Genomic DNA, 288,358 nt, shown 5'->3' on the forward strand with positions numbered 1-288,358 from the left:
GCTCACAAGGAAAGGCAATCCCTGCTTCAGAGTATGTCAAAGCAAACAAAAAGGGAAGGAGGACATGTAGGTGAAGTGACCTGCCTGTAGTTACACACTGTATCAAGACAAACATCAGAATTTGCTCTCCTAATCCCCAGTCCAGTGTTACCTCCCTCCCCACCACTACTAAAACTGGATGATTACAATTTATGTTGGAAACGCTGCTCTGCAGCCACAGTGCTGAGTAGATATACTTATCAGTACGGATAGCCAAGCAAATAAACAGCCTGTTGATCGTATCAAACAGAAAAAAAATGTAAGTACAACTGTATGTAAACTGAATAGTCAGAAAGTAAGAAGATAACCATTTGTTTCAGATTGAATCTCCATCAGTCCCTGGTTTAGAGGAGAAGGGACTGGTGTCAGAGAGTAACACTGTGTTCTTTTAATATATTCCAGATTCATTTAATTAAGCACTGCTTTGATAATATCAAAGGAAAGACTAAGCCTTCACCACAACCTTTACCATCCAGCAATATCAAATGTATGGGATAAATTGAACAAAAATGAAATCCATTTGTATTTTATCTGTCTATTTAGCTCAGGCAGGCATTGTGTCACTTGCCCATCTTGTACTGTTGACAGCAACAGACTGAGTATCTTTTAATATCTAAAGAACGAATTGTTTTCTTGCAAGCATACTTCAAAAGTCCCAGTGATGCTAGCTGGAAGTGTACACATTTCTCCCTGGGAAAAAAATCCCCTCATTGTTTTTCCTGTTCATATTTTCCTTTACTACTTTAATTTAGGGCAAATTGTGGAAGTAGAAAAGTGCATCAGATTTTTGTTCTCATTCTGTATGTTGTACAAAACTGGGTAGTGTCCATCTGCATGCACAGTAATGCTTTGTTTGAATTGTGAAGTAAATCAGTGGAAATCAAGTTGAGAAGAACCTTGCACTGATGATTCACTGATCCTCTTGCACTGTTAATGTTGTTTTCCAAAGTCTAAAACTATTTTCCAATCAATCCAAATTTTGATTGATAGATGAAGTTAACCCTGATGTTTGCAGGCATTTCTTGTGTAGGCCGGAGCTGTGACTGTTGATGCCAGACCTGGATCTGACCTGAGAGCTGCTCTATCTCTTGTAATGACTCCAAAGCAGCTTTATTGCACTTGGGTCTTCATCCTCTCTTAATTTACTGTACTTGTCTGAAATCAAGGAGACTCTTACTTGCACAGCTGCAAAGGCAATAATAACAGTAAAGGCAATTTTTATGTGGAGAAGGTCCACATTTCTCAGCTCCTAATGCACCAAGAAAGATGAAAAGGCCAGAAAACTTGTTCTGCTGTTAAAATGACAAGATTATGGATATTTTCTAAAATTATTACAAGAGAGGCTTGGGATTCACATGTAATATTTAAAGCACATCCAACATACTTTAGGTACTGCATTATTAATGACAGATGAAGTATATTCTCCAAGTATTTATTTACAACTCTCCAGTGTTAAAGTTCCAAGTGGGGATTCATTCCCTTGGCTGTATATCCCACTGTGTCAAACATCTTGCTCCTCAGGGTAATGCAGCCTCTCATTTTCCTAATTCAGACTGTCTGACCTCTTATTCTCTGGTCTCTCCTGGTCAAAGCCACATTTTCTAAATTCCCTCACCACCATGCTTCAACAAACTATGGCATCACGGTACTATCACTTTGTCTAGTAAAGGGTATTTTATCTCTTTCTCTTGTTTTCATTGGTTTTCACAGCCACAGTCTCATCTTTTACCTTGTAGCATAACTCCAGATACTTTTCCTGTTACCAGATTCTTTACTGCCTGCTGCAGATTTTTTCTCAACATATGGAGGAAACAGTCTTCACACTTTTCTTTCCATTCCACATCCTTGACATAACGGGTGGTTTAAACAGTTTGCATATGTATACACAATAGAAAGGGGAATCTGTGCTGACAGAGAGATAGATGCTTTAAGTATTTTGTTGAAACAAATTTTAGAGAAGGTTCTACCTTTTTTTTTTTTTGAAAGTTTGGAGAGGGTTAGAAACCAGACACTAGATTCATAAAGTTAACTCACAACCACTGGCAACACCACAATCACTCTTTTCTTGCATTTCTTCCACTGATGAGAGAAAAAACAACTGAGATCACTGTGCTAGATATGGGACAGGCAGGTGCTCAGATCCCTCCATGGCAGAGGCTCCCAGCTTTGTGGGCTCAGTCACCACAGAGGGACACAGAAACACTACGGACTTACAAAGCTGTGCTGAAAAGAGAAGTACTGGTGCACACGTTGAGGGAGCTGACACATCGCCTGCTGCATCCTAAAAGATGTTAAATTATGAGATGGAGAATAACTCGTGTCATACCTCTCACTGCCCATTTGTCCAGAATAATTTCTATTTCATATCTGCTTTTTCTTCACAGCAAATTTCTTGATGATAGAAATACTATGAGCTGGATTATGACAAGTTGGCATATTATAATAACAACCATGAGACCTTGGACCACCTGAAAGGGCTTTGAACAAAAATGTACCAAAACCAGCTCTGAAGGTTTTCATGTTGTGACCACTTCTGTAAGGGAGGACAAGTGAACAGATTTTTTGATGCTGGAACTTAGATCAATGTCATTTTTTATTCTAGCTGAAACAAAACCATAATCTGGATTATTCATCCCCTGTGATTTTGTCACAGCATTCACATGGCATATGTACCACAGTATCCTGATCAGCAGGTAGCATCTGTCTTGAGTTTTGTTCTATTTAATTTTATAAAAGTGGAGCTCATGCAAAGACAACTAATTGGAGAGCTGAATACACAACCTACCACCCACCATGTGTCATTACTGGAAATAACTTCACAAAGAAACCACATTTGGAGATGAAACCTAAGACAGTTTTAACTCCTGATAGTATTTTCTGTTTCATTATCTCTCAGTGACTTGGGATGCTTTTTATGACACATATGCACACCACGCACCCCCATGCAGAAGAAATTGGAATGAAACTTTGAGATCCCGTATCTGCCATAGTGTGTGCTTTACAATGCTTTACAATGACTTCAAGAGTGGGACAGCTTGGCAGGAAGACTTGGCCTGAGCACAGATAATTCCCCTCGGTATTGTCTGGTTCTGTGAAATGAAGATGTTTTTCTTTGACCAAAAATTTAGTAAAAAGCTGCCATGTGGCCTGATAATACACAGGGCACTAGCATTGTTTAATATGCACAGCAATTCCCTTGCTAGGGCTTCACTTCATGGGACAAAAGAGAGACACAACACTGGGACAGAGGCAGATAAATAAAGACAAAAAGGACTTGGGGGCTACAGTGTCACCTTTCTTTAGATTCCTGGAGAATGACGGAGGAAGAGCATTACGGTTGTCAGGAAAACTCACTGACCCAAGCCAACTTCCAGTGAAACTGCTGGGGAAATCGTTGGCTACCTGTGCCCTCTCTCCTTGGCGATGATAGACATTCCTCTCAGACATCTACAGGGCACTGCATGACCAGGCAGGTTTCACCACAAGGAAATACCAGGTCTCTAGAGTACTCCTGAGAGAAACAATGGAAAAAATAAGCCCATATCTGGCTTTTCGAAAAAGCCTCTGCACAAGAGCACATCTGCATACATCCACATCACCTTCAGTGTGATGCTCATCACACTCATTCAGGACACAGCAGGTCAGATGTGTAGAAGACCAGGGGCATTTATCCCACCGCAGTCAGTGTTGATACACTCGTGCCTTTAAACTACACACCAGAACCAACCGGGGCTCCACATACTCATCCTGGCTTCAAGAGCATCATTCACCCAGGCACCCCTGGAGTCCTATGACACTTGTTTTGTAGCTCAGATTCCAGTTCACTCATTTTCACCCACATTGATTAATCTCAACAGTTCTGTCTCCACAAAGTATTAAAGAAACTCTCAATGCTATATTTCTCTTTGTTCATGTTTTTAAATGGGATCAGTTTGGCAGTTTCAGATAGATGCTTTTATTATTGTTACTTGGAGAATACCACAGCATTTACTCCCCTCCAGATTTACATATAACAATATGGGAAAAGTGGAAACATGAAGTTTTTATTTTAGCGGTCCTGTCACAAAAATGTCTTTAGAAGCTTACAGAAGAATGTCACCCGCTTCTTTTAGTCTTATCATTTCACAGTTAGAGAGCTACAAGCTATGGTTGAAGCCACTGCAAAAGGATATCCTTTTCTCTGCAGAGATCTGTTTCACTGAGGGCCAGCCCCCATGGCCTTCCACACCTTGAATCATCATTAATATGCTGGTGAAGATCTGGGCCCCAAATATACATAGAATCACTCAAGAAAAGGACAAACAGTCTTTAGTGAATTATGTCCTTGACTCTTTATTGCCCACTCAAACCCTTGTAACTTTGTGTATAGACACTGCTTAGGTGTCATATGAATTTTAACAAAGAACTTCCTGCAAATTTAAGAGGTCTACATCTTTTTTCACTGTCACCATTGAAATCCTTGAATGACTTGCTATCACAAGAGGCTAGTTAAGCAGGATTTTTCCATTCTTCACGTTACTTAGATACTTGTTCCTGTTATTTCGTCTCTCAGTAGTTTCCATAACTCTTATCTTGCTCAGTTAATGCAATTAAAATTCAACACGGGTCTTGTAAATCAAGACAACAAAATCACATCTCATTGTAACTTTTAAATTGTCTCAGAAACTCAAACTCTTTTCCAAATGATTTCTTCTTCTCCAATTAACTGTGATATATTTAGTGCTTATTTCCAAATATTAAATGCTTCAGTTCAAAAGTGCACTAAGAAAATAAGAAATGTGCAAGGCTTTTTAGCATCATCCAGAGCAAATCCTAAGAATTTTGTGACACACTATTTTTTAGTAGGAAGAAAAACAGACAATTGTGGATAATTTAAATCAAACTACTTTGTAGATTTTTGAACAGCACAACTCTAACTCTGTAGCCATAATTTTCACTTTATAATGTACTTTACAGAAGCCAAAATGAAAATTTTAAGGGTTTTCAATACATGTGGGTGTGAAAATGTTATCAAGGGAAACATGACTTTTTTACTGATTTCTAGATAATATACTCACATTTCAAAGAGCTGGATTTTTCTATCACCTTGCTTTCACCAGGCAGCTGAAAGCATGAAATAAAAAGAAATGGGACAGTGTAGCTCTGGGATCAAGTAAATGATGTGGAAATATGCACTTCATAAATGAACATAATTATTTTGTAATTAGTTGGAGTTAGGCACAGAGGAAAGGAGACGTTCATCATGTTGACCATTGTGAAAATTCAGCATGATTAATGGCTTTTAATGTTGTGTGGGAAAGTGTTTGCAGCAGCTTCTAATGCCTTTTCTTTTGGATATGTTCAGAAACTTTCTGATGTAATATTTTTTTATTGGCAAATGTCAGTTATGCAATCTGAAACAGTTCACAAGAAGGGGTTAGTTTCAATATATTTCCTTCCACACATTTCTGACTCACACAAAATACCGAAATTAGCAAACATCTTGTTTGCCAAGAAGTTTCATTTCCTGGTCTAATAGACTGCCGGTATTTTCAAAATGATTGAAATGAGGATCTTAAGTGATACAGCATGAGATGCTCAGTCACTTTGTATTTTTCTATTTCCAATTTCATCCTACTTCAAAATTATTATTTCTAAAATTTTACAAACTGCCACAGACTAGGAAACCCATTTCCCACCCAGGTGCAGTATCAAGTAAGTACTCCTGCATCCAGCCAGGTGCTCCTGCAGAGAGAGATGTGTCTGCTTCTACAACACACTCTCACTTAGAACTGATTGCAAATTCCTTGATCCTTTTTTTATCCCATATTGGAACATGTTGGTTATTTAGCACTGGACATTCAGGTTCTTTGGTTCTTCTGGGCACTTTTTACCCATGTAGGTATAATTCAGGGCTCAGATAAAGGGCAGAGACTTAGATGAGAAATGTTATATTCTGTCAAGGGTTTAATAGATATGACTATAATGGACTTAGATATAACTGATAAGAAAAAGGTAAGGGATGAACAGCAAGTGACCGTACAGACCTTAGGCAAGTTTATAACCATCTTAACATCCCTGATAAATCTGTGCCTACGCTATACTTGCTAACTTGCCTCTATCTTGGCAGTGTTAGGTCTGAACTCCTAGAAACAGTCTGGTATGTATTGTGTACCTGTGAGCCAAAGACAGTTTACGCAACACGAAGTGGATAGCCCATAGTAGCAGTATTTCTGCTGGGAAGACTAGAGATGGAACAAGAGACACCACATATCTGTGAACACCCTGAAGGGACCTCTCACATTGGTATCATTTTATAATCCTTTAAACTGCTCTCTGTGAAAGGGGATAACTTCTAGGAAATCCCAGGAGACTCTGATGACTATTAGCAACTCTATAAAAGGGGAAGAAGTTCAACTAGTAGCTTTTTACCACAACTAAACAACAGGTATTGGAAGTGATCTGGAATTCCAGCTTGATTTTATGAGGACAAAGCCACAGAACCACACCTGTCCTTTTTTATGCCCACCTACAACCTTTCCTGGAGCTTTGCAATCAAAGGAAACAGAAACAGACTTTCCCCTACTAGGACCAAAATTGAAAAAGTTGCACTTTACAGGGCTTATTTTCTGCTCAGTTTGTTCCTTACGTGCAGGCTGGAGTCCTCTTTGGTGAGGACTGAGAGAGGCATCTCACTAGATATGCTCACCAGAACAGATGCTGGTTTTGGGCTGGGGGAGAGAGCAGGGAATTGGAGGTTCCTGCCACCAAATGTTAGAGCAAGCCTGAGCCTGCTCTACCCTATGCCCAGGGAACAGTACCCACGTTCTCAGCCTAGTACTGACGTTAGGGGAGGCTGAACGTGGTAGTAAGGAAGCACATGGCTTTGGAGTTTGCACAGGGGAAATTACAGGAGACAGCTTGGCAGAGCCCAAATGGAGCACACTAGTAGTGTTATTCAAATATTAACAGCTGCCGGAAATTCGGAAGAGACAGCCAAGTTGAAAAATGCCCCATGCATCTGCCCTTTTGTAACCATGTGCCCAACCCATATTCTGTCTATGCCAGGAGCAGTATTCCCTCTCTGCAAGGCATTCCAGTTGGCACCAATGCCTGCCTGGATCACTGCCGGTACCTGGCAAGCGTGCTGCAGACAGCAGTTGTTCTCCAGTCCCTAACCTCACCACGTTCACTGAAACCCTTCCAATGCTGCCAGCACAGGGCCTGGTAGAAGAGGGGAAGTTGTTTCCTCTCCTCTGGACTGAATAACACCAGGAACCAAGGCATTCTTACCATTTTGATAGCACTCATGGCTATCAATGGAAATATACAACTGTAAGTAAGACTTTTATGATAATTTAGCCCCTCACTGGCTACTGCATTTATGTCCCACAGCTGGTTGTGATGATGAAGTTAACTAAGTAGAGGCCACCAGTTCTTTGGATGGATTAGCCCATGGCTGCCACGCCTAAGGCACGTGTACATGCATGCCTTTTGGATCAGTCAATACATTCATACTGCTGTTAAATTAGCTGTCTCAGGAGGAAAAAATGTGGTAGTCACAAAAAACATGCCTCTCACATCTTGCCGGGCACCTCAGCAGAGCTGTTGCTGGGATTGTTAAACAAACCCTATTGTTAGGGATTGCAACAGTCTCAACACTCAGGGTAGGTGGCTTAAAGCTACCTTAGATATGTTTATAAGCTCTGTATTCATGGCAATGCAGACATACCCTGAGATCACACACTGAATACTGCCAGAAGGAAGGAGAGAAGCATACCATAGCAATAGAAACATCCTATCAGTCTAGTGTGTTATGGATACCTACCATCTATTATCATTGTCATTAATCCACTTTACTGAAGGCATGTCAAGGGTTCTGAAGGAAATTCTCCATTTCAGCTCCACCCTAACTGCCGTGCTACAGTCACAGGGGAGGAGACCTCCATTGCCCCAGAAAGTTTGTAAGCGAAGCATATCAGACAAAAAGAGGACAGGAAGAACTGTTGGACATTGGGAACTGGCAGGGAGGAACAGAAAGTGCCAAAGAGGCAGGAATGAATGTAGATCTCCTGAACCTTAGCCATAAAATCATCTTTCCTATCAGGTCCTCATCTGTGAACACTGGACACTGGGTTAATGACCCTACATACTAGACTACAGCAGCAGACTCAGAACTGAACGCTCCTGGATGATCTTCTTTTATTTATATTTCTTTTTTTGGTGCATAATTATAAGTGCGCCCATATGCATTCATCACGTGTACCACAACTTCTGTTGAATAACTAGGCCTTTTTCAAAGAGAAAGCAGGACAGCAAGGGACTTTTCCACTTAAAATTATACTGCTCCAATGAATCACGGCTGTCATTTCAAAGCTATTTATTGTCTTAACAATATTGTTGCAGAAGACTATTTCATTTAGTGATTTGGAATATAAGGACAATTGTGGGGAATAAATAACCATGCAAGCCATAAGATCAAAAATCCACAAATATTTCAGAACATATGAAAAGAAATGTATTTTAAAAAATCTCAGACACACAAAATAAAAGATTCAGATTAAATTCTCATAGCTGTAGGGCTTTTGCTTGCTATTCATGAGAGCTATGGAATTTGCTTCTACTTGACATCAGAAATGCAGATTCAGTGAATTCATTTAAGACAAAATTGAAATCTTATCTTTTTAGACTGCCTTTTCCAGCCTTAAATACAGCTCAGTTTTAAAGCTCCTAGATATTATTTCATGTAAAGCTATCTGAGATCCTTTGTATTTTCTGCCCTATATACATTTAGTTTTATTGTATTTAGTCCATGTGCATTATAAAATATGATTGAAAATAGTTGAAAGAAGACAAACTGGATAATGGGAAAGGCAAACTAGTCATTTTCTAATGCAAAAGGATAAATACAACAGAAATGGAAAGATGCCTCTAAATCATATTCTTAAATATGAAGACATATTTAGCGAATTAATATACCACGGGGATTTCTACATCCCATTTCTTTAGCTGCCATGCATTGCTGTGTGAGTATGGGGACCAATTCTGAATTGTACTGCTCCACCATGCCCCCATTTCTACCTGCCCACACCACAGCACTTCCCAGTGTTTCTATTTCTTCTTCCTTAAATGTGAAATCTCCATTTATTCTCTCTTCATGGTTCATACGTGCCACCTGGAGTACCGCACAAGTAGCCTCATGACCAGGCAGAACAAATGGGTCTTTTCCAGAGCCCTAATACAGTAGGGAATGCATATGTCCCCTTAGCCAGTGAGTTGGGAGAAGAGCAAATGTCTTTGCTCAGTTGCCAAAAGGCTAAAGCATTGTTGAACCCTAATGTATAGCTATGTCATACTGAGCCAAAATCAACTTATTGTCAACAGAGGCAAATTTCAACCTAGCAACCTTTTCTGAAGCTTCAGTAACTCCATAAACCCATGGGCAACCAGTCCCCTTTTGCTTTTGTCAAAGGTGAGTTTTGTTGAATTACAAACTGCTGCTTTAAATGTTATGGTTGAGTATTGACTTCCCTTATATTTAGCACTGCACAAACACATGACCCTGACAAGATTTATTATCTCAACTCTTGGGAAAAGTCTGGGAGTGAATAAGGACAAAAAAGGGAGAAATCTGTTTCTAATTTGACTCAGGTGATCACATAGTTTAAATATCAGAGGTGCTTTCAGTGAAATCTTTTATAAGAACTCAGATGTTCTTGCTTAATCCAAGTGTCAAGGCCTTCTGTCATTCCTTCTTACAGTTACCCTCTCACCCATTCAGGAGATACAGCCAAGTATTTCTGCATTCCTAAGTGACAAAAGGTTTAGTTCAATTTCTGCCTTTAGTTCACTAACAAGGGTGGCTGCAGCTGCCCAAAGCATATGGTCGGTCATTTGCTGTTTGTCCCTCACCGCAGCCCCATGTACACTGTCATGCTGGAGTGCAAATCCAACTCAGGTCAAAGTGCCCCTCTGGTATGTTTACCAGGAGCATGGAGCAAACAGCAAAGTAAAGGACTGCTGCACCCAACCGCCTACAGAACAAGGATTTGTGCTGTCAAACTCATCATGTGTTCTAACTGGTTGAATGAACAGAACTTTTTTTCTAAGGAGAAAGAGAATTTCAACTAAATATTTTTCAGCTTTCTGGGAGGAGTTTTCCTTACTAAAACCAGTTCTGCCTCAATCTGACTGATGCAGGTTGAAACAAGACTGTCATTTTTCCCATCTTGATCATTCTTGTCCATGGGCAAAAGCACCAAGGAGGGCATGTTTTCCAGGTGGCCAATGTGCACGGCTGACTGCTGTGGTTCAGAGAGGACCAGGTTCAGCCTCCTGCCATCCATGATGTCTCCAGTATCAGCTGTCTACATCACGTCTTTACCATCAACGAGTGAGCAGACAAGCACCACACAGCAGAGCCAGAGGCCTGTTTGCTCACATTGCCCATTTCCCCTCCTCCTAATTTCAGGGAAAACTGCTGCATAAGAAAGAAAAAATCAGATGAACTTTTTTCATGGTGCTATACCCTTTAATTGAAGAATCCTAAACTATAAATGGGACATACATTCCTGTGCAACATACAGGGTTGTTTGAGTGCATGCACTCATGTCAGCTATAGAAGTAGGTAGCACTCCACGTGAGATCAGATGGATCATTGTCCTTTCACTAAAGAATTGATAGTAGCTTCTGACAACTTAGTTACATTACATTCCATGTTTTCTCATTTGTAAAAACATTTCTTCTGTGTCTGCATTTGCAACAGTCCATCAGTTCCTACCAGTCCTCTTTAAGGGTGCAAGACTACTCAACAGGCTGCTCTGCCACTGACAGCACTGGGAGTCTTAAATTGTAAAAAAAAAAAGGCATGTTTTCTACATGAAGACTTTGAACTTGAGGAAATGAAGTCTGAAAATGACAGTGGCAGTAGTAATAATCAAAAAGCAGAAGTCTTTGCTGGGATAAATAGACATTGTTCCAGTTACTTCATTTTAATCAGCCTACTCTAGCAAGGAATTTGGTTTATAATTTGTATTTTAGAAAGACCCAACATCTTCTGATATTTATAATTGATTTTGGTACAGAATCATCAAAGGAATGCAGAACAAAAATTTAACAACTTCCCTAAAAAACATTAGCAGAGCTAAATTATATCATGAATATGAAAAAAGCACAGCACGCAGGCAGCAGAAAATGAAAGGCAGATTGGTACAGTAAGACGAGAGATCAAGGTGCAAAAATATCAATTCAAATATTCTAAACATGACTTAAATATTCATCAGCTTGTTCTTCTGCATTTTACAGTTCATCCATCTGTGACTCAAGGGTCATACGATTGCAGGCATGGACTGAATTAGGAAACCCATCTTTTCCAGCTTTAGACTGAGCTTTGCATGAGAATAGGCAAATAGTATTTCCTTTTTCCCCGGCTTTCCCAAGCTATGTAACAGAAATAATGATAATTATCTTCTTTTTTAAGATGCTTTGATGCGTGTGATGAAAAAGTGCTCTGTCAGAGCTTGGATAAGGTGATGTTGCAGGCAACCTTCTTATTTGACTCTGTTTTTCTTTTTACAATATCAATCTATGTGAGATGATCTTTTGAAAATTGTCAGAATTTCTGCTATAAACTCAGGTTTCTTTTAAATGACTTCAGGTCTCTGTAAGGTCTGTGTCCTTTCATTCAGTCCCTCTGTGAGTACCCTCTGCACAGGTAACCACTGGGCACATCCCTATGCTGTGACACTATCCCTGGCCACCATCGAACTGGTCAGACTCTTTATGATGGTCCTCTTCACACACTTGGCTTGAGGGCAAGCCTCACACTTTGATCTGTGCTGATGACCTGAATTGTGCCATTAAACAGGGAAAGGTATTTGGTTTGTGATTCAGATTTAGTTTTGGAGTAGCTGAAAGACAGACACTGCCAGGGCTGAAACCAGGCTGGTTTTAGAGCAACCCAGCTGTGACAATATACACTTTTTAAGACAGACAAACATCCTTCATATTTGCTGGAGTCTGTGCACAGCCTGCCTGCATTCGCATAGGTCTGAAACATAGTAAAATTCACGTCCATTGGCATGCTCCAGTCTAGACCACCTTCTGTTCTTGGCACACATAATAACTATTTTCACTGCATCCTTGTCAGCTTGTTCTTTCAGGAAATGCATTCTATTTTCCATTAAGTCCATTTTGCATAAAGTATTTCTTGCATCAAGTAATCTGCCAGGCTTTCTTTATCCTTGACTGACCTTTCCTAGCTTAGTCTGGCTAATGCCTTGCCTATCAGTTCCATTACTCACAGCCCTGCGCCGTTCTGATTGAGGGCAATGCTTTCCAGGAAGCACAGATACAGCACTACAAGCAGCCACTTCACTCAACTAATATCGTGACAAGATCTACAGAGTGTCAAAATCTTCGGGTTTCATCTTAATAAGCAGCTGCCTGCATAGTGCTGTCCCAGTGCAACACTTCAGTTTTAAGTCAGATTCTCATCCCTTTCTGTGGATGGGAACAGCAGAATCGGTGCCGGGACACAGGTCTGCAGCAGAGTGAGGACCTGTGCACCTCCCTGCTCCAAAATGCCTTTATTCACACAGGGTTCTGAAAGTTTGATGGCATTATTCAGTACAAGAGCCATCTGAATGCAGTCCTTAGGAAGTGCGTGCCAAATCTAAAGCTCGGTTGTTCTAATGAATTCACTGCAATTCTGATTGCTCCAAATAAAAACCACACGGATTGTTGCTTTCTGCCAAGAAGCAGCAGTAAGTTCATGCCACTGTAAGATCTAAAAGATCTTTTTGTCTAGCACCTTGTGTCACATAGCCTTGTGAATTTTATCCAGCTATGCATGTACTCAGCCCATTACTAGAACTACGATGAAGGGTTTATGTCTCAGACTAGCAATAGGAACTTCCAGGGCACGTGCATTGTTTCGAAATAAAAAAATACAAAGACATCTAAAAGAATGTAAATTATATCACTGCTGAGAATCCAAAAAGCAAAGTGATGATTCCTTGTCTTTTATCTGCCTTGTTGTGTCTTATTATATTTCTGAACTGACAGAAAAGATGTTCATTTCAAGGCACCAAAATGTCTGAACTATTTAGGAATTGTCGCCTTGAATCAATTCTGGTTTCACATACTGCATCTCTACAGGCATTATTTCTTCCAAATCAATTCCATCTCTGAACTAATTGTTTAAAAGCCATGACTTCACTCCCATGTTAAGGGAATATCTGTGGCACTCCCAATTAAAACAAAAATATTTACAGTAGCATACACAATTTACACAATGGTATTGACAACAGTAGAAATTTCCAAATGTAGATCTTTTGCCTCGCACATATACAAAGCAGCTTTTTAAAGGCTGAAGGGCCTATGTTAGAAAAACAGACAGTAGCTACTTCAACAAGAGAAACAGACATCATTTATAATTCATGTAAGTATATTGAAGTTTTCCACTGCCATCCAAGAAAAATGGTTTCAAATCTATGGAGTGCAATAAGCCAATATTCTGTGTAGCAACTTCTATATATTTCACATAGATTTTACTCAGGAGATCATTTCTACACTGAGGTCTTCACATCTACAATGTGATACATTCAAAACCATCATTTTCTCTGCATATCTATCAGCATTAATTTGTCAGTCTGTACCCCATGTTATTTTCACAAATGCTTTCGGAACACAGATTTGTTGAAGACATAGAAGATAGAGTTAAATGTAATCCAAGAGTAATCAGAAGCAAGAGGAATACTTATCGCAATATTACAACTTTTTCTTTTTTTTCATATCCAGAATAAAACCCAAAGAGAAATGAATGATACGTCTGCTCAGTCCCTCCTGCATTGATGGGCTGATGAAAAACTGTTGCATATAATTCAGCTATTTCCTACAACCATGCAACTTAAAAGCCCAACAAGAGCACTGCTGAGCTGAGGAACGTTCATTGTAGTTCAGCCACAAATGGTTCAGTTCTACTCAAGGACAGACTTAGTTTGTATTTGCCAGTATGAGAAATTTGCCTGCAACTAACCTATGCAAGACATCTTTGGATCACAAAAACAATTCCATTTGCAGCTCTTTCTCTTAATTCTCCAAAGCATGTAGTCTCTTAAATAATCCTCTGAAATTTTAAGACTTCATGTCTAATTTATAAAATCCAGTTTTACACTTTGTAAAAACTCCCAGAGAACTTGATTTCTAACAAATTTTTCCTCGATCTCCTCAGCAGGCAGTCATACTTAGTACAGTGCAGAAAAGGCTACAGACTGTATAATGTATCACAAACAACTTTATTGGCTGTCATATACTTAAAACGGCTTTGTTCTGCATTTGATTAATTTGTGAAGCAACTTATTTCAGATATTGAAGCTGCTCATTCTGCATGATTATTAAAACTAAACAGAAGCAAGTATCCATTATTACCTAAAAATAATGAATGCAGAAGAGGCAGACACTTGGGACCCAAGGAGGTGACATTAATGTTCAACATCTCAAAAACAGCAGCATATCAAATTATTGATGCAAAGCATTTGACAACTGTCTTTAAGAGGCAGGGACACAGGCTGTCTAGACATGATCAGATATCAAAGTCTACGAGTTTTGCAATCTGATCATTTTGTTTCCCTTTTACTAAGGTAAAGAGGCGCCTGTCAGTATTTGACAGGCTGCAGACACAATGATTATAACAACAATAAGAATAACTGCTCTCTGTAGTACTATTATCCTCTGAATAACTTTGTTGGAGGAACTCTATTACAGTCTGTTTATTTGTTTGTTTGGTGGTTTGGTTGGTTTTTATCTCTGAGGGAGGTTAATGTCTGTATATTCTGTGACCCTTTGTTACAGCTCCCATTAGACAGGGATTTAGATACAGATCCCAAATTGGTCTCGAACCACAGTAGAGAGACTAAGTGGCAACATCTGTAGAAGCTGAATTGGAATATATTCCACATCAGGCAAGTTGTTCTTTTTTGAACTGGATTTAGTGGGTACAATCTGACTTAACCCTTCACATACACCAGAAAATTTCTGCAAGCTTCTCATCTCATAATTGTTTAACAGGCTGCAGGCACAATGATTTTAACAATAACTGCTCTTTTTAGCAGCAGTCTATGATAATAGATTTTCAAGTGGCACACTATATATTTAACATATGCCAACAGCAATTTTGAGAATTGCTGTGTGCTTGTTTTATAATTCTAATTCAATATATCTGTCAATGTTGCTTTTCCCCCCTAGACTTCACAATTGTGCTTTTGTCAACAGAAAATGGCAATATTTTCCTCTAAGGGAAAATTCAAGGTCAGATGAAGGTTGAGATAGACAGAAAGGATGTGGTAGCAGAAACTATGATTAGGGCATTTGGTTTAGTCTTTTTGTTGTACCAAATTGTATGGGCAGCTCCTGCTAAAGTATACATAAGAACAAATTCCCAGTTTGGTATTAGTGTTTGATTTGATTTAGACAATGATGCTGATGTCATGTGGGTGAATACCTATGAAAAAAACAGGATAAGACAGATACTTAATGGGAGATTAAATGGTTCAATGTGAAACGTCACCATTGTACTTTAAAGTATTAGAATGTGTTCTGATTCCTGAAACTGTCAAAACCATACTTTGTAATTTTATTTTATATTGTAATCTCCAAACATTCAAATGTCTCTGAAGTAATAACATCATATGGTGCTGTGTTATGACATTTAAGCCTCTGGGTTAGAATACCAAGTCTGCATCAAGTCATGCTGTCTCATACCCTGATGTTAAGTCACATGCACAGATTTTCAAAGGCTTGAAAGCAAAACTGTGCCCAACTGCTACTTATCATCACTAGCAACTGGATTTCTAACTCACACCTCTATGAAGACTGATCATCATACTAGTGAATCTATTTCCATATTGCAAAAATAATACTGTTGCCTGTTATCAATAGGACTTTAGAGAGCTGGTCAGTAACCATTGTTCACAGCTGTCAGTGCAACTTCTAGCAGAAAATCAGAAAACTAATAGGAATTGGCTTGTCATAGCTCACCTTTAAAAAGTGTTTCCCATTTCTTGGCTTCAGAAGACTTTGTGGGTTAACAAGAGAGTTCGTGTGTTGATTTGCAAAATCAGTACCCTGTTGTGTTGAGCATTAGATGCACACACAGTAGGAAAACGTTCTTGTCCTTACAAAGTTAACTACATAGATAGATCAGAAAACATTTTATTGTCCCATCTCAGAGCAAGGAAATCAAGGCCATTGTCTGAAAACTGCTGTAGAAGCAGGAAGTAAATCTACTTCTCCTAAATATGCACAAATCATCTTTCTTTTGCATGAAGCCAGTGAAGGAAAGACAGGGAAAAGCTGTGAAGACTGCAATTATTCAGGCAACTGGGATAACATTGAAGATAAGGAGTGGGTGCCTTGTAAGTAATCTTAGCATTCAGCCTAAACGCTCCAAGGGCTTCATCCCCTAAACCCCATGGATGGTTCTTGGATCAGAGCTGAAGCCTGTTGCTTACAGTCTGAAATATGATGTGGTCGGCACTCCTGCACTGCTGGTGAACTGAATTCTTAAACCTCCATGGCTGTCATTTCAGCTATACAGGGAATCCATACAGACATTTAGGTGCTTTAAGGTACAACGGGCTGTGTCTGATTCAGACCAGTAGTGAAACCCTGACTCGTCCACAGTTCCTGCATCATGGCCTGGTTCACACAGAAGCACAGATGTCAGATGTGCTCCAGGCCCTGGTGGGACTTAAGTTTGAAGGAATGAACCATATGAATGATGGGAAGTTTCAGGGGACCAAACTGAATCTAGTCCCAGGTAATAGCTCAGCTACACAATGTACAGATGGAGGGGCCACAGCACCAGCTGCCTCAGTCCACTGCTCCACTCCCATTGTGCCAAATAACCCCTCTGATCTACATAACTACGGTAACCCCAAGGTCTGGACAAGTGTCTAAACTGGTGTGGGATGATAGACAAACTCTTGTGAATCTTGGTGTGTTCGTACATTCTATTAAGCTTCTGTCTGCACATCTAAATGCCCAAATGTTTTCAAATTATACCCCCCCCCAAAGCACAGTGCTGTTTCACCAGCCTTTAGGTAGCTGGGATTCCTACTCACCCAAAGGCTGGCCCTGTCCATGCCCCATCTACTTCTCCCTTTCTTACTCCACAGTCTCAATTCACTGAGGATTTCTGATATGTCCTGAACTCTTGATCTGTATTATGAATAATGACAGATAAGCAGATAACATTACCAGGCTGCCCTACATCCATCTCCAGCATGTGGTGAACTTTTGCTTATGTCAGTAGAAACACTTAATGGAAAAAGAGACTTTTGTCCCCGCGAAAGTCTTCATCTATTAACCTCTTTTTGCTGAAAAATGCATGTCTAAACTTAAATGGAAGGGTTTATCATAAAGTTTACCAGACAAATGAGTCATTATTTTAAAAGTTAGTTAATAGTGTTGCACACAACTGACCCAAAATGTCAATTACTAGGGAGAAGGGGCACAGGATACTTTATGAAATTGCAGCCGTTGCACAGGGGCACTTTTGTTTCAGTCTTTCTGACATCTACAGCACCCTAACTGAACTGCGCAAGCACAGAGGAATTGCTTCTTGTTACTGCAAAATAACTAGCAGAATTACAAAAACGGCGTATCAGAAAAATGTAGTGTATTTTCAAGCTTTTGAAATGTCGCACTCCTGGGCATCAATTTATCTGAGTTACATTGCAACATTACAAATAGCCAGCAAGTCTTACACATCCATTTTTCACAATAAAAATACTTTCCTAACTGCTATTTTAGTTCAGTAATGATTGTATAGATCTGTTTATTATGCATTTATATTTTTCCCTAAATAATACCTTACTGTTGGCAACATACCGAAATAGTGAAAACTGTGTAATATTAAAGGAGCCAACCACTTGCTTCAGTGTAAAAATATTTTTGGCTTCAGGGAAAAAAAAAAAAGGAGAGAACAAAGAAAAAAATAAGAAATCCATAAAGAAAACAAAAAAATCCTTCAACTTTTTTTCTAATTTAATATTGCTTCCACTTCTCTCTGTTGTCTTCAGGATAATGGCCATTAAGATCATCATGAAAAGATTACATTGATTGCAGTGTGCCAGAGAAGCTATATTAAAGGTCAATAAGGAAAAGTGGTATATCTCTCTGCTGGAGCTATGATTCAGCCTCTTGAGACCACTTCTTAAGATATCTCCATTGTTTTCTGTTGTATGTAGAAGCACAGATAAGCTGCCACTTTTAGAAAAGCACAGCTGAAAACACAGAGAATCCAGCTTCTAAATGCTTTAATGCACCTGGGTTGTACAAGTTACATAGCATCAAAGAAACTATTAGGCATGGAAGTCCCAATTCTTGAAGACTTCCTTCATTAGCCCTAAGATAGCTGTTCTTGCTGATAAATGTCCTGCACCTGGCTAGGTTACCTGACTGTAGGGGCTGAACTTGGGATTCCTAGTTCAAATGCATATGCTGTACTGTTAGGGCAAAAATATGATGCTATATATCTGGCTAATCCTCAGCAATCTGTGGCTGATGCATCTCTTGGAGGCATGAAGCAGCATATCTCACGAAATGCACACATGTGAATTTGACCAATGAATTTATGTTCCCTGTGGTACCAGAGAGTGCAACAGTGAATTAATTCCAGCCAAGAATTATATTGAACCATTTACACCTATGCACCTAGAGTATCGTTTACTCTTGCATTTGTCCTGGAGTTATTGAGTAACAATTAATAATAGTAAATTAACATGCAGTTGACAACAGCTAACTAATTAATTGTCTTAACAAATTGTCTGTGTACCCCTCCTACTATTGAGAAAATTGCAACCCTAGAAGGTCAGGACTTGATTTCAATGGAATCTCTGTCATTCCAACTTTATCCTTTAATATCTAACTTTATTCTTTAATATATGTGCACGCCTCACACAGGTACTTATAGACAGAGCTGGCTGATTCTAATACACTACAAACAGTATATCTCTCTACAAATGTGTTTAAAGTGGTACTTTCCTTTACTCACTGAAACAAGAAGCCAGTTCCTAATTCTGGCTGAAGAAGTTCCAACTCAATCAAGGGATGGGATAAATTTCACTTATTGTTTTTCTCAGACACACAGCGGAACCTGCTTTTGTACCAGCTCAGCTCAGCGTAAGCATCTACTTCAGGTGCCTATGGTATAAGTACAGTAATCCTATGTAGCTTCTGAAGTCCCTAGAAAAAAATTCTGTATCTCCAGATAGTGGCTTAGTCTATGTCTGATCTGAATCGTATCTGAAATGTTAGCACCCCTTCATCATCTACAGAAGGAACCCAAAGGGAAACAATAAGCTAAACTCCACTGAGAGGTTATGAATACTCATCCACTATGTCTACAAGCCAAATTTCTCTTACAAAGGGAGGTTTGGGAAATCTCTCCCTTATGGTTCTAAGTGCCAATAACTTTCTAACAGAAAGAGTTGTTAAAGGAACGGCTCTGCCACTTGAAAAAATGGTTGTTTTTCAAAGAATTAATCACCACCAGCTTGCTAGACAGTGAGAGCAATGGAAAATAGTTGGTGTGTTTCATATAACAGTAAATGGAAATGTTTTAGGACTCTTCAGCCTCCCCCTCTGATGTCATGCAGAGGTGAGCAGAGACTAAACATAAGTATTCTTTACACTGTAATAAAAACAGTTAAAGTACTAATAACTATTGTTCATTCTGTTGGCAAGATTTTAGTACAGCACCCTTTGCCTTCGATTTTTAGAAACATGATACTACAACCCGGAGAAAACCTTTGTACTTTATATGGACATAAAGCAATCCCATGTATACATTCAAAGATGTCTTAGAACAGACTACTGCACTTGCTGTGGATGTCTATAAACCGGACTCTTTAAAATTAACTCTGGGAAGCTTTGAGATTAATTAGCAAATAAAACAGGTGGAATGTAGTTCAGCCCACAGTTTCATATGTGAATAACATTCTCAGAATAATTTTATTTGAGCTTTTAAACTATATTTTAAGAATGGTTTGAGGAATTACAGTTGTTGCTACAGAGAAACAGTGGGCTCAAGAGAAATCTTAGGATGAGCAAAAGCAGGCTAGAAACAACAAAAAATGAACAGTGGCTATTTTGAAGGGAAATATACATGTGACTTCTACCACAGACAGAGTAACCACCAGAAGTTATTTGTTTTCTAACAAATCTTCCCAAACTAACTTCTCTGTATTTGTGACTGTTTTGCAAAGGACATATATCTCTGTGTAGCAGGAGGGAAGCAGCTGGAGCCAGGACTGGGTGAGGAATACGCAGAGAAGCACTGACCTGCATGATCGTCTCATGGCTTTGAGCTTCAGAGCAGAAAATTTAGATTATTCAGAAGGATGGTGAGGCTGGTATTCAACAGACACCAGCCTATTCACACTCGGGAAGCTGACACTTGGGACAGTCAACAGGTCTTGTTTTCGGTGTCTGCTCACCTCTAGGGACAAAGGCTCTTCCTGGAGCAGCAGTACCACGACTTTACTTAAGTGATCATCTGACCCACAGGAAAAGCCGTTTGAACAACTCTGTGCTACTGAAAAAGCCCAAAAGGAATTGCTTACAGTTACTTGCCCTTTCAACTAATCCTACCAGGAGAAGTGATGCTTAACACCCAGTGATTTTGATCCCTTTGATCATATAAGACAGGGAAAAACCTCCTATCCTAAACCAAAAGCCCAGCCTACAAAAGCAGATTCCTAAAGAAGGACAGGCAGCATAAGGGCACCTTGAAAAAACCCTTCCTTGTGATAAACAGACCAAGTTTAAACAGTGCAATTCCCTGTGCCAGTTAAATCAGTGCCAACCAAACTTCTAACCCATCTTCTACATAGCATACTTCCAAGTAAGAATGTTACAGAATATCAGAGGCTTTCTTTGGTTCTTTTTTTCCTTTTCAACACAAATTTGAACTTCCTTGTTTTCATGCAACTCCCAAAATCTCAAGGATGAGCTAAGGAAATAAGCCATGATAGGGACAGTACACTTTACCTACCATCTGATGGAAAAGACATTGTTATTTGTTTTATTAAACAGTGCATAATTAAAAGTCAATATGCAAGAATGTAATAGAATCTGTGTAACTAATCAATTTTTTGTCAATGACAATATCTAATTTACATGAAATCAGTAATAAAATGTTTGTTTTCAACATTATCTACAAAATTATTTGTACATTATGAAAATAAATCCATATGGCTTTGGGTCAGATAAACATCCATAAGCAAAGTTCATGGGAAGGTGATTCAGCCTAGGCACTGAACCGAGAAGTGCTATTCAGGGAAGACAAATTATAGTTTACTTCTTCAGGTCTCTAGCACATTGTGCAGAAATGAGTTTAGTTCCTTTGAGAATATCTGTCATATCCAAGCAGAAAAGAATACCTTAATAGGCTGTGCCCATTTCATAATGCATACAAGATAGATGTCTCCAGAGGAGGTAGAAGAGTCGCCTTACATTTAAAAGTTTCTCAGCACAAGCTTGTTAAGAAAGTTGGCAATCAATTAAAGAAACTAATCAACTCAATGAATTACTAGTGTTTGTTAGTAAAGCACCACTGGTGTAACATGATTTAATTAACTCTAACAGTATACATGCTACACCACACCCTAGTCTTAATTTGCTCTAGCAAGTACAGCAGCCAGTTTTTTCAAGTCTGACGTGAGTCCATGAGTGGCAACTACCCAAATCAATGGAAACAGACCCAGTAATCCTAAGGATTTTACTTCCGAAGGAATTTAAAAGGAAATGGTACATATTAGTTTAGTGCTTGACAGGAGCACTGTATTAGAATAACAAAGGGAATCTACAGATTGAAATGGGATACTTCCAAACAGTTCTTTGAAATGCCTGAAAACATTTCCAAAAGGCTTTGTTTATGCCAAGAAAAGCAGTCTTTTTTCCATTGTTGCTCAAGGTGCCAGGCATGGTACCAGCTCACAGAGACAGGCCACGAAGCCAAACACAACCAGCTCCCGCATGGATTGGAAACAAGCTAAAAAGCCAAGCCTGAATTACAGAGCTCAGACTGAGATCTTGATCTGAACCTTCCCACTCCCTGGGTCAGTCTGAAATTAGACTCCTTGCTCTGGACCTCTCCTGAGCTTGTCTTGACTGAATGAAGTCTTTTGTTGTTCTTCTGAGCAGAAATGAGGGGGTGATTTGACATGCAAACAGCACAGCTCTGCAGCAGGAAGCACATGAAAGATAAGAGACATACTGCTGTCAAGTAAGCACCAGAATTTGTTTGCATTTTGAGCAAGGACATAGCTACTGAGTGTGCAGTGTTAGAGCACTGGGCTAATGGACCAGATCTCCAGGGAACCAGCTACAGAGATGGGAGAAACCATAGGGAATAAGTAGGCAGAAGGACCCCCTTCGATTGCGTGATTCCTCCACATTCCTATTTATTAGGCTGTGGGACTGATGAGCTGATACTACAGCAGTGTTAACCTGCCATAACAATACTTAGAGCCTGAATCACCTTCCATACCTACCCCAGTTGTCCCTACAACACACAATGAAATGGAAGTGTGCCAGCGCACTCAGGACTGCAAGTGTTTAAATTCTGTATCAAAAATGCCCTAACCCTACCTACTCTAGAAAAACAGTTTCCTCTGGGACCATAGGTGGGCAGGATCTATTTCAGAGACATGTTGAATCCACACATACCTGATCTGTGAAACCCTGCTGCCTGGGGCTGAGGCATGAGCAAGGGGAGAGAGAGAGAGACTAAAACGAGATGCCTGATGGCCTAGGTGTAGAGCAGTGGCAAAGCATTGGCCTCAGTGCCTGTCCCCCCTCTTTAGCCTCCTGTATACCCTACAGAAGTCTACACTGAGTTGCAGTAAATTGCTCAGATCCTCCCCCTTCCGCCTTCCCCCGCCCCCCCGCTGCCTGCAGTTACACCACCCCTTGCAAAGACTTTGAAAATCTTCTAGTCACAATACGAGAAGAAGCAAATTATTACTTTCCCAGCACATGCTGGTTTGCTCTGTGGGCAGCGCATATCTGTTATCTCATTAAAGTTACAGGAGAAATGTCACCTCGCTGAAGCGATCAGCTGTTTGGCACTGGATTTCATCCTCTACAAATGCCTTTGAAAGCACGGGTTAATATTTCAGCATCCCCAAACTAGTAGAAACAGGAGTTTCTAGTTTGGAGGAGATTATCTCACAGATGGATTAAGAGGGTTTAGTAATACCCCCCAGTAACTAGGACATCTTAGGAAAGTATGCTCCACAATATTTGAACAAGAGCCTCCCTCCACATACACCGTGACCGCCTGTAGCCTATTGCCTACAAAGTGTCTTTGCAAGACTTGCAAAAGCTCAGAGACAGGACCCTCACCACCTCCGCATCAGCAAGGAGCCCACTACTGTGTCTGGCACGTCCCCTGCTCACGTGGGACATCTGCCCCGTTGCACACTGACTTGGGGCACATGTCCCAGGAAAGGCAGCAAAACCTCACAGCAGCCTCTGGCTGCAAGGGCCCCAGCTGCCCCACAGGCTGCAGCCCCACAACGCCTGTGATGGCCTGAGAGAAGACTCATCTTAACACCATGATCTATATTATTATTATATTATCTTAACACCATGATCTATATTATTATTTTCCCGTTGTATACAGCTGCCCATACAGCAACATACAGAGAAAAATACTTTGACATAATTTTTTACTCTCTGAGCTTCTTTCAAAGTTGAACTTCTGTCTTAAAGGTCCCCAGTCCTGTAAGCTGTTCCTTTTCTTATTCCATGTGCTTCGGTGACACCAGACATTTTAAAACACTGGGAAACATGGTGAATTTTTATGGAACAATCTTGTTATCTGCAAGCACTCAACGACTTGAACGAAAATATATTTTTCAAACAGGTGCAGTGGTGATTTGGCATGTTTATGTTAAAATTAACTAATTTTATGGTGTTACCTTCTGGCTGCTGCTCATGACAATTTAGAGTTTGCAGTTACAGCCCATTATAAAAGGGAAGGGCTGCACGAGGGTGTTAACAGCCCATTTAGGATATAAAGCATCGTGCAGTACACAGATTTAAATTCAGGTGCAGTATAAGGTCAACCTTGAATTGTATGTATAATATGTTTGTCAGGCACCCCGTGTGTAAAACTGACAGCTCTAACCTAGTTGCCACAGGCTGTTTTATACAGTTGGGAATATTATGTCTCTTTGACTTCAGTGATGTACACTTGAAAAGAAAATTGTTTCATTTGAGGAAACTTGGAAAGCCAAAGCTTATTGCAGTAATGAAATACAACATAAACTTTCTAGTTAAAAAGGTGATTTGGAATTAATTAACATCACCTCATGCCACAATTACATGCAATACATACACAATAATAATAATAATAAAAGAATAATGAAGCTCACATAATCCAGTTTTCTTTTTGCATAAATTTGGCACATGTAAAATCTGGCTTTGCTCTGCCACACTGAAACGTGAGCTGAATGCCTTGAGCACTCCAGATTCCAGTGAGCGCTTGGTGCGTGGCCCCAAGAGCAGTGCCCAGAGCCAGCAGTGCTCACATCTCTCTGCTTCTTGGAGTTTGTGAACCCCACGTTTTCTGCATGATCCTGAAGCACGCACTGCCCCAGGGGAAGGGGCTAAGTTCCTGCTGCTGACTTTAAGACGCAAGTGATTTTTTTCCCCCTCTCCACCATCTTGTGAGAAGCTGTGGCCCTACCTGATCCCAGCTGATTTGGAAATAAGTTAATTTTGTTGTCCCTGTTTTACATTGTCTGCTCTAACAAGGATAGAATAATCCAGTCATTGAGTGAAACGTGAGCAGTCCATGGCAGAGGCAATGCTCTAGTGCAAATCATTTGAATTTAAACACCAGACCTGTTCTCACCTACAGCAATCCTGTCTTTCAGAAATAAAAGGATCGTGGAAAAAGTAAGAGTAGCGTAAAAGAAGCATGTTGATGAAGAAACTGAGGCACGCAGTAGCACTGTAGCTTGACAAAGTCATATAATGGATTTGGGACAGAATTATTTCCCAATCTACCACCTCAGCAGAAAGTCCACTCTCTTACACCACACGCAACCACCTGAGCACAATGGAGGAGGGAACATTGTACAATTGCAGAAATGACAAACGTGTAGGCTCTGAAAAGATGAGGACAGACCAGTATTAGGATCCTTTCTCTTCATTATGCCCTACAGCTTTCTTCCAGAGAACAACAGTGCTCTTTCCAAGCAGTTCTCCCTCACTTTTTTTACTAGAAATGGACAATGATTTATCAGGCCATTGCACACTGATATAAAAAGTCCTGCTCTTCACAGGGCAGTTTGAAGATACCAAAGTTTTTTATGGGTGCTCTTGGGAGTTAGATTCGCAACTGGTGTAAAACAACACTCAGTAACGTCAAATGGAGATACGCCAATTTACATGGCCTGTAGATTTTGCAGCGTTATTGCTTATATAAGTGTTCTCAATATCTTTCAGTCACCTTCTAAAAGGTACAATTCAGATTGACTATTTATCATCCTTCTATATTTCTTATCTTCACTTTAAATTGGAAAAGACAATAACAAGCTGTCTGCAGAGTAATCAATTGCTATAGTAAACATTAATATACAATGCAGTACTTATCTCTGTTCTCTTTAATTAAATCTGTGGTGTACACTGTCAATTGTCTGCGCAGAATAAGTGTTCTTCACACCAATCAGAAACTTAACTCCACTAATTAACTCTTTGTTTTTAGAACAAATTAAGAAAGAGGTTAAATTAGCCTGATTTTCCTCAGGCGGTTTTCTCATTTCCCACGTCATTGCAAAACAGTCATTTTGTGCCTCAGCATCTCTGATGTTCACAGTGTGTTAACTGCGCTGAACCAGCCAACTTCAGCATACAGTTGTAAAGATGGAAAAAATACTTAATACTATCTAAGGAAATATACTTTGATGGGCCTGAATACATGATTTTTTAAGTCGGGAGGATGACACAGAGGCACTACATACCACTAGTCAAGGTCAAAAGTATGAAGAAGATACTCATTAAACAGACATGAGACTGATGATTTCAAACATTGAGATGAAGAAATATTTGGATCTGAATTGTAAATGTCTACAGATACATAAAACAGCTATTGGTGCTAAAATTATACGTCATTTGTTCAGTTTGTCCAAATCACTGAAAGGTCCTTCTACATCAGAAAAAATGGTCAGGCTTATGCCAGCAAAGTGTCTTGTCTTACAGTCTGAAGAGGAAGGCAGTATGCTGCCTTGGGAATGTCTCCAGGAAAAATGTAGCCAAAGGCAAGTTTTCCTACCATTGAGAAAGCACCTGGAAAGGAATCTTAACTGAAAGCTCCAGCTATTAAACTCAGATATTGCCTGGAAGCGAGATGCCCAAACAGCAGTATGCAACAACTCTCTTCTGTGAAGTCTTCCTGGTCCAGTTCAGAGAAGTGCTCAGCAATATAGCCCAGAAGCTGCACTGAAATCCATGTAAACAAAAGATGCCTTCAGCTATAGGTTTAGTAGCCCACTCTGCCCTCAGATATGTGCAGACTTTGGTTCAATATTAAACTTGAAGCACAGTTTCTGAGCTCACAGCTTCCAAATGCTGTGCTAGATGCTGAATAATCAAAAATCGGGCCATTAAAAGCAGTAACAACACAGAACTGATTGTAAAATATTGCCCAATTTTTTGTCAATGTCCTCCCATGTAACACTTACAACAGTTCAGTCACTCTACAGTAGGGTATACTCTTGGTACAGAGACATGGAAAACATTGTGCCATTTCAGAGTTCTGTGGCAGGGCCCATGGGCACTGATCTCATTTCACTGCATCACAACAAGGCATCTGTAATATTACAGCACAACCTACAACGGAGCTGGATTTAGCCCAGCCACCACACTGCTGGTACAACCCTGTCATTTCAATTCCTTACGCTTTTTTCACCAGCAAAGTCTCATCTTCCCTGTCTAATAGTGTTGGCTAATAACCAATAACAGTCTCAACAATGGAAAATCTATGGAAAGAGAAAGGAATTAGCTGGAATGATGAAACAGAAGTTCATATTCCTGATTCAACCCCAAGCTGAGGGAATGGGACAAGAAGGGTGTAAAAGGATCTTTTGATTTATAATCTAAAAGGAAATAAGGAAGACAATCTTCATAGCGACGTTGCTTAAAAATTACACCAGTATGACTCAAAGTTTTAGGGTGATAAAACCGGAATGAACCAGAGAGTGAAAACTTCTTTAGTTCAAGTGGTCACAGCTCAACAGAATTGACATTTGGAATTTCTTGGGGTTTACAAGAAAATAATATTTCCCATAGATAACAGCAATTTTCTTTAAATAAATAAACGAACATGAACCATCAAAAATACAGTTTTTGACAGGAAACTTTTGATTTACTTAAACATAAATGGATTATTGTGTGCTTAAGAATTAGCCCTAATAGGTTTGCTGGGATATTAAAAAAACTAACAGCAAAGCCACACAGTGCACCAGGAGTCTCTGCACATCTACTTTCCATACTAAGTTCCACTGGTACTTTCATTTCTGCAAAACCAATCTATTCCTGGAGTAGTCCCCATGAGAAAAAAAGATAACATAACTGATCAACACAGTGGACAATACAGTGGGACTTCTTTGGAAAGGTTTCGTATATTGAAAATCTCTTTCATTAAGCAGCTCTGTGACCTGGCTTCTCTTTTTCTCCTCTTACTAAGAAATTTCAAAGGAGAAAGAAAAATTTCAGTGCTGTGGAAACCACACAGATGAAGGAGTTTGCAGAAGGCTGTGCCAGGTGTGTGCACCAAATTGCATTTCCAAGCAATCTGCTTGGCCAGTAATGGAATGAAGTAGGGAATACAATCCTACAATATCTTTTCTTCAAGGACCTCATTGTGCTATAGAAGCATTAATTAATTAAACCTCATAACACCTGGAAGAGGCAGGTAAAAGATCTGGGACTACTTTACCTGTGCCAGAGCAGGAGCCACAGCAGATGTTTAACAGTAGACTGCAACAGTACACATCTGGGAAGGAAAGAGAAAGCAAAGAATTAGTATGTCCAACAAAATATTGAAGACAATTTAATTCGGACTCATCCTTTTTTCTTACAAAAACTCTACTATTCATAGGTACTTAGGGCCTCTATTTTATTGCCCACCAGCTCCTCCAGAAGGCAACGCTGACTGTACCACTGCAGCAGAGCTCCTGCACCAGCGCCCAGACAGGAATTGCTGATTCTGAAATCAATTGGCCTGCACTTGGGAGTGTGTGTACTGCACCTGATGATTTTTTCAGTTTCTCATCTCAGCTACAGCACCTCTTTTCAGTGCAAGAACACTAGTTTTGCGCAATGGAAGTGGTGATTAGTATCTGCCTGTTCAGACTATAACTTGATTATTGTCCAAATAACCCTTACATAGATTTACTTCAGTAGCTACGATGTTAAAATCATCTGGAAAAAATATAAGCAAAACTAGGTTTCTTTATGAAAATTTAGACTATTCTTACACTATTCATTCTTTGCAATGTAAGGTGAAAAACTATATGATCTCTTTCATAAAAAACATATTTAATTGTAAACTCTATTCCATACATAAAAATATGTTCTTCAGCTGCCAAAATTATTCTCCAATAATGCTAAATAATATTCCTTGTCATTTTTACTTAGATAGTATATTAAACTAATAAATCTGTTGATGAAATATTGCATAATGAAAAAGGAAATATGTTTATTTTTCTAATAACTTCCATGCTTTTTAATCAGTTCAATGTGAATTCAATACAGCCAATCTTCTCTTGGTACTACTTCCCTTATTGAAATCAATCCTTCAAAAGAAGGCAGTAAAAAAAAAAGAGAATAGAATGTAAGTGTCTGAATTACAATCAATGGAAATAATTCCATAGTCCTCTCCCATTTGTGGGAAACAAACTGATTGAGGGCTCTACCTTCACACTTGTGCAAAGGTAAAAGTTCTCTCCTGAGCAAAGCACTCAGAAGTGATGCACCTTTGGTGCCCACGTGTGCAATTCACACTCTGGCCAACTACCAAATCTGGGTCTTCTGCTTTTCGCATAATGATCTACAGAACTTTTCTCTGAGTTTGAAAAGTGGTACAGAGCAGCTGCTTAAAGCACTTCTGACGATTTCTTTGTCACCCATGGTAGTGTCATAAGTAAATGCAAAATTCTTACCTAAGTTCATAATCAAAACACTATGAATTCTACAACTTCTGTGACTTAATAAGAAACTATATACAACAGTGTCATACAATGTATAGAAGAAGTAAACAGCTTTCACAGTTCCCTATTGTTGGAAAAAACAGTCAATTTTTGGTAATTTGCTATGATGATGATGCACTACAGCTTTCAATGACCAAACAGCAGCAGATGCACTGAGCGAACTACAGGACTGTTGAACCACGAGTGCTGAGAGGTGTGGTAACAAACTTTGTGCATGTCCAGTTACATCCCCTTCCTTTTTACAGAACCATTTACACTGAGCCACAACGATTATTATAATGATAATCCTACAATACAGCAAGGAAAATAAAATGCTAATTCTCTGTGGGATGCTGTCAGACACTGTGATTGAACCTTTAAACATGCAATGGGAACAAATTCTCTGGGACAACATGACTGTTTAGATTGCCATAAGACTAATTATGGGAGCTCTTGACATTGTCTATGTAGATAGCTAGTTTCATACTCTACCACTTAATTCAAGACCTGAGAATGTTAGAAATGTTATTAAATCTGTGGGCCAAATATTATATTGCACAATTCCAGGTTCAGGATCTTGTCCTTTTGGTACAGGACTTTGTTGTTTTCGAAATATCCTGTTTGATAGTTTATTTTTAAATGTCCTCAAAGTGAAAAAAATGCATGCATAGGAATTTAAAAAGCAAGGGTTATCTAAAGAAAGTGTTTTACCTTGTGATAAACTATTCTGTCAAAACTTTAACTGAACTTCATAATTCTTCATTCCTGTGAAGAATATAATATTCTGGATCTCTCTCAGACAGGCTTTTAAATCGTTTTATTTTACAAGGAGAGCAGAGTTAGCATTTGCTTTTCTACAGGAGAAATCTGCCTTCTCCCCCTCTTCTCAGTGCCTGGATCTCAAACAGCATTTGGTAGTTCACATCATCAGTTTGTCCTATGCCATTTTCACCAGGGAAAGGACATTAGCTGTTCCTTGCACTGAAGAAAACGTGTCTGTTCTTCACAGTAATTAAGAAAAACCAAAGTATCAAACGGGTGAGATGTATCACGACATTCATGGTTCAAGTACGGTAATCAGAGGAGTAACATGAGTAGGATCTGCACGGCTCTGGAGCTGTAGGCTACTAAGTGTAAGCCAGTGTGCTCTTGCGTGCTTATTTTACTAACCAAGGATGGGGTATAGCAGAATAGTATTGATTCTCCTTTGACTCTTCCTTCCTCCCCTGTTGTCTCAGCCTGTTCCAAATGATCCAGAAAATGTAGCTCCAGCAGCAGAAACACAGATGTCAGATCCAAAGCAAGAGAGAACAGAATTAGCTGCATCAACTTTACACAGAAGATTCCCTCTAGCACAAGGTGTATTCTCCAGGTGTCAATCTGGCCAGTTAAGTTCATTTTGTACTGACTGAACTTAATGGACTGTAAAATCTATTTCACTATAAGCCATTTTTTTCAAACGTAGAAGGTAAAAAATAATTCCTTCTCCCTTTCTGAAGCCAACACCAAAAATCCTATGAGTTTCCTTGCAAACTGGCCACACTCTTTTCTTTCCCAGTGCAATGCCACCTTCTCCACTTGAGAGAACGATAAATAAACAATTTCTGAAAAATACTATTAAAGTATTATAAACAAAACCACTCCTGCTTCCTCTCTAGTATACCATTACCATCAGGAAAGGGCATTTATGGACTTTCTTCTCCTTCTTTCATGGAGTCCTGAATTTGTTCTCTTCTTGTTTCCTTCAAATCCATTAGCAAGTCAAGAGTCAGCCATGCTGGTATGTTCATCTATGATTTGCTACTTGAAAGCATCTGAAGCCCAGAATAAAAGCCCTGGATCAAAGGTGCTTGGCTGAAGTTATTTGGCTGGGGAACAAGCCATCTTTCTTGGGAAACATTTCCTATCATAACGAAAAGATAGTGAACAAAACCTCGATCCCTAGCAGTAATCACTATCAGAAAAGAGCAAAAAAACACCATAAAGATAGGAAGAAACTTCCATGCACTGAATGCCCTGGCACAGAAACATTCAGCTGCTGCTATGTTTAGGTGCTGTTTTCAATAGCTTTTGTCAGGCAGAATGCAGCAAGCCTTGCAAAACAGTTGCCGGGGGTGGGGACACAAAAAAACCCACGCAGAAACACAGGTGTCTGTGCTATATTGGGTTCATGTGATTAGCAATGATACTTGCCTGAAATATCACCTATAATAAAGGTAGCATCCATGAAAGAGATTCTCTTCAGAATCCCTGCTTACTGATTAGTATTCAGGTTTTTTAATGCATCGCAGGCATTTCTGACATTTCTACCCTCTGAAAGTTACAGCTGCACTCACAATCTTCACTTGAAGGCATCTTTACCACTGAGAGTTTTTCTAAGAAATGGCAACCTCTCCCCTCATCCCGAAGTGCGATTTTTGAGTGGAGTGCAGCTAAGTTGATTTCAGCTGAATGAGTGTCTTTTAGAGGTAGACTCTTACATCTTTTACACTGAGTTCTTAATTTCTTTTTGTGATAGCAAAAGCCTGAGTCTATTTATTCAATTACCATGTGTTTGAGCCTACAGGCTTTGCATGCTTCTGACTAGCTAAAATAACTCGCTTCACTGCTGAAATCTAATTGAGAGAGTTCTGTGCAGTCCCATTATGAATTATTCTGTGTTATGCTAGGAAGGCTAGAGGTTGTGAAACTAGTTATATCAGCAAAGCTGGCATCTGATTTCATTACCTTGCACTGTAATTGCCTTACATATGATGGGCCTGATACCACCACTCCTGCTCAGAGCAAATTCCTGCTGTCTTTGTTTCAGAGCTGCCAGTTGCACTTTTGAAGCTCATGGCTCATACACTTCATATACAATGAGAATCTGGCTGCCAAAAATGTCCCAGGCAGTCAGGGTGGGACAAGGACCATGGAGATGGATGTCTTACAGGAAAATATTTCTACCAGTCTAGCCAACTCTAGAATTAGCCCAGTCCATTCATTCCATTTTCTGGGCTGGTTTGCCCTGTAGAAAGACTGTCATTATAAGATCTATCTGCATTGAGCAACAGCAGCCCAGGTAAAGCAGGAGTAGGTGTCCATAACACTACATAGTGCAAGACATCAGTGACAGTTCGGAAAGCAGGACACATGGGTTAGTGGTGGTACATGAACAATGACAAGGTACAAGTGTTTCTAATGCCATTCTCTTCTAGAAACGTTGAAAATGTGGAGTTTTGCAGTAGGATTTGGGGAAGTGATAAGACCATTATTAGTGTGTCTTTCCCCTCTCTTTTTTTCTTGAGTATTGATATCAATCACTGCAACACCCAAGCAGTTGACCAACAAGTTTTGCCTCTCTTCCAGTGGGAAACCAGAGTGGAAATGGGACCCTTTGTCTCTGCCATTCACAGGAAGAAGGATGCCATATCCCAGTTATTAAGCTTCACCTAGATTTATGGCGTATGTTTGCTATGCAAAATGAAGACATTATCCACAAAGATTCTATGATTTATTACTTGGACAGGTGATGCATCACTGAAGAAAAGGAAACTGTGAAGGAATAATAAAAGAGAGAGATAAGCACAGGCAGCAGCAAGGTGGCAAAGGTTTTCTTCCTTTGCCTGTAGGAATTATGCTTCCTAATCTGTGCACCTCTTTTAGCACAAGGAAGGGAATTGGAATTCACAAGGATTTCTGCAGGCAACCTCAAATTGCAGCTGGAAGGCACATTCTTCCATCAGTGTCTTATCACTGCTCTCCAGTTCAGTGTAATATTTGCAACTGTCTTTTCCTCCTTTTAAATTCCCTGAGACTCTGCAGCAACTACATCACGAAAAAGAATATATCCACCATTTCTGGAAAAGTCATGAGCTTTAGTCTGCCATTTTCTTTCACAGTTCAGGAGATCACAGTGTTCCTTCTGGAGATTTGGAAGATATGCATTTGGGCAGAGCTCCTGGGGATCTAGACTACTAGACCAGTAGACCATAATGCCACTGCCAGGAATCACTATCAAACACCTCCCAACAAATCAGATTCAATCCTCTCAAACTCCTGCGATAAGAATAGTACAACTGTCCATAATACATCACATTCTGTATGAGCTCTCTAGCTCCTTTTAAGTCTTTTCTTTGAAAGTATACATGAAAGTATAAAGTTACCGGCACCTTTAGTAGAATGTCACTCAGTTTCCTCTGTCTGCCTTTGAATGCCTATGAACTACTTTGATGTAGTAAAATTACAATGGTTTCAGTTAAAAAAAAATTGTAAATCATGAATGGCTTTTAGAGAAAAGCTATATAACAGTTTTTCATAAACCAGCTGTCTTGTTGCAGAACACAGGGTGTTTACAATACATACTCTAAAAAAAAAGATCAGAGGGCTGAAGCATTAGAATAGTTCAATACAATATTTGCCATTGTTTCTATTGTGGAGGTAGAAGATACCAATATAGCTGGGGTACATTTTGATGCTATGTACTGTTAGACTACTACTTTAATTTAGATAAAGTTTCCAAGTATTTTTCTATTATTCAGTTTTTTTAATGTTTTGCTATGCAGTTTTATCACAGCAAATTCTTCTGGAACACATAGCATAATTGAGCTGGTCAAGCAACCATGATTTCCTATAGAAACACATTCTAATGGGGTATAAACTATTGAGTGATCTTCAGGAAGAAGGTGTAATTACATACACAGTGCAATACTTGCAATGAAATCTCAGACTAGCTTTGAGAAAATGAATTTTCAAAGCATTTGATGGAACATCACTAAAAAAAAAAATCAGTAGATGTGCTCAGGTCAGGTGGAAAGCAGCTGAAAATAAACAGGCTGGGGTACATCTGAGAAGAACAGCCACACAGCTGAGTCACAACAGCAGGGCTGACAAAAGTATTTCTTTATGACAATGAGATACATCTTTGCTACAGAGTTCCTTACAAGGAAAAGGGATCAGAAATGTTCCCCTCGCACTGTGTGGACAAGGGAGTGAGAAATGATGCTGAGCGATCTATTAAACAGTTCTGTGATGGAGCTGTAAGTCGCATCATAAGGTGAAAGGAAACTGAAGCACACAGTCTGTCACAAACATAAATAACTGGCAGCATTTTTAGATAAATGGAAGCAAGTGACAACAGACAACAGACAGCCCAGGCTGTCCGGGCAAAGACTTTGTAGCTCTGAACTTTCAGGTGACAGAAAAAATCACCAATATATTTGAAGGCTTGTTCCCCAGAACTATTGACATGTCACTAGCGAATGTCAGCAAATAAAGAGACAATAATTTTTTTTACTGTAAAAAGGTACATTATACAAAAGTGGTTTGCCATGAATATTCATTGTTTTAACTAACATTTCTGAGGCATTTGCAATTGATAATTTCTATTCTGTTTCAGTGTGCAAAATGCATTTTGGGCACAGGCCTGTGGGAAGCAGTTTTTAAGAAGAATATTATTATGAGAGCCAGAAAGACTGTTGGTCTAAGGCAACTTCATATGACACTGCTTGAGTAGCGACACTGGCGTAACGTATAAGATGTAGAGTATTCCTCACTAATTCATTGAACATAAAAATGTCAAAAAGAGATCTTTGAATAATAATTATAAGGAAGGAGATAATGGCAGATCACAGGCACCTCCAAAGCAGCAAATACCAATTAAACACTGTGTTAATTTAGTGCTCACTAGAAGTTATCCACTTAGCTCCACTCAAATCACATAAATGCTCTACATTAGTTGTAAGCTATATTTAACTAAAAGGGTGCAACAAAGGTGGAAAGGGTGTGCTTTTCTTCATATTTTTGTGGACTTCACAAGTATCATCTATATCTATTTACTCTAGCTAGGGTAGATCTAACCTGTTGCGTCTGACATGACACTCTATACCTTTCCCTCCAGGGAAAAAAAAACTTCTGTGAAATTCAAAACTTGATCCTAGATCATAAAATCAGACTCAATGAGACAAGTACCAGCAATGCCCTATCAATTGATGTCAATGGCTGGAAAAGCAGTTGAGTGTTGTCTAAGTAAGGACCTCACGCCTGAGTCCTGAAAGACTTCTCGCTGTATCACAAGGCAGTGATGGTATTGCCGTCAACTACACTAAAATCAGAATCTAGCAGAATATTGATTTACAGGATCTAAGAACAGTATTAAGAAAGCTGGCCATCTGAATATCAAGCAGCAGCAAACTACAAAATACATTCTTTGCTTCTTAGTACACCTTGCTATCTAATTTTCCCACATCCCAGAAAATTTTTACTGAGCTTATCTAGTTTATTGTGGGAGTAATAGAAGGAATGAATAAAATAAAAGCACTCTGTCTTCTGTGTCATTCAAATGTAATCAGATTTGCTCAAAGAAAGAGTACTGTACCAGTCTCCATCCCCAATGTTAACATTCAGGACTTCCTCCCAGGTTTGCTTATCTGATAAAAAGCCTCTCCATCTGGAGTCTGATATTAATGCATAAATCCCAGAAATGTGCCTAGAAAAGTTCATGCTATTCAACTAAAAAACATTGAACAGAACATAAAGGGAGGATAAAATCCTTTTGGGATAAAATATGATTTCTGTGTTTCTTTTGGAAAGAGTAACAACTGACCACAATCTCAAGGGAAATTGTAAGTTCTTCAAGGAACAAAAAAATAGCTGAAATTTTAAATATTAGTGATTTTTTTAATAAAACGGTTTTAACAAAGAAAATATTCACAACAACTCTGTTGTTTATTTAGGCCTCGATATTGAAACAATGTTAGACTGCAGCATGGAGATAAACAAGCAATGAACTGGAGACCCCTGGACCTAAATATATCAGCTATTTCTGCTTCAGTTTAATGACCAACCCTGGAGCTAAAAGTGGTAACAGCATATCATATGTGTATTGGGACCTGAGAGGATAAGGAAAAGGTACTGACTACTGGGCAATAAACACTTAATCATGTCTATCCATCTCTCTTAGGGTTTTATACTGCTGTCCATCACTGTACCATCTGAGTGCCTTCATGTAAAATCAATAGCAATAGTGAAATCCCTGGAGGGTGTCACAAAAAATACAGCATGTCTCCTATTCTGGATCAAACTCCGTGTTTGCATAGCCATATAGTCCTGCTCTTTGATTTTAATGAGACTATTCATGAGTTCTGTGTTCAGGAAACTTCCCACAAGGATACAAACATTTAATTATTCCTCCAAATACTGTTGCTTAACAAGAAGGACCAGGTTGAGGTCCTAGGATTTTTTCTTAAAACTTGCAAAAACTAGCTCAAAATATAACCCACAAACTCATAAAAAAACCCTAAAACATTTTCTCTGAGTTCACCAAGAAATATTAACTCTTTCTGAAGAGCTTTGTCTGATTCTGAAACTAGTAAATAACGATGAAATGCATTTCAGCACAGATTTGCACCAACTGCCTAACAAGGTTTTTACAAAATGTTGATATTGGAAGTATTTCTGCTGCACCTATGAAGAAAGACACACATAGCACCTTTGGATACAGTCTGTACATAATTTTGAACATTTGATGAACAAACGATTTCACAGTTTACCCATTAGCTTCACCCTTTTAATAATTTACTGTCAAAAAAGGGAATAGACAAATCCACAAATACTCTCACGAAGGGCTGCCTCATTTTGTAGAGGAAGCAATTCACTGTCTCCCCCATTTACACCCTTTCTCAGTGCTAATCCTGTATCACTGTACCTAAATGATGCTACTGTCTTCTGCCATGCTGTCTCCATTCCATTCTTCATTACACTCAACACAGCAGATAAGGTAGGAATAGATGTACTTACATATTCATATGGACTCAGCTTCATTTACTACCCCATGCAAGACTGAGGTTCAGTTATGATAACTCCTATACAGTTCATATTTAAACACAGTTCTGATTTTCTTCACCATAAAAGTATAATGTAATTTCATTTCTCTGATTCTCCAGATGTTAATGAATGCTCAACAAATCTGTAAAAATGGCCCTCAGGAAAAGAGTGGGCAAATAAATATGCCGAAAAGTCTCTACATATATCTCCCTCTCTTCTCAGTTCACTAAGAGATGGCAGCAAAGAGCTCCTTTCCTATTAATAACATTTAGAGCTGCCACAGTTTCACACATGTGTTTTGTGAACACATGAGCTATGTATCTTTACAGATGGATAATTGAAAGCTTCATTACCAACTGTGATTTTTCTTCAAGAGAAAGGCTTGTCTGTTGCTATTGTCAGATTCAAGGAGCAGATTAATATTACCATTAGCTGCCTAAGGCTATGTGGCCTGTTGGACTGGCATGCTGAGGGCATCACTGAGTGGTGATGGTATCCAAAGGAGAATTGTGGTGGCATCATATGAAGCTGCCTTTGACATCCTGACCTGTAAAACAAAGTATAATGTACAGGTGGGATGGCCAGTGAATCACTCCAGACCTTAGAAGAACAGCCACAAACCAAATATTGCTCTGAATGTTCTCTATACTGGATACTTATATAGGGGAACTGCAATTTCAGAGATAACAAACAAAAAAGTTTGAGACAAGAAATGTTCTACAGTATAAGGAATCCAAGCTTCCTACTTCCCACTTTCAAAACCTATGACAGCCCAGAAGTTTGAATAAAACTAGTTTCTCTTGATTCAGAATTGAAGTAACAAAGTAACAGTTGCTTGAGTACAGAAGCATTTTCTTAATATGTTCCTTTTTTTTCTTTTTTTCTTTTTTCTTTTTTTTTTTTTTAATATAGACTATTTGATTGTTGTTTTCTTGCCATAGAATGTCCAGACAAAAAATAAATTTTACTTAATTGCCAATTGCATCAGGGAAAAAAAAAAAAAAGTAATGGAATGTCAGTGTATTGACATGAATCTTAGATTATCATGAACAATAAAGTGTACTATGTATGTCACTAAGGCAGTAGAAAGTTCACAGCTGAAAGAACATGGAGTGTTTACTGTGAATAGCTAGTTATATACATTATTTCAAGAGCAATCTAATAATGCCTAATTGATTGAATAATATTAGAAGACTGAACAGAAGCTACTTTAAACTCACTGTCCCCAAGCAAAAGGTCTGTGTTCTTAACAAAACATGGAACAAAAGCTCCCAGATACGGCTTTGGAGATACGAGGCTATTGCATTGAACCTGCTCAATAGCCAAGACCTCTCTCACTTCCATAGATCCTCCTCAGCTATTAGCAGAGAGCTAGTCCTTCTGTATCCTCTGTTATCCTGCTAAAGTCATAGGGTACTAGAAAAAAAGAAAAAAAAAGAAAAGAAACCTTGAGGTCTCTCCCACGGCATTGTCTGCAAAGGCAGATGGGATTTACACACAGGCTGGGTACAGACAGCCTACAACTGTAGGTATGGAGGAAAAGTATCTTCTCTGAGCATCTGTCATTCCTGGGGCTGGTCAGCTAAATTACCCAGCATGATGTGAACAATATTCCCGCATTACCGCGCAGAAGCAGAGAGAAGCTTCTTCTTAGCGTTCATTTCATTCATTAAAATAAATTCTGCTAGTAAGTTATTGGATGGGAATTGAGTTCTTAAACCACAAAGACTTGGTTTTGCTAGTTTTATAGTATGAAAAATTGTACGGGTATTGTTTTTCTAATTTAATGTTTTATAGGTTTGTACTACAGATATTTTCTGGATGCTAGCAAAGGTAACTGGCATGTTACGTTTTAATTTCCTAGGCAGACACGAATGCTGGATATGGATGGAGGAATCTTTACTGTGTTTGTCTCTAAAAATTGCCACTAACATAGAGCAGTATTTTCTCACCCTGCTCTTCCCTCCCCTTGGGGAAAAGGGAACTTCAAAGGCTCCTTCTTCTGTGCGATGGTCTCTGAGCCTCCTCTCCCACAACTCCATACTTCCAAAAGAGAGATATGTCCGCCCCTGTTTTTGTCCTGCTAACCACCAAGTTTCTTCCTAAAAAGTTTTTAACAATTTTTTCTTTACAGTATGTTTCAAAACTGCAGAAGGAATGATAGAAAACAGTAAAAACATTACAGCATATCGCTTTCTCCTCCGCTCTCCATCCTATAATCTCTGTAATTAGAAAGCAATTGTATTGCTTTTTGTTTTTCTCAGGCTTTACAGAATAATTCAACTTTCAGCAAAGAACATATCTGGAAATACATTTATATTCTAAACATAGAAATAAAAATGTTCTAATGAAAGTTAAGTTGCACTCTTACCTACAGCATTCCCTGCTGTGAAGGTTACTGTTTAAAAAAGTCTGTTTATAAGGCACCATCTGCTTGGCATCTTTACACTCGCTTTATTCTTTATTGTGTGCTGTAATTAATGAGGCTTTCTGTACTATTACCAGAATGGCTGATGTTTTTCTTTATAAATGAGAAGCAAAAACTCCCTGATGAATTGCCTGAGGGCTGGGCAGTTGTTTAGGTGTCACCGTGGTATCTGAGCAGAAGTCTTAGCAACACTGCAGACCTCTTGCCTTGAGACACCATAAGCATTGGTTTATAGATGAGCTGGATGACGTTAGGATGGCAACCTTGTCTGCAAAGATGAGCTGTCATATGTGACTACTGCACTTTTTAGCAGACAACAAAAGGAATGAGACAAAATAAGTTAATGCCAAACCTCTCTGTGAGCTTTTCCTTCATCTTTGTTTGGTGGCTTTGAAATATATCACAAAGGTAAGGATATGCCACTAATACCTTTTTGACTAGGAGGACGGGTTTCTTTTAGTTGCAGATCATCTTATCTTCCTGGAGAATGACTGAGTATTTTAGATATACAAAACAAACAGCAAGTGCATAAGAAGCATGCATTGGGGTTTGGTTCCAGATAGATGAGGGAGCAAAAGTGTCACAAAACATGAAAAAAGCTGCGGCTTTCAGGTCACCAAGAAGCATATTGTTCTAAAAGGTAGGACTACCCTTTTCATGGACTTTGACTTTGTCTCTCTTTTTCAGCTTTCATCTATGATAAACACCCTTCATTCTGCAGACCACAGCTGTACATATGAGACTTTTTCAGTCCTAGCTAAAGCCTAGAGATAATCAAGTGAGGCTAAAATGACCTCTGATAGTTGCCTTTCAAAAACTTAACAGCCTACCTTCAAGAACACATTTCTCTATCTGCCCATCAAGAAAAATGATTTCTGATGGCCTGTACTGACTGTTCATCGAGGGCTGATTTTCTCATCTGGGTGGACTTGTATGGAACTGATTCTCTGATTCTTTCAGCCTTTTGGGTTATTAAGACAAACTTGTTCTGTCTGACAGCACAGATCCAACAGGGCAGGACGGGGTTACATTAACAATTCTGTGCAATTTGGTCTGTGTTATATGCAATGAATCTGTACATGCTTGCTAGAAATCTCTGGAATATTAGATGCACTGGAACTTTCTCACAATTTTGAAGATGCAGGAAGAAAATTGAGGAATTAGGAAGGAAAATATTACAGAATTCCTATTGTCACAAAAAGCTAGTAGAAGAAAGAGCTCATATAATATTATAGCATGTATTTTAATATTAATCTATCAGTAAAGGTCTCCATTGTATGTATGCAATATGTACCTATACACTCAAATATATGCACATATCTTCTGTGCTCTGTATGGTCCCAGAAATCTTCCACTTATTACTCCCATTGGCTTCAAAGAATGAGAGAATTCTGTAGGATATACTGGTGACAAGTTCGTACAAGGTACAGTATCACTGCTTAAATCCATGCTTCTCATATAAGACAGCAAGAACCTAACTGCTACTTACATTGAGAGGTGAGGGTTAAAATAAAGACATTGCTATTCTCCAGAAACTCTGGATGACAGACAAATCCCTTCTCAAGCCTGTTCATTGTCTGTTTATTGACTGGAGCTCACATTTGTATGCTGTATCACAAGATCATACTTAGCATTAAAGCTAAGTGATTAATTCATAACAATTATTGCTCAACAAATTCTTCTCTTCTCCACAGAACACTGATGTATTTTGCAAATTCCTTGGTAATTTGCTGTTCTGAAGTAATGAATTAATTGTGCCACACAAGTCATACAGCATTGTTTTTCTTTCCTGGCTGGAAATATTATATGCAATCATTGAGGGAAATACTCATAAACTCTTACACACATACAAATTCCATTAGAATTTGAGGGAGTATTCATTTGCAATATTAAAATTATTTCAATTGCAAGTAACACTTCATGACTTGGATATTCCTGCTGTCAAAACCACATTATGCACTTGCACTAATATCTGCAGGTTGATTAGTATTAGTAAGTTCAGTATTTTGTACAGGACTGAACCATGGGCCATAGACACCGTAATAACTATGTTCTCAGAAACCAGCAGAGATAAGAAAGTTTACTCTTGGCATTTATCCCTTCAAACTCTGTTATTTGGCAGGAATCCTACTCTGAATTCCATCAAGTAAGCCACATGTAGCCTTGAGTAACAAACCGATTAGTTTCGGTATATAGTTCAACACTCATTAAAAATATGTTAAAAGTCTAAAGAAGCTAAACCTGAAGTGAATAAAAGAGTGATTTTCTCAGAATACTACACTTCAGATGTATATTACCTTAACTTTAAACATAAAATTATCATAGCCTTTAAATGAACTGTCCATGTAGATTTTCTATTGTTTCCCTGAATTTGTATTACAGCACGCATTTGGAGCCCAAATGACTCTCAAAACCAATCACATACCTCCTATGGCAGTTGCTTTTAATGAATTAGTTTTCACTGGTTCTCTACTTAAGACTAAATTCAACATTTCCTGACGCACAGACTGATAGTACAAAAATACCCACTGGGGTAGAATTTTGACTGTAGACTTGCTTGTATGCACTAAAACAATCCCAGCTTTCCTAGAGAAACAAAACCATCAAAACACATTTATTGAAAACAAACAATACACCTAGCAGAAGCTAGACCTGATAGTGTTGAATTTAACAGCTAAGCTTGCAAATGCTACTTTACTAAATTAGATGGATACTAGAACTCAGATGCTTGGAAAAATTTTACTCCAATTTCCTTTTTGAAGCAGAATGAAAAAGGAATTTTTTAGGCACTGCTTCAGCCAAGCTGATGACTACAGCATTCCCATTTTTATGTGTTTAATAAATGCATATTAATTAAAAATATGGTAATTCCTACATATATTTTTTATGGCATATTGTAACAACCTTCATAAGTAAAACATTTTGGAGTTATTCTGTTTACAGGCTAACAATTTTTTACCAAAATGAAGTTGTTCCTTAGTCTGTAAATGATATGGCTTCTTTTACTGAATAAAATACATCTGTGTAGAAAGCAACCATCAGTCTTTACCCTTCCTACTAATTTGTTCACATAGATATTGTTCCATGAGGATACAGCTTTTTTGCGAGGCTTCCCATTTTCTCCTTGAATTTCCATAGAATTTGCAAACACCATCCAAACAGCAAATACTAATGCAACTTATTTACAATCCTCCGCTTCTCTGTGTAGAGGAAGTGATGCTTGCAAGTGTAGTAGGAATTCTGGTCAACTACTTAAGCTACATGGTCAGAAAAATATTTACAGTCCACTGTGGGCACGGTAAGTTCTTATTCAACTATATTTTACCTTCTCATCAGGCTCCTAAAGGCTTCCTGCATGGGATCTGAAGTGACCTCCAGAAACATTCACAGCCTGTCTTTTCTTCATCGGAAATCTACAATTCCACTACACTTTTGTTTTTGAATAATTGATACATTAGGTGGTCATTGATACATCAGCTAGCAAAACAGATACCCAAAAGCTCCCCTTAGCAGTACTATGTGCAGGAAGATTGCTGTCCACTGGTAATTTCTGTTCCAAAGGGAACATAATAAAAATAAATCACTGTAACCTTAGCTGTGTGGTTGCATTTGTAGATATTCTTCCAGACAACATATCAAAAATGGAAAAAAAAAAATTACAAATGATGGCCTTTTTATGTAGAAGCACTTTGCGAGAATTCATATTTGACATTTACATTCTCTCACTGCAAACCCTTCAAGGCTTGATGATGACACTGGCCACTAATGAATGACACCAGGTCAGTGCAGGAAAAAGTGAAAATGAAATTACTTAATATCTAACATACAGAGAGTAAGAAATATTGAAACCCTACGAAGGAAGAGAAGGAGGTGTAAACTGGAAGGGAATAAACAGTACAGAGAGGCAGTGAGACAACAAATTGTTGAATGGCAAATTGACACAGATGACCCCGTAACCCAGAATAGTCTGTGCTGGGTCTGATACCAGCACATATAATGTCCCCGTAGAGTACAGTACAGTGTGTAGTGCATACCAGATCTCTGCCTGGTATGAGATACGATCCCAAGAGTCACGTTTCGTAAAGAAGTGCTATTCCAAGACCTCATGAAGGCATTGAGAGCTTTTCAAAGCACCAGTGAAACTGTAACCCTACAGTTGTGACTGCAGGCAGCACAGTTCCTTTAGGAGTAAATATTCTTGTCACCAGCTAATGCAAAAAATCCTCCATTGTGTTACAGACTTCTATACGTCCCAATATATGGTCCAGACAACAAAACCGCAAACACATGCACAAAATACCATAATAACTGTTGTTGACCTGCTTTATGTTTAGGCAGGTCAGTTTTCTCTAGTGGTGCATGCAGGTTTTGCTATAAGATTTTTTTTATACAGTGCTTCAACTTCTTTGTTAGGCTGTTCAGAAAGGTTACGGTTTTCATGAACTTCCATGATCACTGAACCACTTGTTGATGTCCAACCAATTGTAATGAAAGTGAAACCTGCATCCATGCCAAAAGGTTTTATTGAAATAGGAAAATACAGCAAGCAATCTACAAAATCCACTGAAATAGTACTCCATGACCCCAAACTAAGCAGTACAGAAAGCTACTTTTAAATCAATACTTAATTCAGCAGAAAATCAATTTCCCTCCCTCTGCAATCCATAAAATTCATCAGGAAAAAATTACCCCTTACATATTAGCAGCCCTTTCACCCTACAGGTTTAGAAATTAATTACAATAGAAAATTTCAAGGCCTGTAACAGGTTGGGAAGACATGCTATAAGGTATTTTGCAACCTGTGAATTAAAACATGGATTAGATATGATGGGAACACCTACAGCTTTCCTAATTTCCCTAGTCTCCCTTTGTTAAAGGCAAACACTGCTTTTATAGCTACAGCTATCTACAGTCTCAATCAGCATCCAGGTTTCATTCCTGGAAAATGCTCACCTTTTTGCAGATACAGTGCAGGACACAAACAATCCTACATAACAAAGATTGTTCTGTCAGCATCCAAATAATTTATCTTAAGGCCACAACATCTTGCTTTTATTCTTCCAGATGTGTATTCCAGCCCTGTCATGAAATAGTTAAAGAGCTTTACTGCACGGCACACACAGAGTTCACAGACTCCTAGTGCTAAGCATGCGCCCTTGGGTATTGATGTTCCACATTTGATTGTCTGGGCAATCTGTGAACTTTCCTTTACACTCTAGATAGCTTGCTGTTAAATACGTTTTTAAATATAATGGCTTTTTGTTAAAGAAGTTTTTAAATACAATGTACAAAACAGTATTTATCTAGCCTAGATTCTGCTTCACATTTCATACATCTTAAGGTGTTTCTTTTCAGAAAATTTGCCTGCATAATAGACTGAATTGCTTAGCACACACGACAGAGACTGCCTTTTCATTACATCACTGTTTTGCTGCTATTCTAACCTCCATTCCTTTCCACAAGTAACTCTCTACCTATTTTTTTTTCAGAGTGTTCAAATTTCTTTCCTGAATTTAGACTGTCTATACTCCTTAAAGGATTCAAAGTCTTTGTGGAGATATAGTCACAACTTATCAAAGAGGTCCAGCCTCTGAGAGGTTGTTTTCTTCCCCCGTATCCCACAGCTTAGATCTTTATACTTTTTGTATTCATGGTCCCATATTGCCTCTGACAGAAGTTCAATAAAATTGTCTTTCTACCCACAATATCAGGGTTCTCAGCGTTGTTGGAGCTGAGTGTTATAGACCTACAGTCTATCTGCTGAGAAACCTGAACTCCCCTGTCTGCCTTATTATACAGGAGGCTGCTGGCAAAAGGTAGCAGCACATTGCTTGTAAATTGATGCATCACTTCTACTGTTTTCAGCCAATTAATTTATGTCATGATTCCTGAAAGTTTCCTTTTTACACAGAGTCAAATGGCTAGATATCAAAAAGGTGGAGCATTACTGTTACTATTGCTCCCCTTGGTACTGTCTCTGTTACTATAAATCTTATTAAAGTGGGTTGCTTCACTACTTTTTATCTTTATTCCTACATGCTATTTTTAAATTTAAAGTCTTCCCTGTTTTAGGCACTTCTTTTCAGTTTCTAGCTTTAACTACATGTCAAAGTTATCACACAGTGTCAAAACACAGTAAGTTCCACTACATACAGCAGAGGTGCATACAATTTGAAAATTAAAAAGGGAAACGTAAATTTACATTTATAGATTAATGATGCAGCAATAGATAGAGTCATATATTTTCTGAAGACAGTGCAACCAGAAAATTTGATCCTACCTGGCCAAAAAACTCCCCACCCTGCTTACTTCCAAGATCCCTCCTACTATATTAGAGCAATTTTTAATGAATGGAAATTTTGTGGCTGTATGCAGTGACCAAACTCAGTGACCTAGGAGGTCATTTACAATTCTAATATGCTATTTTTCATTCTTTATTTTCATCCTTCTTTTGTTCTCTAGACTTGAATTAATTTAATTTTAATCTTTCATTAACCTCCCTCCACTCATTGCTATACTTACCACAGTGTATTTTTTTTCCTTGGTTTTACATTTGGAGACAAATAGACATGACCAGAGAAAAGGAACAAGGAACAGTGAAGGACTGAGACAGCATCACAGACTGAGAGGGACTTGTGCCTCTAGACTCATGCTCTATAGACACCATAAGGCTCAGTCTGTGATCTTGGTTTCTGTTCTTCAGTCACCTACAGTGGGCCTATTTTAGTGAGTTTGTTGCAGTTTTACTACCCTCTTGCATTATTCTTAGGGATGGAACATGTGGTGTATCTTTCACATACAGATTAAGTTATTCTCTAGGAAATTGATGTGGTTATGATGTTCAGGTTCCATAGTTGCCAAAAGAATAATGACAAGGTAATATGCACATGATGAAATGTCTTTCAGTCCACTGTTCATATTTTTCTGAAAAAAAGCCTCCAACCCTTCAAAAACAGACTACAGCAACCTTATTATCAGTGAGAAGAAGTGAAAGTGTGAGGGCTCACCTGACTCGTAGGTACTCTACTGGAGTTGACTAATCACGTGAATAAGAAAATATGTATTTAGCCTAATTCTGTTTCAGTCTAAATTAGAAAAGTATCGTATCCATGAAAACATAAATGCTCTCTGCTTCATTGTTGTAATGGTGGTTTTATTCCTGACACGTATCAGCATGATCTCAGATATGTTACTCAGGAAGAATTAAGAAAAAAACCCTCAACTCAGCTCTTCTAGCTATAATAAGTTTGCATTTGTCAAATGGTTTTATGGCTAAATGAAAAATTAGTGATAAACAACCTTTCTGAATGGCTGGATACACCATCCAGATGCTGGATGTGACATCCATCTTTAGCAAATAATGGTTTGGGAGGTAATCGGTGTGGATGAGAAAATGAACATACTATTTCACTGCTAACAAGTACTGCTGCAATGAAGAGGAAATGCAAATCACTTAAAATTATGCTCTACCTGTTACAAGGTAACTTTTTTCTTTTTTAAAGGTTTTCACTTGAACACAAACAACTATTTACGCTTAAGGACAAGTTTTTAAGTATTATGACTTCTGAGATGTTTATTTAAACTTAATTGCAAAAACATTACTGGTTCTTTTGCGCTGAGTAGACCACTGCCAAAAAGCTTAGCTACAATCTAGCTTTTTATTAATCTTGGGGAGGTTATGAGAAAGACAGCACCTTTAAATGCTGCATATTCATGAGAGATACAAGGAGGAATGTCTGGAAGCCTAGAAGTAAGGTACTTTGAAATCAGCCTCTCTCTCTTTACCCTTTTTCATTTTGCAGTTCCCTTCTCTCCTTATTTGTGAGGACACTGTCTTGGGACTGCTCCTTAGCTGTTCCCAAATTCCTGCATCCCAAGTGAGTTTCCTAACAATAATTTGTATTGTGTACATCTTCTCTCACACATGCACATATCCTTGTACCTCATTTTCCAAGAAAGCTGGCTCTTGCTCTACTAATTGCTTCAGAGACATGTTTGATCTAAATTTTCTATGGTTTACACATACACAGAAGGAAACCGCATACGAAGACAATGAATCTTTGTCCTTTTTCTCCTCATAGCTGAAAGATCTTCTACCCTAGAGATACAGAAAAAATCATGTCTTGGTGACTAACCCAGACTGAGTTTACACAGTGTTTTTCCATTTACTAAATCTAAACAATAAAAAAATATAGTAAAGAAGGTTCTCTACTATTTATATTATGCCGTGAAAGTGCTCCTAGTAGCACTAAATGATAGCGTTGCATGCAATCCACAAGCATTATCTGAAAGCTTATATACCTGTTATATATATATATACACATAAGGTAGACAGCCATAATAGTTTGTATGAACAGGAAACACTGTGCTTACTGAACCACAGTCATGGAACTAAAAATGAAATTATATTTCCTCCGTCATAATACCAAAGTCAGTATATAATATTCTGAAAGAATAAGCACACAGTAATACCTAGGTTAATACTGGGTGCCATACATTATTGCTCAATGCTATCAAAAAGCTGCATCTTCAGATTCTTTATTGAAACATATTACATTACTGAAATTGTCATGACAAAGACAGAACTGTTCAATTTCAGATTTTTCTAGCACCTCAGTTTTATGAAATTGCAGATTTTTTTTCTACTAGAGGTATAATTTATTTGCTGATTAAATTCCAATAAAGGAGTTGTTCAGTCCTGATTTTTTTTAAAAAACACATTTAGGAGTGCAAGTCCTAAGCACTGACAGGAATGTTTGCCTTTGTCCCCACTCACATCCTGGACTAGAAGATGAAGATTCAACTATTTTCTTTATCCAACTATTTAATCATAAACTACTGAATAAATAATGTTCAGCCTAATGCCTGCATATAATGCTGAACTCTGCATACTTCAATACACGCGAATTAAAGACGAACTGTTGTAAAATTGCAAGGGTATCTCATCTGCTGCTCAGTTTTCACAAACAAACCTTCATTGCTCACGACTCATTTGTGTGAACTATTTAAAGTCAACTCGCCATTGCTCATGGGTGGATTATACAGAATGTGCATTAACCAGAAACCCTTACAGAAATGCTCAGGGGGCCCACATGGAGGCTGTGTCTGCACAGACCAGACCATTCCACTCTCGAGCATGCTTCAGATTGTAGACACATGCAGCTGTGTCCACACCAGTCCCTAAGTCAGTCCTGGTGGATGGAACGAGGTATTTTCAAAAATCTCACTTCTGGGACTCAGTTTCATGGAACTACAGCTGACAGGGAACACTCATGTTAAATGTTATACCCATGTAATGAGCCATGAGCTATCGGGCTTCTGGTCTTGTGCACCGTCCCCAAGGGGGGCCTGAACTCATTGTTTTGGTATTAATGGGTTTTACCTGTGGATGAAGAATGGACAGAGGTTATTTCGTGGAGTTCAGATTAAAGTGCCTATGAAGAGTCAGCTGCATCCCAGCAGGGCTTATTACCTCGCGTTAATTTGTTATTTCCTAATTTAAAAAGAAATAAAAAGCGGTGCTTTTAGTAATGGAAAAAAGGTCAGGGCAGCAGCTCTAGCAGACACCGATGTGCATTTCACCTCGCAGCGCCCAGCCCCTGCGCACGCCGGTCCCCACACAGCCCGTCCTGCTCGGACCACCCGCACCGGCCCACACGCAGCGCTGCTCGGAGCGGTGGTCGGCGCCAGACTCTCCCGTCCGTCACACAGCCAACACCTGCCCCAAAATGCCGTCCCGGGGACCCCTAGGGGCCCACGCCCGTCCCCGCTCCTCTCCTCCGGTGGGGTGGGCGCGGCGGGGCCGCGCTGCGCTTCCGCCCGGGGAGCGGGGCAGGGCGGGGACAGCGGCCGCCGGCAGGGCACGCGGAGCGGCTAAGATGGCGGCCGCGCTAGCGGGGCAGGCGGGGGCTGTGCTGCGGGACCTGGCCCTGCGATCCGCCCGCCTTCGGGGCAGCTTCCCGGTGAGTGAGCCCGGCCCCGGCCGCCGCATCCCTGCTTGCGGCCCAGGCGCTGGGGGAGGGCAGCGGGCCCGAGCACCTGGCGCTGTAGGCAGCCTCCTTTCAGGAGCCGTCCCGCTCCCCGTCCCCGGCGCTTTCCGCCCCCTGAAGCCGCCTTTCCCCCGCGGCCGGCGGGGCTCCCCCTCGCAGCCTCCCCCTGTACGCGCCCGTCGCTCGCAGCGGGACGGCAGGAAAACGTTTCTGCCTTGCCGGAGCCCGGGCCGCCGCTCGGCTCTGCGCGCCCGGAGGATGCGTTCAGCCCGGAGCCCCCTGCGCTCCTGGCGGTAGAAATGAACAGACCAGGCGGGCCGGGCTCGGGTCCGGCTCTGGTACCGGCGCTGCGGCCCCGCTCAGCGGTCCCGCCGGCTCAGGGCTCGACCCACCACGGCGTGACCTGAAGCACCAGCTCTGAAAGCTTCCCTGCCCCTAAAACTAAAAGTACTTTCAATCATTTTAATAGCAGTGAAGTAATATAGTTTATCGAAATAGGTTCTGGGTGGCAGCATCGGTTGGCTTTGGCTTTGTGCAGGTGGCTGCGGTCAGGCCGGCTGCCTCACCTGGAGCTGGTTGTAGCTCTGGCTTCCCCGTGGTCTTGAATCTCACGAGTGTGATGGGAAAGAGTCGATGGGCCTCATTGAAAGGTGCTCTTGAGGTGTAGTGGGAGTTCTTTATTCACCTTGACAGCAGAAATGCTGAAGGTAAAATGAGATCTGTATATTTTAGACCACTCTGGTGCCTTTGGCAACCAGCCTCTTTACTTTGTTTTTTTATTAGTTCAGCAGGTGCATGGGAATCTACTTTGGTCTGTGCTTCTGAGCATAAACATTTTCCTAGAAGCAAAAGCCTCTGCAGCAAACAAAGCGTTGTTCTGGCTGGTTCTGCTCTGCAGGTGTCATGGGTGGGGGTGCCCGTGACTGCTGGTGTGCGGGACAGCTGTCAGGTACCGCGTGTTGTTGGTGCTGGATGGAACTTGCATTGTGCACGTGCTTTAGTGTGACTTATATTTTAACCTGGAGGAATTTAGTTGGCTTGGTTTTAAATCTGAAATCTTTTGTGCCCAACTTTCCTTTTGTAATGGTGGATGTAGTATTTGGCAGTTTGGTGAAATTGGTTAATTGGTTTAGTGCATGTCCATTTCATGTATACACACAGACAAGGAGAGGGACTGTTGATGTGTGTGTATATATACATATATAAATGTGTACGAACATACATTTGTCCACGTACATACATATTTAAACCAATTTGTGTTGATATACAATCCTGTCAGTCCCAACAGTGTTTGGTGCGCATGCGTTCCATAGTTGAAGATGTGTTCCTGCCATCATGACTTAGGTGACTCCGATCCTACAGTGAGGAACTCGGAGGTAACCTCTCTTTTTGGGTGCATCCCTCCTGTTTCCGCAGGGCTCCAATATGGAGGGTTTCTGTAGGGCTTGAGTATGTAGCACTGTCTGGACAGAGTCACTTTGGAGTGAGGTGACGAAGGTGCTTTGGTTGAGCTCGGTTTCAAGCCCTGTGTTTGTCTGGCCCTGCAGTGGGGATTTGAGGTAGAGGTGAAAGTTAGGAGTTCATGCTCTATTCTGTCATCTCGCAAAGCGCAGACTGATCCTGTAAATTACCTTGCTGAAATCACTGGATATCAGCTCAGATTCTCAAAGTTTTCTTGGGATTATAAGGTGGCCAACTTTTCCAAAAAGATTTTTAAAAAAAAAAAATATTTTGTGTGTGTTACTTATAAAATTTGAGATATTGAACCTGTATCATAAATCACACTCTTATCTTTCTGAACTCTGACAGATAGTGAGAGCATCTCCCAAGATCTGTGCTTTCCAAGTAGGTTATTTTCAAGAACCACATCAATCCTGTATAACAACCAATCAAGTTCTTAATTTCAAAGTAAACCACTTTCCTGTAGAAAGGTCATAATTTTTGCAGTGTTACATTATAGAACTTCCGTCTAGATAATCTCCTGATCTTTCACTGTCTCAAACTTTAAACTACAATTAAATTCATCACCCAGGGCCTGGATTTCTGTGCTACAAACTAGAATAAAACATTTGGGACTAAGAGGGTCTGTCCATGGAAGGAGTTTTTCTCATTCGTATATTTCACTGCTTAGCTCAGACCAGAAGTTACATTGTTACTATTATGTATTTATTTGTTTACCATAAACCAACAAAACTTGCCCTCAAAGCCTGTTACATTGCTCTTTTCACAGATAAGGGTCTTTCATATGGTAAAGATATAATCAAGGAACATCAATCTTAAACTTTGTTGTTTTGCTTAACCCTGCGTGAGTAGGTACTTGGGGAGATTTAAAATCTTTCCTTATAGCCTTCATGACTTATTTTTGGAGTGGTGTTTGTATGCTTTCTATCTGTTGCAAAACTTCTGATTATTTCAAAACTTAATGTTGTTCACAGCTGTGTTGAAGCAGTTTTTTGAGAAGTTTGGTTGTATACTGTCATTATAATCTACACACAAACTTTTTTCTGTGTAACTTCATTTTAAGGGTGGAATAAATGGCATTTGATCCTCTCACAAGAAAATATTTTATCATCCGTCTGCTTTCCCTGTGGCTCTTACCTTTTTATAACTGTTAAGCATTTTTTTACTCTTTTTGTATTCTTGATAGATTCCACTCTTTGTGCTTTTAGAGTTTAAATCTGACCAAGTGTTTCAAGAAGATAAAAGGTAGATTTTTAGTTGTCTGCAGTGCATGTGGACAAGCGTATTTAGACCTGCTCTTACTGGAACAATATTTGTAAAGAGCTGTGACAAACGCTCCAGGGACCACTCTGCAGCAGAATTCAATCTTGTTGGCTGGCAACAAATAGGCTCCATTGAAGGCAGTTTATTTGAATGGGAGTTGGACTGGGCCTTTTGGGAGAATGCTGTGTTTTCAAAATAGCTTCAGATGCAGTGGATTTCAGCGATGAATATAAATAAGGAATAATTAAATCAGAATCATAAAAAGAAAAAAAAATAGCTTAAGGTAACTCTCCTGTTTTCTAATACAGTGAGTAGATTGGCTGATGCGTTACGCAACCCTGCCCTGGCCTTCCTAATGGTCCTCAGTCCTGCCCTAACACTTTATTTTTTTCAACATGCATGAAATTTGGAAGTGGGGAGGGAGAGATGGAATTAAATAAGATTCCTGTTATAAAATCAGCTGAATGCCATATATGTTAAAAATAGGAAACTGTACAAGGTTGCTCACTGCAGATGCCTTCAGTTCATAGACTTGAGTATCTGTAAAGTCTTGCTGATGCTGACCAGAAAAAGTTCTGTATTAGTTAAGAAGTTATCAGCTGTGACTTTTATGATCTTCTATGCAACAGAAAACATTACTGAAAATAACTTTAGATTAATGACTTCAGAATCTACTTCAATAATAAAGTATTACTTTTTTTTTGGATCCATGTTAAGTTCTTGAAAGCTTCTTGAAGGTTTGAACTGTTTCCCTAGTTGACTTTTCCTGGTGGATAGTTTTACTATAATTTTTAAGGTTTTACATTTAGAGGTGGGCAATACATGAGCCTACAGACTTTCACAAACAGTTTTCTGTAGACAAAACTGAAATGCCCAAGTGGAGCAGATGTTTAGCCCACTCCTCTTTGGCAGTTCCATTAAACACAGGGTTTTCAAATTCTTTTTGGAGGTGAAACAAGGAAATGAAAATGTTAATATAACTTAAGACTGTATTTTTTTTTTTTTCTTTAAATTATTTTTCAGGTAGTTTTAACATGGTGAGACTTCTACCTTGGGAGCAATCTGGCTCTGGCACAGATATTTGCAGCTTTGTCTTGAAGTAGAAAAGCTGCAGTTTGTATTTGTTTACCTTTCTTTGTACCTAGTGTAGGTGTAATCAGGGGATAGAGCTAATTAGATATGAAGAGACAGCCTTCATGAATATGACATTAGGTTGAGAATTAGCTGGGACACCTGTGGTCTTAATCCTGGCAGTGAATAAGTAAAGCCTTCCTCCCAGCTCTCTGTCTGAACTCCCAACCAGTTTACCCAAAGAGACTCTTTATCTTGCTTGCATATATTTAGAATCCATTGAAGTTTTTTTTTTGCTATAAAAACAAGTATTTTTTCATTAATCTGCCTCCTGAGGTACTAGTGAGAAGTGTCAATAGACAAACTAGTGCTTTATTTACAGGTATCTGTGTAGTTTTTTGTTTCCTCCTGTTTTTCTCTGTAACATTGTCAGTGCATGTGGCAGTTTTATTTATTTTTAAGCTTCCATTTGGTCTTTCTGGCTGGTGACTGCCAGCAAGGACACTGTGAACAATGTGTGAAGATGTTGAGATTTTTTTGGGGATACAGAAAGGTGAGATGAGTGTTCAGAGACACTTGGGGTTTGGTTGTTTTGTGAAAGTAGATTGTTTCTCCACTGTATTTTCCCTTTTCTTGTTAGGAAGGTTCATTTTCAGCAAAAATTGGATATGTGTTCCTTTAGTGCTTAGAAATATGTTTCTCCCTCTCCCATTTTGGGGACTCTCTCACAGGTACAGTTCCAGGATTACTTAACCCGAATTGATAGATTTTGTTGGTGCTGTTGACCACACCTGTGGCAGGCAGCTCGGCTCATTATTGCCTTGGGCAGGCCAATCTTTCTGTGCATGTTTGAGACTATAATCTGCAGCTCTGAGCATACACCCTAAGGATTTTCTTCAGAAAATTTCCTTCTTTAATGCTCTCTGCTGAGAAAGACAATTTCTAGCCATCTGTGAATCAGTTAGCTGAATACTCATCTCTTCCTTCCTTTGTAGCATTTTAATAAAACACAGGACATAGAAATCGTGTTATCTGTGCAACTGATTATGAGAGTGACTTTGGAACTGGTAATTAAACATTGTTCTGTCATTAACAGCTGGCTGTTGATCTTATTTTAACTAGATAACACAGCAGGAGTAGGTATGAAAATGCAAGTAGTGGATAAATGGTGACTGTGAAGGAATTGAAAACCAGCAAGTATTTACACTTACTTGTTGGAACACTTTTAAAAATCCTCAGTTAAAGCTTTATACTGGTAGCACAAAATGTACTCAGTAAACAAAAGTTTTTGAGTTTTGCTTTTTGAGTTTGCTTCTTTGTTTAAAACGTGCTGGTTTGTTAAACAGATTAACCCATGAGCATTTTTGTTCCTGGGCTCTGTCTGGTCTTTTTCTGCTGGTCTTTTTCTTGCTTACATGTTTCCTAAACTACAAGAGTCTGTGTACCAAATTTGAATTATATTTTGTTTTGTTTATGTGTTAATCTGATAGCATATAAGCTTAGAATCCAAAGTAATAAATGTCTCTGCACTGTTCTCATTGGACATGAATGTGGATTGTGCTATTTTACTCAAAAACTGTTTCATTTAAGAAAAGCACTTTTAAAATATTTTGTCACTGATACATGATCATTCTTTTGAGTTTATTTACCTTGCACACGGGCACTTCTTGGTGGCAGATCTGATTCAGTCCACCCAGTTTGTCTTTAATTTGTGCGGTAGTGCTTTGTTGATTGGCCCTAGACAGCAAAGTAGTTTAAATTTGCCTCTATAATTTGTATCTTTGTATAATTAATGATTTGGGTTTTAGTTTTCTGCTTTTCATAATAAAAAGGTATAGATTTGTGTTGTTTACAAGTGAAGGAGCAAAGATCATGTGCGTGCCCTTATCAGTTAAATTAGTTTGTGCAAGAGGCATTATAAATGTTGCAGCTTTGCAGCGTGCTCTCTGCGTCTCTGAAGATGTGACTCTGTATAAAGTGCCTCGGCATTTTAAGTTAATAAACTTGGTTTTTTGTCTTGAGCAAGGCAGAACAGGCAAAGTGCTGCCCTCCAGGATTTGGTGGGCAGTAATTCAGTTTGGAATGAAAGGGTTATTTTGTTAATGATTAAAGTGTAAATGAAAGAGCTTTATTTGTCTGAAAATGGATAGATATTTTGAGAGCATCGGTAGCAGCAACGTTAAACACCCATTAATACAGTGTGCATTTAGAATGCTTCTGGAGCAGTAAGCAAGCTCATGGGAACAATGACTGGGAAAGAGGAAAAATGGCAAGGTATTACAGGCATAGATAGACTCTTAGGAATAGAAGTAATGAGCAATGGTCTCAATTTGTGCCAGAAGGAGAGAGAATTGCTTTTACTGTAGTTACTTTAACTTCAATGTCTAACTCTTGTCCACCTAAATTCTTTGTGAGATGCAAAGTTTTGTAGTTGTCAGGAATGAAGAATTAAGGGAAATTTTTGATCATGTTTGGTAGGTTTTTCTGCTTATCCAAGACGCTGGACTAAAAAATGTGAAGCTGCAAATTAAAAACCAGGCACAAATTACCAGTGGAACACTTCATCATTCTTTTGAGATCTTCCTCTGAGGGGATCCATGGACAAAAGAACAGTTTAATTTGACATCTGTTAATTTAGTGGCAGCCAAGAAAGCATTTAGTCCCTTGGAAGAAGAAAAACACCAAAGTTGCTCATGCACAATATTGCCATAAAAGTGTCTGGGAAATTCCAGTTATGGGAAAAAAGTGAATTTGCAAATGATAGATAAAAATGGTAAGTAAAGGTAAAAAGACACAGATATTTATGAACATTATAGATGAAAGGGCTATTAAAAACAACAGAAAACTTTTTATTGTCAGCAGATTACTTGCTTAGCTTTTTAAGCTCTGAAGATGGCATGAGAAATTTATTTTCCCTTAAATTTGCTATCTTAAACTCTGCCATTCCAAACACATTGGAGACAGTGAATCTATTTAATTGAATTCTTTCATGCAGAGTTCAGTCTGGATTTGTTTTTCAGTTAAATGGCTTCGATTAAAATAGTCTAAAGTATTGCCATAAATTTCAGGAATAGAGGAAGCGATATGTAGAGCTTGCTTTAAAAATGATGTGAACCGTTCTGTGAAAGAGCACCTGGAATGCACAGAGCTCCATCTAGGGAGGGGTGGTGACCCAGCTGAGAGGGATCCTATGGGTCAGGATTACTGGGCAGAGCAGTGTCATTGTCAGTGTTATTGTACGTTTCTGCTACAGACAGCCTGATCAGCAAGAACCAGATGAAGCTTCAGACAACTGGAAGAAGCCTCATGTTAGCAGGCCCTGGTCTTCATAAGGGACTTCATTCATTCCAGTATCTGCTGGAGTGACAGTGCAGCGGGGCACAAGTAATCAAGTAATCTAGCACATTTCTGGAGAGCATTGCTGATTTCCTAATGCAGATGCGAGGAGCCGATAAGGGGGGACACTACTGGAACACTACCTCATGTGTACAAACAAGGAAGAACTGGTTGGAGATGTGAAGACTGGGGCAACCTGGATTTATCATGGACAAATGCTTGGCTGACCTGATGGCCTTTTCTGGTGAGATGACTGGCTTTGTAGTTGAGGGAAGAGCAGTGCATTTGTTTATTTTGACAGATACAACATGGGCTGTAATAAGGTACTAGGAACAAGGCTGAGAATATTCCCAATTTCCTTAATCGGTGAAGTGATGCCATCATCCTTTGGGCTTGGAAGTTCTGTTCCATTTGATTAAAGCCCTTTTCCTTCCTCCCTCTGTGCAGTCAGGCCACATGTTTTAATCAGATTATCAGTGTCATTCAGAACCGTGCACACACTGACCAGGGTTTTTTTAAGGCTATATTTAGTTTACCTGTGATCTATATTATGACTATTATATGTTTGGGTTTTAGGAGCTGCACAGATCACTTCATCAGGCATCAGCCAAAGGGAGAAAAAACCCTGATGCACAACCTGTCTATTTGGGAGTTTTTCTATGTTTTCTCAGTTATTACCTCTCTGTGCACTGCTAATGGAGAGGTTATTTTGGTCAGTCCATTTTCAAAATCTTATAGCTGCCTGATAGTCTATCCAAGGTGACAAAAACATGGCAGGGGTGTCCGTCTGTCAGATGGGGAAGTGAGGAGTTTTGAGTTCTTTGCAGTCTCACAATCTGTTACAGATCATGGATTATGATGTCTGGTCGTTTTTTCAGTGTTTTCTTTCACTGATGCAAAGATGTTTCATCCTGCACCAAAGTGGTAGCATTTGTTAATAGTGAAATAAAATGAGATTTTATGATTAAAAAGCAAAATACATGTCTTTAAGTCTCTGACCTCAGTAATACATCTTATTCCTTTGAAGGTCTAGTAGCAGAGATATGGTGAAAAACCATCCATCATATTGTCTAGGGGTTTTTTTCAGAGCATTCCTGTAGCAGTGGGAGGTTTGAGGTGTGGATGGGATGTCTCGCTGGGTGTTTGTCACAGGAGCCCAGGGCTGGGAGCAGCACTGGGGAGTGTTGTGTGGAAGGTTGGCTGGAGGGTTTCTGGCTGGTTCCAGGCTGGATTTCTGCCAGCAACTGAACTCTTTGTTCATTACTTTTTTACTTCTTATGAGCAACTATTTGGGGTTGGCTTTGGCTTTGCTGGTGGCATCTGTCACTTAGTGCCTGATGAGTGTTATCAGCTGGCAGGTAGGCAGTGGTTTTAAAGAGCTACTCAAAGAATGTGTTTCTGATGAAGGATTTCTCTCCCCTACTCTCTTTCCTTGCTGATTAGCTCTCATTGTACACCCAGCTTCCACGTGTCTGCAAGTCTCAATCATTCCAAATGGCCAAGCACAGGCGGTGAACGTGCCTATGTTTCCAGGAAAGAAATCAGAGAACTTTGTTTTAGGGATGACTTTTATTTGCCTGGAATATTTGATCAGTGGTGTTAGAAATGCAGAAATCTACTTTTAAGGTGAGTCATTGATGATGAAGAGATAATGCTGCTTGTTGTGTCCTAGGCTTGCTTTGAGATTTGACAATAGCAGCAGGGTGAATTTCCAGTGTGAATAATGCAGAAATATTAATAATGAAATGACCTGCAAAGGAAGGAAAATTGTTCATAACTTCTGGCTTCCTCTTAAAGACACAGCTTCATCAATGACTGTGGCAGTGTCTGTTTTCTCTCCAGTCTGCTCAAGCTGCTGGGAAGGTTTTCTTCCTCTTGTGTGTTTGTACCTTTGAGTTTGCTTTATGTCAGCCTAAGTCAGATAGCCTACTTGAAAACAAGATGTATTAACAATAAAAGGTATGAAGTATTCAGATTTAAACAAAAATTGTATACCAATAATTTTTTTCATGCTTCCAAGATAGGAAGTATTGCAGTCCATTCTGCACTGCTTTGGTAAAGCAGGTCTGACTTATGCATGTGGTAGAACTGTTTCTGTATATACTTTTGTATATGTCTTTATTTTACTGCTGTGGGCATTTGCATCTTTATTGCTTGGAGTGTTATGCTGCTTAGCACTCAAAGTTATCATCTTCTGTGATGACATAATTAGGTAGCATAGAAATTGTCATGATTTGACTTCAAGTATTAAAGAGCTGGAACAAAAAAACGTGATTATGTTTCATGTTTGCTTTTCTGTGATGAGAAATGGAGCTCAAACCATCTAAACTGGCATTTTATTGGTGTTTTTCTTAAATGATCAGGGACTCCTAACACTTCAAAAAAGTATTTTTCCAGGGTATGGTATGCATGAAATGCTTCCTTGGTAGATATGATTACTTGAGTCAGGAATTCCATAACTTTTCTGATCAACCCATTGGCGATGCTTTGTGTTTCCTAACAGCTCAGGAAGCTTAATTAGGGTCAAGTGTACAAAAAATGGATAGTGGGCATACTCCCAAAAGCATACTCTGTATATCATGGTGGGTAGTAAAATAGTTTTAGAATTATTTTTTCCTGGTTATATTTAATATTCAAAGCATTTGTTCATAGTTGCATAAAAGTATAATTTTAATCTTCTAAAAAAATTAGGAATGTAAAACACTTTCGGAGAACAAAAATATTAAATTTCCCCTCCAGATATTTAAAATAAAAGAATATTTCTGATTTATGTGGAGAAGATAGCTTGTTTCACTTTTTGAAAGTGTGGTACATATCGCCAGCAATCTTCTTTCATTGGCAAAGGCAGGGAATGTATTATGGTATTTTCTGAAACTGATTATGCACTTGTGTATGGTAGTGAGTTTATTTTCATCAGATACTTCAAAGCCTTTACTTTTTTAGGTCAGGAAAGTAAGCTTTTCCTAAAGCTTTGAAGTTTTAAATAAGCAAAATGAACATAATTTGACTAAAATTAATTACTAATGCAAAGCAGTGGTACTGATTGCTAGGACGTTGACAAAAGCAGAAATTGAATCTGTGAATTAACGTTCTTGTTTCCTTTACCTGGGCAAAGGCTCTGAAAATTGATTCTAGAAATATGAAGTTTCTGTAGGCATGTTGTTTCTTGGACAGATGTGGATGTACAATAGGTATTTTTAATACTATTTGATTCTGCTGAAGTTTGGTTAAAGAATGTTTTGCAAATGTTTTCTGAAGTAAGCAAGGAGAGTTTGTTGCCCACCTGGTGCAGAATTGTTTGTCCCTCTGAGTGGACTGGCAGCTCTGTCCTTAGGCAGGACTACTTTGTTCTGTTGACCTCTCGTTTGTTATGTGACTTTAGGTGTGGTGTTGAAACCAGGAAGTCTTCATGTCATCTCACAGAATAAGGAGCCTGCCATGTTTCAGCTGGGTTTTCAGAGGTCACTAATGATTTACTGCTCAGGGGAATTGTAGTAGGATTTGAGTACACTCAGCTCTGCTCAGGCAGCCCTTACATGCTAAGCAGAACGCATCAGACCTTGCCAGTGTCAAGAATGTGCTGTCACTTAATTTGCAGCAATTTCTGTTTTGGTGTTTGCGTGTAAGTAGTGGCCTGGGTGGAGGTGCAGGTGGTCAGAGGTTTGGCTAAGTCCTGCTTCATTTGGAGGTCCGTCTGTAGCAGCCTGACTGGAACAACTGCTGAAAAATAGTCTGGCAAGGCAGGGGAAACGGAGTCGTGAGGTCAGGGTCTGACTGTCCAAGGTGACGTTCCTTCCACCATCTCTTCTTTGACTTTTGAGGACTGCAGTCCTCACAAAACCATGACTGCAGCCACCTGGAGAGATCACCCAGATGGTAGGTGCTAGAATCTCCTTACGGTGCACAGGGATGTGGCCTCAGATTCTGGTTTTCTGACATAAGGAGAGTAAGGATGACAGAAGGAGCTCAAGTCTGACCCTGTGCATGCTCCTGGTAGTTTACAATGGAGCTTAGTGGGTGGGAGAGTGTATTTGCAGAATAGCTGTCAAAATCGCTGTGTGTAAGCAAGCTGTAAATAAGTCTATAAAGTATAATCATTATTGGAGACTTTAAATCTGCCGTGAGCGAAGGACTTACTTCAAGTTCATTCTTGTCTCTGTTTCCTTGCATGAGAAGTAAACAGAAGGATAAATCAGAAAACTGAGTTTATAGATGTGATTTAAAGACACATTGGAACAGAATTGTGTGTTTTGTTTTGTTTTTTGTCTTGAGCTAAAGACCCAAATGAGTTCTGCAGTGTAGGAACATCACACCGCATTGCGTCATTTCTAGGGGAGTGCAGAGGTTAAGCTTGGGATCAATCAGTTTGCAATCAGACTGATTATAGAAGGACAAGAAGGAGTACAAGATAAAATCAAAGTAACAGAGTGGGACAGAAGAGTTGGGGGAGAAATTTGGGAACCCTTGAAGCAAAAAGGTTTCCTATGGTAGACAGCTAGCAAGAACATTCAGGAGAACTATTAAGGGAAGCATTATGGTTTTGTTAAAATAATAGTTCAAGGCTTTCAGCCCCACTTCTGCCCAGAGTACACTTAGAGACTGGCAAGGCTTTAAATAATCTTTACCATTTTATCTGCAATACCGTGAAATATCCAAGATCTAACTGAGATGCTTCTAAAACTTTGAGATTTCATGTGCATGTTGCTGTAACTCAGGTGAAAGGGAAAGGTTCCTGAATAGATACTTTTGCATTTTTTTTAATCCAATCTACATGGCTTTGTAAATCTAAGTTTCAGAATTGTAAATGAGTTTGGTGATATCTTCTCGAGTCCTTTTCTGCTTCTGTGGCATTTGTTAAAGCGCAGCAAAATTATACCGTTTCGTGTTAGAACCACTGTGGAAAGATTTAGAAAGCGGGTTTTAATGAAAGAGATAAATAAAGCAAAGAAAGCCTCGACAGCATTGAGCCACTTCAGACTGATGGACGCACTCCTGACATTCCTCTTTCTTACCTGAGGGATTCCACCATTGAGACAGGAAAGAAAATGCTGAATCAAAAATAAAGAGGGATGTTGAAGTATCATTATATGTTTCCAAATAGAATATTGATTAATATGTCATTACAGTTAAATTTATTTTTTAGTGGCAGGAAATGTTTGTTTAGAGGTGGAAGAGGTAAATCCTCATGAATATTTTACATATTTATTAATGAATTAATTTTGAGGTAGTACAGAGTGAATGAAATGTTCGGTCCCCAGAGTCATGGTGGCATTTGAGTTTTAATCTTAAAAGGCTCAAATAGAGGCACATAATTTTTAGATTCAGTTGCCCTGCCAAGTGGACAGTTCAGCTAGTAAGTGAGTTTTGGGAAGGTTCAGCTGCTTCAGTGAGGAAATCGGGGAAGAGTAAGGGAGTTTGATTTGTGACTTTACTTTGGGGTCAGATCATAGAGTCATAGATCATAGAATGGTTTGGGTGGGAAGGGACCTTAATGATCATTTAGCTCCAAGCCCCCTGCCATGGGCAGGGACACCTTCCACTAGACCAGGTTGCCCAAAGCCCCATCCAACCTGGCCCTGAACAATTCCAGGGACGCGGCATCTACAGCTTCTCTGGGCAGCCTGTTCTGGTGCCTCACCACCCTTGTGGGGAAGAATTCTTATATCTAATCTAAATCTACCCTCTTCCAGTTTAAAGCCATTACCCCTTGTCCTATCCAGTAGGCTTATTTCTTTAATTAAATCATTCACTCTCCCAGGTTAATTTTGACATTCAGAGTAGGCTGTTCAGGTTGGGGCAGAAACTGTTCTTTTTCTAAATGGTTTCTGCAGGGTATTGGTACTTTGAACTGTCCTGTATTACATATACATGTCAGACCCTCTGACTACAAGTGCACCCTGCTGCAGTCTCTTGTGTCTGACTGTGTTTTCTCCTTAAAAAGCAGAAACATGGCTTATATGGCCATATCATACAGAGAGTATTTGATAGGTGTTTATTTGATATCAGTTACTGTTCACTTCTACAATATTATTGAAATAAAACTCCTTTGGCAAGACCTGGAATTTGAAGGAGAAAGTAATATTGTTTATCATTTAAATTGTATAAGAATAAATGATCACAAATTGTCAGATATTTATTGTAGTGATTCTTGAGTGAAAAACCAATTTCTATTGCCACCTTAATTTAGGAACTTAAAATTCTTAAGAGATAAAAAGAAATTAGATGCAGCCCCAACACAAGCGAAGAGAAATTGTGAGTTGAAGGTTTGATAGCTGTTTTTTCTTCTCAGGACCATGCTGCATTGCCCTAAATCTGCAGACGAACAATCTTTTACTACATGATCCCTGTGGATAAGTTAGAATTTATTACTAACAACAACAAAAAAGGTACAACAGGTGGTTGTGTGGAAAATGCAACGTATCACATTCTTCACAGTCCCTAATCTGCGTCCTTTGACCTGTGCCCCGGGGAGCTCAGTGGAGCTGGTGTATCATCTCAGACACAGTTTCTCAGTCTCTCCGTGTTAGAGCAGAGGGATGTTAACACAAGCCCAATTCATCCTGTGCCTCTGTAAGGGTTTATAAAGAGCTGACACTTGAGTGCCATGTGGGCACGTTCTTCACCCGTGACCAAGAGGGTCAGACTCCTGGGTGTTAAGTTCCCACGCACATAGATGTGAAGTTTTCTGCTGTAGCAGTAGGTTTTTCTGTCCGTGCACTTCAGAAAACTTGTGCCTTTTTCAGAAAGCTCATCCTGAGGATTCATTCGCTATGAGGATTTCAGATTCCTTGAAATTGTGTACAATATGTTCTGGTTTAGTTTGTTTTGAAACAATTCAGGCATACTTTATAATCCCTTATGGAACTCATCAATACTGCCTGTATATCTGTCTAATAAAAGTTCAGTAAATCAGCATAATCATTAAACAAGCAAACTCTCATTCTGTTAGTAATTGGTAACTGCCTGTTTCTCAACAAACAAGTGATGTCAACTGGCATTTATTAGTTTTTAGCGTGCTTTGTTATCTACAGGTATGTAATCTGTAGTTGATATCCTTGCTCTATTGTGTTATGTTAGAATAATCACTGCTGGCTGGTAATGGAAGAGAAGGTAGTTTCTCTGAACTAAATAGGATGAGATGACTAAATATACCTTCTTTAGCTTTTCAGTTAAAATAGCTTCGTTTTCTAAAATAGACATGTTACTAGTTCAAGAAAGCTCTTCCCTTTATTTTTTGATGTTTGTCACCATCTTGATGTTTCCCGCTGTGACGCACTGTGATTCCCGCCTTCCTATCTCTGTTTTGCAGTGGCTCCTATTAAAAGAACCTCGCAACATGACAAGAGAAATTGTTTTTCCCTTGAACTATGTGAAAGTCTTCAGGGGAAGATTTAACTAAATGCTTGTTTTGATTACATGAACAAAATTAAAATGATGAAACAAACACCTAATATAGTAATAAAAAAAAATGCTTCGACTGTAGACTTCTGAGCTATATATTTTCTGGAGTGCTGCTGTTCTTTACAATGAATTGCAGTGAATTTGAGCAATTGCTTCAGCAGAAAATGTGCAGTTGAGTTGTTAGCTTGTAATTTGTTAGTGTGTAGTTTCATCTGGTCTTCCTCAGGCTTGGTTCACCTCAGGCTGCGCAGGCCCCAGGCTAAGGGTGCTCTGCCAACCGCTGCATTGCTGCTATGTCTCTTGCTGTGGATCTCGTCTTCACCTGGTCTTCTGGTGGATTGAGTCATGGAGTTAAATGGGCAGCAAAAGAAGCTTTCTGCTGGGTTAGCTCCATTTTGGGCCTGGGGAATGCGAGGGAAGGTGTCAGAGGGAGCAGCCGGGGAGCATCTTGCTGCTGGAGTGTCTGAGCAGAAATGGGAAGCTGGAGCCCTATAGTAAGGACTTCTTCCAGTACCTTGGCTTCTTGGTTTCAAGTAATACAAAGCACTTGGCTGTTAGAGGGGCTGTGTGAGGGTGCAATGTGGTGATGAAGTCCAAACTGGTGCCAGCTTTGGCTAGGAAACATCAGGAGGCAGATGGGTATAACGCAGCCCCAGCTTTCCTGGGTTGCAGAAGCACACGGGGAGCAATTGGTCGATTGCTCGAGTGTGCTGCTGTTCAAACATCACTAAACTGAGCTGATACACTTTTTCAATCTTAGGAATTCCTTCAGGATGGATTAGTGTTTTCACAGGCTCCAGAATGTGCAGTTTTGAATAAGCTCATTTGAGTAATTGAAAAACAGTATTAAGGCAATGCCAGGCAAAGGTTTTCCAAAACAGGAGTGAACTTTGGGCTTCGCTATCAAGATTTGCTAGCTCAACATAACAGCTAGTTTTTCAGTAATGTGGACTTAGGTGCAGAAGCGGTTGCCTGTTTCACTCTTTTGAAATTTTTAGAGTTTGCATACTTAAAGAAAACTTAAAATTTCCAACCTCTTGACCATCCTCTCAACTGTTTGTGTGAGTCTAATTTTTGTAAACAATTTAACAGTAGAAATCCTAATAACAATATTAACTGTGTTTGTGCTCTTTTTATAAGCAAGCCCCCAATTTTTCATTTTTTTGTGTGTATGTGAAGAGAATAGTTTACATATTTAACACAGACATCTTGTTTCAAAGATTCATGTAGCTGTTAGGGATAGTAATAATCACCACCAGAACAGGCAGTCTGGCTTTAGTAAACAACGATATAGTGGTATATTTCATGTTTGTGGTGGGGTTTTTTTGTTTTATTTTGAAGTTGAAAATTACATAAACCTTAACAGTTGCAGCGACAGATCTCACTCATTCTGAAAAGTGAGTATATGGTTCAGTAGTATAAACCAGTAAATTGCCCCTACAGTTTATCGATCAAAATGTCGTAGCCTTTAAAGAACTGGGAAGTGTGGTCTTTTTTTTCCCCTCTCTGAGACATACTGCATTTTACTGCTCAAGATACTTTATGTGCTGTATTTTAAGTAATAAATTTGGAACTAAAAGGTCCATAACTGTTAACTGGAGTTTGTGTGTTGCCTGTATTTTAATTCAGTTAATATGAATTCCCACTTACAGGTATAAATAATGGAACTTAACTATTAAAAGGTCTTTAGCCGTGCCTCTGGAAGACTTTAAAGTAAAATGATGTTTAAGGTGAAGATTGCTTACACTGTTTTGATACAAATTATAACAAGAAATAAGTAATTCCTGATTGCTGTGGACAGAAGTCTGAAAGCTCTGGTTTTGTCAGGAAAACATGCAAGACTTTTTCCCGAACTAGCTCACAGAATCGGTTTTATCCTTTATAAATATATCACACGAGTCTAGATTGAGACTTTGATCAGTGTTGGATGAAGCTGGTCTTTGCTGATACAACATGGCAGTGAGGTCCCTTTGGTATCTGATCTGAAGTGAGCAACTTGGGATGTTGATGGAAGGATGTTTCCTCTGTGGCTTTCAAATTGGATGGTCTCGATGCTAAATCCTGCTTTGGAATAATAAAATTCTTGATTTGTGGTAGCCAACAGGACATTACCTGGGAAGGACATCTGCAGTCCTGTTTTTCCTGGTATTCTCATGGGTGTGTGGCATTAATCATCTTTGGAGAGAGGGCGATGTGTGGTTTGACTTAACACGGCACCCCTTAGAGCCCATCGCTCTTGCCATGAGTATTTCCGTTTTCTTTTGTGCTTGTAATACTTGATTTCATACAGAGCAAAGTGTAGCAATCTGTGCGTTTGCTTTTTTTGACTTATATTTGTGATAAACTTTTTCTGTGAAGCCTTTTTTCTTGTCAGACTAACTCTATGGGTACTTATTTTTTACGTCAGCACTGCCAGCAAACTAAAGTTTGTTTCCAGTGCCTTATGTGATGTATTTCAAGTATATTAAATAATAAAATGTACCTGTACCCCAGGTGGTTTATATGAAGGGATACTATTTAGTTTTATTTCTGATGGCTCCTTTTTGATAGAAGCTTCTCCTACAACTTTGTCAATTGCAGCAGCTGTATGTCAATAAATACAATAAATGTTTGTTTCTTATATTGATGAATGGTATGCTGTTTCATTATTGTCATCTTTGTGTATCTGTTTTCTTTCATATGTGGTTGGAATTGTATTACAGGTCAGAGTGCATAAATTGAATAAACTGGAATGCTGTAGAATGTGTTGGGTAAGCAAATAGATTTTGATTTGTTTTGTTTTGTTAGATGCTTTTATCTTAGATAAGATTTGCTAAACACTTTCTCTTTGTTTTGGATACAGAATCTATCTAAAAGACCTACCCATAGACACCACAGTTTTTCTCCCCAAATGACTTATTTCCAGTATAACCATTACAATGTAGTCCATATTTATAAAACTTGATACCATATACATGTGACATAATTTGCATTTTTCAGAGGTAATTTGCATTGGCAGAGCTCTTTTTTACTGGCAAAGGATCTGTTAGTGTAGTTACAACCATGTTACTTCAGTGGAGCAGCAGAGGGCAAAGAACGTCATATGCATTTATTTGACCAGCTTTACTGTCAGGTGCTTTTAAGATGTTTAATGACGGCTTCCATTCCTACTATGAATGAGAAGGGAATGCTGGATATCACTGAAGTGTATCTTACTTTTAGCAGTCATGCAATAAAATGCATTAAGTTAGGTTAATGCGAACAGTAGAGCTGCTCAAATTATATAGCTATGTCAAGGGATGTTCAATTATCCCAGAAATTTGCTTAGTGATGGTGTTCATATTGGTTTTGTTTTCTCTAATAATGCTGATTATCACTGGATTCTCTTCCCCTGGCTAGAATTATTTGCCATTTTTCAAAAGCACGGACTTGACCTGAAGAGACTTGCTAAAAAAATAAGTATTTAAGTGTAGTCAAATTGTCTAAACATGATCACTGAACTCTATGTGGTGAAATACGTAGTTTTGAGTGCTTAGCCAAGGTAGATCCATGTGGAATTAGGCATGAAATGGCACAAAATTTTTTGAAATTAATTTTATTGAGACCAAAAGATCTTTGTTGTAATAGAGATCATAATTTGACTTCTTGGTTGTTTGTCAGGCTTGACTTTTCATTTCCTCAACAGTTTCTTCATTTACTTGTTAAGCAATTCATTCATGTTTAAAGAAAATGTGTGGCATGTAACAGAATTTTACAGGTAGGTAGTGATGTCTGCCTGAAAATGCTATTCTCCAGCCCTTGTTATTATTTTCAAAAACTATTTTATTTTGCTTTTTTGGAAGAATGCTATCTTGTATTAAAAGCTTATCATCGAGTTGAAGAGTAAGGGCAAAGTTACAGTGGTTGGTGCTACTGCCAGCTAAAAATGTTCCCATCACAAGGTTCATTTGTTGTGCTGACACAGCTGTTTGTGAGGCTCTGCTGTGAGCTCATTTGGCTTCAAAAAGCCATTGGTTTTACTTTTTTTAGCATGCATGCCGTTGCGGTATTTTCTGCTTGTTTATTAAAGCTTCTCTGTTTACCTTGTCTTCTTCTCTTACCCACCCCAGTGCTATTTGGTACTTGCTGTACAACATGCTGTATGACAGTATTTATGTGAAATCATCAGTCTGGGAATCAGCCTTAGTGGTTTTACCAGGGAGGCCAAAGAGTGGAAAAAACATTATAAAAAATAATACTGAACATATAGATTCAGATAAAAAATAATCAGTAGTCTAGTTTGAAACTTGTGTTACTGATGCTGCTATTGTTTCATGGTCATATAGAACATTTCTTTCTGAGCAAAGTTTTGTGAGGTAGTTTACATGCAATTTGCAGTTTGTTTGGCAAATGCATTAAGAGGGTTTCTCCCAGTTTTGTGTGTGTGTTTTCTTTTTTCAAAAGCGAGCATTTGAAAGATACCTCCTGGGTCATCTGAAAGATGTTGTCAGAGTAGTTAATGCTGCATATGTAGAAAAAGGACAAAGAAATCTCATTGTTGCAATGTTTTCTAAATATTTTTTTTAATGTATATTGAAGTTAATGCCTGCTATAAAATGTACTTGTACTTCCACTCCTGTTAAACTATATTGTTTTTATTTAGACCATATTATTCAAATAATCCAAATTATTTTTTGTTGCCATGTGACAACTCAAGAATTGGCAAATTGAGTAGTGGAAGAATCTAATGCAACTACTCTCCAAATACATTATTCTTGCAGAGCCCATAGCATTTTATATAAAAAACAAAGCTGGGAAAGGAGAGATTATGTAGGTTATGAGAACAATCAATTTTTTCTCTAGCAGTAGTCAATAAAGCACTCATACAGTTATGCAACAGCTGGCTGTGTTAAGATGGTTAAGAAGAGATGTTTCATTTCTTGATGCGTATGCCACTCACTTTAATGTTACTGTACATATGTAATTGGACCAAACATCGTGTCTAGGTACGTAAAGAAATAACTTCGAACAAACGGCGCGGTGAGAATAAAATATGCAATTACTAATAACAGTTGTTTTCTCAAATCCTTGCCTGTCTATAGACCTTTGGTCCATATCAGTGTCATTCTGACTGGTAACAAAAGTCTTGGAGAATGGAGAAGGGAAGAGGCATTAGAAGTGAACCCCAACCATATGACTTCTTTGTGACTTTAGAAAATGCCAAATAGTTCTAGCCAGCAAGAGAGAATCCAGTATGGAACTTATACTTGATTAAATAATTCTGCCTTCATCTTTCTTCACGTTGCTGTTCATTTGAGTTCCACTTACTTGAGTTTTGGGATTTTTGATGCTGTTGTCAGGCTCCAAGGAAACGTTATCAATTGCAATAGAGTCCTATTTAAATATATTAATTTCTGATAAACATTTATGTTACACATTTAATCTTAAGAAATATATTATTAGGAATACTTTAATTCATCTTTAAAACTTGATTTTAAATATTTATGTAAAAACATGGATATGTGCTATTATTGGTGTTTTTCATAGTTGTATGAGCTGATGTATTCTTAAAGCTTATTTGTGAGTTAAAATAAAGAAAAAAACACCCTTTCAACTTATCTGGCATATCTGAATCTCATGTAAGAGCTACAGTGTGTATGTCAATACAAAACACACAGAAATAGCTCACATGAAAACTGTTTATTTTTCTTCTAGTAATAGAAGGTCTGTTGGAAGTCTTCAATAGAGTCATGAATGATATTTATTTCAGCCATTTAATGAGAACTTGCTTTCAAAAGACTAAATCCTTTAGTTTGAGTTTCTTTTTATTCCATTCCATGAAAACGTATTGTCTGGATTTTCCTTTAGGCTCACTGGAGTGATTTGTAGTTTTTCTTTGTTATAGAAATTGTAGCTAACGTGCTAAGAAGTAAAATGTCACAAAAGAAAAGAGATTTAGAAAGACGTATTTAAATCTACAACCTTTCTTTGCTTTGGGTTGTTCAGAGCTTGACAGAAGTAGTTAATATCCAAGGTTAAGGTGTATATACAGTAATGAGAATGTGTAAGTTTGGGAAGATGTGTTAAAACTTTTTTTTGTTGCAAGCAAAAATGTCTTAAGAGTAACAGGAAAATGCCACAAATGGTAAATTCTGTAGTTCTTGTCTGTCATCTTATGAAGATGAAACATGAAATGCCACATAAGGACTCGGGTTTTACCAAAGTCCGTGTACTGTTTCCAGTCTCTTTTCACAGGCTGGTGTGACAGAACGTTCTCCTTGTACTGCAGTGCAGCCTTGCAATAGAGAAACAGATGAAACTCAGATATATCTTAAACTGCTGGAACATACTGTGTTTCAACCGTAGACAAAGCTGCATGGAAAGATCTGAGAGATTTATGGTGTTTTCCAGTATGGTTTTCTGACTAGTATGTGGGGAGAGGTGATAAAAGTATTCAAGCAGGGAATAAGGTGGGAATAGAAGGTGTCGAGAATCAATAATGAGCAGAAATTCTTACAAGGTAGTTTCTGCTTTCCTGTGCTTTCATATCCCTTTTACTTGCTTCCCCCACCCTCTTTCAGATTGAAATTATTTTTCTCATGGTAATTTACAACCTAATTCCTCAGTCTGTCTTTTGTGAGAGGCAAAGCTGCATTTGTGAATCTGACAGTGCTGCTTAATGCTGCTGAGAGCAATTGTTGACCAGAGTAGAGCTGCAAAGTAGGAAAAAAATAATACAAAGATGTGTGACGCTGGAGTTGTCTTCTGTGCTGTGTTAAAAGTGTCCTCCCAGTAAGTTTCAGGGGAAGGAATGGATTATGGCTGCCTGTAGAAGACTAGGTATGGGAAATAGCTTTCTTTCAAAACTTCATAGGCTCTTGTCTAGGCTGTCTTAAGGCTGTACCTGCTACCATCAGTATTGGGTGTGTATTTGTCTGTAGGATACATGGAAATTTGTGATGCCCAAGAAACTTACACTGTTTGAAGCCCATCTCAAATTCTTGTGACTGCTTGGCATAAATGTATTTGGGAGGGTTGGGAGCTTTATCTGGCAATGATTTGTCAAGATTCTTATACTAATTAATTATTTTGATTGCTGTCCTTTTTAAATTGTTCAGATATATTTTTATTGCAATAAAAACATTTTTGAGTTGGGAAACAGTTCAGGGAATTATCCATTTACTTACATTTCTGACATTTCATGATCATTTTTTTGTATGCCTTAAACCTAAAATGCTTATGTTTGCAACTGTTTTGATTCTTCAAGATGGTCTTGAAAGTGTAGTCATCTTCGCAGATTCAGAGCTTTTGCTTCATTTCATCTCTTGTAACTGCTTTGTTTTCCCTGCTTTTCACATGACATATGGTGTGTATACTGCAACTACTTTAAAGCAAGTGTTTCATGTTTCTTGCTCTCCAGAGCTTCTAATACAGACTTAGTCACAGTTGATTTCTTAAATATATTGTACTCCTATATAGAGTGGTAGACTGTGCTAATTCAGGGTTTTTTCTGAGTAGTTCATTCACAATTAGGAGTTTGTCTTCTGTGCAGAGTCTTGATTGAAAGTCTTCAGTTGGCACTCAGGAGGATGGTCTCTTCAAATAATATAATATAGGAGAGGAGAAGAAATGTACATGTTTACTAACCTTAAGTTTGTAGGCGTCACTTTTCTATGACAACAGTTCTTGGCCAGATCTTCGTTTCATTACCCTTATGACTACTTTTGGCAGTTCTTTCAAATGATTTATTCTTTAATTTCATTTCTGTGTTCCTCAGACCTGTGTGGTTCATAATTTATTAAGGAAATATTCTCATAATCTCTTAATACTGTCTAATGTTTATAAGAGGATAGACCTATGTCCATATGCTTACATATATATCTCACAGAATCACAGCGTGGTTGGGGTTGGAAGGGACCTCTGGAGATCATCCAATCCAACCCATCTGCTAAAGCAGGTTCACCAGAGCAGATCACACAGGAAGGTGTCCAGGCGGGTTTGAATGTCTCCAGCGGAGGAGACTCCACAACCTGTCTGGGCAGCCTGTTCCAGGGCTCTGGCACCTCGAAGGATGTTTCTCCTCATATTCAGATGGAACATCCTGTGTTTCAGTCTGCGCCCGTTATATCTCAAAGATCTTTTGGCTCCCATTAGATACAAGGTTATGTAACATAAAAATAAAGAACTGTATCTATGAGATTTATAAATAGATAACAGATGAGCAAAAAGTGCTGTCCAACTTAGCATGGACTTGCACATTGTTTCAAATCAACTTCCAGCTAAGGAGAATTAACCTTTCTTCTGGAAAGTACATATGCAGAATTTGAGTATAATTGATTGTTTAAATCAAGGTTTCTTCCTTTCAGATTTGAATAAGAATTGATAGTTTTGTTTAGTTCAGTATAAGTCAATCCATTTTAGCTAAAGGTATGAGCTTATTTTTCTGAACTTTGAAATTCAAATTGGTAAAGTCTTTGTTGCTCAAGAGAAGTGGATTGAGAAATGTCTTTGTAGATGTTCTCCTGCTGTAGTGCCAGACCTTGTTGGGGGAGTGACTTTAAATTGGAGCAGAATGGCTGAAAACCAGTTAGTCAGATGGAGACGTGTATTGGCTTTTCCTCCTTCCTCTCTCCCCTCTTTGCAAATGTGATCAGCTTCTGATCACGGCTGGGATCGTCTTTCTTTTGCTGCTGCTTATGGCTCAAAGCGGGGAGCCTTTGGAAATGTATTTTAGCCTTACAGTAGTGGTCAAATAACACGTTAGTAGACTCCTGGCTGCCTGTGCAGATTCAAGTCATGCTTCTCTTCAGTGTGTAAGTGTGGATTAAATGTGTGTAGCAATAATGATGTATTTTGAAGTCCCGATAATAATAATACTGTTATTATGAGGTAGTCTTTTGAGAAACAGTGAAAAAGAGAAAGTTATTATTGTCAGGTATAAAACTGGTATTTCCTTTAGTGACGCTAAAAACTCTCTGTAGCTTGATAGAAACTGAGGGCTTGTGGCATCAGCTTTTGGTTGAAATTCTCTGACCTTTTTTTATATGAGGCTAGAACTGACACTCGGGTTCCCTCTTAGCTGCAGGTGCTAATCCCTTTGTGGAAATGGTCGTGAAGTAATAACTGGTAGAGCCTAACAGAGAACTTACAATAGGAAAACAAATGTCAACAAATATGAAAGTGATTTTAAATTTTGGCCCTACATTTGAAGGCAGTGCATGAAAGTAGTAACACATTGTCTGTGAATAACATGAAGGAATACAAAACTTAGTGAGGTGCCTGGATGATGCCTAGAATTAGAGCGGTAGAGCATATAGACAATATGTCTCTTTATTCTTCTAAAATATGTTAACCAGGTTATGGTTAAAAGAATTTAAAATTTGTCATTCTGAGCTATTTGTAACTGTTTAAGTTCTGTGTGAGTCACTTTTACAGAAACCATGTGGTTATATACTGTAAAAGATGGGGTTTATATTTCTTTGTGCATCAATCTTTTGTGCTATGTTTCAAAGCGAATAGGAACAGACGGAGGTTTGCTTTTGATACAACACAGCATTTAAAACTCTAGTATTCTGAAAAGGGTATGTATTATTGAAAGACTTCAGCATGGAGGTTTTTTCCATTTCAGTATAAAGTTGCATTAGGATGTTATTTTTTTTTTTCATGCTGTTAGAGATCAAAGTATTAGTATAGTAAATAATTCTCTGTGTCTAACATATTTAAATATATAGTGCTATCTTGCATACTGTGCTTCTAACTTCAGGGGAAACCAAGAATTGATTGTGGGCTGTCTGCCAGTAGGGCAACAGTTTGTCTCTCCATGTGGGAAGAGCATCTTTTGCTGGCACAAAATGGGATTATACTGTTGCCAGGAGTCTGCTCCACCTTTGCCATTATACCATTGCCAGGAGTCAGTGACAGCTCCTTAATTGTTGCTTTTGTCTGTAACAATTTATCCTGTGTGGATAATGTGTCCTTTCTTAAAATCACTTAGTAATTATCCTGTGACTTTTATAGTGTCTATACCCAGTGTGTACCACCAAGACAAGCAAATATGGTGTCTTTGTGTGTATGGGTAAGGTTGCCATATCTTAGTATCCATCATATATATATATGCACACCCAAACATCTAAACTGGCCTGTTGAGAACAAAAGGTAAATTCCTCTCCAGCTGTTATTGGCCTTGCATGGCCGACATGGTTATGCTAGCTTCCTCAACAAAATATGCTTAGAAGTGCAACCAAGCACTATCACAGACCACTGAAAATACATATATTAATATATAGTTTCCTACATGATGATGCTAACTCCATGTCAGTTGTTTTTCATCTCAGGTATGCTGTAAGAAATGCATAGAAATAGTAGAAAAAACTTGTATAGGGATGCATTATATAAAATTTAGTGTAAATAAGGATATTTAATATGAAACAATGAATTTGTTTTAAGGTAAAAGTCTGTTAATATTTTGATAGCACAGGATAACATAAAAAACTAAATAGATTTTAGAGTTCAAGCCAAGTTTGCCAATCTGCGTCGATATTAAATGCGAGACATTTTGTCTCGCCAAAATCACCCAGTGAGCCTTGTGTGGCTTTTAAAAAATATCTGTAGCTTTCAGTGTACTTTGGATGCACAAATGTTAAGAAAAGGCACTTAGGTAAATCAATACGTGTTTTACCTTTTCTCTAAAACACTGTTGTTTAACTGCTGGTTTGAGATAACCATAAGGCAGAAGAGCTCAGTTGGCTGTCTCATGAACTGTTCTTAATGAGCATTATGTTATTTTCCTCTCCCATTTTTCTAGGCTGTTCAATTAACCCCTAGACGATGGCTGAACCTGCAGGAGTACCAAAGCAAAAAAATAATGGCAGACCATGGGGTTACAGTTCAGAGGTTCTTCGTTGCTGATTCTGCAAATGATGCCCTGGAGGCTGCTCAGAGACTAAGTAAGTTGACTGATAATGGGAGGAATCTGCTTCACCAGATAGGAATCTGGAACATAAATTGCTTTCTAATAAGTTGTACACAATCTTCAAATCGATGCTTATTGAAAAGGTTTGATATATTATTGTCGTAGTTTAACCCCAGCTGACAACTAAGCACCACACAGCCGCTCGTGCACTGCTTTCCCCTGGGATAGGGCAGAGATTTGGAAGAGTAAAAGTGACAAAACTCATAGGTTGAGATAAAGACAGGTTAATAAGTAAAGCAAAAGCCGTGCATGCAAGCAAAGAAAAAACAAAGGATCCATTCACCACTTCCTATTGCAGGCAGGTGTTCAGCCATCTCTGGGAAAGCCGGGCTCCATCACCTGTAACGGTCACTGGGGAAGACATATGCCATCACTCCAAACATGTCTTCCCTTCCTCCTTCTTCCCCTGGTTTTATATGCTGAGCATGATGTCATATGGTGTGGAATATCCCTTTGATCAGCTGGGGTCATCTGTCCTGACTGTGTCCCCTCCCAGCCTTTTGAGCGCTCCCCACGTTCTACTAGTACTTGTAGTATCTCTGTCACTCAGGTTTATTTGCACAATTTTATATGGGCTGCTGTCTTCTGAATATACAACTGCACAAAGTAAAAAGTTACGAGCAAAACAAAAAAATTCAGCATATGGGGGCACAAAATATTCCAAAATAAAATAACCAACGGAGGCGGCTTTGGGATGTTTATGATAGACAGGCATTCTGCAGTAAAAGATGGTGAAAGGAGAGGCCAATCACCCCTGCCAAGTCCTGCTCAAAAATCTGGTGATTTAGGTACTGTACGCAACACTGCAGCTGTCCTTAACTTTCACTTCTGCAAACAAGAAAGGATGCTTGCCAACATATTTTTTAGATAAAAATAGAAGAAAATTATCAAAACTTTAAAGATTCTTTTTTTTTTCTTGTGTAAGGGAGTTCTTCCTGTAGACCTGTCATCATGAACACAAGAGAAACAATTATTTTCCTTGGTAGTCTTTCAGATAATATCACTCACGTGAGTCCGTGTGATAATGGGGTACAGATAAAGGGATAGAAATTCCTGACATGGAGTCTTTATGAAATCTGGTATTTGCAAATTAATTTCACAATTTCACTAAATCCTACGTGCTTGACGGAGCTGTCTGTACTGCTGCAGTGTCTCTGGTCACCAGCTTTGCTATTGTAGGATTTCCTATTGATGAAATGGAACCAGATGGGATTAGATCATTTTTGAGGCTGTCTTCACTTGTCAGGAAGGTGTTAATGCATGTGTTCTTGAATGGGTATGCCTTTATCCAGTATCAGCAGTTTTGTTAGAGTTTGCTCATTTCCTCTGTTGCTCTTTCTATTTTTATTAATATGTACACTGAATACACTGAATGTTAATTTTCTCAAAGACTTTCAAAACTTACCAACAGCACAAAAGACAGTCTACAAGGATTTTTTAAATGGAATTAAAGGATTGGGTTTTTTTCTTCTAAGATAAGAACGGCAGATGTGAAGAAAATTAAAATGCTATCAGTAATATTGACTTCAAAAGAAGTTGTACACAATAATGAATACAGAATTAGGCCCCAAGGAATTCATTGCCTTCTACATACTAAGCAATTTTCAGGTGTAACTCTTGTAGAGAAGGCAATATTTACAGAATACCAAGAAATGCAGTCACAAACAGTTTTGTGTTTCATGTTAAAATTCCAAGGTTTTCAAGAAGGGAAAGAAGAAAACATTGTGCTGTTTTGCTACAACACTGTGGCATTGCTTGATCTGCCATCTGAAGAAACATAACCTGTAAACAAGTTCTTATAGTGCTGGTGCAGCTATTTAACAGAACAAAGTAAAATATTTGGGAGCTGAGTTTTTATCTGAAATGTAAGATCATCTGACTGTTTCTACATTAACTCACTAATCTTCTGATCTGATTCTCACTTAATGCAGGGGTATATTAAGGGCTTGTTTAGCCAGAGAAGACATTTCCTTTCTTGCTATCCTTTTTCCTCATACTATAGTACTGATAAACAGAAAAAAAATCCTTATATATGCATAGATATACCCAGACTACTAGGGTTTGCACATTTTCATTGCTTGTGTTGGGCAGATGCACTGTGCATTGTTTCAAGGTCCGTAATTTTCTCTTGCTTTCTCCACTAGAGACCATTAAGTCTGCGTCAGCTCGTGCGCTGCTCTGGATGTTCTGCCTGATGGAGAAGTTCTTGAGGGAACCATCATTTTAAACTACTAGGTGGACAAAGCTGAAAGGGATTATAATTATGCTGGAGGGCGTTACTAAGTACTGGCAATTGGCTTTTTGAATCAGTAGAGAATTTATAGAGGTGGTTGAAAACGCTGACAATCCTGAGTGGATGCTGGAAGCTCGTCATGCCTTTCTGTTTCTGATTTTTAACAAAAGCAATACAGTGCTGTCTGTTGCGGCTTAGAGTGTTTCATTACATTTAGGAATCAGTCAGATGCAGTGTTCACACTCTATCACAGCGAAATGCAATTGAATGGAGTGCAAGGCTTTTATTCACTTTTCTTTTAAAAAAATGTATAACAAAATATAGTCTCTGCATATCCTATTTCTATTGCCTTATGCATGAGGGAACTCATAAAATTCAACTTCGGACTGAAGACATGCTTTTTATATCAGGCTGGAGAGGTAAACATGTATTTCATAAAGAAGAGAAGAGGTTTATTGAAGCCTGTTTCCATGAGGTCATTTACCTGTCACCTATTATTCACCGTTTTTTAGAATACTGAAAGAGTTCTCATTCATGTGATCACCAGTCTCCTTCAGCCTGTTGGTCCTTTTCCCTTGGCTATGTTTAATTTAGATGGAAGGCTGCGTTTTTAGATGCTGTTTTAGATCCCTTATCTGAAAGTTCATCTCTCCAATACAAGTGTGGAGAACCACATGAAAGCAGTTTGTGTTTAGAAGGGATCAAAAACAGATCCTTAGCTTTGTAATGCCCTTTTTGTACAAATTATGAAGAAATTGTTGGTGATAATCTGTCTGCATTTAATCTAAGCTTTTATGTTATAAAAAATGAAAAATTTCTTTGAACCTGACGTTTCAGAGGATATTAGAAATGTAAATTTAGGTTCTTTTTTGTCATATGAGGAAGAGCTTTTCTGTGAATGTCTTGTGCAGACCAGCCCTCTGTTGTTAAAGTTGTATTTAAGTAACTTAGTTTACTCCTCAGTCTTTGAGTTTGTTCGCTACTGAGCTGATCTTATTTTACTGTCAACATGTACTTTGCTTACATGATTAGATTCCCTTTCTTGTTCTTTACATAAGAATAGATAGGAGAGGAATTGCCTCCTTCAGCATTTCAGTGATTTCTGTATTTCTTTCCATTGTATAGTTCACTGTATAGTAATAATTTTTCACCTGTGTATAATGAGTTATTCTTAAAAAAAACCCTGTGTACTTAGTGGTTATAAGTAGTTGTTTTTCCAAGCTCCTTGGCTTATGCTTCTCTTCAAATGTTGAAAAAATCACGTGTTGCTGGAATAGTGTTCCATGGAGCTGTACGGAAAGTACTTGCTCGCTGTTAAGGAACAGCTCTTCCATAAGTCCTCTTATTTTCTCTGACAGCTTTTATTAAAGTTCCTTATACTTAAATTACGAGTTTCTGAAACTAGCCTTTCAGGCAAAATAATACTATAAGTTATTGACTAATACAATCCTATTCTCAAATGGGTAAGCATTTAGAAAACAGCCTTTTAAATTTAATAGATAAGTAGTGGTGGATGAGCTGCCTTTGGACCACATTGAGCATTACTGTGCGTGAGTATTTCTGTGTTTTGTTTACCAGGTCTTTTTGCCTTGCCCGAGTGGTGAAATCTAAGACTAGTGGGAGTCCCCATTTTTGTGCAACTTCTCAATAATAGGAAATACCAGTTAATATTCTGTTACTCCCAGTCTGCATAGGCACCTCTTAAATGCATCCATTTAAAAGCTCCACAAAATTTTCCCTTATCTGTGGTTTTAATCTCTTTCTGTCCCTTGTTCAATGTCCTGTTGTTTCTTAGTGCCCTTTCCTCACTTTATCCATTTTCTCTTCCCAATGCCATCTTCTGCTTTGAGTTCTCATTGAGAAAAGTGTCTTCCTTTTCTGTACTAAACAGTCAGTTCTATCCTATCCTACTTACAACAAATATTTAGCAGTTGTGTACTGCTAAAAGCCACTATATGTTTGTGTGCGTACTTTTTTATTTTGCTTGCTGAAGTGCTTTGCTTAGACAATGGTTAACTTGACATAATGATCATAGAAATTAATTGTGCTGTGTACGATCAGAAAAGAAATAATGATTGCTAACAGTTCAAATAATATTTTTTCTATATTTATCCATTTTGAAATGGTTTGATTTTTTGGAAAAAAAATTCCAAATTTAATTGCTGTGCCAACAGTCTTAAAAATCTCACTGGTATCTGAAAGTGATGAAAATAATAAACTAGACTAAAAGTTGTGAAGGCAGCACCTTGTTTGTTACAGATATCTCAAGTAATTTTTTTGTGGGAGGCTTAATAATCAATACACCAGTGATCCAATTTATTTACTCCATCTACTGGGTGAAAAAAAATCAGTCATGGAAAATCAGAGGAGTTAGGAAAGGCATTCAAGGGTTGTGTTCACAGAAACCTGCTTTACTAAAGATTTTGTTAGAAAGTCGTGGCAAATTTGCTGTGATATAGCTATAGTGCAAAGCTGGACTGCAGTACCCATTCAGGAGTAGCTCTTTTTATGGACATTCTTCATATGTTCTCAGATGGCTTTTAGGTGCTTTAACCTAACCTGCCTTGGAAGTGAAGCCACACAAAGACACAATTAAGGTGGAATTAGGGCTTCCCTTTGAGGATTTCATACACAATGGCTGTTGGCACTGCTGTGTTAGCAGCACCTTTCTCCCTGGACATAAGCCCTGAAACACTGCGGCTTTCTCCTCTTTGTGTTTTGTTTGGTTGGCTTTGAATCTTGTAATTCCTGCTTGTTCTCCCTCCCCCTTGCTCCCCTCCTTCCTCTGGGTTTCGTGCTAAGAAACATGATTTCACAGAGACAGCTGAGAAGTGGCAGAATTGTAAGCACAGCAGATTTGAGCAGAGTATTTACCCCTGGTAACCCCTGCAAGGGGTCTCTGGTGCAGCTTTACCGTGTGCCTCGTTCCTCCTCTTCAGCTTAGTGATGTTTTCCCACGTAAGTCCTTGGCACCTGTGTGAAAAATGGGCAGCTATCAATACATGCATTTGTTGGGAATGGCCACGTGTTGCATCCTGCATGCCAGAAAAACAGGCAGAAAAAACTTGTGGCTTCCTGTGATTTTGAGTTATTCTTTTTGAAACAAAATTAATAAAAGATTTTGTCAGAGGTTGCCACTGGGTATCGTGCTGCTTCAAGCTGAACCGCTCAGTTTCAAGTTAAATTACGAATTGTTGCTTTTTAAAATATTTGAAGTATGGAAATTCTTTGAAGGAGCCTCCATCTCATGAGAAACTACAGAAATAGTTAATTTCAAATGCATTGTTATGAAAAACAAATCTTTCTTATCTATTCCTTTTGTTAGAAAATTACATACTGAGTTGTGAGTCAGTAAATGCAAACTTGAGACTGCTCATAGTAGTTGGGTATTTTATAACCATTCTTCGTCACCAAATGTCTTCGTATTCAATAGATTTATAGTAATATGAGTAATGGCTAGGGGGCTAACAAATCAAAATCTCATTTCAGATGTTTGACACTAATGTTGTGCTGACTTATTGTTCTCCATGTTGGATTTCTGATCAAATTACCAAAAAAGCTACTTGGAAGGAGCAACACAAAGTAAAAAGTACTATAGAAATAGAGTAGTGAATTTTATATTTAATATGTGCCACAGAAAGCAGTCTCTTACAAATTTCAGTGTGTTAAATATATTAAGTGGATTTTTGTTTATAAAGGAAGGAGGTGACAGAAGCCATAGCTCTTGATTCAGGAATTTTAACAGGTGGTAAAAACCACAACATTTCAGAAGGAAGGTACAAGATGACTGCTACTATTTATTCCAGGCTTGTCACACCATATTTAATAGTTCTTCAAAGTAGTTTTGCAGCTGCAAAACAATAACCAGATGCGTAATTGAGAAGCAGCTGCATAAAATTTTCATTTTTTTATGCTTAAAATCAGAACCATTAGACAAGCTTTATGTATAAGTTATGAAACACTAAACAACATTGTTTTCTCTGCAGTATTAGCAGCTGTGTAAAGGGGAGAAATCACACCTACACTCTGTAGATGCCCATCTGCCTCTAAATATTTGGGGGCAAATTACTGAAACCAAATTTCTCTTATTTGTTGTTGTTTGGTTTTGGTTTTATTTGTTTCTTACTCGGGCTTGCATTGGAATGTATGTGACAAAGCATTTCTTTTGTTTTTAATTTATAAAACCTGCTTGTAAAAAATCCACCTATGACACTAAACAGTCTTTTTTTTTTTTTCTAATTACTTGTATTTGTACCTGCTGTTTGTAACTGTATACACAGGGTATCTCCTTTTGGGAATGTCCATTCCTGATGGAACATCTCATCTGTGCTGGGATTTTTCAGGACTCTGCCATCCCTGACTGCATTTGTTTTAAAGCAGAACTGAATCCAAACTTTTAATTTGATATAAACTGCAGCACTGCTGAAGGAAATGCCAGCTTCTTTTAACAGTCATTTAGTTATCACTTGTATTTTAACAAACTATATCAGACAAGGTATAAAATAATTGTTATTGTCCAGAAGCCATGTGTCACTTTTACTTTCTTGAGAACTCTTCTCTCATCTCCTGGGAAGCTTGATGTATTTATTAATTTAAAAGAAATCTGTGTGTCGATAGTAACTATATCTTAGCACGTTTTTGGTAACAAATACCGCAAATATTCTGGGTTTAACTTGTGATAGGAAAGATCAGATTCTCAGCTGGCAGTCTAGAGTTTTTCCTCCCTGGGCCTCATTACTCCAGCTGTGTTGGTGGTGTGATCTTTGGGGTGACTGTGATCAGAAGAATCGTGCTGCTTTTTTGTACTTGTTATAAACTCTCAGCAGGAGACATGTCTTAGGTATTAATTTTGAAATAGTGTTTATTAGTTGGGAACTTGAGATGACAAAGCTTCCGAGATTGATGGGTCTGTACTGTGTAGTGCTGCATCTTTTGCGTGATCAGTCTGTCAGTGTGTAATCCCTTGTATAAAGGTTTCCAAAAAGGTAATTGACACTTACGTCGGTAAAATGTGGGTTGTGTAGTTTTTATTTTAAGCTTTTTAATGGGATTACTAGTAGCCAAATCATGTTGAACTGAATTAATAGAAAATCTAAGAGCAGAGTGATGACAGTCTAGAGTCAAGGGTAGTTTATAATTAGCCACGTTCTGTAGGGTCTCTCAGACCTACGAGCAAAACTCTTTCATATAGTCAGTAGTTTGGTTTGAAAAGAAATATGTATATAAATATATAATCTGTTCACTCTTCTATGCTGTGGACATTTTTGTGCTTGAACGTGATTTTATTTGAGGCTGTGGTTTCGTCTGAAAAGGGGACAAATACGACATTAGCTCTGGTTATCGCCTCGTAACTCCTAGGTGTATGGAGAGACCTTCTGTTTTGTTAGTCAGGCCCCAGATTATTGCCACGATAAAAACCAGGGGGAACTGGGCCAAATTTAGAGAGAGGAAAACTTAGAAACTTTGCAGACAGTGAAGTTTTGAGTAGCGCTACGTTCCTTCAAAGTAATTGTTACGCTGAAAAAACAGCTTTCGCTCAAATGTTTTTATTTGACTGAATTCTGAACTATTGCTCTATCTTTCACCATTTCTTTTGTTGAGTGTTTAAGATAAGAGTTGTGGTTATTGCCCTACTTTGATACTGTTGTAATTTCCCTGATCTCCAGTAGTGTCCCCCAGGTGACGCAGAGTGTATCAGGAAGGTACTATGCTTAGATAACCACTTTCTGTATATAATTCAATTGAGGAAGTTGACTTTTTTTTTTAATCTGTCAGTTGTTCCTTTTAAATTTGTTATACCTCTTGTCTTTATGGAATAGACGATGGTTTAGGATGGACTGTGATTGATGTGTAAGGATATTAGCTTGTACATTTGCTATAAAAGCACATGGTTTTGAACCAAGTCAGAAATCTCTCACCACTGGCCTTTCAACTCGTACAAAGCTGGGAGAACACATGGATGCAGCCTCTGGACTGAGATTCCCTTCTCCTCTTCTCCTCCCTCAGCCTCCTCCAGTCTATGAAGTAATCTTAACTGGTATTTTGCAAAGGTTACTATGAATTGCAAGGACTTGTTTTATCTTTGAAGATGGGAGCAATTTACAAGCTGGTACTCTGAATACATCAGCAGTTGAGAAGTATGATCATAAGAGTCTGTGATTATTGGGTTTTTTTGGTAGATTATCTCTACCTAAAATGGTAGAGCAGTTTTTGAAGCTGAGGATGATCTGACATTTCGTTAATCTGCTACTTCATATTTGAGAAAGTGCTGTGAATTTAAAATGTGTTTATCTACATTTCTTCAAATATTTGCAGTTTAAGAAAAGTAAAATATTTCAACACACTTATGAATATGAAATGTGTCTTTGTAACCCTGCTGGATTCAATTGGGAGATATTATCTGACTTCCTGTATCACAGTATATTTTAAATGAGGCTTTAACCCTTGAGAATGTCATCACAAAAATCATTTAATGAGAATTATGTTCAGGTTAGTTCCAGAAGTTAGCTATGCTCTTATTTTAAATGTTTTTTGCTTTGTTAAGAGAAATCTCAAGTTGATAATTTTACCTACATGTGGTATACTCTGCCCTGTCCTATTGTTAAATTCAGCTGTTGTTTCTTGCATCTTTTTGAGGGAGAACATTTTTCTTGCACCTCCCCTGGGCTTAGTTGGACTGCTCACCTGAGTAAGATAAATAAGGCCAAACTTCGGGCTATAAATCTTAAATATATTTATTGTTCTAAATGCTTAAGAACAGCCTCAGGATTTTTACGTGAAGAGGAAAGAAAGGCCTCAGGATTTTTACGTGAAGAGGAAAGAAAGGCAGTCACTGGGAAGATTCACCTTTACTGCACGGTGCTTCCCTCTACTCCCTGCCAAGTCTAATCCCTCTATTCCTTCAGTTATTCATCTGTGTGTTTTACTAGTAGCTTTCCTAATCTTATCGTGAGTATTGTGCTCCACGGAAGATTATCATGGTAATAATCCTAATCCTGTGTCTGCATGTCCGACACCTCTTGTTTTTGTCACCTCAGGTAAATCTTTTACACAGGTCTTTGTTTCACCTAATTAAATGTTCAGTGTGGTTGATTTTCTATTGGCCTTTCCACATCTTACTTTCAATATAATAAAGGTTTTGTTTTGGATATGTTGGTATAAAAACGGAACAAGAGGGACTGCGAATTTACTGTCTAGATTACTGCAAAATTAACTATCTTAGAAAAAACCTATCCTTGTAAAAAAATTATCCCCCTATAAATACAGCCTTATATCTCATGCCACAAAGTGATCTGCCATTTAAAAATGGTGATTAACATGTGCTATAAATAGCTTGCTTTTTATATTTTGAATGACATTCCTGTTTGAAGTGCCTATGTAGATAGTATTGAGTTAGTTATTTCTTTGATGCATAAGAAGCCAACTTAGATGCTTAAAGATGCTTTCCTACTGAAAAGTTATTTTACAAATTTAAGATGAAAAAAATTTCATGTATTTTCATATTTCACATTGTCAGTTTCCAAAATGAAATGTCAGTTTCTGTGTCTCGAGTTTATTCAGCTTTGTGTTCGTTTTTATGATTTTAGTGTTACGGATTCTGATTTATGGCTATTTTTTGCATTGAGTTTTTTGACATTTAGTATCTTGTAAACAGTGGTATGTACACACTTCCATAGACTGTACTAAGCATTCCTTCAGAAATGTCTAGGCTGATGACAGAACAAAATAAACCAGTAAACTTAAACACTAGGATGAGATTTTTTTAAGGCCTGAGGTTTATATGTAATTTAACAGGGACTGCATATCACTGTTGTTATCTATATGATGCGATACTTGTCAATTGTGCAGAAAGGAATGCAATCAGTGCACTTAACAGCAGGTAGGGTAAAGTTTATGTGTTCTCTTGTATCTCTAAGAATTGTTTTAGCTATGTGATCGCTCTTCTTTTGCATCTTATTAGGTAAATTATACATCAAGAGACTTTCTGGGAGTTAACTGTGACCGTTATTTAGATGTAATTTATACAGCCTCAAATATAAGCTCAGAACTTGACCTGAAAGTGAGCAGGTTGGTGTAACAGAGATAGCAGAAGCATGAACAAAACATCACACAAAAATTTTGCCTTTTAAAGAAAAACTGCTCTATTCTATACCTGACACTTCAGTAAAATCTGGAAACATTTTCTGCAGAGTAAAGTGATAATTTACTGTAGCATTCTTTTCAGCAGTTACTTCTTCTATTGTAAACCAGACAGACACAATTAAGTGACTGTGAGCAGGAGCTCGAAGTGGGTTTTCTGATATGGTAAAGCACCTTGCTGACCTTAACTTACAAAATATTAACCAGCTCTTAACCATTGTCAGGATGTCAGAGAGAGCACCATTGGGATGGTGCTCAGGTCACATATTTGTCATTTGAATAACAGACAGGCTGAACCTACAAGCTCCCAGCTGGACCATGGTTATAAAGCCGGTGTACAGATGTGGTCATCTGCTGCTGACAAGTTTGTGACACGACTCTGATCCACAGTCTTACTCATCTGAAGCTGAGAAGTTGCTGAATAGCACTGTGCATAAAGAATGGGAACATTTGAGATGTGCTTGCTCACCTGTTATGTCAGTCCCTTTATAGGTTCAACATGACTTCAAAACACTTAAATCAGCGGCATGTTCTCTTTCTTTGCAAACATAGTCGCTGCTTATTCCAGTAAGTGTATGTGGTGCTGTCTATATCTTTCAACCAACTAAAAAGCACCTTATTAGACACCAGATTTTGGTTGTCTTATGTATCCTTCCTCCTCTCTGCAAGTTCTAAAAAGGTAATCATATATCTTAAAGAGGATCTCAAGGAATTGTATTCCTTGGATTTAATTAGAGGTTGGCCCCACTACAGACTGTTCAGTCATAGTTATGTAGAATTTGCTGAGTACACGTATGGGGTGATGAGAGACAGAGCACAGGCTTGATGCTGGAGATCCCACAGCACTGAATAACTCACTGATGGCCAGGTAAAGAAATTCAGACCATGAACAAGATAAAACAGTCCTAGCATTAACAAGGAGAACAAAGGACTGGTATCGAAAATTTGTAAAAGGCAAAGTATATAGTCAGTACAGGTGACCATGAACCAGTGAGAAAAAGAGCAAATTTAAAATTGTGTGGATCTTAGATTAAGGAAGAAGAAACCATAAAAGTGAAAATCATATTCCTCCCAACAAAGGACTCCAGATGGTGATGACTTGCTCTAACAGCCATAGACCAGAGTGAAGCTGTGAGCCTGAGGACCTAGAAGAGCACTGGAAGGATGAGCATAACTCCAGGAAAAGAGGTAGAAATGACAAAATAGTTGTTTGACAATTTTAACTGCATTATTATTGAAACTGTTTCAGATAACAGGTATTCTTTCTTCTTCTACAATAAGTAAATCTGGACTAAAAATTATTTTTTATTGGATTGTTAAGATTATGGTTATTTTTGCGATATATTCTTGGCTTTATATTTATCTAAGTATGTGAGCTGTGTTTTCTGTTTGCCTATAAGCAAGATTTTGACTGTTCCATTGCTAGTAGCACAGGTTTGTGCAGACACCTAACAAGTGCGACTGCTGCTTCCCTGAAGCTCGGTTTCTGTAACTCTAGAAGGTTCGTGAGGTCTGTGTGTTTCTCTGCAGAAGGCCAATATTTGGGATATTTAAATACATCTCCCTCTTTTTTGTTACGAAACCATAGTCAGTACACTGAGCGCGTTCACCGCTTGAAAATTTTTTTTTACAAGAACAAAAAGACAGTTTCTTCTGTATGTAAAGAAAGAAATAGGCTTATGTGTGGGAGTGAAGGATCTTAAATAAAACATTGTCCTTTTTCTACTTTAGTTCAGTTGGGAAAATCAATTTTTGGTTCTTCAGCTGCAAAGAAAGATCAAAAGGAAAAACTGACAATCTAAACAAAGGGCAAGGTGATGTGGGCAGCTTGCACTCCTGCTCCCTGGTGTGCTTCATACAGGCGCTTTTCCAAGCAGAATACATTTACAGAAGAATCAAGGTTTTGGTTGGGGTTTTGTGCTTTCCCCCTCCTCCCCCCTCCACCTCAGCCCCATCAATGAAGTTGGGAGTATATGACCTTCATATAAAAGTCAAAATACTAATTTATATTAATTTTGTGGGGTTGTTTGGTGCTAATATAGGCAACAGTTCTATAGATGACTCAGGTTCCTCATTGCAGAATACTTACATTTCAAAGAATTGTCATTGGTTTTACTTCTCTAGAACTGGCCAAAGCTATCAGGTGTTTTTAAAGCACATTGTGTAATGCAGGAGAAAAAAACATTCAGTTCCATGTACAGTTAGAGTACTTTTATTCTTGCTTAAGTGCCTTGCAGGATACATATTTGAATCTTCATATAAAAACTAATTTCAGTCGCTGTAGAGGGAAACTTTATGGAGATTGGCTTTTCTGCTTTGTATTGAATCATATTTTTACCTTTAATAAATAAAATGTGATTTATTCTTATAGTCTCATATTTACAAGAGGAGGAGATTAAAGTGTCAGCAGGAAAAACAGAAGGTAGGAGTGTGAAAACTTTCTTTAAATCACACAAACAAAAAAACACCCCAAACTGAAAAACAACTTGGAAGACATTTTACAAAGCAAATTAATTATCTTCTGCATAAATGTAAAAAGTTGAAAGTAATTACTAAAGTGTTTGACTTTAATGTATTTTCCACTTTTTGGAGACAATTATTGTGTAGGCTTCACTTTTGGCGACATAATAAATGTTAATTACATGGATATTATAAGAAATAAACAGGTCGATTCTGACTTAAGGTGCATCTTTGCAGGAAAATATTTTTGTATGTAAGTTTTGTATCTATGTTTGGGTCTTTACCCATGCGTTTTCTTTTGGGACTCTGTACTTTGGCGTGTCTTGGCATGGTAGAGATGCAAATAACTATCTACAAAATGCTCGTTTCAAATACAGATGGTCTGAAGTTTCAAAAACAGCAATTGTAGCTGGCAAATCTGGGATATTTTGGAGAGTCTGGTGTTTTCGGGGAAGAGTACTCTGCACTGTAGCTTTTGAAAAACAGAACTTTTGGAAAAGGCTTCCGAATGATTGTCACAAATGATGAGTGATTGATAAAGTTCAGGCCTGTGATTTTTGATGGAGACTTCCTTGAGCACTGAGAAGTTCCAAGACCACCTCCTTCACTTCAAGTGTGTCCAATGAAAGCTTTGAAAGCAAATCCACTGATCTGTGTAATAGCTTCGCAAGGCAGATGTCAATATTATATAAGCAACAAAATTCTTTCTGTGTGTTTGATCTACATAGATTTTGAGCCACTTCATACGACTTGTTGCTTGTTCATTGTGGAGTCAAATCGTAACGTCTGGTGACAAATAATGTTCTGAATTGAGTGATAAGAAGCCACATAGAAAAAAGACAGTAGGAGTAATGAAATGCACCTGGTTTTCTTACAGTGCTGATTTGCAGGTTTTTTCTTTCTTTGTCTGTTGGCTTAATTAATTAACAGGATTGTTCCTGGGAGATGTTGACAGAAAACTGCCAACTCTGCCCACTCAGTCTGCAATGTCATGGAAGTGGTTTTGTGATACTTTATCCCTTCACTTCTTGGACAGGAAAGCAGAAGTTTGCTGTAGGTGTCTGCTGAATATAATCTACTGTTAATTTTAAATTTTACTTGTTGTTCTGTTTCTTCTATTAGGCTGGGACAGTTGAGAGCTTTATGAAACTTTATTGCCTGTAGCACACATGACTAATGTGGGTGGCCAAGGTCAGAGCCTCAGATGTCTTGTTCTCTCTATCAACACCTTTTCTGCAGCGCTGGCTGAAGCTTTTCTCTGGAGCTGTGTTGTGCAGAGCTATGAAACAACCCACTCCTGGGGGAAATTACTTTATTTCACAAGATGGTTCAGGTTCATCACTGATATTCTTCTCCTGCTGCCAGGTCCCTCGTCCCTCTGCAGTTTTCCTGGGTTACAAGCACACTGACAGTGCTTTGCCCTGGGGATGGTGGACCTTTATGCTTTGTTCTGTCTTTGGCTTTGGCCTTTTGGGATACCACACGCGCTGCCTTGAAGGATGGAACATTTCATTTTACACAGGTTGTTGTTCATTGACATATATTAGGGTTTTGTTTAAATCTCTTTGCCTTCTAACTATGTTCCCTGTGTTGAAAATCCAGGAAATTGTTGATATTTCAATTTTGCTGCAGGCTGCGAGTAGGACCTAACCTCAATTTCCTTGCCACTAATTAAACATTCCTGTAGCAAATGCAAACTTGGTTCTGCGAAAGTAAGCTGAGCTAACATCAGAAAAGCAATTTTATATTAGTCCATTGAAAGAAAAGACGTGATTGTAGATGTTCAGTTTCAGATCAGCGGTAATAAAGTAAAAGAAAATTATTGTGTATGTTATCTGATTTCATTTCTCATGTATCCAATATATTTGGCTTTAAAACTGTAGTCCAGAGGCTGTGCATCCGATTTACTTTGAAGAAAAATCTGTTGATATCAGAACAGCTACGTTTGTGATGAGTTTGAAAAAGTGTTCCCTCATGAGACAATAGGAAGTTTTGTATCCAAAGAAGTAAAAAATAGATTGTGCTAAAAAAGAAAATGCAGAAAAAGAGAATAAGGAACGGTTTAGATTCATGCAGGTTTGTTTCGAACACATGCTGGAGATAATGTTTCTTGGGGGAAAAAAATTGTAAAACAATGAGTATGGTTGATAATTACTTGTATATCCTTAATTTAAATGAAATCAGTGATTGCTCTTAGAAATGTCACTTTGGGATAAATGACTGTACTCCAAGACATACAATTTTAGAAGCAGTGCTTTTGCAGTAATTTAGCAGGTAAAATGCTATTTTTCAGTATTTGTTGAAAGTTAACTAATTGATGAGGTTTATACTGCCACTAGTATACAAAGAGTAAACTTTATCCTCCTTTTAGTTAACATTTGTGGTTTTTAAGGTATAACCATTTTTTACTTTTACTGTGGAACTGTTAAATATCAACCACTGGGATTGTATTACTCTTTTATGCTCGGGACTGTATTAACAACCAAAAAGCGTTACTGATTCTGGCTTTACACTGTAATCAGACAACACAGAGTTTGAATTCTTTTCCCTCTGTCCCCGGCCAGATATCTCATTACAGGACGATCTTATGAGAAAAGTGCAAAGGTGTATATCCAGGGTGAATCAGATCACAAATTCTTAAAATGACCTCGTAGGATTCATACTTTCCTGTGGTTTTATTGTGTAGGTAAAACTTGAAATATGAAACACAATTCTTTTTCTTTGTATTAGCCTTAATCAGCTAATTAGTTACAGACCTCTTAAGAAAAGATCTTCAGGAAATACTTAAATCTATGCCTTGTTAATTGCTGAAAATGTATACTTATGTGGGGCTACTTAGACAATTGTCTTCCTTCAGCAATTCTGAAAGGGAAAATGGCCAAATGTTTACAACTTTCTTTGAGATAGAGTATCCCATCCCACTAAATGGTTGGAGCTCTTTTCTTACGAGGAATCATCTGTGGAGAGCTGTTTTGCTCCCAGATGGCTGCTAGATATTTTCTCCTATTGTGTGTCTGTCATGTCCCAGCTTGGATTGAATCATGTAGACCATGTTGCAGATTCTTGAAAATTTAAAGCAAATACCAGCATGAAATGCAAGCAGTGGACTGTGTGAGTTGACTCACCCCCCTAATGCAAGTATACCCTTCAGTTACACCGATACATCTGTATCTGTCTTTCCAGAAGAAAGATCTAAGTCCCAGGACTCATTTTCCTGTGTTTACAGCAATGGACCTACAAGATTAGCGATTTAAACCAGATTGCCTTTAATACAGAATTTCAGATACTTCGAGTAACAGGAAGATACGCACATTGTTCAATAAGAAGGAAGGTTGTTATGACAGAAACACCCCATTTCTTACACTGTGCCATACTGTCTAGATGTTTATGGATTTGACATTGCCTCTTCATGGCTGAGCAGTAAGATGCGGCAGTAACTGTGTCTGTTTGGCTTGGTGTTAGACCTACTGACCTGTAATATGTTGTGGAAGTGTAGATTTTGGGAAGAGATCATTACGCTGGGAAGCAATGTTGTTGAGCATTCTGTTATCTTTTAATAAGTAAATTTATAAGGTGTATATGTGTGTTTATAAACACACACACACACACACACATATATATATATATATATATAAAATTTTGTAATATGTACCTTAGTAGTCAGACCTGTGAAGTTCTTGGGTATGTATCCTTCTTGCTAAGTGCTTTTAAGGTTGTTGACACTAACTGAGATTACAGCCCTGACACTAGTTGAGTATTTCTGTGTTTATGTTTGCAAACAGCTTTCAAACGGAGCTTTTTAAAAAACAAACAAAGGAAACCAACTAAACAAACAAAAAACACTCACAAAAGCTATCAATTTCCCCCCTTCTTTTGTCCCTTCACTCATCTTAATTTGTATATTCTGTAATTTAAAGCATGCATATTCTGTTTTAAGTTTTTAGATTAATGAAATCATTATGCTGGTGGATTTGCATATATGTGCATATATAGAAGAAATACATAGATGTTAGAGAGAAAAAATATTCCTGTGAATATGAATTCGAAAGGATGTTAGATTTTCTTGTCTTTGGCTTATCTTCAGTATAGCCTCAAAATGTCTTCCCACAAAAGAGGAATTTGACAGAATAACACTCTTGAGAATTGACAGAGATCATAGTAATATGCTATTTTTGAATGCAAAAAATCTGCAGATTTAAAGATAGGTATATTTTGAAAGGGATACAGTTCCCATGACTGTAAAGTAGTCCATTGATGCCCAAGTTTATAATATATTTTAGTCCTAATGCTTTTTGTTTGGCAAAATTTCTTGTTAATATCATCCCCAGGCAATGTGCAGATGATAAGAATAATTTATATTATGAGTGAATGTGTTGACATGTGACTGTACTAGAGGTGAATATCACTTTCCAGGTACCCAAGGCCAGCACGTGCTTGGCACGTCTGGATCTTTGTGCCAGACAATAGAGTATCTCTCCCCATAAGTTTCACTTCCAGCAGTACCCAGTAGTAAAAGCAGTTATCCAAGGTGCTTCTAAGGAAACTTCTGTTACGTATGTTTTATTCCAAAATAGTCCGATGAGGCAGGTAGCCTTGTTATTTCCGTTTTACATTAGGAGACGTTAAGAGTTTCTCTAATTCAAGTGCTCTCCGATCGAATTGCTATGCAGTCAGCACATACCCAAGGCATGAGCAAGGGCAGGAAAGAAGAAGCTGGCTGGGAAGGGATCACGTAGACCAGTGGCTTAAGTTTCACTTACTTGGCATAGAGTAGTTTCTCTATTGCAATTGCATGCCTGTGTCGGATAGTGTGAATTCCTACCCACTGAAAAATGACAAAGTCCTATAGTGAGTTGCTGGGCTCCCAGTCCCGTCTCTGACACGCGGTTTCTCTGACTGGCAGAGTCGTGCAGATACTTGTGGCTGCGTAGGAAGAAAACTGTTAACAAATCTGTGCAGTAGGTAAAGGTGAAGAATATCAGAATAATGACACAACTTGTGCTACATGCATCTTCATACAAGCTGTTATTATGAAGTTCCAGTTTCAGAAGAAGGATCTTATTTATGATCCTTGAGACATACGCTGTGATTAATTGTAACATCCAGGGTCTAGCATGGACCAGAAATGTGTGAATGGGGAAAAGGCTGAGGAACTGTTTGGAACTTCCTGGACATGTGCAGACATTCCAAAGATTAATTTCCTTCGTGTCATTGCAACCATATGTATTTTTATGGGGTTTTTTTTTAGTGTTTAAAGATTAGAAAATAACTTTTAATTGTTATTTATGAAGCACCATATGGCTCTCTCTAATTTTGGCTTCTTATGGAAGGAGGAAAATGAAATTAATTGGAAATCACACTCAGAAATCTATTACTAAGTTAATAGAGGTAACAGCTTTCCAGTGCCCTCATACAGAGTATTTTTAGAAGTGTATAGTAACAAGCAACTCCTTATAAACCCATAAAGAAAACCAAGGGGCAGAGAGGCCGAGTCAAGAAGAGAAGCTGCAAACATTGGTTCAGTGCATCGTCACAAATAGCGGTTCAGCTAATACGCTGCTCGTTAAAATTAAGGATGCAACGTGTATTTTGACACCTACTTTATATTGTGATCTAAATCATTAATACTTTTTTCTTGGTTCGTGAATTAAAGGCTTGTCTGAGGGGATGAAAGGCTTTTGTCCCATTTTTTGCTTTCATCTTCCTTCATAATGCTTAAGCAAGTAGAAGCTGGTTTGGTTTACCCAACGAAGTTGATGCTATATTGTGTCTCTTGTGGCCCGTGTTCAATGAGTAGCAGTAAAAAGTTAAACCTTGAGGTTTTTTCTCTCTTGACCTCTCCTAATATGCAGTGAGTCTTCAGAGCTGAGTCTGTAAAGTTTGCATTATCTTCCTTCCACCAAACAATCAAAATTGAAGACTTTTAATACAAGGGTGTTAAGAAATCGCCAAGATGAAAGACTGTCAAAATTACCAAGCTATGAAAAGCACAATGGTACTTTTTTTCCTTATCTGGAACATTCTCTAAATTGCCTTTCTCTAGTGTTTTTGAAAGTGTCTGCAGATGGTGTGATATTAAAGAAAATATCGCAGAACAAAAAAGAAATCTAGAAAAAAAATATCTAAAGGAAGTTGTTTTTCTTAAAAAGCTAATTAGCATTGGCAGGGATGTTTTCTGAATGGTTTTGTGTTGAAAGTCTTGGCTTACCGTGTGCATGTAAAGGAATTGTATAGGTTGGTTAACTTTCTGGGGCTGCAGAAAGAACATCATCCAGGTAATAAAGATTTGACGCTTGATCTTCTAAACATTTTTTTTTTTTGGCTTTGAATCTAAATTCCCCAGTGTATCATTGATCAGTGAGATATTCTTTTTATGAAACAATTAAGTCTGAAAAAAATGAATTAAATATTAACAGACTCTTATAATGGGTCTCTGCTTAACCTTTTTTAATATTAGATTATTTTGGCAATTGCTTCTATTTCACATGTGATGAATAAACAAAAATCTGAGAGGGATGATAGTATATCCTCTCTCTGTTAGTTGTGCTTAGTATATTACTGGTATTATCTGACATTAAGTTATAAACAGTCGTGCTTACCACAGATGAAACTTCATCTGCCTACAGTAGTTAATATTTACTGGTTGCCAGGGGGCTAAATTATTTCCTTCTTTTTTACTGGTTAATGCAGTAGGGTTTTATATGAAGTGAAAACTAATACCAGTAATCCTTACAAGGATTTTAAGCAAACTATGCAGGAAAATATATTCAGAAATAAATATTATTATGGCTGCAGTGTTTCTGTGTTTTAAGGAGATACTTTTGTATTCCCTTGTCTCATGTCATCTCTAAAGCTTTATGTGGTGAGCTTTCTCGTGTCTGTTTCAAACTTGGATAACTCTGTTTCCTAGAATTGGAGTTCTGGAAATAAATGAGCTTTTGCCCACAAGTCTCCAATTAGTTGACCTCCGGTTGACAGGAGTGAAACATCAGAACCAGTTCAGATAGTTTTCTTCTTGGATTTTCTTTTCACTCTGGGTGAAAGTCATTGCTACTCCAGATGGCCAGAGTCATAGCTGTTCATCACTTAAGTCCTACTTATATCTGCAGAAGAACTTAAATGTTACATAGCCTTGTGCAAGCCCGCTGCCCGGCATCTCTGTTACTAGATTTAACTTTTCTTTCTGGATTTTACACCTGTTATCAGATGTCTGTTAAGAAGCCATGCTGGAAAAAGGTAATTTCTTTAAAATGAGGTAGGGTTTATTTTCATTGTGGAGTCTGATGTTCTCTTCTTCAAACAGAAAATACCTCAGTAAATGAGAGTGGTAATTTTGAGTGGTAAATACTATGGTCTTAAATATCCTCTTTTAAGTATGTAATTCATCTCCATAAGTGGTTCTTTTTAATGTGCAGTAGGAAGGCGGTGCTGGGGTTTTTTGTTGGTGGTCATTGGTGGGGGTTGGTTTGTTTGCTTGTTTGTTTGGGGGGTTGGAGATTTTGGGTTGTTTTTGGCAGGGATTGGGGGATAGCAAGTCAGTGTCAAGGGCATATGTAGAAGAGCAGCTCCAAAGTAATCCTTTCCAGCCTTCTGTTGTTAGCACTACTAAGGCAGACATAGATTCTTCTATGTGATCATTTTCCCATCCAGATGTTTCCCAGATAATGACCAGTTTAGCATGATTTTCTTCAGAGGCTCAATAAATTATTCGGCAATACAGTGAAACCTTTGTACTTAATTCCGCCACGTAAGCTGGATAATGAATCGGACTACTGGAGGACTTTGGCTGCTACTGGACTTGATTCAGATCAAAACAGCTGCCAGATTGCCTGTTCTTTTGTGTGTTTCTAATTTTAATGTGGATTAATTTTATTTATGGTCTGAATAGCAAAATCTGTGGTATTGAATGCAGCCCTACACAATTAAACAAAAACTGGGATATAAGGCTAAGAGGTAGAGCAGAACTGTTTAATAGTAACTGTCTCTGAGAAGGAAGCGTTAATTTTGCTAAAAATGGAAATTTTCAGATCAGAGCTGTTCAGTATTTTCATTGCTTTGGGTAAAAATGCAAACTGTAGCAGAGCTATAAGTTTGGAACTTCATTAAGAAATTCTTCATGAAATATGTCAAAGCCCCACTCAGGGAAATATTTATGCATGCACTCAAATGCCAAGCTGGTATTAGCGTTTGCTTAAAATCAAGCAGATAACTAACTAACTGTTTAATGAAAGCATCAGTATTGTGTCACCGTAAATTATCATAAAGAGGAGGAATGGCCACTGCTGGGGTGATGTGGAGCACTGTGGAATTGAGGAGGTCCCCAAAGGCTGGGCGGTGCGTGCACGTGTCAAGCTGTCAGGTCAGTTTGTCCTGGTATTTCCAGGGCAGTAAGAGATGAGAAAACCCTTTGAATGTACTTAGTCCTGCCCTAGCATTGGCAAACCTGCAGAAATTGGATCTAAAGCTGCTCTACCTTCAGATGCCTCCCTTTGGCCCTGGCCCATTTCTCATTTTATTGAAGGCTGTTGGTTGTGTGCCCAGCAGCCACTGTGGGATGTGCTCCAGATTTCTTCTACCTTTGCCCTCTGTTTTAATGCTTATTTTTTAAGGGTCTTTCTGGGCGTAGCTGGCATTCACATAAAGATCGTGCTCGGCAAATGACTAAATATTAAGTTGGTACTTGAACAGGGTTTGCCTGACACGTGTGTTACATCCTGAATTTGTTAACACTTAAGTAATGGTGGTAGCATTACAGTGTCTATACTCTGTATATTTACTTGCTTTTTTACCATGTGAATTCCCTGGTTTCTTGCTTAGATTTCTTATTTTGTGCCCCATGCTTGAAAATATCTTCTACTACAACAACTCTTTTATGCTTAAAAGTGTATTATGAAAAAACTGACATATGTTGCCTGTTTTTTATATTTTCTGCGCTATGTACAATTTTTTCAACATCATCTCTGCGGTTCAATAATGGATAAAAGAATTAGAATAAGTTGGAGAAGACTTTTTGCCTTTTGTGCCTTACACGTAATCACGAAGAATGAAATTTTGAAAGCGTTCCAGGAAAACAGGTGTGTGTATTGTTGCAGCTAGGGGCGAGAACAGTGTTTGTTCTTAATGACTGCTTGACTTCAACACTACAGATTGCATAAAACCTGTTCCCTGAACTGCGTTAAAACAAACGGTGTTATGGTATTCTATCAAGAATTTAGGACTCAGTCGAACTGCTTGAGTCTGCTAACTTTAAAATATGTTTTATTAAAAAAAGACAAAGACAAAAAACCCAAGCATATTTGCAAGGAAAACTTGAAATCCCTGTAAACTTTAAAAGGTAAAGATACAAACAAAACTGACAGTTTATTCATTTCACTATAAGTTGTTTGGGTTTTTTTTTTTTTTGTAGTCTAGGGAAAAAGGAAGGGTGGAAAGAAATTATTTGCAAAACCTCTGGTAAAATGTCAACTATTTAAATGATACTTGTTTAAGAAAGCAAGTCTTGTAATGTATCTATGTGTGTTATAAGGACAACAGGTACCTTCCCAGTCTACTAAACAACGTGATTTTGCATGCCCAGATTTATCAGTGTATAATAGATTATCCTGAGAAGCTTCCTGGGTGGTGTCAAGTCATAGGGATTGTAACTAATACACAAGGAAAAGAATTATTTGCTTGCTATTGCAGTCTCTTAAAGTGAATTCATGAGGAGAAAAATAATAACTGGGAATATTATAAAGAATATTACAAAGTGTAAAAATTGCAAGAATGAAACTGGAGGTTTTAGTGATGCAAGAACACTGTAGCAGTTTGCAGGAGTTTTCCCATTTTGTTCAGCGCTTGCTCTGCAGCCTGGCGCAGGATACCAGGTTGGCATTGCACGTTACAGAAAGTGGCCGCCTCTGTTTTACCTGTAGAATGGACATTGCCGAGAGCTGGCAGAAAAAGCTGGTGCTCACTTGTCGGTAGATTTCAGTGCTCTACCACCCAATGAAGAACTTCTTCCCCTCCCTGCTGAGTGTTCAAACCATGTCTCCTCTTGCATTTGCAAGCAAACGTGACAAACATTAGTTTTTTCTAAACCCTGTGTTTATTACAGAGGAAATCTACATAAAAAATAATGAGAACTCAGGTTGAAAAGAAAAACTGTTAAAGGCTGGCAAATATCAGAAATAAGATATCCCGTGGAGTTTTAAACAAGCACATACAATGAATAATTTTAATGTGAGAACTATTTTTTTATTCCTGCCTTAATGTGCATATTTTTCAATGTATTATCGTGGTGCTGCTGGATCCAATGAGGCTTGGTTTGCTGTTTAAGTAATTTATCAGGTTTAACTTAAATGTAGGACATGTGAATACTTGATTACTTTTATTCTGAGAAGGTTTGAGTGCAATATTAAGAATGAGCTTTAGCTAAGTTGATTTTACCTGGCTTTAAAATTTTTATCACCGGTGAAGTGTGTAGTAATGGTTATGAAAGCAATTAATAACACTAGTGACAGAATCAAGAGACTGACTAATTTATCATTATAGATTTTAATGAGGCTTATAATCTAGCAATAAATATACAATATATTCAAAAGTACGGAGTTATAAAAAGGATGATTTATTTAACTTTAATTTTAAACCAGTCTGAAAACCAAAGATTGTAGAAGCTAGGCATGTAAGAATATAATTCTTTTCACACAGAATCACAGAATGTCAGGGATTGGAAGGAACCTCGAAAGCTCATCCAGTCCAATCCCCCCACTGTAGCATGAACACCCAGATGAGGTTACACAGGAAGGTGTCCAGGTGGATTTTGAATGTCCCCAGAGTAGGAGACTCCACAACCTCCCTGAGCAGCCTGTTCCAGGCTCTGTCACCCTCACTGAGAAGAAGTTTCTTCTCAAATTGAAGTGAAACCTCCTGTGTTTCAGTTTGTACCCATTACACCTTGTCCTACCGTTGGTTGTCACCGAGAAGAGCCTGGCTCCATCCTTGTGACACTCACCCTTTAGATATCTGTAAACATTAATGAGGTCACCCCTCAGTCTCCTATTCTCCAAGCTAAAAAGCCCCAGCTCCCTCAGCCTTTCCTCACACGGGAGATGCTCCACTCCCTTCAGCATCTTTGTTGCCCTGCGCTGGACTCTCTCCAGCAGTTCCCTGTTACAGAGCACAAGAATGAAAATAGCAGAGAGAAAGAAGTTTAAATTAAAATTAAAGGGGGAAGAAATCCATTGTTTAGCTTCTATCAGTGTGCTTAAAGGTCTTTATAATGTTTTGTAGATGTGGGAGGTGTTTTCTTCTGGACAGCTTCTTTTTCCCGTCTCAATCTGTGTCTGTGGCAGAGCGTGGGAGCTCCCAGCCGCTGCACCCCCAGAGCACTCAGGAGATGGGGAGCAGTGACAGCAGTAGCAATGTTTGCTCCTTGGGAAAAGCTGTCACAGATTTCAGAGCAAGTTTGTGTAAAGAGACCCAAATGTGCAAAGTTATTGCAGCGGCTTTAAGATTAAGTGTTTGATTTGGGAATTAGGCTTTCTTACAATATTTTATGATTGTATTATGTTTATTATGATCTTCCTTATAGGTTTAATTCTTCTCCTTTCTTCTGCTGAAGTAAGTATACCAGAGTGTAAAAAGTAATAAGCACTTGACGGGATCTTGCCTGGGCAGTATAACAGGATGGCTGAAATTTGGAAATTCATTATAACCAGTCTTTCCCAAAGGGAAGCTAGAAACTCGGGTGGTAGTGGCAGCACTAAAAATCGAAAGAAGAAAACAACAACAATAGAACAGTACAGATGAAACCCGCAGAGGTTGGTTTCCTTACTGTTGGGTCAACTAGAGGTAGGTAGAAAACAAAACAAAACCAAACCACATCAACAGAAAGACAAACTTGACCCTTTCAGGACTTGTAAGGGGAAGCCAGTGCTTTGGAAGAAAAGCTCTGAGCTGCAGATACACAGTTTGGGTGAGGTTATCTAGAACCCTTGCAGGGCACTTGAGAACTTGCACTTTTGCATCAACACTGAGGAAACAGGAGTAGCAATGGTGTGTAGGCATTCTGGGTTTTGCTGATGTCTTTGTAGTGCTTGTGCTGTCCAAAATGAAGTGTAATTGCTATCAGAAAATGTCTGTAATATTTAACAACATCACTAGATTGGCCTCTGCCTCTTTGTAAAGGTGGAGAGTTTGAAGCTGGTTGCAGGTTCATGTGCCCCATCTTGCTCTTTCAGGACTGTGGGAAGGGGGATTTGCTCAAAGAGTTCTGCTCATCAAGCACAGCTTAATGACTTCAGGCAAAGAAGGGTGACTAGCAAAGTTCTTGAAATTAATTAATATCTGCCTAACCACACTGGGCTGGGGTCCTCCTGTGCATGCTGAAGGATGGAGAAGTCTCATTAACGCCTGCTGCCTTTGTGGAAACAGCTCTCGTGTTTATAAACTCAGTGTTTATGCTCACGTTTGGGTCAGTGAGGAGACAGTGCTTCTGTAAGACATCGATTTGGCATGTCCTCAATTTGTCTTCATTGCATGGCTACCGTGACACTGAGTTACTTCCATCTTTTTTGCAATTTCCAGTGACGCTTTGCTGCTGCTGCAGGAGTTACGGTGCTGCCGGGGTTCGGAGTCAGCCCTTCTCCTGTGCTCAGTTGCCCAGCACTGGGGTACAAAGACACTCATATAATACTGAATCGGATTCTGCGTTTTTGAAAGTGGTGCAGTTGCCCAATTAATTTTCACAGAGCCCCTGGAGATAGAAAAGCCAAACTGCTGAAAGTCACATGGAATGTGATGAGGATTTAATGCAAGACCTCCTCTCTTTCAGTGCCGTACTCTAGTTCTGTAGCGTGGGTTGCCTTGCAAAGTGCTTCTGAGTACTCTGATAGAACATCTTTTGTTCATAAACAGGCAATAGAGAGGCCTATTACCGTGCAGTCTTACATTGTCCTTTACAGTAGTTTATTTTTGATAAGCTACAGAACATTTTAAAGTAATTGTTAACACGCCTAATTTGCAAGCACACAGTTGTATCAATAATAATGGAAAGTTGTTCACAGGTAATAAATTAGCATACCATATAACTAGCAGAACTGTGGTTCTCAGTATATTGTTTCGTGATCAAGAATTCAGTAGTTAAATATACACAGCAGTGGGCTGAGAACAAGCTGTTCATTTTTGCTGCAAGCAGTAACAGTGGACCAGAGTAATCATAGCTCCCAAAAGCGGGACTGATTTTATTGATTTTAAATAGGCTTTCATTATAGAACTGAGCCTATTCCAATTGCAAGGAGTATCGCTGCCTTTTGTATTCGTAGTACTGACTGAAGGGAAGGAGGTGTATTGTTGAATGCAATGTAGAGGGTGCTTGTCCCTCAGTGTTATATCCTGTCCTACTGAAACACCTGAATTCATTTAAAAGAAAAGTATTTGAGACTTTTTTCCGTTGTGGTTAGATTTTAATTTATTTTATTTGTATTTTTTTTAGAAATGTGGTGAGACCCAAGTACAGTTGTGAAGTTTTCAACTCTGAGGACTTTTTAGAGAAGTAAAGGTCTTGCTTACTTATTAGCATCTGACTTAGGAACAAACTGTATTTTGCTCAGGTTTTTAAAGGACTCTTTGGAAATGTCCATGTCTCGCCTTTTTCTGTAGATGAATGTGAAAAAAGCCAAATATAAGATGCAGTGCATAAACTGTAAAGTCTGAGATATTAATGTATTCAAGTTATAATTAGTTAAGAACACATACTGCTACCAGAAACGCGTCATTAGTCTGTATGGAGCAGTTTGCGGCTACTTGCTGCTAAATTAGTGACACTTAAAAGCAGTCTTTTTGTGTGTTGTTTTGGATGCTAAAGAGAATTTTAGGTCTTTGTCAAAAGATGTATGCATGCTTAAGAAGAAGTCTGTTTTGTTGTTTGGGTTTCTTTGTTGTTTTTTTTTTTTTTTTAATTTATGGAAGGGTTCGTCAGTCAATAATAAACACAAGTTAATTGAAGTCTTAATTACCCAATGCAGTGCTGTTGGAAGTGGTGTACTGTACTTCATGGTGGTGTAAAGCCATGTTGCTGGTCCTAGGTTCTTTCCAAATCCAGTATTTATAGCTACAGCATGCTGCCTAAACATTTTTCCAGTGTTACTACAGCAGTTTGGAAATGTGCTAATGGAAATTATTACAGCTTGTTGTTTTTAATGGGTTTAATGCTGACTTTGCATACTGCTTTTTAGATTACTTATTTATTTTTCTTAGAGCCTACAAGTGACGGTGAATTACTTCATACATACCAGCTAAAGCCACATTTTTCTTCTGGGATAGTATTTTATAACATAATTTGGGAATTCAGGCAGGAGTTAGCATAAAACCTTTGTGTGAGCATTTCTGGAAATCAACTATTTAAATAAAATTATGTTAATTAGTGAATCAACTTGGTAAGTACTGAATGATCAAGCTCAGTTACTGCAAAATAAGATCTGGTTGGTTTACTTCATTTTACAGAGCTTGGGCAAATAACTGTTGAATTAATTTGCTTCCTGTTGGTTTCCCCCAGGGCAAGCGGAACCTTCTGCACTGTGCTCTGCTCAGCTGCTCTATTGATTAGTTCTTCAGCTCTAATCTGTACATGGTTATGCTTACTTTCTAGTATATTTGTTTATGTCTTTGATAGTTGTTTTTCCTGAAGTTATTGTATTGCCTTGATAGTCCTCTGGTGCATTATAAAAATGTAGACATTAATTCCTTTCTCCAGCTTTGTTTGTTGTAACTAACTGAAGATTATCAGCACTTGAGTAGCGTTCTGGTTAGGAGTGAGGGTAATGATCACTCGCATAATCGATATCATGTATCACTGACAATCAAAACTCACATTGTCGGCATGTTTGGCACCTAAAACGGATCTAATTAAATGCTTGCAGCATCTATTAACAATACTATATTAGATTCTTTATCACAGCAGCTATTGTGATTTTAGAGTTTTCTGCTGCGGGTTGGAAAGTGATTTATAGTTTTAATTCATCTTAATAATTTGTGTGCTTAGGAAACACTTTATACAAAACTTTTTGTTGCATTTAAATTTCCTTGTTATCTGCCTTTCAGTGGCATGAATAATAGGGAGCCCAGAACATGAGTATATTGGAATGCACGAAGTATTTTCGAGGAGGATGCTTTAAAGGTTCAGAATGATGTATGTCAAATGTTGCTGAATGGATAAACATGTGGAGGAGCCTTGAGAAGCTTGGAAATCTGACATCTCTTAGTACAGTACCAGCAATAGCTACATTGAAAATGCATTTCTGTCTTAATAAAGGAAATAGAGTATTTATTTCATAATATTTATTCTATCCTAAGATGCAACTTTTTTTCTATTTACTGAATTTTACTATACTGGAATTTTAAAATTATGTTGTGTTAGAGCTGCTCTGCACCAAAAATTGCCACACCTCCAAATTTATACTTAATCCTCTGTAAAATATTTGTATGTAATACAAGCCTAGAAAACCTGTATTTGTTTGAATGAAAGTATCCATTTCCTCTGTGCCACTTACACAGTAAATTTGCCAACTTAATAACATATTCTTTATGTTTTCTTACATACTTTCCTAGAATATTTTGATTCAATGTGTGACCTAATCCAAACATCCCTGAAGTCAGAGATTTACAGAGACTTTAGAGGGACTTGACTCAATCACAAAAGGGTAACAGTGATAGCCTTTTCTAGGTACCTAAAGATATGTTAATATTAGGATCTCAGACTTTGTAAAATACTTGGCAATATAATGATAAATGTGCAAAGTGACAATATTCAGTATTAATAAACATCTTACAGGTACCTGGCAGGTCTTTATGGTTCAAGAAGCTACTCTTTGGAGCTGCAGAGATGATGAGTGATGGTTTCGTTTGTTGTTTTATTTCTTTTCTCTTTTCCCCCTTGTTTTACTCCACATGTGTGTCAGGATTGCTTCTGGTTAGAACGTGGGCCTGGGTGCAATTACTTTTGTCACTGGCTTGCTGCCCTTTCTCGTTACCAAAATACTGTTGCACTCGCATTGCCGAAGATTCAAGTGATGCCTCACGAACAGATGCAGGTGTTTTCAGAGCTACTGCTGTTGCTCTACACTCACCTGCCCTTTGGAGATGGGGATTTCTTCTTCTAAGACCACAGCCATCGCTTTGCTTACACATGTGCAGAGCAAGAAATGGGATTTATTTTCCTTGATGAGCACTTGTTTGTTGTGCATTCAGGACAAATCGTGATCTGATGAATGTTTTAAAAACTGTGCTAGTGTAAGCCATCAAACTGTATGCTGGTTATATGGTTTGTTGTGTAGGCTGTGTAGCTTTAATAGCATGCTTTTGATCTAAAAAATGACATATTTATCCAGCTAATGAGTAGTATATATTTATCCTTTAACTTCCTTGAATAATTATTTTTTGCAAGGTTGCTTTATAAAAATGCTGAATTGATTCTTGTTTTAGTGCTCACTAGTTACGAACAACTTCTCATTCTTTTATTTTTATTTTTTTAGAGAGTCTTACCTGGAAATTATTTTTAAACTTATACTAACAAGCTTGATAAATGATACATGATAGAATAAAAATGTGTTTTTCTTATACAGAGGCAAAGGAAATTGTTCTGAAGGCACAGATTCTGGCTGGAGGGAGAGGAAAAGGTGTTTTCAATAGTGGATTGAAAGGAGGAGTTCATCTAACTAAAGAGTAAGTCTTTAAAATTGAAGCAGCATAAATTGCTTCTGTTGCAACATTTAACTGTTTACAATAGAATGTGACTGTTTCTTTTAATGTCTTTCAATAAACTAACCTTTTTCTTTTGTTTGTAGCCCTAAGATTGTTGAACAGCTTGCTAAACAGATGATTGGGTACAATCTGTCAACAAAGCAAACTCCAAAGGATGGTGTGACAGTTAAAAAGGTAAGAGTTTTGCCTCTTGAAAGTTGAGGTATGTGTTCAACTGCAATTTGTGTTAATATGCTGGGGTGTATGAACAGATTTAGTTTTTTCTTTCCTTTTCCAGTGCCTGATTGATTGCATCTAGTTGGTGAAAGCAGACAAGTTACTTTTTCTTTCTTTGTGTGTGTGTATTTTGTCTATCAATTTTAGCATTCCTAGTGGTAGAAAAATGAATTCAGTTTTGCTACCTGTATTTAAGGGAATCCTTTGTCATAGCTTCATCCTTTATCAAATAAACACTAAATGCTAGCAGAACATACAGCATTAACATATATGCTTATTGATGTTCTGCTTAGAGACGTTATATATACGTGATTACCTATAGCAGTAATATTATCCATATCTCAATTCATCATCAGCTTGGGGCAGCTGTTATTAAAGATAGTGGCAGATGACTTTTCATGAGAATTATCTCATTTAAAAACAACAAAAAACCCTAACAAAAACAGAACAAAAAATCCCACCACAAAACAGAAACAAAACAAACAAAAAGTCTGCAGGTAGATTCTTCCTAACTTGTTGCAGATACAGAGTGAAATGTAGCCGTTCAGCTAATACACGGTAATTCATTTACCTATGATGGTGCATACTCCAAGATGCCAAGATTCACTTCAACATAAATGTATTGCTTGATATTGGCCTAGATAAAAGAAGCACAGAAAGCCCTTCAGCAAGATTCTTCACCTTAGTAAAACCCTGTAAGTCGGGAAATCCTAGCAATTGCCTATCTACTATAAGTATTTTTATCTCTTGCCTTTATTTACTGAGCGAGGATCTGCATACAGGAATGTAGGCAAGAGCCACGCTGTATTTGATACCAGGAGATAATTTGGCATGAGCTGAGAACTGCAATTCACTTTTAATATCTTGTGAACAGCTTGGTGTATTAGCATAGAAGGGGAACACCTGTCTGGAAAGACACTGTGTAATGAGGGCTGGAGGAAGGTGCTCAGGCAGCTTTTCTCTTGGGGAGCAAGGACAGCAGATTACCATCACTTCTCATAGTTGCTGTTGGAAAGAAATACTAGATATTAAAAAGAAGGAGCAGTATTACCGTTAAGGCATGTCTATCAGAGATCATGATAATACTAAGGATATAGAAAAGGATATGCATTTCCCATATTAAGGCACTCTGCTTTGAGAAATCTGGATTGTAAAAGCAGCTTTCTTTTATAAATTCCTTGGTTTTATTCTTTTGCCCTACTTTGAGTATATCAATACAGGAAATTTTATGCTTTTGTGTGAGTGCAAGTCTGGTAATTCATTTGCAAATTAAGTTCTGAGAAAGAAACTTCTAATTTTCTTTGCAATGGGTAGAAATTAAAGAAAGATATTGGTGTTGGAGTTTTTTTGAAATTGATTATTCAAAGGATTTCTATGAAGATGAATTTTGTCCGTGTGTAGAACAGCTATAGAAGATTTTACCTTCTAATTGCTTTCCTCCCCATCCACACGTTGCCTGGATGAATTAACAGCGGTCAAGAGTAGGCAGCTAGGGTGTGTGTGAAATTTAAGGTGGAGTCTGCTCTGCTGAACTTCACATATTTACTTTGTTGGTACAGGAAAGTATATAGCCTTGATAGACTGTGTATTTTTCCTTTGCTATAGAGTTACATGGCAACTTTTCAGGACACAGCTTGCAAGTATTTCTATACTGATGCATGATGTGATGCTTTTCACTGGGAGAAGCTGATCATCTATTGTCATAGACATCCATTCTGATTATAAAGTTTGCTTTTAAAAGCCCTAGGCCAATATACATCTTCATCACACACATATGTAATAAGGCAATAGTATGTTTTATATTTTTGGTGTTGAGATCTTGCTTCTTGGTAATTTGTGGCAAGAGCATATACCCCATTTTAAATTAGTTGTATAACAATTTAGACAATGGTATGCTAATGACTTTCCCATTGCTTGTTAGACAGTGAAGAAAGAACGTTTAAAATTATGGATCTAGGTCATCAAAAGACCATATCCCAGAAAAATTAATATCTTTTAAAAGCATTTATCTTTACCAAGTTTAACTCACTCTAGCATGCTGAAAGTAGTTAAAGGAGTAGAGGCGTTCAGGTTTGTACTATCAGGAATACAATGTCAAAACTGAAATTTTAATCAAGGAGCAAACTACAATAATGCAATTAAAAGTATATGTTTGGCTATGTCTAAGATGTGATTTAATGCAACAGGTAGGTAGTGCTCAGAAAATACTGGACAGACTCTTAGAGCTTGCGAAGAGCAGTGGGGAAGTTGAGAATTGATTGCTGGCATTTTTGTTCTGTTTCAAGGCATATAGTCTCTCTGTACATGTATGTGAGAACACAGGAATGTACATGGACTCAAAGAAAATTGCAGTTCACAAAGAAAAGAAAGAAAAGGCATGTTTTTAGGTTTTGTGGTTTTTAAACTTTTTGGTGTTCTGGAAAGTTCTGAATGAACTCATGTTTCTTAAAAAAATAGGTAATAAACAATTTTGAGAAGTAAAATAGTTATTAAGCCACTTCCTATGAGGAAAACAATGAGCTACTGTCAAATTGGGGAGTGGAAGTCATGTACCTTTTACATATATTTATAAGAAGCATAAAAGAAATTTTCTACAATTAGAATAATTATGGAGCGGAAATGGAGTTTTCAGTTTTCTTTCTCAGCTTGTGCACCTGCTACAGAATTTAAAGCATGTTTGTGCTTCTTTAGATTGATGATTCTTAAATGAATAGCAGTCTCCTCAGTTCCCTCGTAACTTGGAAGTTATTTTGTATGTTTACATAAAATCCTCTTATGGCAGCTTGGAATTTGGAAAGCCTGGTTATCTGAGAAGTCAGTCTTATCATGACAGCCTGAGAATTTGCTACCTGTGTTTTCTCTCCAAGCAATAACAGAATTAACATTTTAAATATTTGATTCGGTATAAAAGAACTGTTATAGTTAGCCTCATGAAATTAGATGTGTTACTTGAACTTTTAGGTAATAATTTGTTTTTAAGAAGGAAAGCTTGAAGTTAGCAGGAAGTTTTAAAGAAAGCTGCTTCCCCCCCAACTCCCCAAACATTTTAAATATAAACCTGATGTGGTAAACAGATAATGGTGCTTCACATTCTTTATCACAAGCAAAACAGACAGAATATGAGAAAAGTCAACAGTCTGTAGATTCAATTTAAATACTCTTAACTGTTCATTAATGTGTTTGCATTAGTTTTGTCAGGTGAATGACAAGTAGACTTTAACAAATAATATTTAAAGACCTTGAACACCAATTTCCCTGGCTTTGCTCTGCATCAAACAGGGAGGATGGTGGAGGAAAGTAACTGGTTTTTATTAGGAGAAACGAGAGATGTTGCACAGTCTGATGATTTTTACTCTACAGCAAGTTTGCCTACTGTGGCATAGATAGACTCTCGATAGTTTTGTGAACTAAGAGAGAGGAGTATTTGGCAATGTTGATATAGTTAATTTAGCAGTAAGTGAGGACAATCGCTGGGGTCAGAAGCAGCAGTTGAAAAGATAGCTGATTTAATAATGTAAGTTCCACCTGCTGTGCCTGCAAATGTATTCCTCGAGACTTTTTGAGTAGATTCTCATCCGGCATCTGGCCCTGATCCTGGGAACTCTGGAAACTGGCTGAACAACTCAGACAAGATCCAGTGGGATGAGCTGGTTTATTTAACCTGTGTCTAAAGTAGTTGACTCACGTTTTTCAGATAAATCGATGCAGGATATGTAAGAAGATGAAAACATGCATGCAGGTTAAAAGACTAACAGTAGCAAGTCAAGATGATTTCCAGACTTTCCTTGTTAATTTGACAAATCTTGGCAGGTAGCCGAGCCATGTTTCTGAAGTTAGCTTTTAGCATCCCTTTATAGAGCCTAAAACAGGCAGATTTTTTAAAGTAGTGTAGTAGTTTTCTACATTCTTAATTGTCTCCTTCACCCTAGTTTTCTTTAGTTTGCTTTTGAACAGTTGCTTATTTGAACTATACCTTTACATCTCCCCTATGTTCTGTGAATAAAGCAACGCAAAAGTAGAAGGAAGTAAAATTACTATAAAGAAAACTTCTTCCAAGTCAAAAAATCCATAAAGAAATAGCAGCTTTCCTTCCATTCTGAGCACAGAGGGCTTTATTTAATTCCTTGTCTCTTACTTTTTTTTCTGTTCTGTTAAGATGTACAGCCTGGCAGAAGGTAAGTACATTCTTTCTTATGTACTCTGGAGTAGAATGTCAAAAAAGCGACTTGGGTGAAAGTGTAGTACATCTTTCTTGTTTATAGTCCCTGAACTATGAAAGCCCCAGGAATACTTATTTGATGGAATACATCTTGCTGGGCAGGCAGAGTTTTAATACTGCAGGTGTGTACATGCCTCTCAGATCTGAGGTGTTCTGCTGACTGATAGACTGAATTTCACCTTATGTTTAATTCAGAGTGATAATCTTCATCTGCAATCACTGTTCAAAACTGTCACTTTGTAAACAGACCATGTTAGAAAGTCATTGCATTTTAATTTTATTAATCTCAGGGAAGTGATTTTCCTGATTTTCACAACTTCCATTGAAAGATAGGAAATAGTTGTTCTGCTAAGGAAGAGTGTAGTTGATTGTTGGAAGGAGAAGCTGTAGTGCTAATTAAACTGCAGAGATGGCTCCTCAATTAACTTCAGGTTGAAAAGTGAAATTGTAATGCAAGCAGGACTACAGTCATTGCACCTGAGATTATGGCACCTGTTATGACCACAAAGAAGAATTAGTGATGATCATATGCAGATTATTTTTTTAAGATGAACAATGTTTAGTATTCTTGTGTCAAAACGTAGTTTTGCAAGTCCTTTACCAGGTGTAAAACTACTTAATCTCTGAAACTGCTTTAATAACTATTGTTAAATTATTGTAAAAATTGACATTTCAGATGAAAAGGAAGATATTGTAATACTGAAATGGAAAAGACTTTGGCTTTGACATATTTTTTAAAAGAATTTATACAGGCCATTTTACCCTCAACCTTAACATGAGTACTTGTAGATTCCCAACATGTAGGATTTGAATCATCTTTTTTGTTGCATGCTGAGGTGTCTGTCAGATATTAGTATGAAGGGGCTTTGTAGTTTATAGTAACAAATAGAAATGTGTAGCTGTTTGGAAAAATAAATGTTTATGTTTCTAGAATGTGCCAGTATCTGAACGTGACACATATGCTTCTGTCTCTGAACTGAAAGTAAAAAGTCGGATGGCAGAACTTATCTTCATACATGTTTCCTTAGGAAATATTTAGTTATGGTAGGAATTCAGTGTAAGTGTAAGGTGGCCTTTGGTCAGGATGAGGGAGAGAACACGAGCCTGAGGTTTGTTGGTGAGGAGCAGAGCTGCGATGCAGCAGAAAACCGATGTACCGTCTCTTACATCTATGATCTGCAAGACTGTAGTCCCTTGCGAATCAAGTTTTTCAGGGGGCAGCATGGTGAAGTGCTTGTTGGGAATAAAAAGGGAATATATGGAGGCCCCTTTACAGACACAGCAGCAACTCTGACTCTTTATTGGAAGAAAATCCAACGATTAGGTGCTTCTGGTTTACACTGCTTGTTACATGCCCCAGTAAGAACAGCAGCATCAGGAGAGTCTCGTTAGGGAGAGAGGATTTATTGGGGAAAAAATAACTGGGTCGTAGTATCTTGTAAAAACAATAAAGCAAACATTTCTCTTCAGGATAGCAAGTATCAACCTGCTGCATTTTAAGGCAGTGCAGAAAACATGGGCCACAATGTTCTCTGCTTGATCACAGCAGAGGGAAACACTGTCCCTCATTGGTTCTGTTAATTTTTAGTTACTTTCTGCATTGCAGAAGATTTTACAACATTCATTACTCTTGACAGCTCAAGGAAGCAAAGCTTTATACAGTTTAAGTGTCACCAGCTACATGGGCCAGTCAAAACTGTTGCTGGTTTGTTTTTGTTTTTCTTTTTCTTCCCTGTATGCACTTTTAGGTGATGGTTGCAGAAGCACTGAATATTTCCAGGGAAACGTACTTTGCAATTTTGATGGACAGAGCCTGCAATGGACCCGTTATGGTTGGCAGTCCGCAGGGCGGTGTTGACATAGAAGAAGTTGCAGTTACTAGCCCAGAACTCATCTTTAAGGTATTAAAATAGTATTTTAGACAAAAATTTTTCCTTGTCAGTTATCCAAAATAATATTTCTTTTTCCCCTTTTTCCTTCAATTTTTTCTTCTTCCATCTATAGAAAGAAGACAGAAATTGTGTTTCTCTGAATAGGGGACCAAACTCGTCAGCTAGTAGTTAAATAAAGGATGTTCAACATCTGATTTAGTTAGTGTTTGTGTGTCCAGCCTGATTTAGAAAAAGAGCTTATATCTGGATGCTTATAGCATCTGTTAATATGTGAGATGTTTTATGATGAGTGAGTTTCACTTTCAGAAAGCCACACAGTTTTTCACAAGTGAGCTGGTACCAATATGGTTATTGTTTCTGTGGTCTTTTTTTTTTTTCTAACTGACAGAGTTGTTAATTATTTCTTTGTACCTGGATGACTTTTGCATCTGAAACCCAACTGTTGTAATTGCTTTCTTAACGATGGCTACATTTAACTATTTATTATGTAACTGTGGCATGATAATGAGTAGACAAGTTATTCATCTAGGAAAATAATTGATACAATCAAGTATAATTATTCAAAAAATTGTAAAAATATTTAATGTGCATTTCAAAATTATATAAACTTCACAGTGTTACTGGGCAGTGACACCATTGCCTTGAAAATATTCCAGAAGATATCATAAAAATTAACAGACTAAATATTCGTCAAAGCCATCTGTACAGTAATTAAAAGTGAAAACTGGTGTCACATTGTCTTGTCAGCATGCCACCCTGAAGAATTATATATTTTTTCGAAGGACTGTTTCATAGTTGGTGTGGTAATTATAACATACCCTATAGGCAGCTGCCATAGCCTCTATTTCAGAGAACTTTGGCAAACAGCCATACTTTAATTACTAATTTGCAAATGTATACTAAGTGTTTTCCTTTTGGAGTTATAAATCTCTATTCAGATTGAATATTTAGTTATATTTATGCATGTTATTTTTACAGGAGGAAATAGATATTTTTGAAGGCATAAAGGATCATCAGGCATTGCAGATGGCGAAAAATTTGGGGTTCAAAGGACCTTTGCAACAGCAGGTAACTTGACCCTACTCCTGTAGTTTTTACTGAAGACATTTTAGCCCAGCTCTACAATAAGTGCTTTCCAAATAGACATGAAATGCTGAGTGTTCATTAGATCAGGACCATTTTGACATTTTAAGTACTAAATTGCACCTATATGATTGTCATTGGGCTTTAGCAGTTTGAATAAGGTCTTTGCTGTTCCAAAGTGAAAGCCCCTGGTCTTTGAACCAAATGCTATTACACCTTGTGGAATTCTTTTGGTTTCATTGGAATTGCATTGGAGCTCCGTAAATTACACGGGTAGAGGGTTTTTTGGAAAATTTGGCCCTTAATATGGAGAGAAGGGGGAGAAGTAAAAGTGTTCTCTCTGTGTAACTAAAGCTTTTTTTTCTATCTTCATCTCAAAACCAAAAGTCTGCCAGCTTGTTGTCTTTTCAGTATCCCTTTTCTATATAGATTGGTATTCCATGTTGTACACAAATATGCAAGATATTTAGCCTTTATGAATCGTTTTTCAGAAAGGAGAAAGCTTGGTTAAACTACTTTTCTGTGGGTTTTTTTTTTTTCCATAGTATCAAACTGTCATTTTTGTAGAATTCCTTTATTTTTAATTCAGCAGTTTTAATTATTTTGTATGCCAACTGTGCAATTAACAAATGCATAATCATTAAGTTAATTAACACACATTTGAAGATTTAGCTGTATATCTAATGAGGAGGAATGATTATGTAGAACCTTTCAACCCTTGAAGAGTTATGGTACTTAATTATCAACAGCAATATAGGGGTTTCTCAACAATACATTTAAATAATGCTATAGTGAATGCATTTCTTTGCTTTTTCTATCAGCTCGAAGGAACTTACTGAAGCATGAGGACATAGTTTTTATTCAGACAAATCCTTGTATTCATTTACACATTCCCTATTTCTAGGTTGGGATTTTGTGCTTTGCCTCAAAGAGGCTCAGCACTCATAGACCTTGAGAAAGAGAAATGTTGACATTAACCTGCCTGATCCAGAGAGGTGCTGAAAGATGGAGCAGCCTTTAATAAAGGTTAAGCGATTCTGACGATCTGTTAAAATTACAGCAGTGTACTAGGGCAACAACAGCTTTTCAGGTTGCCCAGAATCTGTGTGAGGTTGCAAGGTGGGGCTTCCTCCCTGGTGTCACTGTTGAGATCCCTACCCATGTGGTGGTAGAACGGTTTGTCAACCATTGAGTGTCCACAGCAAGGAAACTCCTGATTTATAACTGATTTTTTCAAGTCATAACCACTGAGAATGCTTCAGCTGATGAATTCTGAGTGGGGTAGACTTCATAAGCAATTTATGTGCTGCTTCCACACTCTCTTTACGGAGTCTTATACCCAAAAATTGATGCAACTCTCCAGGTGCAGCCTTGCCAGACGGGAGCATCGGTCACCATGTTCTTCCTCACGTAGTGCAGTATTGGGGTTGAGCCTTTCCATTTGTAATGTTTTCTTTCTTGTGAATGACGCTGGGAGAAAGCTGACTTCTGGTTTGTTTTTTTTTTATTCCCATTCACTTTGCTTATTAGGAGAAGTCCCAAATATTTTTGATTTGTGCACTTCAGTTAACTGATCAGTAATGAAGGAACAGATTTGAATGGTTCTTTATTAGTGCACTTCTTCATCTGCAAGCTTACTTCAGCTAATAGGTTGTCAGTGTGTAATGAACCAAAGGGAATTTTTTTATGCACATTCATGTTGCTGCTGTTTAAGTTGTTCTATTAATGGAAGAATTTTATAAGAGCAAGAGACTTGGAAGTTAATAGTCACAATACTTTCGGCCACAGAACCAGTCACAGAGATAGATCGTGAGGAACAAAAGGAACAAGCAAGAGTATCTTGTAAGGAGTAAACAAGCATGCTTCCAACGTGATTTCTTCAAGAAAACATTTCAGACTGATGAAGGAAGGAGAAATTTATGTTTTCTCTAAAATCAGTAATGTGCACATACTGCTTTATGGTTTCTGAATTTAGACTGATTAATGTGAATGCAGCTTAGATCTCGGCATATTGGAGAATATGTCATTACGAACTGCTAGGCATTTTTGAATTTAAACTTGTCATAGTAATTGTGCTGCTTATTTTGTAGAAAATCTCCAGTTCATGTAGTCTTTAAATGCCCATTTACTAAATGTTATGCTGTATCATGATGCTACATTATAGCTATTTTATATACGATATAAATATGATTAAAAAAACAGAAATAAAAGTAGTAATTATCTAGAGCTAGTGTGCAATTTAATACACTAAAATAATCAACAATGGTTTACCTTTGCTTTGAAAACATTAACTTTTATTTTTCTGTGTAGTAATTATAAATCGCTTGATCAAATTTAGGCAGCAGATCAAATTAAGAAGCTGTATAATCTTTTCTTGAAAATTGATGCCACTCAGGTTGAAGTGAATCCCTTTGGTGAAACTCCAGAAGGGCAAGGTAAGAAATGGAAGGAAACAAATGAATGCATTATCATTCTTTATTTATGCAAACTATAAATTAAATTGCATAGAAGGCTGTAGCAGCAGCTTTGCATTAATTTCATTTTGTAATGTACTTTCAACAACATTCATAAATATTCCCATGGCAGATTTTACATTTCAATACCTTTTGTTATTTCATCCAAATACTGGAAATACCAACTTCTACATGTTACGCTTACTGAGAAACAGCAACATTTTCTGCTCTTCTGTGCTTTGTACAGAGTTGTGGTTTTCTTGGTTTTGTTTTGGTGGGTTTTGGTGTTTGTTTTTGTTCTGTTGTATTTTTTGTGCGTTAGTGCTGCTAGAATTACTGAGATCATGCAGAAATAAACTTTCTGTTTTACATTTGTAAGCATATGGATAAGTTAAAATTGTGAGTGCATGACTCCGCAACCTACAAGAGCACAGGAGACATCCCAGCTGGAACGAACACTTAGCTACATGCTTCCACCATCAATACATGGCTAAGAAGGTGTAGGGTACAAATAAAGACCTGGATTAGCTTTCACATCATTCTAGTAGTTGTTTTTTCTGCTGAAACATTTCCTTCTGTTTGTCATTTTTGTCCCACTAACTTGAACGAAGACGAAGAGAGGAAGAACTAAAGATGGCTTTGATACATTGAAATAAAGTAGGGCTGATCCAGGTGGGTCATATTTACCACCTTGCTCTTTTGTTTGATGGCAGAGAATTGTTACCTGTGCATTCACTCCTGATGCCAGTATTTTATGGTATTTATGCCCCCTCCCTTTTTATTTCTTTTATTTGATTTAAATGGGTAAAGAAGAGAAGTTGTGGAGCTCAGGGGGAGTTATCTGAGACCTCAGTGTCAGAGGCTGTGGTTCACAAGTGCCAGGGACTTCCTAGAAAAGGCCCCACCTACAGTGTCATTTTGTGACTTGGGAGAAGGGAAGGGCCAGTGAGTGTTTCTTGAGTATTCTTTATCGATGTTTTTCAAGAAAGACAATTCCAGCTTTTCACCAACTTTATAAGAGATGCCCACAGATTAAAGTGGAAATTAGAAAATGGAAAGAGAAAGCATTTACCCATTTTAACTGACACTGGGAATGTAGCTGCTTAATTGCTGTTCTGGAAACTTTTGGAAAAAGATCAGTATTAAGAACACAAGTTCCTCATAGGAGTCAGTGCCAACTGAAAGAATTAGTACTCTTAAAATACCTTTTATGTGCCCATGGCTAGTTTGGAAAATAAACAGCTTTTAACTAAAAATCCATATTTTTGGCTCAGTTGGTCACAAATTCAAAAGCGGAATTGTGGGTAGAAACTATTCAGTCTCTTCCAGTTGTCCAACTTTGTTTTGCCTTATTTATTAACAAACCAAATGCAAAAGAATTGGCAGAGAATTGTCGACAACTTAAAAGGAAAATTCTGCTGGTAGTGAACTCTGCAGAAGTCTAAAAGGTCTAAAGTAAATCCTGCCCCACCTCATTTTATTAACATATCTTAAAAGGTGCTGCTCTTTGTTATAAAATAGGCTACTAGAATCCTTTAGCTCTCTGGATGGAGTTTACCTCATGAGGATGATTTCCACCAAATGCTGTAACTCTTTATTTGAGAACCTGTTGCAGCCCTGTGTGCTCCGATTTCCAGCTCATTTGAAGTACCATAATAATGTGCACACTGAATCAATAATTTCTGCATTGTAAACCTCACTCAGCGTAATAAATGTAAGTCTAATTCTTAGCAACTAACTCTAGCTCCATTGGTTCTTACGCAGATTGTGAAATGTGTGCACGGGGAGAGAAACAAAAAACCCTTCTATTGACCAGTGTAGTTCTATTGTAGGCTGTATTTTAAATGGAAGTGGAAAATTTGCCTTCAGAACCTGACAGACTGTTGTTTTTCCCCACCATTTAAATAGATCCATTGGCCTCATTAAAACCAGTTGGGAATGAGGTGAGAAGGACGTTTTCATTTTGTGTTGCACAGTGAAGTTAAAGTGCCACAGTGAAATAAGGCCTTGCAAAATGAATGGTCTGGATTTTGCAAGGTCTAGCAATGTACAACACAGGACACTTTTAACCTTTTGAGGATGAATGGTACCTTTAAAATAGGTGCAGTGAAAACTGGAACTTTCATGCACGTTATGATTTGCACTTCAAAATTCATTGCTCTAATCGTCTGCTATGACTGATATACTTACCCTGTTTATTTTGTGGGTTCAAGTGCACTGATATTGTTAAAATATTGTTAAAAAAAACCCTACTTCCTCAAAACTTTTTGAAATCATGTTCTTAGTAGAATAATTGACCAAGATACCTTAACACTACCAGGCAGTATGGAAGGCTCCCAGTAATCCTGATGCTCAGGCACATGTCCAAAATTGGGACACGTATGACAATTACCTTCTATGAAGCAGAGAAATGAGTTTGAGCTGAGCTCCTTGTGCCAGGGGTTGGCTGTTCTGGTATTCACACTTGCTGGTACAGAACTAGCTCAGATGACTAGTAGAGAAGCACTTTACAGTTCTGTTATTTTGGCAGAACAAAGGGCAAAATCCTCAGTTCAGTACCTATGTCATCTCAGCCATGTAACCCGACAAGGAAGACCTTTAATGATGTCTTGGGTGTTAGTGAGTGGACACTATAGACACGTGTATAGACACTTGAGAAAGGCAGGACAGCACTGTCAGATAACAGAATAGAGGCATCACTGAGATGCTGGGGATGTATTTGACTGGGTACCAACACAGAGGGAAAATTGGTGGACAAGTGAAGGAGACAAAACTGCTGGTCTAGATGGTCCTAAAGGACCACGGTGTTATGAACGTTGCACGCTTACTGGAATATTATGAGGTGGCACTATGGAAAAAATGAACTGATTTGGATAAGTTAACCAACTGAGCTTTTCTGGAATGGCTGTGCATATTTCAGGACTTTATTTGAGGAATAGAGGGAATTTTTATGCTGTTTTCTCTGAGGATTTTCCCCATGTATTTTGCATCCAGGAAGCTGAGGAGCAAAACCAGAGTGGGTTTCAAGCTGTGAAAGCCATCTTACTAGCAGGCATGCACACAAGTCCTCCTGTGCTTATTTCTTTTTTGCTAGCAGTTTCTCCATCTGCGGTATCTTAAAGAAGAATAAAGGTAGAACAAATGGGAGACATTTGAGTAGCTTAATGCAGTTATTTCTAATGATAAAAGTCTCTGCATGAAGACCATTATTCCCGTCAAAGTAACAGTTAAGATGGATTTATTTCTTGCTGTGTTTCGTGTTTTTCACTTGTGTGAAAATCCATTAGAAAATACGTTGTCATGTGTATTTCTTTTTGTTTAATTTTGTAGCATATTCTTTGTTAACACTATCGGGTCAGAAGCCTGTAACTGCCGATTTCTTTGGGTTCTTTTGTTTTGTTTGCTCTCAGTGTAAGATGTTGAACTGGCAGATGACAAAAGTCCAGTACTGCTAGCAGAAACAACAGGAGTACTCCATGCATATAAGTGTTGGAGCTTTCTTTGATATTTGTTTAGAAGAAAAATTCATTTGTATAGTCTCTCATGCATGTAACAATGCGCTTTTGATGGTGAAAATGGCTTGATAAATATTAATAGGTGTTTTTCCTGCTCCTTTGTACAATATGGCCTTTGTTAAAGATGAATGTTCTGTAGAAATGAGATTCTGTTAATGTGACATTGAGGATGTTCATGTCTACAGTAAACAGAGCTCTGAGACTGTGGTTTTACTTTAGCTTTGAGTTGTTTTAGCAGTTAAAGGAACTGAAAATTTGAAGAAAAATATTACAGGTCTTAGTTCACTGTTAAAAAAATTTAAAGCAGCTCTGATATAGTAGAGGCATATTATGAACTTCAGGCATTTCTCCTCTTGGCAGATTCCCACATGATGGTTGATCAGGTAAGATCTCGACTCTTCCAAGCGAGACTTATTACACACAAACACTCATGAATAGTTTTCTGAAATGAAATTTGATCCTGTTGTAGTTTAATCTGGTCTTGATTACAAATCAAATGTGTTTAAAAAAGCACATAAACCCCAGCAACATCAGAGAACCAAAACAGGAAAACCCAATGCAAATCAAGACATGCAGCTGAAACTTTCCTATTTGTGTAAATGTTTTGTTTGCTTAGATATTTTCTTCTAAGTTAAGCAACTGTATGTGGGGAAAAAAAGAGAGATATTTGTTCACCAAAAGTATCGCGTGATTAGTTATTTAATTAATCGGTATCTACATGAAAGATTAAAAATTGTCTGTTTAAGTGTAGTTTACCTCTAGTTGCAGAGACATGTACAATGCTCATGAGTACATGCACATGTACCATGTGTATGTTTCCATGGCAATCTGAATCAAAACGTGGCAGAAAGAAAAAATAGAGATTTTTCTGGATGCAGCATTTAAAGGCACTTAAATATTATGGGTTTGCATTGAGAAATCAGTTATAGGTCACTCAATAATTATAATCTGGATATAGTGCAAGTCAAATGACTTAAATAGTGAAATATAAGTATATAGTCTTACATTTACTTATAACATTTTAATCTAATGAGATGTTTGCCTATGCAAACCCATAGAAATAATTCATCAGTAAATAGGCAGATAACCATGTCACCCTACATGCATTTCTGTTACTGTTTGTTTTATATGAATATGATGTCTACTAGCTGGTCTTTTGTATCTATTATTTAGTATAGTCAGGTTTAGCTACTTCTTAGTTTGTTTTTACAGCCATAGTGGATGTTGAAGTTTTCCATTTACTTTATAAATTTTCTTTATTTAAAAGTCATCTTTTGATCATTTTTAACTTACATTGGTTTAGAGTTGTTTTAATTTAGATCTGTAGTGAAATAATGTCTGTATACCTAATAACATTACAAATTAAAAATATGGCTAAGGAAAGCATTTTTGTATTGCTCACCTATAAATGAGTGCGCATTATCAAATGTTGCTTTGGATTGAAAACCTGTTACCTGTTATATCAGTCATACTTTCAAAATATTGAAAGTAGAGTGTCATGAAATTACTGCAGACCACCTCTCCAAATAATAAAAACTGCCTTCATAGCTAATGGGAACTTTGTTTGAAGCAAACACAGAAGATCATCCTGTGACAAAGGTGAGTGACTGTGTCATGTGGAGATGCTTGTTGAACCTTTTCTCAATATGGGATTTCAGGAAAACTCGTCCTTCTCTACTGGACTCAACTCTGGAACTTCAGCTGATCATTTGTTGGAAGCAGCATCAGTCCTAAGCAAACTCCTTCCCCTCCCTGCTGTAGTAGTTGTAATATTTCAGAAGCTCTGACTAATTGTCATCTCTAAATGTCTACTTCTTGTTGTTGTTTGATTTTTTTTTTTTCTTTAGTTGTTTGTTTTGATGCCAAGATAAACTTTGATGACAATGCAGAATTTAGGCAAAAAGAAATATTTGCCATGGATGACAAGTCTGAAAATGAGCCTATAGAGAACGAAGCTGCCAAATATGACTTAAAATATATAGGACTGGATGGAAATATTGCTTGCTTTGGTAAGAACAAATAAATTCAAAAGACATTTGAAGACAAATTCATACTTGTTCAGTGTATAGACTTTGCTTACGTTCTGACATTCAATCCACCCTTGATAGCATTTCAGTCTATTTTGCTGAGGTTTGTCCTTCCGCAAGTTCTTGCAAGAATGACACTAAAATTGTGTTGAAACTGTGGTGAAGGCCAGAGCAGACGGGGAGGGCACGTGGCGTCAGAGAGAAGACGGGCCAGGGGGGGAGCCTTGGGAGTTCCTGTGTTCTGATTTTTTTAGGCTGATGCAATTGGTCTTTCCAGTAAGTGGAACAAAACAAGTCATTGAAATTTGATAATTAATTTTCAAAAATGACACTGTGTTACTTACAAGGCACTGCAAAAGTATGTGTGTAAAACCAGGACATTCCCATTTACTAATGAATATTGAACTCCATTTCCCTGTAACAAAAGCTGCTAAAGATGCTGCTTGGTTGTTAAAAGGAAAATACCAGTTTCTTATTTTCCTGAACTTTCTGTAGAACAGAATTTACTCTGTTGTTTAGAAGAGATAAGTAAAAAAGTCTGCTATGCTCTACATAATTTTCATTTTGTAGAAATTCTTTTAGCCAGTACAACTTCTGGTTGTGAATCTAATTGAATTAGTCATTTTTATCTCAGCTTGGTGACTTGACTGCTTTTAGAAACTGTCCAGAGTTTACATTGCTTGCTTGTGTACTTCAGCCATGAATCCAGAAGATACTGATAATGTGAGACAGTGAGATTTTAATCCCAATTTAAAATAAAAAAATAGCAATCAATAATTTGCAACACTACTGTTATTTTTTTAGTGTTAGATATTACTGTTGAATTGCAGTTGCCATAGAAGCCTCACTTTATCCAGCAGGAGCAACTTAACTGGGGCAAATAACTCTCATCTACTTTTCCTGGCTTAGGAGATGTTTATGCCCATGAGAATGTTTCTAGACTGGTGCAAACACAAAATAAAAGATAGTTGCAGGAGCATCTGATATCTGTCCCCAAAATTTAGTCATCTGCTTTCAGAATGATGGCAGGGGAGCTTGGAGAGGCAATCTGTCCTTCACATCTCGTGATGTGATCACTGTTGCCAGCAATTTGTGGTGTCTGGGTTATTTTTTAAACCAGAAGTATTTGCATTTCCACAATTACCATTCCAGTGCTCATACATGCTTAAGGGGAAGGTCCTAAAGTTGATACAGTCATAAAGAAACCTTGGTGTCTATGCACAAGATTTTGAATTATTTGTTGCATTGGGTATACCTGAATAGATACTGACCTATTTAGAAATAAATATTTATGTAACATTTTGGGTACTATTATGTGGTTGTGCTGATATGTTTTGAAGCCTTTTCACAAATCTTATATACTTTTATGTGAAATAAAAGCACTTGATGTTTACAATTACAGTCAATGGAGCTGGACTTGCAATGGCAACCTGTGATATAATATCCCTGAATGGTGGAAAGCCAGCCAACTTCTTGGATCTCGGTGGAGGTGTGAAAGAAGCACAAGTATATCAAGCATTCAAACTTCTGACTGCTGATCCAAAGGTAAAAACAAACAAACAAACAGTGTTGGTTTTGCACTGGAAACTTCCCTGTGCAATAATGCAGCTCTATTACAGGATTATGAATAGTATCCTGAAAAATACAGATCATGATGTGAACATCGCGGGTGAGTTACTAAAGGGGAGACCTAAGAGGAGAATGGTTTCACTGTGAACCACTGGACCGACTTTTCCCTTCCTGACCCTCACTCAGGTTTGATCAGACTCGAGTGGGTGCTTTCTCCAGGCAGTTCAGCACAGACATGCAGATGTTGTAATGCTGGGCATTGCAATGCTGAACTTTGAACATCTGGCTTCTAAAGCAGAATTTGTGGGGAGCTTTAGATATAAAATATTATTCCTAAAAGTGTACTGCCACAGTAGAGTGAGAAGGAAAATGTAAGTTAAGCAAATAGCTAATACTGAAGGCTGATTTGTACTCTTTCAAGCTTGAATTTTCTAAAATATCTGATCCTGCACTGCAGGATAGTAGTCTGTGTTTAATTAACATTCAGAGGCTGGAATCATAGCCTGGTACGTTCTGACATTTCCTTTTGCAGATGGAGGTGCAGTTGCTCTTTTCTTTTGAGCAACAGGAGAAGACATTAGTCTGTGTGTATTGAGTACAAGTTATTTCTAGAGATGCATGTGAGCATGCTGAGGTCATTGGTCCCCTTTGCAGACAGAAGTAGAATATCTACTGAGAGAATATTGATCAGGCGTAGGCAGTGGAGCAGTGCCAGCTGCCCATCCCTGCCAGCTCTGAGTTAGGCTTTTGTGTGTAGCCAGAACTTAAACTACTATAGATTTATTTTTCTTTTACTAATGAACATTTGTCAAGGGCTTTGATTATCTTTTGCATCTCCTACACCTAAGCATCTCTGCTGAAGTCCTAATTTCAACATTCGGCTTTATATCCTTTGTCTCTTTTCTCTGCGCTTCCATCCTTCCATTGTTTTTTCTTGTGTTATGTCTGTGGTATTAGCTCCTCTAAATACCACCTTCCTGTGCAAATTGCACAACTGTAATGGTATATCCTGGGCAGCAGTAAGTGACAAAATGTTGTGACTGTTCAGATAGAGGAGGATATTGTTTGCAGTGAAATTTCAAGGCAAAATCAGGAAGAAAATTTACAGTACAAAATAAGCACAAGTCGACTTCATGTTGTAAGCTCCTTGCAGTTGTAACTCTTCTTGCATGTTTTTAAGGCACATAGTACCTAGCCAGCTCTACTGAACCAGAGAGGGTCATCTGAAATATTTAAAACATTCTTCCTGGAACTTTTTGCACTCCCACAGACCTAGGTCATGCTGACTTTTTTTTAGTAGAGGTGTATATTCTTCCTAACACTCATAGGAAAAGAGCTGGTTGTCTTTTTCTACTTGGTGGTCTTATAAGCTTCAAGTTATTAATGTGCCTAAAGGAACACAGACCTGGAGGAGTAGAGAACCAAGACTTTGGATTCATGGTAGAAAACCTGATAGTTTCCTTCATTGCCTGATGCTAGTAGGCATTGTTATGCTTGTCTTAATTTGTGTGAGTTTTAGCTATTCTCAGGACATTACATGAAGATTTGTTTGTGCGTGTTTGAGTTGTTCTGCAGTACGTGCATCATATGATGATCATGGTTTGGCTGAGATGTAATTTAGTTCTGGAACTTGTATTAGTGCTGGAGAAGCAGGTGCAGTAAAGTCTTAAATACACAACTTAGCTGATGATTATTGCTATGCTAAATAGGTTCTTCTGTCTGCAACAGCACAAACAGCAGGCATTAATTTTGGTGATGAAACTTACTGAGTTTAAACAATTTTAAAATGAAAAGGCATTTCAGTAGCTCTCAGCTATATAATACCTGCATGCTTAACATTTGACTTGTAAATGTATCCTGTTCTATATTCCGCTTATATATTACTGCTTAAAACTAGTTGCTTACAGCAGGGCTAGTATAGCTATGCTAATTGAGACAATGAGGCAAAGTAGAAGGTAGTGTGGAAAGGAACTGAATCAGTCATTTATGCTTGTGTTCCTGGCTTTGACTGCCCAAAGGTGTAGAATGCTTTAGCCTAAATGCAACACAACTCATTCCCGATTCATTTGTTGCCTCTTCTCTTCCTTTTGAATGCCTTTTCTGATCTTTTCTCCATTCATAGAAAAAATCACAGAACAGCTCCATTGCACTTCCCTTTTGTTCTCTTTATTGCGCTCCAGGAAAAAGAGGGAGGATGACTGCTTAGAGTCCCACTAGACTCTTGCTATTTGGTATGGTACAGGGGAAAGAGGGTGCTTCTGAAAGTTCCCTCTCCAGGGAACTGGTCTGTCACAGATTTGGATGCACATACATAAGTGACAGCATTGTTGGCCACAGACATTGTGGGTTTTATCGAAATTTAATGCGGTTGCCCATTTTTAAGTTATTGACATTAGTTCTTTTCAGCCTAGCCCTGCACATGGCCAGTCACACCACAGCTCTTACCCCTGAGAGGCTTGCCAGGTTTCAGTGAATCACTTCTGAACTGTTTCTTGTCAGCCCTTTCAGTTTGACTGATTTTGCCTTTATTTTATGTCACTGTGCCCATTAGCAATACTGTTTCAGTTCCACATGACATCGGGTGAAATACTCTTCTTAATGGTAACTGATGAAGAATATGTATGAGATTAAATTAAGATTAGGGAAGATGTGCTGATATCCCAGTACATATTAGGAGGCTGTAGCAGCTCCGGCAGTTACACCAGCCTAACATCAAAGCCCTTGCGTTTTTTACTGCTCTGCATTTGAACAGTAATATAAGTTTACTAGCTATTAAAAAAATAAATATCTCATGTCTTATTTCAGTCTGTTCAGAAAAGGTAGTAAATGTCTGTTATTTCCTCTCCTCATATACCATGTCCATTAGTTTACTAATATACTATAAGATAATCAAGTTAATCCTCTCTTCTCTTAACTAATAGGCTTTCAACCCCAAGAGTCATTGTGGCTGTTGTAGCATTCACAGTTTGTATCTGGTCAGTCATTTCCCTGTAAACTTTGACCTGGTACCCACCTTGTTTGAGAAGATAAAAATTTGCTCTTGGGAACTTGAGGGGCTATTAGTTGTTGTAAATGTCTCCAAACAACATGGAACCTCTGAGGAATAACTAAACAAACAAAAGAAATGTCTGCAGGGCTGTAATATGGAGCAGCACTGTCTTTTAGTTGCGCTGAAATATGACACTGGCAGTGTTAAGGACATTGCAAGAGAAGAAATCTTCCAGAAGGAAACGTTCAACAGCACTTTGCAATAGATCTCTTTCCTTCTCTTTAGTTGTCTTTAAAATGTCTGTTTTGTATTAAAGCAAAAAAATACAGGTATGCCATGATTTGATTTAGTGAAGCTGGGGATATTGTTTTTGAGAAGAACGAAGATCTTGGCTGGTTTGCTGCGGGTCTAATCTGGCTGTTGTCAGTGTCTATAATTTAAAAAGAAAAAGGAAAAAGTGGGCTTTTTTTGTTGCAAAAAGTTACCCACTGGCTTTTGGATGGAAATGCTGTCTCTGGAGTCAGTGACCCTTTCATACTCAGCTGGTCTTGTTTGCAGTCTGCCATATCCTAGGTCAGATGGGTCATTGCAATGGTTCTAAATTCCTTTGTTTTCACAATCTAAATTCCAGACTATTTTTTTTTCCCCTCCCTCCTGTCTGTCTTGTTTCTATGAGTTTGTGCCATGCATCTGCTTTGGCAGGAAAAAAACGATCTGCCCTTTTTTCAGGTAGTAACAGGAAAGGGGAATATGGCTCAGTTCTGGGTACGGGAGCTCGATTGCTCCACTTTTTCTCCCAGTCAAGTAGAAGTGGTGATTTCTTTGGTATTTTGGAGGTTCTGAGTACGCCTGGCTCTCCTCTGCACGTATGTAGTGCTGTTTCAGGCACCCTCACTGAAGTCCTTATCCTTGAGTACTCTCACCTCCTTACCAAGCTCAACAAGTGCTCATTTTTCTTCATGCTGAAGTCTTGGACCGTTATGTTTACTGTATGATGACTGTTTGTATGATTCAACAAGGTTTTGGAAAGGCTAGAGCTGGAAAAAATAGTCTTGTAAATAAATCTGCTGTCCGCGACACTGAAGCTTGGTTACCATCTCAGGCCTCTTCTTTGGCCTGGAGTCATCCTACATATCTGACACTCCTGAATTCCGGCAGGTCTTTCAGCTTTTTTATACACATTGCAGAGACAGTCAATATAAAGTTTCAGATGTTGGGCTGGCTGAATCGTGTTTTTGAAGACCCTGGTGACTATAAGAGTACACTCTTGTTGAGATGTATTTAGTGACTACAATAAGATAAAGGCCAGAAGCACCTTACCTGCAACCTGATGTAAGTCACATCCTGTACCTTTTTCTCCCATGCCATCTTGACAGAATAAAAATAATATTGTATAGGTTACCGGTACAGGAGAGTTGCCCATTAGTGCTGACATAAGTGGTATGGCTACTTGAGATGTAACCCAGATGTACAACAACATTGTCTTTCCTCAGGCTTTTGGCTACACGCTATCACTCTCCCTTGTTCTGTCTCCCTAACGGGAGTAAAGCAAACGAAGCTGTAAGCAGGTTTGTTTTACCATTGACTGAGTCTAGTCCTGAACTTAACAGTTGACTCCTATTGGAAAGTATCTCTGAAATATGGGCAGTTAAAGGCAAAAATTGTTTGTTGTTTTTGTTCTTTTTTCCCCCCTAAAGCTTGACAACCTTTTTTTGAAGCCTATCATTGATGATATGACTAAAAGACTTACCAAATCAATTGATGTTAAAAAGTATTTGCTTGTCGTTTAAGCAAAATACTATCGACAGATTGACAAACGTCTCTCTGGAAAAAATATTCCATACTGACATCTGTTAACTCATAACCAGGGAATAATTAATATCAAATGCACACTTTTTTTTTCCCCCTTTAGGTATTCTTTAGAACAAATTCAAATTATTGTTTTAGTTGTATGGAATAGTCATTCTTGTTCCTGTCACCTTGCTTTGTCTGTTTGCTTATGGCGGATGCTTTTCTCCATCCACCTCAGTGATGGGGAAGGTAGTGGCATTGACGTGTCTTGCCATTAAGTTGCATGTGAAACAGAGGTCTTGGGGCTTTTATTTTCCAGGCATCTGAGAGTGCGAACAGAGTTCTGAAAGAGGGTAACATTAAATTATAATTTGGAATTCACTTATTTTCCAGCTGTGCTTGATGTGAAAGTAATACAGTTTATCCATCCTTATTGTATAAGAAATTTTTATCACCAGTTTATCCTTTTGGCTTGAGGGATTTTTTAGTATTAGTTTTCTTAACATTGCAATCTGTTATGTGGCAACAGAAGGGATAACATTATACTAAGAGGAAAGATGTGGGACATTCTTTTCTCAGATTTAAGGAAGAAAAATAAGATTGCCTTGTATATTTTATTTGGTCTTTATTTTGGGTGAATTGGGTAATTTGGGTGAATTAATTCAGAATTGGGTGAGCTAGTTCATAGTTCAGTTAAGACAATTCAGAAAGTCTTCAAACGTTCAGGCAGTTTGGAGTGTAGTAACTATATCTCTGTGTTTGCTCTCACTCTGCAACTTTAAACAAGGACCTGCATCCCGGTTTTGGGGGAAAAGGCTCTTTAGAGTGTGGTTTCTAACTAGGCTTGGCTGTGTAGCTGAGGGTTTTGTACTGGAAGTTGTGCAAAAATGTGTGTTATTCAGTGAGTCCGTGCCTAGTGTGTGACTGTTGGATTACAAGCCTGAGCCAAAAAGGGATTTTGGCAGATAAACTTCTGAGGAGTTGCCAGGTGCCTATTCTGTTCCCAACCAATTATTCCCTGCAGCCTGGCCTCTGAGGCATCATTTCCAACAGCTTGGGAGAAAAAAAGAGTGGAAGAAGAAGAGGGGAATGTTGTCACATGGCGTTCCTGATCCAGGGTCGGATAGTGAGACATTATAATCACATCAAATAAAAATAATGTCGGCAGCCAAGTCGTGAGTGCAGGCAGTTTGCACAGCTGTTTAATGTGATCTGCAGAATGTCTGTTGCAGTATTAGTCATGCCAGTCAGTCAAGACTATCAAGTCTGTCTTGACTAAGAGGAAGAGTTGTGGCTTAAACATCAAAGTCAACATCCAGGAGCAAAGAACCAACGCATCTGATTTTCTTCTAGGGCTTTGCCCATTGATGGGAATGGTCATTATTGCTGTTAGTCCTGGAAATTTTGTGTAGAGCGAGAGGAGGGTGCTATGGAGAGTGGGAAGTAGACTATTAAGCTTTAAAAGTGATAAATAAAAAATAGTGCACAGAGGTTTTAAAAATAAAGCTGGCGACGCTTGCTGTGATAGTGAGCCTTATTCTAGTTAGAGCATAGGCTGGTTGTGAGTAGTTTGCCACGTTTGCTGCATTTAACTGACTGTCAGTGGTGGATTTCTCAGTGTTACAATAATGCGAAACCATAAATCAGTAGGATCAGATAGCCTTCTCTATCACATATGCAACTGATGTCTGTGTGTGTATAGTGTTGAAGAAAAAAATGAAATGTAAGTAGCATTCAGTTATGGACATATAATAGAGTGTTAGCACTGGATTTGTTTGAATTGTCAGACTGCGTGTAATTTCAGATAATGCAGAGGAATCCTATTCCTACATAGTCATTAGAAATCTTTTTGCTTTCTCATTCAAGCATCATGGACCCTTTACACACTTCATTACCCAGCTCTTCTTTACACAGCATGAAAAGTCTTTATGCCTTGTGTGTTTTTCTGATTCAGACAAGAGGGTGAAGCATCATATGCTGGTTTGAGTACTCCAAAAGCTGTAACTGAAGAGTTAATTGTAGCGAAAAATATCTGTGTCTTGCAGTATACTATTCCACTAGTGCGAACTGCAAGCCCAGCGTTCACACCTCGGCGTAGCCCTTTATAGCTCCAGCTGGGTATCTGAAAATGGTGGCACTTCAGTTTAGTGGATGCTTATGAAAGTTCAAGCTTTGACTACTTTGTTTTTGCCCCCCTCTGTGGGAACTCTGGGTTACTGACCTACCATAGATGACTGCTCTCAACACTGATGAAAAATTAGATAGTCTGTTAAAGAAATTAAGTGCTATGGAAATGATAAAAGTTGTCACTGTTTCTTTACTGCTTATTGCAGATCCCTATCCTACTGGCGTATTTGTACCCAGCATTGTTTTTATAAGATATTAAAAATATTAGATTTTTTGAAAAGAAAGTAAAAAACTGATAAACCTGTTAGTTTTGTGTTGTTATTTTGACATTTGTGTAAGATGATGTCTGATTGGTCATTGAAGTGCACAACATAGTTTTTGGAAGCTGGATTTTAATATGTCATCTTAATATTATCTTCTAATAGCATGTAGAGAGACGCTTTTACCTTAGGGGTGTTTGAACACATAGGGACAGACCATCCTTTTCTCTTATTTAAAAGATACAGAAGACTCAAGGGTGGAAAGAGGAACCAGACACAAAAAGGTGAAGGAAACCTTCAGTTAACCTGGGTAATGTGCCCAGTGCTGCAGGTCAGTGTCTGCCTCGGTAAGGCAAGAAGTAGAAAGGTTTAAGTGCAGCAAAGAAATTTAGGTTAGCTGTTCTGAAAATTGTCCTGCGGGAAAGGTAGTTGAGTTCTACAGCAACTTATTTTAGGAACTTATAGGCTATTCAGTACTGCAGGTTTTTAAGAACTAGCTAAACAAAAATTTATCTGGGTGTTTCAGGAAGAGTTGATGCTGCCTTGGGGCCAGTGAATGGACCTGAGGTTTCTTTTTCCTCTTTCAGAGAACAGCCCTAAACCTAAACCTGTGATTAGTAGTTTTACGTGGGCAATAATGACTTGGCTTCTGAAGCTTGTAGAAGTTTCAGATTACTATCATAGGATGACATAGGAGACAGAAAAGACCTATTAGAGCAGAGAAACGTCTTGTAAAGCGGGGAGAAGTTGACAAAGGCATATTGTATTTTCTGCCTCAGGAATTTGTGCAAATATTTTACGTTTAACCAAGGATATTGGAGCAGCTCTTTTTTTTTTTTATAGATACTATAGGATTTGAGTTTATAGAAGTAATGTAGGAGTTTCCCCACATTTTTATTAGCACTGCATTGGTGAGAAAATATACACCAATAGAACTTTAACAAGGATTTCTTCTAATGTGTCTTTACAGTTTTGCAGGAACTAATGTGAAATGACTAGTCATCTTTTAGAACACTTAAAGTATTGAAAAGACTCTTTCATTTCATTGAAGCATTTTTGGAGACTGATAGCATATTGCCAATATTTATGAAAATGTGAGGACAATTATGCATTCCAAATGCATAATTGAGTTGTCTTGATTTATAATCAAGAGTAATGTATTTTTCAAGAGCATGTGTAGTATTGAGTCCTAAGTAATTGATATGTAAATATACTTTAACATGAATCTGCCATTATTTATAGGCACTGACAAGTTGAATGCCTGTTGGCATTTTAAAGTTAGCTATTATGAATCTTAAAACTGGATATGAAAATAAACTTACTAAGCAAGAGGAAAACTCGCAGAGATTTTGTAATCGTCTCCTTTGTGGCAGAATAAAGAAAAATCACAAATATTTCCTTAGAAGGTAAATGCTGAAAAAAATTCTGGAAGAACCACCAAAAAAAATTTGATCTGTTAGGTTTGGACAGAATTTGAAATGTTTATGTGGCAATTACCCTCTCTGTAGTGGGATCCCTTCTAAAGCAGGGAGAAAGGAGCAGACATCTGCATTTCCTCAGAAGACAACCTGCTGCACCCACTTGAGAGACCTGCTGTATGGTCAAGGCTTGTATTTTCCTGCTTGTTTGGAGGTACATTTGATCAATGATTAAAGTAATAAAGGATATTTTCTTGGGTTCTTTGTTCATTAGAGGTTGGGATGGGAGAATCTGGACTTCTCCGAGGTAGCCAGTGATGAGCCAGTATGGCTGAGCCTGCGGTGGGAAGTGGTTAAGTGAAGAACATGGTAATGGTTATAGGATTGTACTTATCTCTTGTAATGTCATAGCGTAGTATTACCCCTGTCACTCCAAATACGGCCCTAAAGTGAAGGACAATGGGTACGGGAGGTAAATCTCCATCTTCAAAACCTTGCCAACCTCACCTCGAACTGCCAAATTCCTCGTGTCTCATACCCGGCATGTGCAACGTAGTGTGCAATTATGTTTGTGTGTCTTAGTATTGCCTAGTAAAAGGAAATTCCATGCATAATACATCAGAAAAGTGTTTAATCCTTTACAGTACTGTACAAATTGATGAAATTTTGAAAATTTATATGACTCATTTCACAATTAGTGAGGATGAAAAGGGGAGATATTTTAGGAATCTCGATTTGGTAATTCATCTTGGTGAGTTGAATAATTTATTATGAATCTATTTATAGATCATCTCTCTAGCATACTTACAGGAGAATGAAAAGCAAATAATTTGATAATATGGGTAGGAAATAGTATATTAAAAAAAAAGTTTTAGGTGTCCTTACTTAAACTCTTCTGCAGAGAAAATAATATTTTAACACTCATTATTTTTAAGTGGTTTGAGGTGTTACGACTGTCTACAAAAGTGTTTGTTCTCTCCATCAAAATGAAGAAATTTAATCGCCTCGCCTCCATCTGTTCCTGATAGAAACAGACCTAGATGATGAACTGTATATTTCAAGTAGGTGCTTTTAGCCATTTGTACCGGGTAAGACAGAATCTTCTTCTGACAGTGAAATGAATATCAACTGTTTTACTTAAAATTTCAGGACCATTGATGGGTAGAGCACAGGTTAGTCAAAGAAAGACTTGATTTGGGGGAAAACTGGTGAAACAGGACAAAATTAATGAGCATTTTCCTATCGTCAATTTTGTTTTTAAAAGGCAGAAGCATAAAGGACCCAATCTTGCCAAGATTTTAGTGTAAAGAGATGTCCATACTTAAAAAAAAAAAGAAAAAAAGTGACCTAATACTGCAGTGTCAGGTTCAGTGATGTGGATACTGGAGGAGAGGTGAGAATTACATGAATAAATACAGGTGTTGCACTTGTCTCTGCTGTGACACTTGCGCTCTGGTTTGCGTCCTAATATGGGAAATATAGGATTAATATAGGATTATGATAGGTGACGTTGTTCAAACCTCTTATTATTAATCCTATACACCATCTGAAATGACTGGGATAGTGACGTGATGAAGAATAATATGCAGGTCGGGCAAATGTATAGCTTTTTAATTCATTAGCATGTTTTTAAGAAAAAGATCTGTTAGAACATCTACACATTTCTATGGAAATGGGATTTTGAGGTACAGTGTATCTTGTGATATTTTCTGTATTCCACTGTATCAGCTTTTTTTTTCTTTTAATATTGAAGTGGGGAATGTATTTTCTTACAGTATATAAACTTTGTTTTTGGAGTAGGATGCACTCTGTCCTCCCAGTTAGGAGAATGTATTGAATTTATATTTGAATAAGAAGAATATTCCTTGGCCTGTGTTCATCCATTCATTTCCATAGCTGAGCACAGAATTATGAAAAAGCTTTTGAAGAGGCAAAAATTATTTGAAATATGGCATAATGAAAGAGGGAAAAGCTATTTCCCTTGAATTTCTGTTTTGTTTCAGGTAGGACTGAATTATTTCACAACTTCATTATTCATGCTCCAATTCAACAAGATATTCAAACCTGTTTCAGGTTTTAATATTTTATTATCTATTATTCTGAGTGGATGAGTGAAGTTGAAATAAATGAGCCTTTTCACTTTTAAATCTTGTCGTGTGCTTAAGTACTTGGTAAATCAGGTCCACATCTACCACAAATGAGTAGTTCTTAGTTGGGTTGTTAGAGATTTAGTTTTGTCATCTAATAGAAAAATTATCCTTTTATAGGAAGTTGAAAATTAGTCCTGTTTCTCAAAATATGTCTATGTGTCACCAACTGAGTAGGAATAGTGGTATATAGAGGCATTTGAAAACTGTTGACTTTTCTCTGGCTTGGTAAAGACCGCACATTTCTTCAAGGGAAGAGGACTCACTTAGTGGAAAAAAGAGCTGAAAACTTAGGTTTTAATCTATTGGGTTTTAATCTATTTTTTTTTAAAGAAAATGAAAAATGTTCAACCATTTTGAGCCAAATCATTTTGAAAATTCCAGCTAAAGGAAAATAAGTGATTGTATGTGGAAAGACAACTGGATAAAGTCTGACCAAACAGATTTTACTGACATTTCCAAAATGATTCAAAGGCATTTAGCAGGGGAAAAAACAAACAAACAAAAGCTATTCAAGGAGTTAGAAGAGTTGATCAAGAATAAGGTAGCATTACTGGCTGCAAATTGTTCTGTAATTTGTTATGTGTGATAGAGTAAAGCAGGTTTTGTACTCTTTCACATACTCTGAACGAAAAGGATACTCGCTGTTTATGCATCACCATTTTCACCTTGAATGTTCTGCTATGGCTTAAAAATATATTTTTCTATTATTTTTCATTTATATACACATTCTACTCACCAAATGAGTAGGGGGAAAGGCAAACTAGATTTCTTTTTTCTGCATTTTATATGTGTAGTTTGCTACAGTGAAGGGTATGTGTATCTACATATGTAAATATGTATATAGGATTGCTGGTTTTATGCAAGTTGTGTGCATGTTTGCACAACCTTTTCTGCATGCACTGTTGGGTGTTACTCTACTTTAGAAACCATTTCAAATTATCTAAGGGCAGAGAACTGCTGTCCTCCCACCGAGAAGCTCTGAAGTCCCTTGGTGTAAGAAACCCAGCAATCCTGCCAGCGGTGCCATGGAATTGCAGTTCTTTTGGGCTGACATTTGGGCTGACTGTGTAAGCCAGTGTTCACTTCACCAGGAAATGGAATGAAATCTCTGTTGTGCCAGCTCGGCCAGATTGAGCTGTATTTAGACAGGCTCCAGCTGAGAAGGTTGTTAAGCAAAAGTTAACGTAAAGCTCTGTCCTTTGACAGAGTAATGCCAACTTTGTGATTAAAGTAGAAGCCTTTGTGTAAACTACGGGTGGCTCTTGTGCATGGCAGATTTGGAATTAATAGTGGTAATAGGGGAAAAGAATAAAAGCATCTCATTAAGAAAATAGATTATGTGCATGCTTATGTGGTGTGCACAAGATTAAAACTTGAAAATGCTGAAGGATCTTTTTTTTCTTAACTAAATCTTGATTAAGTCGCCCATCCAGAATACTGTTATAAGCCTGGAACTGGAAGGGAAAAAAAAAAAGAATCAATTATTGGGTAGGAATGAATGAATGTGCAGAGTCAATATTTCATAGTAGGTACTGAAAGTTGAATGCTTGATGCCCAGCAAATCATTTCATTTAGAGGTTTGGGACTGCAATGCTTGACTTCTCATTGAAGAAATATAAAAGAGCAAATTACTATTTGCTGGAAAGTCACAGAAACCTTATCAGAATTGTTTAGTTCCTGCTGCTCCCTGGAGGTTTTCCTCTTCAACCACTGATTGAGTATGTGCTCTCTGAATTGTGAAGGATTTGCCTTTAATCAAAACTTTCATGGGGCCTTGTACACTTGGTTTGGGTTTTTTGTGTGTATTACTTTGAGAGAATCTCAAATACATTTTTGTTTCACTTAGTCTTACAAACTATGGAAGTAATTGAACTGAAAAGATAAAACAAAGGCAATTTAAGGGAAGACGGTGCCTACATTTCAGCAACGTTCACTTAACTCCTTTAATAATGCTAAAAGTCTGTTGAACTTAATTAAGAAAAGCAGATGAGTTCAGCCTTCCCCCTGCCAGTGGAACAGATTTCCCCTTATTGATCACTGTGGTTTTAGGCTTTTTGACACAGAACTGCCTTTCTCCACTGGCAGTGTCAGCGGCTGACTTGCATTCCCTCCTGTCGAGGAATCGGGTCTGTGGCCATTTCGGTGTCTCAAAGATGGTGCTCTGTGGTGGCACCCTCCTGCCTGCCCTTTTGCACCCGCGTTCATCCCACACCAAGCGAACAAGCTCAATGAGCTGCACTGGGAGGAGACTAAACCTGCAAAAAAAGAAATAGGTTGGCTGTCTGATCTGGCTTGTTAGTGGGTCAGATGAGTAGTTCCTGGAGGACAGTGCTGGTTTAGATGAGCTTCAGTCCTCCAAGCCTGCTGTTGGTCCCTTGTTCCCTGCAGACTCTCACGTTTTTGGTTGTGCTGCATGATGCTTCCATCTTTAAGTGCTCCTCTTGAGTTCAGTGAAGCTTCTTTCTGGTCATACATTGTTCGGTATAATCTTCTTCCAAAGGAATCTGGTCTGTTTAGAAAAATTAATCATTTGTTATTGTTGGTGGAGGTGATGATGTTAAGCTGCCCAGCAAGAAAAACAAAATTATGCAGCCTTTGCTGGCCTATGCCTAGATTTGAGTTCTGATTAGAACAGGCTTCCTTTCTTCATTTCATAAATCACAGGTAGTCTGTGTACTGGCAGATTTGACTCAGATCCAAGAAAAAAATGAATTTTTTGTGTGTGAATATATTTACATATTTGATGTCCTCAGAAAAATAGAATTAAGCATTAAATCTGGAGAGAGATTTTCTGCAGCTCACTCTGATTAGTGATCAAATGTGCTGCACTCTTCTGCCCTTTGTTGCTACCTGACTTGATATTTCATTTATTTGTTAGTTTTGCTGAGTTAATTCAGTGGTTTTTTACCATGGAGCACTTGGTAGTGCTTGTGATCAAGAGCTGGTCATCAAACCTGCATTATTCATAGTTTACCTTTTAAAAATGAAGGAGCAACTTTGACACAAATTTGATCGCAATAGAAACCAGTATTAGTGGCATGCTGGTCTTAGTGCTGCTGTTCTGTATGGCGGGAGATCTTTTCTTTGTATGAAGTTGAACAAAAACAGTATGAGATTGTCCCAGCAAGCCAAGAAGAGTAACTCCACTATTGAATTCTCAGGTGCTGCATCTTGGCATATAAATCAAACCATGTCTAATTGCAGTGCCAACTTATTGGTCAAAATCTTAGCCATGGTGTTGAATTTAATTACACAGTAGATAAAGAGCATGAAGTATTTTCATGTTATTTAGGAAACTGACTGACATGACTGCTAAATAGCTTGTATTATTCCCTGAACTTCATACAGGGCTAATTGTTTATCACTCGCAAAGTCCCTCATTTTCCCACTTTATACAATCAGTGGTGCTGTAAGACCCCAAGAGAAGCCACAAAACCACTCTCAACAGAGGAAGATGATACTCATCAGAAATAAGGGGAACTTGGAATCAAGCTAAAAGTGCTGTGAAAGTGTTTTGGGTTGGTGGTGTTTTTGTTTTCTCTCAAGAGAAGGAAAGCTTCTTAGTGAAAAAGATTGCATTATCTCAGTTCCTTCTCTGGTTTTGATGTACTTTTATCAGCTGATTTTCTCCAAAATAAAATGCCTGAATTGAATTACTATAACATAAAAGAACATACTGATTTGGTCTGTTCTTCTTTCCTCAGCTGCATTATATGTACTAATGTTTTTTGCTGGGGGGATTGGGTTGTGGTGGCTTTTTTGTTACTTCGGGGAACTGTGTTTGCAGAAAGTGGGGAGTTGTTTTTGAAGTCAAATATTCCGCTCCCTTTGAACACTGGGGAGGAGGGGTTGGTTGGTTGGCTGGGGTTTTTTTAAAAGCATTTGTCAGGACAGAACAGCTCTAGAGGCTTTAAGTAAAGCACTGATTGCCCTGTCACTCAGAGTGCTGAGGAACTGGGAACTTCACAGATTGATGCTTGACAGAATAATTAGAAAACTGTCACTAGAAGTAACCACTCTGGTGTTCCCTCAAGAAATGTGCCTGTGCCAAATGTGTGCTGTCCAAATCTAGAGGTTAAATGTGCAGTAAGACAAAACATAGCATGTCACCAGAGAAAATTACTTCCAACATGCTGTGGAAGTGATGCTCCTTGAGCCCCTAAACAGTGACTACACAGTTTATTGAGCTTACCTGCTTTGATCTTGCTTGTGTATTCAAGAGCTTTTCAGCCCTGAACTACTGGTTTTAACTTGGTAAGGCACTGAGGCTTTATCTAACATTTTAGATAACATAGGGCCTTGAAGGGTTTGAAGCAAAGCTCTTAAAGCTGTAACAAGGTTTTCCAATTCTGGAAAGGTTTTACAGCAATTCTCTAAGTGGTTTTGAGTACCTTTTACTGCAGTAAATGGTATCACATGCTTCTTTCTTAATCTTTGCCCCATAAGGAAACCTGGATGTATTTTTCTGCTTTGGATTGGTTTGGAGTTTATTCTAAGGGGTGCAGGACAGGGGTTGTGACATTTGTATGCTTTGGTTTTCATTTATGTCAGTGCTACATTGCCGGTGCGAGGTTGGGTGTATTAAAGAAATGAGATTTGTTCTGTTGGAGTCAGTTCTGGAATCTCAGACTGGAAACATCCAAGAAAGGTCTCTCCTGGGAGGAGTTTTTATGGTAGGAACTCTGCTTGTTCCTCTTTGAAGAGCTGCTGGTCCCAGCTCTGCGGCTACAGCGTTAGAAAAATCTGATGTCAAAGCAGTTTCTGTGGCTGGATCTGCGTACCTGTTGCTTCATAGTAGTGGGCAAGGAGCTGAGAAGTGATCAAGTAATATGTTTGGTTTTGACTAAGTAGTTCAACATGAAGATGTCAGGTATAGTTTCTATATGGAACAGGTCTCCAGAATGAATGTAACAGGTTTATCTTATGCCAGCCAGACTTGCATAGTCATTGTGTTGAGGTTTGTCTGATTTACAGCTTGGAGTTTACTTTGAGGTGTAACGGACTTTTTTGGAGTTAGCGTTTTATGTAAACTGCTTGTGGATACTCCAGGTAGTAAATACAATGGATAATTTGATATTTGAATTGAAGGCTTGTATTTTCGTATTGATTTGGAATATTATAGGAACATGTGCTTTATTTCATTTGTCTGATGCTCAAGATCACTTGATACGTGAGAGTGGTTTCCTGATCACTTGTTATCTGTAGGGCTGAACCCTGAATTGTGCAATTCTCTTGACAGCAGAAAAACTGCTTGAATAAGTTTGAATCAATGAGTTATGGACACTCAGGGTGCATTTCTCAACGCTCACTCTGGAGCTGCTGGGACTGTATTTGCAATGGATCTGTCAATCAGAAGTGGAAGTGTCTTTTCTTTGAACATTATAGATACTGAAGGTCAGTGCTTCTATGGATTTAACTGAGAATAGTTTTCAAATTTATTTTTTTAGAGTTACAGCTGAAATTTCGAAACTGTCATAGGACGAGAAGGGATTTATTTCTATGAACAGTCAAGTTCTGATTCTTCTCTGAGTGAGATATTTCTATTAGTTATAAATCTCGCGTACTGGAGCATTAGTGCTGTTTTGCATTAATTTAACTGAAATCAGATTGAGTCCTGTTCTGTTCGTTCTTGTGCAGAGGGAACTAAACTGATTTTCTTTTCCAGGTAATGCACATAAGCAGTCACGTTACATGCAGATATACAGAGTCATAAGCAGTGTTCACATAACTGTGTGCACTTTGAAGCCAAATATTGCTTGCTGGTATTGTGATGGTTTGAGAATGTGAGGTTTTCATAAACTGTAGATTCCTCTTTGGTTTTATTTTCCAAATAACATTTGTGACAGTAATTTTATAGAGCTTTTGCAGCTTGAGTTTTCCAGAAGGAAAAAGACGATTCAAGGAACAACAAAGGAGGGCCACTAAAAAGTTACTAGAACTGCCTTGCTGCTTTGGTGGAAGACTGAGGCTTCAGCCACATCGCTAACACAACAGAGCTCCTGTGCTCACAACAGCTCTGTAGCAGCACTTCTTGGAAAATCTTAGCGTGAGGACATGAGGAGGTGTCTCATACCTTTCAAGAACAACTGGAGTAATTTCATTCACACCAGAAGAGTCAGCAGAATAGATGAGACAGGGGTGATCTGGTTCTTGAGACTTAGAATCAAAGGCAGAAAACTTGCTGAATACAAGACTCCTCTCTTGCATAAGGTGGGATGCTAAGACAGAATCTGTCCCTTGGGAGTATGTCTGAGAGGCCAGAATCCTGCTGGAGCTGGAAATTTTTGAGATGCTGTTCTTTTGTAGAAACCAACTGCCTGCAGGGTGAAGGGAAAAGGTTTTTTCATAGGTTGGATCTGGTACAGTGAAGGATGGAGTGTCTGCTGGGTAAAGGTAGTTGGTGCAGGCACAGGTATAACAGCATTCCAGTACAGTTTGTTTTGGTGTGTTGTGGGGTTTTTTTGTTTGGTTGGGCTTTTGGGGGGTTGGTTGGTTGGGTTTGTTTTGTTTTGTTTTTTACCCAAACCACCCCTCACATTTCAAAATAGAATGTAAACTAAGTTTTCACATACTGCATCAGTGACAGAATTGTTTCTATAGAAACTGATTTCCTCAAAAGATCAACATCAAAAAGCTGAAACCAAATAAAGGGTATGAAATAAAATATGATAGTACAAATGCTATATCTTTATTTTTTTCACTCATGGGGGGAAATCCACATAGGACATTTATATCTCTGACACCCATATAAGAGATGTTGTCACTTAAGCTCACAGCAGTGAAATCTTTAGAGGTTACAACACCATCTTCTATTAATTTTTATTCTCATTTTTCTGTCATGTGTACCAGTTTTCCATGCATGTTCCATACATATTTTTATCATAAGAGCTTCAAGTAAACTTCCCTTGTCTTGTTGCTGTTCACCAGTCCAGTGTTTTTTAAGCTCTATCCTACCTTTGTTACCCTGAGGTACAGTAAAAGTGTTCAGTCTTTTTTTCTCATTAATATATTTTTAAAGCAGGCGGTGAATTTTGATTGCTTTTTGTAAATATGTGACTAGGGAAAACTTCTATTTCCTCCCATTTGAAGTCATTCCCATGTAGGTTTTGATGAATCAGACCTGGCATAAATGCCTTGATTTTCTCCCTATGTAAAACTTCTGTTTCTGAATAAATCAAAGAGAACATCAAAAATACTGGAGGCAAAGGGTGAAAGGGTTATAGAGAAGTGTTGAAAAATTATACTCCCTGGGAAGAGGGACATACTGAGCATTTTGAAGTGTATAAAAGGTGTAAACATGAGGGAGGGAGTATAGTTATTTAATCTTAGTAAAACTGGAACTAAACCTTTTTTTAAAAAAAAACAAAGAGCAGTGAATATCATCAAAAAAATTCCTAACAGCAAGAGGTGTAGTGTAAGACTTTGATCCTGAATTTAGCTGGGTGTGTGCCCTTCCTAATGCAGGTGAGGAGTCTGCTGAGTAGGTCCTTCACTTACCCAGTCTGCATTTCTGTTTGCAAAATCCTGACAAAAGGTGCTTAATATCTACAAAAAAATGGAAGCCATCTCTCTGGAAAACTTCAAAAGGAAGCAGGCTGGAAAAGGACAGGTATTTTGTGGCCTCTCAAGAGAGTAACTGGGACTCCTCATAGGTATTTTTTTGGTTTTTAATTAGTGATCCTGTTGCATGCACCGAAGATGGCAGGTGGAAAGTGCTGTTTTTAGAGGCTGTGGCATAATTCCAGATTTGCATCTGGTAACAGGATCTGGCTTCAAATGTGTTCTTAGGAAGTCCAAACTTTTACAGGAATTACCTCTACAGTTCTTCCATCTTCCTCTGCATCCTCATCCTTTCCCATATGGGAACTTGTATTCCTAATGTCTTCATTCCTCCTTTACTGATTCTCCTTTCAGCCCTTGTGCTCCAGTTTGCACTGGCACTTCCAAATACATTTCTCCACCTCCCTGGTAGGATGTGGTGGCCGAGCCCATCTCCAGAGTTTCAACACCTTGCTGCTGGAGCAAACATGTATTACGCTGGGCGTGGTGTCATTTAATGCCAAGATGTGTCCAGGTGAGGGTTAACTAGTGTTCCTCATTTGAGTTGTGGGTCTTACCTTGTTTTGTCTTCAGAACTGTTAAAACCCCTCCCCCTCTGCTCAAAATTGGGGGAAAAGTCAGTGTCAAAGACTGAAGGGTCCCAAGATCAAGGTCCCAAAGTGCCTTCTGGAAGGTCACAGACTTTGTCAGTCTCTGGGGCAGAACCATGGCAAAGACTTGTCCATGCTGTTTTCCTTTGACTCATTTGGATATTACCTTTTTTAGAATTAATATTTTGGAGTTAATCTCTTTGTTTGTAGCTTTTACTGCAGAAGAGATAAATTTCTGTCTATGCTTATTAATTTTCTATCATTTTTCATGGTCCACACACACCACATTCTGCCTTATCTTAAAAGCAAGCTTTTTCAGTGCTGGAGTAAATTTTCTAATTGAATACATCCAGTTGGCATTCTAATAGCTTGTCAATTTGTGCATGTTTGACATCTAGCCCTGTTGCCTTCACAACTAATGCTAGTTGAGTGCCAATATAAATGAGTATAATAATAGTCTGATATTATGTCTAGTCTTTTCCTAAATGTAATGTCAACATTTTTCTGAATCTGTTGTGGTGTTTTCCTCAAAGAAAATGATTGATCTTGCTTTGTTTGTCATATCACTGAACCCTACAAAGAATTTTTCTTTTTCCTTTGAAAGGCAGAAAATTCAAGTTGTGAATGCTTTGTAAAATATGTCTTATTAGCCAGAGTATGACAATAGGAAAAGAGTGTAAAACCGGGTGTCCATTTGAAAGAATAAGAGAAAGAAAGGCTGCCCTTTAAATGATTGATAGGCTGCCTAGATCAGGTACAGTCTAAATTAGACACATTTGGGTAATTGACCTTCTGAATGGATATAGATTAAATTTGATTGATGATGTCACTATTTGAATAAAGACTTCATTTTTTGCCATCTTTGCTGGTTTATTTTCTTGGCATCCAGACACAATTAAGTAAGTACTTTACCTTGCATCACGACTTTCAAAAAAATTTAAAAATCGTTTGAAGGAAAGGTAATTTTTACATACTGTACCACTTTGGTGTACAAAAGTACTTCCGTGTGAACACTGAGTTTAATGTGCCCTTGGAAGAGAGTTGTTGTAAGTGTTTACATTGCAGTGCTGAGTAGAAACCTGGGCTGAAATCAAGGTCTCTTAGTCAGCATCATACAGGAGAGCTCTTCTTTTCCTTAAGCAGTTTGATCTAAAGAGGTAAAGCATGAGAAGGACGAGGTCTCTGGAGGCGAGGAGATGTTCCCAAGGTTACCCAAGTGGCGGTGGCAGACTTGGCATTGGAGTCCAGATTGTGTGGCTTTGATTGTGCGATACCACGTCCCCCGGTGGGGTCTCCTGCTGCAGGCGTCACTGGTGCTGAGCTGGGGAGGGGAGTGCATGTGTATATATTTATAAGGATATCAAAGATCAAGGACATACTCAGCAAAAGTGTGGAATACAAGTAGTTACTCCATGGTGGTGTTTTTCTTGAAGCAGAAAGAAACTAATAAAACTTGTTCTCATTATGATTCTTTTTCTTGTGCTGACATGCTAGCTGAAGAAGGTTTGATGTCAGCATTTTGTCAGGAAATTTACTGAATTGACAAGAAAGGAGATGTTATTTATTAGTGTCCAAAACAGATAAATCCAAATAAACACAAATAAATGCTATTGTTTTCTAAAACTGAGGAGAATCCCTATAAAATAAAGTCACTTTCATATCATCTGTCTGCTTTGTTGAAATAGTGGCCTGTGAAGAGAAAGAGGTTACTTTTTGAGATTTAATGCCCTGAAAATTTAGAGGCTTGACGCTTAAGCAGTAATAAGTGAAGCATTAAGGCATTTCTTGGGGATTAATGACCGTCTGGGAGGAGTTGATGGCTTGAAGAATAGCTGATGACCATTAACCTCCACTGGTCATTAATCTTCAAAGGCTGTCTTGAATACTGGGGTCATTATTGCTATTAGAAAGTAAATATTTGAGGAGGGGGAGAGGAAGGATCATACAGACTTCTAAAATACATTATTTGAATGGTTTAGTAGCTACCTTGTCTATCATATGTCGGTCTAGTTGAACAGTCGCTCATTTTAGTAATCTCCAGGATTACTAATGGTTTTAAATTTCCACTGCTCACGTTGCTTTTATTTTATTCAGTAAATCAGGCTGTAAAGTCCATGAACATCAGGATAAATACAGTTTTAGAAATGTGAATGCAAGGTGTGTACAGCTGCATGGTTAGAGAACAGGCCATGTAACTGTGCTTCTAACTTTGTTTTCATGTTTAAATGAGATCTCATGGCTGTCATTAAACACCTTTGTTTCACAGCCCAATTCCCTGTTTAGGCATGTGGTGGGTACATGCTTATGTCTCATTCCCCTGTCAAAGGACATACTTTCCTTGTCTTCGACGTTCAGCAGTGGTGTTCTCTACAACTCTTTGCAGAATAGCATGGTGTAGCTTAGTATTTCCTGCTAGTCAGACATGCTTTATGTACACAAAGGTCTACAAGTGGCCTTGTGTGTCTGAGATACAAGTGAAAATCAACCTGGTAATACTGCTGCTGTTGGCAATTTCTGTCCTTCAGCAGCAAGACCGAGAACAGTGTCACCTGGAATAGCAGATGCACGGCGTTAACTGGAAACAGGTGTTGCTAGCAACTTCCAAAATGTACTGCTTCTAAATGCTGTTTGTATAATGTTTACCACATGAGGAGTATGTTGCATCTTTGCCACACTTTGTGCTGTTAAAGGGATAACATCAAGTGAAAATCAGCTTGTGTCTGTCTTTAGGGATACATCATCTGGGGTTACAAAACTGAGCAAATTCATGAACAAAACATTTGGGGGTTTTTAGTCATCTTTTTGCTCCGTTCAGCATAGCTATTTGTGTACGCTGAGTTTATTTCCTAGGTTGAGCTCCCTTGCTCTCATCTCATGTCCCACCATCACAATGAGCTGTCAAGGGAGCAGCTGATGGATATACTGATCATCAGTCATCTGGTTTTCATGTCTATAGGGTGCTGCTGCTTTTAGCGTTCATTAAGATGATGCTATGTCACTCTCTTACTCTCAGTACCTTCTCAATTACCACATTTTGCAAAGGTGATCACTGAAGATCTGTGTTCCTTTATCGTAGGTGACACCTATGGGGCAGTGTCTCCAGTCCTCTAGGACTACTGAAGGCCAGCAGAAGACCCTTAAGGGGTGTCTTTTGCTGTTATGCACAGTTATGCTGCTCAGAAGTGGCTTAGCCTCCAGCCCTCATTTGAGTCAATGGATGTTTGTCTGTGGATTCTGGGAGTTCCAGATGAGGTTTTGTGGTGGCAGGTGGAAGCTACATGGCTCATTTTCTCCTTGTCTCAGCCCAGGAAGCACCTGCTGTGTGGTCCAATCAATAGGTATTCACCCACTAGGAATGTTTAGGGAAAGTAAGGCAGGATGCTAGAGGCATGTAGGAAAAGGATCAGTGAGGTATAACCTTTAGGGTGTTGCCCTTATGTTTTGCAGAAGCTTGTGCTTAAGTAACTTAGTGTTTGTGTTTCTAGTGCATGCAGACACAAATACCCAGGAATGCATTTTTAACTTTACATTATTCATAATACTCGCTTTAGAAGCTTCAAATCAAAGCTTCTTTCCTTAGTGATTTTTGCCCTTTTTCTATTTGGCAAACACTGATTTCTTCCCCACCCTCTGTGTTTCTAATGAACCCTGAAATTACTGTAGCCTCTTCCTTTTATTTCTTGATGCACTGTGAGCACCAGTATTGTAGAAGATGTCCTAGTTGTTTCTGTTTCTATGACTTTGAATGTATATCCAAGGAAACGCTAGCTTTGATTTACTGTACTTGCTTGAGAATCTCTTTCAGTTATTGTTTTTGTTATTAAGGTACATATTCTTTTTACATCATGTCAAGTATCTGCCATTCCAGTTCACTGTTTTTGAACTCAGTTTCCTCGTATATCTGCAGCACTAATGAGACAAACTTGTTTCAAGAACTGCAGGTAAACTGTTGGTCTGGTACAGCCTTACCAAAATGAATGCAGGTGCCAGTTCTACACCCATAACTAGTTATGCAAGGGGAAGTCAAGCAAAAGCTGCTCTTTAGGGTAAAAACAAATTTATATCTGTAATATGCTTAATATGATAAAGTACATCGAGGTTTATACAAAATTAAATCTGTATGTGCTCCTTGAGACAGATTTGAAGATTAGGAAAGACCTTTAAGTTCATCTAGTCCAACTTCCTGTAGACTCTTGACTAAAAATTCCTGCCTTGAGTTCAAAGTCCTGTGATTGAATTAGCACGTCTTTTTTAGAAGAAATTCACAGTCTTCGTGTAGATACTTCATTAGTTTAGGAAAATACCACACATACACCTGTAAGTTTTCCCACAGATAATCTAGTTTAATGACTGAGATTCCTTGTTATCCATTCAAGTTTTCAGAGTTTGTGCTTCCTGCTGTAGTATGTTGTTACCTTCTCAAGCATTAGATATCTTCTAAGTTATTCTGTAGTCTTCCATTCAGTAGTGCAATAGATTGAGTTTCTTAAGTCAAATGAATTTTTGAGATTCTGAATAACTTTTATGGTTGCTTTCTCCAGCTTCATTTTCTTGCCAAAAATCTGAGAATGTGAGAATTAAATCCAACTATAAGAGGAGAAATAACTGAGACAGCCATTGCTTTGTAGTTCTCCTGTTTTGCACAGGAAGGAGTATCTGAAAACCAGAAACTTGACATAGCTAGTAATAGCAAAATGAAGTTAAAAACTTCCTTGACAGCTGTGCATAACACCAAACTTGAAAGTGTGACAAAGATGCTGAAAGTCCTCTTTCTGGTTCAGTTTTCAAAATCTGCCTCTCCCTACTAAAACATTTTAAATGGAAGACTTTACCGCAAGTGAAAGATGAATTAATCCATTTAAGCCTAAGGCAATACAAGGTGTATGTGAAGTTACAAGTTTTTGGTGAAAATCTGTCTGCTGCTGTGGTTGATGTGTGCAAGTTGCATAGCAAGCTATGCAATGAAATTGAAAACTTAAGGATAAATACATGTCTGGTGTTGAAAAGTGAATGAAACAGCCTTGTACTACCACTGAGCGCTCCCAGAAAATACTTTTTTCTTGTAGAAGTGAAAAATTAATGAGAAACAGGCGACAACTTCAGCATCATGTTATACTGGCGGAAACTGCTACCTGTAGCTTTTTTGTAATTGGAAAACCAAAAGAGCTATCGAGAAATCAATAAAATGGTTCTTGTTTCTTTGGGGGTTTGTATGTGAGTCTTAACATTTGTATTTCTGTACAGCATTCAACTGTGTTCATGCTTATTTTTTCACATATGGGATGACCAACATGCTTTTAGAAGAACTCTTGCAAATGTGTGCTATACAAGTGAAGGCCTGAAAATAACCAGTAAGTCAACTGAGAATCCACACATCCTGGTAGCATCTGTATTCGACAAAACATAAGCTGAACTGTTGGGGAATTCTGTGTTTTAGAGGAGTTTGTCCCACCTGTGCCACAACCAATAGTTGTAGCTAAATGTAAATCCCAACCAAGGCAGTTGTTTTGTAAGTGGACAATAAGGAGGTTCCTAGTTGTCTATAGAATGTTTTAAATACTTTCAATGCCTTCTTCATGTGAACCATTATTAACTGGGAGCGTTCACAGCTCTACCATTAGATGGGTTTGTGCTATTCATTTGTCAAATAATAAATGTGTGACACAAAAGAGTATCACAATTCCACAGTGTTGGGTATGGTAGAAAAGTTCAGGCAGACACAAATAGGGTGTGCAAGGACTTGCTGGGTCTTTATTTCAAAGCCTGAAAAGTAAAAAATTATTTCAAAAGTAGCTTTGTAACTCGTGTGTGAATTTTATGCCAAAGGGAAAGCAGTGAGCTCTCAGCATAGAACTACTTCAGCATTTTCTGCCAGTCCCAGTGTTTTCTAGAAGTCGTCATCACAGCTGCAGCCGTAGAGGAAATTGGTGATATTGGATTTGCTGAGGTGCTGGTAATCAAAGCCGAGCGGGTAATAATAGAGGCAGGCTATGATGGTGGTTAACTGGACCACAGTTGTTTTGCAGGAAGAGAAATTTTATGGGAACTTGAAGTCCATGCCAGAAAATAACCGAGATGGTGACACTGAGTGCTCATTGTAAATAAGTGCAGAAAGCAAGAGCTGCTTTGCAGTCTAACTGTTTGGACTAAGTTTAGACTAAGAATCCAAACATCCTGGTGAACAGTGATTTGTCATGTCCTTGGTCTTGCCTTGGCAACTTGCATTAAAGGGTAATGTTGAATAAGCCTCCTTTGAAACACCAATACAGTGAGCTTTCTGTACCCATGTCCTTCAAGGAAAATAATACAGAATCAATAAACACAGGCCATGGGCACAAGTGTTGGATCGGAATTGTCATCTCTACTAGTTATTATATCTCTGACAGTAGCCTTTAACAGATGCCTACCTAAAAGAGAAGGTTTAAAGAAACCATGTAAGACACAATTACAAACCAAAAATAAATAAGTCTTATTTGGATTTCCTGAAATTTTTTCTTCTAAATTTAGTAAAACATTGTATTGACTTTTCAATAGATTTGTAAAGGTTGATTTGAAAATATAATTTGAATAGCAATGGTTTATTTAAAATTGGTTTATATGTTCTCTGTACGTCTGATAGTGGTGACTTTAAAAGAATGTTTTCTTCATGTGAACAGGTAAATATATTAATTGCATAAGGATGAATGAAATACAAGTGTAGCTGTGTTGATTGCTCTGTGATATACCACACCTGCTTACATTTGAATCCATTGCAAAACAGTTCTGACTGAGATGTTTCCTAACCTCTGCTTCATTGAATATTTGAAAACATGTAGAAAAATGAATAATTTTGCAGATGTATTAAGGTGCTTTGTTATCCAAACTTGATTATTTGGACTTTGAACAGGTGTTGTTTTTTTCTCAGGATAAATAAAATACTACCACGTACAATAAACTTACTGCTCTGCTTGAGCAGAGGATACCTGCACAGGTGAAAGGGTGCAGGAACTGCTAAACTGGATGCTTTCAATATTGCCGTATTATTGTTACTTCTGACTTTTGTCTACCCAGTTAATTTGCTTCTTTGAACCACTGCTTTTTGCTTTCTGAATCCAACCTGTCTCATTGCTAATCCATGACAATGCTTTTTCTTCCACATCAAGTTACTACTGCGATAATCTCTTGCAAAGTAACCTTTACAAATGCTTGTGTATTTTACTTATAATGCATGAATAGCCATAACTTGCTGACACAGTTCGTTCTTTAATTCTCAATTTGAAAGCCTCTTGATATATTGTTAATCTAATGTGTGCAGTTTGTCATCTGGCTAGTTGAAAAATCAAGAAATGGTGACTGTAACGTATTTGAGTATTTATGAGAAAAATGTACTGGTTGTTTCAACAAGGACCTATTACACTCATTTCTGATTTGCATCAATTTCGTCTGCAGCAATGTGTTGCCTGGAGTTGCGATTGGTAATCATCTCATTTCTGAGATAGCTTTGATCATGGGCTCATAGAGGATTTTGTGAATAATATATCTAATTCCATATGATGAGAATAATCCCAAATGAAAGGAGTAATACAGTCATCACTGTACCATTTGCCTTGACTTTAATTTGTTGCATTTTTCTTTTTAGTATATATTCTTCCTTAAGCAGTTTCAGTAGTGTTTCATTCTTGGTTTTAGAGCAAAGAGAGTTAGTAACTCTAAAAAGGACAATGTTTTTCTTCATTGATACGAACAGCAATTCTTACTCTGTTTCAGGCATAATGAGAAAGAATTATAGGCAGTGGAATAGATTTAAAATAATTTGGGGGGGGACTCAATGCAAGTACTTGGAGATTTAGATATGCTTCTAATTTGAATCAAAATTGGAAAAGTTCAGAAGTTTGTAGGGCAAAGAGATTTTTTGATACTTTACTTTTGGTAATGCTTAAATTTTTCATCCATATTGTGTTTAATTCTGAAGAGAACCAGCATTCCAGCACACACAAGGGAGTAGCCTGTTTGTTTTTCTGCTAGGTACGATATAGGACTCTTTGGGTGTCCTGAAGCGAAGTTTTGAAACACTGCCCAGTTGTTTGTGCAAAGAATTAAATTCATGGGCTCAAGTCAAGGGACTAATTTAAAAGAGTTTGCCAGTCTGCAACTGGCAAAGGATTATAAATGAATATATCTGTCAGCCGCAGACACTGAAGACAAACGACAAAGTGAAACTTTGATAATGAATGTTATTATTATCTGCTGTTATTCAAGAATCATTCCATTGACTTCATGGATTATAAAGTTAAATTGTTTCCCCTCCTTTCCCACTCCTCTTTCCATCGCACCAAGGAAAACCAGTTTGCAATGCTATATGTGAGTTACGGGTGTCTAAACAGACATTGATTTCTAAGTAGCCACATTAGACTTCTGGAGCAATCTTGTATGAAGTGTGTAAGTAATGTGGTGTTTTGTTAGTTCAAGGGTTAACTGTCATGAAAAAGAGCATTTAGAAAGAAGTGGCATCATGCTATTCTAGTCTAGGTCTTGGCACGTCTTTCGTGTCCTTAATTGTTTATGTTGTAGTTTTTTGTTTATTTTACCAACAGAAGTTTTTTGTCTGTTAAATATGTCACTTGTGCAATATGCCTGCATATGACTTTTATTCTATTTGAATGTAACGAGCTTGTAAAGCTCTTGTAAGTTTACTTTTCCCACTTAAGTGGAGAAAAAAAATCATATAAATGCTGCCATTACATTCAAAACAGTATTCAAGCAGCAGATTACATTTCCGATTTATTTTGGATTAATATAACATTCTTACAAAGGATTTAATCTTGTAACATAAGCAACATAGTTTGCTCTGTCTTCGTATTGACTCCTAATTGTTGCATTTCAGAAGACAAAAATAAGCTTTTATTGGAAGTATAATCATACAGTCTTTCAAATATAAACATCTGTTGATATGGAAAGCAAACTACTCTTGCAAATTATTTAAGCCTGTGAAATTAAATAAGCTCTAATGAATAATTTTTATATCTGAAACTTAGCCTTTATATTTTCACAATAAGACAGGATTTCAAGCAGTTAATTCCAATGACAACTTTTCACAGCTTGAGAGTTACCTTAATTTTACAGAATTAGTCTTAACCCCTGGCCTTTAACATTTTACCCACTCATGCAGTCATTTTTCAATTAATAAGAGGGCTGGCATCTTAGCAATGAAAATAGATTGGGAAGCCTGCAATTAATAGATAAACTGAAACAATAGTTTTAATAGCCCATGATTGAGCTTATTTAGTATGTAAGGAGATTTTCTCATTTAAAACAAAGAATAAGTGAATGTGTGTGAGATTAGCAGCATGCACCAGGGGTATGCCATTGTCTGCGCTGAAAAGAGCCACACATCTGTAGATAGTTGATAATTCAGATAATTATTCATTTATGTGTAGCTGACTATTTCATAATAAGAGAAGGGTACAAGTTTGCAGTTTTATTTTGTCTGAATTAGATAGGGAAATGATTAATTACAGAGCTGTATTTTGTGTCAAGTTGTGAATAAATATGTTTAGCATTCGTATGGTTGTTTACTAACAGGAAACCCACACCGCTTGCCAACAGTTTGATTAAAAAAAAAATCATTCAATTCATCACTAATTCTCTGTAGGAAAGATCTTTACATTTGTGTAGTTGGTGTATTGTAATTAAATTCTTTTAAAACATTTTAATTAGACAGAATTAAACCAGAGTCCTTTTGTTTGCTCTTTGTAAACACTCGAAGGTGTCACCGAGGTGAGAGCTGCTGCGAGTGCTGCAGGGTATCTTGGCTGTTGAAAAGTTCTCGGCTTGAGCTTTTTAGTGTGTGTCCACACTTAAGTGGTAGATGGCTTTATCAAATCAAATATTAAATTCAATAAACTGTTCTTCAGTTGAAGTTCTACCACTATGTATTGGTGCCCTAAAGACCAAGTATGGTAGAGTACTTTGGACTGATGTCTCACAGAAATGTGAGTATTTGTGATGTTTTCTACCCAAAGAAGAAGGGACTTGTTGCAAAGGTGTTCAGTTTGTCCATTGTCACTTTTGCAAGCACCAGCGAGAACCACCGAGTTCCTTTCCCTTTCAAAGGACATGGATAAGGTCTTCTGAACGTACCTCCATGTGTCACCTCCTTGTTCCCAGAGCTGTAACCTGTCTCTGTTTAGGTCCAGCCCTGGTGAGAACTCAGCCACGCGTCGCTCTGTTGGGCAGCTGCAAGTGCCCACGTTCATTTAAAGTACTTTCCTCACTGCAAGTGCCCACATTCATGTAAAGTGCTTTCCTGGGGAGGTGAATTGTAGCAGTAAAATGGCAACTGCAGAGAATTAAAAGGCAATAGCTTGCAGTGCATGTGAATTTGCTTTCAGAGCCGGAATATTAGTTCACAGTGGAATCACTGTCACTTTGCAGCTGCTGGATTAGGTTAATTGCTGTGACAGTGCTGTGTCGTTACTGTTGTTGTTACTGGTAGTATTTCTCCTTTTGTATTGGCTCTTGTTGGACCAGGACTTGTTGTGCCAGACAATATATCAATGCAGCATAAAAAAAAAAAGTCTCTTCATGCTTTAATTAGCTTAGATCCACTACAGAAACATTTGCCCTGAGGTTCCAGGAAGGGTCCAAGATAGAAAGTGGTGATGAAGAGCTACAACCACAGTGGTTTTGTGTTGCCAGAAGTCTTACCTTGGTGAACCTGTGAGGTTTTGGGGACGCTGTCGATGTCCTGACTAAAAGGTGTCAGTGGAGTTGCACAGGTGAATCTTAATGGAAAGCTGCTTTCAGACATGAGAGGGTGCGTGCAGATGTTTAGGTCTAGCTGGTGGCTGCCATCAACTGGCAGGACAGAATCCAGGCAGGAACGTACCCTGTTGATGGCTGAAAAGAGGGGTTGGGAAGGAGGTTGTGGTGGGCTATTAAGGGCCTTGAAAGGGAAGGCAAAGCTTTCCTGATTAATCAGCACTGTTATGGCAGACTGCGGCTCAGCGGGAAACACCCACTTGGAAACGTTTTTATGTAAATCTCTCTTTCAAATTCTCTTTAGCTGCTACTGTGCTTAAGTACTTAAAAAGTAATTAACAAAAACTACATGCAATACATGCGTTAAACTGTTTCTGCCTGCATTAATTTCCTTGCTTATAACCATTTGTATTGTTTTCTTTTGAAATACAGACTTTTAATTCATTCTCATTTTTACAGCTTAGCCTGGATCATGATTGTTTCTCGGTACTGTGTGTATCAGAGAACAAGGGGTGGCTTTGAGGTGATGAAATAGAATTTAAAAAGTCACCACAAGAAGACATAAACCTGTAATTCCACTTTTATGCTACCAAACTGTGTAATAAGTAATCTGGTTTGAATGTAGTTGCTTATCTGATTTTCAGACCAAAATGTACGAGACAATCCTGGACTTACCTGTTTGCTTAGCATTAAATATTATGATTGAGTTTTGCACTGTAGCAAGGTTCCGAAATAGTTTTTGTTTGGGAGTTGGCTCTTTATTTAGATCCTCGGTGTAGGAATTCAAAGATACACTTATAAGTTGCCAGTTTATTACTGTATTGATCACAGTAGAAAATCTGAATTTAGAAAAAGTCTACTACTGAAGCCAAGTGACAGCTTTTGGCTGTGTGATAGATGGTCAGTTTTATAACTGAATATTTGCTGGCTATTTGTTTTCCTCATGCTTAGTTTCATCTGTTATGGCTGCATACATTTGAGGCTCATTCTGACATTTTTTGCCATTTAATGTGTGAGTTTTAAATCCTCATAAGATTTTTCTAATTCACATTGAAGTTAACAGGTATCTAGCTGAGCCATTTTTTGATATATGTATTTTTTTCCTGGCTGCAAAAATACTTGTGAAGCAAGGGAATATGGTTAACAGAGAGCCCTACAATTCCTTGTGTTGCTCTATGCAGAACTGGCTTAGAGACATAAGAAGCAGGCTGTGATTTACTTGCTTCTCCTGTTAATTTTTGTGTGTATGACTCCCCATGGCTGCCTTGAGCATCTCAACCTTGATTAACCTGAAGTTAAGTTCCTTTATGCTGGTTTATTTGTGATTCTTTTATGCTCACTCCGTCTGTTTCTTAATGTACCTCTATAACTTCTTTCACAGTTCAGATTTGCTGATTATATCACTTTGGGGTTGTGGTTAAAACATTTAGCTGTTTTTATTGCAAGATGCTTTGATAAATTTCTGAAAAGTTGCCCGTAGATCATTATCGATTAACTATTTCTCTGAAGGTTATTCCCTTTTTAATGTAGAAAATAGGTGAAGAAATGTTTGCTGAAAATGTAGATGATAGTTTAAATTATCAGGAAGAGTAAAGTGACATCAGTGATTTATACTTGTCAAAGAGTAAGACCAAGTTTTTCCTGCTTTGTTATTATGTAAGGAAAAAATGTTAAGTTGCCTTTTATGATTTTGCAAGTAGCAAGACAATCCAAAAAGTATGTAGAACCACTTTGTCAACTCCTGAGTCATCCTGTTTTGTGATAATAACAATTCTTAGCTTAGGATCCTGTTTGTGGGGATGTTATTACTGGTCATTAATTTTTAAACTTATCTTTTCTTTTTTTTTTTTTTTTTTAGTTTAAATTACTTTATATAAACCTTGCAGAAGATAAAGATCATTATCCATCTTCCAGCAGTCCTGTTCTGAGCTGAATGTCTTTAATATATAATGCCAGACTGGCCAGTCTTCAGAAGAGACATTTCTCGAACAAAAATTCTTACTGGCGCTTAGGTGGTGGCAAGTCCTGATGGTCACTTGCTGGTGGTGCAGACTGGGAAAGAGTCTGAGCTGGTGGGTAGGGATCTGCCCCACATCGCCTCTGTGGGTCAGGAAAATGTTGTGGGCTGAGTTTAGCAAGGCTGGAGGAAAACATCCTGATTCTGCTCAAACTAACTGTCTTCTATGGCTTGGCACATCCCAGGGAATCAGCTCTTCTCCCTCTGGTTAAGCACTGGTTGCTTAATGAGTGGACTAAATGAAGCAAGAGGAAGAAGGTCTACATAAGCTATTCTTAAACTCGTTCCCCATGTGGACAAAGTCATAGGTATAAATTTAAGTTCCCATCTTCTGACTGGACTCCTATCCTTGAAAGGATAGGAAAGAGCAAGGAATTAATGGTATTAAAAGGAAAAGAGAAGTCATCAAAATAATGCATTTTGATCACTTGTCCAGTGCCGCATACCTGAATGATATTAAGTGGTAACTGTTGAGATTAGGGAGTGTTGTAATCATGGAAACTGATAAAGGAATGTGTCTCTCAAGCATTAACTATTTTGTGATTTAATTTGGACTGCATGGTGGTGCATAGGTGTAATAAAGACATGATGGACATGCATTTAGTTTTAATAGAAGAATGTAACTGCATTGAGTAAGATTTGGATCTGTCTTGATCTGATCTTTCTTCTCCAGTAGTAGCGGATTCCCGGAAAACACAAAAAGAGGACAAGTCTGTGAAGGTACTTCCTTGATATATCCCCCCAGCTTTCTAGTGATCTTTGGGACCCTTGTATTTACCAGTCTTTGGTGACTTTACTTCTGTGTAGTTGTTACTGTATATTCTCAACTCATGTAAGATTTTGGCATAAACAATATCCCGTGTCAATGAGTTTCACACAATAACTATATGCTATATTTTAAAATAACAGTAAAAGGACCCCTTCTGTATTTTTGCCATCTTTGACATTACAGGAGCTAAGGACTAAGAAATAAAATTACCCAAGGTGGGGACAAAATGGTTGCACCTTGTTCCTTTTTTCTCCTGCTACTTGCAGTCTTTGCTATGTATCCTCCTTCAGTTTTCCTTTTCTAAGATGGAAAGTCCCAGTTTCAGTCTTTCTTTATACTAAGCTTGTTCACTCTTTTTTGTACCTTTCTCAGTTTTACTGTTCCTATTTTGATTTGCTTACGTGTTACTAGTTAGCTGATTTTTATGTGGTAGTAATTCGGAACCTAATGAGCACAGCAAGTCACATTTTTGATGACTACAATGTTACCATAAAAGAATGGGTTTTAATTATTTGGAGATTTCAGACGTGTATATGCAGTACAGTACCCATGACAATGCATTTTTATACTTTAATTAAGCTTCTTGAAGTACAGAATTCCTTTTAAAAAGTTTCCATTGTCTCAGAAAGAAAAACTGTGTGACCTAGATAGGAACTTCTGTAGCATTTCATTCTCTTCTGCATGGGGAATATGTGTCAGAGATGTTTCTCAGGTGACAAAATAGGAAGATCCCAAATCTGTTTAGAGCAGAAGAATAACTGTTTTGTCTCTTTTCTCCCTTGTGGTGGGTACGACCACTTAGTATTTGATGGTCTAGATAAATATAGTATTTATATTTCTAAAGTTATTTCTTAAGAGAGAATAAAGTTAAGTTTTTGTGACGTTTGGTTTCAGGAAATATATCCCTTGCCATGATGGCCTGAAAGTGGTAATTGGGCCTGTCCCTTAGCCAAACCAAGGTGTAGAGCCAAGCATGTAATGATGGGAATAGAAATGGCAGATGACTCTGGTGCTGTGAAGTCTTAAGGTGTCAGTCATATGGAGTCTCTCTTAAAATTCCAGCTCCTAGATTCCCGGGTTTCTATAAACAGAAAGTGAAATCTTCATGTCAAGGGAGTTCCCAGCTTTTAATATGGGGATAAAATCAAAGTTTGATATGTGTTTATGTGTTCTCCTGAGCAGAAATACAAAGTCATCATGATTGATTGCCTTTTTTTCTTTTTTTTTTTTGATCTTCCTATGACTTAATATTCATCAGACTCTTTGGTTGCAAACTTTATGCGTGGCCATTCCTTTAGGACCTCATTTTTCTGTCTCTGGAAACTGGTTCTGATGGTTCATTTTCAAATCAGTTTAAGGTTACATTACTTTTTTTGTCCCTTGTTTGTTTGTTTTGGGTTTTTGTTGTTTTTTTTGTGGTTGATGGTGTGTGTTGTTTTGGTTTTTTAGTAATATAAGAAAAGCATAAGCATCAAACACACAAAAAGATCTTTTAATTTTGTACTTGAGATTTTTCTGGGCACAATTCTTATTGTGCAGACTGGGAGATCTAAAAATTGCCAGACCCAGAACTGACCTGACAAAGCTTGTTTTGCATTAGTCATTGCTTTGAAAGTAGCCATTGCCAAATACAGGGCGTTTCGAAAAGATGAACCCAGTTTCAAGGCACAAATGCTTTCAAATTGGATCCATCATTTTGGAACACCATGTACTTCAGAGAAAGCTGTAGTAATGTTGCCATGAATAAATATCATTTCAGCATCTTGCAGGACAAATTAGTTTTTGCTGTTTCCAGATAGTGGATGACAGATATTTAAAAGCACAAGCATGAGTTTTTGATACCTGGTAGACCTGTGGGTATTCTCATCAGCTATAAATGTTCCTTTTTCAGAGTGGCTGTATTCACACAAATCTTACTGTCTGCCAGACCACTCCTGTTAGATAAGCTGCTTTGGGAGGATTCCATGTGCTTATTGAAGGCTACATAGTTATCGGATATGAAAGGGCTCCAGAAGCAAATAAAAAATGAATATTTCAAAATAATTTTAAAGAGATATGTTCAAATGTTGTGCTTTGTTTGGAAATTTCACTGGTGATTCTCCAACATTATCTACATCCAGATTTCCAATCTTAGCATGTTTTTTGGGGTTTTGTTTTGTTTTTTCTTCCCTGAACTATTAAGTAACTCTCTGTTTACCGTAAGGCACATTCTGGCTGGATTTATGTCAAAGTCAAATCAATGGCCAATAGGTAGAGAGAAGGCATACCTTAAGATGTTTCCAAATGTATAATATATACATTTTTAACTGGCTGTTGAAATAAAAATGAAGACTTAAAGGAGTCATCATACCAAGAGTTCTGTTTAGTCAAGCCCTTTTGTGGATATTTGTGATTGTATCACTTAATAGTATTGGTTTTGCTAATTTGCCAGGTGTTTGTAACACTACTCGAACAATTTATCTGACAGCAACCCGTGCTGTGGATTGTGTACTGCACCAGCTCCATTGTGATTATATATCCATGTTCTTCAGCTACTCCCTCTTTTGATGAATATTCAATTCTTTTGAAATTGGATGATTTAAAATCATTTGGCCTTTTGCCTGTTAACACATCATAAAGCATGATGAAACTGTACACAGATGCACCCAGGGCATGGTGTGTTGCTGAAATACCAGGAACATATACTACCTGTTGTATCACCTTGCTTAAATGATGATCACATTTCTGTGTTGTTTTGTCTAATTTGAGCTTCAGACACTAGGAATGTTAGAGAAACTACTGTGTGCCTTTGATTGAGAAGTTAATCTGAAGTGCAGAGGCAAGATTCAACAAATATTTGATCAATTTTAATCGACATTCTGCAGTTGTGAGAGAACTCCGTGCAGTCATGATACTGTATGAATCATCTCGGGTGAATGGATTTGAAGGATGTCTACAACTTACGCTAACAGAGACCAGTCAAACAGCATGAATTCCCTAAGTACGTAATGACCAGTGCTTACCAATATGCCTACAAATGTGGTGGCATGGGTCTATCTTGTTTCGCTAGAATAAAATCTCCCAAACCAGACCCAAACATGCAACAACCTTTGGTTCTTGGTGCACAAAGAGGAAATTAAAAGAAATATTGTGCCCTCATCTGACACAGGAGAATTCATCATGTGTGTTCTTCAGCTCTGCAGTATGTGGTCATGAAGGTTGTCATCATCTCTTAATTTTATATTGATCTGCATTCTGATCTGCTCATCCAGGAGCTGAGCTCATTGGAACTTAGATATTGAAAGCATAGTCAGAACAAATTTATGTACTTTTATTGCTGGTGCTCATGATCTGCTAGAAAATTTATCCTCCTGTATTGGTACCAAAAATGCAAGCGTTCTAGTAACGACCAGCTGCATTTTGTACTAAAAGCTGTTGTCCTGATTCTCAAATATACTTCAGAGTAGTACTGTGTGCTCTCAACATTTCTCTTTCCCTCTCTTTCCTTATTCTTGTCCCTTATTATCATAAATAAGGATTACATTAGGAGGTGGTTGTGCTTCCTATCAGTGAAAGAACATGCCTGCATGGTTGCAGGCACTTGCCTGCTCTCCTGTATTCTGCGGTAGGATTAATTAGCTCATACTCTGGACTGTGTTAACATGGTGTATATGGTTTCTGGATTGATGTCTTGCCAGGCGGTAGCACAGGCTTAGAAAGCACGTGACTATTTGCATCTTCATAAACACATCTGAAGTGTGATCACACACCAAGGGCTGCAGAGGAGCGACGGCATTATTGTGATGAATGGGTTTGAGCCAGGAGGGCTCGGGGTGTGCAGAGCGCGTGTCCCGCAGATGAGGAAACGTCCCAGAAAATGTCTGAATGCAAGACCTGCCTCACTGAAAAGAGGCACTGAAGAGAAGGTTCCCGAGGTCACGTTGCTGTATGCCATGACATTTTGGAATTTGAAGGAGGCTGTGTGCCTAGAATTGGAATATTTCTGTTCCCAAAACAACAAGCTCCTCGCAGCTGGGCAAAGGAAGGTCTCTGGGGACAGCTTCCAGTACTGTACTGCACTGTGTAATCTGCCAGTCCTTGTTTCATCTCATACCATCAATTTAATGAGCTTTAATCCCTTAATTTTTTTTTTCTTATGTCAGTGCCACAGCGCAGTGAGACAAAATCCCAGGACAGAGATGTTCCTGGTGGCCCATCCTGAGGGCAGGCTTTGGTATCGGAGGGCACCTCGGCTCTCCCTGCTGCAGCACCCTGCTCACCTGCACGTTTTCCTCATCCCGCCAAAGGGCGGCAACCAGGACCTGGTCAATCAGCGGAGAATTGTTGCCAACTCATTTTCAAACAAAACAAACAAAATAGTATCCTTTTCTAGATCCTGAATTTGCCATAAACAAGGAAGACTGAAGACTCTAGGCTGGCTGGTTTAGCACATCAGAAACTGGGAGCCACAAAGTTTGGATTTTGTAAGAATGTGGTCTTTGGGACTTGTTGGGTGGCACCAAAGGAGATGTGTTGCTGGAAAAACCTTCCTCCAGTGCTGGGCTGTACCCAGGCCAGATACTGCCGTCTCACCAGCCCTTCAAGGATAGAACCTAACATGCAATAACGGGATGTAGCAGAAACATTTGCTCTCAGTGAGACTTGTGTCTCAGAAACCTCTTAAATACAGGACAAAAAACAGCATTGGAGAAAATCCTTAAACTGCTTTTCCTACCTGTCAGCCAGTCCAGCCAAACAGAAAATCTTAATTTTGTTGTGGGGATCCATCAGAGTTCCTTTCCTGCTATGGCAGGAATAAGGGTGTATTACTAGTTAATTTTAAACCTTGATCAATTTTAAAATAGTAAAAAACATTCAAAATTGCATTGTATCATTATTTCTTCACCTGACTGCAAGCGTTCCTGTTTTGCTTTTTGTTGATTCAACCTCCTTAATTTTTTCGCCTTCAGACTTTCAAAATCCCATCCCAAAGAGGCAAAATAATATTTAGCATCATTTTTATAAAGTAAAATGAGATAGTTTGACTTTAAGTAGAAACCCTGCTCTTCTCTCCAGGGGGATTTTTATATTCCTTTTCCGTGTTGAATTGCACTGTCCTCTAGTGAATATTTTAAGCAATTGTTTTTGTGTTTGTAAACCTTTCATACTGCTCTGAGACAGCCAGTTTAATCTTCAAATGAACCATAAATGTTGTCTGATATAAAAAGATAGAGGATTAGAGTAATATTTCAAAACTAGATAACAAAAATTTATATTTGACCTCATGTCCGTGTTCTAATAATAGAGAGACATTTTAAAGTGTTTGGATCAGACTTACGAGTTGGAGCAGAAAGACACCGAGTAAAGACACAAGTGTGTGGAATTTGTGCTTTATTACTTTTTTATTGCATTGTATTAAGAGTTGGAGATAACTGCTTCTTTTACATTGAAGCAAATCTTGCAAACTGTGAATGAATGAATGAATAATAAAAACCAGTGGAATAACAGAAAGGATTAAATGTACATTATTAGATTCAATGTGAAGAACTATGCATCCCCTTTTACCCAGTGTGGTGGGTTTTTTTTGTTTCTTTTTTTTCTTAGTATTGCTACCTACCTCTTAAAAGGCAGGGGGAATAGATCTTTGTCTGGGACACAGGAACCTTTGACATGTAATCCAGGCAAACTCAGCTATCTCCAAAGGGTTTGGAAAATGTCCTCACCTCTCTACCTTGGTGTCCTTGTCTCCAGATGACAAGGAGACTTGCTTTGTCCTTGTCATACTTGAAATTTCTTTCTTAATAAAACGTATAGCCACCAAGAAGTTGAATGAAAGTTCCTTGCTTACCTGTAGCTAATTAAATACACATTCCTGTGTATCTTGCCTTGTACATCTCTAAACTGCAGCAGTTCTTGTTGCTTTGCTGTTGTTAAATGTTGCTGCAATCTTCCAGCTCTCTGAGAAAGAAGCTCTTGCCTGTCACTGTTATGAAGGCAAATGGATCTCTGCGAGACCAAACTGCAACCTGCATGTCTGGCCTTAGGAGTGGTGAATATCCTTCTTTTTAACTGGGTTTCCTTGGGAGTTGAGGTACTAAGCATCTCTGAAGATCAAATTGAGTATATAAAACTCTTAGGCGACAGTGCTTGTCAGGCTTGTGTGTGTACAGGACTGCACGTCTTGATCCGGATGTAGGTTACAGCCCCTTTACATGAGACATCGGTGAGCTGGGAATACATCTGTGTCTTCAGTGCTTGTGTCCCAGCATCCTGTGATGTGAGCTTCCCCACATTCTTTGATGTGTTCAAGCTATTTGAGATATCGTCCTTCCACTGCTCTTTATTATGTTGAAGGAAGGAGAGAAGAAATAAATGCCTGGCAGAATGCTGCTAGCTTGCTTTTCTGATTTATTTTCTATTACAGCAACTTAATAATTCAGTTTGGTAAAATAATGTGTTTTTGCAGACACAAAATTAGATGCCACTGACCAGAAAGACTGGGAGAAATGATATATGTTTTAACCTCAAAAAATGCTAGAAGCCTCCAGCCAGGAACATGTTTGCCAGCTGCATCACACAAACCCCCTGTCTTCCATGCAGATGTGACCTGTGGCATCCTAGAGAAGAAAACTTAACAAATATAGTCCTGCTTCTTCCTGTCTGGGTACACTTTTAGCTGATTAAAGAGTAAAGAGTGGTCAATAAATTAATTCAGTTAGCTGGAAATGTAAAGGTGTGTTTTTCAGATTTCAGTCAAAGCAAAGTGTAAGCAAGTTCTTTGCTAGTGTAGCTTTTAATTTGCTGCAGATGTAGTTTTACTGACAGTTGCTGAATAGCTTGTTTTCAACTAAAATGAATGGATTGAGCTTCAGAGCAACAATTTACATCAAGGTTAGAGATTATATTGGTGATTTTATAATAATATTTATAGTTCACTCTGTGTTTGTGCATCTGTGTGTGTATATAAGGAAAAAGATGCATACAGAGTCACAGGCATGCATTTGACACTGCTGATAGTTGGAAAACTGTTGCAAGTCTTTCCTGCTGTCATCAGATGAGATAATGTGGAGGTTTTTTGAGTGAGCTGCTCATAGAAGATACACTAGCAAAAAGTTTTGTTAAAGGAATCTGAATGCTGGAATAATTATGGTTTTGAGCTATCTTTATGTCAGCCATCCTGAAATAGTTTGTTAAAACATGTATTTTAAAACACATATTAAAAAAAAATAAAAAAAACAAGACACTTGTGTCCCAGTAGGCATTTAAAGTAATATTCAGTAAAGATCTTTGTTGTGCAATCACAGTCTTGGTGATTTGACAGTTGATTTTTTTATTGGACAGTTCTGGAGTTGTATTTTTGGCCTCACATTTTTGTACATAAGCAATATTCATTCTGATCCTGAAAGGCAATAGCTAAAGAAGTGGTTTCACAGCTTGATTTACACATTCTCACCTTATCCCAGGTCCTAACAGCACTTTTTGGGGTTCCTCCTCCCCTCAGGGCCTGTGTTTCTGTGTCTGCAGGGTCAGTCGGATCCTGGAGCTGCTTTGGCATCTGCAGGGCTCAGATGCTGATACCAGCACAGGAGGGGGTGTTTGTGTGCAGGGGTGGGAGGGGGAAGCAGAGACACCTTCTTTGGTGGCTGCCCCTGCTTAGGTCCTCTTCAAATGATCATGAAACCTCAGCCTAAGTTACTTGCATTTGTGTTTGGATTTCTGTTCTACGTAAGATTCGGAGCGTTACTCTGCATGAAGTATCTGCCATTGTTCAGTCCTGCAGCACATTGTTATCCTCAGCCTGTTGGAATTGTTCTGTTGTAATAACAGGTGGAAAATGAAAGAGAAATAACAACTTGCGAGTGTCAAGTTTTTGTCCCCTCTCTTTTTGTGTACAGAATTTGTGGTGTTGGTGGGGACTCTGAAGGATATTCAGCAGACGGGAATGCAGCAGCTGCAGACAGCGCGACGTCCTGTGTATAGATTTATAAATGGGCTGTAGGAAAGGTGGAATGCTTTATAGGTGCTGCCTGTATTCGTCCTTAAGCGGCTGATGATCAGATGTCAGTGTGCATTTTATTAAGGCTAAGAACATTTTAGAGAAAATAATTTAAAAAAAAAGAATATAGTAAATGCACACCTGCTGTATCTGTTTTTTAGCAAGCAGACAGATATGCTAAAGCTGCTTCTGTTGTACATAAAATGCCCTTAGTTGCCTGGAACCTAGCAGCCTTGTAGGTTGTGTCAGTGATCCAGTACAATTCTAACAGTAACCTCCTAGCACCGTTAGTTCAGTTAGTATACACCTACATGGATTGCGGTGGGGTTCTTTTGGGGCCACACATTGAAAGCAGAATTACAGGGTTTGTCGGGGCTCACTTTAAAGCAAAGTCACTGTAAATTAAACTGTTCATTAATAAAACAGCATAGATTTTTTTTATAGATACAGCTATATAAAAATACATCTAGTTTCTTATATAAAGAGAGAAAAGGCTATCTGTGTGTCTGCATCTATGTGCATATAGTTTTTAGGAGCTGTGGGATTAACAGGTATTCCACTATTTGCAATGCTTCAGTACCATATCTAGCGTGAAGACAGTGATGTGATGATGCAGCACTCAGTTTCTATCATTTTGGCTTCCAGCACTGGTGCTAAGACCTGGCAGATGCAGGTTGTCACCACCATTGGTGGTGATGTCTTCATGCTGTTGTGGGTTCTCTTATTTTTTCCAGGGGAGTCCATAATCAGTTGTGAGTACATTTGAGGGTGATTTCACATCCATCGTTTGTTTTGGTGGATGGAAAGAATGTAAGCTGTGGCCATAGGTTTGTCTTTAGTTTCCTTAATAATGTTGCTGAAATACAAAATAATTTTATAAGGCATCCTGCTGCATAAAAATGGTTATTAGAATAGTAATGCTATCAAGTGAACTGTCCTGTATGTAGACAGTTTGCCCTCTCCTTAATGTGGGTAATATTCCATATGCATTAGACACTGAGCATATTAATATGTAATGATTCTGGTATACAATGGAAGGTTTATTTTTCTTATAGACTTAAATAATACAGAGATTGTGCATTCTCACTGCACATGAAATACTGAAAACCTTTTCATCTGTCTACTGGCTCTGAATGTTAAAGTTCTTTCAGCTGGAAATGCAAGGTCTAGTCAGGCTACAGAAGCATATATAAACAATGTTCACAAATTTCAGCAGAGTTAAAGTGAATCTCAGCATCATTTGGACTGATCTTTTGGCTTATTTGGAAGATTACAATAAAACCCAAGATTGAATTCTCTACCTGATTCAGTTTCTTATTGATTGAATCCTTTTAGACTCCTCTCTAATTTAACAGTGTATTTTTATTAAAACCAAACATACAAACATCAATTATCCAAGCTGCATCTAATTTCCTTCAATATTCTTTTTCCTTTTGCTGCCAATGGATTAGAAGGCCTGATTAGAATTCAGCTTGAAAGCTGAAAAGCAGATTCTTAAATGAGGATGTCTGCATTAGGAATTAAAATATCTGTACTGGGCATAAAATCTTATCTCTAATAATGTAAACACACTTGGTTAAGTTGATCTGTCCCATTCCTGGTGCAATGTCACTGAATAAGGAGCATTTATTAGAAAGGGCGAAACAGTGTCTGTGGCTTGTCCTGCTGATAGAATACATCATTAGTGTATTTTAACATCAAAGTGCTTTGCGTAGATATCTGCTTACCATAAGGGCTAATGTGGTAAGAGTTTGAAGGGCTCTGTTTTTACTTCATGTGTTTTTACCTCTTAAACACCAAGAATGTTTGCATGTGCATAAGCAGGAGGGGCAAGGCAGAGGAGAGGTTGTTTAAGGTTTCACCATTGGTAGCTTCTGCAGCATTAAGGATTTTGTAACAATGCAAAGGTGAAATAAATAATTGCAATGACATCACCAACCTAGCATCCAGAAAACCCTAAGCTGATAAATTAATGCATTTAAGATGACATTAAAGTGTTGGCTCATGTCTAAACTATAAGGAAGTTATAAAATCAACTAAATAGTATGTTCTGATTTGACTGGATTATTAATTTCCTTCTGATACCTACTGTGATCTGCCTGTGATGAGGAAACCATATCATGATCCATATACAGGCTGTTACTATGCAGGCTTTATGAACCAGAGCAGCTGGTGTCATGTACGGAATCATCATACCTCATTTCAGAGGGAGAAATTTGGATGTCAGGATTTTTAAAGGAGTTTTTTATTAATTGTTGCTCTTATTTTACAGCACTAGAGATGTTTTGTGTTTGGAAAAGGCACACGAAAGTTCTGTTTATAGTATTAGCATGCCCAGAAAAGTGAGTAAATCTTATTTGCATGGCTCCACTGCAAATAGTAAGGGGAGAAAAGCAGCAGGTGCAGGCAGCATCCTAGCACATCTGCACTGGAAAACTAGATTAAAGAGTAGGTGTCTAATAAGCTTGAGAGGAGAAAATGGCAATGTGTCCTGTATGGTCAGATGTGAGCTTTTCTGACCACTTTTGGGTGTCATCACACGAAGTCTTGGAGCTGGGAGCAGCAGCAGGTCATGAGAGAGAAGTCAATGAGGTAGTCCCATTGCCATCTTCATTTTATGACTGTTCTGCTAGCTTTGGAGTTCTGTAGTGCAATGTAAATGCAGCAAATGCTTACGGTAAGGGTTGGTTTTGCAGTCTGTGGTACTGCTGAAGGATATGGTGAGCTGTATTCACATGGGAAGCAAAGTATTTGTTGAGATTTTTTCTTTTTATTGCTGCGTTGTGGATGGCAGTATTACCAACAGTGGTGAGCTTTCAATGTCTGTGTGACTGCACAGCCCAGGAGTTAATTGTCATGTTGTGTCTGCCGAGAAATATTAAACCTGATTGTGCAGAGCTATAAATGTGTGTGACTGCAGGGAATTTTCTTGGTGCAGGTATGAGTCCGGCTACCTGGAGGTGGGCGAAGTGAATCTTTTCATCTTGTGCAATGAGTTAAACATAATTGTGGTTGACATCATGCACAAGTGAAATCCAGTGGTATTTCATTCCTTCAAACATAATCCTCTCTTTATCTTGTCTTCTTTTGAATCAACATGGTTCTGGCAAAGCTTGTTTGTGACACCCAGTGAAACTTACTGTAGAATACCTCAAATGTTGTGGATTAGCCCACAATGGAATGAGAAACAGCACAGCTGTCTGGTGTCCCCTTGACTTAATAAGCCATGGTGGGAAGCCTGGTATATGATCTTGGCTTCAATATTTTACTACCTTACCAAGTGGAGAGAAGCCATATTAATATCTTGTATGTATATTAATGTCTTGTATGTTCTGAAAGGTAATTTAATTGTGAATTGGGTGCAGGAATTTCAGTTTCCAGAAACTGATGAATAGCAGTTGTTTGAGGTTATCAATTAATCTGTTGTAATGAATGTCCTTCATTACACGCCTCTCCTTGTTAATTAGAAGGGATTTTTACTCCTCTTTATCAAGTCAGGGCAAGTATATTACCTTTTCCTCTGTACTGCTTATGGTAAAGTGCGTACCCAGATTGTTTTATTAATTTTCCACATGAATATTTCATTGCATGTGCATCTGCACATTCATACACTGTGTTTTCTGAGTTCCGACCTCCGATGATTATTCAATACATTAAAAAAATCAAAAATATAGATTGTTTAATCTCTTTTTATTTGTACTTATCAGTAGAAAATCCCCTTTTCTGTGTAATCATGTGTTTATGACATTAATTACTCTGCCAGTTTAGACCAAGGCAATTAATCACTGCACCACAGTACAGAAACGATAGACTCAGTTCTCTGAGTATAGAGGCGAAGCTTGTGCCTTCCGTAAATGAGAACCCGCCTGACAAAGGGCAATTTGTACTGTGGTTTGGATCTTTTACTCCTGTTTATTTAAAAATCAAAGCCAAGACAAAACACAAACAAAACCTCACCTGATTCCTCTTCTCTTCATTCCTACAGGTTGAAGCAATACTTGTAAACATTTTTGGTGGGATTGTGAACTGTGCCATTATAGCCAATGGTATCACCAGAGCCTGCCGAGAGCTGGAGCTGAAGGTGCCACTGGTGGTCAGACTGGAAGGTGAGTGCTGATGGGTTCAGACAGGAATCCTCCCTCAGCTGCACAGAATTCAGCTTTCCTCAGTCTCTACACTGAAAGCAATTTAGCCCCACACAATATGTCCCGTTCTTCATCCATAGCATGACCTGAAGTCAAACTCTTTCCTTACCTATTTCTGTATCCCTGGCCCCTGGTGGTACTTGAAGCAGTGAAATTTTGCAGTGAAGGCATTATGGTTTTGCTTGTAAGATTTGCAATGCAAATAGAAATCATTTTTATACAAGTTTCTATTTACTGGAAGGTATTTCTTTTTCAAATGATTTTTTATTTAATACAATTCCATTATTGCTAAACCTGCAGCAGTGTATAGTTTTCTTAAATTTACTCCAATATCATAATTAAAAGAAAGATGTTAGAAACAGTATTTGTGGGAGAGAAATTACTGGAATGTGTTCTTCTGCCCAAATATCCCATCCAACTAAAATGCATTAAAAACCAGAAGATTTGGTAATGGTAAGGAATACATTTATTTGTTTATTTATTTATTTTTGTACATCCAGCACTGTTAAATTGGAAACAAAAAGTAATAGAGAGGTGAGGAAGAGTACTCTTTGGCAGCTCGTAGCTTTAATATGATGGCAGTGGGTAGGGAGTTCCGTCTCTCATTTCTGGTAAGTACCCTGAAGGAGGAAGGGAGATTCTTCTACCATTGAATGAAAAAGTGCTTTGGTTAGAATTAGCACAACTATGGTAAATTAAAACACTTCTTTTTTTTTGGTAAGTAGGTTTGTAAAACAGAGGGGTTTCTGTTTGTTGGGGGTTTTTTGTGTGTTTTTGTTTCGTTGTTTTGGTTTGGGTTTTCTTGGTGTTTGGTTTGGGGTTTTTTGGTTTTTTGTTTGGCTTGTTTTTTTAAGGCCTGTTCCTCAAAAACATAAATAGTCATGTTTGTGTGTAAGGGGGGTAAAATGCCCTGTAACCTGGTGGTGAAAGGAGGAAAATCATCCTTTTGTGTAATTGAGATACAAAAAACACGGTGGATTTTAACACTACAGTGTGTGTGCGTGGCGGGGACAGGGTGTAGGTGGGAACTAAAAATGGTTCTGAGTACACCAGACTTTTTTCCTTTTCAAAAAGCAAGGTCAGCAGGACTCATGAAGATGCAGTTTACCTATGAAGACCTTTGCTTAGGTGGGAACTTCTTTTGCTTTTCATGAGAAAGCAGGTCTTCCCATCCCTCATTCTCATGCTGCATTACACATGATGCATAGTTCACATCAGGGCAGAGCGCAGCCTGCGATGTGCAATTTTGTCCTGTGAAAGTGTTGCTGTGTGTTTCACTGCAGGGTTTGAATGCTTTCCAGAATGCATTCTTGGTTTCTCATGGGATAGCTTTTTTGCTGGAGTAAGTGCAGGAAAATTTGAATACACTAAAATGGATTTTAGAAACAAATTGTGAAAATTTTATTCAGATGATGTGGTGCCACTAAACACCTTAAGGAAGTAAGTAGGTAGTTGAATATGGATGAAGAAGAGACTGATGGATGTTGGCTACAAGCAGGAAAGTTTCAAAATATAATATCTTATTGTTTATCAGCTCTAGGCAATGTTGTTTAGCTTTTGTTATGGCAAAAAAACTTTTCCTGTCTGTCACAGCTGGGAAAAAAGTTTATCTGTCAGATCTGCAAGACTTCTCATCTATTATAGCGGTTATTTTTTAAGTAAAGATATTAGAAAAGCCATCAGTTTTCCTTATGAACAAGAAAGTTGCAAGTTGTTTCTATTGCAATATTTGAAACCGGTACAAGAGAGACAAGAAAATCAAGTTGCTCATTTTAAACTGCGGTCTGCCGGGTCTGCCACTGGGTTGTCTTGACCTTTCTCCAGTGCTTTTGACACTTCCATGATTGTACACAAGTAAGGGTGATTTTTTATGTCTTTTAACATGACTCCTGGGAGATTGCCCAGTCCCTGGGTTGAGTGAGGAGAGTCCTGGTGCTGCTGCACTGTGGAGTTTGTCTGGAGAAGGTGTGGAGCAGAAGAGCTGCTGCTTGTCCTGGGGAGGTGACTGCAGGGCCTGGCCCTCCTGTGCTTGTGGCCTTTGTGAGCATCATGTGCTGCTTCATCTACAGACCCTGAAGCTGAATCTTCAGAATGCACATATTTTAACACAAACATCTTTTCTTTGTCATCTTCGCATGTTGTTTACTCTTTACTAGGTTTGCAATAATTCTCCTAGACTAGTTGCTGACTCCAAAGAAGATGTTATCATCTTTTCTTTAGGAAACTCTGTCCTGGTATAATAGAGCAAACGCTCCCTTTTGCATAATATTTATCTGAAAAGTTTTTCATTCCTTCTTTTATTCCTAGTGTTACCCATCAATTCATCCTAAACAAAGAGCTATCATAATTACAGCTTTCAGATGTTGTACTTAGAAACAACTTCTAACTCGTGATTTCTCTGCCTATATATATATATATATATATATGCACACACATATATATGTGTGTGTATATGTATATATAATTGTGTGTGTGTGTATATATATATATGTGTATATGTATGTATTTGGTTCTTTTTCCTCAGAAATCAGTCCCTCTGGATCCTTAATCATCTTCATTGTTCTTCTTGGAACTCCTACTGGGTTATCCAAACATACAAGGATTTTGAATTAATAATGAGTACTGTGGAAGTCATAAGGCTACCCAAGACGTTAAAATATCACCAATAATATTTTACACTTCAAAGGGAGAAAAAGGAACAAACACTTTTCTGGATTTCCATTTTGACCATTTTTCCAACAGAAGGTTCATGATTTATTCCCATAAATCTAACAGATTTGTGACCCGCACTTTAAAGACTCTTTGCCCACATGCACTGTATTACAAATGTCTTGATGACTAGAGTTTTAATCAGTCAAATCTGTCTTGATTTAGTAGGATTCTGTGGATAAATCTTTGTTCTCAGTTGTAGAATAATTACAAGCTGTTTTACCAGTGGATAAAGAAAGGATTACTCTCCTCTTTGAAAATGGTAACTTTATAATTACTTGTATTTACTTGTCTTATCAGTAAAGAACTCATCAGCTGAAACTCGGGATTATTGTTGTTTAAAATGCTCATGGGCAAAAGGAGAAACCACATATTCCAAATTTTATCATTTACAGATGTAGAAAACGAACTTCTGCTGGTTTTACACAGCATTTTTTCCCCTTTAAAATGTAATGTACTTCAATTAAGTTTTGTGAAAACTGACTGGGAGCGCTGAATGGAAGCCAACAGTTTTTTTCTCATTTGTGTAGCTCAGCGTTAGATGATAAGAGGAAAGAATGAAAAAGAATTGTGAATTAGATGCCCTATTCCTATGCTAGAAATTTTACAGTCTCTCCCTTTCAACAAATTAATTCTCTGCTTCTGTGGTCATAGGACAAGAAGAATTGGGAGGAATTAGAACTACTTAATATGTTGAAATGCAGCTAGAAGCAAGTTGGCTTTTATTCAAATGTCTGAATCAAAAATTTCCTATTATATTTTCAGCCATGTGATTCGTGACCTTCTGTGTTCTTCAGAATCTAATGACTTTTTTAATATATTCAGAAATCTTTTACACACAAGTGAAATTTTGATCCAATTTGTATTTCTTGCTCAAAAGTATGGTTTAGTATATATGCCCGTGAGTTTTACTATCCCAAATTGCCTATCAAGAGAGAAGAATGGGGTATTGCGAGGTTATACTTAGAATTTTATACATATCAACCTCTTCAGACATCTTGGGTTTAAACATTCAGCGCAAGTTTAAATGCGCTTGAGTCTTTCCCAATTTGGATGTAAACATGGGGCAGAGGAGAAAATGAAAATATCCCTTGGGAAAAGTTTAAGATAGAAAAGGGCAAATGGGGTGGGCAGAATAGAAAGGGTTTAATTGTCTCTTATAAGTAGGCAGTGAAAGTTGGCTTATTCTCAACTGCAGAGCCAACAGCTCTTCGTTAGTTCCCTAGCTGAAGATCATTAATTAAAACTTATCACTAGCCACATCTCAAATCAAAGGTTGACTGAAGGTTAGCTGGTGATGGACTTTAAAACTTGTCCCTTATTCTCCAGTATGTCTGTCTTTGAGACCTGAGGACTATGAATTTCCAGCTGGTGGGCTCACAGAAACTACATAACCTGTATTCATGATGAAGGGAAATTCGGCTCTTAATACAGTTATCAGTGTAGCATGTCAGAGCTGAACCATTGCTATTGATAGTGTAACATGGTCACAATGTGTTCACGTCAATAATAATTTTCAGACATACTGCATATTGTGGAATATTTTGTCATAGCAGAATGTTTTGGGTAGATCCGATTATTTTTGTTAGTCTTCTATCTGATAGCGTATACCAAATGTATGTATCTGTGCCTTCTCCCCATATATCTATTTACCTGAAAAGCTGTAAGTGGCATTGCAGAGTCTTGCATCCTCTCCAGCCATCAGCATGGAACAGTGGCAGTTTAGCCTGTTCCTGATGGTTTTATGACAGTAAAGTGAATGAATGAACATTATGAAAATCCTGTTGGAGTATAATTTTGAGTGTTTCATTTGTTTTTATTCAACCTATTCAGTCCTCTTGGCTCATTTGTAATGATGTGAGCTGGTATTATCTTAAAATTTATAGAAACATGCTTAGATAGAATATTTATTACTAGGATTTTTAGGTAATAAGTTTAATAGATTTGCTTTGCTAGTGATAGCAGAGATTTCTAGGCAATAGAAATGTAAATGTCAGAGAATGCATGTACACAGAGAGGCAGTTTTTGAACCCAGGTTTCAGAAGTGGGATATTTAGATTTAAAAGCCTGGAAGTATATACTGATAAAATTACATCTTCCCTGTTTTTCCATGGAGTGTCAATGATGGTAATATACGGAAGAAGGAAAAACATATCAGAAAGCTTTTCCTTTAACGAGAGTCAAGTTTAAAAAAAAAAAGGGGGGGGGGGAAAAACCCAAAACAAAACAAAAAACCACACCCCTCCCCCAGCAACAAAACCCAAAGCCCTATAGCTTCCAGTCCTCTGAATTTCCAGTTTCTTGGTTGGCTGCAGTGTAGGTGAAGGGCAGGTTATTTCCATAGCCGGTGAATGGGATTCTGTTTACAGTTCTCTGACACCATCCAGTGGCAGGAGGTTAATGTTAGAACAGTGGGACTATTTATTTGTTTATTTTAACATCTACTGCAATAAAATGATACCCTTTGTAAATTCTTAAATGTTTCCAATGTTTTCTGAATGTTTACTTTTGAAACCCTTACCTTGGCTTTCAGCAGGGTCTCATTTTAATTTCTGTGTTCTCAATGTGTCTAAAATACTTATCACAATGGGATAAAAAGCTATCATTAAAAAAAGAAGATCACAACAAAGGAAATCCTTGCTGAACAATAAGCTTAGTTGTGTGGCCTGCCTATAAAACAGCATTTGATTGAATAAATACAAAGTATACTCTTACTCTTTTGACTGCAGTGAGATGTTTTTTAGCTTTCGTATTTTCATTTGTCTGCATAAACTCCCCCCTCCCGTCTTACTGGACTGTGTTTTGTATTGATTTTGTAATGCATGTTAGACAAGTGGTGTGCAGAGCAATCAATGCAGTGCAGGATAGATCCAATGTATAGTTCCCACTCTGACCTGTTAGTAAATTAATATTGGCCACTTAGTAAAGAGCAAAAGTTAGTTTTAAATACTATGTGGTATCACAAACAACGTAATATTTTCTATGTGGGAAAATTTCCAGGTGTTTTTTTTTTTCCCCTCTTTCCATTTTTTTCCCCTAACGGCACTTTGTCTTGTAGAATCCTATTCGAGAGATCGGTACAATCTTGACTGTTTTAAATGTTTATCACATATGTATCTGAATAATAGATAAAACCTTCTAGACTTAATGGGAATCGCTATACAAATGTCAGGAATTTAACAGAGAAGAGAACCTTCATAATGCCTTCTAACTTCCCTGTACAATTCTGTACTGGCAATTAGCAGCTTCTACATTATGTTATATAGCATGGCTGAAAAAAAAGCAAATAATTTGCTATTTTTTGCCCATAATATTTTTTTTTTTCCTGTGGGAAAAGGGCTGTATAGTGCTGGGTGTTACTATGCAACCAAATCCCCCTTCTTGTCAGAGATTTCAGATGTCTTTGACCTCCCTACACAAGTCCCACAGTGTGTTTTCTGCACAGCGATGGGGAGCGTGACCTCTCCTGCCAGAGCTTTTAAACAGCTGCGGACGGGGTCCCACGTTCCTCTTCCAGCCACCTGCCCCCCTATGGCAGAGCCCTGGGACCTGCTGTGACAGGGACGTCTTTGGTCTCTTCCAGTGCCGGGAGTGGGAATCCTGACTTGAGTGTGCTGATGAGGCAGACTTCTGAATTTCTTTACTTCTGCTCTACAGTTTCGCACATTTTTTGGAGTCTGACGAAAAAACAAAATCACCCCTTCAAATGAGCATTCTGGAAGTTGCACAGTAAAGAGTATGCTCCTTGCTTAGTTAATAATTAAAGTTATAATTAGTGCAAACCTTCAAATGTAATTAAAATTCATTTTGCTAGGTCTAGGAATAACAAAGTAATTAAGCATTTTGACATGGCAAATAACGAGGAACTTGATGTGGAGGAGGGGATTCAAGCAGGAACTTGTGCCCGTGACTAGTGGTGTGACCCCAAAGTCTGGATTCCACTTGCTCAGTAGGATTTATGATTCCAAGTTCTTCTCTGGTGCAGAGCATATCAGTGATCAAAACTGTCACTTGGCTTTGCTGGAGAAACTCTTTTGTTTTCCATCAGGGATTTGCCAGTGTAAATGGGAAGGTGACACATTTGTCCCATGTGAAAAACTTGCTTTCCTGATTTTTTTTTAATTTATTTTTTTCCTCTACTGTGCATGTAATCAGTTGAATAAATTTGAGTTCTTTATGTGCAAAATGGAGCACTTGTACTGTATAGCTGTAGAGTCTCCTTCAACGTGGGATAATTCAGTGCAGCAGCAGAGGATGGAACAGTGTCACGCTGAATGCTTCAGAGATTTCTGTGTTCCCCCTTTTTAGAAGAAATACAAGAAAGCATATTCAAGAGCAGCTCAAAACCAGTTAGATTTTCAGTATTACCCACATCTTTGTCTTTAAATTTTGCAGCTTTCAGTTAACATGCGTGAATTTAGTTGTAGTTGATAGACTGATGGCTGATAAGCTGTCACTGATTGTTGCTAATAAATGTGTTAAATCTTCAGAGTTTCTTAAAGGCCTGATACATGGTCTGGTATCCACTGCTCATGCTGGATGTCCTTGCCGACCCTGGTGGATGTTGGATTGACCCTCTAATCCTCATAAAGCCCCTTTTGTGGATGCAAATACTATTATCAGATTGCATTGTCTATCCAAATTGTTACTGAAATGTAACAGTTCCTTCTTCTCAGCTTGGTCTAAACCGCTCGTCAAATCTGTTGCAAAACTGAAGTGACGTATAGTTTGAAGCATTAACTGCTTTCATAGAGATTTAATAGAAGATGTTCAATTATTCATTAATATTAATTACTAATTGTAGTCAATGTTATTTTTCTAGGAACAAATGTTCATGAAGCCCAGCGTATTCTGAATGAAAGTGGACTCCCCATCACGTCTGCAAATGACCTTGAGGATGCAGCAAAGAAGGCAGTGGCGAGTGTGGCCAAAAAATAACAGCTTGCAGGTGTTCTCATGCAAAGTGTGTGTGTTTCACAAGACGTCATTCCAGTTGGTATTTCAAAGAGGATTAGTGGGCTTTTTCTAAGAGGTCGTCAGTGTTGGTGGACTTTGTGATACATGGTGCACTTGAGCCACAGGCCTGCAAGTTAGGCTTCAGAAATTTTGCAGCTACGTTCTTGAAAAATTTGTGTCTCTTCATGTAATTTTGGTAATTTTGTTACTCTAAATTGTAATAAGAAACACTTCATTTCATAAAGCTGTTTTTCTGCTTTCCTTCCAAAATCACCACTGATAAAGTCATGAAAAGATAATTAATAATTTACTTTCATCAATAGGATTGTTCTTTAATCAAACGGATGTGGTTCACCTATTTCACAATGCTTTCATTTTTTATATTGCGAAGAGTCAGCAAACTAATAATGGGTTTATATTTTTTATGGACTTCTACAATAATGTAAAATTGTGCTTACAAGGTCTATTTTATTCAAATGAGTAATGTTTACTTTCTTTTTTAGAAATGACACATTTTGCCTTAAGGTGATTTTGTTTTGTAGATGCCAAAGTATACCTCACAATAGGAAAAGGGATTGAATAGTTGGTAGTGACAGGACCTTCCATTCTCATTCTGTGCCTATAAGCTGGTAAAATGTGATTAATTTTATTTTCTGGTTTTTGGAAATGAGGTGCACTATTTCTAGGTGTAACAGTGTCATACAGAGAGCTCTAGGACGATGCATCTGCCAGTAAGGAAATGGCTGCTAACTTTTTAAAATAACCTCTTCTATGTCACTGCTGTGAGGTTTTAAAATGAGAACCTGAAGCGCTTTTCTGTACAGGAGCAAGGAGTATTCTTCAATTGATTTAACTCCCAAAACCCATTTCTGATTTATTGGAAATAAAATACAAATGAACTTTTCAATTTTAAAAGCATTTGATTTATCAGGCATCAGTAAATCAGGAAAAAAAAAAAGTTTCAGTACACAGATTTTGATCAAGAATTATTTTGATTATATATTTTTCTTTAACAGTCAAAATTCAAGCTGTTAGACAAATCATTCATTCAGGGAACAGAAGAGAATACCAAATGGCTTGTGTAACTAAAGAACTCGGTACAAATCTCACTCAGCCCAGGAATTACATGCTGAAAATTATCAATAAATTTGAACAGTGAACAAATAAGTGGATATTATTATCTGGTCTTGTAAATAAGCAGAGAGGTAAAAATTTGTGTAATAAATTCTTAATTGTGATTTTTTTTTTGAGTGGCTGTAATCAATACCGTGTTCTACTTAGAGAAACGTAAGTAATTTTTTCCTGACATTTCCATTAAAACTGTTACATTCAGAATAAATTATCTGCACTAATCTCTGGCTCTTGACACAAATAGTATAGATAGGTTGCTATCATCAACTACTGTAGGTTTTTCCTTCTCCATTCCTTTCTATACATATTGCTCAAGGAAAAAATGTATGACTGTTAGAATTGCAATAAGTATGCCACTAGGTATGTACTTATTGACTGAATGAAGGAGAAGGGTATCGTTAGCGCTTCTCCTGAAGGTGCATAGGAGCACATTGCTTGAAAGGAAGAAATGTTTACCTCATCACAGTAAATTAAAAAGTCACACTCTATTCTATGTATTTTTATACTGGAAAGGGAAGCATTCTGTGGAAGAATGTTTAATGCAATGTTGTCACACACTGCATATCTAACTTATGGTCTCCAAACAATTCATTGTGTGAGTACGTGATCATTATTCTGCAAAAATTAATGCTGTACACCGTTTCATCAAATAGATGTAAAAATGAACCATTTAATTACTTTGTCCTTTCTATAAAATAGAAAATTGTTTAATTTGTCTATTAAATTCTGTGTTCTTCCATTCAGCATTTTGTTACAGATGGGTAGAATCAAATAATTAGGAATTTACTTTCAATTGGGTAATATTGTTGTACTCTTATACACGTTTTTATCTAAAAAGTAAATATTTTTATTTCTATATATAATCTTTCCTTATACGTAGGTTAAATGACAGTACACACAAGTTTTATTCCTCTCGAGCCATATACAGAATAGAACAGTATAATTTTTAATTTCCAGATATCATACGGAAAAATTTGTAAGCTCTGGGTTTTTGTTTTTGAATGATCGGCACTTCAGTTACACCAATGTCATGTTCACTTTCTGGAACACAGGCTCTCTCGCTCTGTTTGGTTCGCTTGGTGCAGCGTTGCGGGCTGTTTTGGTTTTAGTGGCATGTGTTATTTGTGTATGGAAATGTGCAAAGTTATTTTTGGTCTCCCTTGGTAAGGCATTTTAGTTCCATTTCCTGCAATTTTAGCTGTTGGAAATTGCGAGTAAACGCAATGCCCAGGAGGGATGCTGCTGTCTTTGCTCCAGCACACGGAGCTGCAGCCTGGCCGGAGTGCGGTTTGCTGTCCCCCGCGGGGCTGGGCTGAGCCGCCTTCCAGCCACCCTGTTCCTGCTTAAACACAGAACACACTTCTGTGAGAATTCCTCCTCCTGCAGAGAGCGAGCGGCACTGTAAGCCGCAGAGAAGTTCCAGGTAATCCCGTTCATGGAAGTTTGAAGTGAGATTTAGTTAGCCTTTAAATCTTGACATCTCAGGCTGTGTGTTAATAAAGGTCTGCAGAATTGGGCATTTAGAAGGGAAAACAGGAGGAAACAATGCTGACATTGTGTTACATCTTTAACAAGATACCTTTAAATTCTCACCGTGAGCATGTAACAGCTGGGAGTTCTGGAGTAATGTTCTTAAAGTGCATTTACTATCCCATTTGTCAGTCCTGCTCTTCCCTGCACCCAGAAAAGCAGCTGCTATTGTGCAAAATTGCTGGGATTGGAAGAGCATGTCAGTGCAAATCAGTCACCAGATGAGATGCAGAGTAGGGCCGCCCGTTCACAGCTTCCTCAGTCACAAGCAGTGCCCTGACGCTTCTCTGGCCCTGCACGGTCAGCCTGGCCTGGTGACCTTGGGGATTCTCAGACCTGGGCACCTACAGTAACCTCTGGTTATTACATGGCATGTTGCCCAGGGTGATTCCCTGGTGCTGGGTGCTGCACACAGCACTTGCTGAGTGTACTCAGTGGCCCAAAACACGGGTCTGAGCAGCCTTGCTGGGCTAGAAGAGCCGGGAAGTCTGTGAGCCCAGGGCTGGCAAAACCATTCCCTATAATAAAAGCTGAAGCTGTCAGCTTAGTTTCAGAAATCCAGAAACCTGCTAGGCTTAGTGCTTTGTTATATGACATGTAAAATGTTAGTGCTAGAAGTGGTGGTAAGCCTCTGATCTGATTGTGAGATTTCATGCCTTGTTTTTTTTTTTTTTGCCAACTTTCAGAAAATTGGGAGTTTGTGTTGAAGTCACAGTTAGCTGTAGCAAGAGGCAGGTGAACCGAAGCAGCTCATTGTACATTTTGATTTATCATCTCAGATTCTTTCCCGTTCCCCTTTTATCCTGTTTCTCCACCTACATAACTCACTCCCTGTGCTTTCCCACTGCTTATGGTGTCTCCCTCGGTGGCAGAGACTCCATGCCACTGGGCTTTGCGAGGTTTGCATGGTTGGGCTGCCTGGCCTGGTGCTGGATGTGTTGTGTGAGCATCCAGCCGCCTGCCTGGGAGCTGAGTGTGCTCTGGTCAGCCCATCCGCCAGACCAACACCCTGTCACCAGCAGGCATCAGCAACTGGGCCCAGCTTGTATACCAGCCCAAAAGCCGTCCTAGAGTCCTCTCAATGCCTCTTCCTTACCTGTCCATTGCTATTCTGGGAGGCCACGAGCTCGACCTCCAGTGTTCTGCCCTCTCTTCTAGACAAGAGGAATAGACACAGGAGCAGAAATGGGCTGAGGAGCAGTCTTACTTGCCTGATCAGGCGTGCTGGGCTCTGAAAGAAGCCTGTGCATCAGAAAAATTGTACACAGGTATGTTTGTAAGAGATAAGAAAAAAGGAGTGAAAAGCATGGGAAGGCTTGGCACCTGTGCAAAGGGCTGTTTCAAAGAGAGAAGAAATGCTCTTTTTCGAGGAGAAATAGTCTTCCTCAAGTCCAGTGTGGACAGGAGAAGCAGTGAGGAGCTTTGACTGCAGTAAGGGACATGTAGGTCAAACTTGTAGCCACAAGGTGAGACAAGGAACAGGCTGTGAAATCATCAATGGGTGTTTTTTAGAGTTAGACGAGCATCTGTCAGGGATGGCTTAAGGAGAGTTGATTTTTGCCTCAGGGCAGAAGTATGGATGAGGGTGACCTTCCAGCCTGATCTGATAGGATTTAATGCTTGTTGGTAAGGTTTTGTTTTGTTATTTGCTTCTTAACTTGTAGGTACAGGGAGGAAAAAGGAAGACCTGGTGGATTCTTGAAAGTAACTGGTTTTAATTTAGTCACCAAGAATGATCTGCAGCTGCCAGGGAAATGAAAAGCAGATTATGCAAACTCAAGACTTTCACTAACAATGGGAGCAGTGTTATTGCAATGCATAAAAGGCTGAGCAGAGAATTAGGGGTATCTATCAACTTTAATATGTTTAATTTAAAAAGGAACAGGTTGCACCAACTATTTTTTTCTACTTAATGAGGCCCATTTATAACTAGAATACCAGGATTTGCCTGTCACCCAGAGGAAATCATAGCATGTGTGTTTGTACTTTGGTGCAAAACTTGTGTTGATCACAGTGATTTAAAACTTTTACTAGCCCATCTGCAGTCAGTTTGATGTCAGGATCCTTTCATCCAGAGACAGATGCACCCTTGGTAGAATCCTGAACATGTGTGTGTCTTTGTTCAGCCTCACAAAGTACCAGCTAAAGATTAAAAGTAAAAGTATACATAGATTATTGCACGTTATTCCTCAGAGATAAGCATGATGAGACTTATCCCAGATATGGTAGCCACCTCCTGCAGGTTGCAGAAGGATCATTATTGCATATATTAATTTAGCTTTTTGCATTTCTCTATTCTGCCCATGTTTGTGGGTGCTGAGTGGTGCAGGGACACTAATAGTAGAGCATTGCATAGCAAATAATGCTCCCTGTTCCTTGAGGTCATTCCTTTTCTATAGGACTTGAAGCACTGAAGTGGGGAGATATTTTCTGCGTAGGTTGGATCACAGCGCCAGGCTGGGGACAGGATTCGCCTCTGTTCTGTCATGGATAGATGTAGTAGATGTGTTTCTGATGAGCTACGCCTTCCACGTGCTGATCATGTAAGTACAAAGTGGACTTGATGGGCAGGCAGAGGGCAAAACACCGGGAGGGACCCGCAGGACTGAATGGTGGTGGCAGGTGGATCTTCACTGGGCCTCAGGGAAGGCTCGGCTCCACATATCCTCTGTATCTCACACTGCTTACAAGGAAGAAGCTCCACATTGGAGTTGTGATGATTTGCAACATCTGCCTTCCTTGTATCCTTGGAGTATTCCTTCATCATGAAGAGGGAGAAAGCAAGAGCAATGGCATGAGGACAATGTTCCCTTCTCCTATATCTTGGGACAGGAGATGTCTCGTTCTGGACCTCCTTGTGTCTGCAAAGACAGGGCAATAGTCTGGCGCTCAATTCCCAGTTAAATCCAGGCTAATTTGTAATGGAATCTGACAGGGATAGCCAAGCCTGGAGAGAAGGGGGCTACTGACAGAAATAGGTTATTTCACAAATTAAGTGCTGTTGGGATATGCAGCATGATGGGATTTGGAAACTGGGTCCTTTGTATTTACCAGAGCAACTCTTCAAAACACACGCATTCATACAAGCAGGCCATCGTCAAAGAGGTGACAGTGACAAAGTATTGGTAAGTTAATCTGGGAAAAGAGGGCTCAGAGAGATCAAGTGTAGGAGTTTTTGCATTTCTCTAGGTACAGAGATGGGAAAATGAGAAATTTGATCTTTCTATTATAATCGACGTAAAGAATTACAGAGCAGCAAAAGGCCATGCAGCTAAACAAAGCTGTTCCCTTTAAGTTTGTTTCAAATGTCTCTCTGCTTCGGCATCATGTCGTTCAAGACTTTCCCTCTGTAATTGCATGTGGCAGTCTCTTTACAGCTAGATGCCGATTGCTGCTCTCCAGCTGCTCCAAAAGAGAAATAAAAAATAATAGGCAAGGAAGGACACTGCAGCAAGTACTTTAGGAGAGACGTTCCTCCTTTGTTTCACAGATGGGTGAGTAGAGGGGTTAAGAAAATGCCATTTTGTTCACAACCGCTGCTCTGTTTGGCCCCATAACCAAACACTGGCCAATATTCAGTTACAGTCCCTGTAACAACTCTCCTTCCCTGTGCTTCCATTAAAAGACTTTGCCCTGCAAGGGAGTTCAGAAAATAAATTGTATTTTGTGCCCTGCCTTACCTGGGCTGCTTGCTTAGCAAAACTGACCTTTTGCCTCAGCTTTGTGGGACCAGAGGTTTCATTCAAAGGATATTGGCAGTAGTGTGGTGTTAATCTACAGCTGTGATATCCTGGTCTGGGAGAGAGCCGGGCTTCTTAAAACAGACAATTTGCAGCTTTAGAGAGATTAATTCTGTGTTTCAATAGGCAAGCAGCAGTGCTACCATTGAACATCAAAGGGCTCATCCTCCCTCTGCCACCAAGCAATGGTGAGGTGGGGTTTGCATAGCAAACCCAGACCAACGTGGCTCCTGCCCATGTGCACATCTCTGCCATATACAGACAAGCTCAAACTTTACTATGAAAGGGTAAATCCTTTATCATTAGAAGGTATTGGGCCTAAAATCCTCTGCTCCTGTGTAGGTTGTTGGGATGTGCGTGTGTCACCCTCTCTAAAGGGTGCCAGGGAAGCCAGTTGGTGTTGGCAGCTCTGTGAAGGGAGCTCCTGGAGATGTTTGGGCAAGCTGAGTTGTGAATTTGCCCTGGTTTTTTCCTCACACTGAGGCTGATGGGGCACCTTTCTCGCTGTCCCTTTTGTTTTTCTGTTTTCTGGGGGAAATATGAAAGGAGTGGCTGTTTAGGAATTCTGACTGTAGTGTTCCTAGAAACATTCCTGACTGATGTCAACAGAAATTGGTAGGGTTGGCTCGAAGAAAACAATATTAACAAGAAGACAAATTCCCAACATTATTCTTGCACCTTGACAACTTTGCCGTTCATGAAGTTCAGCTTCATTGGTTAGCACTGCTCAGCCCAAGCCCCAAGTTCCTGTGGTACTGGAAAGCCCTTAGTGCCAGTGGCTTTTTCTACTGTTTTCCCAAGTGCTTTTCCCTTGTCGTACAGCAGGAGGAACAACACTTCAGATGTGAAGATATTGATCCTCTTTGAGTTGTGCTCTAAACAAGCATGTGCAAAACACAGGGAAAATGAAGCACTATATTATTTTGCATTTAATTTTCCATAACTGTTGTCTTGTAGCCCTGGTGAAATGTTTGACATAACACACTTCCACAGCTTGTCTGCTGAACATCTGGTAATCAGTTCCCAAATTTGCTTCAGAGAATACTCAGAGCAGAAAGTGAATTTCCTCAGACAGGCAGAATGTCACTTGCAAGAAAATGAATCTTTTTTCCATTATCACCATGATGGGTGCAGGATACTGCTGCTCTCATGCTGGTGTCCAGAATGCCAAGTGCTTCCTTATCAAGATAAAACTTTTGAGGACAACAGCAGACTATTGTCAGTGTCAGCTCTCCATGTATACAACTCAGCCTTAGAGCTTCAATCCTATTGATTTCCTTAACATTATCCATCTATTGATTTTTCCACTCTCCTCTGGATTATACTCATTGTAGAAATTTCTGCTCACAAGCCTAAAGAATTCTTGCTGTCATGCTCCATCTGCTGAAGCCAGCCTGTTCTTGCATGACAGCTGTATTGGCTTTTATAGTTGGGAAATTCCCATATCCATCCTCATGAGGCTGCCCTTTGAAAACGTCTTGCTTTTAAAAGACATGGAGAGGTCTACCAGAGCTGTGCCGCCTCCTAACAATTGATTTCCAGGTTTCATTATTAAGCTTGATCTTTTTCACATCACAGCTCAAGTTCTGCCCCAGTCGTTTCCAGATGTTACAAAGATCTGAAAATGCAGCAAAGACAGCAGAAGCAAAGCCCATGTTTGCAGCGTGTGCGGCAAGATTTTTATGTATAGTCCCTTTTGTTCTGCTTTATGTCGCTGGTGTAACAGAACCACCCACACACTGTGTTCAAGCCTCTTCTAAGATGGGTATTAAAAGCAGGTAATTCAGAAAGTTCCTGTGTCTATCCCAGCTTTCAGGCCCAGCTCTGTAGTATCTCTACACATGTCCCAGGCCCCCCATCCCTAACTCTGTATATGTGATTCACAAGGAAACATTAATCTGAGAACTCAATAATAGGTGCTACTTTAATGGTTTACAATAACTCCCTTTCCTCTGCTGACATAGCAGTGCCATGTTTGCTCTAACACTAGAGAGAGATGGCTGAGACCCACCACGTCTGTAAATCCCTCTTATTTCAGTGAAGCTGAGCTGCCTCTAAACTGGAAATGTGCTCACCGGGTCTTTGTGCCTGATATATTTACAGGGTGGGTGATGGAGGCTGTGGAAAGTTGCCTTTTGAATGTATCCTCTGGTTGCATGTCTCAAATCCAGCCACTGTGGAATACCTGTGCTGTAGCAAACCAATGTTAAAATTCGTGTGTGTTACTGAATGGACATAACAGGCCTTTCAGCTGTGGAGGCTCAACAGCGGAGCTTACTCTGAATGTGTTGTTACAGCAAAGGCATTTTGAGTAAGTATTAGCTAGGTCCTGACATGTTTACAGCATTCCATCAGGGGCAGCAACAGACTTGTTACTGGCACTGCTTGGAGGATTTTGTGACCTACACAGAAAGGTGAAACACAATTTGATGTATTTAGTGGTTAGAAATGTTTGTCTGAAAGCTTTTACCAGACATTTTGATTCTTGGTAAAATGTAAATCCAAGTGTGAAAATTTGGCCACAATTTAGATTTGTTCATGACCAAACTGTCAAAACTGATTTTTGGAGCCAAAAGATCCCAGGAAGATTCCTACTTTTCCTTGTAGAATACATAAATACAATATTGTGATGGAAACTCTAATGTGCAGGTTTTTTCCAACAGACTTGCCCGCTTCAGTTTCCATCAATCTGTCTTACCCCAGAAAGGACAAAAGAAACAAAAGATGGGTTAAAACAAAACAACTTTCTGATAAAATTACTGTTTAGGCACAGTGTGTGCATCCATAACAGTGTAATGTTTCATCTCTCAGGCCTAAGCTGTGAGTGGGAGTGTGGGGTGACAGCTATCGTGGCTGGAGCAGCCCTGGAGTTTCTGTTCCACCGTGGGGAGAACCTGTCGAGGGAGCAGCTGCTGCGGCCCCTCGGCTTCCACCCCTTCCCTGCCTCTCCAGGCTGGCTGGATGCCAGCAATTAGAAACTGATTGAGAAGCTTTAAGAATGCATCTCTTCTCCATTCCTTCTGCTCTGTTTAATCCTCTAACCATCCCCAGCAGAATTCTTCACAAGGGATTCTGCTCTGTTTGCTCAGTGTTTGGAGTTTGCTCAGTGTTTGGAGCTGCTGAGGTGTCTCAGCAGCGCAGGGCTGTTTGGGGACCCAGGAGGGACTCACTTTTCTTGCTGTCTGCTCTGCTGCTCCATCCTCCTGGGCAGTCCCTGTTTTTTACTGGTTGCACAAGTATGTCTAGGTCCCAGAGCTGGCGAGAAGGTAACACTGGCAGGTATTTCTGTGCTTTTCCCTTCTCTCACTTCAAAAATAAAATCTGTCACTATTGACAGCCTGAGAATTTCCCATAAGCAGGATGAAAGCAGCTTCATCTCCTTCTCACTGGCTTCTGGCCATTTCTGGATGCACTATAAGTGTATTATTGCATCCTTTGCCTGGCAGCGAGGAACCCTGATCATTGACCAAGGGCCCATTGTAGATGAGATTATCCAAACAAGCAACATCAAAGTCATGCAGTGCCTTGGAAAGCCAGTGATCCTCTTCTGGTTTGTAAGTCTTCCCCTGACTTGTAATCCATTCCTTCTCCCCATTAGTCACTGGTGATGGACATTTATTTGCTGCATACAGCAAGGAGTGAAGACACTTATCCACCCCTTCCTATAGCTTCTCCCCTGGCTCTGCACCTCCTTCCTGCTCCCTCCATCTCCTGGCATCCTCCTGCTCTTTATTTTCTACCCACCAAGTAATTCAAGATACCAGTGGAGGACTGGGAGGGTGTTAAACCTTCATTTTCATCCTTAGACTATGCTGACTCCATGGAGTGTGGATCAGACCCCATGTTATCACTGTCACAACTCCGGTCAGTTCAGTGAGAGTTTTGCTCGAGGAAGGACTTAGAGAACAAACACTTTGAATGCCCAGTAAGTAGAAAACAAGAAGCTGCTTTGCCACTTAGACTAGAGCGGCTCACTAGCAGGAGGAAGATGTTTGGAGCATGTCTTGAATACACAGAACAAGCATCGCCACCCCCATCCTTCCTCCTGCCTCGGGTGTGTGCACAGCAGCGCCTGGGGTTGTGACAGAGCAGCTTTCAGCCACTTTGCTTTTTCTCCCATTTGTTCCCATTCCCCAGTCCATTTACCAGAGGAGAATCTGCTTACATGTGTTCAAGTGCTCACCTCTGATAAAGCTCATCATGAGATTTATGAAAGTAACATATTAAGATCGTAGTCTGTCAAATGTCAATAAGCAGAATAAAGAGCTCAACACTGCAGCTACAGAGATCCATTAATTAAAGCAGTTGCTAAAAGTATTTTGTTGGAGTATATATTACCATTTGGTCCAATTATTCTGCCATTAAACATTAAGAATAATTGAACCAAATGGTGCCCAATAGAAGGAATACATCTGCTCTGATGAATTCCTGCCAAAAGACACAGGGAATCTTAGTACAAGCATTTTGTCAACCAAGATAACACTATTTTTCTCTCCAGCTGATAAAGTAGGGCTTTTGAATCTTATTTATGATGTATAAATTGGCTAATTTGTTACCAATATCAAACAGCCCATAAGAATCAAGCAGTGTAATAGCTAACGGAATACTGACAGCTTCATCACTTGCTGGCTGCATGGAGTACAATATATACTCAATTAATAGAGAGTGCAATTATCACGGAAACTGTGAGCAGGAACTAATTATACAGAAGCCAATCAAAAACAGCCCAAAGCAAGGAGGGATGTGTTTCAAGAAACTTAAGAGTGGTTTGGTTTTGGTTTTGGTTGGTTGGTTGTTTTCCCCCTCTCTTATCTCCATGTTTAACTTGCTTCCAGGAGAGGGATGGGGACGTAGCACCAACAGGAAGAACAAGTCAGCCAAGAGCCTGGCCATAATGCTGTGAGCAAACTCTAGCACAGGTTCCAATTTCTGTATGAAACAGAAAAATCACAGTGTTTTTCTGTTTAAACACATTGCAATTACGGTGTAACTAGGGACAACCAAAACAGAGCTATAGCAATCCTTTCCCTAAGGTATTAGAGACTTGCAGACACTGACAGATGGGAACACTTTTGAAGGAAATTTAAGGAGAAAATAACATCTTGATATGTATTTTGAGAAAAATGGTGCACTCAAGGAAGAATCTTTTAAACCCCTAGGAAGGGCAGCTTTTAATTTTAGAATAAATACAGCACTGTCTTGTTAAATTCCTGATGGTCTCTTAAATACTCAGAAGTTGCTGGAGTAAGAGTTCATTCTGACTTTTTCACTTGAGTTGAAGAAAAAAAATGTACTTCTACATCATGAATATTGATCTAAGCTATTTTACTTGGCCTTTCATGTAGTTCTCATACCTTCGGTAATGCTGGTCAGTCTTGGAAATAAGTCTAAAACTATAGAAATTGGGGCGGGGGGAGAAAAAAACCCGCTAGAGACAAATTGTGTGAAGGGCCAAGAAATTTCCAGTGTTTCAGACAATGAGAATATTTTGAATGATCCTGGTTATCTTCAGTAAATAAATAAACATTTCTGCCCCTGAAATTGTTTAAATTTCTATTAATGTGGGGTTTAATTAGATATACTAATATATTTTACATACCACCACATTTAGAGTCCACAAAAATAAATGTAGTACAAAGAGGAAAAAAAAAAAACCACAACAAACAATATATAACAATAAACAACCCAGCCCTAAAGCACGTCAAATCCATAATGTGGCAGTCACAGATTTCTGCTCAGAAAAGTCCTACGTGGAATTAGTATGCAAAGTGTTTTACTCACAGGTGACTGGAAAACACGTTGGTTTTTTTTCTATGAGAACAATAATCTTCACTTGAAGTACTGTGGTTGAAAATTTGTTTTTTGCGCTTGAAGACAAATGGCCGTTCGGAATGGATGTTTTTCACTGAAAGTTAGGTAATAACAGTTTATAGCGAAACTAAAGGAATGTTGTGCTGGTTTTGATTGATTCACATGACAAAACCTGAGTTTTCCCATGGCAGAGTCAACGTCTATTTTTTTTCCTGGATGTTTTCTGGTTTTGATAAGAAACGTTTGGATGCATGAAATGTACTTTACCTGTAATGTTACATTTTGGAAGCTGCTCTGTGTCCTTTATTGGTAAAGAAGCTGTTGGTTTCCAAGGGATGTTGGAGGGAGGGGAAATCCAAACTTTCCTTCTTTTTTTAAAATTTTATTTTAATTTTAGGCCAGAGCTATTCACTGAGATTCTGGGCTTGCTGCAAACCCTTTTAGTCCACAGCCTGCTTTTTTGCTTCCATGTGTTCTCTGCTTGGTGAAAAACAAGGTTGTTTACCAGTGGAAATGATCAATGGCTCCTGCAGGCCTCGGTTCAGCAAAGGCATCCCGCTCCAGGAAACCACTTAAGCGTGTGCTTGGCTATAAGCGAAGATGGAACACAGAAGTTGTGTTCCCTGACAAACGATGGATGGATGCTGATGGTTTTGTTAGTTCGGTTTGTCCTCTGAGGGGTTGATCAGGCTTTCACCTACTTCCAGCTGTATTGCAACCAAGACCGGCAGAGGAGTTTATTGCTTTCATCCCCTTAGAAGGGAGTGCCTTGTCCCTTTACATCTGGTTCTAAGTGCTGTCACCCAACACTGCTGCTTTAAGAGCTACACCCATGTTTTAGTACTTGGTGACCTGACCTGGTGGCAAGTCCCCTTTACAATAGAGGGTTCTCCATTGTGCAGTACTCCACACCTTCTGGCATCCTTCAAAGCACATCCACAGGGCTCAGTGACTCTCCTAGCCAGCTGAAAAATGTGGTACAGGTCCTGAGACCTCTGGGATTTGGAAGACAGAATTAGTGCCGCCCTGTGGCTGAGAATTAGCAGTTGTCATCACCCGAGTGGCTCAGCCTGCATGCTTGCTCCAAAGAGAGAGTCCAGCTGGTGTGAAACCAGGGCTCATGGGCTCGCCCCGCTGCAATGGCAATGAAGGAGCTCAGAGCCTTGCGGAGCTGAGCTCTGCTGTATTCATTAACCTCGTCAGTAGTAGATGCAAAGCTGTGTGGATGGGCAGTGTTGCTTATTAAGAAAGGCACTGAAATGCTGTGCAGGAGACCTGCCTTTTGTTCATCACTCCCTGCTGGTCTCTTGAGGGACTAGGAGAAAGAAATTTTTTATTACTTCGTACCTCACTTTGCTATCTGTCAAAGGACATTGTTTGCTTTTGTAAAACCTAGCACCGAAGAGTGATATTCCTGTTTACTGCTGTATGAAATTCACCACTGTTAGCTAATTCAATGTCATTTGTCCATGACATAAAAAATACCCTGAGTGGTTGCATTTATTTTCTTCAAGCCTTTGGAGATGTGAAGCTTTTTCAGTTTTTCTGACAACTATTTAAATCCTGCTTTTTTTCAGTTTCTGGTATAAACTTCCAACACAGAGAAATCCTGACACACTAGGTTAAGTAGTTACTTGATGCTCAATATCTTTGCAGTTGCAAGTTCACCCAGAGCAACCAATAGCACTCGTCTAAACTCCTAAATGAGTTTTTCTCGGTCCATTTGTGACTAATCACATTAATCTCCTTCTCTGGGTCCGATACTGGTAATACAGCATGCCTGTGCTCTTTGTGAGAGGCAGATTTTCAGAGCAGCAGGAAGTGTCATGTATACTAATACTCCAAAATATTTAGCCCCCCTATTCTACGTTTGCTAAAAGGAATTCTGGAGCTGCTACATTTTGTATGAACTGTGAAGGTTTGCAGTGTTGAGAGGACCGGGGACACTTATAGCAAAATAAAAAAGAGTTTTTCACAAACATTTCTTACTTTGCCTGTCCGATGTACTTAGCACACAGAAGTCCCCAGGGCTGGCTCAAGGCTCCTCAGACAAAACCAAAGGAGAGGTGAGACCATGGCTGGGTGGTTTGGGTGTAGGAAGGGGAGAAGTGCACAGAGGAGAGCTGTAGTCAGGGAGGAAAAAGGAATGAATGTTGTGGGGGGATTCTCTGACTGTTCTGTTATTCCCAGTGCAGCTCAGTGCTGGTCTGTCCAGCTCATATTTTGTAAACGCACAGACGGGACTCTATTTCCTAACTTGAAAATATTATTTCACTGGCATGTGTATTGGGTGCTTACCATGCCAGCTGGGAAGAGCCAGGCATGGTATTTTCCTGCCCAAGCCCCAGTTCATTTATCTACCTGCCTGTGAGTGCTGCCATCGCAGGCAGTGAGCCGCGCTATAAACAGGTGTTAACGCTTTACTGGGTCAGAGCTAATGTAAATCTGTAAGTGCTTTCAATCAAAATGGGAATATAAACATTTAGTCCAGATGCTCATTAGCACTGCCACTGTTTGTCAAGAGCATCTTGCAGTTCTCTCCATTTTGTGATATGCTCCGTGTATATTTGATTTTGATATTTCTACAGACGTGTCATTTGTTCTGTGGACAAACCTCTCCTAAGGTTCAGGGCTTTGGCTGTGGGCAGCTAATTCTTTGGGTTGTCTTCTCCTGCTGGGACATGAAGATGTATGCTGGATCTATTCAAGTGCTAATCAAGGCTTGAATGACTCCTGGTATCACTCCTGTTCGTTTTGACTTGGGAATATATCAACCGCAGAGCAAAACAGTGTTTCTCAGCAATGTGTCATAATGATTGGTTATACAGGTGTCACAATTCTGCAAGAAATACAGTAAGTTCAGTTCTATTGTCAGGAGTGCTGCCTCACGGGGAGGCATTTGTAACTAAAACTGTTGTTCATTTGCAGAATCTGTAAGAAGAATGAAGCCTTGACTGGAAATATGCTGAAAATCTGCCATAATAAATTTGACATAATACGCGTGACATGGATGGATAGATCATTGTTTGCTAGGCCTGGCAAATAAAACCGGTACTGTGGAGCCAGAATTACAGGGAGAGAGAAACATTGTTCTACAAGGCATGCTTCAGATAGGAACGAAATTTGAAGCAGCTATATATTTTAGTTGTGCTTAAATTGAATAATGAAGAAGGCTGGCTCAGAAATCTTATTGTGCCTTGCAATACACATTGATTTTCTGTTCTTGTGAACCTCTAAGAAAGTTTCTTACTCATAAACAGAAGCACCTGCATATTTTTTATTCCTTTTTGATGTTATTAAAATATGTTTAAGAAACAGGTATTATACCCCAAGAAAGCAATCAGAGAAACAGGTTTGTAGTGTTGTACCAGGCAGTGTTTTAGGACTAGCATTTTAAATGCCCCTTGGGAGACCTTGCTCCTGTTCTTGGTACTCTTGCGGATTCCCTGTATGTCTTTGGTAAATTACTCATTCTCTTTGGCTGTGTTTTCAAAAGTGATTTCCAGGTCTGATGTTTGGATTTCCAGCTGGGTAGCTGCTGTACGACCTAAATGAAGTATATAAACTGTATGCAACAGTTCTGCTTTGGAGTTTTGTACCCTACCATTTATCTGTCTGTGTCTTTCAAATCAGGATTATATCTTATTATGTGCACATAAGGGAATTATAACAGTTAGATGATATATGTATTTAGAAGTATACAAGCTCTCAGTAAATACTGTAGCAGTGGGTAAAAGGCATGAATTTGAATAGATGGGAATTGCAGCTTGTAAAAAATAGGCTAGAGAGAGGAAGATAGAATTTAGAATTTTATCGTAGAAAAGAACAATTTTCTGTTCTGGAGACTTTAGCAAGATATCTCTGGGAATGCAATACCACTTCTTGCTTGTCCAGGGCTTGATTCTGAACCATGTTGTGGTATGTTACGCACTGCTTTGAAAAGCAGCTGTGGGGCCATCTCCTGCTTCCATCTGTGACTCCTAGCTATCAGATTTAGGGCGTCAGTTTCTAAGTGAACTAGGATATAAAGATGTCTTTAAACTATCTGTGTCTTTACTGGGAAAAACTGAATTTTACCTGGATGTGAGGGCTTTCAGCAGATAGCTCTATCTGAACAGAGGCAGCTGGAGAAAGTATTCTTCCCAAAGGCAGGGCAGGTTAATTTTGGGCCCAACAGTAGGAGATGCAAAATCTAAGCAAACATGGAAGTTGCTCTTACTAAACGGCAAAGCAATTTGCTGAGAACTGACTGCAACAGATGACATTTGGGGAGAGGTAAGTCATTCCTGAACATCTGAAAGAAGGAATACACTTATGAAAATGCTCGGTGAGCAAAGGCAGGCACAGACCTATTCCCTCTCCCCTCCTGGTGTCTGATGCAGGTGTTGATAAGGGGCTCTGGGGCCATGCAGCACTGCCCAGCCCAGGCAGAGCATCATTAATATTCCCAGCTTGTGGTTCTGTGCTGCTTTGACACTGAGGAAAATGAATCAGTAAAAGAGAAGCTTGTTTTTCCTGTTTATTTCTACATTTGGGAGTACGCTTTGAAAAGCAGTTTTTTACCTTGGAGCGAAATTTCATGGAAATGTCCAGACAGTAAGATTCTATGTGATTTCCTCTGTATATTACAGCTATTCATTTACCTGAGTCTGGGCGGGCAACTCGTACTGTCCCTGGGGGTCCCTCAGCCATCACTCACCCTCATCACGAGGAGTGAGCTCATTTTTCCTGCCATGGGTTTTTCTGCTGAAATTGCCACAGAAGACAACCCTGTGGAGGGTGTTGGGCACTGGCATCTCCTACCAGGCAGGGGGTTAATCCTGTCCCCGGCACAGGTGCACCAGGAGGAACTGTGCAGAAAGGCAGCTGAGGACTTACAAAGTGAAATTCAGCAGTGTGTGACTAGGAAGGTGAAATAACAAACGCCACATTTGTTGGGGGACATGGTTTCTCTCCCTGCTGCAGAGCACTCTGCACCATGCTGGAGAGCTCAGTTCTACCTTGGGCTCCTTGCAGGCTTCTCATGGCAGGGCATCAGGCTGAGATGGCAGCCAGCCACTGCTTGTACCAGTGACAGCAGATACTGGCATTGTGGCCAAGGCCCTGCTGAATGGCTGGGAAGCTGGAGCCATGCAGGTAGGAGATTGCTGAGGGCTCTTCCTTCCCAGCTAGACACATAGCAATGGTTTCGGTAGCCATGAGGGTTCTTGGCTTTGCCTTGAGCCACCCTGACACTGCCCAGGACCATTTGGCACAGTGAGCAGGGCCAACAGTGGGGCAGGCAGGAAGGATATCTTTCCCTGAGCATTACTCCCACAGCCAAATAACACCATGAATTCAATGACATCCATCTTCCCTCTCTGCACTGTGTCCCAGTGTGTTTGCTCAGCCTTGTGCTGGTCCCTGAGGAGTGATGGTGACCGCCATGCCACAGGAGGATGGCAGGTAATGGAGCCTTTTGTGTCAATGTCAGTGTTTGTTTTTGCATGACTACCAGGGGGAAGAACAAGCTTCCAGCTCAGTGTGCAAGCACTGATTGTTTTCATATTATTAATGTCCTGCCTTACTTCTAATTTAATTATAACCAGTTAATGGCCCAGTCCAGGACTCACTTAATTGCAGTAAATCATACCTCTGAAAGGCAATGCAGACATTATCTGGTCTCTTTGGGGAGTGAAGTACAGGGCAAAGCTGTACAGGATTGTGCCCCTGAAAGCCTTATCTCCTGCCTTTTGAGGAGAAGGGTGGTGTTGGCCCTCAGCACCTGCTTCTCTGTGCCCAGGTGCCCAGACGTGTGCCCAGGAATGCTCAGAGGCTGACAGGAGAAGCAGATTTATGCCTTTTGAAGGTTTTGAAGGTCTGCTTACATCGATTTTTTTTTCGTCTTACCAAGGGGACTACAAAGCATTGAAAACAATAACTGTTTGGGCAGTCTGAGGCTGGCTACCATTGTTCTTGTATAAATGCTACCATCTAACGTACCTGTGCAGCAGACACAGGGTCATCGATGTTTTCTCAGAAGCATGGACCGCCTCTTACGTGCCCACAGAAAATGGGGAGAGATAAACGTTTTTGCATTCTCACGAATAAGCTCTCTGTGTGGGGATGAAGGTCACCTTGCAACAACTCAGAGCAATTACCTGAAGGAGGTTAGATCTCTGTCCTCTGTCTTTATATTATTCTCATAAGCTGCATTTTTGGCATCGCTTAGAAGCCAGGAACATATCAAACCCTCATATGTCAAATGCTATTGACATCAAATACCTTTCATTGAGCCCCAAGCCTCTTGGCGTCTTTTGAGCTCTGCACCCAGGAAAGTGGCTTGTCAAAGATGATTTTTCCAACTGAGGAAGCAAGTAGCATAATGAGACAGTGTAGCTTCAGCATACACCTTCCAACTAGTTTCCCAACTGCTCAGAAACCAAACATGAGCCTGCATAGTAATTAGCCTGTAAAGAAAGCTGGAGACACAATGAATGTATGAACTATATTAGCAAACTCTTTATGGCCCCCTCATTACCATTCTCCAAATGCATTTCTGTCTGCATTTCCCATTTTCACCAGCCAAGAGCATCTAGGAAAACAAAATAAAAATCTGACTGTATCAAGCAGCATAAGCATGGTTGCTGCAGGAAATATACCACCCAGATGTGCCAGGTGCTGTACAGATGTGCACAGCACTAAGGAAAGCTCTTGAGCTGCCTACAGATCTGTTGCTTCTGGACTTCACAGCAGTCAGAAAGTGTTTTTTTTTCCATCGAGGATGTCACCCCTCACAGGCTGGTGCATACACACTGCGGTCAAAGGAAAATGCCCATCGGTTTCAGCACAATCTGGATTTGGTTCTGAATAACTTTGGATTTTTTTAATCCCTCTCTAGAACACTAGTGAGCGAGCACTGACCTGTGAAGCTGCTGCTACCAAATGCCTCTGTCAGAAAAGAACCTTGTAACAAGGTCCCCTTTCTCATGCTGTCTCTTAGCTCCCCAGGTGATGGGAACTGCTCGGCTGAACTGACTTTTCAAATGTTATCTGAGCAGGTGAGACATTGTTATAGAATCTAAACTCATGTAAAGAGAGCATAAGGGGCATGCCTTACGTTTCACAGGAGATCATGGCAGAGCAAAGGCTGGAAGCTGAGTTTCCTAAAAAGCAGATTTAGCAATTAGGACAGAAATTTGTAGGTAGATTGTCTTTCAAACTGCCCAAGCCTTAGGCAGAGTCCAGAATGGCTCTGACGTGCTCCAAACTCTGCAATTGCTTGCAGAAACACCCTTTTCATCAGCTAGAACAGAAATCCTCACTTCCCTTCTGCTGCTGTGACCTGCTCATTCATCAAACTACTAGAAGGCACTTTGCCCTTGCCTTTCCCCAGCCATCAAAGGTTCTTTATTCTCTGCCCTCCTCAAAGCCTAAAACCACAAAGAAATAACATAGTCTCCCTAATTAATGTGGTGATTTTTACAGAAATAATTTATGGCTCCATGTCCTTTACTGCTGTGAGGCTTGTATGCTCATTATTTTACTCTTTCCATATCTGAAGGAGTTCAGCTGCTGGTTCAGTGGTGGCCAGTTTTCGCCTCAGCAGAAAAGTGCTATTGACTCCCAACGGTGGGGTGATCAACAGTGTTTAGCACTGTGGGATTTTGGGTCTCTCCTGAAGTTCGTATGCAGTCCTGAGCAAAGAGAGACAGGTAAGAGAAAAAACAGCCTTAATGAGTTCCCAGGGTCACTCAGTACCCTAAACAGCAACAGTGTTGATAGGGTGCCTCCCAAGTCCCTTGCAATTGTTTAAAAGGTTGGTTTTGTATAAAAATAACTTGAAAGATCTGACTTCAAGCTAAGAGTTACTAATAACATGTAGAAAGAGCAACAGTTTAATGGTCTGACACATGAGAAATAATTGTTGTTCCTAATTCATGCTGTTAAATGATTCATCAAGGTGTGAGGAGGTGGAGACACGGGTGCGTTTCAGACATGCTCAGAGTACGTTTTCCCTGGGGATGTGAGGTTTGTACCCTGATCCGATAAAAAATCTTCACCTGCAGTTGCCATATATTTCCCATATCAGCCATTTAACAAGTAACACTATTTTAAAAGTAGCATTCTGAAATTCTCCTTCAAGGACTTGTTGGATCAGTTATTATTAAAATTGTAGAACAATAGTTCTCTGTAATAGACTTGTGCTGGGAGAGTAAGTTGCCCTACTTAATGTATTCATAGGAAGCTACAGTTGTAGGTTTCTCTTTTATACAGGTCAAGCAGGGGGAATCGCTGCTGAATCAATGTATCTAACTCCTTCAACGCCCAAATTTACAAAGAATACATTCCTGCTAAGATTTCTATCTGCTTTTTTTGATTGTGTCTCATCAAAGCAAAATCACATAAGGTGAGCCTTTAAAAGGAGCGTTTTTTTTGCTTCTCTTGACTACATGAGACATTCAAAAATTAATGGAAAAAAGCGACACCCGTCTGGCTTCCAGGGCATCACATTTATTTCTGCATATATTCTCTCAGGTCAACTCAAAAACAGTTCAGGGTCAAAATCTCATCTAGTCACCTAGATTAAAAACTAATTTCTCTAAAGTATAGCCTATATTGAAGCCTTTTCATGCAAATAAATAGCCAAGGGCCTCATTCTCTCCTTCTCTATTAGTTGTGCATGTCATGAATTTGAACAGAACATTTTGTCCTGTACTCTAATTACATGCATTATAAAGAAAAATCTATTCCTTGCATACATATTATTAGGAGCAGTTCGGAAGCGCCATTCCATCAGGGCAGCCGTCATGGTGGCTCATCCTAATATTGACAGTTTAATCTTTTTGTTTCGTGTGAGATTAAAAGTCATATGACGGCCGTTCCTCTGTGGAGCAGACGGCGAAGCCAATTGGAGTCAATCCGTGTCTAAGTGCCATTTCTGTTCTGAAAATGGACTTGCAGTTTACAAAATATATTAGGTAATTATCAGTGGTTATGGAAGAACGATAAAAAAATATTGGGTTGATGACAGAGTAAATAGGGCTACTGGTAAAATACCCCACAAACCTCATTTTACTCACAGCTGTGCTGCAATACATGTACATGGAAACGAACTTAGTTGCTGTCTAATGTATTCATGTGCATGATCATTAGCAGTTTCAATTCCCTTTGCTTTATCTCACCAGAGAAGAAGAGAGCAACTGGAGCACCAGGTGGCCACCTACACCTACTGCAATTAAAGTTGTCTTTTATCAAAGGAGAGTATGACATCCTTGAAAAGATGCTGAGGGTTTTGATAAACATAACAAAATTTTAAGCCACTAACCTCGATTATTTTATTTTAAATATCCTGAATTCACTTTTAGAGGCAATGTCTGATTTAGCCTCTGCTTTTCCAAATGCAGATCAGGACTAAGCAGTGGTTCAGCTATATCCATTTTTGGCTGCTCAGTGTGAGATGTGATACGAGGATGTGATTTTTTTCATAGGACTGGATCATAGACAACACCCTCATACACATGGTGTGAATTTTGGGGTTGTCCTATGCAGGAACAGGAGTTGGACTCAATGATCCTTGTGAGTCCCTTCCAACTCAGGACATTCTATGATTCTGTGTTCTCTAAAGAACAATCTTCTCCTACCCGTCATGCACAGGGCACCCTAGATCACAAATGTTGACTAGAACAAATTCTCAGTGGATCCTTCTCCAGGACTGTACCTAGCACCCTAAGAAGTCAGTGGTTGAAGTTCATTGTGGGTCTCAGGTGAATATAGCTGTAGTGTGAATATGAATAACTCTGTGCCTACAGCTTGTAACATGAGAGTGTTGCCAATATGCATGCATACATATTTATCTGTCTAGATGATTGCTCATTCAACTTATTTCTAGTCTGGGGTAGCACCAGGACTTGGATACTGTATTTTAGTTTAAATCACTCTGTTAAGTCTTTTTGTATAGTATGTCTCAGATATGATGAATATCCTCCAACTTCTAATGATGTCCTTAAAAGTTCAGAAAGACCAATGACTGTCCATCAAGAAATTTGGAACTTGAATCCCTTGAGTGCTTTCCCTTGGATAGAGCATCTTGAAGAGTTTAAGCCAGTATGCATTAACTACCTTGTTATTGTAAGAGTGCTGTATTTGAGGTTGTAGCTCAAAAAAGCAATAATTGATCAAACGTCTTGTCACTGACTGCAATTCATCTTGCAGTGCATAAAATGTAATTATTTTTGTCTTAAATCCCCTGTAGTGGAGTGCCAGAGAGGTACAGTTCAGCACAAAAAAGGGGAATCAGAACTGTTTAGGGTTTTCACTGTGCAAGGGCCTGGCACAATGCTTAACAGTAGCCAGAGAGAAGGTTTTGTTGCACATGGAATGGCTTCCTCCTGGAAGAAATATTCTGGCTGCGGTTACCCAGCATTAACCTTTCACTTGGCTAAATCAGCTGGAATTGCCTGTGGACTGTCCATGTTTGCACATAGGAGCAGTGATTATGAAAGCAGATTCATTCCTACTCCCTAGCAGAGTGCAGTCCTTGAGTAAATGAATTGTGATTGGGAAACAATTGGATGGTGGGGATGTTTCTAAGGAGAGAATCTTATTGACGTTATTTTCAAACTAACAGGACAGATCCTTGCAGTGCAAATATTGCTTTCTTTTGCAAATGTGAAAGAGTTATTACTTACCGCTCTGTAAGAGGACAGACCTGCCATTGAGATAATAGCAACTTAGTATTTTATTGTGAATCTTTCCACACAGTTTCTGTGATGTTTATCATAGCAATTGCATAGACAACCCATTCTTCATCTCCAGTCTAACTAGATTACAAGTGACAGCAATGTAAAGTATAATATTTAATTGCCTGAATGAACATTGACTTCCTTGAGCACTCCCTGGCTGACGCTCTCCCGCTGTATGTGTCATTCTGAGGACCTGCATTTTGGGGTTCTGAGGCTGAGTCACTTGAAAGGGTCCTGACCCTCTGAAAATGCCTATAGTGCAAGACTCAGTAAATGGCTTATTAAAATGAAGACTTTTGCAGGTTCTCTGTTGAGGTCATGACACAAGCCGAGTAGTTTTTTGGATGCTACTGTCTATTCACACCTTCCAGGCTATATCTGCAATCAGTGTAACCCTGACAGATATTAGCAAAAGGAAGGGGGAAGCATCTTTCAAACAGATGAACTGTATTACTTTTGTGAGAGTTTTTCTCCTGCTCAGTGATGCACATCCATGCACACACATGTGATATCATCTTGGGGTAGCCTGCAAATATGTCATAAGAGCAAAACAAAAAAATTGGGGTTTGTGCCTTGGCTGATCAGTGCCAGGTAAGATGATACTAGGAAAAACCTTCTTACAAAGATAGGGTGAACATCAGACTTGATTGCTTGGGGAAGATGGGACCTTCTGTTGTTGGAGGTTTTCAAGAGCAAATTAGCCAAGCATCTGCCACTGAGTCTGTGGCAGGACGATAGGCTCCTTTCCCAGAGCCATTGATTTGGGCTATTTGGAAGACCACGCTGTTTAATGCTCTGTCAAAGATTCCCTTCTCTGACAGCAATTCCAAGTAGCCAAAAGCGTGCATAAGTGGTAAGAAATACATTTAGAAATTGTCTCAAACCCTTTTTAACCTGGAGTCCTGGGGATGTCTCTGAGAATAATAATGTATCTGTCTGACACATCTGCAATCAGTGCAGTTGCCTGTGCTGGGTGGCAACTCTGGGCCTCTGGCTGGTTATTACCACTCCTAACCATGCTCCTGCTTCCACATTGTGCACACTCATTTCCAAACTCTCTGGTAATAATGTACTTTTTTTTTTTTTTTTTTTATTAGCAAAGATCAGTGATGAAAGAGATGGAAGCCTTCTTCCTCTGTCTGAGTTTGGATTTCAACAGTATTACTCTCTTTTTCTTACTCTATCTCCCAAGTTATCCAATCACATCTTAAGATTCATGAAACAGTTGCAAAATGCCAACTCCTTTTTATGAATGTCTCTAGAAGTCGATAAATCAAACATATCTCTTATTCACTGCAGACCCTTGAAGTCCTTCTGCTAGGAGAAATTCTGTGTTTGGGAGCCTAAAGCATAATAAAGCTTTCAAACACTTTTTTTTTATTAATTAGAAATTACTGGAGCTATAACTTTTAAGAGACCACCTAAGTTTAAACCGATATCCTAAAGTATTTCAAATCATATGAAGTGTAGCACCAGTAATTATTTTGAAATTAAAAATGTCACTTTTAAAGAATGTTTTGATGATGTCTTATGTTTAGGCTGTACATGGCATGTACATAACACTGTGCATATAAACATTTTAATTGGACAATATTCTTATACCAGCTTGTCTACTAAGACTTCATTAACTCTAGATACACAGTAGCCCATTTTAGAGTGTGGATAAACAAGCTGATTTTATTTCAAGAGCACAGTGTTCTGTGAATGTCCTCTACAGATTTATCTCCTGTAGATACTGAGTTAGTTTTTGATTGGTTTCTAGCATTCCTGAATTAAAGATGCTTTAAACTGATAAACCCAGTTTGCACAAACACTTGGAGATTAGGAGATCATATTAGACACAAAAGTAAAGCACAAATTTTGCCCGACTATTTGGTTTTATTGTTTACAGATTTCTGCAAGGAAAGGATTTGCTGTTCTCTGCTGCATACGTGCATCTTTCAGAGAGAACAATTTATTTCTGAGAAAATTGCTACAACGCTTTTGGTTACTTTACTAGTCTGAAATCCAATCTGAGAACAGGGTAAGTGTCCAGCACTCATCATTCTAGTTCTACAGTTTATCTACGGATTGAAATAATATTGGATGATGTTAGGTTTGTACGTTTTTTTTGTCATGAAAATGAGGCATCAAAGATCTTATGTCACATACAGTGTTCTGTTCTTAATGATGCCTTGCAGTTTTCTGACTTACTTCACTGTTTTGTGGTTTGATTGGCTGTTTACTACATTGTCTTCCTGGCTTGAAACAGAAAAGTTTAGGAAGCTGGTGGCAATTGCAGGCAGTCTGTGGGAGGAAAAATGCAGAGTTCCCTTCTTAGATGGGTGTAGATCCATTGATTTGTTGGATTCCTTTTGTCAAGGTTGGACATACCTGCTGAGGACATGTTGCTAGAATGCAAACCAGATTCCCACTACAGAGTATGTATATAGATGTAGGCTGAGTGTGTCTGTGACAAATGTTGTCACAGGGAGAGAAACAGAAGGAATTTCACTGTGTCTGAATTCTGTGTATTCAGAGCCTTGTTTTCAAAGAGTCCCAATTGCAGCAGTTCCCAGCAATTCTGAATCTGGAAAACCTTTCCTGTTTTTATTCAAGATACCAGTAACTTCAAGCAGAGCAATATACTTAGACTGAAAAATGCTGCTCATGGAGGGATCCTGCATGATATGTTATTTTCTTACTGAGGAGAAAGGCCTATGTCTTGGTGCTGGCTGAAGTTGCTTTAAATGGACAGCAAAGCATTCTGTTGTCATGGAGGGACATTTAGTTGGTGCAGAACCACACTTGCAGACTTGCTGTTTGCTGTAAGGGGTACTTTGGGGAAATTCTGGAGGAGAGAGATGACATCTTCACTCTCCCCAACCACTGTAGTAAATCTCAGTGTAATAAAAGTTGCCCACAGAAATGTGTCCCACTGCTGATCTCACTGGTTCTTGTCCAGTGGCTGAGTTACAAAGTGGCAATGAAGAATTTGATCATCATTGTAATGTTCTGCTTGCCATGGCTCATTTCCTTCAAATTTTATAAAGGCTTTACTGTAGACAGAGGCTCAACTAGCTGTAGCTAGAATGGCTGCTGTCATTTGGCATTTACCTCTCAATGTCTGATTGAGGACTCAAAACACTAAAATTACTTGCTTTTTGGATGTATGAAGCATTGACAGACTCAGTCATGAAATCATGGCACACGGCATAAATTCTCTCTGCATGTCGTTGTCAGGATAGTCTGTTCTGCAGGTTATGTTCTGTAAAGGAGCATCTTGGGAATGTGTTAATACCGCCATCAGAACTAGTTCATATTTATTTTTGGGGGGGTATATGCTTTTCTTTTTTTTTGATAGTTTTTATAACTCTCTGCCACAGCTGGTATTCACATGTAAAGATTTATTGCCTGCAGTCTCCTATCTGAAAGGCCAAACAAACAGGACAGAGCACAGGTACAAGGAGCACATGGGTCTCAATCAAATGCAAGCAGCAGGGCAGTAGCAGGGCTGTAAGAAAATCCCTCACCTCTAGTCCACTGTATTAGCTGTTGGGTGGGACATCATCTCATGACTCCACTGCCAAACCCAGCCTTCACTTCTCTGTTTTTTCTTTTCCTGAAACAGCATGTAGAAAGCTCTTTTCCTATGTCAACTGAAAGAAATCTTCCTCTCATTCATTCAATTTGTCTGTTAGCCTCAGTGAAGAATCGCATCACACTGTTATTCCTCTTGTTCATATCTACTTTTCATTTGTAGAAGAGCTGATTTTCCATCCTTAATGGAATTAACATTTCTGCTGATATGTTTTGGATCAAAAGCCCTGACAGAGCTCATTTCTTCATGTAGACTATGAGCACAAGCTTAATGCCCTGTGTGTGCTGTAGGATGTAGCAATAGGTTTGATTCTTAGCATTTTGCAGCATTAGTGTCCTGTTATATCTTTTCTTCTTCTGACAAAAGGAAAGTAATGGATACACAGTTAAAATGAAAAGGGTGATGAAATGCAGTTCAGAGATTACAACTGTTACTGCAGTTGTGATACGGGGTCCTGGGGACAGACATCTTGCTTCTTCATGTTGGTCTCTCCTGAAGTTTACAGGTCTGGGTATTGAAGCTGGAGATGCTGAGAATCCAGTGCAAAGACTATGAAGAGAAGGGGAAGTGTATAAGAAAAAGGGAACTGGTATGATCCGAAACCATGGGGACTGGGAACAATGGCAGCATACTTGCTTCATTGGCCAGGATGCTAGAAATGAAAAAAGTAAAAGTTCTTACTTTTTGTTTTCCTGTTTGTTTGTTTCACTGGAGAGAACTTTTAGTTAAGCCAGTGGGGAATTGTCCTAAGTAACAACCAGCAGCCCCAGTCTCACTGCGGTCTCTTTTGCACTACATCATTGTCTTTGCTCTGGGGGTTCTCAGAGGAAACAGAGTTTACTGGCCACTCGGTCATTTTGATGTGCTACACCTCAGCTGGGATCTCAGTTTCAGCTCACGGAAGTGAGAAAGAAATTTTTAAAGGTGGTGCGTGAGCACAATTTTGGCTTTTAAATACGCATGTAATTTCTACAGGGTTTTAGGAACTTTTACTGTAGCTTACAAATGCTATAGCTCTGAAATCCCAGCCTGATTGTAATTAGAATGTCCCTTTCTCATGTAAGCTGAAGAGAAAAATAACTCAATTTAATAAAATCACTCACTGTTTAAACAAGTGGGGAGAATAATTGAATGTGATACATACTGTAGTTTCTATACAAGTATAGGCAGTCTCTAAATTTACAACTCCATCATGAAGAAAAAACAGACTAAAAATAAAAGGAAAAAAAAAGAACAACAGTCTTCTTTTTTTTTTTTGTGTGTGTGTGTGTGTGTGTGATCTTCAACAGGAACATGCTCTGCTCCATCTGCTAGTTCTGCAGCTGTGGTTAACTAATAAACACTATTCCCAGTCCCGTACTAACTGCATTTGATGTGGCTGGTACACAAACAAAGACATCTTGGCAGAATAAGGTGCTATATGAGTTGTTAAAGAACAGCCTTGTCAATTTTAGATCTAATGGAAGCAAAGGGGAAAGCTTTGCCTTTGCCATATGGAAAAACAAAGCAGCCAAAAACATTTTACCCACAATTTTCTGAAACTGTAAAATAGATAATGTAGAGTAATAATAAGGATGTGCTGGAGGCTATGGAGGAGTAATGTCTGCTTTAAAAGCACTCACAAGCTGCGGTTTTCTTTTCCTGTCTGTCTCCAGTGGTTCTATCAGGTACAACCAGAGAAAAGACTCTCCTGAAATGTTTCAGCAAATTTCTCAGCTTAGTCCAAAACCCCAATCTTGGATCTCTTATTGCTCTGGATAGAAGGCAGCTCGCACAGGAACCTTCTGTGATCTGAATGAAATGGCTGCTTTGGGCCTCTTCCCTGCGAGCTCCCAACATTGTGAAGCTTGTGTCCAAAAGCCTTGCTGAGAGGTCGTCTAGACATATGTGAAGTCCATTGAAAGCAAGACTTCAAAAGGTAGGGTCTCCGCTATGGTGCTTCTCACAGTGCCAGTATTCCTAAGCAAGTGATTATTTTTCAGAGCTTTTCCTTCCCACAGGCTTCAACGGGAATTGCAAGTAACAGATACCACTGGAAAGCAGAATCTCTTTTCCATTTGCTCAGCTGTGTATTCTGTAGTTTAATTCAAAAAGTTTAAAGCAATTCGGCCTGTTTCACGGATATACCAGTCCTGCAGGTGGAAGGTTTCTCTAATTCTTGTTGTGCACAGATTGAAATGGTCAGCTTCAAAAGTTAATTACTCTATTGTTGTCACAGAGCCATGCCTGAAGCACAACTAAGATTTTCTCTTCTAGTCATTGCGAAATATTGTTATGCCAAAGTAGTTGTGAGTCACGCTGGCAGCCACAGTACTGGTTCGAAACCAGCACAAGGCTTTGATATGTTGCTCTTCCAAATGAAAGGAAAAATGCTCTCCACAGAAAATTGCTCTGTATGAAATATTGCAGTCTTGGCAATAGGAGAACAAGGAGATGTAATTCTGTTGTCCCTCACATTTGTTCTGCAACCATACAAAACCAGAGAAAGGCAATATACATAAAACCTTGTCTAAGTGGAGATTTTAGTATTTCTTTTTTAGAAGAAATATCATTACCATAATTAGAAACCAAGGTATTCACACTGACTTAGCTACATAATGAGTCTTCAATAAATATTTCTTAGTACCTGATACAAGTGTAATAAGGGATCTACTGCTTTTGCTGCTCAAAGTGTGTGTAGAAGAGGTCTAAACAAAAATGGGACAGTAAGTGAACTAGGTAAAGAAGGACACAGTTGCAGCCAGGTTCCTGTAATTGCTGCCCTTGTTGACAGAGACAATAATGATTTTGAGGGCATTTGTGTCTCTCTCTAGCCTTGCTCCAGTTCTCCGGGGCAGGGCTGCCTCGAAAACACTCTTTTGCTTCATTAATCCCCTAGCCTTCAGCTGTTTACACCTGATTTTCTTTGCCTTTATGAATAGTTTTATTTGGTTCAGTGAGCCAAGACATGTTTAGGTCCCAGACCTCAGCTTTCGGGGTCTCTCTGGGTGCAGCGTGCAGAGTTCCCCACCGAGCAGCACCCTGCCGGAGGCTGGGAGCTGGCATATGCATCCTTGGTGACCACACGGCCTTAACAAATACACATGACATTTACATTCTGAAATTAGGAGGCAGCTGGGAGAGCTGTGTCTATAGAAACTATAGGCAAACTGGGGCATGTATATCTATATATGCAGCATATGCCCACACATACAGCCATGTCAAGCCTCAGTTTCTAAACTGTGAGTGAAACTCAGGAGGGCCCAGGTTCTTGGTGATATAAACCCAGCACACTTACATCAGCTGAATGCACAGCCCTGGGCCTTTCCTGGGAAACAAAATAGAAAGGCAAAGAAAAGGAGATCGGACTTTCTTCCCTTATGAGTTTCTTTTATTTGATGTCTCAAATGTAAAATTACAGCTCCTCCAATACAGGAAAACCTGCCATACAGATGAGGCCACATTTTCAGTCCAAGTGTAGCTCCTCTACAGCCCTTGCCTGTGCCACACCAATTAACACTACAGAGGATCTGGCCTTGTGTTTGTAAATGACACAATGATATAGCTAATCTAGAGGAATTCACAAATGAACCATCTTCTGTATAGCCAGTAGCTTGCTAATAACTTTCTGAAATTGTTCTCCAGTATTAATTGAAATCATAAATCCCAATCACATTCCAAGTATAACTACTGTATGCCATTGGCTCACTTCAGTTCTTAATCATAGTCTTCTAGGGAATTTTCTTGTTGCTTCTTCCTTCCCTCAGGAGCAGCCATATTTATTATTGCAGTTCAAATACCTGGAGATATTTCAGTTGAAAAGCCATATAACATCTCTCTAAGCATGTCAATACGTGTTCAGCTTAATATGAATGTCTGTGCCATTCCCACTGGAGAAAAGTAAAAAATGTCAAGGAAATATATTTAACTTGTTTCTGCACAGATGCCCGCAGATATCTCATATCTAAAGAATATTTAAATTCTCTTTTGTTAAGACAGGATACTTACATTATACAGTGGAGCAGCCAGGAGGTTATTGTCTCCACTAGACAATTTGCCAGACAAGAAAGATGGCTTAGTTGCAATGTTGACAGCTTTATTCTTGTGGCTTTGGCAGAAAAATAGGCAAAAAGATTGCAGAGGCGGCGGGATAGAATACAACATGAAAGTTCAGAAAAATATTAACTGGTTGTAAAATGAGTGGGTGGATGCACTAAAGGAGATGACATTTCGGTTATATAACAACACTTATTGCAACATTTTTATGGCCAAATTATGCTCTTTTTCTGTGCTGTATTTTTGCATCTGCTGCCCAGCTCCAATGGTGAGGAATGAAATGTTTATTTGGCAGGAGAAAAGGGCAGTAGCCATTCATCATTTTCAGCTGAATCATCCCATTGGTCTCAGTGAAGATTCTCCTGAGAATTTTATTCCATTTCTAATATATTATATACTGTGATTTTACAGATCTGCATTTATTTTCTAAACCAGCCACTTGCGTAAGGCCCCTACAAACACCCCTGATCTGAATGTGGGTTTAGGAGCTGTGCTGTGCACGCTGAATGTAGGGTGGAGCGGGCATGCCAATGTGGTCTTCACAGGGAAAAAACTCCACAGTTACCATTGCCATCTTGAGGTCTGGTGAGGAGACAGCTGATAGGGAGAACTGGCTAGAAAATGGGTTTGTTTTTTTCCTGTGAAAAACGTGGTGTCTTTTATCTAAAACAAAAACATCTTTGCATTTCAGACGCAATCAAAATATTTCCAGCTTTCTCTCACTGGCGGAGTTTTGGTGAGTTAGGGATTAATTTTTATTAAGAAAAGTAATATGAAAATGTTGTTCCAAAAGTACTAACACAGATCTTCTGGATGCTGAGTAAATAGTGAGGAGTACAGCTTTCAAGGAATGAGTGCACTGAAAGTCCTTTTCCTGGTGCCAGTCTCTCTGATATCATTCTAGCCAACCACCTGAACCAGACATTTCTTGATTACCATCCACTTTTTATAGCCCGGATCAAACTTATTTTCCGAGCTCTTCTCCATGTTTTCTACAATATTGTTTACTGGTTCAGACATATTTTCATTGCATGAACATTTTATTTCACATTTTTACAAGTATGGTGTGTTCAGTTTGGCTTAGAGAAACTTGTTTTTTCAATAGAATGTCTATAGAACATTATTACTAGACATTTAATGGAACGTTTTTACAGTGATGGAGTTGTGTTAGAAAAGTAGCAATTGATTGTGTCTGTGTGTAAAACTGATTTGTGTTAATAGTTCTGCCCTAACACAAAATAAAAAGAGCATTTGAAGCCCTGTAAGAGGTAAACTAACCTCAATGCAAGATATTTTAACAGATACACTGCTTAGATCCCTCCTTAAAAACCTCAGAAAACTCTCAGGGGATGTTGGATATTTTTTCCCCTCATTCATCTTCATGTAGCTCAAGAAGACTGAGACCAACTCCTGTAGGATACTTTTTTTCCCCAATTATTCTGTAGGTTTCCAAAGCAAAATACCTTTCCTTAGAGGTTATTGTCTAAGAATAGTGATTTCATTTTTTTACCTCTGTGCTTTACAAAGGCTTGTTCCTTTATGTGGGACAGGTGTACATGACACCTCAAATAGCTACAGTACTATGACTTGAGGATCAAAAGAAAAGATAAAGTTTTCTTGTGGAAGTAATTTACCTACCTATGCTTTAATGTAATGGAGGTTAACTGAATCTTTTGTGACTTTATAGCTATTCTGAAATGAATTCTGAAGGTTTCGGAGATGCTGAGATGCTCAGGCAACAAACTAAATTGATCTGAAAGTCTTTAGAAACCTCATGGGTGTCAGAAGCTCAGACTAGCTCCCCACTCATGAAATAATTTGGTATTTAGTTTTCATATTGTAAAACTACGTGAATTGAGTAGATGAATTAGACTGTAGTTTTTGCTGCGTATTTCTCTACATACAAGGAGACAGTGCGTCAGTGGAAACTATGTCTTTGTGTCTTGTTCTGTAGGATGTTCAGTTCCTTTCATATGGCACTGCAGAGGTTGCAAAGACTAGACTTGGTTTCAAAAAACCTTCAATTCATCTTCTTGTGAAGAAGTCTGTGTTTTAAATGCATCACACCCACTGAAAGTGCTCACAATGTCACTGGGTTCCTCTGTCTCTCCCCCACCCTTCCGTCAAGTTGTCAGCCTTGGGTAAAACTGGGGTTACCATGGAAAGAGAGTATTGGGTAAAGAGAATTGTGAGCAGAGTAGAAAGCAATGCAGGAGAGTAAAACAATTTTGCAATTCTTTCAAGGATTGTTCACGTGGTATCCCAAGGTACTCTGGCAATGTTTGCTTCATTTTTATAGACAAAAGGGATATTTACTCTCTCAGCGCTACAGCAATGGGAGGATGAAGAGCTTTGGTTATCCCAGCTCACGTCTCGGGGGAGACATTTTTGCTCCAATGACCTCTAAGCTGCCTTTAGTTTATTGATTGGCTAATAGGGAAAATTGATTTTTAACTAACTCACCAGTTTTGAGCCCTGAACACAGTTGTCACTTCAGTAAGTGTACTTTTACTCAATCATATAAGTTGTCTCAGTCATAAATTCATTCTAGATGTTGCAAAAGGTAAGGATGTGCCAAAAGGTTTGGCAAGGAGCCCAGACACATAAGACATAGTCCAGGACAATCTGTAGATAAAATATGTTTAATATTATGTTAAGTCTATCATACATGCTCTGGTCTTGGCAGAAAACAGCTGGCTATACCTAAGGGGTAAAGGGCTGAAAATAAGAAAAAACAAATTCAGGGAATATCAGGGAAAGATATCAGGGAACATCAGAGGAAGAATATCAGGGAAAGACTTCTGAAGTGAGGTGCCTCACTCGTAGGCCTTTCTTGCCCTGAGACCTTTAAAACTAAAGAAGTGGCTAAAGATGTAATGTACAGTAATATTGCCCTGAACTGGTCAGTAAGAAATGAGGTCTTCCAAGTGGTCTTTTCCAGCTCTAATATTTCTAATCTGAACAGAAAGATTTCAAAGGTAGAACTGAACTGTTGTACTTCATGAGTGTCTTCCTGCAAGATCTGAGTTCGGGGATTCCAAGTCTCATGCCCTCACTTATTTTCAGCTCACTTGTATCTTTGCAAATTGCCAACCACGTTGAGAACCAGGGTGATGGTGTAGTCTGGAGGTGACTAAGACAAAGACGCTGGGTTTTGTTGTTATTTTGTTGTTTTTTGGGGTTTTTTTACAAACAACAACAACAAAAAAGGAAATATAAAATAAATTTCATTTTGGGTTCACCAGAAATATTCAGTTTGCCCAAAGCAGTGTATTTATATTTTCAGGCCGTTTAATAAAAAATAATTACCTTAAATTTTACAGGAAAAAAGTGTCCCATCGAAACAGAAAAATAAGGAGCACCAGTTAGAAATGGCAAAAGCAAACATGGGAAGAGCAAAGTGAAATTAATTTCATTTTTAAGGTGAAAAATTCTGGAATTAAATACTTCAAAATTTTCATAAACATTTTTTTTATTGACTGGAAAATCTCTGTGTCAAACTGGTGAGCAGCTCTGTGTTCATGCTTCCAAACTCTTATCTTTTGAGTAAATTTAATGTACATAGTTCTTCTTTATCTGATTCTGGGTTCAGTATGTAAACATTAATGTATTTTAATTAATGTAATCACATGAGTAGCTTTATTGACTTGATTGAAGTTGCTTGTTACTGTGGCAGGTTTTGTTGGGGAGGCTATTGCTTGTCTGGCAAGCCAAGTCACTGAATCTGGAGAATTTGTGCACACATCAGCTGTGCAAACAAGGCATTTGGCATCATAAATATCTTAGTTTGCTGGATTGCATCTCACATATTGCAGTCTATAGGTGACCTGTAATATACAATCCTATCACCAGACCCAGGAATGGAAATACAAGCTAAATTCTGCAGACAGTTCCCAGAAATGAACAGTAAAATATATGTGGACACACCAGGGACAGGAACTAAAACAGTGACTACTAATTGGGATGTCCTTATAATTAAAGTTTAATTTATCTGGTGTGGCACCCCACAAAATTCATGCTCATAAAAAACCCTAGGCCCTCCATGTTGGTTCAGATATTTTTGTTCCAAGCACAGACATTTCCCGACAAATTTATTTGAACAGACTTTTTGCTCAGTACATCTGAGATGTGTTTCCTCACATGACAAACAAGACTGCGAACTGATAAAAGCCAATCTGATGCAGCACAACCTGGTGTCACAGATGAAAGACATCTGAATTTGATGAAAATCCTTCAGCAGGATAACCAGGTGTGGTACAAACATGCTGCTGGGAAAGATGGAGTGTTTGAGTCTCGGTTCACAGTGGCAAAAAAAGAGGGTTACAAAGATTATGATCTAGAGAAAGGGTCATGGCACCTTTTCATTTATATATTGGCACATACTGAAATTTTTATTCTAATGGGGTTTATTTCCTCTTGGTTTGTCGGTTACACAAAATTCAAATTTAAATGTCTTTTTGAGCTCACAGCTAGACTACTGTTCTCTGAGAGATGGAAAGTAAATAGCAAAGCTCTGAAGTACTTTCCTGGCTTTAGACCACAGCTTAACCTATAATTTATGAACATGAAGACTTGCAAATGAGGTAAAATAATATTGCAAATGTCTACAGGCAGGATGTGGTTCTATATTTACTAATAGCTGTTCTATAATGTAATGCCAGTCTCCATCATGTAAAGTATGTAGCTAAGTGTGGCTGGCAGCATGGCAAATTTTAAAGGATACTTTTAATTGAATACTGCAGATTTTGATTATATATCATAAGTTTTATTACTGTTATGTACCCCACGGTATTCTCTGGGGTGTAAGTGGGGCTGCAAATGTGTTACAAGAACACTAAAAAGTCATGTCTTAAAATTATGTCACACAAAAGAAAACTTCAACAAATTTGTTGACTGTTTTGAGGAAATGTTACCTCTGAAATTGGACATAAATGCACCTGCAACCTGCACACATTGAGTACTCCTTGACTCTGTAGTAATCTCACTAATTTCTGTGGGACTATTTGAGAATAACAATACTGATCCCTAGGTGAGGAAAAGAGTCTGCTTCTTGCTGTTAAATACAAATCTTGACCTCATGACTCCTAGACCATGCTGTAGATAGATCCTAGTTTACTAGAAATGCAGAAGTGAACATCCAGCCCAAGATGTTCCTTTTAATCTCTTATCTGTATTTCTCTCTTGAATTTCACTGATGTTTATGGGTGTTTTAGGCTCTTTATATCTGTGCCGCAGTGTTGCGCTCTGTCAGAAGCAATCAGGCATGGAATAGACTGGGGGCAACTTCACTTAGGCTAGGGAAACTCATTTTTCAAGCTTCCAAAAGGCATCAAAAGCTTGTTTTTTAAAAGACATGCTGTTTACATGCTGTTTTCATTTGTTCTCAATAATTTATTACCTACTAATGTCTTTTTTTTATTGTCTTGTGTATTCTTGGTGGAGGCAGTTGGATTTTATCTAAAGGCACAGTTATTGCAAGGAGGTGGAGTAAGGAACTCTTAATGTTTTATCCATTAAGGCCTGGAGTTTCACCTACTTGGCCTTTCATAGAAAATTTTCTTCTCTTCCATGAGGAGTATATCTATTAAACCAATTTAAATAGGTAAATGTGGAAATGATAGATTTCTTTGAAACACAAGTGTTAAGACAAATATACCTGATTTCTGATGTTTATTACCTTTTTATGTTAGGCTTGAATTTGCAACTTCATTTAGAGGCACTAAATGCTAGGATTGTCTGAGGCACAGCCTGTTTCTTTTGGAGGATCACCCCTATTATATCATGTTACACAAAACCATTTTAAAATTACATTTTACAAAAGCCTATTGAAAAATTTTAAGAAGGATCACTGATTAACTGGATGGTCTGCTCTTCCCAGCTCTTGTTAGTACTGCCTTGAAGTCTATAGAAGTTTATTTTGCATACTGAATCAGTATGCAAAAGTCAAACAGATATATAATTCATTCACCTAATCATGTTTATATTGCACTAGCCTACAGAAGTCCCATCCCAGAGTACATCCCTAGTGAGAGACTTGCCTTTCCCTGCAGGCCAGCCCTGGCCATAGTTCATCAGAGGTACATTTTTACAATAATTTATGGTATTTTTATCTCACTTATTTGATGTATTACATATTTCGATGTCTAATGTGCAGCACAGCTGAGTTAACAGCAGCCGCTGTCCTCGTGTTCGTATTGAATATGTGTGTGTACACATGTATATATGCATTTTTTTTGCTATGTTCTATTTATACTTTCTGGTTTTCTCATGTTTTGCTTGTCCCTCTTTGTTAATTATATGGCTGTTGCATTACTTTGAAGGTCATCAACTGAACTTGTGTTTTGACACCTTTTACAAGAATACATTTACTTACTGTGCAGTTGTTCATCCAAAGGTTAGAGCTCCTAAACCTTATTTTTTGCGTCCAGGGTTCTGAATTCAGATGTACAGGAAAACTATGTCTCTTTTGGAGAAACACTTTGGCCATGATTCTCATTTTTCACCTTTTTATTATTTATATGTTTTTATTGACACTTGAAGACATGGCTGGAACAGCTGGCATATACTAAACAGTATATGTCTTAAGTCTTTCTCCTTGCTGTCTCCTTCTACCCTCAGCATTTTGTTTGAGCCAGTTTATGCATCTTGAAGCCAGAAATCCCTTATGGAAAGATTTCAATTCAGCTCATTCATAATGTGTATTGATAAAACCTCTCTTTCCCTCTCTCAGGATTCAAAAGGCCCCTGCCATTACCCTGGCAGCATCTGTGTTAGTTCCCCTCTCCACCCACATCTGGTGAGAGTGATGAGGATCATGCATAATGCAAAAGCTGAGCTGCACTTGGGACGTGGCTTTCAAGGTGATGTTTGTGGAGGGATCTCACAGGTGCACGTGCTGGCCTGGAGAAAGCAGCCCTGGGAATCCATTAGGCAGCTGTTCGGGTTATCGCTGTAGCAACATTTTAGGAAGTTTTAATATCGTGAAATCAAACCTGTGTTGCTGCTCGCTTCATTTTGGTTCCCCAAGAAACTCAACCTCAGCGGAAAATCCATATAAGCCCAAGCTGCAGGAATCTCTTTTTTTCCTGGAGCAGAGACTCCTGTATATCTCTGGAGAGCTTTATGGGCTCAGTTTTACTGGTGCTACATCAGCAGTCCATCCCCTCTGCGTTTCAGCTGTTCCAGTCTGGTATTCGAGTACTTCCTCCAGCAGATTAATTACACAGGAAATATCAAAGAGATTCCTCTAAATCCAAAGCATATGCTTCAACCTAAAGTGAATACAAAATATGCCCACTGTGTTATTCTCTGTACGTGTGCTTCCTACTCAGGAGGATTTTAATAGCTATACTTGGTATTTATCAAGTCAGTGCAAAGTTTTGATCCAACAAAGTATATTTAGACCTTCCAGCCCAAGTTCTTTGTTGAGATAAACAGAGAATGTATTAACATGAAAGCAGCTTGCACCGGAAGGACTCCATTGCACTTCTGTCTGGAGGACAGAGGGCATCAGGAAGATGTTTCATTCTGATTTATTAAAAGGTCATACTTGCTCTTTTCTGAAAAATGGAGATGTGAGCCCAAGAGATAGAAAATTAGCTCCACTGGTAGCAATAAAAACCCCTTGTGTCTGGAGGTGTCTTGAAATCTGAATAAGAACACAGTCCACCAAAGACTGGAGCTGTAAACGGAAACATCTGCTAGAAATGAAGAATTGTTCCTACCACTGTGTCTGCAAAACCCTCTTCCCTCTCTTCTCTCCTTTATTTCTAAGCAGCCATACAAGTACCTCGTAAGTAAGTCTCCTACAGTTCCTTCCAAAGAGAATGTGTCTCTATTTGAAGGCTGGCACATTTTGGCTACCTAAAAGTAAAGGAAGTGAACTCACAGACCCCCTTTCCATCTTCTTTACCATGCTCCTGCAAACTACAGCCCCTGTTCGAAGCACTATTGAATTTGGCTTGATTCGACACAGACTTAAGGGCAACCCAGAAGAGATCAGACAATACCACCAGGACTCTAATAGCTTTATAATTAAGTAAATCCCAACTGTGTGCCAGTTTTGGCTAAATCTGCTTATCTCTTTGCTGAGTCATTATTATGGAATGTGTCTGGGGCTCCCAAAAGCACAGTCCTCATGCCAAATGCTTTCTGCCTCACATAGCACTTTCTGTAATACTTTTTCTTTTTTTTTCTTTTCAGTATGTGAATGCAGCTTCCCATTAGTAAAACAGCTGCATCAGTGGTGAAGGGAATGATTTCTCTGACACCATCTCTACACTGCTGAAGTTCCAGTGGCATAACCTGATTTACCACACTGAACATAAGAACAAAACTGGGAGGAACTAGCATTTTCTTTCTGGTACGGATGAGCTACATTCATAAAATAGTAAAAATGATTCTTGCCAAATGACCTCTAGATGGCTCATGAAGCTTGCTTTGTCAATTAGCAGGCACCTGAAATAAGTCTGCATCAGGGTGTACCGAGAAGAGTTTCCTATGACTTCATTACTTCTTCATATGACAGACGAAACCTTGGAGTGTTTTGCATGCAGGGAAGGCTTCCCTTGGTTTCGTAAAAAACACTGACAACTCTTCAGTTGAAGAGATGAAGAATGTTTGCCTTCTTTCTAGCCAGAATGTCCTGATCGCAGATTCCACTTGTGCATATTTTGCTGTGATTACTACGTATTTATTCGCTCAGGTGTGGAAATTGCCACTGTTGATTGTAGCTTCTCAGGAAAAAAAGCACAGCCACACATTCCCTCAAATAAGCAGAACATGTTACAAGCATCTGATTTACCTGGTGAAATCCCAAGGCTTGGTGTCTTCAGAAATTCTGCTTACAGAAGTACATCCCTTTTTCACATTGCAAAGGGAATCTGCAGTTTATTCCTGATTCACAAAGAAGCAGGGGAGGAGGGAATGAAGAAAAAAATATTCGTAGATTTAAGGTGAATCACGTCATCTCAATCCGCATGTCACCCTAAACAGATCCTATGTGAATTACTTGCTGCTTGAACTATTACTGAGCAGATCATATTGGAGATGATTCTTGTAATCCAAAAGGAAACTGGCAACTAAGGGGGTAAAATCTATCAGGAACCTAAATATGTCAGACTAAGAAGTATCTATACCAATAAGTGAAATGCATTGCCCTGTTCCCAATTAAGAGCTCATCTGCCTCCTGTAGTGTTTTCTCTGGCACAGCAACTAGATCTTTCAATAACTAAACCAGTCATTATATGAGCTAGATACTTACCTTCACTACTAACTGCTTGAAATTGATTTTTTTCTGCATGAAAATTTCTTCATTACAAAGAAAATATTCCTTCCTCCCTTAACCAGAGAAGTGGTCAAAATATTTTTAAAAAATCTTGCACAGATTTGTAACATCTAATTGGAAAACTTAGTAATGCTTCCAAGATAGAGAAAAGTTTAAAGATGCTGCCTGCAAACAAAAGATGTGTACTTCTTCCTTTATGTAATAAGAAATTATACACTGTTTAATTGTGGAGGACCTCAGTGTGTTATTAAAAAACAATGAACTGATTTAACATTAGTCAAGTATTATGCAACAAAGATTAATTCAATGCATTCTTTGTTGCAAAGGTTAATATCTTTGTGGATTGTACATTAAGAAAACCTGTAAAATATTTATGCATTTAGATGCAATACAGGACTGGCCATCAGCAACAGTTACATTAAATTTCTGTAGTTTTTCTTAATAAAAGGCATCTTTATACATCAAATGTTCCACCTCTATCAAATGTACAGATCTTTGGCTGTAACTCAGCACGTCTCCACAGTGGTGGAGATGTGCATCTGCACAATAGTGAGGGTTACACTTCTCCCCTGTGAATACACTCACACACTGTCTTTGGTGTAAATTCCAAATATAGGACTCTTCTTTCTAGAGATGTTTTGATGAGAAGACTATTCTTGAACAAAGAAGGCTGAAGAACTTGACCATCTGTCTATGCTTGAACTTCAGCTCTCAGCCACCAGACAGTCTCATGTTTTTTATTATTTATGACTGAATATGCTGAATGTAAGGAAACATCACAAAAGATACTGATACAAGAAATCAAACTCATGATCTGAATGCATCTGTTGAGATTAGCCTGTTCTGGCTTTTATCCATCAGGGAATACCACCCAAACTGAGCAGCTATTAGTACTTAAAACTGAAATTCACATTGGCAACAACATGAATTCTTCCTTAAATACATGTCCTGATCCTGTGGGTTTAATATAAAGTAATCAACTACAGTATCTGTTTTGGATTTATACAAAAATTGTTGTGCCTTGCTAAGACCTTAGTAGATGTTTCATTCTTAGGACAGCATATAGATTTAACCAGCTGATGCTCACTGAGAGCGCAATCTAATTTTTTCAGACACTGAAAGAACTGTATGCATGGGACCAATTTAGAAAAAATCCATTCCAATGTCACTTTTTCTTAATAAGCTATATAAATAGGTATGAAAAAAAACATAAAGAACCCACAAAGTGATAACATGACCTGCAGATTACAAGGTAATTAAACTTGAAACTACCAAGTACAGTGCTCCAGGAATAATTTACCTCGTGGTGTGGGGAGCTGAGATGTTCTGATGTTTCTTGCTAATGCAAAATGAATAAGCATTGGGAGCTCCTACCTGCCAGAGCTAAGGAATTAACGGGTTCCCTACCTGTATCTTTCACTTCTTAACACTCGTGATGACAATCTAATTTGGAAAGCAGCGATAACCGTGTGGTAACTGTCTTTAAAAGGCTCTTAATGTGTAATTTTATGGTCAGTGTTTGAAAAGATAGTGTTACTGGCTGAGAGCACTGATTTGAAACACAGTGCCTTCATTAGCTGACTGTCACCTCGACAGAGACCTGAGCATATTTTGCTGACGTATTGGTGCAGCTGGTTCCTGGCTTGAGCTAGTTGTAAAGAAAAGGTGAAGAGCTGTTTGATAAAGGATTTACACAAGCTTTAGAACTTGTTGTTAATTTCTAGGTGAGTATTCCAATCTCCTCCTTTCCTTCTCCTGGGGAAAAAGTTGCTAGAAGTGAGGTTTTTGGAACACAAAGTTGTGCTCCCCAAAAGGAGGACCTTCAGCAATATAGATACATAACTTCATTTGGTAAAATATCTTGGTTTTCACTTCTGACTTGCATCTGGTCAGGATCAGAATTGACAGATGAGTCCAGTTAAATTTAAGCAAAGATGAAGGTGATTACACTGATTTGCTGTGATGTATCGCTAGCTCAAATAGATTTCATTGATTAACTGACAATTTAAATAAATATCAGTGAAGACAGATGGCATTGATATAGGAGGTGTTTTTTTAACTCAAAAATGTTGTCTTTTTTTTTTTTTTGGTTGTAAATTGCTGATACGATGTGTTTGCTCAGGTTACAGTACTAGGTGTTGAAGCCATTGCTTTATGTCCACAACATGAGAGCACAAACATAGCGATGTTTTCTTTCACACTTTAATTCAAGAACAGCGAGTGAACATGTTTTTAACTCTCACCAAACTCAATGAGACTTAAATAAGTTTAAAGTGCTCTGCTGGATGCAGGTGTTTTCTGTAACTGGGACAATGGATATTTTTAGCTTTTTCATTGTTTATGTCTTTGTCAGTGTGTCCCTGAGAACTGATGATAGCATTCAGCCCAGCACTTCCCTCTATGCAAATCTAAGAATACATTTAAGTTAGTGCTCATTAACTCCTCCCCAAAGATGTAGTGGGGCCTCTGTACATTACAGTTATTAATCTTCCACAGCTGGATGATTTCTTCTCTTTCAGCCCTGCTCTAGCTTTGAGCTATCACTCAGCTGTGCTGGTGGAGGCTGAGTGCCTTTCCACAAGCCTTGCTGCTCTAAATGTCAGGAACGTATAAAACTAGACTGCAGTCTGCAGGCACTGGGCAACTCTTACATTAAAACCCAAAATAATTTTGACACTGGTGTATCAGAAGCTCCTAAACTGAATGAGACTACTCATATTAGTAAGATCAGGTAGTCTGCACTCTGAAACTTATTACTAGACTCTATTTATACATTAGTTCTTCTGTTTCTATCAACTCAAGTTCAATGGTAGCTGGACACAAGCATGTGCAAGTTCCTCTTTTCATGACAGATAATATGCAGAATTCGGCAACATAAAGCCAAATTGTGTGTAAAATACACAGAACAGAAAAACCTAAAAATACTCAGTGAATTGCTGCAATGATGGGTGTCTTATAGTTTCTTTAAATCAAGAAAAAGTGAACACTGCTACAGGAAAAAAACCCACGGTATTTCAAGAGACAGCTGTTTCTGTATGCCAGACAACAATGAATTTGACAGTTAATTCAATAAATCATACATTTTTATAGTATTAGAAATTCAAAGTCTTTGTTTTGTAGTGCTGTTAGAAAAAAACAGAAGCTGACCAGTTTTTTCTTGTCAATGTGCTAAAGATCCCAAGCCGCTAATAGGTAGGAGAAAGGGAAGATAAAGCATTGTGAAACTCAGCATTGCATCCCACTGTTTCCTGCTTATTTCTGTTTGAGGCCAGGTATAGAAAGAAAAACACATTGTGGTCTTCCTTTCTGGAGATGGGAAATCTTTTCTTTTACTTCTGATTTTACAGTTGATGGCCAGAGATGAGCACTGGAGCAAGGCTCTTCATCAGAGCAGTCCCACTGATGAGCCTGGGAAGCTGGTAACAGAATAGAGATCAGTCCCAGCAAGGAGGACAGATTCTGCATCAGCCAGAGCTATTTACTTCATTTCACTGGACTCGTGGGTAAGTGAAAGTGAGTGTGGTCCACTGGATAACGAAAGAATGCTGTGGCAAGAGAAGAAATACTAATTTCCTCCCCAATAATACTAGATCTCAGTGTAATGTTAGGAACATAATAGGTTCAAATATGACAACAGAAGACTGCAATGGGCTGGAGCAGGAGACAAAGATAAGAGGGAGGATCTCTTGCGTAGGTTGAATCGGAGGATTTCTCTTTGTCGTATGTCTGCTCTGGGGGGTGAAGTTGCCACCTCTACTTCCTTTGCCTACCACCATCCTCAGATGAAGCTGGCAGGCAGTGGCCACATGCCAGAGGACTGGTTCTGCTCTCACTGAGCTCAACAGAAAATGCTTCCTCAACAGAAACAAGGGCAGGTCCAGCCTTCCGAATGTAGCCTGCTCCCCACAGCTGGCATTGCAAACAGCTCCCTGCAGAGCTAATCCCCTCTCAGAGCTGTGCGTGCCACGCAAAGGCAATGCTACCACAATACATGTCTCCCTTCCTCTTAATTTTTTTTTTTTCTAAATGACAATGAATGCACACGGAGCTTCAATTACAAAAGATTATGGGCTTCAATTTAGTGTGTGCTGTAAAGTTGTATTAAACGATCAAATGCTAATGAGGAGAAAGGCTCTTCTAGAGAAATAAGGAATTAGCATAAATTAATAGAGTTCCATATGTGCAAGTTTTACAGGGTAACAAAGTATCTCATCACAAAAGTATAAATATTTAATTTAATTCTTGCTGGGGCCAGTACAGAGCATTACAGTCAGCACAGAAATATGAATTAAAGCATGGGAGGGAGCAAAGCGCTCCCCAATTCAGGTTCACAGAGAGGTCACTGTGATGGCTCTGCTGTTCTTTTTCTCTGTTTTCCAGCTCACGCAGTTTGAAGCCAGGTCCAAATGGCAAAGCAATATATACATGGCCTCATCTGCAGTCTAGGGAGTCTTCCTGTTGGCTTCACTCAGTGTGTTAGCAAGTTCCTTAGCCCTGCTCGAGAGTATATTTGCTTGTCAGCATAGCATCTTCCTGCTCTCATGGCAGAGAGAAAAGGCTTTAGAGGCATTTTGGTGGTGCTTTCACAGCACTTTTCCCTAACCATGTGGAAAGGAGCTGCTGCAGGTAGAAACTGACTTGAATTTGTAATTTATATTCAGCCTTGCAGTGTATTTCACTTTAATGCTGTGAATGAGTTGAGATAATTAAGATTAATTTTACTGAGGTGAAAAGCAAGCTCAGTCCTATATGTTACTTTCCTGAACAGCTGTGGCACTGATTAACGTGGTCTGCTCTAAACAGTGCTCTGCACACATGGGGAAGAGTCTCTGTGCCACTGTAATAAACATATGGGACTTCTTATATGACCCATTTTGAGGGACTCAAGAGAAAGGATATACCAATATTACTGCACTTCTCATGGTCTGGTGTTTCATTGCTAGAAGCAGCTGTCTTCAAGGGTGCATGTATGTTTAGATACTCAATGTATGTTTAGTATACTTATTTTCTCTCCTGCAATTGTGTAAATGTGTAGGTGTGTGAAGGAGTAAGCTTATTTCTACCTCTAAATAAGTATATCTTTTAGGATGTAGTTTGTTGTGATCTATAATTAGAAGAAACTGCAATTCTAATCTGAAATTGTACATGTGAGTACCTGCATGCTTGACAATCTGAGATTTATAATTGTGTTTTTGAGAGGAGTTTCATTTGATTGTCATCTTACATTTTGCAGCAGAAATTTGCAGCAAACTGTTTAAATCCATGACCACAGAGAAATATGTCACCTTCCAAGTCCTTTTTTGGTCATTATATATAGTCATTTTGTTAATAGACTTCTTGCCAGTTTCTTGTGTGCTTGGCTTCTGAAAATAAGGCTTTTTACTAACTGTTCCATTTTCAATTTGCCTTCCCCGTTAGTGTGATAAACAGCTGCTTGAAAACAAAGGAAAATCCTGTAATAACACAAGAAGAGAACAATGCCTAAAAAGTCCATTAGAGAGCAGCTGAAACATCAGCATGTTTCTTCTAGTTGAACAAATACCCAGAAGACTGCAGGCACAGTCATACCTTTCCCATTGGTCCCTGCTCCATCTCATTCTTTGGCAGAAAATGGGTAAATCAGCTTCACTAGGTATCACGTGGTAAATTATCCTTCTCTTGGCTGAAATTCTCGAAAGGTATTTATTTGTGGAAAAGCAAGTTCTATGTGAAGGCACTGGATTTGGTTTGTGGAGCCTTGGGATCATTTCTCCAGCCCTAAAACAGACTTCTTTTGACCTTGGCCAATTCCTTTCATGACTGATGTCTCTCCTCACCATCAACATAGTATTTCTTTCTCTTTCCTCCCCTGTTGTTCTTGACTGTCATCTCCTTGAGATGTAGACTACTTCTCTGGATTTTCTCTGCTCATAGCCCAGAATTTTCTATTGAAATAGAAATAACACTGACAGCCATTGGTTAATCTAATGGTTTTTAAAGGAGTACACACCATACAACTCCAAGACAGGAATCCCATCAGGGTGAAGGGAAGCAGGAGATCAGTCCAGCAGGAAGAAAAGGCAACTGCTTGCCGAGCACAGAGCTGTTCTGTAACTGGCAGATACAGATCCAAAAAACACACTCAAACCTCTCTGCTCTGGTGCATATTACATCAAAGATAGTTGTTTTTCAGTGGTCGTACAGAGCAGAACTGATATTTCTGATAGTAACACAAAGAGCACACCTTCTGTTTGATGATACTTCAATTCATCTGAGTTCCTCTACTTTGCTTCAGAAGAGGGACTGGTTTTGACTTAACAGAAGTCTGATATTAATGCCAATTAGACTACGTGTACCTGGTGACTATACAGTGGTTTTCTGCTTTGATTTTGACATTTTCGAGCTAACCTGTGACCAGGAATGTCAATGCTGTGTCAGTGGTGCTGCGGTGATCTTGTCATGGCCTGAATACACGTAGGTCTCGGAGAGCACATTTCTCCTTTCTGCTTGGAGATGAACCTTCTTGCCAACAGACAGTGCATGCTTTGGATCTTTGCTTTGCATCAGCTGAAACTATTTCAAATTAGTCACTTTTGAGAGTCATTATGTCAAGAGATCTGTCTTGATCGCAAAGTCTCTGTGGGCATAGAAAATGTCAGTCCTGTTCAGAGCATGCCCCTGACACTTGGTGACTTTCTGCCAGGTTACATGTTTGACAGCTGTTCTGGGGTGTGCGTTCCCAGCCACTGGCCTGACAACCATCATGAAGCCAATTACAGTCACAGGCAATTAATGTTCCCCTCCTCAGGTTCTCATGGAAATCATAGCATAATGCAGAGGATCAGCGTGAAATCTGTGACCTTTGGAAATACAAGCTTGAGACAGGAGCTGGGCTTGTGTCTAGAGCAACTGTGTCCAATTAAGCTCTTAAGGCATGGCAAGGGAGATGGAAAATTACATGTTTCATAAAAGCAACGTGAACAATTTTTTCTTCTCACTTCCAAACACAAGAGCTTCTAGTTGACCTGAAAATACCAGCTCTTCCCCCACGCTCTCCCTGCATCGGTTACTCAAATCTCATGGTTAGCAAGAGCTGTAATTTTATACAGATTTTCTGTATTGCTATTGTACACAGGCCTGTATCCATCATGTTTCTTCTGTTCTGAGCTGTATGCAGTAATATAAACTGATGTAACGCCACTGAAATGAAAAAAATGTGTTTGTTTGCATCCTTTGAGGTCCTTCACTAATAGATTTCAGCCTAACAGAAAATCCTTTCCAGGGTGACATGGCCAATTAACATATATACAACTACCCCAGAGGTGGTTTTTATTGCTACGTTCTTTGGAGAGAGACTGCAAACAAGCAATGAGAAATTGCAGTTCAAGTACCGGGTGACATAACTTTGATTTTTCTTTTCCCCTCCTTCCCGGCTGCAGTCAAGTCAAGGATGTTGTTCTAATTTGAGCTGAAGTACAAGAATCTCTTTGTATTGTGGTCACAGTAGCTCATGGTTTTCTTGTTTTGCCACTGTATATGTATATGGCCCATTTCTGGGATTTATTGCCTGCCAGTGGAAAAGAGCAGTATCTATGTGGAGAGGTATTGTTTACCATGTAGAAAGCCAGCACAGAGAGGTTTAAGCAAATGGCTTGGAATTTAAGGAATTTATAGCAAGCAAACTGTATGAGAGCAGCTGCTAGAGCCCACGTTTCATTTGCTTTACTCCAGATTCAGATAAGTTGTTGATATGCTTTTAGAAGAGCAGGAAGTTGCCATGAAGCATACAAGGGTTTTAGGTCAGAACATTTTCAGGATAATTGATCTAAAATAATATTGTCTGGGTACAGCAGCCTGGAGCCCAGACGGTCTAACTGTCAGGTTATTTCCACCACATTTCACAATAAAATATGCTAACTGACAAAACAGTTATTTTAACTTAAAAAAAAAAAAAAATAAATAAAAAAATCATTGTTTTCAGTTCAGGTCCATAATTCTTAAGAATCGTGGTTTTAATTTGTTGTGGGGTTTTTTTTTGGTTTAGAATTTGCCACTGGAAATATTGGCTTGATCGAGCCTGCTCCTAAATTAACCTCTGGATTTTCAGGATATGAAGTCCCAGGATGAGATCTGTAGAGGAGACAGTTCTGAATAATTATCCTCAGCATTACTGCCTTCTCAGATGTGACAGCTGGGTGTGTTCTAAAGGGGGATTCCAACACCAGAAGTATATAGTCCTCATCTGAACGAACTCCATTCCCCCAAACAATGATATTTGAAAATACCGATTGTGTTCTCCAATATCCAGCACACAAACTGAAAATAAATATTTGCACTGGAAAACAGGATGGAAAATATCGGACACTGATACCAACAGCTGTGTTTGACACACAGATGTGTGCGTGCATGTCTGAGAGAGAAAGAAATAAAGTGGCTGGGTAAGGAAGAGGAAGGAAGTATTTATGAGCATCAAAATAGGTCATCTTACCCTTTTTTTTAAAAAACAACCAAACAATCAAACAACTGTCAATGTATATTTCTAAGGGAAAGTTCTGAGGTTACATTGCCTGGCCCTCCCAAAAGCTTTTGCTGTGGAGTGTAATGTGTTGCCTACCTGGTGCAGTAGGTTTGCAGGACTTCAGGCCTCTGCAAGAGTTAATTAGGACCAGCCTGTTTGAAGCCAAGTGCAAAGCTGGGTGGCTGTTTCTTCCATAGCCTTATGCTGAAATATTTTTCCTCTATATTAATGAAAGTACTTTTGTGAGAAAGAACCTGAACTATAAGAAAGTGCTGTACAAATGCCATGCATACTGAGACTGCACAGGGATGCATGCCACAAAAGAAACTGTGCAAAGGGTTTGTCTGCCTATCACAAAGGAAAACATCCAGCATGCTGCCCAAAGGAGAAATCAGCACTGCACATTTCCACAAATTCAGGGTACAGTAAAACATTTTCACCTAAACCCAAGCTCATCCTAATTTGGCAAGACAATTTTATATCTATGTTAGCAAAGAAGGGAGAGGAAATGTGTAGGAAAATAATTTATTTTTGTGTGCCCATAATATTTTGGTCAGTGAGGCTGCAGAGATTTGGAGCATGGATATTCCCACTGGTATGGCACTGGTGGCTGTTTGGTGTCCTTGGGCCACAGATGTTTTGTCCTGATGTTGATGTCCAATATGTCCAGCTATTGAGGCAGATGGTGAGCAGCAAAATATTTCCGAACTTTTGGAAATACACCACCCTGGAGCCCAACAAGGGAGATAGCTGAAATTGGAAAATAATGTAATAGAGTATTTTATTTTTCACAGAAGACACTGAGGCTGGGAAGACTGCCATTTCTGAAAGGACAGTTTGGCTGACTTCCCCATATTCTGCACAGTTTTACAATGACCCTCCATTTGCACCCCTTTCCTCTTTTAGACTGAAACAGAGGTTTGTACTTCATTCTATGCACATATGCACACACAAGAAAACAGCAAGTGATATTGAATTTGTAGACTCATTTAATAAAAAAGGCAAGACAGACTTTATCTCAGTCTTTTTGTAGCAAAGGGCAGAAATAACTTTTTGTGTGTGACATACTGAAATGTCTGGGCTCTTTGAAGATGCGTCTGCTCATCCATGAGCTTGTTTGTCCTCACTCCAAGAGCAAAGGAGAAGAAAGACAAAGAAAGCACAGTAAGAACCTTGATTCATCAGAAGAGTTGAAAATTTGATTAAGTTCATGCAACTACATGGAAATTGACAGGTAGGTTCACTTGTTGATGGGACCCTTGTCATCTGTGGGTTACTAGTAGACTTTATATTAAACTTGTGCCTGACAATTTTTTTGAGGGCAAAAATAACGTCTTTTCAATACCTTTATTTATTTTGTAAGTAAGAGCTTATTGGAAGGATTAAGCGTGTTCTTTGGGGTGAGGCTGCACTCTCCCCCCACCCCGTCCCCCACCTCCAAGATGTAATTGTAATGCTACTAGGAGAAACTGAATTGTCTGCTGGGTTTTTCCATAAAAACAACTTTTCCACCTTCAGTTTTATAAATTCACTTTGAGGCAAATTCTTTCTTGAAAGAAGAGGCCAGGTCTCTGTCTTCTGAGGAATGAATAATGGAGAATGAATCATTGTTCCCACTGCTTCTACATGTTTCAGATTCATGAAATTCTGTAGTCAGGCAGGATAGAAAAGGAGCTCCAAGCAAAACAATTATGATAAACAGACTCAATGGGCTTGATAACTTGGGGTTTGCTAAGCTCCATCCAGGGGTACCACTATGGGACAGTTAAGAATAAGTAGTACCAAGGAACTAATACTAAGTTCATGTGCAAAATGTATTTATTGGTTCTGCTTCCAAGACAAACCATGGTTAAAGCATTCTAGATAATTTCTATTATTTGTATTTTCTGAGTTCACTTTGGACATAGTTTTAATACTGAATTCTGGGTGAATTCTCCAGGATAGTTTAGTTCATACCAATGTAACAAAATTCTGCAGTACAGTGGATAGTGACTAAATTCTGTTTGCAACAAAAAGATTTTAGAATGAGGAAATGAGGGAAATGTGTAATTTTATTGCAGTAGTTTTAGATGCATGAAGACTGTGAAACACACTGCTCTGAACAGATGCTTCAATATTTTCTCTCCAGAGTGTTGATTTGTTAATATTCTCAGCAGCATACACTGACTTCTCTGAAACTCAGAACCACTGCTTGAGGGTGTAACGTGTATCACACAAGTGTTTTTGAACAGCTGTTTGTGAAGCCATAGACAACAGCAAAAGGAAGCCAGGTCAATTCATAGAGCCATTTGTGAACCGAATGGCTGAGTGAAGTGAGTATCAGTGCAGTAACCAGAGACTGAGTCAAGCACATTTTTCCTATCAGTATGGCCACCATGGCCGTAGTATCATTACTGAATTTCTCTTCCCAAGAACTAAGTGCAGCATGGAAATAGCAGATTCTCTTCTTAATAAAAATTATTAACTAAGGATGGACTAAGTATTTCACTCCATACAGGATCATGCTTGAGATACCTGGGTATATTTCCAGGACAGATACATGATTGCTTCAAGGAAATGATGCTATGGGTCCAAGAGGTTCTCATGGGTTCCATAAACTATTCAGCTACTTTAAGACCATGCTAATGGTGATTGGCCTTACCTCTCAGGGGGGCTACTAGCACTGAGCACATTTGGTGACACATTTTAGGCTGGGAATCTGTTTCAGTGGGTTTTTACTAAAGGGGAGTGCTTAGGGCTTTTTCATCTGGGACTGCAGTGATGTTTCTTAAGTTTTACAGACCTCCTGGGTTTCTTTTTTTCATCTTCTACAGTAAATATAGGCATACATCTGCTTGAGATGTTAGTATACATGTGAACTACATTTAAGCAGATCAATGCTTTCTCGGTACATCCTGAATATCAAAATTTTATCTGGGGTTCACTGACACACATGTAACTGGACTTTCCCGATATTTGTATCTGTGAAAGTGTCACTGACATGAAAGATGCTGTTTAAATAAAGGTTGTCATTTATAAAATTCCTGCTTTATGTTCAAGGTACCAGCAGGCCAAATCAATTTTCAGTTTAATTGCCATGACTATTAGCTATTCATGCTACTTATTGTAATGAATATCATGCTTTGCATTAAAGGATATGCTCATTCCAGTACAAAGGGATTTACATGTGTCTGAAAACTTCCAATAACAGTTAATATGCAGTTATAGAAATCCCTCTGCACAGGTATGAGACTATACTCAGCCTTCACCATCTGTTCTATCCTCTAATGATGAATCCGGCGTCATAATATTCACTGTCTATTTCTTTTAAAAGTGAGGTACAAGTCATGCAAATGCAGGTCTGCCATCTCTTTTCTGCATAGAAACTTGCCTCTGCCTTGTTTACTGAGAGAAATATACCCTGGAGAACACTGAGAGCTGTTATTTTTCCTTGGTGCTCTCATCCCAGAAGGCTTAAGAGCTGAAGACACAAATGAAATTTCCAAATTTAAACTTAGTGTCCCCCCAAAATTAGAGTCTGAATATTCACAGAGCTGTGTGTTTGAGCAGAGCTCTGTTATTGGCGTGTATTTTGTTCTGATGCTGTTGGCCTCATTTCCTCACAGTATTATAGAAACTGCTCTGTTTGGTTGTGATTCTGGTGATAATACAAGTTTAATGGCCAATAGGAAATGGGAAGAAAGAGAAGATTTGTTCAGCTTCTGAAACCTTATAGCCTAATATTACTATCTGATGCCATGAAAGAAGCAAGGAACTAAGCGGCATCGTTAAAAAGCCTGCAACTCTAACGTATAGTGACAGAAATGCTTAAATATGTATGCACTCATCAGAAAGAACTCATTTCACTTTTACCTCTTGCTTGGGTTTTTATCAAGGGTGGCAAAATTGTCAGGAATGAACAATAGTGAAAAATAGAGCTGAAGCAGACGCAGATATTTGTACAGCTCTCCCAGAGGTATGGCCACCTTTGCTTCTCCGCAGTGAGACAGTGCTGCACCGATGTGTGATTGCTCAGAGATGGAAGTATATTATTAATGTGTTCATAGCTGTCTGGAGGCTGTTATCTGTCATGCTGACAGAGACAGAGTGATCTACCAAAACTGCAGTGAGTACCTTTCTAAGAACATCACTCCTGTCCTACACAGCGATGCGGCATTTGCAATGAGTCTGATGCCATTCCTACCCCTTTGCACTAGGCTTTAGAAATTTGGAGATGAGAAATGGAGAGTAGGTGGTTCTGACTTGCTTTCAACTTCCCATTTGCTGGATCCCTGTGCATCTCCACTGACCCTTGCTGAAAGGAAGAGCAGCTCTGCTTTCTCTCAGGAGCACCATTTCAGGCTGGAGCAGTTGGGGTAGAAGAGGTAGATGGCATATTGCTTGCAAGGAATGTGCTGTTTCTCCTTTTTAATCTTCTTTTTTTGCCCTGTCTGTTCATCTTCAGAATTCAGAAAAAGCCAAACTCACCCAGCCCTATCCCCTTAGGCATGTAGTGATAGATTCCCAGAGGCTTCACACAGGACTATGAGGGAACAAAAGCGATCGAGCGACCAGTAAATCTGCTCAGGTGAGTAAGAGCACTGCACTCAAGTATGCCCATTACTCCTCTTAATTTCTACTGCACTGTCTGCTGGGTACGGAGACCATACTGCCAGTTACCCAGCTTGGAAATTAAATATTCAAGCTAAGAATTTTCTGAGAGCGCTAAGGGATTTATATGCACCCTTTGCATTAATTTTAATGGAAGATATATCTAAATTACCTGCTGTGCTTGGGAAAGTCTCAGCCTGAGGTTTTATTTATTATTTATTGAATAGTCCCTGAGTAAACAGAACTTACTAGCACAAAGATGATCTGGCAGGAAGAATGGTCTTAAAAGGTACCCTATTATTCATGCAATTATACTGCATCGTTCATTCTTTTTTATTATTGTTTGTATTATTGTAGCACCTTGAGCCCCACAACAGAGATGAAGGTCTTTCCATTTCAGCTTCTGTTTGAACACACACCAGAAGCCAAAACCCATCTCAGAGCTTCCAATTTAAATGGATAAGGCAAAACAAACTGTGAAAGAACTAAGTGTGGAGAGAAAAAGTGTGCTTGCCCAAGGTCATACAACAGATTGTCAGTAGAAGCAGACCTAAACTCCAGGCATCTTGAACTCTTTGGCCAGTTAGACCCACTGCTCCTTTTCTTCCTCAAGTTGCACAGCACACTCTGCTAATTTGTACTCTCTGGTACTTACTTATCTGAAGGATTTCACCAGTTCTAGTAAAGTTTTTCTCCTTATTCACTCCTCAGCAGACTCATTTCCAGCCTATCAGTTTCATTTTGACAGGCCTAACATTACAGGGGAAGAAATATATATAGTTCACAACACAGAACTCCCATGTTATTGGATTTCCTTAACTGGACCCAAGGAAACACAGTGCAGCCTGACGCTTTTATAAATCATAAATCTTTAGCAACTTCTTCAAAGAACCAAATAAAGAATGAAAGCCCAAATTACAGCATAACAAATACGAACATTATATACAATTTGGATCTAGTTAGTGATTTAATTACTTCATTTTCACTGTGATGCCGATGCCATGAAACTGGGTGTCATCTCTTCCTTCCTCATAAAACTGTGGTCGTTCTTGCAGCATCCCTGTACAAACAATATTGTCCTCAATCAGGCAACGAAACTCTTGGGGGAGAGACCATTAACTGAGGCAGAAGGAATAGTTCCCTGTGTTCTCTTGTGGGGCAGTCAGAAAAGAAAAATAGCCATTCCTGAGGCTGTTACCTACTGGTTCCTACCAAGAGAGTCTTAACCTCTTTATGGCTATGTGGATATATGCTGTACGTCAAGGTTTACTACACCTCCGGTGCTCTGTGCAGAATATGTGCCCTGTAACGTTGTTGGCCTCTTTTTGCAAAAGGAGCCCTGCTGAGGACTGGGAGGCTCATCGCGCTTTGCCTCTGCACTGCTGGACGCAGGCTTCGTTCCCTTCCCACAAAGCTGAGCGACACAGCAATTCGTCACATCCTCCTGCTACAGAGAAGGTCACGGGCTGGGTACATCTACAAACACAACTTGGGAGGAGCAGAGTCAAAAAGCAGTCCCTGTGCATCTAAGCATGCAGGAACTTTTTTTCTCATTTACTTGTATATATTCCTTCTGCATTCAACAGTGGAAATTTGACTGTACTCACACAGTGGCGTGCTTCAGTAGGATGGTTATTTAGCTGCTATCTGTCAGTTGAATAATGTTACCACATAGATCAGGAGCCTCATGCACCTCTCGTGTAAGTATGAGTGCTCTCTTCTGTACAATATCCCTGTATAAAGAAGGGTTGCATGTTGGTTTTTTGCCTACCAAGTAGATAATGGACCCCAGGAAACAGAGATAAGTTAATCTTTGTCTGTAGTTTATGATATATCAGCCTTCACAAGGTCCCCAAGAGACAATTTTCTATGAGCTCTCTCCAAGTCTTTCTCACATTCACAGAGGAAATCTATACTTGGGACGAGCTGTCTATTGCCTTCCAAGTCCAGCATAGTGGCCTTTAACCCATCCTTTTGCTAAAGGGTTGAATGGCATTTAGAAAGGGCACACTCAAAGCCCTCCTCCCATCAACCAGCTTGGGGTAGAATGAGTTTTCAGTTTTGTTTTGCTTTCTGATTTTATCCATTAGGAACATGAATAATTGCCTGTTGGAGAGGACAGATGTAATTCTTTTCACATCCTCATGCCAAAGACAAGTGCACATCAACACTTATCATTTTGTACTGCCTTGTCTGCAGATTTTGGCTGGATGGTTGAACACGTAATTCTTTGCATATCTTGGCTAAAAATAACTTTTTGCACATATGCGTGTACCTGAAATTATTTTGTTCTGTACACACTTCCCCACACATTCTCCTGTTTGAATACACAGTTGTGGGATGACATTGCACAACCTTGTTTACATCTGCTATGAGCATGTTTCATCTCTAAAGAAAGAAATCAGTGAGATGCATTTCTCCTGCTTCCTCTCTTGGATGTTTATTTCTGAGAAGACAATGCATGCCTATTTTCTTTTACTTTTAAGATGGGGGATGATTTAGATAAGGCTGTTTATACATCAGTGTGGAGTTGCATGGCCTGAGGAATTAGGTAGAAAAGCTGGAAGAGAAGGCAAGAGGAGACACATTACTGGGGGAAAAGGTAGCTTCAAGAGGCAAAGGCCCAGGCTCTTCCACCCCTCAGCAATGCAGAGTGTAAACCAGCTAAGCCACTTCTGAAGTTCTGTTTCTTTTTAGCAGAGGGCTGAGTGCATTTGAGCTGACCTCTAATGTCTCTACCCTGCAAGAGACGCAAGGGCATAGGGTGGTATTTCTTTTCCCGAAGACACTGGGAAACCTCAGTGCTGCACTGCAGAAACTTAATAATATATTCCCAAATATCAGTCACTGAGATCTCATTAAAGTAATTCTTTCCTAGGTGTCCACCCCATTTTCTATCATATAGTTATTCCTTGAATTGAAAAATTAATAAGTAATGGTCAGATCTGTACTGATCTTGAAATACTAAATACTCTGTAAACTTTTAAAGACTATTTCAATATATATTTCAACAGACCCATTTGGGAGAAGGTCTAAACGTGCACCAAGATAGCCTTTTGATTTGAGCAGAGTCTCATCAGCAAGCAGTTAAATCAGGTCACTGACAGCAGGCAGGAAAAGGACAGGGACTGAAGCAGGTAATAATGGAAGTTGATGTGGGCCCTTTGCAGCACGGTTGCTGGATGAAAGGAGGATCTGTCCCCTGCACACACCAGCGATCTGGCAGGGCTGTAAGTGTTTAAAAAAAACCTTTAGTACCTGCTCCCAGTCCAGGTCAGAGAAGATGTGCAGAAACAGTTCAGAACACACTGTCTCTGAAAGGGAGAAGTCCATGAGCTACTTAAATACAACTGTTAATCTGCCTTACCCTACAACAGCCCAGCAGCAGCAGGGATAACTTGAAAATCAAAGATGCAGTGCTGGGCTCCCACCCTCCTCTCCAGCTTGGCCTCCAGCCTATAGCTTAGAGGTACAAAAGAGCAGTCCCTAGTTCTTAAACTGATGAGTTTACTTAAATTGCTTTTCCTAGCTACCCAGAGTAAGTCCTCATTCCTCCTGGGATGTTTCAGTTCTCCAAGACTGTGGTTGAACCTTCCAGGTCAGGCTCAGGGACACTAGGGAAGGAATCTCGAGCCAAAGCATCCTGAATGCACCTATTGCCTCACTGGCCTTTCTGCCCAGGTTTGCACAGGGAGAGATGCAAAATAACTAAATTAGTAGGACTGCTCAACTTCTTCCTCTCCAAACACCTCGGTAAACAGGGAACCAGGGCCATAAGGAATAGACAGCTTTTTCCTACTGTCAGTTTTTTTGGCTATCCCCATGAAGGCACCCATGTCACAGGGATCATTTCTCTCCCTTGGTAAGAGAATAATGTTTGGTGTAATTTCTCTCGTATGCCCTGCAGGAAGCAAGAGCAGGAATTGACTCAGATAAAAGACTCAAATGACCCTTGTAAAAGCAGGAAAGCATGCTAGCTTTCGGAGTAACAGAAGGATGGATAAAGTGCAGGTCAATACACCAGGTCCATGTATTTCACTATTTCTCTCTGACTTACAAATCAGTTCTCAGTTAGTCTCTGGTATAGGGCAGAAATCACAGTGGGGTCATATAAGCTGCCAATTACAAAACCTCTCTGAATTCCTGGGAGGAAAACCCTCCTGCTTTTAAAACGTGCATGCTCAGAGTGCCCTGGGTGGAAGTCCTGCTTCACTTCACTGCTCTGCAGTACACAGGAGGCAAAATATTGCTTTGTGTGAAATATTTATTTTGGGGATGGTGTGTACAGAGGAATGACAACCCCCATATGCTCTGTTTTTGAAAATTAACCTGTTCTGGTTAGTAAGTGCATGTGCTTACTGTTTCTGCTTTTTAAATGGAACACAGTGGTGTCTGTGCTTAATCCAAATGTCACATTAAGCCTGACATCAGGAGGCATGTTTCAGTGATAAAGGATCCAAAATAAATGGAGGTCTAGGGAGAACAGCTTGGGATATGTGTGGGAGCGGGACAAGGCTCATTGCTGGGACAATTGGCCCACAGCACAAGTGATGAAAGTAGTGCTCTTTCTCTACCATGTGCTAGATCCTCCATCTAGTCTATTGCGTCCATTGTTGCTCTGTTTGTACCTTGTCTTGCCCTATATTTTTCTGCCTTTTTCTAAATCTCTGCTAAAAAAAATATTCACAATTTTATAAGGGAAAGCGATGTCTGACAGTTCCACGCTAACCATTATCCCCCAAAATAATTTAGAAAAAAATCCTCCCTTATGTCACACAGCAACTTCCAAACTGTTACTAACAGCAGACAAAGTCCATAAATCATTCCTAAATTGCCTATCAGGCCACAGTTGGGCTTTTATCTACAAAATAAAGTAGGGCAAATATAAAAGGTCTATAAAATTTAAGGACGTACTATTTACCATTGGTAATTAAAACCCAAGTGCTCTACAATAGGCACATTGTTATGGTGGACTCCGGGATGATGTGCACGGGCACAACTCCATTAGCCACAATGGAGCAAATCACATTAATTTTAGCTGAAGATTTGTTCTTTACACATCTTCTTTTGCTACCGAAAGACCAGGTGGAGCTTTCCTTACTTGCATTATATAATCCCAAATTGATTTCAGTGGGACTATTTGAGTTACAAGGTACTACTCAGCTAGAGCAAGGATGGTTGTACTTGGCCTTTGGTGTGCAATAGATTTTTTTTTTTATAGCCTACAGAGCCAGACATTTTCTTTACATGCTGATTTCAAGGACTATAATGTCAGTAGTTATAACTCTTCACATCATTTGTCTTTCTCTTATTTTAATGGTAATGACAACAGATGGAAATAGTACTAATGATGAAATTAGGTAGTGCAATTGGTTTCCTCAAGTATTCATACCAGTGAAGGGGTTAAGACAGTGTCATGATCCCTGTCCCTTCCTGGGACACATAGCGTGCTAATGTCAGATTTCTGAAGTCACACTGCTCTGTCAGCTCGCTCTCTATCAAGCAGGTGGTGAGTGAAAAGTTATTCAAGGATGGTGTTATGTACCCTTCATGAATTATGCATCTTAAACAAACTTACATGATCTGAAGCACTCTAGTGGAAGCCTTTTAGCTAGAAGCAGGCCACTGGAGAGCGTAGCTACAGATCTCCGATAATGGTTTAAAATAGCTCGCTGTAGTGTGTCTGCTCTCGTTCCCTCTTTGACTCAGTGGCCCATGCTTTGCTTCATTTGCTTGCTGCAGCTGCAATGGATCTTCTGAAATCCCTATAGGAAAAGCCCATCTTAAAACATCTTCAATGGTTAAAAAGGCTCTGCCTCTTTCTGCTGGAGCTTTGTCTTTTGATGGGTTTTGGGGGGGAGGTGCTGCCTTGGTTTGATTTTATTGTGAAAGAGGGAGAAGGAGAGACAGAAACTTTGCCAAGGTCACTGTTCTTTTTTTCCCTTCCATGAAAATATAATGAATGTTGTTTTAATATTTGCTTTCAGTGAAAGGGAACCTTGCTGTATCTTCATCACAGCTACAAGCTGGTTGAGGAAATGTATTAGTCACTGTGTCACCTAATCGGCCTATGACACTATTACCTGGCACTAATTAATTGTTTCCTCTTCAGAAGGCATTTCTTGGGTGCAAGATATGGTGTTTAATTTCTGATCCTCTGATGATGTTAATCTCTTGGGAAGATGGATGGACTGCCTATTTTCACGCCATAGACCATGTTTTTTTAGCACCTGAAGTTCCTCAAGCAGAGAGAGAAATTAACTGGTATTTATTTAATTGAACTTCATTGCTCTGTGCTGGAAGAAGGCTGCTTTCTCTGGACACTAAGTTGTGGTTTCATTATGGATATCCCACCAAACTTGCATAGGATAGGGCTTTATTCCACTAAAAGGTCCCTCAGCCTAATATAAGACATTTCAGAGAAAGCAGGAGAGTACAAATGAGGACATTCTAGTACAGCTTATTACAGACTGATTTTGGGGCCAGCTGTGTTGGCAGTGTTAATACTACATCTCACTTCTTATGTATTTCTTTGTCCCTCTGTGCAAAGAACAGCAACACCTGTTAACAAAAGACACTCTTTATTCAAGCTTGTCCTGATCCTGTGTAACCACAGGTAACAGAAATTTTGCTATTCATTTCTTTGATGTAGGATCAAGTCCATACTCATTAAGTCCCCAGAAGCAAAATTACAGCCTCTGCCTCCAGAAGAAGCCTGAAGTAGGCTATATATGGCTCTACATCCTCCTCACATGTCAGTATGAGATGGTGGAGATCTGGAGAACTTGTAACCTGACCAAACTCAAGTGGCCAACTCACCCTGCTCCTCACCAATCCTGTGTGGTCAAATCACCCTGCTCCTCACCAATCCCAAATGGCCAACTCAACCTGCTCACAACCAGTCAGCTCCTTACCATCCTTTGCTATTTAAAGGCTGAAAAGGGCACTACCCACTTTCCCTCTGCTGTCAGGTGTCTCCTCTGACCTGGTGTCTCTTGCTTGTGTCTTCTGGTCCTGCTTCTTCCTACATGATGGAGGAAGAGACACATTCTGGAGATGCAATTTGTAACATAAAAGGTCAGATTTTTATTTGGTTTAATGGTGTTGTGATTGAAGTTGCTTGGGCTTCCTGTTGCTTTCAGTTGTGAGTGATCAATAAACCTTGAGAGATGGCTTACTTATGGGGAGCAACCTTGTGGGGACCATGAGTGAGTAAAGACTGCAAGTTGGAGATACGAGACTTTATGCAAACAGCATTACTGATGCAGGGGAATAGTTATATTGTTCTTTGTTATATTGTATGTTGTTCTATTCTGGTATCAGTGAATTTAGGGAACTGGTATTACTAGGTCAAACTGTTTGGCAGACTTTTGAAGTGGCATTATTTTTGTCCTGTCAATAATTTTGTGAATGAAATCTTTATGGGTATTTTGAAACTAACATGTAGCTTAAAAATAATTCTCTTTCCAGCTAGTGCTAATGCTTTTTTGTAAAACCTCAGAGGGAAAACAATCTATTTTCTTTAATGGTTTGTAACAGGGTGGGGTAATGGGCCCTTTCCACATTTCATGCTATATCAAAGATGCAGTTTGTATAAGTCTGCCAAAAAAGCAAGATGAAAGAAAAGAAAATCTGAGGTACCTCAATGCAAAAAGAAAGAATTGCTTGCTAAAGTTTGCAAAACATGTTGCTAAAACTTAGGAAAATATTTTAATTTTTATATATTTGTAGAGACTTAGTCTGGTAATGTGCCTTGTCTTGTCAACACCTATAGGAAAAGTTTGATTTGGGAAAACCTGGTGAAGAATGTGGGTTTGTGTGTGTGAGTTTCTGCCTTTGTATCCCACATCTGAGTGCTTGGGTCAACACTAAGGGGCCCATTGGATGGAGTGGGGCAGCCAAAGCAAGATCTGACTGTTCTCTGAGGTGGGCTCTGCTTAGGTGATTAGTTTTAAAGGGTGTTGATACAGCTGAGTGATTCTAAGGTTCTGGTTTGAGAAATAAGCATTTTGGAAAACAAAATGCAGTTCTTAGCCATGCAAAGTTGCTGGATAGGATTTGTGCTCTTTCCCCTTCATCCTCAGGGTGATGTAGTAGTCAAATGATGAAGACTGCACTTAACTCATATTTCCTATGAAAATCACAACTCATTCCCTGCCTGTGCACAGATCACCAGACTTGGTTTTGTCTTTAGAATCTGAATAGTCATAAAAAATCTTTTCCCTTCAGGTAAAGATTTATTGGAGTCAAGTTTCTTGTGGGTGCAGTACCCTCAAATGTGATGGGGACTGCCCCATTATGGTGTAATTATGGTGGGTTTTTTATTACTGCAGTTTTGACTGAAGGACATAATTTTTTTTAAAATGTTTATAATGGGTGTGCTGAGTGGCTGAAAAAATGTATCTTTCACTAGCATAACTGTATGTGCAGCCTTTTTGCAAATATATTTATGGAAATACAGCTTGATATGAAACTTCAACAGTTTGAGCAAAAGTGAATGATATGGAGAGAATTTGGGTTACAAGAATCTAGGTGTTCCACTTTCCTCCATATTTTACAACAAATCTGACGCAGTCTAGCTAGCCAAGCAAAGGTTTAATTGCCAATCTGTCCTCAAGAGAAGAGGTAGCTTTATTGCGTGCAAATGTGGTTTTTTAAAAAAAGGGAACAAAGGAGCTCAGTTTGACCCTGCAAAATCACCCTTTAATCACTACTTTGATCGGCCTTTTCCCCATGGAGCTCCCTCAGTGCGGGAAAACATCCTCCCCAGCACGCAAGTGGCTCCTTTGGACACGAACACTGCGATCTGCCGGACACCCGGCGAAGCCGCGTGTTCTCAGGGCTCGTACTGCACCGGCTCTGTCCTTTGCTCACCCTTATTGCCATTTCTGGACATTCTCATCTTCAGACAAGGACATTAAATCTATAAAATCTGTATAAACCAAAACAATTTGGTTAATGTGCCTGGAAGTAAACTCCAGATGAATACTGTAAATGGATTCTTAAAATCTGTTTTTCTCAACTGCAGGTGTGGTAAAAATACAAATTAGGAATTTGGAAAGCAATTGCTGCAATTATTGAAGAGTGCCAGTAAGTTGGCAAGTCTCTGCCTTCTTTGAGACCAATCCACATTATTGCATAGCATGCTTACCTGGGGAAGGGAAAGAGGAAGAAATGGCAGTGTTTGTCTCCCTGAATGTAAAGTACCTTGATTTCCTTCACTGACTTCCCTACCGTTCACAGTTGTTCTGCTATGACATTTTGCCTTGGAAGTTGTTTGTATCTGCTTAGTGCTGGGCACTTACTACTAAAAGGTTAAAGTAATTTCTCCAGCTGTACTTTGACAAAATTCTGCTTGGAGACTCCATGAGCCAGATTGTGGCCAGAGCCCCTGGTGGGAAGTTTGCACCCAGGTGGGAACCTCAGAAGCTGATGGCTTTGATCAGAATGAGAATTTGACCTTTTAGCTGAGCATGACCCATTCATTCTTGTTTCATCCTGCACTTTTTCCAGAGCCAGTTAGGGTGGTATTAGAAAGCCAACCTACAGCTAACTCACCACAGTAAATAAAGGGAAATTATAAATACATAATGAAAGTAAGTCCCAGACCCTACTTACTTGGCTAATCCCATGGAATAGCATGGGTCGGTTCCTGTCACCCTTGGACATTACTGAAAGTAAGACTGCAATATTCTTCTGAGTGTTCATTTGGGTATTTTCTTTCAGATAAATTCAGTAAATTTTTAAGCATGTGAAATGTCCTTGATCTAACCTGAAGTTCCTCAGTCAAACCATCTCAAAATATATTTTAAAACCAACTTGCTGAACTGAATTAAATCTGAAAAGACAATTTTATACATAATTAGACCAGATTTAATTGAGCTTACTTTAATTTACTTTGGAAATAAAAATAAAAATACTGCTCTTTTAGTCACGAATAACCATGCCTACAAAAAGGTAAATATGATTCAACAAGTTAATTTTACATGGGTGTCTAGTTTTAATTTGGATCCATTTCCCTGGTTTTGCTATGTAGACAAGTTCTACACCAAGGTAAATTTGAAATAAATCAGAAGTTATTCCAGGATTTCAAGACTGAGCAAGACAAATGCGCGGCTGACATGAGCAAGTGTTGGCTCTTGTGTGGATAAGCTCTAGATGACCTTTAAAAATCCCTCCCTCTCCAAATTACTGATGTGCACCATTTGTAACTGTGCACGCTGTTCTACTTTTCCTCACTATTAACTTATTTTTAGACCAGAATTTTTATAATGCAGCTCTTTAAATATTTAAATAGAAATATTGCTATATTTTTCAAGCTTCCAGATTATTTTTTTAAACATAGAGATGGAAAATAGATAATTAGGGGGGCAAAATGGCATTCTATCCTGTGATGATAATAGCTAGGTTTTTAAAACCCTGAACTTTGTTTTAAATTCAAGCAAACTTAAACTGTCAGAATAAATCTGCTTTGTTATATATAGGGATAATGTTAAGGCCTTTACTTTGTTTTGCATATACAAAAAAAGCCTGAAAAATATATTGATAAGTTTGAAATACTCTGGGGATAACACAGAGCCCATTTAAATCAATAGCAAAAAGCCAGAAAATCTGGTTTTTAGAGGTTTTAGATTTACAAGAACCCTCAGGGAAGTATTTTTGGTAGCACTTGTCTTGCTGAATTACGCAAGTGCTTTATAAATCTCACCCTTTATCTCCAGTAAAGTCTCACAAATGCAGTCTGCAGGGTTTGATTTACCCAGGCTGGCTGGGTTTTACATGACTTTTTCAGACACGCCTTTGCCAGGAAAGGGGCTGAGCCCTCCCTTGCATTGCACATGGTCTCTTCTGAAAGGTGATGACTTCTAGTTGCTGTTTCTCAGCCAGACTGCCTTCATGCCCTCCGTCTAACAGCTTTATGCCTCTTCAGAGAGCAGGCATTACCTGCTTACCTATATCAGTGAAATTATTCTGATTTCTTGAGGTAGAAACCTGATTCCCACTCCTGAATGCAGACATGTCCTTTGGTGTCAGCCCAGACCAACTTTCATCTGTACGGAGACCCTACACTGGCTTCAAACTCCCCAGTGCCACAGCTAAATTGTCAGCTAAATGTGAAACTATTTTGGTCACGAATCTGAACAGAGTCATTAGTGCTTCACTGAAACACTTGCGTTCTTGAGAAAAATAACTAGATTGACTTTCTTGTCTTTTAATCCTGTGTGCAAAATGCTTTGAGTTCAAGTGTCAGATATTGGTTAGGCTCAAAAGGAATAAGGAAAAATAACACACAAAAATGATAGGTGACATCATTCGTCTTTATGCTCCTGTTACTTTGCATCTGGCTGCAATAGCCAGTTTGGGACCATGCAAGTGCTTGCTGAGAATGCACAGCACTTGAAGTAACCAGAATAAATTTCTGTTGTAACCTTTTGTCCCATCCTATACAAAAGAGGACATAACTGCCTTTACTCCGCTGAAAATTACCCTTGTGTGCGTCCTTGGAGGATCTAGCTTGTTTTGAACCAAGTCTTTCGCAATCTTTTCCTCAAAGTGTTAAGTGGTGGCTGACCTGACTGAAATAGGACGTGATTTTTACCAACTGAGAAATTTTTAGCTAAGGGAGAAATCTGTACTTATAATAGTCTTCCCAACAGACTTCATTTATTCCTGTCAGGGCATACAGCACCCACTTTAAGATGCATCCAGCTGATTGTCTATTTTTTAATTGCATCAGTAATATTTTATGGGTACAGAAGTGGTATTGAACTTTAAATTATTTTGGCAACCTAATAATTTATTTTCTACCTGGCAGACAGACAGTCGCTCATACATAAGAGTAGACAAGAAGAGTGAGAGATGTACTTTAAGACTAAAGCACCTTCTGCAGTCCTGGAGGGTGAAGAACAGACACTCTGGTATAGTTATTGTGCTTATTGATCCTATTAGCATTATCTTGTGGTCAAATCAATGCTGGAGTTTCAGTCTTGCAGGAGACATGTAAATGAGAAGAGGAAAAAACATGCCATGGCAAATGGTTTCCTGATGGAAAAAGAGATATGAAAAGAAATAACAGGAGGAAGGTGTGTGTTAAGTGAAGATAGTACTTAGAGACAGGAGGCTGAGTGCAGAACCGTGCCAAAAGTCATCCTGATGCAGACTATGGTCATCTGAAAAATCTTTTCACTAACTGGAATGTGGCCTTGAAAGGCATGAAGTGCTGACAGTTTCTGTTGTTTAGACAAACCCTGGACCCATATCGTCCCTTCTTATCTCAGATTCTACACAAATAAGGCCTTTCTGCAAATCTTGTATGTGCTTATGCAGAATCCGTCCAGGCCAGGCACACAACTACAACCCATCTTGCCATCAGTAACTCAAAACTAAATGCAAGTAGCTGTTGCATATCTAGCACTTTAACCAGCTCAGCTGGCCTCCATCATCTGTGCTGAGGACCTGGAGCTGCCATCAGTGGAGCAAGACCCTGGGTGCACCTGGTGTCCTGACCTTCCAGCCCTATGCTGCTCCTGGGAGTGATCTTTGCATATGGAATAAGGGCAGCAGCAGGTTTGGCCCAGTGGGGAGCTTTCAGGCTGGGTCTGGGTGCCCCCCGAGCCCCCTCCACCAAGTGCAGGGAACACAGATCTCTGGAAAGGGCCGTAGTGCCTTGCACTGCATCTGCTTGGTCCTGATGAGCAGCTTCTCTGCTGTGCCTTGGGTCAAGTAGTAGGTAAAGGCAAAGCAGACGGGTTTGCACTCAGTGCTGTTGATTCTGGAGCAAACCTTGTTTGCTCTGTCCTCTGAAATTGTATTCAGGCAGGAGGAGGCCACAGGGCTGCCTCGACATTACAGCATCTTTACAACAATGACAACAAGCACACCGAAACCCTATAGTTCAAAATAACCCACAATGACTAAACAAATATATCAAGACTCATTAATAACTCCAGATTCCATTGCCAGTTTAACATGAGGAGCAATTTAATTGGGACCTAGGCTGCTTTGTGTAGCTTCATTAATGTAATTGGGTAATGCATATTGATTTTTCATGGGACTCAAATCTTTTTCTCTTATAAGAAAGCCTGTTAAGGAATTATTAATCACACTATAATTGCTTTAAGATCTATGCTCTAATTAAAACTGTAAATTCTTTATTACATCTTTATTTTAATTAGGCATCCAGAAAGACAATAATTTTTACAAGAAAACCCGTACAATAAAATTACCCCGCTTAGCAATGCTTCAAAGAGTCTATGCTTAGGACACACGGACTCCAATAGGACTTCCTAAATGAAGACATGTGTGACACTAGTCATAATCAGAATTAAAGATGTCCTCTGAATGTAATTAATAACTTTACAATAAGAACTTCTCTATGCAACAAAACCGGGTCCATCCACAGGAGTAAGACTTTACTTTGTCTTTTTGTTTTTCTTTTGTCTTTTAGAAATCTAGGATTTAAGAAGCATGTTCTGAAATGTTAAGAGTCTAATCAAAGGTTTAATATATAATCCTACTGTAATGAAAATAAGCTTATTATCATAACCACCTTCTGGTATTTTCTTGTGGGTGTCTCTGTTCCTGCTGTGATAGGTACTTTTTACTTGCTAGGAGGAATTATAAATAAGCATGTTTCTTCATCTATGTCAAAGGACCTGATATTACTCTCATTTAACCTATTGAGAAACTAGGTCCTGGAGAATCCGGTCTAACCCATAGTCTGTGTGGGTCATTTTCAGTTTTTTGAACTGTGAGTCTTATGGGTCTTTGTTACTGGAATTTGAAGATGCTTTAAAAGCATGGTTTCACTTTTTTTTTTTTTTTTTTTTAAGATGAACATTGTTTCTGTAATGCGGAATAACAACATGGTTTGAAATGGTAGCTAATCCACAGTTTGCTTGGTTTTAACTCTAAAACTTTATCAGAAAGGTCAATGACTATCTGACTCAGACTGAAACTTTTCTTTATCTATGCATAATTGAGAGTTCACCTTGTCTCAGTTCAGGATAAAATGTCTCAGTGTGCTCAAAATGTTCACAGAGAAAACCTTGTAGGTTCCTGGCTAGAAGGTGGGTGCTTATCACAATTCTGAAATCTGTTCTTGCTATGTGTTCTCCGTTTATGGCCATAGTCCCATTGCAGCCAGGTAAGGAGCCTGAGCTAAATAAAACATGCTTTTATCCATATTTATTTTGTGGGAGAAAAGTACCAGTTCATTCCTCATCACAAGGCTGATTTTAAACTGTGGCTGTGCGCAAAGCACCAGGTATAAAACACAGTGATATGCTTGTAACAGAAGTAAATGTCTGTATCCCATTTTCCTTGAAGAATCTGCCACGTGTCTCCTTTCAAATCCCAGAACACCACTTCAGAGTGATGTGTTACTATTTAGATCGACAAGATCTGATTGAAAAGCCAGCTCATAGCCTAGCAGTTGGTAAATGGCAAAAAGATAGGTTTATTTGCCACTAACTACCCCACTCATCACTGAAGGAACACAGTGCACAGCCAGTGCATTGCCTAGACACATCACTTGGCAGATAATGTCTTGATGATCACTTGATGCTCATTCAGAATAAAATAAGGTGTTGCTGGAGGGTTTGTTATAGTGGCAATTAGATTTGCATCCCTGGCTCAACTGTGATTCTTACCTGTGCTGAACAGTGACTGCTCATCTGAGTGATGCTGTGGAGGTACCCAGGGGCTGCTGTCCCAAGCTGTTCTGATGTGGGCTGAAACACAGAAAGACCTGCAAAGACTCTGGTACTTTGTCATTTCGGCCTGTTTTTTACACCTGCCAATCTTTTCCAGCATTTTTTATGGTTCTCTTCTTCTGTGGCTGTTGCTTTAACTTAATCTCTGCTTATTTATGGATTAGACTGTTGATGGCTTCAGTATCTCAAAGGCATGGAAGATGCTGACCTAGTACATGAGCTCAGGGTTTAGATGCCCCAATCTCAAAGCATTACCTCTACCTGGGACCTGAAACCAAGCCCATTGGCCTGGTCTGAACCAGATTGTGGGGAGCCTTTCCATTGTTTTCAGTGGGCTTTGAATCAGCATAATTCAGTGGAAGAAATGAGTGAGCTAGGTGTGTATGGAAATGTCTGAAAAATGTGGACATATTCCCTAGAATGGCCTGCCTTGGCAATGCATAGCAGTTGGTCAGCAGGACAATAATACCCGTTCTCACCTAAGTGATAATAAAATTATGGGGGTGGGCAGATGCAGGAAAGCCTATGCTTGAGATGCAGAGGGCTGCCTGCTACAGATAGATTAGCAAATAGATCAAACAGCATTGCAAACCGTGCACTCCTCTGCCTCAAACGTTTCATTTATTCAGCAGTCCTTGTGAAGTTTGCAAGATATATCTGCCCTGGCTCCTGCTTTAGAGAGTGGGAACATGATGTTTTTTTCAGGCTGGAGTTCTGAGGCTTTGCTTTCCTGACCTGCCTTTGTTTAGCCTGAAAACAACTCAGCAGGTCTTCTCTGGGAATTAAGCAAACAGACTACAAGGCTGGGAGTACCTTCTGAATACTTGAGTTGAGCAGCTGAAGTAGGGAGTGAAGGGATGTGCCCAACAAGGGCTCAGTTCAAGCTATATGCCCTCTGTGGGGGACAGTCAGCTGTGTTTCTTTGTTTATTTTTGTTACATAGGCAAGCTGAAGTAAAGCAGAATATGGCATTGTTTATAGCTTGAGTGGCCCCCTCAAATGTGATCCAGCTTCAGTTATACTAGTAGGGCTATTGCAATTTATGAACCTGGGTTTACTGAGATTTTTTTCTCAAAAAATGGACAAAGCAGGCCAGAATTTATCTTAGAGATTGCTAACAAGCAGAGCCAGAAAGCTGTAAGTGGAAAGTACTAAATATCATTAATTTATAGGTATATTAAATACATAATTGTTAATTTGTAGAAATCAAAGTGCAGTGAGCCACTCAGGTGAATTAATGTGATCAGTTTCTCTGAAAAGCATCCTCAAGCATGGGCAAGTTTTAGACACCTCTATCAACACAGCAGATATCTATTCAATCTTCTTGCTACCCAAATAGGAAGCCTATTGTTTTGATTTCTGTTATGTACGAAATGACATTATCTAACCTGTCAATACATTTCAGCAATAAATCAAAAGGACATTTTGACACTTCTAGCTTTTAGGCTCCACTAAATGCTTAAGACCTACTATTCATTTTATGGAAATCCCTGGGTGGATATCATACTCGAAGATTCAATATCCATTTCTTTAAGAATCAAACAACATGCATTAACCAATTATTTACTCAGATAATTTGTATGTATTTAGTATCCCTGAGTCACTGATCTTATTATAGATATAATGTGTTGCCCCCCTTTGAGAAACAAATGATCTTTTTTATTACTACAAATGTCAGGAAATGGTTATTATAAATTTCCCACAAATGTGACAGAGGGAGGGAGATAGCACATGGCACTGCTGAGCAGAAATATGAAAAAGGAAATACATAATGAAATTGTGAAACTCATGGCCACAGGATGCTGCAGAGCAAAGAGAATAAAAACAATGAGATTTTAATTGAAGAAAAGTCAATTGGAGGCCATTAAATGAATCTCCAGCTTTCAGATTTCTAGCAACTGGGGACACTGGATGCTTCAACGCCAGTCATTGTAAGAAATAGGGGACCTGTTACTGCACACTTTGGAGAGAAGATACTAGGCTAGAAAGGGTTTCATCCTCATCTATGTTGCATGTTTTTAAATGGTAGGACAATTAAACAAGAAACTTCTAAACAATTGCTTGTTTTACAACTATTTACCCTCAGAAGATGTAATACCCGCCTTCTGTTTTGAATGGTGGGCAGGATGGCAGCTCTGCTGTGTGTGGGTGCTGCTGTGCCTTGGGGTGCTGGGGCAGAAAGCAGCGCCCGTTCAGCACCAGACAGGAGCACCCGCCCAGTCCCGCTCCCACCCGGCGCATCCCAACACACAGGTGCTCACCAACTGCTCCAGCTTCCAAATGGGCTTGTTTCGGTGCCAGCTCCAAGCCATTTCATGAGCAGTTCCTGTAAATAAGCAGCAAAGCAAGAAGCGTCCAGAACAATAACTCTTATTTAAGCACCACCAGCGGAACTGGGAACAGCAAATGTAGACAGGTGTTCATGTCCTATTGGGCACAGATCGATGAAGAACAAGGGCTTTTTTTCCATTCACTCCTGACTCTGCCATGGGTGATGGGAGTAGAAGTTTTTAAGAAAATGGATGATATTGAGGCCATTTTGTATTACTACGTTACAGTAAAGTGTTCATGGCATGAAACTAACCCCAAATTCTTTGTTCCTAAGCAGTTCTTCTGCTCTGGATGCATGTGGCAACTCTAGTGTCCCAAATCCACCCTGCTTGCCCCCAGCCTTGGGGGATCTACAGAGATACAGTCTTTCTAGAGCTGCATCCATCTACCCTTTGATTCTGTAGAGCTGATCTTGCAAACTGGGTGACTCCAGACCCTCCTCACCCATGCATTTAGATTTTAGGGTGATATAAAATGCATCTTTCCATTCCCACAGGGTTATATTGGCTTCAAAACTCCTGACCTGTCGCATGTGCCAGAACACCGCTTCTCCCCTCCTCTTTTCTGCAAGCAGGAGCTAACTTTCTTCATCGTTATAGCTGAGTAAGCCTATAGAGGCATGAACCACATGCTCACACATATTTCTTTGGGACAGCATGACAGGGCTGCACAAAGAATAGACTGAAGACATCTTTTGTCTATTATTACAGTTCCTGTCTGCACTATGGATCTTTATTGCACAATCCCTGTTTGTTCTGCATTCAAAATGTCTACATGGATATGAATGCAAATTCCACACATTAGTACACTGACAGGTATTTAATATGAACAGAGAAAGCCAAGTGAAGATTGAAATCTTCAATCCTTTAGCCATCCACACGAGCAGTGAAACTGCTGTTATAAATGCCTGTTGACAGTGCAGCTGAACTCCAGGTTCATAGCAGTAAAGAGGCAGGAATTTTATTGCTTCTGTGGTCTGAGAACACCCTGAAGGCTGCTTGCAATGGCACAGCTTGGCTAATACAGAGTCAAAAAAAAATGGGAAGCCTGTGCTCCACCCAGCTGCTCTTGGCAGCTGAGTCTCAGGTCCTGCCTGCCAGCCCCAGGATGGGGAGGCATATAGATCATGGTCCTGGTTGCTCACATGGGGTAACTGGAGATAGTTTTACCTGCCCACTGGTTGTGCTGAGCTCTGATGATGAAAGAAAATCAGTGTAGTAACCAGCAAATAAGTTGTATGGAAAGATGCATTTCTTACCTCCGTGGTATTGGGAGCCAAATTATGCCAGAGAGCTTTACACCTGCCCTTCTTATCTATGACATCTCTGTCTCCCTTCCCCAACCGCTGACTGGCAGTGTGTTTTTTGCTTGACCTGCCATCTGATTAAAAACCGAATCTGCCCCTTGTTCTCTCAGTTTGTCCCTCCTGTGAGAGCAGAAGAGATGGTGAGTTTTGCTTTGGTGATGCCTTACGAGCAGCCAGGCTGTTCCTGGCTCCCTGGCAGAAACACAAGAGCTGCTGCACTGCAGCCAGGGCCAAGCATCCAGGTACCTGTGGGGAAGGCTGTTTGCCAGAGGCACCAATCTGTCCAGGTGCCTCCTGGGAAAAGAAGAACTATTTTAGCTGTGAAACCCCAGAAGCGAGCACCTTGCTTATGGCCAAGCCCTCAGCTGTCTGTTTTGTGACACTTGAAACCTTCAGCCCTGCCACTGTTGAGGATGGACCGTCCTGCAGAGCCTGTGCCATTGCCGAATGAATAACGCATGGTAAAGGCAGCAAGAGGGAGAGGCAGCTACAGTGCAGAAAGTGTTTTGTCCATCAATTACCCCCCAATTCTTCATCCAGAAAGATTAAAGGCTGTTTGTTTGCAGTTATGTGTAATGTCATGCTCTGTTTGTCATTTTAATAGCTCTCCTGGGATCATAAGACATGCTTAAATGCTACAGTGCCACCTTTCAGAAAACAGCCTACTAAAAATAATTAATAGTGCACCCTAGTTAACACATGCAAACTTGGCATTATTAGTCTAATTAAAAGGATTTTAACAATCTGAGTTCCCTTCTCTCTCCCCTTCACAGATTCCAACATATGCAAGTCAAGTAAATTAAACCCATTAATCACTATTGGTACAAATGATATAGGTGCATGTAACATGGACTCGACTCTGATGAGAGACACTAACAGGCCTCATTATGTTTAATTTTGCTCCTCAGCAAAGGATAATAAATACAAATTGTAACATCACAATAAAATATTTAATTATTCACGAGTTTGGTGAGAAACATAATTAGCTTACTGGTATGTGTCTTCATTTGGGTGATAATGGATCCAATTTAGGAGCTTAACCGTTTCTGGATAAAGGTTGAAAATGAGAGTTTTTTCCAGGATTTTATTGCTTAAACATAAAGAGAATGAGCCCATTTCCACAATCTCTGTTACCTCCCGTGGAGAAAGCTGTGTGGACATCCCATTCCCCATAGCTAACACCATGCCCTATGTACCTGGAGCTCTCCTGCCCACGAACAGGCTTGGGATGATCAATCCAGTCCTACAAAGATATGGGAAACTGAGGGCTGATGACATCTCCAGTGATAGTACTAGAGAGATCCCAAAGAAAGTGATGTCAATGTCTTTAGCTTAACACTGGTGGATTTTTGACTTGCTGCATAAAGACTTTGTTCTGTAGCTGATTTGAAATGTAGGACTTTCCATTCAGCTCCATGAAAGATGAGCCATAGCTGTGGAACAACTGCTAGAGAATCATGAGTGATTTAGGCTGGGTCCCATTTGCAAAGAGAGGTGTACTGGATGGAGAGCAGGTTTACCCACCCCACTTCCCTCCCCCCGGCCCATCTGTGTTCCTGGACCCAGTGCAAATGTCCCAGGAGGTGCTGGGGTTGGATCTGTGGCAGCAGAGATGGTGCTGCTGCAGTTCTGGGGTGCAGGAGGTGACCGTGCAGGTAATTTAGAGCTGCTGTTTGCTTTTATGGGATCCTAATTGTATTTATTTTATGCTCTCCTTATTGCACGTATTTAGGTGACAGATGTGTACGTTCCTTAATCTCTTCCTCGTTACCCTATGAAATTGTAGCTGCGTTTTGACAGCTTTCAGACAAAGATAAAAGAGAGGAAAACTTCAAACATATGGAAATTAGTGGAGACCCTGGACTGACTCCTGGTAGGGAGATCACTGAATGCATAGCTAGAGGAATTAGTTAAGATTGGTGGCCTTTGAGTTCATGGTGTCTGAATGCAGATGTAAGGGATAGCATTGCTCAAGCTGCCATGATCCCAGCTTTTGATTATGTATCATACAGAAGTGAAGGGAGCTTAGGAGTGGATTAATGCTCTGAACAGATTAATTCAAAATTGTATTTCCAATGCACTTGCCATGAACCTCTGTGCTCTAAACTTTGCATAAGGGAAAAAAAAAAATTACAGGAAACCTAGGATGCCTCAGCACCTTCATGTTGCAAATAGTACAAACCAAAATTATTTTGTAAGATAATTAGGAGTCAGGAGATTGATTGGTTTGGCAGAATATAGTGTTTTACCACAAAGGGAATAAGAGCTTTATGCCAAGATTAAGAAAAGTAAGGCACTGTATTTTTGCTTAGTTTGAATTACTTTGCATTATTTACCATACCCATTTTACTTACCCTATCCTGATGTCCCTTCCACCATTTCCCATTTCTAAGTAGATTTTAAAAGAATCCCCTAAAAATATGAATTTTGTGATCTTTCTGAAGAAGCCATTCGAATTAGTGCAAAAGAGTGTGAATATAAATTTGCAATCAACATTATAAATGTAGTGTGAGTGTTATTTCTTCCTCCACTAATTCTTCTGAGCAAGATTTACTGTCTTGGTGAGGTTTTTTTTTTTAAATAAATTAAATATAACATGAACTAGATAGTTGTTCACATGGAGCTAGAGCTGGAAAGGCTCATTAATCACTAGTTTAAATCCCAGAGTATCCAGTCATCCTAATTAATGATTCAGTGCTGAACTTTACTCTGGCAGTGGCAGCAGAACCAAGCTATTACCCATCTCAGCTGGTAGGGGCTGAGCAAGTTGGAGGAAATGAAGCAGCATTTTGGGATGGTGCTGCATCCAGTGACTGCTCCTCAAACAGCAACAGTGTCCCACACAATGAGTAAGAGATTGAAAATCATCATACAGCCTAAGCTAGGGCACCCACCGGGGGAAGAAGTAATGCCTGTCTCCAATGGGTGCTCCAGCAACTGTGTAGGTAAAATGGAACATATTTACAGGATGCAAGGTTTTCCAGCCCACTGGCGTTCTGGTGAGCTGTGGGGTAAGGTGTTACATTAACAGAGACACAGGACACCAGGAAGGGGAGTATTATATTTTGAAGCTGTGTCCAGGCACGGTGCCCAAGGTCTCCTCTGAATCCTGCCTGGGGTCCTGATGTTCCATGAGCAGGAACAGAGCAGTTTTTGTGCAAGACAGTGCACAATTAAAGGCTGCAGAATTGAAACTCCTTCTTGTAATAGGAAAATCATAAATCGTAATCCTATTATTCAAATGAGTTTACCTGATCTTTAAGACTACTTTAGTTCTGTATTTCATTTATCTGTGTTTCCAAGGCAAATAATTCACACTCTTTCGTTGCACATTTACTGTAATGTTTTAGCATGTAAATGCTTTGCATTCCTCACAAATGCCAAGGAAAGGACACTGTATTTTGGTTTTGTTGTAGGTGCTTTTTTATTATATATTGACAGGAAACTCCACTAGGGAAGTGTTTCATCTTGCCTAGAGAACAAGAGACACACTCTGGCCCTGGATTAGCAAAGCAACAAATTACGAACTTCTTTGCCTTGCTACAGTCCTGCTGCCTGCAAGTTAATTAATCAGGTGGTCTTGAAGGGTTGAGCTTTTCTAACTTAGGGGACAGTAAGTTTTTTGTTTCTTTTTGGCTTTGTTACAGGCAAATTCTTTCATAAGAAAGTTACCTTGAACACAGTCTTGGTGCATGGAAAATATGCTCAGAATGAGTTTTGCAGTTGTGTCATTGTTTTGGACTTAAAGCTTTTGTCAGCTGTTATTATAATTATCTTAACTGTGAGAGCTCTTAGAGCTCTACTAACCTAATTCTTGACATAGAATCAAGGCCTCTGCAGCAGCAAATAATTTTTATTCTTGTTGATTTTAAGCCTGGCTAGTGTGAGCTGGGAAATTTTAGCATATGTAATTTGAATTATTTCATGAAACATTTAACAAGGGCCTGTTTCATTCTTCACTAAGGTAAGTTGATATAAGAAGGATGATGTTATGGTTAATGTAAATCATAATTATTACCAGGTGCATCACTGAACTGGGAAATTGTGCTAAAAATGTAAGTTTTGCTCCATTTCATATTGAAAAATTACCTTGCAGCCTGACAGCCATTAATCTCCGTTACAGGAATGTTATTCTTTATTTTGGTAATTTACAGCGCTAAGACATAGCAAGGCATAAATTACAGGCTGCAGGAGTCCACTTCACTGAACTAAGCCGAGCTCAGTCAAGCCCTGATGGTGAGAACCACCAAGCCACCTACAGCCCATGACCCCAGCCCAGTGCTGTCTACCCTGGGAGCACTTCAGCTCCCCACAAGGCCAAACCTTCAGCAACTCTCTTCCCTGAAACTTGTCTTTTGGACATATCTAAAATTGTTTGTCATAGCAGCACTCCATCTTTGTAGCTCCTATGAGGCTAGAACCTGGAGAGATTCGTGAGCTGGGTGGTCTTCATCTGTTGGCATTGCGAAATCCTCTCAAAAAATAGGTTTTCTCATAAAACAGGGCTCCAGGAGGAGTTCCCTTTTTGTCCAACAGCTTCATTCTTAAAGCAGGATGGGATATCTCTGTTTGGCATCCATCTCTGAAAGGGTGATGCAAAACTATATTGCTTTATTTGTCGCAAGGGGGTGAATTGGCTACACCAAGGCAGAAACTTGAGATGCTTTCTGACTTGTAATAAAGATGCTCTTCCAGAGGTGATTAGCTCTGTGTTGGTCTTGACAGATGGGGAGGTGCCATGGCAAGTAAGAGTCTATTAGTACTGTGTATAGTAAGAGCTCTTCTTCTAGCAGGGAGAACACTTATACAAAGAAATACTTATTATAAGATGCCTAAATGTCCTCAAACCAAGGTGCTGTTCTTCTCAGCCATAACATCAGAGGTCTAGAGTCCTAGTGGTTTTTGCTTTATAAGCAGAAGAAGCAACTAAACATGGATTTCCAACTACTGAATTATTCAATAAAAGTATGCAGGTTTTTGAGACGATTCTCCATTAGGCTTTTCACATGCTTCCAGTGAAGTAGTTTTGGTTGGTCTTGCTCAATTTACTGTGAATTCAGCTACTAACTACATAAATGGTACAGAATTCAGAATACTCTTTATTTTTGATAGATATGTCTTTCTTCATATATATGAAACCTCCTCTGTTCCTCCTAAACACTTCAGCAGCTATTCAAAATCAGTGTAATCATTGTAACTCTTTGTAATAATGTTTTGAAAAAATCACAGGATTGTTGATCAGGACACAATCACCTGCCACACAAAGCTGAAGTCTAAGTAGGTGAGTCTCATGTGCTCTCTGTGACATGCCTGTACATCCCATTTTAGCTGAAGGTCGGCCCCTTGCATTCAAATCACTGTCCAAAAGCCCTGAAGGCCCCTCCAAATCTTTTTATTGGTTGTGCAAGAAATACTTCTCAAAAGACTCTTTATTAAATCCACCCTCACATTTGTGCTGCACACTTTGGCTTTGACAACTTGCCAAGCCAGATGAACAGTTTTGACAGCATAACTGAGGGATAGACCAGAGAAAAGTCTGTCTGCCTCTAGTGACCATTTTTAATTTCCATTAGGTCATCCTCAGGCTGCCAGGGAAAGGGTTGGAGTGGACGTGTCTGCGTCTTGGCATCTCTGGTCTCTTCGCTTGCAAAGAGCAATATTGAAAGTGTTAGAAGCGCACAGTGAAGCTGAAGTGTAGTCTGTGAAAATGATGATGACAGCAAATGGGAAACCATTTAATACTAGATGTGTTGGTCAGCTGGACAGCACTGCGAGTACTTTGCCAAACCTGAAACGAATGCCTTGATAGTGCAGAGTCGGCAGAATGAGCCAGCTGAATTGCCGTGCCTGCATTCAGAGAAATTGCAGCAACAGATGCAAGTCATGTTGCACTTCAGGGTTTGCTAGGAGCGTGTGAGAGCAATTTTGAGCTGCCCTTTACCTAAGCAAGGCAAGAAGTGAAATTAAATACATTTCCCTAAGGTTGGTGACTCAGCCCAAATGATGCTCACGGGCTCATTAGTAACTTACCTGATCAAATTGCGTTTGCATAAGGATGCAATTATGTGCAGCTACTTTCAAATGATTCCTAAAAAATTACTGGCATTTTCCACACTTTAGCATCTGGCTTATTATTATATAGAAGGTTTATTCTTCCTGGAAAAGTGTTGAAGTGAAAGTGGTTTTAGTAGGACCATTACCATTTGATAGCAGGGAATACTGCAGCATGAACTTTTCTCTATGTTCCATTTTCTGGGCTCTTAAAAGAAATCTAGTGTCTCAGCCAGAAAGAACAGATGTGAGAAAATTACAAAATGGTTGCCAAGCATTATGAATTAACTCTGCTGGTCAGATGTGCAACACCCCTGGTTGATTGTGTGCTAATCTAAGAGTAGAGTAAATCAATCATTATCCAGGCTCAGGATATCTAGGTAGACTATAGGAAGCCTCTTGATTAATACATACATCCTCACCTAGATGATGGTTAGCTCTGTAATTCATGGTTAAACTGAAGCCAGAAAGAATTACTTTTTAATAACCTTGATAATAACCTTTCTGATAGCTCAGTTTAGGCATCATTATTGAATAATAGCCTGTGCATGTCATCAAGTCACTCTGATGTCAGATCAGAATATACACAAATATCCTGGTCATACCACTGATTAAAACAAGAGACAAATCCTCTTCTGGGGCAAATTAACGTAGTTGTCTTGATATTAACAGAATGGAGTAGAATTTCTAAGCAGACACCACACCAAAATGATACCTAAAATTTTGATGCAGTTTGTAAAAGACTTTATAAAACTATTTTTAAAGCCTTAACTGTCCCTATGCTGTCATTCTGGCATTGTGCAGCATCTAAACTCATGTGGATTTGTGGTAGACATGAAGCTGCAGGGCGATGCAGATGGATGGACACCACGGCCAGGAAGGACATGAGGTGATCAGGACTGTTACAAGGTGACAAACTAAAATTGCAGGTCTCAAAGGTTTACAGCCATTTATCACAGCTGCTACTGTGGCAAAGTGAGTCTGGGGAGACTATTGGTACACACATAAACAGAAAAACAAGATGTGGAATATTCCTGCACTATTCAGAACCCCTTATAGAGGGAGGTGTGCTCATTACCAATATACGCTACCATCAGCTCAGCAGTGCCAGCATCAGTAAAACCACAGTGAACTACAGCAACTGTTATTATCTGGTCCATGACATACTGCAGCTGGGCCTGCTCCCAGCCCTGCAATTATCTCTGCTGATTCAAGTGGAAGTAAGACTGTGTCCAGCATGAGGTAGCTGATACTTTTTGCACAGTTAGTATAACTTCAGCCATGCATGGCATATGAAATACCCGTTTCATGGAGGCTTTTGTTTATTTTTTCCTTCATTAAACCAATTACTGGCTAATCATTTTGTGTAAAGTAATACAATATGAAATTATTAGATCTGATCCATGCAAACCCTTTATGTATAACAGCCTTGGTTTAATTTCGTTGTAGGATTAACAAACAAATCTAACAGCAAATTTGGCTTTAATGAAAGCAAAAGGAAAGATGAACAAATGTCACCTATGTTCAAGACAGTGTTTAATGATGTAAATTTTATTTAAATTTTCAGCTCTGATGACATGAAGCTAGGAGGACTCTTCATGCCAGATAACTAAAATTATCATTTTACTGGCTGTTTATCTAGTTAACATTCCATGGTCTCTGTCAAAATCTCTTTCTTTATGTGTCAATACTGTGTTTATTATGGTATCAGCCCTCTGTGTGCACCCATTCTCCTGGATAACCCCAGTATGAAGTATTTAATGGCTGGGCAGAGAGGTGAGACTGGATGAACAGCACAAATCAGTGAGAGGAGAGGGAAACGAAGAAGAAAACATGATTCTCCAGGTACTTGGATGTGACAGGGAGGAGGAGGAGAGGCGATGTGTTGAGGTTGCTCAGCACCTGCAAACCAAGACCTTTCTCTTGGGTTTCTCACCAATGAACTGCTCTGTCCTGCAGCAAAGGCTGGGCAACAGGTGGCAAACAAAGTCAAGGAAGTGGTGATGTAAAGAGGACAATATTCAGATCACTTTTCCTCTTCCAGATGTGTTTAAACAGGGCAATAGATATTTTTTTCCAATTTAGGAAACTGAAGACATATTTGGTCTAAGTTTTCACCTCCAAGTTGTTCCTTACAGGCATTCTGTACAGCTAAGATGACAAAGCAATAATGCAGAAGAACCAGACTTTTTGAAGGAGATTTGAAAGAGCATTTTCAGGCAAAACTTTTCTTATTGTCCTCATGCTGAGAGCTCTGGCTCTGTTAGGGCTGTACAGTAACGATTTTTGTTGAACATCTAAGTCCTTCACAACTTGCTGTAGTCTGGTGCTTTGCAAATGCCAGCGTAAAACTCCTTAGAGAATCAAATCCCAGCCTAGCTAAATCAGAGACATAAACTGAAAGGTGGCTATAAATCACAGCATGCTTTTATAACTCCATTCATATGTGAACAATATGTTAGAGCCCCTATATTAAGCAATGAAACTGTGTCGAACAGCTCCATAGACAATTCTTTATTAACTGACAAGAAAATACGATTTATCTGAAAGTTTTGTGTATAGAAAAACTTACACTGACTCCCAGGTGGCTTATTCACCCACCCCTGCTACTTATGGCAGAAGGGAGTATTTTGAGCTGACAAGCTGATTAGCTGTCAATTAGCTGATTGATGTGCTCAACACTAAACACCATGTGGCAGAATGAATTATCACAGTTCTGGAAACAGGAGTTGAGGTTTAGCACACACCTTCCTGCCCTTCTTGTTTTTAAGTAGAGTGTGAGGATTCATCCAGGAGTAGAAGCAAATTTTGGTAAAGAAGAGTCCCCCTGGGCTTCAGCCTTGCACTGATCCCTTGCACTGTTTGGGTGGAGTTCAAAGGTTTTTGTGTCTCTCTAAGTTCTGACTTTGCTAAATTTCAGAACCCATGGTAGCAAGAATGACAGCAATTTCAGTATTAAATCATCACTGCTTTCTGGTTGGGGTTTTTTGTTCATTTACATTACCTCTAGTAATCCTTATTTACAATTACATTTATTCTCAACCCTTTTGAGACAAACTGACACACTCGGTTTACTGTAAAAAATAAGTAGGGTTTGTTTGTTTTGTTTTTTAAATAGAGTACCTGAGTTCTTTATTTGCGTTTCCTTCTGTGAGTATGTAACAAGCGATCAGATCTTCTTATGCATTGTTCATACACTACAGATTTCTTATTCCCTGTATCAATGGCTGTTTACTTAGCTACACTGTGGAACGAAAGGTGATGCAAAGCTGCTAATATTAGTATCATAAGATCTAAAATATACTCCCTTCTTACTTTATCTCTTGATGGAAGCTGAATTCTGATTTCTAAGCTTCATGCCTTCAGAAAGCCGTGTGATACCTATTTGTTTGTATGTTGGTAGTGTATAACAGCTGAAATAGTTTTTCTCCTTCTCTAGGACTTGTTCCTTTTATATAATGAGGTTTAAAATTTTCCACTGGTTTAAATCAGTATTTACTGCAGTAATTTGTTTGGGGTTTTTTTTTCACATTTCCTTAAGTTTTTAAAGGTAAAGACAAAAAATAATCCTTTTCAACAGCAAGTGGATCTCTCATTTTTTACTGTGATGGTTTTAAGGTGCTGATAGACAACAGTTAATCTTCAAGGACAAGAGTGTGACAGGAGAGGGAGATTCTCATTCTACAGTCATATTTCCCAGGCTTGTCCCTGGGTCTGTGTCTCAGCTTCTTCTCCTTTGCTGTGGTGTTTGATGGTGCTGCTGAGCAGAGGGGTTGTGTTGTGCCTGCAGTAACTGTGTATCCTGACAGGGCACATAGGAGCTCGGGGGAATATCCTGAATTTCTCTTTCTGATGGATGCTCTGAAGCACTCCTTAGATATAACTGCAAGACAGTGGAAACAACTGCCTGGCGATTTAGCAGGGAGTGGGTAATGAGGGTGTTGTGCACAAGTGGAGGAGTCTTAGACGTAGTTCAAGTGGGAGGTTGTTTTCTGTTAGAGTGTCGGCAGTGGTGTCGCAGGGAAGCAAAGGATGTAGGAAATGTGCTGCACCTGGACAGTGAAAGCAGGAACAAAGGGAGATACTGTACATGCAGGCTGTCTTCTTCCTTTTCCAGCTGTGACATGATGTAAAGAAAACATAATGGAGGATGCTCAGGATGAATAATTTAAGGGGAAACAAGTGGCATAAAATTGGTGAGCAGTGAATATGCAGCCAAGACAGTGACTTGAAGCTGTGTCTGTGCATCATTTTCAAGGCAATATTGGATTTTAAACTCTTATCTCCAGATGTTAGTCCTTAATGGGAGCAAAGCTGGAGCTTAGCTTCTACAACTCAATTTGTAAAATAGCAGCCACAAGGTCCCTTCATTCCCCCATTGTTTTTATCACATAAAATGCAAAATTGCAATTCCCCTGCTTAATTTTTCTCCTATATAGTCTTCCCATTTAAAAGAGTTAGCAACCAAAAACCCATTAAGTAATGTATTTGTCTTTTATTACTAGAATATGCAGTTTTACTGCAAAGGGTTACAATTTTCAGAGAGTTGAGCTAGCCTCTGACTCTGTGCCACTTCATTATGAGTCCAAATTATTAATCCATTTTGACTTTTAGAGGCCAGACCCTTGCCTGGCAGGGACTAGTCCAACTCCCTAGCACACAGCGAAGCTGCCGTGGCACACACTGGCGACACCTGGACCCATCTCTGCTGCCCCATTGTTGGGGGCAGCAGAAGATAACTGTCCTACTTGTAGTCATTAAGGCTGATTTTGCATATAGTCAGCTGCACAAAGTGAAAATACCTTTTATTTTCATTCTTCCATTTTGAATGAGGATTTTCAAGGTTCAGTAAGTCTGTGTAATCAGGGCTGAGCGCCAAAGAAAACACGGGTACCTAGTTTAGCCCTACAAGGAGGCATACCTGAAGTTCAGCTTTGCTATGCAAGAAATTTGGAGAGGATAGGCAGAGCCATGCAGCATTCAAGGGGAAATGATTCACTGTCTCAAGTTTTGGGGCTGCAGGGAAGAACAGTTGGAAGAAGCTGGTAAATAGTTAATACATTTTCCCTCTGAGGGGCTGACAATATCGGTGACAGGATAACAGCAGTGTGATGGGCACTTTGCCATACATGAGCACGGTGGCTCATCGCAGCACGGCCGCCGTGAGCCAGATGGGACATCTGCTCGGGTTGGAGGGGAGACAGAGGCCCCTCGCTCCCATCCTTTGTGCTTGAGTTTCCTTTAGGTAAGATCTGCCTTCCCCCAGTTCCTCCAGGGCCTGAGGAAACTACAGGGAAAACAGAGAGAGGCACATCTGGAGTGATACAGCAGCTGGGAAGCGCCTAATTCTGCAAGGGATGGGGTATCGTGTGGATGGTTGTGACCTTTTCAGTATTCCAGATTTTGATTGATTGACCATTTCCCCTCTTTCCCAGGCTGTAAACAGGGGAGCAGTGAAATAGGTGGCCAAAATAAACACTGAGTTATGTAGGCTAAGGCAAATTTATATTGAATTCATGAGAGATAAAATTTTGCTACCTCATTCCACTCATAAAAATTATAAAGAGAACAGAAAGTGACATAAAATCAATCCATTTCCATGACAAAGCTCATTATGAGAAGAGAAAATATAGTCCCATATTAACTTGTTCTCATTACTGTTCTAAGATTTATCATGTCAGGTGCAATGTGCAAGGGAGGAAAGGAAAACCTTCCTTGCCCTTACTTTAAAAAAAATCAAACAGACAAAATAATTATCCTCATCATGTGCAGTGAGCATGTATTTGCCAAGCCTCACCAGGGGCATGATTAACTCAAAAGATACGACTTTGAGGAGCCCTTCCAGGCTGGATGCTCCGGGGCCAGAGCAGGTAGCCCTGCCCCTGCTGTCGCTACCAAACCAGCTTTCCCCAGCATGGATAAAAACTGACGCTCTGAAAGGAAGATGCTACTTGAGGGCTTGACTAAGATGAAGAAAACCACTTTGAGTCTATAACGTCATAGTTCTTCTAAAGGGTGGCAGGCAGTGTGTCATGGATATTAAAATGCATGAAGTTTTTTAATACTTATGAACAAGCAACATTAAAGTAGATAGCGTGTTTCCTTTTTTGTCCTACTACATTTATTCTGAAATGCTCGTTGAAAGTAACGGTTACCTGTTTTCTAGCAATTTCCTGTAAAAGCAGAAGTTGCGAATCTATAGAGGGACATGGATATCTCAAGGGTGCTAATTATTTGGCTTGCAAATATACTAGAAAAGTTTTAATTGGAGGAGCTGCTTGGGAAGGCACAGAGCTTTGTAGCTCCAGCTAAAACCCTGACCCTGCTCCCATCGATGTCATCAGAGTCAGGTCAGACTCTGTTTGAAACAGTCATGAAACTAAGTGTGAACAAGGTTCCTCTGCTGCACAAAACAACCCAGACATCCACACATGAGCAACAGAGTAGCCCAAGCACCCCATCAACCATCTGCCTCCAAATACACCACAGACCAAGATCCTCTGGATTGCTTATCTGGGGTGGATGAGTTATGACTGGTCCTTGCAATGTGTTTGCAGTAGCCTGTTAGGAAACAACCACCTTCCTTATGGAGGAGCAGGACTATGGGAACGAGCAGCTGAGCTGGAAAGGCTGGTGTGCACCAAGTCTCTGCATATCAGCTGAACTTGACTACACACTGTGGCATGAGGCATCTCTGCAATAGGTTGAAATGCTTATAATAAGCTCCCCTTCCCTCAAAAGCCCGCCAAAGAAGCATCTGCTCCAGCCAACAGGCAGAGCAAGGGGCTGCTGTAGATGCAATGTGGAGTGTCCTGTAACACCACCTAGCAGGTGGGGAGCAGGATTTGGAGGAGGAAGCAGCTGATGGAAAACTAAGAGAAGATTTGTGTTGTTCATAGCCAGGAAAGGAAATTGCCATGCTCATGCCATCCCCAAGGTCAGTTGTTTTGTCTGAGTGCTGTATTTCACCTGCAGTGCTCATTCTCAACTCAGCTTAAGCAGAGCAACAAGTCCTAAGAGAGAAGACTAAACCTGTGTGCAGATGGACTTGTTGCTGCATTTGCCATGCAAGTCCACAGCCCTGGCTCTGAGGGGCCATTTGAGAGTCTGGTCTCATCCTTGCATGCATTGCTCCTCGTGTACTGCTGAACAGAAGCAGTTCATTTTGGAGCTGACATCTGGTGCTGTCAGAGCACATAACTGGTGCTGATTTGCAATGCAAGCTGAATACTCTGACCTTTTCGGTGCATTCATAAGAGATAATAGTCTGTATGTGTTATATAGATGCATATACCACACACTGAGTAGTTTATTTGTTCACAAGGGTGACAAGGAAAAAGTAAATACACCAAATGAAAGCTGCCACATTTGGCCAATGTAAAACCTCACTGGTCAGCTGAAGAAGGGGAGAGATGACAGATAAATGGAGGGTATAATGCCCTGATAAACACAGGCATTTTCTCAAATCAGGATTACAAATGCTGCTTCTCAATTCAATCAGCTTCTCCTTACCCATGCAAATAACATTTCCAACCATTTTTCCTGGACTGCAGAGTATAGAATAGAAGTACTGTGATGCTTTAATAGGATGGTTTCCTTCATCCTTCCAAAATCTGGGAGAGCAAGATGAGGTATCACTGAGGCTGCGAGAAAGAGAACTGTGTCAAGGATATCTGTACTTCACAGCATAAAACAAATCCTACGACCTGACCATGAATCCAAACCTAGCACTGACTTGAATGAGAACTTTGAAATGCCCTGTAGAAAGGGCAGCTCAGGTCCAGAAGGAAGGTCTCTCAGGGCATACTAAGTTTGCTTTCCCATACGGCGTTCTGGAATTTATACTGTTGTATGGCTGGTATTCCTTGAGGTCTTTGGTCTGCCTATTTTGTCTCCACTTTGTGCTGTAGTCTTTGAATATCTGAGTCTTCCATGCATTTACCCCCACACGTAAGACTGGGACATGGGGGATGGAGAGAGAGGCTCGTTAGGGAGAGCCTTTGCTTTAATTGACTGTTATCATCCAACCCTCACGCACCCCAAAGCCTGATGGCACAGGGAAATGTAGGGTCACAAGAGGAGACCCTCAGCTATCAGCTGAGTAAGGCACTTTGTGTGCATGTGAAGATTGAAATGAAGAAGAAACATTCATAGCAAGGGGGAGAGGAGCCAGGACCTCTCCTCTGCAGCCTCCTCTGCCAACTCTCACACAGTCACATCCCACTGGGAAAGAGGGACGTGCATCTCCAGGTGCACTTTGAACTTGCTCTGTGTTTTGAATTGCACCAAGTGGTGGAAAGCTGAGTGATCCCAGGTCAGGGCTGCAATGGCAGAGTAGCTTCAATAGTGTCAGTGTGGATAAGTGTGAGATACAAATATTTATCTGCCAAGCTTGGATGCTAAGTGGTATGTCTAAGGGAGAACTGAACACAGCTATCCAAAGCCGCAAGTTAGAGCATTCATCCTCCATACAAAACCAGGGTCCCATACGTGACTAAAAACCAATGTGTGCTCATTGAAGAGCAAGACCTTGTGCTGCCTGGGTCCTTGAGCCTGGAAGAGACTCTGTACACTGACCCCCAACTTATTAAATTATAGCGTTTCCCAAGGCTTCACCAAAGGTTTGCCTCATTACAGCAACTGAGAATCTACCACAAAATCTTCCAGATATCTTTAGGACAAAGGACAACAGTCTTGTAGTTTTTCTGAAAGCACCATGGGGACAATCACATGGCGCACCCCCAGGTTCCCAAATTCACTGCAGCTCTCCCTGTGGCCAATCTCCTCTGTGAGCTCAAGGGGTGAAACACCTCCCTGTGCTCCACAAGTTAGAGAAAAGGTTTCACTGCCTGTACCTCTCCTGCCATGTCCTCTGCAGATCTGGCTTTCAGCAATGAGCAGCCTAACAGATTCTTGCAATGGCCTTGAGATCTGTGTGTAGAAGTCAGATGTAAAAAGATTTCTCCTTGCTCAGAAAAGTTGGCTTTTAAATGAGTAGTTCTTTCAGCAGTGGGACTAATAAAAGCTGAGTTCATACCGTTTTGTACTCTGTAGCTTGATCTTCTGGTAGACAGGAAGGGGCAGACTCCAGGTGAATGTTTTTCTGGGTTTGGGGTGTTGATAATGTCTTTCCCCGTGCAGACTCTCCACGGCTGACTGCGGATGAGGTCTGGTTGCAGCCTTTCCACCAGCGGGGACAGCAGGTCCTGTTTTTGTGACAGCCAGAGGATCTCAGTTGCCTTTGAAACTGCTGTTCCCTTTCAAATTTTCTGCAGACAGACCCATGGACTCAAAAATCACTCAGGGAGAACAGACATGGACATACATTTGTACATGGAGTATGACTGTGTGAACCTCACTTGTTAGGGAAAATAGGCTCAAAAATAATAAAATACAGAAGCCTGGTTATTACCACAGCTGAACAGTCCTTTCTGACATATTCTATTAAGTCGCTTCTGTTTCACTCAGGTTTTGCATTACTGCATCTCCTTTCCATGAATGACCTTTTCCACGCCAGGCTTTGTAAAACTATTGCCATTCTTCATTTAGAAATTTGCTAAAGTGTATTTGCAGAAACCATTTTTTTTTTTTTTCAGATGAATATTCCCTTTTTGGGGAAAGGAACAAAGAATTATGTTGCTGACCTTTCTTTAACAGGATCTTTTTACAAGTTGAAAATCATACCATTGTCTCTAAGTAGGAATAGTTCTTCTTATTCTGCGTCAATGTGTTTATTCAACCATTTCTTAAGTACGTCTGTAATGGTATTTATAGCACAATGTGTTTTGCGGGGAAACCTCACTTTCTTATTCCAGGCAAAGCATAACTGAGAAACTGAAAGAATATTATTAAAACATTTAAGGAGACTGGCATAGGTTAACAGAGTGAAGCACGTGGTATCCTATATTTTGATGTCAGAGAACAAAATCTATCATTTATTAAGCCATATTTCAGTTGTTCTGCAGCTTTTGGGGTATACTCAGGCTTCCTATCTCATGCACAGCTCTACGGGCTCCTCTCAGAGCAGAGAGGGAGCAATGCTCTGATGCTCGGCAGTGATGAATTAGTTGGGTGTCTTGCTGCTGTATTGCATTGTTCTCTGACGAGTGCCCACACTTGCATGGCCCTACAAGGGAATGGGAGGTAAACAAGATCTAGCTTGACCCCTCCAGTTGTATGAAAGTTTGGTTTGATGGCTGCATGTACACAAACACGTGTTCCATGCAGTCTTATTGCCTGCTCCTGTAGTGTTACTTATTACTTAGGTCATAAGGACTTTGATGGTGTAGGATTTTATTTGCTGCATGAAAAAACTACTAAACATTCACCTTTACCACTAGTTATTCCAGCCACTCTGTCGCTTATTCAAGACGTGTTACCCTTGCAATATGGTACCTAAGCCTTGGTAATATATAACATCAACTGGTCCACTGAGCAATGATGTTCACTGGTGATTTGTGATCCCATGGTACGTGCTAAAAGTAGATGAATAAAATAATACAACTCCAAAGAGCTCATACAGCGGTTCCTGTTCAACCCAAGCACATCCTTTTTTTGTGCCTGTCAGGGCTCTATGAGAGCAAAGCTACACGTTTGTGACTTTGTTTTTTCTGAGATATCATGTAGCAAGAAGCACATGCCCAATTACCATTTGCTTCCTTCTTTAAAACCCGGGTCTTGGAAGTCTCCCCAGTTACATCTTGTGTCATGATCTTGCCAGCTGTCTCAGGCATTCACTGGTCCTGATAGCTGTGTGGGGTTTGGAAAGATCGCTGGCTGTCCTCATAAATCACTGCTTTCCATTCTGTCTGCCTATATCTGCAATGGGCTTCCATTCTCTCAGCATCTGACTCCTGTCTCACAGTGCTGAGCAGATATCTGAGCCTGGGGGCCCTAAGGTGTCAGATTCACCTATTCAACCTAATATTCTGCTGCTAAACATGTTTAGCAGAGAAATACCTTGTGCTGCAGCCTTTTTCCATGCCATGATTCCCACCAATTGCCAGGGTTGACTTGCAAAGCTGTCATTATTAGTGCTACAATTAAGTGAGGACTTCTCAGCCAAGGAGCAGAGAGGGGATACCGAGAATTCCCGTTAACTTCAGCAGCACGTACGTGCACAGAAGGACCGGCTCAGCCTGGGCTGCAAAGCCTCCCAGCTGACTGGAGACAAATCTCTTTTGTTCTCCCTCTTTGTTTCATGTGGTAAATAAAAATGAATCCCCCAAGGACCAGAGCATTTAGGCTTAGCACATTTTGTTTGTTCAGAACATAGCAGTCTGTTGTTCTTCCTGGCTAATCAGATAGAGCGGAAGCTAAAACAATCTCCATTTGTTGTTTCATTTTATTCTATACATAATCACTGCTTCTCGTTTGCCTCTAAATAGCTGGATAGATACACATTAAATGCACTGACAACTCTTTTGGGACTCACTCCAGTGTTTCCTGCTTATTTTCTCTCTTTGAAAGAGATTATGTTCTCAGATATTTCCATCTTTCTTTTAAAATTATCTGTACATGTGCACATGCAGGAATGGATATTATAATGCCAGGCTCATTCTTGTCACCTGCAGTCATAAGGATTTTGGTGACTCTAAGTGAATAATGTCCCCACATATCATGTGTGAAAGCAGTAAAAAGCTCTCAGCCTGGGTAGCCATGGAGGTTATTTTGGACTGACACTTCTTGCACTGTTCCCTCCTCTCTCAGTTTTCTCTCCTCCCACTCTGTCTCTGACTCTCAAGCTCCAGTCCCAGTTTGCATGGATCACTTTGGGTTAACAGTTTATGGTTTCTGCAGAACAGTTGGCTTCTCTTTTGGTCTGGTTGCCATCATGCAGCAGACTTGTGCTGTCACTTGGCTTTTCAAAGAGCCTTCCTGCTCATCACAAGTCTAATGTGTGGATATTAGCACTTTAGGCTTTCAAGACAGAGGTATGCACAGGTGCCAGAATCAGAATTTCTGGTCAACTGATAAGTGTCCTAGTACAAAAGGAACCATTTGATGCCGTATACATCGTCAGCTCTAGAAAAGTGCGAGCACTAAAATATCTGCAGAATTCATAAAGTAATTTTGGCCATCTTCCCCGGCTTTCTGAACTCATTTCCCAGAGATGAGCAGGGTGAGGAACGTTCCCATCACCTGGAGAGAGTGGCTTTCAAATTCACGCATCCAGGTAGCTGCACAGCATCGTTTCCAGAGGGGCAGTGACCTCACCAACACAACACCTCAGGGGCTGCCACATCTGGCCAGCTCAGAGCAGGAGAAGGCTGAGTCCACATCTGTCCTCAGTGTACCACCAGTTTGTTCATTTTAGCTGAAGAATCAGGAGAGCAGCCTCATCAGTTTAAGCCAACACATAGGTAGGTTTTTGCAGTGTGGCATAGTAAGAACTGCTATACATTTTTTTCCAGAAAAGACTGTGGTTAACTAAAAATATTTATTGCAGATTAACTAATCACTCTCATAGTGAGGCGTGCACCTAAAATATATGCATATCATGTGAGATCCACATATGGACATAAATATGTAGACACACAGGCATGCACGTTACTTCTGGTGCTCTTCTTTTAGGAAGAAAATCCCAGCTATTTGGTAAAACACTGGGACAAATCCTGAGGGTGAATGAGGGTCTGTCTGAGACAAGATTACAGCTGAGGCCCTATAACACAAATTATGCTGAAGCCCAGTCCCCAATGTTTTGCATCCTTTTGTATTCCACATGCTTCCCACATCTACATGACAATCTGTCACGGCTGGTTACGTCAGCACATCACATTCAATATATTTCTGAGGTGCAAAATGAGAGATGATCAGAGAAGTTCTGAGAGATCCAAACCAGGAAAACTATGGGCTTAATTGCAGCATTAAGCCTGAGTGTGGCACTAAGCGGGAAGTGCCACTAAGAAGAGCTCTGCTCCAGGGGAAGTAGCTGCACATTGCTTTGCCACTTTGGTTATCAAGCAGTGTGACATACCTGTCCCCAGTATCCCCAGTGTGTAACTGCAGTAGTGTGGGCGTGGAGTGGTTGGGGGATGGATCCCACCAGCCCTCCCCTGAGCATACAGGACAGTGCTGGACTTGTCATGCTGCCCCCAACCTCAGAGAGCAGGCAGCGGGTTGGGATGGGATTGCCTGTGTAGAAAAGCAAAATATCCTTTATTTTGTCTGTTTTTAATCCTGCTTTCCCATATTTGCATGTATTTAAGAAAGGAAAAGGTCAGTAATTTGCTACTTAAAGGCATAGCACTAACACAGTGATCTGACATTAGACAGAAGTCAGGCAGGGGGGAACGAAAATTCTGAATTATTATAAGAGTATAGTATTTTTATATATATATATATACATATATATATATATGTGTGTATATATATATATATATAAACAAACCTAAACCAAAGCAAACAGTCTATGGAAAAAAGGGAGTTCTGCATTTTTGCTGTAGAGAAAAGCAAAAAAATATTATCTGCAGGAAAACATACCTATCCTGCTGCTGGCAAATTAATGCCACACAAGGTGGAAGTGATGAGAAAAAGCACAGAGGAGTCTGAAAAAGCACTGGAAATAATATGCACATTCAAAAGAAAAAAAAAGAGAAAAGTCGGATGTGAAAAGGTAAAGGTCGGGCCGGGGCTGGGGGGGCTGGGGGCGGGAGCCGGGGCTCGGAGCGGAGCCCAACTGCGGGGCAAGGCTGATCTCTAGCGGCTGCGGGCGCAGCGGCGGCTCCTCCTGCTCCCGCACCTCTGGCTGCTCCCGGGAGCTGCGGGGCTTGCCAGGGTGTCTGTCACTCCCAGCACCGCGACGCACAGAGGGGTGAAAGTCTGCCCAGGTGTTTGTTTGTTTGGTTTTTAATTTTTAAGTAACACCAGAATGTATTTTGTTGCACTAAGAAGCCACTTCTTTAGCAGCGCTACCGTGTGTTTCTTAGAGCAGAGCTTTCTCCTGTATTGAGTTTCTTAACAAGAATTGTTCTAGTAAAAGACGAAAACATTGAGTTTAGATTTTTCTGGATTTTTTTACATTCCAGTTCAAAGGAATTGTTCAGGGTCTTTTTTAATGCCCTGTTAAATACTTGGTTTATTTTTACTTTCTCTGTGGTGTCCAATCTTGTTCTCCCTCTGAATGTTGGAAGGAAAAAAGGTAAAAGGTGGAAAAAGAAGAGGTAAAGCCAGACGTGAAGTATTTTTCATTTCTTTGAAATAGTTTTCTTCCTAGTTCTTATGGAAAAGGAAAAAAAAAAGGGGGGGGGAAGGGAAGGAAAGGAAAGGAAAGGAAAGGAAAGGAAAGGAAAGGAAAGGAAAGGAAAGGAAAGGAAAGGAAAGGAAAGGAAAGGAAAGGAAAGGAAAGGAAAGGAAAGGAAAGGAAAGGAAAGGAAAGGAAAGGAAAGGAAAGGAAAGGAAAGGATTATGTCCTCTCATGCATAACATTTGCAGGGCTATTAACAAGAAAAATAAATATTTATTCTGAAGGAAAAAGGATGGTTCCTCTCCAGTAGGAAAATGCAATGCCTCACTAAGCAAAGCACACACTTGTGCCATCAGCCAGACAGCAAGGCAGCTCTTGCTCGAATGTGCACCAGTCCATAAGTGCCTGGTTCACATTTTTTGGTTTCTCAGTCAGAGTCCCTGAAAGGGCAATTGTGAAAATCAGCTGCCTTCTAGCCACCACTCAGAGGAACCACGAGGAAAGAAGGCATCTGAATATGTTTCAAAATAGACAAAAATTATGAGTGCTATGTACTTTGAAGGGCTATATAATGTTGGATTTGTCAGGCAAAGTCATTCCTCTCTGGGTTGTGCCATACAACCTAAACCACTAATTTGTTCTCAATCTGCAAGACTAATAGTGATGATATTCTTGCTTTTTCAGTCACTGTATGTATTTGTGTTCTACATATCACTGACAGGTCACTGAAACAGAAACCACACATTCAGAGCATGACTTCTGTAATTATATATGCTCACACATCCTTAATCTGAGGGCTTTCTTTTATTAGCTGATAAAACACATAGTGCTGCTGTATATTTCTGTATGTTCCATTAGCAACTATTGCTTAATAACATTTGCTGATGAACACTGCATACGTCTAAAGAGAAAAGCTTACAAAATCCAGAAAGTTATTTCATCCATTGCTATTCTTTGAAACAGGAGATTTTTTTTTCCAGATGAAATATCACATTTCTTTAATTAAAGAAGATATTATTAAAAATACTTCAGGCTGATCTAGCACAGTTCATTCAAGAGTGTTTTGCATATCACATCCTCCTCATCACAAGTGTATTTTTTCTTCACATCTGGATGTTCTGAACATTGGCCAGAATTGTCCTTTTGACCAGGTGCCTGGGTTCATGCCTTAAAATGGCACTGGAGTAACAACCATGAACTGGTACAGTTCATGTCCCTGGTGCTACCTCTACCAGTCCAGCAGCTTTGTCCCCTTCTGCAAAGCCTCTTTGAGCCTACACTCACATTCCTGTTCACTTTATCTAAAATAAGAGCATTTTGAGGAGCAAAGGCCTTCTGCTGTCATCAGTGCTTGCAAACTGCATGTGTCAAGGGGAAAGCCCTGCTCAGCGCCTGCGATGGCCATCATTTCTCACAGGTAATGGCTCCTGCTAAATGAGCCCCAAAACATTTCTCCAAACAGTGCTTAACTGCTTACATGCTTAGAAGTAAACCACATTTAGCTGCCTTTAATGCTTTTCCATCTCTATTTTTATGTACTAAGATCAGTTTCATGAGCTTTCCCAGGTAAGATGATTGCCATCAGCAGGAAGAATGTAGTAAATTAATTATAGATGTATGTTAAATTACTTTCATTACCACCCCGAGTTCTGGGAGGGAATCGTGTGAGCAGGATGACTGATGGAACTGTGTTTTTGCATAATCCCCTGGTAATGGATATTTTTACTTGGCCGCCAGTGTTGTTTCTCAGTTCAGAGAAGCTGGAATTACACATTTCAGAAAATGGAGGTTGAGTCTAAAATTAACCTCCAAACATTACCAGACAACTGCCGCTAGAATACGGGCTGTCTATTCAGGGTCTTCTAGTGCTGTTTCTCTGTAATGTACAAAGGTGAATTTAGGCAGGATTCATTCTTTTTAACGTTAGGCACATCCAAATACAAGGGAGAGGGAGTCACTTGCATTTGTGGTGTTGTTTCTACACACTGTCAAAGATGCAACAGTCAAGACAAAAGTCAAGGTGTGGAAAGTTATTTTCCATATTCACCTTATAACAACCTTGGTACAGGGTATTTTCTAGGGATTAATGACCAGGCCAGTTTAATGGCTCTCTGCTGAACTTCAGGCTATCAACTTTTCACAGCCTATCATTAATTCCTGGAAAATATCTACGTTCATGATAGATCCGAGTGAAAAATAATACACTCTGTGAAGGTAAGTATATTGCTAGTGTTTCATCATGTACTACCCCTAATTACTAACTTCAGACACACTTCAGAATACAAGTAAATAGTTACACTGTAATTACAAAGCTGCTTCACTGCACTTCTATTTGTATGGTTTGTGATTATGATTTTTCTCTAGCTGAAGGCTGAAATCAGGGTATAATTGTCTGTCCTTCATGTTTCTTACTGGAAAGTACTATACAATACTATATTTTGCAGGATATCTGTAACAGGTTAGTCAGAGGACAAATACCTACCGGCTAAGTGAATTCAATATATTTCTAGCCACTGCACTCACAATCTCTTTTGTTAAAAGAGAAGGAAAAAAGAGGTGGGGGGGGGGGCGGGGAAAGAAAGAAACAAAAAGTTTGGCAATGGTTTGCTAACAAACAGAAGAAGAGAAAGAGAAACCAAACAGTTGGGCTGTTTTCCAAAATGTTGAGCTTAGTGAGAAGGACACCAGCCTTCTGGATGTTTGGGATTTTCTAAGCCAATGCACTGACAGAGGTCATTGGAAGAGCAGAAAGGAGATCACAGCCATGAGAAGCGAGTCGTGCTGCCTCCTCAGTCCTTGGCTCTGGTCTGGGCTCAGAAGTCAGTGCAGAAGGAGTTCCCCTCTCCCTTCACATTGTGACTGGCACCTGGCCAGGACCCACTCAGCACCACCAAAGATGCTTTGAGGATCCCTCTTGCCACCAGATTTGGGTAGGTAACTGTATTTTAACACGTCAGTCCTGACATCACTTGGGAATGCAGCCCCTCCGTGCAAGGCTTTAGCTTGCTGGTTTTCTCTCTGCTCCATTGGAGCAAGGCTGGGACATGGGTGCAAGAACGTGCACACAAGGTAGAGATCGCTTCTGATGTCTGAAGCACATTGGAGAGATTTCCTTCTCCATGCTGCCTCTGCAGAAGTAGGCCTGCTGTGGTTTCCATTAGACTTGTAGAAGTGCCAAAAAAAAATCCCTTAGTCTGCTGGGAGAATAATTTGACTTGGCAAGTTTGCTCAACAAGCACTTATTATACATAGTATTAACGGGTGATAGGTAGAGTCTGTGGTTGTTTCAGTTAATAATGCATGGATCCTCCTAGATATCCTGGGGATCTCTCTCTGGAGTTGTGTTTTGTGTTCAGACGGCATAACTAATGGCCAGGGCTGATTACGTACTGATTAAAAACTACTTAAGAATCTGTCCAGGAAGGGAATGCCAAGCCCTGAAGTATAAGGGAAATGCTTCTTTTGTTGTTGTTGAGAATGATGGTTCAGTATCCCAATCAGGCTTTTGTAGAAGTTCAAGCAACCCTGGAAACAATGGGCAATTGCTTCTAGTAAGGTCACAAGCTAATGAAATACAAAAGACATCTCATAACTGCGCTCCAATGGAAGTGTTAGCAATCATCCTTGCCTATCTGATATCTGAAACATGCCCGATGTGCCTGATACGGGTATTCATGGTACAACCTCATACCTCTTGACTTTCCTACACAGGTGCTTTCTAGCCACAAGCATGCATGTAAATATGAATATTGTGCTCAATTTGCCACACAAATCGCTAAATTAGATGCACAGGAAGCTTCTACTACTTCACAAGAGCTTTTTCTAATGAATATTTCATATTGCAGCAGTCATTTTTAATAACTGAAAATGTTCTTAGCAAAATCTGGGTGTTTTCCAAGCCTGGATTACAGCGTAAGCCTGAAAGGTGTTGCATTCATGGGATTTGATTCATCAAAGCATTTGTAGGGGTTTAAAGTACAGTTATTTGGGATTGCTTTGCTGCATTGATCAGTGAGATGTTGTGACCAAAAGTCTGACCCCACAGCGTGGGCAGGAGTCAGGGTAACCGGGAAGAGGCAGCCCACCCAACCACTGACAAACAGCCGTCATCTCCAAAACTGTATCAAAATAGTCTGACTTCCCACATGATACGAATAGTGCCAAAATCTTAAATACGATATCTGTTTCTATCACAGGAGGCTTGAGTAAGTTAAATAAGTAGCTACTTAATGTTAGAAGACTTCTGAAGCCATAAAGAACTACTTATTCAATGTTAACGAAGGTGTCTCTTTTTCCAGAGGATTTTCATAGATAACTAACTGGACAGAAAGCCTTTTTATTGAAAATGCTATCTGTATTAACACAGTTTTAAGATCTAAAAAGCTTGCTTTGGGTTTCTGGTAGGCAAAGAGCCTTAGCATCAGCTCCTGCTGGGTCATTGTTCCCAGAATTAACTGATATGGCCTAGTGGGAAGGTATGAAAATTATCTTGTCAGATCCTTGCCAGGTCATTCTCAGCTACTTTCAGTCTCATTATGGGTCCGCACAGCTGAAGGGCTGAGTCAGGCTGGCCCAGATCACTGAAAATGTCAAAGAAACCGTGTGGCTAAGAGCTCCCAGTGGTGGTCCTGGAATCAGAGGCTATGGCCTACAGTTGTATTACCATGTACGTGAAGCCAGGACTAGAAACCCTATGAGGATAAATTCCTTACTGAATAGAAAGGCAGAATTACCCTACAGATCCCAACAGGCAAATGTAAAGTCATTTCATTTTTTATAAGAGTTTTATTAAGAATATTAAAGCTTCTATAAGGCATATTGGAAAATGTTCAGGACCTTCTATCAATGCCTTTTTTACTAAAATACCATAGATATATTTGACAGAAACAGAGAATATTAAAAACACAACAACAAAAGCCTAAATATATTGTACAGATTTTATTTTTCAGGGAAAATGCAAGATACTACATACATAAGGATAAAATTTAATTCCCACTGAAGTCAATGGCCAAAGACCATTATTCTTTAGTGGAACAAAAGGTTTCACAGAAAAGGTTTTGTGCAAGAAGATATGAGTGATCTAAATTTAAGCATATAGCATTTATGAAAGCATTTTTACAAGCCATTCTTCACAGTGTTTATACAAGTGATGACTAAATACAGTTCTTCAGTGACAAAGTCACGTAAAAAAACTTCATGTGATCACATAAGGGTGCCATTGAATCCAAGAAAGAGGAGATCTAGTCTGGTGTTAGCTTCAGATTTGGGAGATTTGCCTCAGAAGTCCTTGTTTTTAATCCAGCCACTTGGAGCTAAATCCACAAAAGGCCAATGATTCATTTACATGATGCCATGTTCAGCATCCAGGGCTCTTCAGCAACAGCTGCTGATTATAAAATATGTCAGTGCTTGCTGTCAGAGTCCAGATCTTCCCGGCTCACAATTATTATTACTGGATGAGAGGCTCCTCTATGGCCTCAGTTTCAGCTGTGCATCAGTGACCTGGGGAAACTTTATTTCCTGAAACTGGATGGCATGACACCACCAGCTATTGCAGTGCTAGCACCAGGGAGGTGCCTAACCTGGCCCAGACAAGGTGCGGGGCAGCTGTGTTGGATTTCCTCCAGGATGGATGCAACTCAATCAGGTTAAAAAAACACAACATGAGGTCGCGGCTCTAAAACAGTGTTTAAAATAATTAATCCTGAGTAGTATGAAGTGCAAGGTAAGCAGGCTGCACTGCAGAGAGGGCTGTGGTTTAATGCATGACTATCCATGGCATTTCCTATTTTCTAGCAGGACACCTGTGCTCAGCAGGTGGGATTTCAGCCCCCCACCTCAGCTGTCAGTGTTTTGCTTCAAGTAGATGGCTGAGGCACCCAACTCAGGGCAGTGGATCCCATTTCAGGTCTGGCATGCCTAAGCTTTATTACTGATGCAATAATGCCCATAGCTCCTCTGTGCTTCAGTTCTTCATTTGCAAAATTAATTAATAGTAACAACACTTACTGCCTCACCAGAGTGTTGTAAAAGAAAAAGCATGCTAAAACCAGTAAGGCACTCAGATATTGGATAATAAGGACTTTGTAACCTCCTAGGGAAAATTTTAAAGAATTTTGCTGTTTGAATGTAGATCAAAGTTTAAATCTATTAAAACTAAATTTCTGCCCTGCACAGACAAAGGACGTGGAAGAAGGATTCCTGTAGCATGTTGGCCTTGTGCTGGCCCTCTGCATAACATCACCTTTCTCAAGGCATTTTGTAAATGCAGAGGTCCCTGAGAAAGTCCCTGGTCAAGCCATGATGTACCACTTAGTTTCTAGTTCCTTCCTAGCATGTGCCACCCAGAAGGACCAGCTGCCTTGTGGCCACTTCCCAAGCAGATCTGTACTGCCCTTCTTCTCTTCAAGCAGCTCTCTCATGGTGGATTCAAGATGAGTGTAAGGTCTGTTTTACTTTTCCATGACCCAGAGGTACAAGTCACAGTGCAGCTGCCAGTTGAAGGCAGCACCAAATCCCTGGGACAATTCTGACACTGCAGTCAAAAACAGTCAAAGAATTTTCACCACATGATGAGAAGATCCAGCCACCACAGTACTCAATGCAAAGCCCATTCAGGCTGCTGGAAGGGCACTGCATTGACTCCGATGGCCACTGGCCTGAGCGGAGCTGTAGTACAGGGAATAAAAGTGGGGTATCAGTTACACCCTTACTCAGCCCCTCTGGGAAATGTGAAATATCTGAATAAAAATGTTGCGGGACCTTTGGTATACAAATGGATACTGCACTGTGTGTCACAGCACTTTATAAGAAACTAGACTTGTTCTCTTCTAGTCTTGTCCTACAACAAAGAGGATGCACATGGCACAGCATAGGGCAAAATTCAAAAACATAGTGAGATTTCACAGCTGGGGAAAGTAACCCAGAAGTAATTTCCCATTCAGCCCATGAGAACAGGTTTAAACTTCATTTGTGCCATTTACTTCCTTTTTTAGTCCTTCTTGTTCCTCTCTTAAAGGTTCCAACTCAGGCCCATCCTGTGTGGTTTCTTTGTTCCAGTTATTTCTGCCTTCATTTTCTGTCCTTACAGATTTAGGGTCCTCTTCTTTTGCCTTTCTTTCCTTCTCCTCCTTGGCAAGCATATGATAATTATAATAATTCATGATGAACAGGAAGGTTCCTGCCAGGACCATCACAACTCCACATTTAATGAACATATATTTATAGTCCCCAAAGGTATCAATGAGAGTTCCTGTAAAACATTTATTTAAAAACAAAAGGAAAAGAAACTTAGAGATGAAGGCAATAATATTGTGTTTTCAGATCCTAAATACAAAGGGACACATTTGTGGCTTTAGGATAAGACATTCTCTATATTTCTGATCTCTCACAGAAATACTCTGATCCTGCAAATACTTTTCAAGTGTTTCACTATATAGCCTGTGGGTAGTTAACACTGACACAGGTAATACTACCCATACTTTGTACAGTTAAGTAGAAGGGGACAAAGAACCTACATTGAAAAGTCTGGACTTCTCAGGCACACCTATTTTTTCCATGCAGAAACTAAGTCCTCTGATCACAGCGTCTGCAAGACGGTCTTCCAGTTAACTCCAATGATCAGCTACAAGGACGCCCATTCGACTTGGTGTCCTCAGCGTGCCAGCAAAAGCAGCAGCTTTCGGGAAGACCTTCATGAGATGACACCTGGCCACTGGGTCTCATCTCAGACCTTTGACAAAGACTCAATTTATTCCACCACGGGTCATTCACCAGCATTAGAGGGGACTCAGCTTTTGGTCACAGCTGCCCTTTCTGTATTTATACTTGTGATCTGAAGATGAAAGGGCACTGTGTGGAAGTGGAAAACGTTAGTTCCAGGGAAAGCAAAGATGATGCTGTCAATGTCAGATAATTTCAATGCCAAGACAAACGTGATAGGTTCCTCTCAAAGGTTAATGCCTCTGCTATGGAGTTACAGAGTAATTGAAGGGAGACGGCTTAATTGAAATGTCAGTGTTCTCCATTATGTCAAAATGTAATGCAAATCTTATTGGGATTATGATCTTGAGCATTAATTCCCATTTACTGGTGCAACAGAGACCATTCTTAACATCCCAAATCCTAATTAAAGTAAGACCCACTCCTAACCTGGCCTTCACAGTACAGACAGTCCTCCTTGAAACTGGTTCATCATCCATCAGCTCTCTGACTTTTTGGAATATGTTCTCCTCCTTAAAAAGAGGGATCTTTAATTACTTCCTGACTGACCCCTAATGTTGAAAAGCTGATGATTAATCATCCCACTGCATTACACTAACAAGGGATTTTATGGCCACCAAACAGATTTCACAGAATCACAAAAATAATATTTTTTAACTGGTTTGGGTCAACAGTTCTTCCTGGATCATTCCTAGATGTCGTGGAACACATTTTCAATGCACTATATTTTTTATGTTACTAGTGAAACATCAACCAAATGCTAATTGCAACAATTTTTTCCTTTTCTGCTAATCAGGATGACCTAGAGGTCTCCTAAACAGGTTTCAATGAGAGTTTTAATGAGTAGAGTATTGGAAAATTCAACAGTAGGATAGTCTTGCCTCTTTTCCTTTGAGAATAAGATAAAGTCATAAAACACACTGGGAACAATTTACTTAGTTCATTAAAGCAGAACCCTGCAGTAGGTTATTAAAATGCCAAAGAACCAATAAATTTGCTGCTTCTTAAAATGGTGGGGAAAAACCCTACAAAACTAATATTACTGATTATCACATATAGAACTGCTTTAGTCTCATTAGCAGCCTCTGGTCATTATCTCAATCTTCCACACAGAAAATTATATAATTCAGAAAATGATTGGTTTAAAATTGTATTTTCTTTTGTTTGTCATTAATTAAATTATGAATCTCTATGACAGCAAGAGGATACAGCTGCTTCTGTCACACTGTATGAACTCCTATAGTAATATAAAGAATTAAATGGTTCTGTAAAATGTGTCGTAGAGAGTAGTAGTCAGATCTCAGTTGTGAATCCAGGAAATGGGTTAAAACTACCTTCTTTCTGGTCATTCTTAAATTTATTATGATACTGTCATACCAAAAGAATTAGCAAAGTTTAACTTGTATATATCCAAATATAGAAAGCAAACAGAACTTAATTAAACATTTTAGCATATTTAAAGGTGATCAGTTACCAAACCAGTTATTCTAGCTTGTTTACAAGTGAAATGCTAATTGCAGGACAGGGCATATAGATAGGATGGTATCTATACACTGAGCAGATGTTGCCTATAAAGTCATTTAATTCATAGACGGCTTGGATTTGGTAAGGGCTGTACTTGAGCCAAATGCCAGATTCAAATATGGTGTCTTCAAACATGACAGAAAAATAAGTGAGCACAAGCTACAGAGGGAAAGAAGTGGAGGCTGTTGAAATCACAGGAGGTCTCTGCTCCTGCTTCTTTGGAGATGACTATAAGCCCTGCTGGAGGTTCAATATTGTCAGCATGGACATTTGAGGGTCTCTGTCTTTTGATATTTCAAACCAAGCCATCCAAAATAAACCTTTTTTTATTTTTGGAACAGCCTTAAATCTGTCAGATATTCTAAGATGGCTGAAATCTGTAAGTGGAACTACTCAGAGCCTTAGAGACAAATAGCAAATACTTGGTCTGAGTTGACAAGAAGATTTCATAGAACTGTTGTGTTTCACTGTGATTAAATTGCAGTCAACTCCAGCCTTTTGCAACAGGCTCTCCAGGAGGAGAGGTTCTTGGTGTTGCACAAGTCCCACTCTGCAAGTTCAGTTTAAGTATTTGAAGGCATAAGGGACTGAAATATCACCCTGCAAACTCTTGACTTCAACTGTCGGACTACATGGAAAAGAGTAAAGAAGAAATGCTGCAGGAGATACCTAGGACCTGCCTTCTCAGTCCAATTACTAGTGGAAAAACTGCATGGGAAGCAGAAAAAACACATATAATATCACAAACTTTGCTTGCAAGAGGTTAAATATAAGTGACAATTCAGTGGAAGCAGAGGAAGAAATTACACTCACCTCCAATAGGCGGTCCCAGCAATATCGTGCAGCACTCCGCAATGGTGACCAGGCCAACAGCGCTTGTGAAGCGGGCAGCTCCCACGAGGTCCATGAGGGTTTCGAAAAGCATGGCACAAACCATGCCAAAGGCCAAGCCAAAAAAGATGGAGTAAACAACGAGCCCCTTGTAGCCAGAAGCCAGAGGGCACAGAAGGTGGCAGGTGCCGTTGAACGTAATAGCGAAGCTAAAAAAGTATTGGATTCGTGGCCTCACCCACTTGCTGTTTGCAATGATGCCAGTGGCAGGTCGGGCAATCATATCCACGATAGCAAGAATCGAAAGGAGGAAAGCAGCTGAATATTCATCAATGCCGATGTGCTTTGCATAGGGTGCCAGAAAAACAATGGGGGCAAAGAAACCCAGGAACATGAGTACATTTCCGATCAGGTATATCAAGAACCCTCTGTGCTTAAAGAGGGAGAAATCAAGGTACTGATTGATTTTTTCACAACAGTCCTTTCCTTCTTCCTCTTCTGTTTTGGTCTCCGTGGCGACATTCATGGGGCCACTCATTTCCATGGCATCCTTAGTGTCCTGTTCTTTCAGAGTGCCTTTCCCTTCCTCAGTTGTCTGGATTTTGACTGACGCTGTGGCTGCCCTGATGGGTCGGAAGAGAGCTCCTGCCACACAACAGTTTAATAAAATTGCCCCAAGAATTAAAAAGCTGCCCCTCCAGCCAAAATTGTCAAAAAGGAACTGGTTGAGAGGAGCCAGGGTGCAAAGCATCACAGGGCTGCCTGCCATAGCAAGGCCGTTTGCAATGGGTCTTCTCTTCAGAAAGTATTTCCCTATCATTATCACTGACGGCTGAAGGTTGAGGGCAAGGCCAAATCCTGGAACACAGAACAATAGCTGAGATACACAAAGGAAGATCTGAGACCTGTTTATTCTCAGTTCATTGTTTTAGGCACATCCGTGGACAACTGATCCACTGGTGGCTCTTCAACATGATAGTCTGGATACGAACTTTGCTCAAGATATCCCTAAGCTTCTTGCTACCGCATTTGGGTAACCAGACCCCAGAAAGACACTTTTGTTCAGGGAATACCCTTCCTTTTGCACTGCAGATCTCTAGGGTGGCAAACCTAGCACAAAGAGTTTGCTTCAGAATAAATTGAAAGAATACCCTCACTGAATGCCGGCTGGTTTTGTCCAGACACAGCAGCCTTGTCAGATAAAAGGAAGGATCTGTTAAAAAAACCTACAACTCCCAATTTGAGGAAGGTTGTTCTGGCTTGGACAGTGCTAACCACCCAAGTGCATCCTTTTCATGCATGGCTGGGGTTGGCAACCCCTTCCACGGGTGGTGGGTACCCAGCACTGCGGCCAGGCTGACAGACCTGCACAGATAATAACATCACCCTTCTCAGCCGCTACTCGTGGTGGTGTGAGCAACTCAGGTCTGATGCAAAAGATTAAGAGGTCTGCAAGTGCACAGCAAAAGAGCTACTGAGGATGATAATTAAACAGGACCCTAGAGTGTTTCTTTTAATTAAAATGTATTTTTATTGCATTTAGATATTTAAATGGTGTTATCAATCTGCATTGCTAATTCAGTTAGCCAGCTTCTCTTGCACAGGTGAAATCTGAAGGCAGAGAGAGCAAATGCTGTGATGGTCTCAACTTTCAGTGGTTCTGTTTGAGAGAACTAGCATATAATAATCTCTTCTTTTCAAACATTTCTATGGTGTTCAGTATTTCCTTAAAAAGTTAAATTTTCAGAACTCCATAAAAATGACATTTCAAAATCATGCCACATATTTTCCACCCTATCATCCAGGAAAGAATGAGCCACATTAGAACAAAGCAGAAATGTAATCCTTGAAGTGATTACACCAGAGAACAGGAATCCTGAAAACAGGGTCATGCAGATTTTTTTCTTGTTCATTACTCTATATAATTAGTTTGTTTAACTGTGCAGTACATAATTAGGTGTATTGCTTTACAGAAGAGAATTTAGAAAGGTCAAGGTCCTCAAAATTAATTAAGGAACACTATCATTACTCGCTGATAGAGTAGAACCCAACTGATGCAGCAGAATTCAACTGATGTTGGATAGCTTCAGTTTGAATTGTTTCACAAAATTATGATTTTTGCCAAGTCTAAGATTCTTTAAAAAAAAATAATTGGAAGTTTACAGCATTAAAAATAAATTGAAATGGCATCAGATTAAAATGAATCTTGCTATGAAAGACATTCTCAGCATGAACTTTTCTAGAGAGTCCATATATTTGGTAGGGCACGTCTTTGGGAAGTGCAGGCTGCTCATAATGCCTAAGGGGCCAAATTATTCTCTGTGAGAGGACTGACCCAAGAACTATGGACGAAAAACACAGCCTTGGTTAGAGAACGCCCTTGATAGTGCTCAGATAGAGCGATGCGTGTTCTTTCACCTGAGAAGATGCAACACAGTGGATCAGAGTTTGCTTTAACTCCATATTTTCCAGGCTGGTAGGTAAGGGCAGAAACTGAACCATCATTTCCATAGAATCATTTTTGGTAGGGACCTACCACATGTTGTGTGGAAAAGGAAAATGAGACTGGATGCCAGCTACCCACTTAAACAATAATCAGCTCAAATATTTTATTATGTGAACATTAATTTGCCAGTCAGACAAATCTAATTTAATATTACCTCATGCTCTTCCCATTAATTAAATTTGGAGAGTTTCAAATTGACTGACTGGAATTTCAATTTACTTTAAGCTTTTGGCTGACATTAGTTGGAAATATTTATATCCATTTTATTCCAGTTTTCAGAAACTACAGCAGCTTTTTCATGGCTGAAATCATTACTCATACAACCACATTTTCTCCCTGGGGATATGACAGAGAGCCCTGTTGGTGATATTGCATGAACAGAAGCAAGCTTGTGCCAAAAAGAGCGTCCTTCCCTAGATTAAATACATCTCACTCATATTAGAAGGAAATTGGTGGTTCAGGAATGAGCCATGTAGCTATTGATCTTGTTCTTACTCTATTAGCAATGGAAGATCCTACCATGTATTTCAACGGTCAACATTAACAGCTGAGGTAAGACTTCCATCACATTAGTCAATGTCTTACACCCTGGATGCCATTTTATTTTGTGATGGTCTAATTGAACTAAACTCTGACCAGTTGTTACTGTCTTGTATTTAGCTTTGAAATTTGCTGACACTTGAAGAAGAGGTTGCATGCCTAAACACCTATTTTATGCATCCAGGCTGGCATCTATCCAGCTCGACAGCTTGCAAACACCATTTCTTTTCCTAAGCGCTATAGGGAAACAAGTGAGGAAGAGAACATGGGTTTTACAGTGTAGGCAAAGTGCTTCGTGCCGCCCCCAGCTCGGTGTCATCAAGGACAGAGCTGCTTCAGAGCTGCCTCCAACAGCAGAGCCCAGGTCGGGCTCTGCAGGCAAATGGAAAAAGACAAAATCAAGAAAGCGATTGAGATCGCCGTGTCTAATCCCTCCACCACAAACAGATACATCCTGCTCTGCTCCTCTGCAGAGATTTCTATTAATATGCCAAAGGCACAGGACTGTAGCAGAGACCTCCTAGTACCAACTACATTATTTTTATCTTCATGTCTGTGAATTACACGAACATGGTCATTTATGTCAGTCTGTTTCCTTTTCAGGATAGTAGGAAGGAGGCTAGAAAGAGTGAGATATTTACAGGTTGCTTCACAGTCATCGCTAATCTCCTGCACAGAAGTCTCTCTCTTTGTACAGTAATGCTGTCTCAGCCGTGTGATGAGCAGGCAGCTCCATAATTGCCCTTGAATGCTTCCATGTTAGGCCTGACCAGCAAAAACACTTCAGGCATAATTAGAGGCATCAAGCATGTTAGCAGGATTACAAGCATCTTCCTCTCTCTGTCAAATTAATATTCCTTCCCTGGCACATGCACGCCATGCCTGGAAATGATAGTTTGTTAGCTAAGACCTGATCCATACAGCTGTCCTCATTCAGCAAGCAGAGGGAGAGATGTACAAAACAAAAAATGTTCTTTGCTCTGAGGAAACATCACAGCGTTAAAGACGAGGGAGACATGAGGGCAGCTTTGCCCCTGTACCCTGTTGCTGGCACTATCAACTCGCTGGGATGGGCAGTGCACCAGATTCGGATCAAAAAAAGAGCAGGGACTTCATTAACCCTAGGTCCATTGGGGTTAGGCACAAGGTTCCCTCCTGGCGCATTTTTACACAAGTACCTTTGAAAAAAGGAGTTGGTGCCTCCCTCCAGCACTGCTCCTTGTCTGAGCCCTTCTGCTCACCAGAATGCATATATTTTTAGCAAAGAATTTACAGTTTCCTTTTGCTAATACAGCATTAGTCAACTTGCTAGATTACATTTGTTTAGGCGGGAATAATTCAAGGTCATGCATTGATAAATATGGAATTTATCTATGGGAGATATTGGTTATTTTTATTTCTCACCACTTTGTGTCTGGAATCTGTTTCAAGGAATCTGCAAGATTTATACATTCAGTAATACCACAGTTTCATCTAATTACTATGACTCTTCTTCAAAAGAGTAAGGTTTAAGAGAGGGAATCCTACATGGGGATTTATTCACTACTGTAAAGATTTAATAAAGCAATATTGGTGTAGGAGAATGGGATGACAAACTTTCTATACCAATTTACTTTGCTAGTGGCTGCTTGTATTGATTTTAAATATTGAGCTTACACTTTTCATGTTCAGAAAGCAGCAACACTTAATGCGCCTGCAGAGAGATAGGGAACATTCATTATAACACACACTTTGAACCTCAAAAGCCAGTTTTGAACTCATTGTGTCATGATTTCAGGCAGATGTCCTAGCTGCACTAGAAGAAACATTGGCTGCCCCTTAGCCAAAACAATTAAACAAAAATGCTTACAGTTATCACACAGGAGAAGAATTCTAATCCATCTACCTTTAAAAACAACAGCCCAGCACCTGCAGGCTGTAAAGATGCTGGACTGAGCCTATGCCTTCTCCTGCTTGAGTTCCCAATATGGAAATTCATATTTCAATATAGAAAACTCAAATTATAACTTCAATAAGGAAATATAGAGTTATTATTTTCTCAATATGGAGAATATTGCACATTTTCAATCAACTCTAATGGTTATTATTTTCAGATGAAGGATCTCCTAACCTCACAAGCAAGCAAAGGGCAAGTAAACCAAAGCAAACTCCCGAAATCTCATTTTGTGTATCTCATAGAGGGAATATAACGCACAGTTATATTGGAACACATGTGCTTTCTTTATAGTTGCACTTGTATCTTGAAGGGCTGGCCCTGCCCAGGGCAGAGAGCAGTCAACCTGCATTTGCTTCAGTGGGAGCTGTGGGCACTGATGTCCATTCTCACCATTGCCTCTGGCCGAGAGCACTCAGCTGCAAAGACCTGCTAAGATCCTGCACGCAATGTCCAGCCAGGAACACGGTGCCTAGCAGGGGATATGTTCTTTGCTAAAGCTCATCTGGAACAGCTGACAAGCCAGGGCCCCTGTCCCACCAGGTTCCCACTGCGTTTGGCTGAGGTGCCCCAAGGGGTGGTGCCCAAGCCACCAGAAGTGAATCTCAAGTGAGGGTGGAAAGGAGACACTTTGTTCTTACCTGTAATGAATCCCACACAGATGTAGAGCTGCAGGATGCTGGTGCAGAAGGCAGCTGAGACCATCCCAACACCACAGAGCAGGCCTCCAAATATAACCACAGGTCGGCTGCCATAGCGGTTTACTAAAATACTGCTAATGGGACCTGTGGAAAGAGTGCAAAACAGTCCTTGAGGCAGGTATCTTCTGACAGAAGGGCATGTTTGACACAAAGCAGGTAAAACTCTGCAATATCAGTGTCCCTGAGGTGCTGCTGATAGCTTCTAGGGTGACTTCAGGAAGAGAATGGAAAAAGGGACAAAGATGATCTGCACTGTGTGGAGATGGCAGCATGTCCCATGCCACACAGTGGCTGTGTACTCGGTGACATCTCCTGCCACCAGGACTTTAACATGTTATCAGAGAAGGCAAATGGCAATTACAAACTAGATGAACACATGACTCCAACTTCGGAGCTTCTTGATTTATTATGATGCTAAACCATATACACAAAGCAGTGGTTCATATTACAAGGTTGATATCATGAATACTGTTGCAATTTTAATGACTCTATTTAATGCAATTCCAACCCTGCTGACCAGGACTGAAGCTTCAGCAAGAACAGTTGTTAATTAAATCTTAATGGCAGTCTACGTAGGTAAAAACAGTTTGAGATGATGGATTAGCCGAAGCTCAAAGGAACCAGTTTGGTCTTGCATTTATGTGAAGAGGTGGTTCAGGCAAGTGCAAAATTATGAAAGAGGGAAGTGACTTTAAAAAGACCATGCACACTGAAAGGAAGCATTGAAATCTGGGGAAATATAACAAGCCAGCAGCTTTGGGCAGAGGAGGAAAGAAGGGAGATCTTGTGCATAGTAGTCTCAACTAGCTCCAGCTAGCTGACCAGTAAAAACCAGAATCACAGAATAATAAAAGTTGGAGGGACTTCAAAGGTCTCAGGACCAACCTCCTGCTTGAAGCAGAGACAACTTCAAAGTTAAATCAGGCTGAGAAGTCAGAATGAGAGAAAGAAAACTGAGCAGGAAAGAATGGTCCAGAAGTCAAGCGATGAGATGTAAGAAAAAGATTCTATATTAGTCAAAAACCCTGAAGGAAAAAGCTGCAAAAATGATAATGAAAATGAAGCAGGGGAATATAGGCAGCATTTAGTATCTTATCTTACCTGCCTATTTCTGGTGCTACTCAGCACACAGCAGTGGTGTTCCAGAGCCCAGTGTGCTTGTTTGCCTTCATTCCTGCCATTAAGAACAGGCCACACTGTCCACATACCAATTACTAGAAACCGGTATTTTAAACTTACAGGCAACTCTGAAGAGTTTGACTGTGGAATCGACCTCACCACAGAACCATTTGGAAGTATATTTACCTTTGCTTAAATAATCTCATCCAGAAATAGTGCCAGAGCTCTTTCCAGACCCTGCAAACTACAGCACACTTGAGAACAGGAGCTAGACCCAATATCCCCTCAGCATGTCTGACAACAGCCGAACAAGTTCTCAGCTGTTAGAATGTGCAAGAATAACAGCCAGTAGGTATGACCAGTTTAATCTAGGGAATAAAGCCCATCGTTACATCTGTAACATGTAAAATACTTCCCAGTAGGTGTAAGGTCAAAACACGCATAAATGAAATACACGTCAGCACAGTCTTCGCAGCATCCTTGTAACTGAGTGACCTGTGAGTTGGTCACATCAAATGTGCCATTCAATTAAAATTTCTGCAAGTATATAATTATGTGGAGAGTTTTTCTCCTAATCCTGTAGCTACATGTGTGCATCCTTTTGCTGCAAAGAGCACTACAGTGTTCAATGAGAAGTTCCAACGAAACGGATACATAGGTCAGATAAGCACAGCAGGAATGGGACCCCTTTCTCACTGAGCCTCCCCTGGTCAACGCCTGGACTTGCATCATGCTTGAGCTGGTCTCAGCATGTCCTATAATTCAACAGATCGAGCCAGTGTTCCTCAGAAAGGCACCAACACATTCATCTGCAGCCTAAGGGCACACAACTCTTATATTTTTCAATTTTCCACATGTCCGCATTTCTCCAGAATCAATCTAATTACTCAGCTAAGAAAATGCGGTTTCAATTACCTTCTTCCCCTGGGAGGGGGCTTCCACATTAGCCCTAAAACTACAGGGTATCGTGTTAAGGAGCAGAGCATTTAAAGCCCATAAGATTTCTTCTAAGGCCCCCCTCCTGCTCTGATTTGGAGCAGCTCTCAGGGAAAGAAGCCTCAGCTATGAGAAGTAAAACAAAATGCTCACTTATGTCCCACTCTTGCAACACCCACCTCAGAAGAAGGGGAATATGAATCCACGTGCCTCTCACTCCAGTGCATAAGCTGTCGTATTGGCTTCACCCATCAGTAAGGATGGGTTTGGACCATGACAGCAGATGATGAGCTGGAAGGAGCAGGGGGTGGGACACACTCTGCTCTGCTTCCTGGCTATGGGTAGAGGGAGTATATGAAAGCAAAAGCTCATATCCCAACTAGTGGCTTTACAAATAAAAGCATCCTTCCTGTGCCCCTGGGGCACCCTCCATGAGTGTGCAGTGTCCTCAACCACATCCCAAATTTCCAGCAATCACTTATTGAGCAGTGAGACCGCAATTTCTCCCTGTTCTTGTCTTGTGTGATCTCTCAGCAATGCTTTACAGCAGGTCTGTGTGACCTTTAGCAAACAGCCTTCATCTGCGGTTAGCAGCGTTACCAGTTTTACAGGGGGATAATCAGTCCCACTTGTTTGCCAGCCTAGGTAGGAGAGCTGAGGTCTCAAAGGTGTTATCTGCCTGGGCTGAGCCCAGCTCACAGGGAACTGTAATTAACTTCAGAAGCAACTGTTGTGGTTACTATGAAGAAAATTACTCAATACCAGTTGAAACCATCACAGCAGCATAAGCCTTTCTCCTTCGCAGCCTGAAACCTTAAGTCCAGACCCTGCAAGCCTGCCTCACCCACATAGGACTGAGGGTTAGAGACCTCTAAGTAACTAAGTGCAGCCAGTTAGAGGAGAAAACAGCAACAGAGCATCTGCACTAAACCTTTCTAGCCATTGGAAAATACACAGCGAAGACCATGGTGAGCACTCAGCCTCCAGAGAAAGCATCAGCTAAACCTACACTTTATAAAACACCGGAGAATCCAACCCAAGGCCTCAAACAGTTGGGAAACCAAACTTCCCTGAGTTGCTGCTCATAGGGTGAAGGTTTTGTAATAGTCCTGAGCAGACCTTTCAAATGCACTGAAGCAAATGCAAAATCACATCCTCAAAATTACTTCCACTTAAGTCATTTGGACCTAAAGAAATGTCCATAGGCTTTAACAGAGCAGCCTTTCAAAAGCTGTCCCATCTCTTAGCAGAAACCAGCGCACGCAATACGTCACATAGCTTTGCACACTTCAGCACGCAAAACCCTGCCGATTTGGGCAGGCATACAAAGCACAGACGTACACCTGCACCCTGCCCAGATGTCTTCAGTGATCAGCATCACACCCAATAGATCTAAATGCACCTCTCCTACCCTGCTCTGCCACGTGCCACCTACAGTGTGTCTCTCATGGGGGCTGATTAGCCACTAAGCACTGGGTAACTTTAACTACAGTGTTCAGGGCAGCTTTGGAAACATCAAATAGCTCAAGTCAAGACAGAGGAATTAAGAAGGAACAACAAAGCCAGCACCACAGTTGTGGGAAATAGGGAACACGGTTACTGCTTTGCTTGCAGCTATTGCAAAAATTAAAAGTGTGACAGCCTCTGGAAACACGGTGGAATTGAAAAGCGGGACCTGTCATTTACCAGTTATTCAGCCTGCATGAAAAGAATAAAGATGCAGTATATTACCACACAGAAACCAATTACTGTAACAACATGTGCAGCTTAGATCCCAAGGCACCTTTATTTGCTTATACCTGCCTGGTCAAACACGCAGGAACCACAAGCTCCCTGTCCTGGCAAACAAACTAAATCATCCTTCCTTCCTGCAAGCCAATGGTGGGAGAAGCTAACAGGACTTGGGGTGATTTTTGCTTCTTAATTTACAGTCAGGTGAGGACAGGGCAAAAGAAACAGCTGGCAAAGCTCTCAGAAAGCTGCCATTTACCTGGCTTGACATTGCAGAAGCAGTGACACAAATGGTGTCCAAGTCCTTGAAAAGCCACGGCAAGGAGCAAAAGCCATTTCAGCTGCTAAGCATGTCCCCAGAGCATGGCTTCTCAGAGACCAGAGCAGCCAGGGATAGTGTCACTCAGCCAGCGCTGTCCCCACAACCCCAACACCATGGCAGCATCGCAACTTCTAATGAGGAAACAGAAGTAAAATTTAATCACTCCCTTGCATCCCAAGGCTGTTGACACAGGAACAGTGCTTCGCTGTGGGAAGGGATGGCATTTCCACCCACCCAGCCTTATGGAACGAGGCAGCCCCTTCCATGGCCAGCAAGCACTTTCCTTTCTCCCAACTAGTTTCCACCCACAGTGATAATTTATCGTCCATTGCAAGGAGATGACATGAGACAGCAGAGGGGGATGCTGAGCCTTGTCCTGCTGCTGGATTCACAGGACACTGTTGGGGGAAGGTCTCCAATGGACCTGCCATCATTCCCTGGGTAAGAGCAAGGACAGTCTGCTCAGAAATGCCTCCCTTCACATGCCAAGCCCCTGCAGAGCAGGGTGCACACAAATTGGGTTCTGCCTGCAGAAGAGCTCTGCAGTCTGCAGAGCAACAGTTCACATCAGATAGCCCCAAAAGATGCTGCTGGGATCAGGGCACTCCTGGAAGACTAATGCAATGTAAAGTGCTATCTTCAGTCCATATAAATCATGCTGGTTTAGTGCCTGTCCTGTATAAAGCCCCTCTCTTTCTCATACCTGTGGCAGATTTCCATTTGTTGTTAGCTGGTACATGAAAGGCCATGTCAGAGAAGCTGATCTTGGTCACAAGTAAAACACAGTAACTTGCCTGTGGGAAATACAACAAGCCCTAACTCATTTGTTACCTTGTCCAATTACTTTTCACCTTGAGTCTTGTGTTTGCAGAAGTGAAAAGGACCCTGAAGAGGAGATTGGAACACCATGAAAAAAATGCAAAATACCCTGGACTCTCCTTTCTTCTCCTCCACAAAGCCAGGCCATCTTGTCATTTATTCTTTTTGAGCCGCTGAACTATGATCCAGAGAGGATCATAACACAGAGTTGGCATTTAACAAGAAATATCAATCCAGACTGGCTTAAACTCTTGCAAGCATGACAGTGCTCAAAAAATAGACAACTGAATTGCCTTTCTGTTTTCCTCAATAAGCCTTATGAATTTTTTATGAGCTGCAAAACTTCCAGTGTTGATGCAAAACACCAATGTATTTTTGACAAGGACTAAAATATTCTTCTCTCCCATACCTCTGACCATAAAGATATAGCTAGATATAGATATAGATGATAGAGAGATAGAGATATCTTCCTTATTTGTAAGGTTAGGTTTGTAATTTTTTAAAAATTTAATACTAAGAGGAACAGCTTTCTCCCTTTTAATTGGCACCTGGCTTGGATAAATTTCTGCTGAATTATTTCTGTGCAGGGTTCTCAGAGAAGCGTCTAAGTGCTGAGACCCTGAAAGACAGACCCCGTAATGCAGAGGCCTCCATGCAATGTGGGTTTTTTTCCAGATTTCACAAGACTGACCTTCTGACAGTGTAAAGTGGCACTGAGCCATTGCAAACATCATACCTCTGCTAGTAAGACCATGTGATGGTCATGCAGATGATAAAAGGGCATTACTTTGAAATAGGCCACTGCATGGTCCCCGGTGCTGGCAGATTTGGGACCAGGGGTGCCCCCATTGCTGGGACTGCAACGTGCAGCTCAGCCTTTCCCTGGGTCATCCCAGCTTGTCACGATGACAAGCAGCTCTGAAGAGATGTTACTACACAGGGACATTGGTCAGCACCAAAAGAACTGCCCAGACAGTAAATATTTTCTAAACTGCTCTGAAAACACAGATAATACTAAAGAACTCAGCAAGACATGACTGGCATTGACTATGTGGAGTCACTGGAAATGTAAGAAGGAATGGAGCTTACTCAGCTGGGAGGAAAGGGGGGAAATCATTTATACTAATAAAACAAAGTCTATTATTACACTAGTAGTAAAACAATGACAGGAGCAGGCCTGCAATTTCCTCAGTAATAATCTCATTCCCTTGGTGGAATAACAACACTGCCTTTGGCCTCGTAATTTATCCACCAGAGTACCAGCCCATTGTAACAGAGCAACCTCCTCATTACCCCGCATATGAAAGCAAGTGCCCCCACATTATTAACACAGTGCCAGAATCCACCAACCTCCCAAGGAGTAGGGGATCAGCACCAGCAATCAGCACCTGGTAACGACGCACGGCCCAAAAGGGAGGGACTGGGGAAAACATGAGGCACATTTGCACAAGCAGGGGGAAAGGGATGGGAAAACCTGCAGCCTTTCATGTTGTTTGCCTTGTTAGAAGTCCAAGGTTCAGGACCTGGAGGGTTCATGCCCTTGTTTGTCACCAGGGCATGGAGAACTGCTACTCTCCAGCTGACCCGTATTAAATGAGCCCTGCTCCAGATCACCAGAGAACTGGTGGTACCTGGCAATAATACAGTGTATTATTAGCCTTAACTGCTTGTCAGATGGTTTGTTTTGCACCTGCAATGGCTGAGGAGCCCCCACACACTGGTTCTTCCTCTGGTAGTGCTGCTGGGGACAACATGACCATGCACAGTGGTGCTGGAGGACAAGCAACAGTGAGCAAACACCCCAGGTGACAGCCAAGGTATCACATACCCCTCTGCCAGTCCTCAAAGGGCAGCTTCCAAAGAACTGTCTACCCCTAAACAGCCTTGATGTCTTCTGTTAGTATTACTTTGCACTCCAAATAATATTTTTTAAATAAGGAAACTGAAGTCCAGCATATGTAATAGCAGCTTCAACAGCCGACCAGTCACCAGAAGCTGCCACTCTTTCTTCCTCACAGGTGGGAAAAATGATCTGTACCTTAACAGGTCTTAGAGCTGAGGCAAATGCTGCAGTTTCAGTACAAACCCTGTGAGATGCACAAGCCAAGTTTGAGAGAGACTGCCTGGACTCATATGACTTGTTCATACTGGTTGGGACAGGTCGTGTGGTGCTGGGTCTCCTGTGCAGGACTGGCACCATAGCCAGCTGAGAAGGCAGTGGGGATGATGATCCAGTGCAGAAACCAGCCTTCCCTCCCCTATGCCCCCCAGCACAACCTTGAGAAGCCAAGGACCCCAAACTCCAACCAGAAATACATGCATTTGCCACAGCACCATCCTGGTGTTTAAAAAAAGAAAAACAAAGTAGACGAGACCCAAGCTTCAGAAAGACAAAGAGTCCTCTTCCTTATCCAGCAATCTTATCTGATCAGGGTTTCAGCATTTCAATTTCCA

The 288,358-nt window shown here is 39.4% G+C and overlaps 2 protein-coding genes across 2 annotated transcripts in view; one reads left to right on the top strand and one right to left on the bottom strand.

Annotated features, from left to right (window-relative positions):
- The first annotated feature begins 49,337 nt into the window (after nt 1-49,337).
- Nucleotides 49,338-174,947, top strand: SUCLG2 (succinate-CoA ligase GDP-forming subunit beta). Its single transcript, XM_082059731.1, has 11 exons — nt 49,338-49,478; nt 74,800-74,941; nt 104,401-104,500; nt 104,623-104,713; nt 110,723-110,875; nt 111,845-111,934; nt 114,288-114,384; nt 119,765-119,926; nt 121,347-121,489; nt 165,885-166,005; nt 173,576-174,947. Exons 1-11 carry the CDS (start codon nt 49,395-49,397, stop codon nt 173,689-173,691), a joined length of 1,299 nt encoding a protein of 432 aa, XP_081915857.1. The 5' UTR covers nt 49,338-49,394; the 3' UTR covers nt 173,692-174,947.
- A 97,232-nt stretch (nt 174,948-272,179) lies between these two features.
- LOC309443197 (monocarboxylate transporter 2-like) overlaps nt 272,180-288,358 on the bottom strand; it is a gene marked incomplete at both ends in the record, with an annotated part of 25,319 nt that continues 9,140 nt past the window's right edge. Inside the window, 3 exons of the mRNA XM_082059938.1 lie at nt 272,180-272,472; nt 275,280-276,155; nt 280,918-281,061. Coding sequence (XP_081916064.1) covers nt 272,180-272,472; nt 275,280-276,155; nt 280,918-281,061 — 1,313 coding nt within the window. The remainder of the gene's footprint in view (nt 272,473-275,279; nt 276,156-280,917; nt 281,062-288,358) is intronic.

The sequence above is a fragment of the Streptopelia decaocto genome (assembly GCF_964273445.1).
Source record: "Streptopelia decaocto genome assembly, chromosome: 8".
In the NCBI taxonomy this organism is placed as follows: domain Eukaryota; kingdom Metazoa; phylum Chordata; class Aves; order Columbiformes; family Columbidae; genus Streptopelia; species Streptopelia decaocto.

Coding starts and splice junctions, on each gene's coding strand:
- SUCLG2 (XM_082059731.1), top strand. CDS start 49,395: ATGGCGGCCGCGCTAGCGGGGCAGGCGGGGGCTGTGCTGCGGGACCTG. Junction 49,479..74,799: donor GCCTTCGGGGCAGCTTCCCG/GTGAGTGAGCCC, acceptor CCATTTTTCTAG/GCTGTTCAATTAACCCCTAG. Junction 74,942..104,400: donor GGAGGCTGCTCAGAGACTAA/GTAAGTTGACTG, acceptor TTTCTTATACAG/AGGCAAAGGAAATTGTTCTG.